This window comes from Perissodus microlepis, chromosome 10 (genome assembly GCF_051167445.1).
Source record: "Perissodus microlepis isolate ML-2025 ecotype Zambia chromosome 10, ASM5116744v1, whole genome shotgun sequence".
NCBI classification, from domain to species: Eukaryota; Metazoa; Chordata; class Actinopteri; order Cichliformes; family Cichlidae; genus Perissodus; species Perissodus microlepis.
Window position 1 is genome coordinate 3,901,832 of NC_140470.1, and position 269,599 is coordinate 4,171,430.

Genomic DNA, 269,599 nt, shown 5'->3' on the forward strand with positions numbered 1-269,599 from the left:
ACGTATTAGATGCTCTGTGTGGTTTTATGTCATGAAGCAAAGCATGTGTGGAACACCTGTTCCTGTACATCAGATCATCTGTACAATAGACATGACAATTACCTTATCTGTTGTTCCTCTGGGTGAGACAGCAATGTTCTTTAATGTGTGCACTCTGAGCGTATACAGTATCTGCATCCTCCTGCAGCATCTGCAGGAGGATGCCTGTGTCTTTGTGTGGGGAGCAGATGGACAGTGCACCCTCACTGCTGTTGTCATCTGTATTACTTGCGAGGGTGTGACATGAACGTGCCACAGGGCATGGGAACCAAAGAAGAGTTATGTAAGCCCCCACCCCGGCCGCCGCGGACCTCCCATTAGTTTGAGTGGTCGGCATCTGCTTCGTCTATGGCCCCGCAGCAGCTTGGAGATCCTTCTCCCTAAGGACTCTTGAAGGGAGGGTAGCTGCTGCAAATCTGACTTGCGCAGGCTCTCAGGGGAGAAGTCAGCCGGTTGTGGCCACTTCTGGAGTCCCGTCCTGTTGTCTGACTGCACAACAATGGGAGGTATGGGATGGATGTGTACTGGGTTGTGATGTTCTGTTTGTGTGCACCCATATGCAGGCAGCCTCTAATTTTATGCATGCCATGTGACTTATTGGTTTATCTCATTAAGATGCTGGATGCACTGCTGGGTACCAGAAAAGCCTTGCCACCTCCCCACTGAATAAATTTATGAGTCAAAGAGGTGTGAGATAGCTGGAAGTGTATTATGAGGCAAGTCACTGGCTAAAACTAACAAATATACAGTATCTTCTCATCTTTACAGCCTCCAGCCACAGGTCATGAAATGAGCTTTTTAAAGTTTTTTAGGAAATGTACTTCTCATTTGCTCAGGACATCTGTATCTGCTTACTTCCTCCAGGCTGTGTAGCTTGTAATCCTTTTAGGCCCCAAACTTCTCCATTCGTAGCTGCCACAACATTCAATTATTTCCTTTGTGCTGATCTACATTTCTTAATATCATTCCAGGCAAGTCATATTAAACAACGATTTATATTTATTTATTTATTTTTACAAAAATACTTCATAATCATTTAGATGTTTAAAATAAAAATGGAAAGGGCTGGCATAAGTTACATTAATTCATACAGTTTGGTAATGAAAAACACTCGTTTGAATGGGTATTTGCAGTGCACGCTCAGTTTAATTATTTGGTTCACAGTAGTTTAGTTCTGCTTCTGCAGCAATCACGGTGACCATCCTGACTGAGGAGGACCCTGAGCAGGTGGCTCTATGCAGGTCAGACTTTAGGAAGTGCAGCTCATGTCTCCTTGAAACTAAAAGAGGTCATTCATCAGCTCATGCAGCTTTAAAGCATAACCCTGCTTCAAAATTGCAAAACAAATGAAAACAGGATATTCTGTCCTAGTGTGTGGTGAGTTGATCAATCCACTTCTGCACCCAGAAAAAAAATTCTCTCCTGTTTTCTCCATGAGTATACTATTTGTAAATGGTTTTTGATTTTGGTTAATTTTCAGTTTTTTGGGTTTCCTGAGTAGCACAGTGACTTGAGTTGAATGCCCTCCTGTGAAAGTTGGTTACTCATCCAGTTCATGTGGTCTGCTGTGGGGCTTCATGTAATTGCAAATAATAATAAAATATTTCTACAAACAGCTGGAAGAGAAATGGAAGACTCAGTGAGTGCTTTTTAAAAAATATATGTATGTGCAAAACTGAGAAAGATTTACTGAGAAAATATTTAAACAAAACATAAAGTATATTTAAATTATTACATTATAAAAAATACAGCAAAATAAAAAAAAACAGATTATATAGATAATCCATCACAAGGTCAGCTGTATATATTGTCTGTAAAAAGAAAAATACCTTATGTGGAGAATTTATCAAATATAGAACTAAAGAAGCACAAAATAGATGTAAAAGTACAAGAATAAGAATAAGTTAGCGTCTGTTACGAGGTTTTCTAAATAGAAATATTGCAGTAAATTGTTGGTTAGGGTTTAATATGCTGATGATAAGTACTTGTGGCAATATCAGGAACAAAGCATGTTTATGCACGTTTTCATGTGTTAGAGCCCGGACTTCAGTTCAGGCTCTGAGGTGAGGAGGAAAGGAGGGAGGAAACAGAGCAGCGGCGGAGGAAGGAATAGACATAATCAGAAAGAGATTATGAAAATAGTTTAACATTTGGTTAAACGTTGTACATTCATTCCACCCATTTATTTCTAAGAGATGCTAATGTGAAAATGCAGTCCGAGTGTGCTCCGGTTCATCTTGCCTGTTTCATGAAAGTGCACGTGGCAGGAGCCGACCTCTGCACTCTATCATCAGGGTTTTCTTTGCTAACGTGCTAAAGCAGTTATTAAGAATTTCTTCACACTGCACTCTAGCTCCTCTACATCAAACATGTTGCCCAGTATGGTTAGCAAGAGAAAACTTTTCTACTTAATAATGCTATTTCTGTTCACAAATGAGCAACTGTTAATCTCAGAGCAGGGAAATTAGAGCCAGCAGCAGCTTGTCCAGCACCCTGATCTCTAACCAGTCTCCCATCAAGGACCTGAAGTTTATCCATAATGAGCATGCACAAACCCGAAACAAAGCTGCTGCTTTCTCAGCCTGACAAGCTCAAGCCTTTTCTAATAGGACACAGACACATCCATGAAATTGAGAATTGAGTGGAATTAAAGGCAAGCCTGTTTCCTCTGATAATGCCTAATTTCCAAAGGATGAAAGTAATATAAAGAATAGATGGGAAGAATTATGACAGAATGGTTTCACTTTGGTCTAATTGATATCAGCTTGTCCTCACAAAATGACCACTGGTTGAGGCTATGGTCATACTACCCTGATCACACCCAATCGCATCTAATCTTAGAAGCCAAGCAGGGTCAGGCCTGGTTACTACTTGGATGGGAGTACCAGGTGCTACAGGAGTTGGGTGTGGCTCAAGAGGTACAGCAGTTACCTCAGCTAAAGGTGAGTAATGAACGTTTTTCATTGGGAGTGACTACAATGGACAGGATAGACATATCAGAGCAACAGGCTGGGATGAGAGGTTTGGAGGCTAAGTTATAGAAGCAAGTTTAGGTGGTTTCTACATGTACAGAGAAGTTAAAGTTGATATATTGGACAAAGGATGTTGAATATGGAGCTGCCAAGCAGGAAGACCGCAGAGTGGGTTCATAGATGTAATAAAGGAGGGTATGCAGATGGTTGGTGTGACAGAGGAGAATGCTAGGGACCTGGGTGCAACTGCAATGGTAAAACCAAATCCTTCACCCATAATATGGAGTTACTAGTAGGTGATTTAATTTGGAATAATTTGATACTGAAGAAATATCACACAGGAGTAGACTCTCTTCTCTTATATTCTATAATTTCTCTCTGATCATTTATTTTATTCTCGTTCTTTTTATTAATAACATCTTATTCATATTCATCTTTCTAACACTTTCACAATTCCACAGAGTACAACAGCAATAATACTGCAGCGGCTAGTATTTACTGACACTTGTTCCCTCCTCTGCAGGTTGTGTGTCCATGGTAGTGCTCATAATGCTGGTAAATTAAGTCCTGGGGACATGCAGGCTAAACAGGTTAATATGAGGGTGACTGTCTTCGAAGTTCTTCTAGAAAGAAATCTGCCCACTCTGTGAGAAAAATGAAGAGTTTGATCAAAAAAAGGGAAGCAGACAAAAAACAGCCCGAGTTCCTTTTAATGGGTGCAACCTGTTATTTTCTTTGTATAACTTCACAGATCCAGTTTAGGACTATAAACCTTTTATATGGTTTTAAAGAAAATTTTAAAAAATTGCTTTAATATATGGAAGGAAGAAATCTGTGTCTCCGATCAAGTCCCAAATCCTTCCCGAAACAACGGCTGCGATGAAATAAATAAAAGTGAACTCTTTGGCTTAGCAGCAGATGCATAATTATGCTTTTGTTAGGGCACAAAAGAAATCATGATAATTATCTAAACCCGTCCAAGCTGAGCAGCAGCTCTGGCTTCCTCCAGTCCTACCTTTCCACACTCAGCCCTGCAGCAGCTTCAGTGGCAGATGGGAGATGAAAGGGGGAGCTGGATGAACGAGGGAATGAAAACAGGTGTTGGTGAAAACTGAAGAAAAGGAAAGGCCAAGGGGTCAACTGGGGCATTAGAAAGGGGGAGGAAACTTACATATAGACTTGCAGAGGGACAGATCGATGGATAGATTTTCTTTTCTTTTTACCCTTTTCAATGTGCCTCTTGAAATCTGTTGTCTTGCCAAATGGTGAGCGGCTCTGCAGAAATGTGAACATTTACACTATAGCTAGAAAAAGAGTGTGTTTGACTAACTATTTTAACTAAAGACTGTTACAGTGTTTCAGCAGCTATACTGTTCAAAGCAAGTAGTTCTCATATTCTAAAATATAAAGTCTAGTATATTATTTGATCCAACCTTGTTTGTTTTAATCTACCTTTTTTATTATATGGGTCACAGCATTTTTTACCTTTGACATTCATTCTTCTGACCACAATGCACCATGTCGTGTGGAATAGTACAGAGAAATCCAGCCTATGAAGGTATTTAACAACTGAATGGAATTGTGTGTAGATTTAGTGTACCCTCCAGTAAGTCATACTTTATTCTCAAAGAAGAAGAGGGGGGGTTGGAATCTGGCAGAATACAGTTTTATAGGCACTCAAAGTGAATAAGGTCTTTTCAGAAAGGCTTAAGTCTCAGTTTTAAGGGCTCCGTAAGGAACTGAAGGTGAAAGACCCGCTCACAATGTGAATACAGCTGCCTATTCAGGACCCCAGCCCCCATCCAGACACAATAATGCTGCCCCCTACCACTCAGCGATGGAGGAAACGGCATCAGATTGTTGAACTCCTGCTGGATCCCGCCCTCCTCCCCTCCCTGCTGCGGCACGCCGGCCCAGCCCTGGCAGCTGTTTAACCAACTGAGGCAGAAGGGCTGCAGGAGAACAATGCAGTTCGACTTAACCATTCCTCTTTCTATATGTATGTGTGTGTCAGTATCTGTCACTGCATTTAATTAGGAGAAGCTCTCTATAAATGAGGCTACCACCACCCCAACATCTGACAATGCTAGGCTGCATATTTATGCCAAAAGACAGAAACTTCATTACGCTCATTAAATCTGTCAGCGGAGAGATGGAAATTCATGTTTTAGTCTACAGTAAACAACAGAGCATGGATTTATTGGGATACATTCAGTTTATTTCTGTCAATCCCAAAAGAGAGTTTGGAGCACAGCCACAACAATGCAGTACATGTGCACTGACTTATAAACTGTTTGTGTTCTATCTTGTCTTCTGTAAAGGTTTCAAGAGGTGTCGTGTATATAAAGTTAACATTCTTCTTATTGTTGTTGGAATGATCCACAAACTAACAAGCTATTCTGATAGCTTCACACAGTTGTTTCCATATAAGATGCATTTGCACATTGATGTAGAGAATGCTTATACAAAAAAAGCAAATTGTCATCATCTCAGCACAGACCATCCTGGACAATCAGTGCAGCAGAGCCCCCTGCTGCTACATCTGTACGCCTGCAACACTTGCTGGGTGTTTCTGTTGACACCGCTGGTCTGCACTGTCAAGATTTAGTGAGAGCTATTTAAAGATAACACAATCTTGGGTGATAAAATATTACACATAAATGATAACTCTTTAAATGTATTTCTAAGATATTTAAGCTACTATGTGCAACAGCACTACTGTAATCTCCTGAGGGAAGAACATTCAGTAGAAATGACCCATATTCGCTAGATGTGCCTCTCTGACTTAACCTTCTTTCTCAAAGTCAAACACAACATGACGTTTCCCATTTGACACACTGCAAGAGATCAACCAAGCATCTCAGATGTGCTAGTCATCAGAATAGGACTTTCAGGGTGTAATTTAAAGATGGTAGCTTCACTGGAAGCACTAAGTTCCTGCACAAAAGGACACTTGGAAATTGTAGTGTTTGCATGTTATAGATCACAGCTCAGAGGCTGGCTTATGTTCTGTTTAAATACACCAGTTTATTATATTTTTAAAAGGACTTAGTGAAATTTTCATATTCAAGTGTTCATGTTTGCAATGTAAAAAACCAAAATCAATCACAAATAATATACTTACTTATATTTTAAAAGTATCTAACACACACCACAGTTAGCGCGCAGACATAAAGACCATATAATGGTCAAGTGCAGACATCCACTCACCATTACAGTACACGTGATAATCTCCAGACATAAAGTAAGGGAAACGTACAACATAAGGTCACACAAACGCATTCTGAGAACTTTTCAGAGGCTTTAAACAAGTTGTTTTATCAATAGAAAATGTGGTGGAGTCTCACTGTCAGTAGCAAAACGAAAAACTCTCCAGGTTCTTTCTTTATGGCTAATATTGGTTGTTTTTGCAATCCACTTTCATATAACCACACAAACAGTAATTCCAACGATACAATGAGTCTACCAATAGTTTTAAAATATAACCACAGAAAATCTGTTGATTTAAAAACCACAGGTGAAGTCCAAAAGAACCGAGAAGTTCCTGCACCCGAAGGTCATGTATGACGTCAGTGAGATAACAGACCCTCACCTCCATGTGTTACTGCTGTTATAATGCCGGCCGTCCATTCAGTTTGTCATGCATGAGTGCGATGGCTCCACCTGTGAAGTCTCTGAGCACCTGCACCGTCTCCCGCTGGAGCTGCAGCGACTCACGCACAAACTCCTGCTGAGTCTCTGCCAGCTGCTGCACTGACTCCGACAGAAGCTCCAGGGAGCGCGACACAGTCTCCAGCAGGATGTTGGTGGCGTGCTGCTCCTGAAGGCTCAGCGATGCACTGTGCAGCATGCTGTCTCTCGTGCTCTGCGAGGACTGACCGGGTGCCGGAAATGCAGCCGCAGATGCCTGCGGTCCAGTAGACGTATGAGGTTGCGCTTGTTTCTGGGTGCTGTTGTTAGCTTGGTGATCATCTTTTGGCTTTGCTGTCTGAGTTGAAGGAAGCATATCGTCTCTTTGTTCATCGTCCGAGTCTCCAAATGCATTTTCAGTATCTGAGAAAAATAAGACACATCAGCATTTTCTAAGTACTAACATAAACCAGAAAAGCAATTTCTTGACAGCTCACCTTCTGCTGGAGGCACCTCATATTGCACATCAAAAGAGGGCTGTGATGAGTCCCCTGCAACATTAACAGTTCATATAAAACTAATTGCAGGAATGTGAAAAAAAACACTGCATGCAATAATTTATAGGACGTGTGTGTGTTCACAATGCACTCATGTTTAGACTGAAATGAGGTCAATATGTGACCCCCTTTGCTACCTGACTGTCCTATCTTGTAGGAAGAAGGTGGAGGCATAGGTGTCATGTCCAACCCGCCATTAGGAGAGCTCTGCATTGCAATCATATCATCCTCGTCCAATTCTTCTTCCTCCTCTGGCACATCGTCGTCTTCCCCCAGCGGGCCGAAGTCACCGGAGCTCTGCTCCTCATCGTCCATCTCCAGTATCTGGAGGACTATTTTCTCTGTCTGGTTAAGATCCCGGGAAAGGCGTGAGTTGAGGCCTCTGTTGGGCACTGTCCCCGACCTCATAGCAGCCACTTTCCGTTTTGTGTCACACTTTAGGTCAGACCACTTCTTGATGACTTCTATGACCTCACGTTGGCACTCTCCAATCTCATTGACCCGTGCAGTAATCTCTGCCCATGTGCGCTTTTTCATGTCTGTTGGCACGCCACGATTGAATTTGCCTTTGGGAATGGAAAAAAGAAATCCTGTCACTGTCAGTGACTGCATAAGATTAAAGTTATTATAATTCAGAAATTCGCACTCAGTTCTTGCATACTTTGCACATTTAAATGTTTCAATTACCTCTGCTGGTAACGTTTTTCATGACCAGCCACATCACACTCATTTATTCATTCTCCAGACACAATCTTTTCAGAAAGAGCCAAATTAAAAAAAAATCCTAAATGCTGTAAGCAACTGATAAGCTAATACATACCCACAACAACCATACGGTGCTTCCTAACTTCATCCAGCAATATGTGGACTTCACTGAAAGAGAAACGAGCCTTTCTTTTCTTGAAGCGTGTCACACTGTCTTGATTGTAGTATATGGGTGAAGACATTCTTCACACACTGTGTCGGTAGGTATCAAGCTGCTCTGAGGTCTCTGCTGTGCTTCAGCTCCTCCAGGTGTCTGATAGGAGGCTCAACAGTCTGATTAACAACAAAGTGTGGACGGTAAATCGTGTCTTGTCTCTCTGATGTGAGTTTAATGTTAGATTAACGGTTATACAAAAACAACTGGCATGATGAAAGGTCAGATTAGTAGTATTCATAATCTGTTATTCTCCTGCATGTTTAAAAGAGCCACGGACACCTCTGGAGCTCGAGTTAGTCGATAAGTTAAACTCATAATAAACTAATAATTAAAATTTAAGTTGTAACATACACAGCTTCCAAGGTTAAGCAGGAAAATAGCTCAGGCTCAGCGTTACACTATCAGCTCTGGAGGAGTGAATGAACAATGGAGGATGCTGTGCTCACTTCACACATGCGATAGCATAGTTAGCTTGTTACACTTAGAAGCCACTCGGAGCTACTTGCTAAGGATACCTTTACATATCGCTCGTTATTCTATTGGGTGATTGCTCTGTCCTCTCCCATTACAGTACGCTGAACACTTAGCTAGCCTAAAGTAAAATTACAAAATAACACTATGCTAGCTATATGCACCAAGGCAACGTTAGCTAACACTACGCTTGTTTGGCTAACAAACACGTTGTTAAAACGCAACCTCACCTCAAGAGGTACATGCCGATAGCAGAAATAGCTAATGAGATTATGAACATACCCCCGAGTTAAATAAATTGGGATTTAGTCCGGAAACGTGAAGATAAACTTCCTTATCGCCAAGATAGCAATTGTCAAGTTACCCGCTGTGACGCCATCACTTCACAATTTGTGTCCGGTTAATATTAACTACATAGCTAAGTAAAGCTTGTTGACGAAAACAGGGGCATTAGAGTGGGAATTCAACCTTACCTATGAGTGTTTGGTTCACATCTAACATATAGCGACGACAATCATTTATCTGGCCATTTAACTGCTGGGTTTTATAATCTATTTTAGAGCTGCGAGACTTTTATTTTGAAGGCTCTAGCCGGATTTCGGTATCGTTTGCTATGGATGGATAGCGGAACTATGGATGTGTGTCCCAGAGCAACGTGATCTCAGCAGAGGTAGCAAAAGTACATACAGTCTGTAGTTAAGTAGAAGTACAGATACTTGTGTTAGAAAATACTCCAGTAAACGCTGAAGTACTGATTCCACTTCTTTACTCAAGTGAAAGTAAAAAAGCACAATCTCTGAAATGTACTCAAAGTCCGAAAATAAAAAGTAGCTCCTTGAAAGACAATTATACCATCTATTTTATGGACAGGTAACTCTGCTCTATTAATGTCATACAAATACAATATTAGAATAGAATACAATAGAATAGCCCTTTACTGTCATAATATATATGGACAACGAAATTGTGGGTGCTCCACACCAACCGTGTCAGAATAAAATATTAATTATTCAGACATATGAGAATACAAATGTTATTTGAATCTAAATACTAATTCTAATGAATGTGCTTAGCTTGAATGTGTTATTTAGACCACAAGAGGGTGACTTTGCCTCCACACATAAAAAGAAAAATAAGTACAGTTAGTAGTTACAGTGGGAGCTGTCTTCCATTTGCTACACCAACAGTATACTGTATGATGGTATAAAGTTGGTATAACAATTGAATTCGGTAAATGGAGCTCAGAATCATCAGCTTAAATGTAAATTAATCACACTTGATTTAAACCAGCACTAACCACCACAGCCACTGTGTAGCAGTGTTTTACTGTGAATTTACCATTTTAATGCAAACTAACCTTTTTATCCTTCACAAACTAGAGTATTTTCATGTAACCCATAAAACACATCATCTGGTTGTAATGTTTTCAGTCAATCACCCAAGTGACTTCCTGAGTCTCAGATGAATGCAGGTTTCCCCATCCTTATAAAAAGTACATTGCATATTCACTGAAACTAGCACCATGGGCAAACAATGAGATCAGTTTCTTGATCATTAATATGCAAATTGACATGACCCTTGATCAATGGGCAGTTGGGGAATGGCTGCAATCACAACATTGTAAGATGGTGAAAGATGTACCCTTAGGCCCCCTCCTCGATTCAGAGATGGTCTTTCCTTTTTCACCTAAGTGGCCTCCTTGACTCCCCACTCAAACCAGCGATCCTCTCTGTCCAGGATGTGTACATCCTCATCCTTCTCCTTTATGTCAAGTCATGACATTTTGCATATTAATGACCAAGAAACTGACCTCACAGCCCATTGTTCAGCAGTGTGTTTGCTGATTTTGTTGAGCTGATAGAAATGTTATGTCAAGTTGAAACGCCACTCCCTTCATGCTTACTCCTCATCTGTAGTGCTAGCTAGAAGCTGACTACAACATATGCCTACTTTAACCTACGAGTATAAACGCTGTAAATGATACCACTGAGCCTAAAGTACTGAGCCTGTTTTGAAAATGGAAGTAGTTGAAAGTACAGATATTTGTGTTAAAATGAAGGGAGTAAAAGTAAAAAGTTATCAGAAAAATACTCAAGTAAAGTACAGATACCTTGAAATTGTACAGCAAGAAAGAATTCACACTTTGAGAAACAGAGGTGGGAAGTAACAATCATATATTTCTGACTCCTTAAAGTAGGCGGCATTAGTACTTAAGCATCCCATCATGCAAAGTGTTTATTCTGAGCTTTGCAGAATCATTAATTTATTTTAATTTTAATAAGGTTTGCACAAAACTTCAAGGAAATATTTGACAAGTCTCAGTTTCACCAGTTTGTTTTTGCCATGACAACCTTTTAGATCTAGAGCAGGGGTGGACAATTCCAGGCCTCGAGGGCTGGTGTCCTGCAGGTTTCAGATCTCACCTTGGGTCAACACACCTGAATCACATGATTAGTTCGTTACCAGGCCTCTGGAGAACTGCAGGACATGTTGAGGAGCTAATTTAGCCATTTAAATCAGCTGTGTTGGTTCAAGGACACATCTAAAACCTGCAGGGACACCGGCCCTCGAGGCCTGGAGTTGCCCACCCCTGATCTAGAGAAAGCATATGATAGGGTGCCAAGAAAGGAAATGTGGTACTACGTAGGTCAGCAGTGGCCGGGTAGTAGTAACGGACATGTGTGAAGTCAGTGAAACAGTGTTGAGTGCATTATGAGCTGGGATCAAGATGGGGGTGGGATTTCATCAGGGATCTGCTCTGAGCCCCATCTTGTATACAATGGTGATTGACCTCTTTAACTGACGAGGTCAGGTAGGAATCTCCATGGACTCTGATGCTTCCAGACAATATTGTTATGAGCATAGTAAGCAGGTGGAAGAGAATCTGAAGAGGCAGAGGTATGCCCTGGAAAGAAGAAGAAGAGTGAAAGTCAGTAGAAGCAAGACAGAATACTGGAAACAGCTGGAAATGTGAACATGCAAGGAGTAGAGGTAGTGAAGGTAGATGAGTTTAAATACCTGAAGTCAACTATCCAAAGCAATAGACAGTGCACAGGTGAGGTGAAAATTAGACTACAGGCAGGATGGAGTTGATGGAGATGAGTGTGACAGGAGCTCAGGTGCAAGAGTGAAAAGGAAGGTTTATAAGATGGTGCTGAGAAGGTGGAGGAGGAGGCTGAGCAGTAGGTGGCAGAGATGAATATGTAAAGGTTTTCACTGGGAGTGACTGGGATGAACAAGATTAGACATGAGTACTTTACATTAGAGGTACGGCTCAAGTTGAGTACTTTGGAGACAAAGTTAGAGAGGCAACGCTGAGATGGTTTAAACATGTGCAGAGGGAGAGTGGAGATAGTGAACAAAAGGTGGTGAATATAGAGCTGCCAGGCAGGAGGAAAAAGTAAGATCTCAGAGGTTTATAGATGAATGAACGCAGTAAAGTACAGCATGCAGAGGGTCGGTGTGACAGAAGAGGATGTTGGAGACAGAGTGAGATGGAGTCAGACTGTATGCTATGGCAACATCTAAAGGGAGCTACATAAAGAAGATTTTTGCCATGCTAACATTTCATCCTTGTGGCCTGTATCCAAACCAAACATCAGACTGTGGAAGAAAGGTGATGTAAGTGACTGTCAATGTTAGTGCCAAACAGGCTGGTCTGAGTATTTTAGAAACTTCTTATCTACAGAGATTTTTCCACACAGCCATTGTCAGACGTTGTCAGATCTAATGAGTCTCAATTACGAGAGGGTCAGAATTTGGCATAAATGACTGCATAGATCCATCCTGCCTCGTGTTCCTTTAATGACCACAATGTGCTCATCTTCTGATCACTGTCAGCAGGATACTGGTCCATGCTTTAACATGACATTGAGTTCACTGTTTTCTAACTGCCTCTGCAGACACCGGATCTCAAACCAATTTGGGATGTGGTGGGATGTGTGATGCTGTCAAGTCAAATCTCTCAGAAATATTCTCAGCACCATTAAGAATAAAGGCAAAAGGTGGCCGAAGCCAGTAATAGAGACTGAATATGAGTAAATAGCATAATTATACGCTTTAGAATTCCTTGTCAAGGGAGCTTGCAAAGAAAAGCGTCTGGACTTCTTTAAGTTGCTTGAAGACGTTTCACCTCTCATCCGAGAAGCTTCTTCAGTTCTAAGGTCAAATGGTGGAGAGTCCCAGATTTAAACCTAGTGGGAGTTTCCCCCCACAGAGGGACAAAAGGACCCCCTGATGATCCTCTAATCGCCTGAGCCAAGGTGTGAAAGCGGGTGTGGGTCCCAATCAGCCAGGGTTTCGGGTGAGCTCATTGTGAAACCTGGCCCCACCTTATCATGCGAATTCCTGAGGTCAGATGGCCCAGGATGTGAGTGGGCGTTAAGGCGTCTGGGGAGGGATCTCAAAACTGGATTATAGGTGGCAGACAGTTGGTGTCGTAAACCCCCGCCTCTGTTCAAAGATGGTCGCTCACAGTGGACATAGATGGCTTCTTTCACTCCTCTTTCAAACCATCTGTCCTCTCTGTCCAAAATGTGAACATTGGCATCCTCGAAAGAGTGACCTTTATCCTTCATTCTAATTTATCTTCTTTTTTAATGCAGATGGATGGTGTGCAGCTTGTCTTTTGTCTTTATGGCAGCCTTGAAGAAAGTGAATGATGTTAAGGGGCCGATTTACTAAACGATCCTGCAATCACCCACCACACTTGTCTTTGAAGATATCAGCGTTTTGTTTTATATTGCCAAAAACCATTGTTGATCTTCCCAGAACATCCTAAACCACTGATGTGACCACTCCAAATAATCATGCTCTCTCTGATTAAACAGTTTTGATTTTGCAGCTTAAGGAATGGCCTCTTTTATCTGCATAAAGAGCTCCTTTGACCACATATTGTGGATTCACACAAAACAGCTTTCAAATTCCCCTTGTATGTTTTATTCAGTGGCAGGTTAATTACTTAAATGTAAAAAAAAGATCCATTTAGGATGGGTCTGACAAATCTGTTTGTGTGTGTGTATTAGTAGGGGTGTCAAACGTAAGGCACAGGGGCCGGAAATAGCCCGGCAAAGACTTCAATCCAGCCAAATAGAAGGCTTTGGAAAATAACTAGCACATCAATTTTTGGACTTTCAACTGTATCTGTAGAAGTCGTACAAGTTTTTGGGCTGATAAAGACCTCCCACATAGCCATTCAAAAATACCAAAGTATTATTAGATAATCAATGAAATGACAGAAAAGCTCCTGTTTTTTCACCATCTACTAGAAATTGATATTTTCATTAATCAATAAAAACTACAGAAAGGTCTGGGCAATAACTTTTTTCTGCAATTTTATGCATTCATCATATAGGAAACTGAGACGTTAAGATCAAAGTGAGTGAGTCTGACAGCTCTGCCTTAGAGTAAATGCATTTTAAACACTTTTCCAAACAAGAAGCGTGTCTTTGTTTAAAAGTGATAAGATGCACATGAAAACCAGAAGATGATGTGCCACATACAGTATACAGAAGGATGTTTTTACAGAACTTTGTTTCAACTTTCAGAGTCTAAGATCATATTGAAGCCGTTTACAAAACATCCATCACTGATTATCTTCTGCTTTAAACTAACCAAGGTGTCACTCTTTAATAACCCACGCAGAGTATTTGTCAGCAGTACACCAATAATAAGACTGACATATTTAACATGATGTTTTTATTCCAAATGCAGTACAGGTCATTTATCAAGCAAATCCAATAACAGTTTAATGGCTGTGGCATAAAGAGCTACAGGATTAAAACCCCTTATTTATGGCATTTCACTTTGGGCTTCATGCATTAGTGGCATACAGCATCAGCTCACACACTATGCTGGCATCATCTAATGGAGGCATAAGTGATCAGAAAGCTGAGACACACAAAGCTATGGCAGACTTTCACTTCAAACAGAAAACATGGCACATTAGCCTTTCGAGCAAAGCTCACACCTTTCACACTTTAATGTACATTACTACTATAGATGGAAGATAAAGTCAGCTATGTTGGGTCGTTGCATTAACTTACCATTAAGTGCAGGACCCAGAAAGTACAGGATTTATATGTTTAGAAACCAAGTAGCCATCTAGTGGCCGTAAAAGGTATTCTGATAGTGATAAGACGCAATAACAGTCTATGATGCAAAAGAATGGAGTGTAGAAATCAATAATTCATGCTGTGTGTTCCTACAGTGCTGTAACTCACCAGCAAACACAAATCTGTGAGCCAGTACAGTCTCAGTGAGCACAAATCTACAGTCAGAGGAGCTGGGGCTGGTTTCACAAACGCTGAATATAGGGTTGAAAAGTTTAACATCACGGGTCTCTTCCATGGCAGAGTCTCAGCAAGGACACGGTGCACATACCTGTTTTATAAAATTAAACCTCTTTCTCTGAGCTGCATGGGTGTGCACAGACTGACAGCCTGTTTATCCTGTTGCTCATGCTTGCTTAGACACACCCATAACATTTAGAACTGCAAGAGATGTGGCCACATGTTACATTGCATGGGCTCACTCTTCAGCCACAACACCTGAAAACAGCTCTTGGTATCACTGCATGAGTGACAGCCATGATAAGAGGAGGTCAATGGAAAGGTGTTTATTTGTTAATAATAATAATAATAATAATGTCTCTACATAATTTCTTCTGGAAGGAATATTCAGAGTGACACATCGTTCAGCTAGGTGTGAGCTGCCTTTGGGGTTTTTTTGCTGCAACTATGCTTTGTCCTCTGCTCAGGATGAAATTGGGTGGAACTACTGAGAATTTATGAAATTCTAAGGACCTACATGTTTACTAATGAAATAGGCTACCTGCCCCAACAGGTGTAACAGAACTAATAACGGCCACAAAGAGTTGTCAACACAGCAGTCAGCGCTCACACACCCACACAATTCCTAGAAAGATCTAATCTAGTAGAACGGGAGGAAAGAGGTGTGCGATGCCTAGTCTACCACATCGCAGCTGACCTGTGCTCAGAGAACAGAAGTCACATCTTTAATAAAGTGACACCTGAAGGAGGTTTGTGTGTCTTTTACAACACTTGTGCAGCCCACAGGTGCATTCCCAGCAAAGTTTGGAGTTAAAAGGCAGAAAAAGAAGAAAAAAAAAGCCAGCTGACAATCAGGTTTTAGGATAAAAACAACCAATGAGCAAAAACATGCTTCTACCAATTCTCTAAGACATGGTGATTGTCAAATCAGCCCCAGACAAAGAGCAATACTGCTTTCACATTAGATTTTAAATTACAAATCCCAGGGCGTCAGAAGCAGGATCTTCTTGTGCCATTTAGAAATTTGGGGTGTGAGGAAGATCAAAAGAAAATGCCAAAAAATGGCAGCAATTCAACATACTACCACTTTTACACAACTATGTGATTTCACAGCTGTCCAAAGCGTTTAGTAGCATTCACCTTTGATCATCGTCAGCTACGGGCAGCATTCTGCATGCAGCTTTGTTAACAGTGTTTTCCAATCTTTCGTGTAAGTTTTAAGAGCTATGAAGAATGCCACCACATGTTTCCATTAACATGCAATTGTGAAAATAAGCCTGCACGCACAAGGGATTTGCTAACACAGGAAATTATTGGGATGATGATTAAAATATCTCGAATTGTGTATATAAACAAAGTGGTTCCATGAAACAAGCCGGAGAAACATGATCTGGACTTAAGAGTACATGGTGAGCTGGAGCCACTGAAAAGACACAAAGAAGAGCAAAGAACAAAACAACCAGTCAAATACTTTAAAACGGTCTGAACTGAAGTCAAAACCCACTGATACAAACAACAACTGAGATTACTTTACCTCTTGAACATTAACTTTGATGGTCCCGTTGTTATCCTTATCCAAGGTTTTGAAGGCACCTGATTCAGAACAGGTATTAAACTTCCGAGTCAATCATTCCTATCACACTAAACTATAAAGAATTAATTTAGTGATTGGTCTTTAAAATGAAACTTACGGCACATTGCATCCAGCCTTACGAGACAGCCAATGTAGTTGTCAAAATCCATGTTTCCACTTTCATCGCTGTATCTGCGAATGATCATCTGGTACAGCTGACCACTGAGAGGGAAGCCTAACGAAGAGACGCACAACTGTGTGTTACAATTAAGCAGTACAACAACAGGTACATGTGCATTATGTCTGGATAAGGCTGTGCTGCTTATATCTAGGCACCGGTATCGTTTAGGTTTTATCCGATACCGGTGCCAAACCTGTACTTTTGAAACGGTGCCGGTGCTTAAAGAATCAAGAACACAAACTTTGTCCTAAAACCTCTCATGTTTACCTGTTTTTTTGTAAAAAGATAACAATGTTAGCCTTTTCTGCAGCTATGGGGCATATATGGTATCACTCTTGGCTGGAAGCAGTGCTTAAACAATGGAAAAAAAACACAAACTTTATCCAAAAACCTCTCATGTTTAACGGTTTTCCAATTTTTCTTTGGTCATTTTAGCCTTTTTGGCCAGGGTGAAGGGAGTATCTGCCATCAAACAAGAAGAAAGCCGCATGTAACTACGACGGTGTTTGCTAGTTCACCTTACATGCATTGATGTAATAACGTGGTTAGCCTACTCAACGTAAATTACACACGAACAACATTGAGCTACTCATGCAGAGAAGAACGGCTGCTACTGCCATCATCATCCGTCATCATTTCTGCTACACTGGTAGGGCTAGGGGCCAGGACTCTCCTCTTCGGGTTCTTGGGGGATGTTGCTAACTCCGGGTCCGATAACAGGCACCACACCCGTAGTAGGTACGGTGCATTTCTCGGCTTTAAAAATAAACCCGCTATGCGTCGCCAGGTGTTTCATCAGATCCGAGGTCTTACCTCCTTTGCACAGTATCACCTTAAAGCACTTGTTGCAGTCTGCTGAGTTTGCATTGCAAGTGAAACAATGTGAGTCTACATAGTATATCCATTCCATTGACATTTTCAATCTTCTATTGTGAACATGCCGCTTTCTGTTTTTCATTACATTTCATACAGTGTCCTAAATTTTTCAGACCTGGGGTTGTAAATGACAAGTTTTTCTGGCTTATTAAACTAAACACGAACCTTAACATCATATACATACAACAGTTATTGTATGTATAGGTATTGTTTTTCCAGTGTCTCTTCTTAGAGGATTAAGTAAATATTTTCCCTTCATTCTTGTTAAGTGCTGTGGAACCATTTGAACAATGCAGAAGAACAAAAAAATTCTCACCAGCAGCTCTGAAAGCATTAGGCAGCTCATTTGCCCCAATGACACCGGAGTGATCAGAGTCGTGGGCCTTGTACACTCCCTAAGTAAGAACAATAGAAGCATTTAAAACATTTGTGGCAACCCAGGTTTCCTGGTAAGCTCACTGACAACCTAAAAAGGGTAAAAGAAAAAAAGGAAAACAGCTGCTTTCACAACTCCCAAGCCATAAAGGTTTAAATTCAATCACCACCATATACAAGTTACAACTTGTATCTCCTTCAGCCAAAAAAAAAAAAAAAAAAAAATTATACAGATCACATTTCTATGTTGTAAAAACATGGCGGATAACCAAATTAGGGAGAAGTTTGGCACAGTGTGTATTCAAATCAGCCCGCCTAAGCAGCTGATGCTGTAAAATCTTTAAGCCACTTATTCTTCTGTGACCCCCCTGCTGTAAATGGTTAAGCCTGACCACAGTAATGCCTTAGACTATGCAACAGAGAAACAGATGTGCAGGATAAATAAAATGAAACTGTACTTGCCTGCCATCTTTTTATATTGTCCCAGAGGTGTTTGAATTCATGAAAGCCAAGTTTTCCGGTGCTGTCAGACTGAAAAAGCGTTAAGGCCAAAAGACAACAACTTCTCTAGTTAAGCAAATAGTTGCGAAGTTACTTGCACAGTGTTTGCACAATGGGTTTCACATGCCTTTTCAGTAGGGAATCCACCACATATTACAAATTTCTCATTTAACTTTTCTTTTCATAAACATGCAAATAAGAATGTCAGCTGAAACTTTGTGGTCCTCTCAGTGTTCAACTTCCCAAACATTTTAATGTGATTAATCCTCCCCATCCACTGCTACAATATTATGTTGGCTCAGGAGAAAAAAAGTCTTTAAGTTTGAGTCCGTCAGATGTTTTTTAAATCCACAACTTAGCAATACATGAAGGGCTAGCTAAAGCTTTTTGTTATTGTTCAATTAGGACAATGAACAGAATTACAGAATATATACCCCTGTCAAACAGCCAACTGCGGACAGCAGAGATGAGCAGTCATTCCTGTCATACTACAACAACCCAGTGAACTATAACGTGCTACGTGCGGTGCTATATTACCAGACCACCTTGAACTGTTAAAAATGAACTAAAATGAACCGTTTCGTTGCCTTTCAATAGACCATTCAGATTTTAACTAACACACTTCTTTATATATAATATAACAGTGCTCAAGTCATTTTCAAAAGACATATTTAGACATGTTCAAAGCAACATCCATTTCTGCATTTTGTAAAGTCGCCGTTCTAAATTGTATAATTGCTTAGTGTCATTTTTTACTTTTACCCAGATATGAACTGTGTGATGGGAGGGGCCTAGAACAGAGAGGGTAAAAGAAAATGTGTATGAAGGCTTCAATTGTTTTTGGTTTTCTCTGGATTTCAGTCCACTGCAGCTTTAAGGTTTTATTTGGTCCATAGTCTTAGTAAGCCACAGGTATGAATGGGCCTGTTGAGCCAACATATCGCCACTTTAGTTGTCTGTTTCTATTTGTTCTGCATCATTTTTTAAACTTTTGCTGTCAGTGACAGTTCAATACTGTCACCCAGATTATATAAAACACACAGAGTACTAATGAAGGAAAAGATACATCCATGACTGCCACCATGCTCCTGCAAGACTCAATGCTGAAACCATCTGTCTTCAGATCATGATCTAAAACATAACAAAAAATCTATTAGTAAAAAAAAAAAAAAAGAAAGAAAAAGAAAAGAGACCCTAAAATGTATATGTATTCTGAAGAATTGAATCATAAACATAATGAAAATAAGTATGACAAATGCAGACATATCTTACGCTTTGCAATGATTCTGTTCAGGATGTTCATCAGCTCGTTTGGGCTCACTTCCATATCCTACATGACAAATATGGAATATCATTAAAAAACATCAAGAAACCTGCAGAGACACAGCTATATGGTTTAGCTAAATGATCAAAACAATATCCATATTACTGCTGGGTCATGCACCTGATGTATGGGTTTGATTTTTTTTATTTTAATGAGATGAGTTTTTCAAAAGAAGCATAACATGGTATACTCTTTTAACCACTGGGAAGGGCTCGGGGGCTACATTCAGCAACAGTATAACAGATGTTCCAAAACAACCCATGACTGTTTAACAGTTAACAGGTTAACAGGCATTGTGGGTGGAGCTCCTCCACAATGACAGACGGGTTTACTGTGAACACAGTCAGGCTTCTTTTTTTTTTTTTTTTTGCCTTAGCTGGCCCAGCAAAACCTAAAACTCCAGCTGGGGATTGAATTTAATTAAATTTAAAGTTGTCTCCTCAAATACAAAGTCTTGGATAATCTCGCCCCATCATATCTTAAAGAGGTTGTAGTACCATACTGTCCCAACAGAGCACTTCACTCTCAGACTACTTGTGGTCCCTAGAGTTTAAAAGTAGAATGGGAGTGAGAGCCTTCAGCTTTAAGGCCTGCAGTGGCAGCTGCCCATTAGAGCGCTGCATGTTTAAATGTATCCAATTTAATTAGCCTATTGGATAGTGACCTAAGGAGTTATATTTTTTAGCTTTATTATGTCAGTAGATCAAAGTGAAATTATTTTTTCTAACTAAACCAGTATTCTTGGTGTGTGTTCTTAGCAGCAGATTAGAGTCACATATAAAAACATTGATATATTTTTCTGCATCAGAGTAATATATTTACATTCCTGTGGCAATAAAATGCACTGTGGGCCAGGTTATGTGTTTGGCATGAGTTACTACAGTGAATTATCCAGATAACAAGAGAGCCACTTTTAGGACACAGAAAACTCTTTAAGCTCAACTCAGTTTGCGAAGTCATAAACTTAGCTTCATAGTACACCCGTCAGAAGAGGAAAAGGTAATTATTCAGTCAATGAAAAATAAAACAGGTGTGAAAAAATGTCAGTTCAAACGGAGTTTTTTAAGCTGCATTTGACAGTTCTGCTGGACACATTAACATTAATGTCAACAAAAAGCAAACAGGGAATCCCAGAAGTTAGAAAAACCAAACCAAAACACCATAATACAATCTTTTGGCCATACCTCTTAGCACTAAATTACAATTGTATGTTTTCACATTAAAAATGAAACAGATTACTGCAAAAAAAAAAAAAAAAAGCAACAGATTTAAAGAGAAGCATAACTAGGCATTGCACTTACATCTCCAGCAATCTGTTGGAAAACTCTGCGGAACTGCTTTTCTTCTTCACTCTCATTTTGTGCTGCATGCGTAACTGGCATGCGTGGTGGAGGCTGTGGGACAGATGCCCGTGAAAATATTAGAAATGCTATCACCAATCTAGAAATTAGAAGTGATGGGCAGTGATGAAACGATGTAAACTCACGGGTTGAGAAGGCACAAACTGGTTTGGGTCGATGTTGCTACAAAGGCAGGAGCAGAGATCAAAAGCAGATGTTAGACCAACAGACCGACCAAATGTTTGCCTACCTGGTACTTGGTACTTTGTTCAGAATCTCACCCGGCAGCATCAATGATGCCTCCAATAATCGCTTTGACAAAATTCATCTTCTGTCAACTGTGAATGCAAAATGCAAATATTCATTTGTTTTTTCTTGAATAAATATATAAACACACAGTACAATGAATGACACCCTTCACAAACACTGAATCACACGTATCACACTCTTGATCAGTGGTTGTTGATCAATGGTTATGAGAATTTGCATAATTATGATGAAGGAACTGACCTCCCAGCCCATTGTTCCTTCAGTGGGCTGGTTTCAGTCATTATGCAAATGTAGTGTTTATAAGATTGGGGAAACCTGCAGTCAGCTGAGACTGAAGAAGTCATTTGGATGAGTGAGGAAACGTTTCTCCCACTGAAAACGCCCCGTCCAGATGAACAGAATCAACTTTTGGAGATTGAGCATGCATCAAGACGCACAAACACTGTAGTTTTTAAACACACTGTTTTCTTCATAGACTCATTAATTAACGACACACCCAAAAGACCCTGTTAAAATGTTTCCTGATATGGAAGAAAATCCATGACGCACCCAGACTGAAACGGGATGAGATTTGAAAAGTTATCTTTGTTCTTCGCAAATCGATAATGACATCTCTGAACATATATGAGGGGTATAGTCAGTAAAACGTCCCCCTCTAAACAGCACTGCTAGATTGTGTGGTTAGGTAACGACGCAAACTGAATATATATCCGCATGCTATGTAGCGTTATGCCTCAAAACTAGCACTGTTTCAGGTCAGCTTGTTATTCGCCCTGCAGCTGCTCAGTGGCGTTAAAATACCGTGTAAAAACTAAAAACTCGTAACGTCGCAGCACGCACTTAAACTGACGATATACTGGAAAGCAGCTGATTTACACTTGCTATCTTAGCTCTGAGCTAATTCAGCTACACGAGTAAACATAGCCGTCATATTCAGTAAAACTTGACACTTAACTAAACCCGAACTGTTGTCATTTGTTCTATGAAATCGCTACGTTTAATGTATATTTACCTGTAACGCAGCAAGCTTTGTAAAGTTGACCGCAGGATATTTGGGGAGGCTTGCGTGACTTCCACTAACTCAGCTGGTAGGAGGAGCTCTTCAACACGCCCCAACTGACGACCACACATCGGAGGAAGGAGGAGGGCTGGTGGTTTATTTCCGCCTGTGCTCCGGGCTCCTATCTTTACCAAATTCAGTATGATGGAATACAAATGATTTCTGTCTTTATACTACTTGGTGATACTAACAGCGTTTTATGACGTACCTTCAAATCGTTACCTTGTGTTTGTTATCAGACACGCATAATGTCATAACTAAGCATGAAAATACCACTTCCCTTGTATTAGCTACTTAACGATTTGTATTTACAAAGAAACACATTTTCCATAAATTAGCTCTGTTTGTTCTTGTTGATGGACTTTAGATCTCAGTCAAAAATAATTCAAGACACTGAGCATCAACGCTAAGACAGATAAACTATGATACATTAATGCCAGGATTTTTTTTTCCCTGCAAAGCCCTAACTGTAAAATCACATGATCAACATCGCCGCTTCTCATTTGTGAAGTGGGTGGGGCAGGAATCGAAAAAGAAGGTTTACCTTGAAAAGGCGGATGAAGTATTTTTTTATAAGGTCTAAAGACTTCCAACAGATTGTTGTAATTATTGTTGTATGTGATTCCCAAACTGCAGTTTGGAGGACTGGTATTTGCCAGTGACCTTCTAAACCCATACACCTAGAGCTCCTGCTCATGAAACTGGAACACTTACTTGGTTGTAGTGGTTGCTAATGTAGTAATCCACTTCCCATTCTGAGTCATGACATGGCACATATAGTACACCTAAAAAAGGTGTGTACTGTGGAAACACAGTGATAGAAGCAGCCATGTCATGCTCACCTACTTTAACAGGTAAGGGAACTGGTGAGGCAGTAAGGAAAGGCAGCTTTTGAGGTCTGGGCCCTTGTAATTGTATTGATTCTTTTAAAAACAAAACAGTAAAACTACAGGCTACAGGATTTCTACAAGGTTATGGGTGGACCTACAGTGCCCCTCACTGGATTGTGTTTGGGGGCGTATGTTGACTCAGAATTGATAAATGGTTGGTTTAGGCACCAGGACTGAATCAGTAGGGTTAGGGCCATTGAGTAAGTTTTTTCTTTGTGCTACTTTCATTTCAAGTGAAGAGATAATTCTGTATTTTGTTATTTTTGTTTTATTTCAAACCCAGCTATGGCAGGGAGAGAGACTCTAAATCTAAAATCTATGACTGGAAAAGCAAGCAAGCTGGTTGATATGATGGACAAAACAAAGGTAGATCTATTGTGTGTGCAGAACACCGGGTGAAAGGGAAGCAAGGCCATATAGGAGCTAGATTCAAAATGATCTGCCATGGTGTACATTGGAAGGAAAATGGAGTTGGGAAATAATGAAGAAAGAGTATGGGAATAGTATTGTGGAGGTCGGGAGATTTTCAGATAGGATGGAAATGGTTGCGGTGAACAGATAAGTATTACATAAATTATGCAAACACATATTAGACAATCGTAGTAAATACAAAATGCATTTTTTATTGATCTGAAACATTTAATCGGAAAAGGCAAAGGGAATGATTAAATGGTGGAAGTTGAAGAAAGAATGAGTTCTAGGACAAGATGCCAAAGGCAAGGCAACCTGTTAATTGTGAGTGCACAGCACTTAGTACTTAAAAAATACTTAAAGCTTGATTTTTATGAGTGAGCAATAGTAACAATTGTTATGGTCTGCGGTGGGTGGCTGGAATTTCCGTAAGGCTCCTGAACTTACCTGGGATCCGCCCCTGGGCAGGGCCAACTCCTCCAGCTCGTGGAGGAGCCTATTGCAGGCAATCAAGTCAGAGGGATTTAAGCCACACGTTGATGTTCATTCACTGCCAGTTCGTCATCAACACATGTTGGTAACAGGCCGTTATGTTTCAAGTTCTTGCTGTGATTTAGCGTGTTAACAAGACTCTCTTGTGCTGCAGTTGCTGGATTCACCTTGGCTCACGCTCCACCTCCGGACTTAGGATACCAAGCAATCATTTTGAAAATCTCTCTGTGCCTCACCTGCCTGCCATCACACTCCATCTGAAGCCCCGGATCTCAGGTCAGCCTTTCCACGCCACTCAGCCTCCCCTGGATTCTCATCACCCCCCTCTCAACACTCCATGTCCCCTACTGCAAGTAAGAATTGCTACTCTTACAACTTGCCACTTCAGAGCTGCCTCCACTACCTCCCTGACTCCACTATCTTCTCTCTTCAGTGTGACTGTTCCCTGCTCAGCTCCACTCTGCATCTCAGGCCCCATTCCCTCGCCCTAGCCACGTTTCCCAGGCCACGCCACGTCAACCTCCACGTCTTATTGTTTTTTTTTTTTTTTTGTCCTTGCTACGTTTCTTGCACTTAAGCCTAATAAATAATTGTTACATCATCTGCTGTTTCTGCACCTGAGTCCTGTTCAGTACAGGCCACTCGGCCCGTGACAGTAATACTATAATTAGTTCAACTGATATAAACTTTTCAAGTGAAATTAAAATACATAATTTGTGGTAACAAACTATTTTTAATTTAGTTTGATTAGAAATTAAATGCAATTTAATCAGCACATAATTGTTTCAATGCAATAACAGATAATTTATCAATATGAACAAAGTCTGATTAAAACTCATTTAAAACACTAATTTAACTACATTCCAACTTTTCAAATCCAAAACAGTACTATATCCAACACGTGATCCTGGACAGTTCCGCAGAATGATAAACAAATACACTAACACTATTGTAGTTGAAGTTATTTAAGAATTATTATTTATTGTCAAACCTAAATTTATATTTGCTTGTTATGCAATTTAGAACTTTAATAACCTTACAATAAAACAGTAACAGTAAATAACAGTCTCAGATTTAATATTCATTTGAAAAGTTAAACTTTGTAAGACTAGTTACATTACTGAAAAAGAAACATGAAATGTATTTATTGTTCAGTCTCAAGTGCATAAATCAATTTTCAATTCTCATTTTTTAAAGTATGAAGCAGGGGCGATTTTAGCCCATTTTTGGGGGTGCTTCAGGAAGGTGTTTTGTTTTTTTTTTATTTTTTTTTTTTATTTTATTTTTTTCAAAAAAAGGAGCCACATTCAGGTAAAAGTGTAAGATCAAATGATCTGTTAATAAAGGATAATGTTGGATCAGTGTTTCAATATTTATATCTTTTATTAGATGTTCATGTGGTTTGGTTATTTGCCTTTTGGTTGAAAGTACACTGAGAGAGGACTTTTTTATTAGTGCTCTTAATTGTATTCAATTAGATTAAAAAAAAATACAATCTATTTGTGTATGATTGTCAGTCCAAAGATGGCGAGAGGAAAGAGGGGAACATGAGAAAGTACAAGGTCAGGAAGAACCAGGTAAGAAAACAGACAGGGAACAGTGACAGGCACAACAGAAACTGTTAAACTGACAAAGAGAAAAAAAAAACGAATTTTACTCATACAATCTGGAAGTTGTGTTCTTCCTATATTAAAGCTGCTATACAGAATCTGCAAAACAAACTGGTTTGAAGCATTTTTGACCCTCTTTAACAACATTCCAACATAACATAATTGATTGGGGAGATTAAAATTAATGATATATTTTTATGTGGTTCAGCCACAACTCTACTAAAACCTCAGCCAGTAATAGGTAGGCCAACTTTTGGACCGTCCAGTTGTCTGTATGACTGCCGCAGTACATACATAACATTTGCACACTATCAGAAAGTGCCAAACAGCCCTGGTGGAGTGAGGAGCTGTAAAGAGAAGCAGATGCTCTGTTTATATTCTACAAATGTTTTAAGCTTGTTTCAAAGATTCTGTACAGCAGCTTTAAATGTTTTCCAAAAGCACACATACACTTATCAGTGTTTCTCAAACTTTTTACAGTGTGTACCACCTGAGAAAAATGTCAAGCTCTCCTAAGTACCACTATGAAAGCATGAAACTCATAAATCTTACAACACAAAATTAATATCTGCAGTAAAGATTTTTTTCATGCATTGTATACATTCTACCACAGGCAAAGTTGCCTCCATTTTTATATTATTTTTTTAATATTTTGTAATTTATTTGTAATAATTTATTCTGTTTCCGGAGTGTTTTTTATGTATCTGTATTATATTACACATACACATTAAAAGTGAATCTCTGTCCAAAAAATGCACTCAGTTTACTTTTTACTCACTATGAGCATCATTCATTATTCTCCCGCAGTACTTAAGGTTAGGAAATGTTGTTTTATTTATTTTTTTTTTTATTCCAATCCATTCTTCTTTGGCAGCATTTAAATAACCTTTATCAGATTTGATGGTTTTGTTACAGACTTTTCAAAAAAGTGTTTTGCTTTTCTTTCACAAATGTGGGGATTCAATTGTCAAAATGTACAAAACAGTGATGTCATGTTTTGTGACGAGGACCCAGGCACAGAGAGACTTGATGAATTTAAGAATCTTATGATTTAATAACCACTGTCACTTGGTGTTCGCTCGCTCTGCGGTAGAGTATCACTTCCTGTTCCTGCTCAAACACAGTGGTGTTTCTGAGTAGCTTATTTGCTTAGCAATTTAATTAACAACTTTTAAATACATTCTTCTTTCATAGTATAATCTTCACGTGCTTCATCCGAAGCACACTTTCTGTGTACTCACTACCTAATTTATAGCCAAAGTATTCACTCACTGTCTCTGTACTGTTTCGCTAGCTTAGCTTAGCTCGTAGCCGACTCGTTAGCACCATGGCTACTTCACCTGTCCCTCCTGCACTTTCTTGCTCATTGTGTCAGATGTTTAGTTACTCCTCGGCCTCCTTTAGCAGTAATGATATCTGTAACAAATGTAGCATATTTGCAGCTCTGGAGGCCAGGATTACTGAATTGGAGACTCGGCTTCGCACCCTTCATTCACCCGTAGCTAGCCAGGCCCCTGTAGCTGGTGCAGCCGAAGATAGCGTAGGCCCCGCTAGCTGTTCCCCGGCAGACCCCAAGCAGCTGGGGAAAGAGGGCGGCTGGGTCACGGTGAGGAGGAAGCATAGTCCTAAACAGAAGCCCCAGGTACACCACCAACCCGTTCATGTGTCTAACCGTTTTTCCCCACTCGGTGACACACCGGCCGGGGGTCAAACTCTGGTAATTGGTGATTCTGTTCTCAGACATGTGAAGCTAGAGACACCGGCAACCATAGTCAATTGTCTTCCAGGGGCCAGAGCAGGCGACATTGAAGGAAATTTAAAACTGCTGGCTAAGGGTAAACGTAAATTCAGTAAAATCATAATTCACGTCGGCAGTAATGACACCCGGTTACGCCAATCGGAGGTCACTAAAATCAATATTGAATCGATGTGCAACTTTGCTAAAACAATGTCGGACTGTAGTTTTCTCTGGTCCCCTCCCCAATCAGACCAGGAGTGACATGTTTAGCCGCATGTTCTCCTTAAATTGCTGGCTGTCTGAGTGGTGTCCCAGAAACGATGTGGGCTTCATTGATAATTGGCAAACCTTCTGGAGGAAACCTGGTCTTGTTAGGAGAGACGGCATCCATCCCACTTTGGATGGAGCAGCTCTCATTTCTAGAAATATGGACAAATTTATTAAACCCCCCAAAATATGACTATCCAGAGTTGGGACCAGGAAGCAGAGTTGCAGTCTTACACGCCTCTCTGCAGCTTCTCTCCTCCTGCTACCCCCCCAAAAACCCATCTCCATAGAGACTGTGTCAGCTTCCAAAAAGACAAAAAACAAACTAAAAACCAGCAACAAACAACTTAAACATAAACAATCAAAAAGAAAGAACAATACAGTATCCACATCTGAACCAAAGAGTAAAACAGTGAAATGTGGATTATTAAATATTAGGTCTCTCTCCTCCAAGTCTCTGTTAGTACATGACTTAATAATTGATCAACAAATTGATTTACTCTGCCTTACAGAAACCTGGTTGCAGCAGGATGATTATGTTAGTTTAAATGAATCAACACCCCCGAGTCATTATAACTACCAGAAACCTCGAAGCACAGGCCGAGGGGGCGGTGTGGCAGCAATTTTTCACACCAGCCTATTAATTAATGAAAGACCAAGACAGACTTTTAATTCATTTGAAAGCCTGATGCTTAACATTGTCCACCCCAGCTGTGAAACTCAGAAACCAGTCTTACTTGTTATCATCTATCGTCCACCTGGGCCTTACACAGAGTTTCTGTCTGATTTCTCAGACTTTATATCTAATTTAGTTCTGAGCTCAAATAAAATAATTATTGTGGGTGATTTTAACATCCATGTAGATGCTAAAAATGACAGCCTCAACATGGCATTTAGTCTGTTATTAGACTCAATTGGCTTCTCTCAAAATGTAAAAGAACCCACCCACCACTTTAATCACACTCTAGATCTTGCTTTAACATATGGCATAGAAACTGAACATTTAACAGTGTTTCCTGAAAACCCTCTCCTGTCTGATCATTTCCTGATAACATTTACATTTACAATAATTGATTACACAGCGGTGGAGAGTAGATTTTATCAAAGTAGATGTCTTTCTGAAAGCGCTGTAACTAAGTTTAAGAATATAATCCACCCACTGTTATCATCTTCAATGCCCTGTACCAACACAGAGCAGAGCAGCTATCTGAACGCTACCCCAACAGAGGTCGATTATCTTGTTAATAATTTCACCTCCTCACTACGTACGACTCTGGATACTGTAGCTCCAGTGAAAACTAAGGTCTCTAATCAGAAGTACCTGACTCCGTGGTATAATTCTCAAACACGTACCCTAAAGCAGATGACTCGTAATCTGGAGAGGAAATGGCGTGTCACAAATTTAGAGGATCATCATTTAGCCTGGAGAAATAGTTTGCTGCTTTATAAGAAAGCCCTCCGCAAAGCCAGAACATCTTACTATTCATCACTGATTGAAGAAAATAAGAACAACCCCAGGTTTCTCTTCAGCACTGTAGCCAGGCTGACAAACAGTCAGAGCTCTGTTGAGCCAACCATCCCTTTAACGTTAACTAGTAATGACTTCATGAACTTCTTCACAAATAAAATTTTTATCATTAGAGAAAAAATTACCAGTAATCATCCCACAGATGTAATATTATCTACAGCTACTCTTAGTACCATTGATGTTAAGTTAGACTCTTTTTCTCCAATTGATCTTTCTGAGTTAACTTCAATAATTACTTCCTCCAAACCATCAACGTGTCTTTTAGACCCCATTCCTACAAAACTGCTCAAAGAAGTCCTGCCATTGATTAATTCTTCGATCTTAAATATGATCAACCTATCTCTAATGGTCGGCTATGTACCACAGGCCTTCAAGCTGGCTGTGGTTAAACCTTTACTCAAAAAGCCATCTCTAGACCCAGCAGTCTTAGCTAATTATAGGCCAATCTCCAACCTTCCTTTCATATCAAAAATCCTTGAAAGAGTAGTTGTCAAACAGCTAACAGATCATCTGCAGAGGAATGGTTTATTTGAAGAGTTTCAGTCAGGTTTCAGAGCTCATCACAGCACAGAAACAGCTTTAGTGAAGGTTACAAATGATCTTCTTATGGCCTCTGACAGTGGACTCATCTCTGTGCTTGTCCTGCTAGACCTCAGTGCAGCGTTCGATACTATCGACCATAATATCCTATTAGAGCGATTAGAACATGCTGTAGGTATTACAGGTACTGCACTGCAGTGGTTTGTATCATATCTATCTAATAGACTCCAATTTGTGCATGTAAATGGAGAGTCCTCTTCACACACTGAGGTTAATTATGGAGTTCCACAGGGTTCAGTGCTAGGACCAATTCTGTTTACATTATACATGCTTCCCTTAGGCAGTATCATTAGAAGACATAGCATACATTTTCACTGCTATGCAGATGACACCCAGCTCTATCTGTCCATGAAGCCAGATAACACACACCAATTAGTTAAACTGCAGGAATGTCTTAAAGACATAAAGACCTGGATGGCCGCTAACTTTCTGCTTCTTAATTCAGATAAAACTGAGGTTATTGTACTCGGCCCTGAAAATCTTAGAAATATGGTATCTAACCAGATTCATACTCTGGATGGCATTACCTTGGCCTCCAGTAACGCTGTGAGGAACCTTGGAGTCATTTTTGACCAGGACATGTCCTTCAACGCACATATTAAACAAATATGTAAGACTGCTTTCTTCCATTTGCGCAACATCTCTAAAATTAGAAATATCCTGTCTCAGAGTGACGCTGAAAAACTAGTTCATGCATTTATTACTTCCAGGCTGGACTACTGTAATTCATTATTATTAGGATGTCCAAAAAACTCACTGAAAAGCCTTCAGCTAATCCAAAATGCTGCAGCAAGAGTACTGACAGGGACTAGAAGGAGAGAGCAGATTTCTCCTGTTTTGGCTTCCCTTCATTGGCTTCCTGTTAAATCCAGAATTGAATTCAAAATCCTGCTCCTCACATACAAGGTCTTAAATAATCAGGCCCCATCTTATCTTAATGACCTTGTAGTACCATATCACCCTATTAGAGCACTTCGCTCTCGCTCTGCAGGCCTACTTGTTGTTCCTAGAGTATTTAAAAGTAGAATGGGAGGCAGAGCCTTCAGTTTTCAGGCCCCTCTTCTGTGGAACCAGCTTCCAGTTTGGATTCGGGAGACAGAAACTATCTCTACTTTTAAGATTAGGCTTAAAACTTTCCTTTTTGCTAAAGCATATAGTTAGGGCTGGACCAGGTGACCCTGAATCCTCCCTTAGTTATGCTGCAATAGACGTAGGCTGCCGGGGGATTCCCAAGATGCATTGAGTTTTTCCTTTCCAGTCACCTTTCTCACTCACTATGTATTAATAGACCTCTCTGCATTGAATCATATCTGTTATTAACCTCTGTCTCTCTTCCACAGCATGTCTTTTATCCTGTCTTCCTTCTCTCACCCCAACCGGTCGCAGCAGATGGCCGCCCCTCCCTGAGCCTGGTTCTGCCGGAGGTTTCTTCCTGTTAAAAGGGAGTTTTTCCTTCCCACTGTCGCCAAAGTGCTTGCTCATAGGGGGTCATATGATTGTTGGGTTTTTCTCTGTATCTATGAAGCGCCTTGAGGCGACTTTTGTTGTGATTTGGCGCTATATAAATAAAATTGAATTGAATTGAATTGAATTGAATTGAATTGAATTGAATTGAATAAAGAAATTTGCAGACTTGCACAGAGATGGTAAAATTATGATGACTGATAAAGGAGATGAAGACAACAGACGATGAGGACAGGGAGGATGCAGGGACCGAAAGAGACAGGGAAGAAGTCTCATTGTGATGAGTAAAGTGTATCTTAGCTGGCTGGGCAGCTCTCTGGGTGCTCAGCACCCCCAAAGCTCTGATCCTAGAATCGCCCCTGGTATGAAGCGCAAAAACAAACAATAATTTTCCTTGCATTCAATCACAGAACATGAAGCTTGGTTGGAGAGTTTTGCTTCCTGATCCAAGCATTGCTGCCTGAATGAACCAGATTGAATGAAATGAAAGCATTTTTTGAAATGGACTGTTCGTAGTGTTAATGGAGCACTTCGAACTCAGACTGTGGGCTTACCTGTGGTTCCTCGGATATTTAAAAGTAGAATGGGAGGCAGAGCCTTCAGCTTCCAGAGCTTGGACTCGGGTGACAGAGACAGACACCCTTTCTACTTTTAAGATTATGCTTAAGACTTTACTTATAGACAAAAATTACAGTTAGGGCTGGTCAGGTGAATCCACCCTTATTAAGCTGCAATAGAATTGGGCTACTTCCAATGCACTTAGCATTTCTCCTTCTCTCACCCCTTTTCACTCACTATGTGTTTATAAACCACTCTGTATTTAAATCAAATCATATTTATTCATATAATTCTCAGATTTAGCCATTCTTATATTTTCTTGTTCTTATGTTATTGTACTTTGCACACCTCTGTTGCTTGTGAAGCTCGCACACAAGAATTTCACTCACATGTACTGTACCAGTGTACCTGCACATGTGACGTGACAATAAAACTGATTTGATTTATGTACAATATAAGAGTGTATGCATATTACTGAATGTGTATACTAAATATGTATGTCTACGTGTGTGTATGTGTGTGTGTGTGTGTGTATACATATTTTACAAATTAAATAGAGTAAAAATAAAATAAATATATAAAATATACAGAGGTTGGTAGTTGGATATTGTGCAAAACAAGTGGCATTTATATACAGTATGGAGTGGATAATGTTGAAGTTCCAGTAGTGAAGGTGAGGTGTCTATGAAATGTTCAGCAGTCTGATGGCCTGGTGGAAACTCAAACAAGATTTGAAGAATGAGATCACAGATATAAGAAGTGGAAATGAGCTTCCTCTTAAGGGTGGCTGACATCTCCCACAGAGATGGGGTGAGGAGCTCACCCCATCTCTATGGGGTGAGCTTTAATTCTTAATTTAATTCTTAATCTCTAGTTCTCATCCACAGCATGTCTTTTGTATGTCTTCCTCCCTGAGCCTGGTTCTGCTGGAAGTTTGTTCCTGTTAAAAGGGAGCTTTTCCTTCTCACTGTTGCCAAAGTGCTTGCTCATAGGTGGTTTTCTGATTATTGGAGTTTCTGTGTATTATTGTAGGGTCTTCACCTTACAATATCAAGCACCTTGAGGCAACTGATATTGTGATTTTGGGCTATATAAAAAAAATGTGGAGGAGTAGCAGCTCTAGTCTAAGTCCCTCCCTGATGGGTGAGCTCCTCACCCCATCTCTATGGGAGATGTCAGCCACCCTCAAGAGGAAGCTCATTTCCACTTCTTATATCCGTGATCTCATTCTTCAAATCTTGTTTGAGTTTGAGAGATCGACCAAAGAAGAATGAGCTGAGATTGTCAGGACATATGTGTGAGATTTGTTGAAAATAACAACCAACGACAGGCTGATATCCAGCAAAGGGATACACAATTTTTCTGAAAATTCTTTGTTTCTGTGTGCAAATTAAAATATGTACTTTAAAAATTTCAGTTGTCATAGGTGGCTGATATTTCTGTTCATTGTAAATGAGCAGGTCAAAAAGGAGCAGGCATGATGTGGGTGTGTTTTGGGACACTGGAAACATCTTTTCTTTAACCTCCTAGGACCTGGCATCCACATATGTGGACATCACATTTTGGGCTATTTAGACCAAAACACTCAATTTTGCTCTACAAGGGCCTGATATCCACTTACGAGGACATTATATTGCTACTGTTCTATCAAAATTTTAGACAAATATCCTCATATGTGGCTCTTATTTTTCTTAGAAACAAAAATTAGGTGGAAAAAAAAAATCTGGTAATTCTTTGTTTTTACATTCATCAGGTTCCAAACAGCCCAAATATCAAAGAGAAATTAAAAATGCATGCCGTGGAAGAGTTCAGGTCTTTGGAGGTTAAAGACACTTTCAGAAAAGTTATAATATTGAATTAGATGGGTGTCAGTATTAGATATTGTACTATTCAGATTCAGATCAATGTAACATAAATCAGATGATCTGAGTTTTATTCATAGCTGTATTTTGAACAACATTTGAATCTTGATGTGCCTGACCCAAAAGCTTTTTGCACCATGCTCACCTGCACCAGTCCCTCTCTCATTCATAATCAGTGATCACTCCTAGTGGCAGTTATAGCAACTACACTGGATAAAATCAGAAATTACCTTCACAGAATTACATTCAGCACAATATCAGTAAGCATGTTTGCCTTCTCATTTGCCCTAATGTGCTCAAACATTTACAAATGCTAACCGGGTTGTTGTGACAGATATCACATATTGCTTTGACAACTGCCATTCAAGAACTGTGCCTAACAATATAGAAAAAGTGTAGCAATTATTTTAAAATTGAGATGAAATGCATAATGGTGAGCTGCTTGAACCATGTTCAAGGACAAACAAACTATTGTCTAATTATAGTAACAGGACTGTCTAGCCTACATATAGCCATTTCTTCATGTTCAAGATTAAAATACCGCAAGATTTTTAGTTTCACAAGATGTAGCCTTTCCCATTATATTATAATCTATTATCATTTAATTCTATCTATATTATTATCCATTATAATATTATGTAATAATTAACTAAATGTAGTATTTCTTGGGCAAACTAACTGTTAGTCAATTAATTGTGGATGTCAATTGCTATAGTGACTTATACCACCAGATAACAACAAACTGATATTCTTTAGTATATGTATGACAAGTCTATGCTATTTGTCAGACCTGAAGGTATTAAGCCAATCAAAGGCTTCTGTTGTCATCTATTATTTCCTGTTATTCATGGTGTGCTATTTCTCTCCTGTGCCTTTTGTTTTGTGGCGAATCAACATGTGCATCTGTCCATGAACATGAACAGGCCTTCATGGTCATGTACAGTTAACTGTTGGGCTTAAAAACTACTCAGACTGTTATTGCTTAGGTTAAATTATCCTATTCCGTATTCATAAGATTCATGTTGGTGCATCTTTAAGCATTCACATTTGGTCATTTAATAGACAAAGAATTAATAAGCAATGTTTAATGATTAAGCTCTGCAGTGCACTTAATGGTGTATAGATGGATAGAAGGACAGACAGATAGATATTCCTTGCCATAAATCCTTTCACTTGACTTTGTTATATGTATAAATAAATGATTTTATAGAAATTTATGACAGTTTCAAAGAGGAACTGGAGCACTGTTTAAAGCTCTTAACAATTCCTCTGAAGATTTGCCAATGTACTTCAGGCGTGTTTGAAAATGGCAGCACACCACATTGAGTCATTAAACAAAGCTTAATGATAGTGGAGAGAAAATTGTGTCTTCGTTTATTTTAACAAAATCCAATTCTCTGATAATTGGATTGTATAAGCAGTGATTACTCTTTACTCGTAATAAATTATACCATTTTTTTTGTTGTCTGGGAGCAACTATGTATAACTTCTGCAAGCAATCATAGCTACAGCTGCCAAGTTAGAAGCTACTATTCCTCCATTGGCCTGGAGATGCTGACCATGAAGCAAAATACGCCTGGTACTTATATAAATTACTTATGGAAAGGTTAAACATAAATAATTTGAATAAGGGTACAAAGATTAAAGATCGTCACTGGCTTTAATTAGGCGTTTCCTGTCACGGCTGTACACAGGCCAAGCTGGAGGACAACAGAACAGCATCCGCCTTAGGTTCAGTTAGCTCCACATGGGATACCAGTTTATGTTTATCTACCACCTGCAAAGTAGCAACCCGTCACATTATGACTGTGGAGCCTTTTTGTGTGAGGACTAATATGACAGTGTGTGTGTGTGTGTGTGTGTGTGTGTGTGTGTGTGTGTGTGTGTGTGTGTGTGTGTGTGTGTGTGTGTGTGTGTGTGTGCCTGTAAATGCAGAATAAAACCACTAAGTGGAGTCAAAGAGCATTTGAATGAGGTGAATGACAGCAAACACACAACTGTATTTTTGCATCCAGGTACGAGCCATTTACCCAAATGTAGCTCAGCCATTAATCATCTAAATATGGACACTTTTTCATGGCTGAGATCACAGTTTTCTTTCACCATTGTTTATCTCTCAGTTTGCATTGCTACTTATCAACTAGGCTGGTAAAGCTTTGTATAAAGTATAGAGCTTTGGGGCATAATTGCCTTTTTATAGCTACAAGGTTTGTGATGGATTTCTTGAAATGAAATAAGAAAAAACAATCAGCTTTCCTGGTACAATGCTAACGCTACTTCTTTACTTCCTGACTTAATACTTCTTTGTAATCGTCACATTTTATGTTTCCTTCATTGTTAAATGAAAGAACTATGGACAAAGAAAACATTTTAATGTATTTTTCATGCATTTATCCTAGATAAGTGTTATAGCTCCATGACATGTTGACACTGCGTCTTTACTTCAAGAAACCGAGTTTGTCTCTGAGCTGCTGTGTTTTTATCATGGCTGCATCTCCTCTTAATCCCTCATGCCCAGCGCTATCATGGTTGCCTTGACAGTGGAGACAGTTCACTCACGTTCTCTGCAGCTACTTTGTCTCAGCTCTACTATCCTCTATTCCCACAGCACAAAGAAACAGCAATGTGTCCATGAAAAAGTGTTTCAGAAGTGTTAATAATTGCTGCTACCAGCAGTAACATACAATATCCCTCCTGTTTGTGTTCCTCACAAACTCATGTAGTACAAAAATGATTTGTTAGTATCGATGATGTCATTATTATTATTTTTTTCTTCCTGAAATCAACTCTGTAATTTTTTCTCTTGCTGGAATATCATCTGTAAGCTTGACTATGACACCTGCTGTTTACTATAGTTCAATACAATAAATAGAGCGCCGTCACATATTGCATCAGTAACACCTGCCTGCATATTGTGAATATGCTTTTAATGCCACAAACAACACATCCCATATGTCAGTAGTTTTCTATGGAGTGTATGCAAGAGTACAAAGCATACACATTTCCAGGACTTTCTGATTGCGTGACCTTCAGCATATATGCTCTTTAACTTTCTATTTACGATGTGATAATATCTGATATTTAGTGCAGGAACAGTGTTATGTATCCTTCAGATCCCACTCCAGCTAAAATTACTCCATCTATGAAATAGAGGTATCCATGGTTACTTCAGGAGCCATGTTATAGGGTGCTGAGTGTATCTCTGCACAGTTTCCACCTTTTTCTCTCATTCATCATTTGAAAGAAATCATTGTGCCACCTCAAGGTTTCTGACAGTTACAATTTGGTTTTGCAAATGGGATTTGCAGTGACTAATCTCAATAATATTGATGAAGATAAACTGACTATTAAATGTCTCTGAATTATGAATGCGAGGCATATTACATCTGCAGTTAACCTGCTTGACTCTAAGGGAGGGAAACGCATAGCTTGTCTAGTTCGGTGCTACACAGGCTGCAGGATGAAATATTGTATGGGAGCATCCCCAGTACGACATATTTGCAGTCTTCAGAACAACCTGTTACCTTGACAACGCAATTTTATCATTCAAGCCCATTGCTACCTTCTCTTACAGCAGGAATCAAATGTGCCTTAAACGTATAGTGCTGCAGGGTTTTACACCTCAATTCAAGGTAGAAATGAAAAATTAAATGGGTTAAGATGTGCAGAATTATGATTTCACTCCATCACTGCACCGTGTGCAATATCAGATTTGCTATTTCTTAAATTTACAGGATTTGAAAGATGGTTTATTCTATAGGGCTTAACAGAAAGCAGGTAAGGCAGACAGCAGAAGGTAAGGTTATAAGGACTTGAAATGATTTCGTTCTCCAAGAAATACCACATGAAATATTTTAAGCTTTTGGGGTATGTGCTATACATGGCACTATGATAACTACAGGGGGATTGGACAGATGAGTTCATCAGTTCAAAGTGGCAACATGTAATTTCCCAAAATACAAGTGACCTCATGATGTTTAGCATTTCACCTGACTTATTCATGCAGTTATATGCGTAACTGTCAGGCCATATTCACAAGTCAGTAATTCTGATAATTCTTATGTAAACTCCACTAGAGCTTTTCACGAGGAGAGCCCATCTGCTGTCGTTTCTTTTTCACAGAATTCCACAAGCATTCAGGAAGATTTCCCAAAGGCATCTAAATCAAATTAGCAATAAACATTTATCATTTTTATCATATGAGAAAAGAGATAAAATGCACATTTTTAGCAGGACTGGATTTATGTGACTATTGGTTGATATGACAGATATACAATCTTACCAGTTTTAGGAAAATGAATTACTTACGAGTGCATTTTTTAATCTATTGCTGCACAAACTGATGTGAGGTGAATGACTTTCAATAGCTGATGAAAAGGCATGTTTGAAGATTGCTTATTATTTATTTATGGCATTTGAAATTCCTGAAAATAACTGAAGAACATATAATGCAAGTAGCTGCAGTGCTGTGCAAAAGTATGGAGCCATCCCTTGTTTCTTTATATTTTGCTTCCAGACTTAAAATAGTTCTCTGGGCTTTTTAAAGGTCTTTCAAACTTTCAAAGTTTCCTTTGGACACTGGCTGCTCTTTCACTCATTTTGAGTTGAGTTTTTATACCAGACCATTTTCAGAGGAATGTTTTTTGTTTGTTTGTTTTTAAACACTGGCCTATGAATTATTCAAGCATGAAGCTAACTCACATAACTGAGATAACTAGCTGAAAAATGTGTCTAATGTGTTTTTAAATAACTTAAGGAAACTGGGAGGGTAGAGGGAAAAAGTGGCAGGCCTAAAAAAAAAAAAACTATCTATAGCAGATGGACAGTATCTGACAGTCATGTCCTTAAGGTGGTCTTTCAGTTTACTGAAGCCTCACCACTAGAGTGGAAGGGTGGCTACCAAGAAGGCATTTTTAATAAAGACGATAGAACTAGACAGTAAATCAGTGGCAACAGTTAAAATGGAGTGATGAATCAAAATCTGAACTTCCTGGTTCAACTTCTCAATATGTATGGAGGAGTTCAGGAGGAGAGAGGCGCAACAGTGAGTGGCTATCTGTAAAACACAGTGGAGCTTATCGTGGTTTGGGGCTGCATTTAAACCAGTGCTGTTGGGAAGCTTGTCAAAGTTGGTGTGATTATGATGCAAAATCATCTAGAAAGCACTTGATTAGCAACAGTTTAAGTTTTCAGTGTGACACACTGACAATATAGTAAAAGTATACGTAGGCAGGTGAACACAGAATGGAACACAAACATGGTCTCCACAGAGCCTGGACCTCCACGCTTTTAAAGCACTTGTAATTGTATAAACTCTGTTAGCACCTTATATGCTGTATTTCCATGTACAGTATTGTTGCACCTATTTTCCATTTTCCTAATAAAATATAAAGAAGCAAGGGCTAGATCAGGACTTTTGCACAGTACCCTACATGGTCTAGGGTTTGACTAATAATAGATTACTTTAGTTAAAAATAGTAAGGCGTAAACATAAACATTATACAGTGCTCAAAAAATAAATAAAAGGAACACTTGTTAATCAGAGTATAGCACCAAGTCAATTCAACTTCTGAGATTATGATCCGGCTAGTTAAGTAGCAGAGTTAATCAGTTTCAGCTGCTTTGGTGTTAATTAAATTAGCAACAGGTGCACAAGAGGGAAACAATGAGACAACCCTAAAAATAATCATGGTTTTACAAGTGGAGGCCACTGACAATGTTTTTCTTCCTCATCTTTTTTGACTGCTTTGTCACTAGTTTGATAAGGCCAGTCCACTATTGAGCCAGTCTTGGTATAACTTTGTGCTTTTACTAGCATGAGGCAATACCTGGATTCTACAGAGGTTGCACAGGTTGTCCAACTCCTCCATGATGGCATATCATTGCCCCTTACATGGAAGAGATTCCAGGAAACAGCCAGTTACTGTCGGAGAGCTGGACAAGGTCCCTAACCTTTAGCAGGAATGGTATTTGCTCCTTTGTGCAATGAGGACCTGACTTCCTCTTCCTAGAGGATGAAGTAATTGATAACAAATCACACAAATCAAGTGTGTGATCATGTATAAGTTGTATAGTTTTAATGTTGTATTTGGGAACAGAATGGTGTGTATGTGTAAGTGTGGTGATGGAGTTTTTATTATGAATGAATGATGAATTTTTATGAATTATTATGTCTATTTTTTATGTTTAAGGACAACAGATGGAAATTAGCCCTTGGCTATAATCTGGTATGTTTACATTCATGTAATTTTTTTACATTTATGTTCATTAACATGTACTGTCCTAAATAAATTAAATTAAATTAAACACTGACCCCAAAATCACCTGAACCAAATCCAATAGAACACCTCTGGGACATTATGTTTTTGTCTATCCAACACCACCAGGTTGCACCTTAGAATGTCCATGAGCTCAGTGATGCCTTTTCTCTAGGTCTAGGATGAGACCCCCCAGGAAACTATGTCGTCTCATTATGAGCATGCCCGGACGTTGTCAGGCATGCCTAAAAGCACTTGGGGGCCATACAAACTACTGATACCATTTTGAGTTACTACAATAACATTTCAGTAAAATAGACTAGTCTGCCACATCATTTTTTGTTCACTTTGGTTTTCTGAGTATTTTGGAATTCAGTGCTCTGTAGTGCTCTTCTTTTTTTTTGTCTTTTCTTCCCTAACAGATTACCCGGTCCATGTCAGTATATAGATACCCCACATGATTTTCTTTCCCATTCCCACTGATATGTTGTTAAAGTGTTCATTTAATTTTGTTGAGCAGTGTAGCAGTGACAATGATGTCATTTATTAGTTTAAGACTATATTTTTAAGATTTAGCATTTTATTTTGGCATTCATGCTAGTTCATCAAGCCAAAGTCGTTAAATTTTAATAAGAGGTTGACATGCTGAGTAATCAGCCAACAGTAGCAAACATTTTTAGAAAGCTGTACATGTTCATCAGATAAAGAAACATACTAAACAGTCCTAGGTTACATGCTAATAAAATACTAGCATTGTACTCACCAAAACAGAATCACACCTTCTTGGAAAGGTTGCATCAACAGCAAGCTAGTGTTTGCCACATGGTACCTCTAAAAAAGGCAGCAACACCATAAACAAGGTGGAGAGCTCCAGTTCAGTGAAAATTCACAAGGTGAGACCAAGCCTGTTGTTGTTTAATTTGTTAATGTCCAATAAGAAATTATAAACTGTAGAATCTAAACTTTTTCCAGCTACAGCATGACGTGAACAAGCTAAAAAACCAAAAAAACATCTGAGAACCATTGTTAGCCCAGGTACTCTGTTCTACTTTGTAAACCAAACACCATTAACTATCTAGCCAGACAGTTAGTAGCTGCTAATGATTTTTTATTTGGCAAATGATAATATAAAAACCACAGACATTATAAAACACTGGTGTAAATTCTGATTCTGAGAAATGAAGCCATTACAGAATCCATCGTTTTATCTGAAGGCCACCAGATGGCAAAAACTTTGATTACAAAAAGATTTCTGGTCCTAAAGAAGTCTATGGGAAAATGACTTTCTGACCTGATCTTAATAAACATGTTCCTGATGGGTTTATTGCCCCAGGGTGCATTTTGTGTCACACAAAATAAAAGCTTAAGTCTGTTGTGTAAATATTGGTCATGCTGCATTTTAAAAAGTGGGGTTATGTGTGGCACGTTCACTGTCTAACGGTTTGTGATCAGCAAATCATTTGCCAAGAGTCACTTACATTCATGGATAGAGCCTGGTCAGAGCGTAATTACTGACTCACAAATACACAAAACAGTGGCAGTAGATTAAAATGCTTACAGTTTTACTACAGTTTATGTTTAGTGCCACTATCTTGGATTGTTAGCTTGCGGTTGCAGGAGCTGCTCCAATTTTCCAAGTGAAAAATCCAAGTTGAGGGGACATTCCATATTCAAATTACACCTTATTCAGGAAAGCACCATCAGGATCGAGGACTATCTATACTATCTACCCTCCCTCACCAGTGATTACTGAGCACATTTTGATTAAAATGAGTAAAACTAGCGCAGGATGTCTATCTTCACACTGTGTCACGCTTACATTCACTTACCAAAGTGTTTTCACTGCAGTTATTTTTGTATAGTGTGTCATCCTGACAGGTCAGTGAGTATAGTTATTGATCAGGTCATCGTAGCATAAATTCACCCATTTTAATCAACCCAGTAGGGTAAAAGAAAAATACCAGGGTAAAAACTGTGGACTGGCCTCCACCTATAAAATGCCCCGTTTTGACTGTGATCACAGAAAAGTCAAACATTTCAATGTTTCCCTTGAATGCTTAACTAAATGAAACAAAATGTTTATATTTGTATGTGAGGTCTGATCAAAGTCACTTAATGCAAGGCAACACAACACGCCGAGCAACATAATGATGTAAATATAGTATCGACTGTCTAAAACTCTGTCTTCAGTAAATAAACCCAGCTATTAGATAAATCCATGGTGTGAAATTGATGCTGCTTTCCCTCACATAACTAGTCCGATTCCTCGTGTGAGCACTGCGTCTATGTAAACATACTCGCTGTTCACGTTTAGTGCGTGCTCAGATTCGGCTCTTCAGAAATCGATCTATTCATAGAACGTGTTGGTTGCAATTATGTAAACACTCAACCTTTCACTCAAGTGAGACAGAGCAGAGGGACGGGGTGGAGAATAAAAGCAACGGAAGACAAGTGATGTTAAAATGAACATTTATAATGACTCTTTGTTGCCGTCGCAAAAATAATCTTTAAAAAACAATTCAATTATTAACACTGAAATGCTGACTTCACTGGTAGTCCACGAGTCATAAAACACAACTCACTGAATTTTCTTTTACAAACACAGTACTACAGTTACATTAAATAGTCATTACCGTTAAATCTATTAATGAATAATGTTCAAATTAACTAAATAATAAAATCAATGACACTTTTAAAATCCTCTCATTCCCTCACCATAGTAGCTGTTTTCTTTTTATTAACGGTGTATCATTTAGAAAATATACTGCTTCTGAGATGTTCCTTTAACAAAAGCAGAAAACAGACTGGCAGCATAACAATAATGGTACATGAGCTCAAACATTGTACAATTAGGGTGATGTTTTTCAAGGGGAGTGGAAATGGGACGGAACCATTCCAGTGATCTCACATTTAGAATGTAGGCTGGCTGCCTTTTGGCTCAGTATGGAATTATTTGGCACTCTTGCTGACAAACATTTGCCATAAAAAGCTTTCGCACTTTTTCTAAAATGGCACAAGAAGGCATTTTCCTTTCTGAATATATTCAGAGGACTTTAAATGCTGTCCTAGAAAGCCCTTTAAGTAGGTAACACTGTGGACTTTCACAGATTCTCTGCGCTCGTCACAGATGAAAGACAGAACTGTCGTCGCTAATATCAAAGAGAACCCAATCAACAAAACATCACTTTACTTAGGTTGGAATATTTGATCTTATGCTGTCAGTCCATTTTTTTTCTTCTGAGATGTAAAGAACAGAGGTTAAACAACATTAAAACCGAACCCCAGAAAGAAAATTTACAATGGCATGAAAATGTTTGCAAGGTACGGCATGCTTTACACTTAAGCAAGCAGTCAACCCCGCAGAGTAGTCCAAATAACTGGAAATGAAAGAACAGTCTGGCAGAGTTTGACAGTTAAAGTGGCGTAAAATATCCAACACATATATGAGTTCTCGAGGATGGAAAAGGTCAACAAAGTTCATGGGAGGTTCAGAGGGTCAAACACAATAATGGCCTCATGTGTGGTTGGCAAAGAATCCTGTATTTTCCTCAGACGAAAGGGCTCAGAAATACCTAAAAACCATTTAAAGGGTGGACACGGTAGCAGGTGCTCCGTGTAATGAAACAAATTGTGATATTGTGTTGGCTGAGAGTGTGAGACTCAGGTAGAAGAGGTTTAAAGAGAGGAGCGACCAGCCTTAGCCAGTTTATAACATTTAAAACCAGTCCTAGCCTTCTTTGTGAAAGGGCTCCATGGGGCTGGATGGATGTCCCGAATACATTTGGACTGAAAATCAAAAACAAACATCACAGCTTTTGGAATGATACCGCAGCTCGGATAGCGCTCGGATGGGAAGCAGTCAATGCAACAACAGGGGATTTGCAACACAGAATGAGACAGAAACATCACTCGTGTAACTAGACCTTAACCATTCGAACGTTTCCTCTGATTTTCATTACGTTGAGGTGGCAGAGGCAATCTTCGTGTTTGCTGGTGCCGATTAAGTCTCTCAGACCCGGCCTTTGTGTCAGCCGGACCTCGAGCTTGCATCCTTCAGTCCAGTGTTTCGATGCCAGTGTGCTGGATGCGTTAAAACCGCTTTCAAATTTTGGAATTTCAAAGCAAAAGAGGGATAAAAAGGCATACAGATCCTTTGTGGTTTCACATTCTAGTGCCAAACAATGCACACAGTGATTGACACAGACCTCTGCTGAAGGAAATGTGAAGGAGAAGCCTTCGCGTGAGGAAACAGATGCTACTTTTCGATTTTGTCTGAGACTCCAGCCCTTTCCATCATTCATGAGACCCGACAGGATCAGGGAATAAATAAAGTCACATCATAGCAACAGCAAAGAATGGCAACCAAATCAAATCGACTAAACTGGTTTGCTTCATTTCACACCCAGTATGACCCACTGATCAGTAAAGTGCATTTATGCAACACCAAACAAACAAGATAATGTTGACAGCGAATCGGAAGTTGTGTTAAAACATATCTGATTCATGACTGTGGCCATGTTAGGCCTACCTGACTGTAGCTGAAATCTGTTATTGACATAGATATTCTCTACATGTATTTGACATTCCTGCCCTGAATTTACATCAAAGACCATTTGACAGAACGTAAAATAAAAGAAACAGGAAATGGTTACATTCATAGATTAGATCTGGGCTTTCAAGCTGTGACATAAAGAGATTATGGGACGTGAGGTTCAACCTGTTTGTAAAAGAAACAAATGCCTGATATCCTATAAACACAAGGAGCCAATGCACTGAGTAACATTTTCACGTTTGCTTGTTTCACATTTGTAATACTCCTCACTGTACCTAAAAATCTAACGATGCGTTCAAAGACGACTGACGAGGAATTTTGATCTCAGATGTGTATTCGTGTGTGTGGGTTTTTTTTGTTTTTTCGGGCCAACATGACAATAATGAGCTCCCTCCCAACTCACAACATAAAATAAAAAAAACAACTTTCTTTTTTTTGTTTTCTAAACATGAGGCGAGTAAAACTGAAGTGCTTTACATTTGACTGCATGCAGCGTTATGTCTTTGAACGTTTGCGAGACACCTCGCAAACTTTTGTACGTTTTTTTTTCCTCCATAATTTACTTTGATACCATGCAATAGAAGACGTGCAAAAAGATAACACCTAACTCCACAAACACATTTTTGATTGTTAATGGCTATGTTATGAATGCTTATAACATGTTATGCTTAGTCCATGCTGGCCTATAGAGACATTTGTGAGAAAACAGCAGTACTTAAGCCACAGGTCAAACAAACACACAAGGGATGCATGGAGTGTAAAACAACATGGATCCATAAAAATCACAATCTTTAACTCTTACTCTATGTACCTATGGGATAAAACAACGCACAAAAAGTTCTTTGTCCTTTGTTTTCTTAAGTCATGTATTTGATTATCTTTTCTTAACTTAAAAGACAGTGTTTGATTGGCACTTGATCAGCACTTCTAAACAAGTTATTGATATCTAACATTTGATCGCACATCTACAATTTCAGAAGCTGCAGAGGTCTAGTTTGGCACAGGTTGTACTATGGAGTCTATTATTACTTTTGCTATCTTACCAATACTGTATAGTATTCTATACACCTCGTTTTATGCTCCAGCCTTTTAGAGCATGTTTCTAATCAACAGACCAGACATCTTTTCAACTAAAATATTTTGTATAGTTTACTTATCAAATAGCAGCATTTTCATAACTTACAAAAAGTACATGTAAACCTATTCATTCAAAATCTTAGTAATTTCAAAGGTTCATACAACAGACATAAAACACAAAACAGGACAACATGCTACTATATTGCTTCCAATATTCTTTACATTTTCTTACTGTCAAACTAAATCATCAATGACAGAAATATGGACACCACCGGTCGATGATGAGTCATCGTAATGCACAAACAAATCGCGAAGCTAATCTTAATCAGGCTTAGTTGGCACTCTCATCATCCACACAAATATAACATAGTTTCACATTGTATCGACAACGCTGGACTGCATTTGGACTACAAACTAGAATAGCTACAATAAAGTACATATAGATCATATGACATGACATATTGTATTCCACAGAAATGAAGTCTAGTCATTTTCAGATAAGAGGATATGCATAAAGGATGTCATTGTTTCGGCTTGAGGTCACAAACGAGTTCCCACCTTATTCTCGCTAACCTATGCGCTCTGTCCGTACTATGCTTTCTTTTGGAGGCTGTAACTTGAGCTCAGCCAGTGTATGAATATTTATTCGACCTTGACTCGCTTTCTTTTGGGAAAAAAACAACGCTTCCTCTTCCCTTGAAAGGCCATAGTTCACTATCTAAACCTGTCTGCTTGTTCTTCTTAGAGAGGAAATCTGATACTTTGAGCTGACGCTGCTGGTTGGTCTTGGTGGGTGTCACAGTTTTTGGAGGCAGGTGTTTTCTATGCATGTTAGCCTTGTGAACTTTGCGGCCTGCAGAAATATTTTCATACCCTCATGACCTACAGTGCATAACTTGCCCACCAGCAGCACATCCAACACACCACCCATGAGAAGACAAGACAGGAGGAAGGAGAAAGAGGGGGAGAGCACAGTATAGGAAGAAGCACGGACAGGGAGTAGGACACAGGAGGAATCTCAGAACAGTGAGAAACGACAGCATGCAGGGGAATAAAATGTTGAGAGAAAGAGGAAAGTTAATGAGGGGCAGAGAGAAATAGCGTTTGGCACGATGTATCGATCAGAGAGCCATCGAAGGACAGCTCTCTGCAGTCAAGCAGTCCAGTTGCATTGATAGAACATATCCTTGTTTTGTGCTTGTATCTTATTACATGCTAAAATTTTGGGCAGTAAAAGGTTAGCCTATGCTGTGAATTCACTGGTGGCCAGATTGGATTAATGGATGACTGCGAAGCCCTCCAGACACAAAGTGAAAGGAAAGATTTAAGAAGGCTCACAGCTGTTGCAGTTGTCACGCACAATGTTCAGACACAAAGAGTTATTTCGAATGCTTTCATAGCCATTTGACTTTCAAACATGATTCGTGAAAATGAAAAGGCTCTTCATTAAATTTTTCCAAAACATGGGTGTGGTTCTGGTTTTCTTGGACATAACTCAGCACCAACCCTCACAGCTGTGTATTCAGAAAGCTGATCATAGAGCTTGGGTTGATGGGGACAACAATTGAAAGATGCCTTTAGAGCTGGGTGGTGGGGGGGTGTGGACATAACAGGACTGTGCAAGAAAATGCGATGGGAATAATTTGTCGTTGGGAAAAAATGTCTGCTAATTTAAGTGCAGTGCATTGGTAAACAGAAACGTCACAAGATGCTTGAGTATAAATGCTCTTGTGGCAATATCCCTTCTGTCAGTATTGGTAGTTTTTGTGTATGTGACATACATGTGCACATTAAAATATACTTATGTCCCAAGCAGGGATAGACACACCTTACATTGTGTTCTTAATGTCTCACAGTGCAGTCTTCAGAGACCCAGTGTACTCAGGATGAACACTATGGATAGCAGCACAGAAGGAAGCCAAGGTAATCTTCGAGTGCTTGGAAATACTCAAGACAATTAGCCTGCCTGCCTCAGACAAACAATTGCCCATAAAAGACAACAATGCCAAAACATTTTATGTTGTAATATGTGCTTCACTTGAGGTTAGTGAGCGTTAACATGTTTTGGGAACAATAAAAGGCTGCCTGGATGAACTGCAGAATCATCCTTTTTTCCCTTTTTTCTCTTAATGCAAATTGGCAAGGACGGCTCACACAAAAAGTGAATCCAAGCCTCTTTTTTTTTTTTTATTTCAAGTGTCGTTTTACTTCCCTTTCATTAGTGTATGTCTCTTGACTATTTGGTACCCTTAATGTAAAGGCAATAGTTTCTTTGTTCACAGACATTGGTTCATACAGCTTTACTTATCAAAATGCTTTTGTAGTGCTTTGTTCCTTTTGCGAACTGAACTGGTTAGACACACTGCTTGAAGGTAGTCTGAGCTTTCAGTTAAATCTAGGGAGTTACAAATGTCTAAGGTAGAACAAAAGATTTGCATTGAATGGATTTAATTATTAAGACTGGATTGCTTTCTTCATCTTTGATCCTGAAATCGATCGTTTGTCATTACGTGAGAGGCTGCGTCAGATCCAATGGGCTACTAATGGCTGGACGAGACAGCAGCTCTTTTTAAAATAAGTCGCGAGGTTAGTCGCCACAGAGAGATTCTGATTCCATGGTAAAGGAGATATCAACCTAATTCTATAGCACCAAAAATGGGTTAAATGACATATTTCTGCATGTTTTGTGACTGAATATGCAACTATGTTTCAGTGTTTGTGCGTTTGTGGGAGCATCGTCTATGTGTGTTCGTGTAAAATATATTTATACATTCCTGTGTGTCTCCTCTATCCTCTCACATTGATTATTTAACCCCTGAACTATACTTGCGAACAGCAACAGTGAAGTTCAGACTGGGTTTGAGTTATACATTTCTTTCACTGCAACACAATATTTGATCCCTGTAAATAAAAAATAGCAATAGTCTAATAATGTTTTTACATTCAGATCAACCTGCAGTCACAGGTTTAAATAATCTATTTGTGTTTGAATGAGACCATGTCAATAAATAAAGGATGAAAATATAAAATACCCAGATTTAGAAACTTCAATTATGATATGAGCCAGAATTGAACATATGTCAACAAAGATGTTTTTTTTGTTTTTTTTTTTAGAAATTATTCTCAGATTGCTTCCCCATAAACTGAGATGACCTCAGGTGCGTGTCATAAAACCACACCCCTGTTCACAATGCCTTCTGCATTGTATACAACAAGCAAGGTTTGTAAAACAGCTCTATTAGCTGGCTGGAACTTCATCTGACACACTCAACTCACCGGGAGCCGAGGTTTGCAATGAAATTAAAACCAACAAAACCAAACACAAGAAATAAAATAAAAGCTATGAGGTTTTGGAGGAGGGTGAAACCCTTTGGCCTCACCCTTGAATCTGCAGCTTGGCAGTGGACCAGTTCAGCTTACTCTGATCACCATCATCAAAAGGACTCGACACAAACTTTTAAAAAACATCAGGACGTCAGTCCTAAAAACACATTCACATATCACACACACTTATCTTGGTTGTCTCCCCCACCTCCTCCTTTGTGATTCTCTCATTTGATACTGAAATATTGAACAGATATTTGGACGTTTCTTTTCTTCCTTATCCATTATGACTCTCTCTCAATTCCCTTCTATCTCTGTCTTCATCCTTTCCTTCTTTCCTCTTCTTTTTCCTTTTAGCCCACTTTTTGTGGGTTGGTAGCGCGCACGCCCTGCTCGTAGGTGATCCGCTGGCTGATCAGATACTGTGCTGCTTGCGTAGCGGCTGGCGACCCTGTTATGGTAACTTTACGGTTCCGAGTACCAGGAATGAACTCTCCTTTTTTGGAGATCTGGATGCGGGCTCCTGTTAGCTCCTGGTACTCTACCAGCGTTTTCCCTCCTTTCCCTAAGATGGCACCCACCAGATTCTCGGGCACAGCAATCTCAACCACGTCCTTGGCACCATCTGCCAGCTTCTCTGTTGCCAATAGGGAGGAGGCCATCAGTGGGGATGAAGCATTTAGGTAACCGTTGGAAGCCCCAGTAGCAGCTGCTAGAGACCCCAAGGAAAACCCACCGAGACCTGTAGCAGGGTGGCCCGCACTGCTGGAGGCATCGCTAGCATAGGAGGCCAGAAGGTTAGCTGCAGCAGCAGCAGCCGGGTTAGCACTAGCTGCTACTGCAGCAAGGACCCCTGAAGCAGCTGCTGGGTTGAGGCCCAGGCCGAGGGTGTTAGTGTTGTAGCCGTAGCTGGCCAGTGTGTTGAGAGCTGAGGTGATGGCCAGCAGATCATTACCGGATAAGCTGGACATGGCGGCAGGGAAGGCGCCCATTCCTGTCAATCCGGCCTGACCCAGAAGGCTAGAGGCAGTGGCAGCCGCTGCAGCTGCATTGGGCAGCACTTCGCCTGTATTAGCATAGGGGGAGCCAGTGGGGTTGGAATTGGCAACTGGGCCTGAAACATTGGAGTAACTTATGTTGAGGCAGCTGCTGCTCTGAGGGTCCTCCTGAATTTTCTGCACTATGATTTCCACGGCCTTTCGGTTCTGTTCGGGCTCCCCGCTGATGGTTACTACTCGCTCCTGCAGGTTGATGCCTTCTGGTTTCTGTGAGAGCTGCACCCAAGCCCCTGACTGCTCCATCACCGCTTTCACTGTGGCTCCACCCTTGCCAATGATCAGCCCAGCTGTGCTATTGGGCACAATCAATTTAGCCTGTAGAGAAACAGAAACACTTTGGTAGCAATAAAAGATAACATGAGGAATATACCATGCCTCAAATGGCTGACAGAAAGAGGGATGTCTCTCAGTGAGTCAGAGTACTATACCAGCCCCCGCTTTACTCAGCGATTTGTTAATCCCAGGGGTTTAAGCTGCAGCTGCCACACGGCTCTGTCTAGCTATGAAAGAGGTAAAAATAACCATATACCCTCACATTTTCCTGACCCTACCAGACTGTGGGTCATGGCCCAGAGCACAACTATTACTCACAACTAATAAACGAGGTGTTGTGGAAATGAAGTGTTGCTATCACACAGTGAATGCACACCCTAATGACCCCACTAACTGCCTAGGATCTCACCTGTTTGACTCGGTCAGGGTTGACTGTGGTCTGTGGCTGCAGTATGCTGACTGGTTCTGGTTTCTGGGCGCTCTGGGGCATCTCGCGAACTTTCTCCGCAATGAAGTTGTGGACACCATTGAGGGCTTCGACCGTACCCTGTATCAGACAGACTCGTTCTGTTGTTCCTGTTACGAGAGAGCAGGATAGGACAAACACAGCAGAATGGTTACTCTAACGTGCTCTGAGCGGGTACTTGGCAAGCAGATTTAAGGGATTTGGACTGAACTAAAATCTACATTTACGTTAAGATGTCTTGGCAATGAAGACTGCTCTTTGACATATCACAAAGACACCCAATTACTAAGCTATTGCTCGCTTCCTCCATTTATCCAATCAATAGAGAAACAGCTGAAAGACTGAGCCATGCTTGGTTAGCAAGCCATGGGGGGGAGAAGGATTCCTCTTGAATGATGTAATACTTTCAGTGCTGTAACACTCAGCTTGTCCTTGCCTTGCAGCTCTAATAGCCTAAACACACAGTTGTCCTTCCTCTGGACTTTTTTCTACACCCACATTGATGACCCAACCGGCATTCTGTTGCCATGGTAAAGGGGCTGAGCCATGGAAACAGGTGATGCAACAGTGAGTCCTTTATACTCGCTTGCACGATTTTTAAAACACTCTTCCTTTTGTATCAAGCTTCCTGCTCTGCTTTTCTGTTTTCTGGCTGAAATTGAAATGTCTCTCGATTTCCTTTGCCGGCCTGACATACGGATTACATTTGAGTAAACAATGAAAGCAACATGACCAATGATAAGAACAGCTGAAGAGCCTCATTGTTGGCATTTCCATCTTTAATTAAATTTCAATATTTCAATATTTTATACATATATCTGCATCTGTCCTCCAGCAATTTAGGAAATACTTAGTGAAAATTTGTCACATGTTATCAGCTTCATGCCACACACATGTCAAATAATGTATTTAGACAGTCAATAGGTCAGTCCAAGCATATCAAGAAAATCTAATTGGATAAAAGTTCACGTGTACTGCACTAGACTTTATTTCCTTTGTTTCTTTTGGGTTCCTGATAACAGACATTCAGTATTGCATCATGTAAGCAGAACAATAAATGAAACGGCTGGAGACTGGTCCTTTTACATTTTATTAGGTGTGTATACATCGATCAACCACCTATATCAGCCCACGTCACATCAGAGTTAATTTACGTCTCAGAATCGACTGGATTGTTGATATCATCTCATCCAACTACATTCTTATTGGTCAGACAATTGACAGTGTTATTCTCATCAGGAGAAAAGCAATCACTTAACCCATCCAGAGATGGACTGAAATTTTACTCTTGAGTCAGCTCCAAACTAACTGACACCATGTCAATGAAATAACAGGTGTGTCTGGATTTTGACAGAAGTCCAAAAGGCAGATTAACTGTGCAGCAGTTTCCATATCACAGCTCATCAACCAACAAGTCATATCTAAAAACATTAAGTTACCATGTCTGTCAAATGAGGCGACTGTTGCTCAGAAGGTAGAGCAGGTCGTCTGCTAATCAGAAGATTGGTGATTTGATCCTTGGATCCTCCAGTCTGCACGTCAAAGTACACTTGGGCAACATGTTGAAATCCGAGTTTCCCCCGACACGTCTATCAGATCATGAATGTGTTAGGCAAAGCACTTAAGCATAGAATAAAAGTACTGTGTTACTGGAGGGAAAAGTGGTAAAGAAAAATTTGAGGGCTCAATTGGAGTAGAAAAGCACTATGCAAGTATCACTCCATTTATCATATCCCACCAAATGTAATCTTCCAAGCTTTAAGCTTCCATTCTGAACATATCAAAACTAGTATATTTAAACATTTTGGGTTGAATAAAAGTTTTATAACAAGCAGATGCTTTTTACAACTTCACTGCCATCAGCATCTGTCACCAACAGCAGCTAAACCTAAAACAAGCCTGCTCACTCATCCAAGTGGAGAAAAATCAGAATATGTTACACTTTCTGTTTAAAACAGCAAGAATTAAGCTCAAAATGCTAATAAGTACAGTGTTAACCTAGCGGTAACGCACACACTCATCAAATAAATTGCACCCTGCAGCCCTACTTATGTCTAATAAAGATTTTTGTTGTTTTTGTTCTCCACACACAAAAACAGGAATAAGCTAAATTTCACAATCATTGTACTCTTACTCTTTTAACTCCCACCATACTTTTTCACACAGTTATAGTATATTAGCACCAGTGGCAACAAAAGCCCATTTGGCATCTCTTAGTGTTTTGCTGCACCTGCCTGTCCTTCATGAAATAACAAAGTGACAGACTGCAGCTTGTGCGTGCAAGTGCTTCACTGGCTGCAGACTCTTATGTCAGCACATGTATCACAGAACATTATTAGCAATATTTCATAATGATAATGGATATCATTCATTATATAAAACACACAATACTTTCTAGATATATGCTGCATTGGGGGAAAAGCCCAGCCATTAGAAAATGAATCTGTGACTGAACAGTGGGTGTTATTCCCTATTAAGCCTAATTGCTTCCATTTCTCTATCACGTTTATTAATAGCAAGTATGCTGGAGGAAATGGTAAAAAGATTAATTCTTGTGTATGAATTGAACTTTAATATGCAGTCAGGATACGAACAACAAGGACAAAATCCCAGGAACCAGTCTGTTAGCAAAATTGAATCACACCCACACAGAACTGCGACTTCAATAAATTCACCTTAGCCTGACTTACTATAATTTTTTAGACTGAGCAACCTCATTCCTTGAAAAAGCCCCATAAACTAGGCCATCTTAAGTGATGTAACGCATCCTTAGAAGATACGTTGCCCCGAGTCTTTGTTGTTTCTGCATTAAATGCTGAAGAGGTCCTTCTGCTTTGCTTGCTACAGTAGTTATCAGTTAAACGTCTCTGCTTCTGCAAAGGTTTTCACAGACTGACAATTCTGCTCCCGTATCAATACGGTTGTTTTTGCTAAGAGCACATCTCATGATGTGTTACTATAACTTTTGTCACTAATGAGTCACTATACAGAGGATGTGAAACTGTCTGAATTTTTCCCCCCACCCTTTTCACATCCTCGATTGTGTGCATCAGATGACAGTGTTGTAAGAAAAGCTCTACTCTTGAGTCACGGAGTAAGACCAGCAGCAACAGAGAGAAATGTGTCAGTGCCCCTGAGATCAAACATCTCAGTCTTCAGCTTTCCCCACGAGACCAGTGACTTAGGTCTTCTATCTTGATCCTAAAGTAAGAAAGTTTCAAAGTTTCTCTCTAGTTGACAGAAAATACACATCTGCATTAGCCGGTCCAAATCGTTTGCCTGATTTATTTTGACTCTTAGCCTGCCACACATAAAATATCACCCATAATTACTGTCATCACATCAGCAGATTTTCCAAGTAATTGTTCACACTACAAATTGAGCCGAAAATTCTTTGTTGGAAAGCTCCATTCTGAATATATTCATGCCATGTTGTTGCAACATGGCATGCCTCTCCAAAATGTAAACACTGATTTTAAATGCGGGGATCTTTTTGTAATCCGCCATTGATATCCACAAATATTCCATTTTTGCCTGACCAAAAGTTTCAGCCAATCCCACTGTCAATCTTTTAAAAAACACAGTAAACACATCCAGCACAACAAAATAAGCCACTAAATTAGACACCAATGTACTGGGTTCTAGGACACTATGAGACAAGTAGTCCTTCTTTCTCACTGTCGGCACTAATGGGATTTCTGTAAGAAAAAGATTCTGTCTGATTTCATGAAGAGCAGCTATTCCAAATATGGTCATATCAGCACTAGCTGTGAGAACAGGAACCCCACACACCTGCTGCCCCACCCTTTTGTTTGCAATGGAAAGCTAATCAGGAGAAAGCTGGCTTAAAGCAGTGGCATTTTTTTTAAACACCTAACACTGAAAATGTCTTCTCAATTATTTAAAAAGGATCCAAGTTGTCTTTTACTTAAATTGAGGTTAGTAGATAACAACAGAAAACTCTTGTTCCATAAACAGATCACATTCATTTGCCTTAGTTTTACTGCATATCTCCAGCAGTTCCCCACCAAACCAGTGGTGCCCACACTGTTTATGAACCACTAACTCAAAGGGAGAGTTTAATGTTTTCATGTTTTTTTCAAACTGTACATTATGCAAATTATTCTAATAGAATCCAAGCTGAAAATGAGAATAATAGTTTTATGCTACATGACATTTATGACTCAAAAAATAAAAGTACAAAAGTTAAGAAAATAAGGTATTTGCAGGTAGCAGAACCTCAGATGGAGGTTCAAAAAGAAATTACCTTTCAGCATGCTGTCAAATAAATAAGGCCACTAACAAGTGACTAGACCAACTGCTAATGTAGCACAAAAGGTAGTGTGTTGCAGCCAAGTCGAGGTCTAGCAATACCTGACCTTACAATATAACAAGATCCTTCAGTTGTACCAGTCTCCAATCTAAGGCCAGTTCCACATACTTCCACCCAGGAAAAAAAAAAAGACTGGTGCCAAAAAACCTGGAGGGCCCAAGCTTCGAACCAGTGACTAGTGGGTATGGGAGGGGCTACAACAACAACAAAAAATTCCGCAATGATTGACATAGAGAGGCAGATTGTATGCATCCATTACCTTAACTGCTGCTTGTAGTGCTACATAATTTTTAATTTAATTCTGCTGTAATGTAGGGTGTTACTCAAAAGACAGAACCTGTTTGGAACCAGCGCTGCACTGACTGACATTGATTAAAAATGTCTATTTCGTTGGGTTTAATACTAAGTTATAACATTTAGTATTAGTTTTGCACAGGGCATTTCACAGCTTTCATGGTGTAACGTTATATTTACTTTACTCTTCATTCCAAAACCAACCTTTCAGTTTGAGGCTTGCACAGAAGTCCTGTGAAGGACGACGTCATTTGTAAATCTGTGTGCAGACTGCAACTCTGTGCATGGAAATTTCTATTCACGGTTTATTAAGCCATGTGTGCAAATTTACACACAGCTCTTTTTCCCTCGACAAAACCCAACAGGGGGGTGGGGGTCTGTAGTAAACTGACCTCTGAGTGTAAAACTGGTGTCCTTTTAATCAGCTGACCTTTGTCAATCACCAAGAACAGCAGTGATTGTGTTGTTTTTTTTAATGCAATGATACATCCTGTATTGTACTTGCAGCTCAGGTCATCTTGCTCTCTGCATCATATTAGCACCAGAAAGTAGAACAGCACAGACACAATAGCACACAATTATGAGTCACTGGAGGCACAGCCATAAATCTGTGAAAAGTTCCAGTTTTAATCGGTTTGAAATCCTCACCTATAGTGACACTGTCCATATGGGTGCATGAGTATGTGATGCACATAGATAGTAAAACAGAAAGTTTACTTTAACACAGTTTCTTTGTCTGCTCTTCTTTGAAGAAAAGACCTCATCTTATACTCTGTGGAATAGTGGTGGTTTCCAGCATGATGTCATGATTTTTTTATGATTAGACAATGAAAAACATACTTCAGCGACGTCACGACAACCTCATCTGTTCTGTGCTGTACAAATTAAGATGCTGGCTGAAGGCCAACTGCACAAAGTAAAGGGTTGAAATCTGGCTCTAAGTTTATGTTCAAATCCCAAACTCCCACGGGTCTCTTTGCAGCTGCTTGTGTGTGTGTGTGTGTGTGCGTGTGTGTGTGTGTGTGTGTGTGTGTGTGTGTGTAAGAAGGTGCAAGTAGAGATGTATACGTGCTTAATGCATAGTGTACAGCATTTATACAGGCTTCAGTAATACAATCAAGGAACATCTCAGATGAGGCTGATGCAGGTCATTAAAGAGTCAGCATTCATGTGTTAAAAAGTGAGCACGGAAACTAAAGTTTAGCTAAAGAATTATGTCATGGTATCTGGCCCGAACTCTCCTGACTACCAGGAACCAAATCTGAACAAAACAGTGTGTGGAGAGGAGGGAAGGGGAAACTTGGCGTGTGCTGGAGAAGCTCGGGTGCAGCTGGGAGGGGTCAAGTCCACAGAGAGAGATTGAAATAGGCTATTTCTGGGCCTGCTCTGCTGTCCCCACGCTCTCATACAATCATGCATCATCCACACCCTTCACTATCTCCGGTCATCCATCACAGTCGGCCGCAGCAGGGCCCGGTTGTACAGATCCCCACCAAGACTACTGAATTCACAGTTTGAAGCTGTCCACTGATGGGTGGGTGATGTGGGGAGGGTGAGAACCACTACAGAGAAAACTGCAAAAGAAAATGGCTGCACTGGTTTCTTTAGGATGCAATTTTGAGCGTTGTGAGCGAGCTCAGTCTGCTGGTGGGTGAGCAACGATGGTGTGAACTGTGTGCAATGGCATTAGCATGCTACGCTAACCCAAAATGCAGCAGATTCATCACTGAAGGTCACACAGATGTGGCACGTGAGTTTAAGAATCCAGAAGAGTTAAATCAGCATCGTTTAGTCTCCACAGGCTACTTCGTAAAGCAGCGCTCTCAACTGTTGTACAGTAGCAGTCCTAATTTGACTTGTGTGGGCCAGAACAACCACCCAATCAAATTCTTGCCAGCTCCCTCTCCCTGAACTCTTCTTCTCACTCAACATGATGATGAGTAGGGGGATGGGCAGAGCAGGTGGTGGCCTATGAGCACATCCAGAGACCAAGCGGGAAATAAGGATATACATATCACTCCTTTCATTTGTTCCAGTGCTTGAGTAGTAGCTGTAATCCATTCCCTCAAAATGGCTGGCCTCCTTTGTTGAGAATTTCAAGCCATGCCCTCCAAACATCTATCCTCTCACCGTGGTTAACAGAAACACGGTGGAAAAATATTTCCCAACACATCCTCATTCTCCTCTCCCCCAGCGTTCAGTAATTCTTTGCCGCAGTCCAGTACGTCCAATAGACTATGTGCACGTTAGCATATGCTACTTCCGGTGCGGAAACTCCTGCGGGGAGCTTTGTTTCCGGTGTCCTATTTGCGCCTTGTTTGCGGTCCAAAACAAGTTAAGCAAATGAATGAATCAAGCGGCGATTTACATTTCTATAGATGTCTTGGGCATTTACCCAATATATCTATAAATGATGTTCATCGACTTGTCGATATTTTTTTCCCCCGCGCCTCAGAGCAAAAGAGAAAAGGGATTCAAATGTTATATTTCTCAGTATCTGTAAACAGCGTTCCCTCGTTTATCGCGGGTGTTATGTTCTAAAAATAACCAGCGATAGGTGAAATCAAGTAGCCAACTTTATTTTTCGACGGTGCAAAACGTTTCATGGACATCGTGGACATACAGTACTGCACTTCAGAGTCACACTGCTAACGATCGATGCAGCGATTCTGTACTGTTTAGGAGAGACGTCACGGAGGAGATCGTCTGCAGCGATCAGGACGCAGGACACAATGTGACGTAAAAATAAGCATGCAAACTTGCACTAAAAAATCCGCGAAACAGCGAGGTGAAAGGTGAACCGCGTTATAGCGAGGGAACACTGTAATTTTGAAGGTAAGTCACAACATACCCTTCGTAAATACTAATGTACAGAAACCCTTACCAGCAATCATTCATTTTTTGTGTGGCTTTTTTTCACGGTTTGTTAACATGCTGTGTAGGTGTGTACTTGACTAGCTGATATCGACATAACGGGGGAAACATCTGGTTTGACTGTTCTTCACCTGTAGTTTGAATGCTGAACATTTGCCTGTTTAAATCATAATAACTGTCACTATACAGAGATGTGCTTCTGATTTTGTAATGCAGTTCTGCTTGTGTTGAGTGATGTAAACAACTGATCGATCTAAACTCTTTAAACGTCAAAATTGATCATTAGATTTTTTATGACACAACAGTGGTGAGTGTTCCCACCTTCTGCTCTTTGTAACTTAACGCGATCTTTCCGTTTTCGAGTTTTGGACATGATTTTGGAGTATATCTTCGCAGTAGCGATTGACCGCAAAGTAAAGCTACCGGAAATGTACAACCCCACATCCGGTCTCAAACCAGGAAGTTAGCATTTTCTCGTGCACAGGGTCTATATATCACATCCAGGTCCCAAAGGAACAGGCCACATTCAAACGATACCGTGTAGTTAAATTAAAGGAACCTTGTGATGATCCTGCTGTCACCAAGCAAATAACCTAATACAAAGTGTTCAGTGTTCAAAACTTCAAAAAAAAAATTTGAGGATAGCATGTAGCAGCTGCTAAAAGCAATTTGAGAACTGTCTGTAAGTCCAATGTGAACACATCTGGAGACTTTCTGACAAATCTACACACCTACATTTCCCATCAAAAGAGGTAATTTGCTCTTCAATACATCTAAACTAAAAGTACACTCCTACACAGGGATTATTTGCTTGCATCAGATATCACAGAAAACATCTGGACCTAATGAGCAGCAAGACGCTAAGCACCTGTTATTTTTCAGCAGGTTGAAGTGTCCTCTGAGGCATGAAGGACAAACAGCCAGACTCCTCTACAACTCAGCCGTTTTGTGTTTGGAGGATAAGATGGTTCAGCTTTGACCTCCGTATGATAGGGGTCAGTGAGCTGCACGGACATCCGTCTCCTGGTCTGAGTGACACCCTCCAAAACAGCTAATGCTTTGGATGCATCTCCTCTGCAGCACAGCATTTGCACTTGCATTTCAGAGGAGGCGAACAAGATGGCAGCCCTGCATAATTTTTCCTTAAGTGTGAGACAGTTGATGTATTGCAATGATATAAATACATATAACAAATAAATGCGCAACCTGCTAGCTATGTAACCGCACTGAATACGAGAAAGCTTGGCATCTCTTGAACCTGGTTCACCTCCCAGCAACGGGACTTTTGTTCCCTGCAATAATAGAGCTGGGCGAGATATCGATATTTTAAAAAGGTTAAATGTAGGGATGGGTACCGGTTCTGACATAAACGGTAGTAACCAGACCGAAAAGCAGCGCACATTTCGGTGCTTTATTTCGGTGCTTTTTTTTCCTGAGCTGTGATACACTTTAGATTCTAGCCAATCATTTTACGTTTCCGAGGATAGTAGGCGGGTCCAGGTACGTACGTTCTTTTAGAACAGAGCTACAGATTAAAAATGCCCAAGGAGGACCGGTCAAATGTATGGCTGTACTTCACAGCAAAATATGCAAACTCAGCAGCCTGCAACAAGTGCTTTAAGCTGATACTGTGATACTGTGCAAAGGAGGTAACACCTCAAATCCGATGAAACACCTGGCGACGCATAGCGGTTTTTTTAAAAGCCGAGAAATGCGCCGTATTTGATAGCTTGCTGCGAGACCTCACTCTACTGCGGGTGGGTTGCCAGTTATCGGACCCGGAGCAACATCCCCCAAAAACCCGAAGAATAGAGTACTGGCCCCTAGCCCTGCCAGTGTAGCAGAAATGATGACGGATGATGATGCAGCAGCAGCCGTTCTTCTCTGCGTGAGTAGCTTAATGTTGTTCGTGTGTAATTTACGTTGAGTAGGCTAACCACGTTATTACATTAATGCATGTAAGGTGAACTAGCAAACATCATCATAGCTACATGCGGCTGTCTTCTTGTTTGATGGCAGATACTCCCTTCACCCTGGCCAAAAAGGCTAAAATGACCAAAGAAAAAGTGGAAAACAGTTAAACATGAGAGGTTTTTGGATAAAGTTTGTGTTTTTTCCATTGTTTAAGCACTGCTTCCAGCCAAGAGTGATACCATATATGCCCCATAGCTGCAGAAAAGGCTAACATTGTTATCTTTTTACAAAAAAACAGCTGAACATGAGAGGTTTTTGGACAAAGTTGGTGTTCTCCATTCTTTAAGCACCGGTTTGAGCACCGTTTAAGCACCGGCACCGTTTCAAAAGTACCAGTTTGGCACCGGTATCGGATAAAACCTAAACGATACCCATCCCTAGTTAAATGTCATGAGAATGAGTTTGTATGGTGTTATAAGATTTCTGAAGTCTAAAATCATCTAATGTCAGCATTCGTCTGGGACCCTGGCAACAAACCACCTTCCAGTGTTACAAGCCAATAAGAATCTTCTCTTTTTTTCTATAAAGAGATTAAGTAACCAATAGCAGCTGAGCTAAAATTCATTCATAGTCCTGCCCACTCACTCTTTACTTTTTTCTGGGGTCAGTGAAAGTGGAGTATCATAGCCTGCTGCTAACAGGGATTGGCTAGATATGCAACAAAGCAAATTTTTATCAACAAAGATCACTATCAGTTTAACTGTAGGGTGTACTTACAGTGTTTTGGGGGCTTGTGTTTTTGTTATACCAGGACCTGAAGCCATTCTAGCTGGTTAAAGCAACCAGATGCCGCTGAAAGCAAAATTTTACTTACGTAGCACAAACCCAAAGGCCCTCATGCAATACTGTCCGTGTTTATATGAAAAGATTTCTGATACATTTTTAAGTATAGCATGAGATAAGCCACAGAGTCTGACCATGTGTGGCATCTGGGGCTTGAACCCCAGATTTGAGGATCTGTGACAGCAAATAAAGTAATGAAAATTAAAATAGCCAATAAGTAGACACTTTCATGTTTTCCCATCACTTGAATACCTGTCTCCACTGGAACACGACAATCCCGTTGTTGATTCATGGGTCTAATGTGGCTTGCGTGTTTAATGTAATTATTAGCTTTGACTGTATGCACACAGGTTAGCGCTAGGGAAAATGAAATGATGAAGGAAGACCCTGACCTGTACAAAGTTTAAGGAACAATTTACAACAAATAGTGAACTAGTGAGTGTGTGTTACTATCTGTGATGGTACTTTATGTGCGTCAGTCTACTTTCAAAGTCTACTTTCATGGCCATATTTTTTTTCTTAACTACTATGAAATATTGAATCAAATGTGGCCCGGAACCTAACACACTCAAGACACAGACATGCTGCTCTGCACTGCTAAAATCTGGATTTTTGTAACTGTAACACTATCTGACAAGCTACTTATTCACATACAAGAAAAAGACTGCGCTAAGAATTTGGCTGTATTTACATGTTAAGTTATCGTTCAGAGAGAAAGAAGCCGTGGACAGTTTTTATTCAGGATTGTATCGGCAGCCATGTCGTCTACTAACCGACTGCACTGCTCCTATTGTCTGCTCCTCTCTGTCATTCACAGACATCTTCCTGAAACGGACAGGTGCAGCAGCTGTTCCAGTACAATTTGAGTCTACAGAAACTGAAACAGCTATTTAAAACAACAACAACAAAAAAAACCCGACCATCTGTGTAGTATGTTGGGCTGATATTTGAATTTTATTCTGGGGACACCCAAGACTTTTAAAATCTGCCTGTATGGGACAATATTAGAGATTTTATGTTGCATTACATAAAACATTTTCTACAGTAAAGCTCTCACTGCACTCTTCAGTATCTCTTTGCTTTAACTTCACTGACAACGTTCTCCTGTAGCAATCAGGGACACACACACAACGCTGCTCCGACAATAAGAAATAAGTCAAAGTTTGACGCCGTGGGTTAATGTGAACAAAAACAAGAAGCTAGTAGCCAGTGGACATCGCTGAAGAATAAATAACTATTCTTACCTCACAGAAAACAGGGGCTGCTGGTGTGACTTGTGTTTTTTATGCATTTGGATACAAACTAACCATTTAAAACACCGAAGTCACACAAGGTGAGACAACAGCAAACAATCAACTCCCATGTTTTATGAATCTAACCTTAACCTCTTCATGGAAAGCAGCTGACAGTAGGTAAAACTGTGAAGCTTTTCTAGATATACACCGAAACTGTTATTGATTCTATTAATAGACTAAAGCAGTATCTGTAGCAAAGATTTAGCTCCTGTTCGAGTCCATGCCCCTGCCATCGACACACTGACTGTGCACCAGAATCTCATACAGCCTCACTTAAAAGAAACAGAGCTGTGCCTGACTGAGTAAAAACAGTTTAGACAATTAAAAATATAACCTCTAAATATCCATTAAGTCACCTGCAATCAAGCTAGGGTTATGTTTGATTTGTGTTTTTGCCACATGCTAAATAAGCAAATATTCCAATATTTGCAGACGTTAACAAAGTCTTATAAAATCATTTTGGCACTGCGGGTTGTTTGTTAAAATCTTTTTCCTCTTGGGTGTTCAAATAAGCAGATTATCTATAGAAAGGAGTCAGCATTCAACAAACCCTAATCATATGAGCTGCTGGTGACCTGGTAGATTTTAAATATCAAGAAGAAAATATGGAAAATGATTTTACAAAACGGTTTCTTAAAAATTGCAGCAGCTTCTGGTGGAAAAACAAAAGTATTAAAAATGACTTTTACAATTTCTTTTTTGTTGTCGTTAACAGAGCACGCATACTTGCACCTGTACCATATATCAAACGCATATCATGTATCGCCATTCAGTCCTAAAAATAACGAGATGTATTTTTTTTTCCCTGTATCGCTCAGCCCTGTGTCATAGCCCCGTCACTGCCAGCACACATTTCTTGTTTTTATTTCCAACATCGCTGTCAGCAGGAAAATGTGAAAAAGTAATTTTATACATTCAAAGAAAGTCTGGAATTGTCTGCAACTGTCTACCACTGTAACATCTCCATGCATCTTTAGTCTCTCAAGGACATAATGATAATAAGTTCAAAGAGCTCATGATTACTGCATGATTAAAATGTAGTGCAATTATTCCTGGGAAGCCAAATGAAGAGGAAATATCAAAATCAGTCTTCCACTAAGACGTCGCTCCTTTGGCCGGGTGATGAGTCAGACGACTCGTGTATATGAGCCTTTGTGATCATCAATCTTAATTACCGAGTGCTCATTCTTACCTGGGTAGAAGTCTTTGGATTTGGACAGCTTAATGGTGGCACCCGTCTCTTTCTGCAGTTGTACGATGGTCTGGCCGCCCTTGCCAATTATAGAGCCGGCTGCATAGCTGGGGATCAGCACCTTCAGGAAGTACTCACCCTCCTCTGGGGAGAGAGACACAAAACGGGAAAGGGTCACATCTTATAAAGCATCTCTGCAATTTTTGTATGCATCAAACTGTTACCATAAAAAAAAGACCAGAGTAAGAAAAAATAGCTTTCACATAAAAATTATAACCAAGTTCCTGTATTACTCTGGTCTAGATCTAGAAGTAGATCTAGAAGAAGATCTAGAAGTAGATTTTGTCTTTTGAGTCTTTGTAGCTTTCAGTACATTCACATTCTATCAGAGATCATGTTCTGTGTCCTGTCCCAGATTTCTTGTAGAGTAAATGATGACCTCCTTTCCAGTTTGCAGAGGTCTAAATTTATCTATTTTCAAGGAGTTTTTGCAACCTCTGACTGAATTCAAAGCCAAACCCAGTGTTACTAATCATTTCTCACACGTGAACAACAGGAAAGTAGAAGGAGCAGTTCAGTCTGAATCTGAAAATGTATCTTGTAAAAAACACAAACTCATTATCCATACAGTTCATGGATGCCAGTACAGAGTGAGCCTTTGTAATTAGAAGACGCGTGGAGAACATATGGGAACCAATCCCACAGATTTGCTCAAAGGGTATACTGCCAAGATGGTCTAAATCTCCTCCATTTTGGAAGGGGCTTCTGTGGCTTACATTTGCTTGTAGCAGTCAGTGAGTGACAGAACGTCAGTTCGAAGAATTTCAAACCCGCGTTTGCCTTTTAGCTTGGGAAGTTCATTTTCCTACAGTGGCAATTTAGAATTAATCAACCCCAAAGTGGGAAAAGTGTCCTTCCAAGAAAGCCCCGATCACATTGAGTGTGTAGTCTAGTAAAAAGCAAATCAGCCACATATTGAGCCCAAATGTAATAAAAGAACCTGCTAACAATGCATCAAATATGCTGTATTTATAGATGCGTGGCAGCTGGGTTTACCCACTGAATTACTGATATTATACTAATGACGTCATAGTAAACACTTGATACAGGTGCGTACTTAGTATACCAAAGCACTGATACATAATCTGCCTTGCATGCTGATCTGGATGCAATGACGTCATGTTCGATCCTTTTTCAGCTGCCTCAAGGGTGACGTCACTGGAGCGGGCAGAGATGTAAAAAGGCACTGTCCACGTTTGTCTGAAGAGATTTCTGATGCATTTTCAAGCACAGAGACAAGATCGCTTTTTGAAAGCCACGGCGTCTGTCACCACATCGCTGTGTCCCGTGTCAAGCCGAGGGTATCGAATGTTGGAGCTTGACCGGCACGGTGGCTGGATGGATTGAGGTGGACCAACCTGTTGCCTCAGTTATGCCCTCATTAGAATCAGATGTGAATGAACATGGCACTGTGACATGAAGGGATTTCACAGCCTACACGTTACTTCTTCTTATTGCATTAATATGCCCCTCATGTTTCATTCAGACACAGGCTTGTTGTGGTGCACATCACCCAAAACCAACAGCTCTGACAAATGCACATGATTGCCATGCCATGATGGTTAATTTCACCTAATTGTCCATACTCGTGTGAGATGTCCAAATTCACAGGACTGCTACATTAATATGAAATGACACATATGAACGTGATGAACAGCTCGTGGTGCTGGTCAATATGTTGGTCTTCTCAGAACAAAAGGACGATTTGCAAAACTCACTCTAATCACCCCTGCTTCTCTCACAATGAGCAACAATAAAATGACCTTGGAGAACAAATAAGCATGATTCATGACTGACATGGTCGCTGTAAAGCTTTTCAGCCCTCCATCACCCTATCACGAATATTGGCTACCGTAGCCACACAAAGAAATTCATTTGAGTGATGCTGATTGCAGGATCTAAACATCCAACGACCTGTTGTTGACAGACAAGCCCAAACCCACTGCGTAACTTTCTGCTCATCTTCAGCCAGAGTAAACCCAGCAGGGGAGGAAGCCACTAAGATTCCCTCCATCGCCCTTACAGCCACGTTTGCTGTCATTAGTCAATAATTAATTCTGTCCTAGTGTCTGAGATCACAGTAACAGGTTTTAATGGCGTCATGTGGTAGAGTAAACATGGCAATCTGTTGCTGCAATCCGCCAGGGAACGGGAGCAGTGGGGCACATTGGGAAGCTGAGCCAGTGGGGTGTTAGTTCAGACCCCTGCTTCCAGTGCTGGAAGGATGGCTTGGAGACGTGGACTTTGAGCCAAATGTGTTTAGTTAAGTCACTGGAGGGGGGTGGGTCAGAAGGAAATGCCTTGTGACCGTACTCCCTCCTTCTCACTACCCCTCCAAGTACCCATTCTGCATTTCAATGGACTAACCTGCTCCTGACAGCCAGCAAGGACGACGGAACTCAAATGAGCAATAATGAACAAATGAGCTCTCGGTGTGTAAAATTGCATGTAGTCTAGCACGATGGATCAATTCAACAAGTCAGACAAAAAGAGTTTGAGGCTTACCCATTCTGAGATCTGCTGCTTCTCAAGTCCTCTGTCAGATCGCCATCAATGCCGGGACACAATCTCTAAATGGGATCTTAACATTAGCCTAGGCATAGGTGCAATGGTAGTGTTGAGGAATGCGGCCAGTCGACCTTTTTCACCGAGGTCTAATTCATCAGTGGGTGCAGAAAAAGAGATTTCACCGCAGCATCCGAGCCATGCTTGCAGCTGGCCAGAGCCTCAATTGTCCAAGAAAATGCTAATGCAGGCTCTCGGTGTTTTCAGTGAAAGACGGCACGCATTGTTCAAGCCTGCATCGGTTTGAAGGGGGGGGTCTTCCCTGCCGCATCACCCTTTTCACTGCTCTCATCCATATTCATCGAGTGGCCTGTCTGTCTGCAGCAGCACGCAGGACTGACGCCTCGCTCGGCCAATGGGTAGCCTGCTTCCTCCAGCACGTCATATCCCCACCCCCTGATGCCGGTCCCAAAAAATTGAATTTTCTCCCCTACTCCGCCTCTTTTGACGCAGCACTATAAAGTATGGCAGTCCATTCACTCACTTTTTTTAGTGGAAAGTGACAAAGGTGAAGTGGCGGGGGGAGCGGGTTTCAGCGATGAGCACAGAAGCATGTGGAGTGACCTTCAATAGTGGCTGAAGAGGTGTATGGAGAACATAAGCAGATGATGAAGGAGGTGGAGGAGGAGTGATCTGAGACGGCGTGCCTTACGCCACCCACCCTCCTCCTCTCCTTTTCCCCACCCCCAATCCCTTAGACGGCCATGTTTGAGAGGGCGGAGGGGCTCATCAACCATTGCAAATGGCAGTGCCGCAGAATGGTGGAGGGGGGTGATGAAGCCAATCACTACGACTATAAATCTTACACCGAGAGGTATCTCAAGCGAGCGTAAATGTGTGTAAAAACTGCAGCGTGAGCATGTCAGTGTCTGTGTGTGGACCTGAGGGTGGCAGGTTCATTTTATGGTGATTTCCAGGGAAACTGTTAAAAAAAGCAGCCTTTTTCCTGGCTTTTTGATGACTTTCATCCACAAATCAAACCTGAGCATCGTGGCCCATTTGGCTTTGGAGGGAATGCCTTCCAGAAAATTCTAGCAGTCTCATTCACTGAGAGATGCTCTGGTATATAGACACAGTTCCCCTGTAGACTCCACTCCCTCCTAATGGTCTATCTCTCTCTGCTTTTCTCTGTCTTCATTTCTATCGCTCTCTCATTCTCTCTTTAACTGCCACCTGGCAAATTCACAGTCCGCTCACGTCACATCGCTCTGCAAGGGCACCTGTGTCCTTCCCACCAAAAAATAAAAAAAATAAAAATGGCTCACATTCCACTGCCAACCTTTCCATTAGCAACATTACGAGATCATACCTAATCCCTGAGCCACACAACCTTTTTGGAAGGCACATGCTTGGCAGCAACATGGGCTCAGAGTGTGGGTAATTAGAAAGAGGAACGAATAAAAGATGTTCACTTTAAGGACAGAAGAGCAACGCTGATAAAAGAGGAGCAATGTTTTTCCTCGTTCAGTGTCCACAACTCTTAATGCACAACCAGGGGATCGGCCTTGAAAGAGCACGGCTTCCTTCTCTTTGTTGTAACTGCCAGTCATGTTAATGATCGGTTCGGTAGGAATAGCATGATCAATATCAGACGTAGTCAAGGGCTTGGTGATTACAAGCATGATTGAAGATTATCAGGCTGTCTAGCCCTACTGCTAACAGAAAGGCTGGGGGCTTGCATTGTTACATGCGATGCATGCAGATCATATGAGATGAAACAGGAGTTGACATCAAAAAATGTTACATAAAGCAGAGGGGGGGATATTTATGAAACAGCTGTTTTGTATAGGCCGTTACAAACCTCTGAATGTGCATTTCAGGTAAGCAAGGATACGCGACTATATTTCAGTAAAACTGTTAAACTCTGCCTCATTGCTTTGGATGCTTTTATTATTATAAAACGCAGTATACACGTTTGCTGGGATTTCAGTATAAAGGCAGTATATGCTGCAAGGAGGCCATATAGAGGTGCTGCTTGACTATACTCAGGTTAGCTAACTAAACTGCAAATGTTACTACACTGGTTGTAAATTGAATTAGCCTTAAGTTGCCAGGGGCTTTTTAGCATGCATAGCAGCGCATCCTTTAGATTTTAAAGGGAAACACCATTTCATAGCTGAGCACAGACCAAACATACATCTTTTCTTCAAGCTGGACATGCTACAGTAAGCTCATAAAGTTCTTCAATCTTCACATTTATTTATGCACACTCATTATAATTTGCTATGTGAATTATCTGTCCACCTTTTTTTTCAAAATAAGAGGAGGTTTGGGGATGAGACGCTAATGATTACAAATGGGATTTTCACTTTGTTTTCCTTGATTAAGCAATCAGGTATTCTCCACACTGATACAATCTCTTTCAGGAAGTCATCTGAATCACCCCTGAGACAACAAGACAGCCTCTTCAGAGTTAGACGTTCATCAGCACACAATTAATTGTGCGGCTGCGTTTTCTGAAAATACGATGGAGGCGTGATGCAGAAATGAACACAGAGTGGGGCTGGTAAAACGCTGTCTGATGCCATTATACAAAACCCAGCACTAAAAAACCTGAGCTGTCTGTGTAGTGATTTATATATATATTTTTTTTAGAATCTACCCAAATGTTCAAAATTTCAATTCACACCACCAGGATGGGAACAATGCGGCAATGTCTCTGTGCCGCAGCTAAATGGTGAAAACTCTCCTAGAAGCAGGAACGCTGCGTGACTTCTCTTTTCTACAGTGGTTTTAGGGGTGCTAATGGATGACATATGGTGGTTGGATGTGTTCTAAAATACTGTCTGGTAGCTCGATGGTCCTTGCGTATCTTGCTGAAATTACATTTCTGGGGTTCAGTGAAGTGCAGCAAAGATGCACTTGTACTGTTAGAAATGGGATATAATGCTGCCATCACTGAGTGCTGGGCTGTCAGGGACACAAAGACAAAAAGAATTTCAGTGACATATGGCGAAGAAACTGCTTGTTCTCTGCAGACGTCTAATTAACAACAAGTTCTCGAATAAGTGGTCCCTGTGAGTTGCAGACCAGAACAATCACGAGCTGGAATAAGATGTACAGGAGCTGGAATCAACCATCCTCACTGCTGCACTCCAGCATCTTACTGACAAATAATAAAGCATGAGCGCTCCACACTCCTCCACAAAAACAAATCAGGATCAATTTGTTCAAATAGCACTGCAGTGTTTCTGTAGTACCCTACTCCTGCACCTCACTATTCCCCCATTTAAAATGACGTTTGCCTTCAATTTAATGCATAGATTCTCATGCACGATTCTGGACTACAGCACCCAGCTCTGCTTCTCAAGCACTTACATGCTTTCAATTAGTGTTCTAGTGTTTTACAGTTGTTCTCTTATCATTATACAGAGGCAAGCTAGAAGGTGGCATGTCAGACATCATGAGGCTAAAACAATTCCAAACAGATGCTGAGTTCTGGCTCAACGCACACCCTATAAATAACCTGGGTTTACTAGGAATTGGGCCTCCAAGTGCTGATGAGCACAAACCCTACAGGGTGGTATGAGTTTCATCTGTTGGCTTTTTTGCTCATTTCACCTTAAAAGCACAAAAAAGAAAATAAAAAAAAGCTCCAACTCAGCGTAAATCAGGATTATGATGCTCCAATCTCACAAATCACCAACACAATAATAGGCTCTGTTGTTTCTCCACTTGTTTTAAAATGCTCACAAATCAACACTAAAGTGTCCAAGATCAAAGAGCAGCTTCCTTTCCAGTGCGCTGCTAAAAGTTTGGCTCACATACTTGTCATATTTGTACTGGTCAAAGGTAAAGGTGAGTGCTTTGCAGATCCTATGACTCAGGGCACAGGCATCAGTACTGATTCACATTCAGGGTAACGTTTGAAGACTGTGATGACATTTCTGTCACTCCTCCTCAGATTTGTCTATAGCCTCTGCAGAAGAAACCCGTGCCTAATGTTCCAACAGACACAAACTCTGATGAACAGAGAGCTGTCTACTGAATTACAACTTGCCAGCAAAAGCTCCAGATGTGGAGTAGAAAGGTTGCCGAGTTCAAATTCTGAGCTGACCTAAGATGAGGAGGCCGCTCACTCAGTCGGGCTGCTCGAGCATGCAGCGTATGAAGTAACAGCCATAAACACACTCAGTATCTCAAAGTGCCAAGTGCACAGGTGCTGCATGTTAAAGCCAACATGCCGCCCAGAACTGCTCATATGGGGCTTCGGTATCACACTGAAGGCTGTGCTTTGCCGTTGCGCACAACAAAGGCTCAGAGTTAATGTGGAGAAGAAGAGGTGGATGGGCTGCTTTCTCTTACCTCCAGTGTTGGTGCGTTTGGTACAGCCGGCCTCCTCAGCCGGAGTTTCCAGCGGCCGTTTGCGGGAGTCTGGGTTATCGGCGTCCATATGGGTCTGCTGCAGGCTGTGGAGATTTGGATTTGTGAATATCCCGTTGTGGTCAACGGCTGCTCCGCCACCACCACCACCGGCCATCATCATCTTTCCTTCCCGGAGCTGTAGATAAAATTGCGCTATTCCCCCGTCTTTCTCACACACTCACAGCGCCCTCATCACCACATAGCCGTGCACCGTGATATGAACGACAAGTTTTGGGGGCTCGAAGCGGTCTCAAAACGATAAACACCAGGATCAGGGTTTCCTCTTTCCTCTGCTCGTCTGGCTGGTCCCTCACGGAGCTAAATATAAGAATTCCATTGAGTGAAATGCGCTCTTTTAATGCGCTCTCCGTCGCTCCAACAGCATGCTCCTTATTGTTGACGCGCAAAACAACCCGCGCCTTAAAATAAAAAAAGCAACCCCACACTCCGAGAGAAGACAAGTGCAACAGCTTCGCAGAGGTGGAAAACGTCTTTCTTAACTTCTCTTACCGCCATACTTCTGTTTTAAGTCCAGTGCGATGAGTGCAGCTGTTGTTATTGTTGCCTTTGTAGTGCAAGAGGGGAGAAATATAGTTTGAGGGCTCCAGAGAGGACTACAGTGCCACAGACCGGCCAAAAGACACGGGACCAGATCAGCTAAGACTGATGTGAATTTGCTGCATTCCTTTTTTTTTCTTTCACCATCTGTGTGAACACTGAAGTTATTTATTATAGTCCAGGTTTCTTATGGTCAGTTTGCCAGTTTTGTTTTTGGTTTGTTTGTTTGGTTGGTTTTCTTTTGAGTGAAGCTTAAGCAGATTTGAAAATCTATCTTTGCAATAAGACATTCATACAAAGTGAAACATTTCAAAAAAAAAAAAAAAAAAAAAAAGGGGGGGGGAGAGAAATAAACATGGAAATGAATGTAAGTTTTGAAAGAATTGTTTCCAGGATGTTTTAAATGAAAGAGTTCATGGGAAAAAATGGTAAACATATCAGAATGAAATACGCTAAACCATTTTTGTTTGATTTTGTTCATTCTTTTTAAATTAAACAAGTTATAATGATTTTTACTGAGGACAGACTTCCTCAGTTCTGTAGCCAAAAGTGGCCATATTTGGGTGAGAGGGTGGATATGCTAAGTTAAGCCTAATGCTTAACTAACATTTAGTTAACAAGCTACGACCATAAAACCCAAATATTTGCATAATAAGCTGACTCATAAAATCTTTTTCCTACTAATCTGACCAAAAACCTCTCTATCACATAGTATCACTCTAAAGGTAATTCCAATTCAATTCAGTGTTTTTTATATAGCGCCAAATCACAACAGCAGTCGCCTCAAGGCTCTTTATATAAAAGGTAGACCCTACAATAATACATACAGAGAAAACCCCAACAATTATATGACCCCATATGAGCAAGCACTTTGGCGACAGTGGGAAGGAAAAACTTCCTTTTAACAGGAAGAAACCTCTCAGGTTTCAAACCAGCTCAGGGAGGGGCGGCCATCTGCCGTGAAGGGAGAAAGACGAAATAAACGACATGTGGAAGAAATTCCATCAGAAATGCTCCAAAAGGAACCAACACTGACTCCAGCTGGCTGAGTTGAGGCCTGGCTAACAAACTATGTTTAGGACATCTGTCACTCAAATCAGTGACACCTCTGACTCCAGTGTCCAGTTCAATAAGGGGAGGTCACTTGGAAAAGTTGATCATTGTTTATTGAGATATAGGAGTTAATGTATTTGGCAATTAGACTGTGATGATCCATCACAGCAAAATGGAATCCCATCGGTGATAGGATTTAGGACAGGACCCCCGGAGTCCAGATGCTGGGGGTGGTGAAGATGAAAACTGAGGCACGGCTGGAGCTCTGACTGAGGTGTCTTTGAGGTGGAGATGAGGAGGAGGTGGGTTCCACAAATGAGAGTCTGAAAGGCAGGAGAGCACAGATTTAAACCATACAACGTGGAGGCTGATTGGCTCACAGAAGACGGGTAAGAAGATGATTGGACTAAAGCAATAATGACACTATTGATATTTACAGTGCGGGAAAGTGGTAGTCATGTAAAGAACAGGAAGCAAAAACCCAGAAAAGCCGGCAGATGAATGATTACAGATATTCCTTATTGAACTTATGTATAAGCTTCATTTAGAAATAAATGCTCTACACAGCAAAATCTCCAGTGTTAAATTAACACTAGAGAGTGTCTATATGGGTCCACACCTCTGAGTGTTAAATACAACACTGTTGAGTGTTAAATTAACCCTTTTGACAGTGTTATATGTTTAAAAGTAACCTAGTCAGTTTTGAAGATTAACAATGGCTAACACTGAGCAGTGCTGATTTTCTAACACTGGAATATTTCTAACATTTTGAGTTATTTTCCAGTGTTAGAAAAATCAGCACTGCTCAGTGTTAGCCATTGTTAATCTTCAAAACTGACTAGGTTACTTTTAAACATATAACACTGTCAAAAGGGTTAATTTAACACTCAACAGTGTTGTATTTAACACTCAGAGGTGTGGACCCATATAGACACTCTCTAGTGTTAATTTAACACTGGAGATTTTGCTGTGTAGAATTGGCACTTTAACACAGGACTCTGTCATTTTGACTGACTGTTGGAGCCACTGTTAAGTGGTTATAGAGGGAAGGACAGTTTTGGGCTTAATATTTAGCCTCCAGACAAATTGATTGGCAGCTTTTGTCATAAATTTAAAATCCCATTTTTACATACTGCTTTGCTCTCTGTTTTACATCATTGTTGGCAGAATATTGTATCCATCAATTTTGGCTTTTAGTGTCAGATAAAGATAATCAAAGCAGATGAAACAAGACTGAAAATGTTAGTTTTAGAAATATAAATTTGAATATCTTTATTTAATTAGTTCTTTGTGGCTACATTACAAATATTCTTGCTGCTGGATCAAGATTTAATTGATTTAATTGATCTCTATCCTATTTAAATATGATATGTATCACTACTCTTTATCAATACAGAATTTTGCCCAACCTCTTGGTGCAGAGAACGGTAGTGGGTTTCATTTCTGAGCACTTTATTATAGATAAAGGGCTCTTCCCTGTGTGTTCTGGGACAGGATGTTTATTGTGGTGAAGGAAGTACTTCAGCATCTACGCTGACAGCCTAAAGTGGAAGACCAACACAGACGCTGTATACAAAAAGAGAATGAGCAGGTTCTAATTCTTCAAAACACTATTCTAGTCTGCTGTGGCAAACATGTGCAGCATCAGAGCTGGTGACACCAACAGACTAACTAAACTGATGAGGACGACAGGCTCTGTGACAAACTGGAGACTATTAAAGCTATGTTAGACAGAAGTGACTGAACAAACTGTTGTGGATCTTGGGTACTTCTAACCACCCTCTGTGTCACTTACTGGACAAGCAGCAGAAAACTTCCTCTAAGAGACTGATTCATCTCCACTACCACAAGGAAAGCCACAGCAAATCTTTCCTCACTCAGTTTGTGAGCTCCACTCACTTCTAGTATTCTCTTCACGGCACAAGTGCTAAGAAGGCCCTTTAAATTGGACATTTCAAAAAAAAAGTTTATAATGGATACATCATTGGGAAAGATGTGTTCCCCTGGAACAGAAAACATTTAAGTTCAACAAAAATCAAGAAACTCATATACCCCTGTTACTATACTATAGCTTTACACACACACACACACACACACACACACACACACACACACACACACACACACACACACACACACACACACACGTACACACACACACACACATCAGGTGTTGCTATCCTAGTGGGGACATCTCATTGACATGCTTTTCCTAGCCTTTTCCCCTAACCCTAACCATAACCCAACTGTAATCCTGAAACTAAAACCACATTTTGAGTGTGAAAAATGCCTTCAACCCCTTGGGGACCTGGATTTTGGTCTCCACGTGGGCTGCTGGTCCCCACCAGTATAGTAAATTTCAGATTTTGGTCCCCACCAAGATAGCAAGAACTGGAACATGCATGCACACAGACACACACACACCAAGGTCTTCCAGGTCAACCTAATGATTTGTTGGTTGAAAATTGACCTTATAACATAGAAACTAGGATTCTTGTGTGTGGTGTGTATTGTCAACATATACACACCACATAAAGCTATTTAAAACTACTACCATTGTTTCTACTGACAATCTATTGGCATATGGTCAATAATATATGGCAGTTCTAAATATCACATTATTTTACTATTTATTATTTCATTATTTTACTTTGTTTTGTACAATTTGCTTTGGGGCAATCGTGGCTCAAGAGTTGGGTGTTGGCCAGAAGGGCCGATGGCGCGATATGGCAGCCTCGCTTCTGTCAGTCTGTTGTAGCAGCTGTGGCTACAACTGTAGCTTATTTTCCATTACAATACTGTAACATTACAGCGATATCCATTTAAAACATATCAGCTTCAATATATGTACAATGTTCCTGAATAAGTATTATAGTCTTTTTTTCATTGTGGTTAAAGAGTGTCACAGTCTTAGAAATGGCTTTGTAACCATTCTTACACTAAAGGACCTCAATGATATTGTTTCTCAGCTGTTCATGAGTTTGTTTAGAACAGGGGTGTCAAACTCCAGGCCTTGAGGGCTGGTGTCCTGCAGGTTTTAGATCTCACCCTGGGTCAACACACCTGAAACAAATGATTAGTTCATTACCAGGCCTCTGGAGAACTTCAAGACATGTTGAGGAGGTCATTTAGCGATTTAAATCAGCTGTGTTGGATCAAGGACACATCTAAAAACTGCAGGACACCGGCCCTCGAGGCCTGGAGTTTGACACCTGTGGTTTAGGACATACATGACACATCATGTGTTGCTTTTTGGGGTGTTTTGGACTACTTCACTTTGTCAGACAAGATTTTATTTATGTGTTTTCTCATTTCAACAGGTTTGACAGTAATCAGGCTTTGGTGATGCTAGTGAGCTTGGCTTGACCACTAAATGTGGTTAATCACAGTTAATTCATTATTACATCATTTCCACGTACATCCATGTTTGGATAGCTTTTTTCCTGTAATAAATGTAACAATTTTAAAAACTGCATTTTATATTTACTTAGGTTAATTTTTGTCTGATGATCTGAAACAAGTAAGTGTGACAAATATACAAGAAAGGAAGGGGGAAATAAATCCCATGAACAGTGCAGGAGTGAGTTTCAAAGATGAGGGCTACTCAAGAGATTAGAGAATTGTCAGCATATAGAGACAGAATTATTGCAAGAATATGGTTAAAAGCCCAGTGTCAGCCCTTGTACCTTGTATTTAGTGTTACTTCCCATGTCTCATTAGTTTTATTCAGTTCACCTGCTCCTTGTTTTCCCAGCTCTGTTGTCTCTCCCTAACCGCCTCTTATGTATATTTAAGCCCTCAGTTTGCCTCAGGTCTTTGTTGTGTCATACTGTTGTTTCCCATCCTGCATGTTGCTTATATGATTCCTGCTTGGATTTATAGCTTTTGTTTTTATCGGACTGAAATTGTTCAGATGATTGTTAGTGAGGTGAGAGTAAAAAAAAAAGGTACATTTGTAACTGGAAAATAACTATTTTGGTTTACAATGGGTTTCTTAAGAACTGGAATTATCCCAGCTGTTTTGAGATGTAGATTAGGGAAGACGATATAATGACAATTATTAAAGTAGAAGAACAGGACAAATGGAATTTAACCACATGAATTGAAGTGGGTAAAAATAAGAGGTAGGTTTAATTTTCTTAACAAATCCAGATATTTCCTCTAAAGTCAGGAGTTCGGTGCTAGAAAGAAAAGAGGAGCTCAAGTGGTTAAAGAGTGGTGTTTTTACAGCAGCAGAAAGAGCCCTAGTATTCAGCACACCTGATTAGTGTTGCATAATATTCAGATTTAGCTGTAGACAGAGCATCCTTAAAGTGCATATTCTTAAGAACAACGAGACAGGTCTTTGTGTGGAGGTGTTCCAAGTGGCAGCCTTTAACTTTAAGCTGAGGCAATTTCGGGCTGAAGCAGGGAGTGGACTGGATATAAAAAACAGTTCAAAATTTCAAAGGAGCAGAAGACCGTGTAGTCTATTGTTAAAGGATACCAGTTCATCAGAAATAGATAAACTGGGTCTATTATGCATGCTGTCAATTCCATTGGAAAAGGCAGTTGTATCAATGTTTTTAATGTTGCAATATGAAATAGAGTGAAAAGAGTTTGTTTTAGATAATAACATTAAAAAACAGCTTATGGACTGATATAGAGGTCAGATGTTACTCAGTTCTGAGGAATAACAGAACAACAGATAAGGCTAAAAATATGAACTTAAGAGTGGATAGGAAAAATCTAATTGCTCCAGGCCAAAACTATTGAGATGATGTGAAATCCCCTGTAAGATTATTAGTGATAGTCCATATGTACATTAAAATCACCCAGCAGAAAAACATTTCAGGACATGGAACAGACTGAATTAGCAAACTCAGAAAATTCACTTAAGAAGTCCTTGTTCAACTTGGGTAGGCGATAGACTCAAGTATAGTGGGAGTCTATTGTAAAACAATGGACTCAAATGAGGCATAGTTTTAGATTTTTTTCTACTTTCCACTCATTGTAGAGTATCAAGAGACCAGCACCACGACCACGCTCATACATACTCCCCTGCCCATGGAGAATAACAACAGGTAACTACTGTGGAGAAGATGAAACCATTGTTTTATTACACTGTCTGATTCTGACCAGATTCTTACTCTGGATGGCATTACATTGGCCTCCAGTAACACTGAAGAATCTAGGAGCCGTTTTTGACCAGAATATGTCCTTCAGTGTGCATATTAAACGAATATGCAGGACTGCTGACTTACATGTGTGCAATAGAGGAATGATTTCAGTTTATTCAACTGAAATCATTCTGCTCTCGTCTATTCCCAGTCACTTCTGGTGTTCCCCAAGGCTCGGTCTTAGGCCCTCTAGTCTTCATAATAGGAGGAGCACCTCCTTACCTTTCTGATCTGTTAAGCATTACTTCTTCTGCCCGCTCACTTCGATCTTCTTCTATCCAACTTGCTGTGCCTTCTTTCGGCCTCACCACTATGGGAAGCAGAGCTTTCAGCTGCTCTGCTCCCAGCCTGTGGAACTCTCTACCCCCAGATATAAGAAACATTAGTTCTCTCCCTCAGTTTAAATCCCAACTCAAAACCCATCTGTTCAAATCTGCATATTCACTGTAAACTAATTATTTTATCTTGTGCTTTTTGTTTTTTTATTGTTCTTCATTGTCATTGTTTTATTATGTGTCTTATTCTATATTAAGTGTCCTTGGGTGTCTTGAAAGGTGCTTTTAAATAAATAATGTGGTTCCTGGAGTATTTAAAAGCAGAATGGGAGGCAGAGCCTTCAGCTTCCAGGCCCCACTTCTGTAGAACCAGCTCCAGTTTGGACTCAGGAGACAGACACTATCTCTACTTTTAAGATTAGGCTTCAAACTTTCCTTTTTTAAAAAAGAATAAGGGTGGAATAGGTTATCCAGAATCCTCCCTTAGTTACACTGCAATAGGTCTAGGGATTCCCATGATGCACTGTTTGTTCTTTACTCAGCTTTTTCACCACTCTGCATTTAATCATTATTTACTCTCAGCATGTCTTGTCCTGTTCTTCCTGCTGAAAATGGGTTTTTCCTTCCCACTCTCCCAAAGCGCTTGCTCATAGGGGCTCATCTGATTTCTGGGGTTTTCTCTGTATTATTGAAGAGTCTCTACCTTGCATTATAAAGTACCTTGAGGCGACTGTTGTGATGTTGTTGCGCTATATAAATAAAATTGAACTAAGTAGCCATATTCCATTTTCCAAGAGACTAAGCTGTTGATAGGATTTGAGTTCTTATTTTCTCTTTGAGGCCAAGTGGTGCTAGAGTTTTGTAGTTTGATTTTTTATTTTTTTTTTACATGTGTGACTGTCAAGCAAAATCTCCCTGGTTTGCGCTATGGGGGGGACATAAATGCCTTCTCGGTTGTGTCAGCAAATGCATCCAGTGTGTTTAAAAAAAAAACAATAAATGAATAAAAACTGTAAAAATCCTTTGTGAATAAAAAAGTGGCTGCAAGTATCTTATAACATTCTGGTCCAGTTTCCACACTGGCAATAATTCATCATGGTGGTCTCAGTCCCAGTAGTGTGAAATTTGGGGCATATCTGGGCCCCAAACCACGGGGTCTGGTAGGCCACTCTGCTTAATCTGGACCTCGTGCTCTACCTTTGACACTGGTATTGCCGCCCACAGTCTGCTCTGGTTTGTGTGGGTTGGGTCTGTCCACCTTGTCCTCATTTGGGCCGCAAAGGAGCATGTTTGCTGGGGTATAAGTTTGCAATGTTTATATTGTTAAAGAATAATTTTGAAAGAGTGGTATTTTGTCAGAGTGAAGCCATTACTACTTATGCCTAAAAGAATACAAAGCTCAACAAATGAAAGCCAGATCAGGTCATCTATATTGGTAGAACAGCATTTTTTGTCCAGCTTTTCACATTTTCTGCATTTTTGAATGATGTGATTTGTTGTTTTCATCTTGAGGAGCCACAGTAACCAGTGTCATGAGCAGTAAAGCTGTAGCATTATCAATCAAAATAATCACCTTCTGGAGGAGCGAACTCTTGGTGACTGTTCTGCATTGAGCTAGGCTTTAAGTGTAAGTAGCATACTTAAGATGGAAACTTGTGGCATGTTACAGAAGTAACAATGTGTTTTATTATAAATAAAATGTCAGAAAATATTTAACTTTATCACTCTACTGAATCTGCTAAGCCATAAAAACAAACAAACCAATCAGCTAACCTCCTTGACACAGGGAAAGATCAAATCACACAAAAACAGGATATAAATATGATGTCCTTTATTACCTGTAAATAACTGTACACTGTCATCATGTCAGAATTCAGCCTTTTTTACAACTATACCATGAAGCAGACCTGAGCAGTTACATATGACTTCTGAAACCAGTGTCTCTCATCAGCCTCCAGGAAGTTGAACCCCTGAGAAAAATCTTCACGTTGCACCTTTAAGAGATTTCATTCTGAACCACTAGGATTTACACGTGGGGAGAAAAATGCAATACATTTGTTAATCTGAGGGTGTCTGCATTATACACTCCAGTTTCTGAGCTGGAGCCTCATTGTCTTCAGTGTGTTGTGCTCTCGCTGACTCCACCTCCGAGCTGGCCATTAGCGCTGACACCCTCTGTGTGAGCCGCTCAAGGACCAAATCAGCGGTGCTGGAGAGACTGTGCTGCAAAGACAAAGGGGAGTGAAATAATGAGTGTCTGCAGGGGTGACAACGCTAACGTGTGGATTAAGATATTTATTTTTCCACAAGCAGATCATGGTGATTCTTTTTCTTTGGAGCTTAATATGGATGCTTTCTCATTCCAGCTGCTCAGTGATGAAGAACAGCACTTGAATCACAAAAGCTCATTCTGAAGGCGAAATCCCACTAAAATCATTAATGAAGGCATAAACGTGGGCTAAAAACCACATGAAATCATTTTCCTTTTAAAGTTCTGCAGCTGGCAACTCGTTGTCAGCTCAAATACTTCTTCTTAGCTTGAGTTCAGCAGGCAGTGACCATGAGGACGCTACACAGTACCATGACTGTCACACAGGTTTCAGCTACAAACCTGTAAGATGTGCAGTCCCTTCAGTGTGAGAACAGCCAGCTCTCTCAAACCATCTGCAGTTAAATCCAAGTATATGAGGGACAGCAAAGGACTCTTGAAGCTCCGTCTCCACTGCAGCTGAAACTGTCCATTTTGTCCACTTCCCATGGGCTGGAATTTATAACACAGTAATTCCTGCATTATAGAAAAAGAGGATTTATATATAAATCTATCATTTTAAATCAAAAAACAAAACCTATAATCTTTCCCTTTCAATCATACTCACTTCCTCTGTACCTACTTTGCCACTTTATTCATGAGCAGATCTTCTATATTCTTACAATCAGAAAATCCCATGAAGACAGAAAGCTGTTAGTGTATCCTGCTAACGATACGGTGCCTATGTTTCATTTATTCCTCTGAGCCAGCGAGGTCCATTTATATTCAAAAACTATTAAAAACAGATCAAGAAGTCACAACTGCACCGGCTCATATCTTCCTTCTTTGCTGTGAACAAACAGTGCAGTTTGTTTTGAGTCAATCCCACACATCCGCAGCATCCTGCTGGTGAAACTAATCACCAGAGTAGAAATAATTTTTCTACAGCTACAGGTAGTTCAATAAATGCACTCCTTTTTTCCCCAGTTAAGACCTACAATAAGTAGCATTTCCATGAAATGACTGAGCCTTTATCTTAAGTGGCAAGCAGTGAAAAAGATTTGTGTTCAATGGCAACCATCAATCATGGAGCTAAGGGCTTCAGGCCAAGGGTTTAAGTATTAAGAGATGGATAAATACATTGACTTTTATTAAAAAAGTAAAATAAATAAATAAATAAAATACAGACTATCCATTAGTAAAGGTCTTACCTGTCCATATGTGCCCAACAGCACCTCCTTCTGCCCATCAAAATCCAGATCGATGACCAGAGCACAGACTACTGCATCCCACTGGTCACTTTCCAAGAGGCATGTGGCCTGGGACAAACCGTGCTTCTGGACATCTCTGCAATAAAAGACATGCAACAAAAAAACCTACAATTTCTTCGTCTTCAGAGAGAAAGCAAAACTGCACAAAACCATTCATTTGTCTCTGACCTGTACACAACTGCCATCTCTATGGTACTGGCCACTAGTAGGTTATAGCTTTCCATTTCCACACCTGGAAAAGAAAAAGAAACGGACAATCTTGAGGTGCGCTGCAGATTCACAAAGTGAAGCAGAGATCTGATGTAACAGAGTAGTATCGTACCGGCCTCTGTGTGGAAGCTCAGAGGGAACAGCAGCACGGTAGAGATTGGACTGTCAAACTGGACCCGCCAGCTCTGCAAAACCTCTGACATAAACACACACAGACACAATACTGAAAACACAAATACAGAAACACACTTGGAGACATCAATGATAAAGCCAAAATGATGGATAGACACACCCATAAACTTAATATTGCATGGACGTAATTAGGATTTGGCTTCTTTTAACATACTTCAACAAATCTTTAATAGAACTAGACAACTTTTTATTGTAGAGAGTATTGTATGGTGGAATGTAACCTATGTTATGCTACGTGTGGGAAAGAATCTAATTTAACATTTTAAAGATTTATAGTCAAGAACTCTCACTCTGGTCTTGATGCCAAGTGTCATGTCTGGGGAAAACTAGACACCTCTCACCACCTTGCCAATAACATCCCTACAGTGAAGCATGGTGGTGGCTGCATCACGCTATGCAGCAGGAACTGGGAGACCAGTCGAGGGAAAGATGAATGTATCAATATACAGAGCCATTCCTGATGATAGCCAGAGTGGTCTGGACCTCAGACTGGGAGTAGATTCATCTTCCAGCAGGACAACAACCCTAAACACAGCCTCCATAACAAAGGAGTAGCTTTGGGTGAGTGGCCCAGCCAGAGCCCAGACTTTAATCCGATTGAAAGAGAATGGAGAGATTTGAAAGTGAACAGACACTCGAACCTGTTGGAGCTTGAGCGATTCTGTAAGAAGAATGGGAGAAACTTCTCAAAAATAGGTGTGCTAGCTTGAGACTGCAATTGCTGCCAAAGGTGCTTCAACAAAGTACTGAACAAAGGCTGTGAATACTTACATGTACATCCATGTCATATTTTTGGTTTTTCACCTTGTGATTATGGAGCATTGTGTGCACAATTTTGAGGTGAAAAATGAATTTCATTTATTTTTGGAATAAGGCTGTAATGTAACAAAATGTGTAACAAGTGAAGTTGTGAATACTACATATGCACTGTATGTTCAGCATTCCTGCAGAGAAGCCGGGAGTTCAGTTTGACTAAGTCAGTGGTGGTTAAGGAATCATGAGACAGTCGTGTGATGGAGCGACTCTAAGAGGAACGTTCAAGTACGTTCCACTCGCCTCACCTAGCTCAGACTGGCTGACCACAGCTAGTCCAACACAGCCATTCTGACAGCCAAACACCGAGAGCCGCCGGCCTCCAGCTATGCTCAGTATATCCATCCATAACACACTGCACAGAGAGAAGGAAACAAAAACGTGTTTACAGATGATACGTGTGTTTTTTTCTCGTATCGATAACAATGAAAGTATTTACTCAACTATCATAGTTTGCTTCCAAGAAGCCAAACGTTCTTGTCATTGTTAAAGTAGACACACTTGTTCAGGCTTTCTAGAAGTCATTCAAACTTTTTCTTTGGACACTGCCTACTTTTTCCCTTTTTCCAGAGAAATGCTTTTGTTTGTTAAGCCGTTATTATTATGCTGAATAAACAACAGCTTGATTAAAAAAGGCACCTAACTCAAGGGATGAATCTTTGCTTTCTACACATAATAGACAACTTAGTAAACTAATTTTAACTTGTATCATTAGACAGTTCGTTACTAGCGGCCCATCACAAAAAAATACAAATTGCTCCCAGTTCATTAGTTTAATCTTTGGAAAATTTCCAGAGATGTGCCTGACAGTTCGACAGGCATAAAATTATATTTTTGTGCCAACGAGGTGATTCCCAAAGAGCTACAGTACTGGGAATAATTATTTGGCCTCGTCCTGATTACTTAGCTTTGCGTAAATCTATCATGCTTAAATGTTTCAAATCATCAAAGGAATTTTTATATTCAAAGATAACCTGAGGAAATGCAAAACTCAGTTTTTAAATTATGAATTTAATTTATTTTATAAAGAAAAAAACTATTCAAGCCTACCTGACCTGTCAGAAAAAGAAAGGAAAGCGTCTGGCACTCTCGGAGTAATTTGGGTAGGCTGGCTGGGTAGGAAGGTTCCTGCTATTGCAGGTTTTTTCTATTTGTTAATAATGGCTCTCACTGTGATTTGCTGAAGTCCCACATCTTTGGAAATTTCTTTTTTACACTTCCCAGACTGACAGATATCAGTGACTTTGTTTTTCATCTCTTGCTGAGTTTCTTTAGGTCCTGACATGATGAGCTGCTTTTTCTTTCAGAGCTCTTTTTCACAGTAAATCTATTCATTTCATTTTGTTGCCTGGTGTATAACAATGATCACTTTATGAGTTTTAGTATTATCTGTATTTATTTGTTTCTCGTTAAATCATTATTGTATGGGAGCAGTCAGGCAGGTATTACACAACAAATCCAACATTTTTTAAAGGCACTGAGCAAAGAACAAGACCAAAAACTGAAGACTTTCCCCACACTGAGGGTGTGAATGCTTGTCTGTCTCTCTGTGTTAGCCCTGCTGCAGGTTGGCACCCAGTCTAGTGTGTAGCCGCATCTTGCCCTATGGGAGCTGCCTCAAGCCTTGTCGTGGCCCTTAATCGGATAAGTGGAAAAAGAATGGATGATAGATCTGAAACATGTGGGACTTGTCTCGGTCTCATTGTTCAACTCTCAGTGTTGCTGACTGTTATTATATGCACCATCCTCTTCGTAACTTCGTATCTTAAAACATTCTTTCCACATTTCCATGCTTCCTTCGTTACTCAAACTTCAGTAAATGACACTATAATGACATTATCGTTCTTGTGTATAGTAATAGACCTGCTAACTGAGTACAAACAAACTGTACAAACAGTGATCAGAACAGTAAACTGGATAATGTGGGAAATCATGAATCTGATTAACAGAGAAACACATAATGCTCATCCCTCATCAAACCCAATCAGCCCAGCGGCCACATCCAGAGAGATGAGAGCTGAAGGGACTCACTTGCTGGGAAGCTGCTGCAGCTCGGGGAAGAGTCTCTCCACTGGCTGCTCTTCAAACTGATGCAAGGAGGCGTTCTGTTAGACACAAGAGAGTCAGGCTGAATGCAACACTGATGTTTGCATGATCAAAATAAACATCTGCAGATATACAAAGTTACAACAGATTACAATCATATTTTATCTCCAATGCTTCCTGTAGTATTAGTTCTGTTGCATGCATCTACATGGTTTCATTTTAAATTATGGAAGACGATTAGGATTTTTTTTTTCACAGTTTTGGAACAAAAATCAGAATTCTGACTTTTTTTCATAAAATTTTTTTAAAAAATAATTTTTTTAATGATTTTTCCTGTCTGATTATATTCAGGTTCCTACGTGAACACTAAAGCAGGGTTTACTTGCTGTGATCTTTCCTCCTGTTCATGCTAGCCATAACAAAATCCCTTTATTATGTGCTTCCAGTGGAGGTGACGAGGAAGAACAAAGCACAGTTCTTGTTTTCTGCTAGTATGAGGCTTCAGAAGTATGACTGAGACAAATCCAATGGCTGTTTGGTCCAACACTCCCTCTGGAATTTCCAGGGATGGTGTCCCTGCTGAGCTGCAGTGGAGCTTAGACAACACATAGAGTGGGTTTCACAGTAAACAGGCTCTCACTGTGGAAGACATTTTTATTTTTGGCTCTTCTGAAAGGCTGAAGCCAGATTTTACTTTATGTTCAACAATATTTTTAAAGAAAGATGTTTGAAGATTTTTTCCCCACAGCTTCCACTGGGAACACAAAGAGAAGCCGTTTATTTTCTGATGGTTAGACATGAGAGGTGATTCCCAACTCTAATGTCTGCAATCCCCTGCTTAGTCTGCTGCTACCGTGACTCGACATAATGGATAAAGGGACTTACTAGAGAATACATTGATACACAGATGAGAAGGAGACAAATATTTTAAGTTGTCATTAGAATGCACTGATTTGGTCTTGTCTCTGACCTCCTTGTAAAGGTGGATCCTCTGGTCATGACCGCTTAGCAGAAACACCGTCTCACTCCCTCCTTCAGCACACTGCACTCTGACAGACAGAGGGAGAGAAGCTCACTCACATGATAAATGGTAAATGGACTGGTACTTATATACATTACACTGCTACCTCGATATATTTCTACTTAATTTGAGCACTAAATGCTTTCTACTTCGAGTCTCACTCACCCAATCACACATTCATACAGCCTCTATCTATACCTAAGCATTTTAATTGTACTGGTACTTTAACACAGACAGAAGGAGTCAAGCTACCGACACCCTGACTGGTAGACGACCTTCTCTACCTGAGAAATACATTACATTTACTATCCAGACACACACACACACACAGTCTGTACTTAAACTGCTCAGTGACTGAGCACAGCCATAAAGACACTACAGCCCATTCATGAATATTCGTGTACCAGCTCATGAAAAATGATGGACTCCAGCTGAGAAACTGAGTCAGCCTGCAGAAACACGATGATTCAGCACAGCAATAGGATATAAAATGTGGTAACAATAGATTTATCAGTACTTGAGAAAAACATTAAATATTTAAGAGCACTGAAATCTCAGTTGTCAAGTAGCTAAAGTTGTAATGCTACCAGCCTGGAGTTGTGTTTCTGTATTTTGTAATGATTGATAATCATATAAACGGTCCACAGTTCTGCAGAATGATTATTGTGCATGTATTTTTTTATTTACTTTTAATTGTTTTCCATGTATTCTTGTTTTAAAATGTCTACAAAATGTGTGATTTTTAGCAATTTTCTGAGCTATTTTTAAGCTAAACTGTCCAACATGAATCTAATAGACTTGGGCAGGACATCAGCTCACCTCCTGAATGTGAGCCAGGATGTATGTGTGTTATTCCTCTGCTGTCTGTTTCTATGATAACAGCAGGGGAAGCACACAGCACACAAACAAGCTTCTGCTCCCTCAACTAAAGTGGATTTTCTTCCTTGCTGGAATCCCAAACACAGGTGCCAGCATCATATTGATCAGCGTGTCATTTCATGCTGCTTGATTAGTAGGAATACGCTGCAGCAGCGCGTACACTCAGACACTGTCAGAGTTTTGGCCATTAGAACAGCCAACTCTGAACTCTTTCACTATGTAAGCAAAACAGCATGAGCAAAGACGTCACGAATATCTTTTACATGAGTCATCTTTCACGTTGAACTGCCAAAAATCACATTTTGCATATCCAGCTTCAGTGTGAAGCCCTTACAGCCACCACCTATATTGTGCCTATTTGTCTCTTAGTAATTTCTGATTGACGCTACAGCCCAAAGGAGATCATCATAACCTGCAGCAGGAGATCAGGAAGAGCTCGGTTTTCTCTTTTAATTCTTGGTTAAAACTATGTAGCAAAATCTGCAAGGTTAGTTACCATGGTGACTATAGTCAGCAAGAACTATCTTTGTACAGCAGCAAACTTACTCTGTGTGGTAAAGCTGGAAGGGCGTGAACTGCAGCTCCAGATTCAGGCAGCTCTCTGTTCAGAGAAACACGACATGATCAGGACATATCAGAGAGAGCACAGCACATACGCAGACAATGCATCGCTCACGTGCAATAGAGTCCAGGTTGAACTCTGAGCCAGGTTCATAGTCACAGTAGATATTTAGGAATGGAGTGGCTTTGTCCCCAGAGTCCTGCGAGGAGATCAGCCATGAATCAGTATGCTTCTACCATGGCACAGTTCATACTTCACACAAGTTACAATACCTTAATGAAGGTGATGCCCACCACCAGACCTCTCTTGGGTGGAGACTTGATGAAAGCATCAATTGATACGATCTCTGCATCAACTAGATAAGAAAACAGACTCAAACCTTTTCAGCACTGAGCAACTACAAACAACAACGTGCATCATAACAGAATTAACATACGACCGTACACCGACAGCTTTATCATTTATTTCAGACTTACAGAATGCTTTATCGTGTTTGTTTTTTCTGAAATAACAGAGAAAATGTTTCATTATAAGACAGAAAATCTGTTTTGTTGCTCTGCGCTAATGAGAGATGCTCTCCTTCATGAAGTAAGATCTATATTGTTAACCTCCACCCATATCATCTACAGTCATCGATATCATCTCAGACCCTTTATGTTTATTTGAAAACTTTTTTTAGAATACAAAATATATTCAGCAAATACACTGTGATGTCATTTAAAACGAAAACAAAAATGTATGCCCTACGCCAACTCTACAGACTAGAAGAAGAAATATAAAACGTATATTAAAGCAGTAAATATTCAACATCACCATTAAAATAAAGAACACATTCATGTATCAGTTCTGAATAGTTCTTCACCACCCTTCACACCATTTATATGAAACGCAGCAACACTTTCTCTTCTGTTGTGGAAGTATTTCATTGCTCATATCACAATGCCTTCATTTATTACCCGATTCACTTATTAAGCTCCCTGTACCACTGTATTTAGATGTTTGATCACTATGGCCACTGATTATTTTTTTAATTTTGCTTTTTTCTGTTTTGTTTGATTTTCTGTCATTTGTATCTTTTTAGTGCTGTTACATTGTATTTATTCATACTGTATCCCAGCGGTCCCCAACCTTTTTTGCATCACAGACCGGTTTATGTCCGACAATATTTTCACGGACCGGCATTTAAGGTGTCGCGGAAAAATACAACAAAATAAAACCAAAAGAAAAGATTTATTAATAACACACTGGAAAAGACCCAGGGAAACCAAGTTTACGATAAAAACGTTAAAAAAATAATGATAAAAACCGATAAAAACCCTGAAAACCATCAATTTTACACCCGAGCCTCAACTATCGCAGCCTGGTACCAAACGACCACGGACCGGACCAGACTGGATTGGTACTGGTGCGTGGCCCAGGGGTTGGGGACCGCTGCTGTATGTATGTATATTCTCCTTTATTTAATCTGTTTTGTTGAAGGCTGGTTTTAAAGTTTTGGCTTCTATGACACAATAAATTCCAGTCTTCGGCATAAATCAACAATCTTATCATTTTATAATAATATAGAAGGGATGCACTGATTGGGCGAAGGAAACAAAAAATCTTCATTACAATAACTGTTTCAAGTCTTCATCCTACTATCTGTGACATTTTGTCAGCCTAAAACAAATATCTTAACAGAAAACCACGGGTGAGCTGAAATAATAAACATGACATGAGTCAAAAAGACTAATATCAGACCATATTTGTGCATTCCTATAGGTCATTCTGAAATATACCAATCTGTACAATTGTTTAGTTGTTGCTTGAAGTGTTAAACTTTTACGTGAGTAAAATATTCAGTGCATGCGGTTTACGTTGAAACACAGTCTTTCTATTGTGTTGTGTAGCTTCCTTACCTTAAGGACGAGCTCTGTAGCAACGTCTATGTGCACATATCTGAGTATTTGAACAACAAAGGAGTAAAACAAGAGTTCTTTCCAGTCCCCACTCACTGGGGCCCCTTGAGATAGTTCTATAGCTTCATTTTAAGTCGTCTATTGGTTGTTAAGGGGGGAGGGGATAAAGTCTGTCAGACCTCAGAGACCCCAAAAACCAGGGGCCCCAATCATTGAACCTGTCTGTTTCTATGTGGCTTTTTTGTCATGCAAATTACTTTTTAGCCACGTACTTCCATTCACTCTTACTCCACAAGGACCATCTCATCACATGCTGGAGCCCTGACTTAACTGCAGCAGACTTCTGTACTTTGAACAGGTCTGCTGTTTACTGCACAGTATTGCCTGGATTGTCTCTTACGGTTGAGAACCAATGGGTGACAGCAGTTACGTCCTATCTGTTATGTACAGTCTATTTTCCAAACCCAGGGGTCAAGTCCATAAGAAAAAGACTGTTAACACAGAGATGTTAATATACAGTCAGGTCTCTTCAAAGAGTCACACAAATGTAAGGAGTTTATAGACGACAGGAGAAGGTATAAGTTGTTCTGATCCAAAAATCTACTTTGACGGATGCTGTCTTCTATAATTGCTTTTAAGATTTATTAATTTTTTTTTATTTTTATTTTATTTGAGATAGAAGATCCAGGAAACAGGAAAGGAGGTCTAGGTCTAATGTTTAATGTGTAGGAAATGGTAGAAATAAGCAAACTTGAGTTCTTGAGCACTTGACCCGTCTTTCCCCTGCGTACCTGGGATGTAAGTGAACTGAACCTCCTTGGCCACTGGTCGGATCTTCTGCTGCAGCTCCTGGTATCTGAAACACACCACCTTCCCCTTGAGAGTGGCCGCTAACAGCTCCTGCTCCCCGGCCTGACACAGCCCGTAAATGTTGCTCTGCGACGGGAAGCGGCTGAAACTGTCCTCCACGAAGGGATACGACTCTCGGAGCATCTTGCAGGATACAAGCACAGTCACTGGTTTATATTAAGATTTGTATTAAACATTTAGACTTTTCCCCGTTCATGCTTGTTTAGTGGCTGCAGAGCCCTCAAACTCCACAACAATGAGTTGGATTAAAAATGTTCCTGCTCGTTCATTTCGAAATTCAGCTAACACTCTCCACAAATTGCATATCGACGCTAAAATAACTCAGTTAATATTATTTTATTCTGATATCACATATCCTCTAACGAGTGTCTCTAAGATATAATAAACAACTTGAATAGCCATAGACAGTACGCATGAAGAAAAACATCCGGGTTTGACCCGAGCTGCGTTCACTTTCATTGGAAATATGGGATTTAATATCTATAAGGGACTCAGGGGAGAGAAAACCCGGGCCACTGTGGACAAAACCGCTATCGGAATAATTGAAAATATTGCTATATTTTAGAAAGTAATTTTAAGGTAGATTTGTCGTTGTTCCCGTGAAATTTATTCATTCTGTGGTCAAAACACAGCTGCCAGCTGACATTTTACGTGCATTTAAAATGTTACACATCCTTTACAGAGTAAAATCAGCCATTATTTTTGAGGTACAAAAACGCTTAAATTGGTTGTAATTTAATATAAGACTTCTCCCAGTTTGGTTTAATTCCCCCACTTTACTACGCCATGAAAGGCAGCGCGTGGCTTTTTTTCTTCGTGTAGTCAACGGGTGACAGATTCAGTGCATCGCTTGTATCGTGCTGCCATCTAGTGGCACTAAATGCCTCCTTTTTAAACAAGAAAGCATGTGTTGAAGTTTTTTTTTTGTCTGAGATTTTAATTTTATGGTTGCATTTATTTCCGTTCTAAAAATGTCTTTTTCCACGTACACCTTTGACAATTCCTGACTCAGTATTATTATATGCATGTGTGTTTAATTAATGATTGCTGCAACAAAACAATTAGTTGCATGAATACATTGATGGTCAACCACCAGAGGTCAGAGCTAACTCACTCATGCAGATGAAGAAATTCCAGAGATGTGTAGTGCGGTGATTAGCACTGACCTCTGCTCAAATCCAGGCAGTGGGTTCTGCTTCCTCCTACAATCCAAAAACACGCGTGGGTTTAGGTTAACTTGTGATTCTGAATTGGCTCTAGGCGTGAATGGTTGTCTGTGTGTTATCCAGGCGTGCGGCTCGGGTCTGTCCCAAGGAGTACACAACGAAGGAACAACTTGCTCTGCTAAAACAGGCTTTCTGATCATTTCTAAGGCGGAGGGTGAACATTAGAGCTCTAAACATTTAAGGATATTGTCTCACAGCATAATAAATGAGATGTGGTTCCCACATCTCATTTAGTTTACCTGCAGATCAAAGTGAAAATGATTTGATTGATGGACAGAACATGTATTTTTAGTGTGACCTGTGCGCTGTGAGCTGCAGTCTAAAATATACTCAACAGCAGATTAGAATCATGCCGATATTTTCTGCATCACCGATTTAATGCATGCACATTTCCGCACTTCACCCAGTCAAGTTAGAAAGGTACAGCTATACAATTCGTGCATATAACTCGTATTCCCCATCAGAGACTCGCTAATGCACCTAAAACATGCTGTAAATAACAGAATAAGTGAAAAGGGGACTTCCAGCAGACTTTAAACCCTAACTCGGAACACAGCCTGCTGCAGATCAGGTTATGTGTTCAGTAAAGGTTAGCACAATAGTTTTTTTTTTTTTAAAAAAACAAGAACAACGGGGTATCTATCTATCGTCCTCCTCCCGATCTCATTTACTCCTGAGGAATGTAGAGAAGACTAAACGGCAGGTCAAAGTCTCCTGAGTTATTTAAAGCAAAATTGTTATTTGTTCAAACCATATAAAGTCCTCCAGCATTGTGCTTTTCTAATGTAGAAATTTTAACAAACCAGCCCAGGTAGGTCAAAGCATTTCACTGAGAATTGAGTGGAAGAAGAAGGCTGTGTATATAGTAGACACACATGAGAATTATTAATCAATAATTCATTTATTAATTATTACTTTTAATCAATTAGTTTAGATGAAGATGAAGTGCAGATTAGTTTGTTCTTGCCTGATCTGTAATCACATTTGTTTGAGCGACTGAAGGATGAGAAGTCACTGATTCAACTGAAAACTATTTCTTCAATTATTTCTTGAAATATTAGATTAGACCAACCAAAACATCAGACCGTCTGTTTTTAAGGCACTGACTTCTCGGGCGATTTTTCACCTTATCCATAAGAAAGCAGGCTATCCAGAGGTTATAAGCTGCATCTGTGCAGCAGCATCAATAACAAACTGCTTTGCACAAACCCACGTTATTAAAGCTTCATATTTAATTAGTTTGAATCTTTATTTTGTTTTTAAGTTTAGATTTCAGTTCAGTTTGGCATTAGCTTTTTTCACAGTGAATTTGTTCATTTTGTTGTTTGGTGCTTAGCAATGATCCCTTTCATGAGTTTCAGTATTATTTTTATTTATTTGTTTCTCCTTAAATCATTATTTAAGGAGAAACGGACAGAAGTTCAGAAAAGGTATTACACCGCAAATTCAACATTTTATGAAATGCTTTGTTGCGCTCACCAACTTTACCTCACTGGCTAGAACAAATACAAAGGGTTACCTGGGGACGCTTTGTTGTAACATTTGAAATTCCTTTGAAAGTCTTCATATCATTACAACGATGAACAATCTTTTAGAAGAAGACAAAGAAGAAGAAACAAGCTTTATTGGTCACACACACAATCATACAGAGTACAACATGCAGTGAAATGTGTCGTTTCCAAGCTGTGGACAACTTTAAACTTTCTAATATGGATCACAAGCACTTAGGACTTAGAAATGCTTGGAAAGTAATAGTTCAGTATATCTGTGGGTAACTGACATCAATACACTGGACCGTCCCTGTTAAAGGGTCATATGGGAGAGTAGAATCACTGCATCTACAGATGAATGCCTTACTGACTTATATTGGTTTTATTTCAGTTCTAAGTTTGGTTGCTCGGTTTGATTTCAATCTAAATGGAGAAACCCAGAAAAAGGAATCCTCAGTGACCTTTGTCTTTGTTGTCAGATCCTTGGACAGTATGTGTTACAGTGTCCTGTGCACGTTGTGTTGAGGTGAAGCAGATGGAGGTGAGGTCCCTCATGCTGCTGCTCTATGTTGTGATGGTTCAGAGGTGGCAATGTGCTACACCCCCACTTCTCCTAATGCCACCTGCTAATCCACCTGCAGGATTACTGTCCACTGTAATCACTCATCCTTCACTGTGACATACCTCACCTCACAGTGCAACTCCTGAGTCATTACACACACACACACACACACACACACACACAGAGGGAGACGTGTACCTTGCATAGGATGTTTCTTATGGCTGTAGTTTTATATGGAATGTAAAACGTGTTAATCAGGTTTACCATCACTGTGTGATTTATCACTTATTGGATTTGGTTATAATAGTGACTTTCATGCACAGTACCTGGACAAACTATTAATAAGCATCACCAATATAAATATAAATTAACAAACCATTTGTGTTAAATATGCAGACAAAGCAAAAACCAGAAGAGATTAACAATAAAAACATGAAGGAACAAGAAGCACTCTGAGAGCACAAACCTCTCCAAGGCAGCTCACTCTATGGGCAGTACTGTATGTACTTTTAAGGGGACAGTATCGTGTTTTCATTTTGTTTACTTTGATCTTTTTAAACATAATTTAAGAAGTTTTAGTGCAGTAAAAATCAGATAAGATTAGCGTGAGAGATGTTACTTTGATTCCACCAACATTATGTGGGATTCCAAGAGTCTTTATTTGTCACATGCATAGTCATACAACACACAGTAAAATGTGTCCCGCACTGCTCCTTGACTGTGCAAAACATTAAAAACAATAAGTCACTTTAAATAAAAAAATAGAAATTTTAAATTAAAAAACTGAAAATGTACAATGAATGTTAAATTGCTTTGTGCCATATTAGCACAGCAATGTACTGACTGAGCTTAAACAAAATGACCAAAGTCATGTAAACAGAGTGACCAGAGCAGGCGATGGATAGTAGGTGTGGATTTGTAAACAACTGGACATGAATAACTTGAGCTTATTATATAATGTTATACTACAGTATAATATAGAATATGTGTATCCAGTATATACACATTCAAGGTTTTCTGACAATTCACAATCTTTATATATATATTTGTTTAAACAGCCAAAGAGTACAGTTTCTCCAAGGAGAATGAAAACGTCAGAAAACATCAGGTAAGCAAAATATCAAAAAACTGTCTATGTTCCAAACAGCTGCAGATGCACTTGCTGGAGACAGGAACAAAAGCATCAGTACAGACCAAGAAAACAAATAAACAATGAATTAATGTTCAAAAAGTCTTGTCGGAACCCATTATACATGGAAAAAATCACACAAACATCAACTTGAACATCCCAGAATGCCCAGTGTAGTTCTGGGAGTCTGATTTAGACAATTCCAGCAGTCAGATACAATTTATCCTGTTGTCACTGTGTTTTACTGTTAGAGCGCCTAGATTTGACCCTTGCAGCTGATACCGTGAAATGCCGGAGCTCTTTGAAGAAGAATGGGATGCTCTCAGTGTGTAAACAGTAGCTTGGTAATAACCAACCTTTCTGTGGAGGCTATAATCCCAAACATACGCCCGGGTCAACCCAAGGAGCAAATCAATCCAATCCAGGAACAGTTTGAGGGGTTGTTTCAGTCTCTAGATGTCAATCCCCTTAAAAGGTATTTGGTGGGATTTGAGGAAACAAAATGTGTATTACTGGGATGGAAAGTTTACTAAATGATGAATGGGCTGAGACTGCAAAAGAAAATCTTTTAGAATAGAGTTTGATATTTAGTGATCGCATCGTTAAGATTACTAATTATATTACCAATCTTATCATTATGCCAACACCTGGTTATCATGATACCTGTCTTACCTTAAACCAAGTGTGCGGTGAATAATATGAAACATGATAATAAGTAATTAGTCCAGTAACAAGATGTACAGTCAGAAACCTTTTGTCTGAGGTGTATTTTTGATTTTCTAATCCTGTTTTGTTCTTACCACAGCTTTGTCCAGTATGATATATGCTGACTTCACTGTGCTCGATTCTTCAGGCTGGGATTTTACTTCATTTGAAGTATTTGTTCATTATTTCATTGGAAATTTTAGCTGGTTAAATGACCTTGCACTGCAGTTTCCTGTTTCAGAGGGTGAGTATTCCTCAGTTTAGGTGTAGAAAAGGAAAAAGAGACAGCGGCTAAAATTTAAGCTGTTGTAACTGTATGTAAGAAGCGCGCTCTCACTGATAAATGAATATGCTAGATTTCTCTCTCTTTGTCTGTTTTTGTCTCTACGCCAGCAACAGTTCAGTCCTATAAGTGAATTTCTACAAATCTGACTTGAATCATAACCTCATCTCAGAGTTGAACAGATTAGATGTCAGTGTTGATAGTCAGAGGCCTCAAGTTTATTCTTGTTACTGTGAAAGATCAGGTCAGGAGATAGTGACCAAATTACACATTTAATTTAAAAAAGAAATAGATTTGTGCAGCTCATTTATTTATTTTCCATATCTGTAAACACGTCTGTTGTCATGGTAAAAATAAACAAAAACAACAAAAATAAACTGATAACATCTACATAAATTCCTTCAGAGTCTTCAATAAATATATAAATCTATAGAAATGTGGATGCAAACTTCAGCTTGACAGGATGACATACAACACAATTTTCTGCAGAAGTATGGGACTGCATGTCAGACGTGTTTTATGAGTTAAACACACTTAACTTTGATAGTGTTGCCAAATTGGACAAACTGTGACTGTGTACAAATAAAATAAAACAGCTTGTGTAGATAACTACTGACTCAAGCTTGATTCTTTCTACTTTGAATATAATCTATACACAGATAGCAAATCAACAAATGAAGTCAATGTTTCAATCCTGCATATACTGCGTTGTGAAAAAAACCCTTTCTGATTTCTTTCTTTGTTTTCTTGCATATTTGTCACACTTACATGATTCAGATTTTCAAATAAATTTTAATACTAGACAGAAATAATAAAACGAACTAAAATAATTCTTTACAGTATTGCTTTGTCTTGATTCTTGCTCAATCATCCAGGTAAGTAAATCTCAAAAGGTTGATTCTGTTCATCTGGCCGTAGTGTTTTCAGTGGGAGAAACGTTTCAACTTCTTCAGTCTCAGCTAACTGCAGGTTTCCCCAATCATATAAACAGGACATTTGCATGACTGAAACCAGCTCAGCTCAGTGGACCAACACCTCAAATTCACCAGGAGGATATGAAAAGTGGCAGGTTGGCTTCCATAGACTGTGAGATTTCCAGCAGAAATTGGGGAGATTTAAAAATTGATGTGCACCGTAAACCTACGCATACGGATCAGTATTTAAGGTTTGACTCTCATCATCCACTGGAGCATAAACTGGGTGTCATCAGGACGCTACAACACAGAGCGAACACCAGAAGAACATCACATCAAGAAGGCCCTGAGTAAATGTGGTTATCCCAGCTGGACATTTGTCAAAGCTGGGAAGGTGCCTAAAGAAAGCTCCAGCCGATCCAGGAGAGAAGGACAACCGCTGCGAAAACTAGTAGTGAACCTGTACGTGTCAGGAATATCGGAACAGTTGAGACACATTTTTTTCTAAACACCGCATCTCCGTGGCTTTTAAACCCCAAATCCTTGGGGCTCCACCCCAAGGATCGGGTCCCCTGACACAAACATAGTAACATAGTGTACGCTGTTAAGTGCCAGGAGGATTGCCAGGATTTATACATCGGGGAAACCAAACAATCTCTGGTGAAGTGGATGGCACAACACAGAAGAGCTACCTCGTCAGGCCAGGACTCTGCAGTTTATTTACACCTACAGGCCAGTGGACACTCTTTCAATGACGAGGATGTAACATCCTGGACAGGGAGGAACGCTGGTTTGAGCGCAGAGTCAAGGAGGCAAATTACGTGAAAAGGGAAAGACGATCTCTGAATCGAGGAGGGGGCCTAAGGGTACATCTGTCACCATCTGACAATGCTGTGATTGCAGCCATTCCCCAACTCTCTGTGAATGGGACTCATGGCCATTGATCAGTGGGCTTTAATCAATGATCAGTTTACCTTGATCAGTGGTTGTTGATCAGTGGTTATGACAATTTGCATGTTATTGATCAAGGACCTGACCTCACAGCCCATTGTACCATCTTTTGGAATTTACAGTACTGGTCTGATTCAGCTAAACTGGACACTTTTTGCACATGAATGGCCCGTTGGACTATTTTAGGTTATGCCAAAGCATCTCATCATTGTTTTAAACCCCAAAATAGCATATATTAATAAATCAGAATCATTTGAACCAACAGTCTTTCTGCAGTTTCCATATAATCTAATACCCCACCCCTATATTAGGAATCATGTTTATATTCAGGTAACCATGTTGTAAGAGACAGGCCTGAACGTTTAATGCCTGAACGTTTAAGGCAACAAAGTCTGACTGCAGAAAATTAAATAATAGGTTCTGAGGTCGTCAGAAGAAGCAATAAGAGACACAGCTTTCCAAAGTCAGAGTGATTAAAAATAAATAGAAAAAATAAAAAACAGCAAAAACTGTGGCTCAAGTAAAAAAGAAAATCAAAGTTGATATGAAAAAGACTAACAGACAAAAGAGGAAAACAGCTGGAAGTCAAGAGCCAAATGATGTGTCAGTAAGAAACTTCCATGTAAAGAACATAAATCCATTTTCTTCAACATCTATGGGATAGTGTCAATAAATTATAATATAAGTGACAACATCTAATAATGACAGAAGGATTTTTTTGTTGAATTATTAACACAGTTAAGATATGATATGATGAGATAAGGGATAGTGTTTTTAATATAAATTAAAAAGGTTAAAGCTCACACCTTTACATTTAGTATTTATTTATTTATTTAAATTCAAATTTTAATTAATTAGTCTTAGCAGTGAGTCATGGAGTTCCACAGGGTTCTGTGCTGGGACCAACATCTTTCTTATTGTACATGTTTCTCTTAGGCAGTTAGTAGAACGTTTTATAATTAGAACACACAGAAGACATTTCCCCTGGTGTACAGATGAGTTATACTTATCTATGAAGCCAGATGGCACAAATCAGTTAAACTATATTCATGGTAGCACATTCAAATTCACTCACTTGTAGTCATTCCCAGTACTCACTTGTGCCTCCCCTTCCTCTTGGACACAAGTAGCCTTGCCTAAAAACCCCATCTTTGTAAACTACCATCTCTGACTACTGTCTGTTGCGTCGTGTCACCACATCCTGTAGGGACACATCTCTTATTAATAAAATCAGGGAAAATTGACCTTAATCTCGTCATTCTGCATTTTTGAGTCCACCTGTTCTTGTTGAGTTTAAAACACATCCCATGTCAGGATGATGATTTCTTACTTCCAACTTAGATAAGTGTAATTCCCTATTATCAGGATTAAAATCTCTATCATTGGGTTTCTATGTTTCTATTTTTTTTTCTTGCTGCAAGGTCTCATCTTATCTTTAGATATTTACTTTCATAGTTGCACTATATAATTAAAATTAAACAGAATGAAATTAATGTGCAACCACGAAAGAACTGAGTGAGACAAATGTCTCTGACAGTACTCTGCTCCAACGGGTGTGAGTCCCAACTTGGCTGGTAGTTGGGGGCGGGGGCTGGTGGGCTGTTTAATGGCATTCTGTGTGGAGCTGCTGGTGGCACCTGGTTTGCACAGAGGAGATTACTAAAATGTGTGCGTGTGTGCGTGTGTGTGTGTGTGCAGGGTGAGTGATTGGTCCTGACAGCAGTCTCTGTATTGCTGGCTGGCCTGCAGATTTAGCCGACCTGTTTTAGACACTCTAATCTGGATTAACTGCAGCAGTGTGTCAGTTGGGACGAGGACCGGAGCCTCCCCCACCCCCTGCCCCTTCACCTGCTTTTCCTCTCACTTCCCCTCCATCCACCCATCCATCTGCATGTGGGTCTTTTCTCCCCGCCTTCCATCCACCTGGATACCTGGTCTCTGTCTTCTTTACCATCTTTCTGAGCTTTAAGGCCTCGTTCAGCACACAAATCAGAAAATGTTCAGTTGCAAATGTAAACGTTGGCTCACTTGATTCACTCTGAAAATGTCTCTGTAAGTCCTGTTTTGGGGGGAAGGGTAGGGATTAAACCAGCTCAGTCCTCTTCCCTATTTCCCTATTTGTTGTTGCAGCCGTAGGAAGAGCTGTCCCACTGATGAACAGAGAGCACATTTCAATCATCAAGCGGGCAGTGTTTGAACACCACTTTTATTTTAAACAAAAATAAATCAGTCCGAAAAGATTAGCAGTGTTTAATAAAAAGAACATCACTATTCAACAACACCAACGCCCTAAAAGAAAATAAAACAGAACGATTACATAGCTAAAAGTAAAACATTAGTCTTTAATAAGTCATGATTTAACAATCTAATAAAACAACAACAAAGCTCGTCGAAGCCAGAACCCTATAAGCCTGTAAAGGTGCCTGTCAGTCACACATGTACAGTATGATACACTCACTCCTGAGGATGATTCTTTCATCACTGGCAACAACCTGCTCCACAAGAACAGTTTGGGACTAACGCGACCCCAACTGTGTGTTTTTAATCCATTCCCATGTAAACCCGAGGTGCCTCCTTCAGGTGCAGCAGCTCTGAGTTCTCTGTTGTGCGCTCTCTCCTCTCCTTCCAGCGCATCTTCTTCTCTTACCTTTTTTGGTTCAGTTTACCTGCTGACCCATCCAATTCACACCCCTGCAGTGCTGCTGCTGTTGTTCCATCCCGCACCGCCACTGAACGGATTGCTCTGTCTTTCCTCTCTTTATCTGGAGATAAGATACTTACTTTTGAGATAAAGCATATTATGATAAATCAAATGAGCTTCATCGCTTTTGTGCATCTGGGTGTTTGTGTGTGCGTGTGTGTGTGTGCGTGTGTGTGTGTGTGTGTGTGTGTGTGTGTGTGTTAATACAGCTGCTTTGCAGATAGATATAATCTGTGAATCCATGAAGTGTTGCAGATGTGCAGCAGGTTCACTGATCAGGGAGGGAAAATGACTGAACGTGATCTGTGGGAACTAACTTCTTGTAGGCATCATAGTTTTTATTCTAGAAATTATTTTTTATTTTGATAAACTACACAGGTTCGGATTGTGGACCGTATGTTTAAAATATACAATCAGACTGAAAATTATATATTTAATATGGTAGATTAGAAGTTTGGGGGAGATATCTATATTATTTATACTTGGAGGACTTTCTTTGTATGTGTTCAGGTTAGAATAAATTGTTCAGGCAAAGTATTGCGCGTGCCTGCCTCTGTGTATATGTGTGCGTGCGTGTGTGTGTGTGTGTGTGTGTGTGTGTGTGTGTGTGTGTGTGTGTGTGTGTGTGTGTGTGGGAGGGGTTTGTTGGAGACACTTGCTCCCTCTAATTAGCAGTGTGCGCCGGTAAAGAAACTCAGTAGAGCGACCTCACCAAGGCGCAAAGGCATCCGAAGGCCACTTCACCTGTGTGACTTTGACTGTGTGAAGTTGGACAGAGAGGCGGTCCGGATGCTCGCTGCTCTGCGGTGTGCTGCCCAGCTCAGCTGACAGTCGGTTACAGCTGAAAGAGCAGTTTAAGAAAAAAGGAAAGAGAAAGAAGAAAAAAGCACTTTGACGCTTGTCTTGTGAACTCCTGCGCGCCCCGCTTATCCGTTCAGCGCCTGGCCTCGGACGCACCGACTTGTTGCCCCGGCTGAGCTCTGAGGGGGCCACGGCTGCTGCGTTGCGTGTCCGACCTACAAGTCAGCGAGAGGACTTAAAAGGCTGCTGTAAGGATGATGTCCTACATAAAGCAACCCCATTACACCATGAACGGGTTAAACGTGCCTGCCCCTGGAATGGATGTGCTTCATACAACCGTCGCTTATCCACGTAAGTTTGAACTTTTATAGGAAAAAACAAAAAATACGCATTTCTGTCCTCACAGTTTCTAGAATCACGTTTGTCAGAATGGTGCGTAAAACGCGCGGGTTTCGATGCTTTAGCAAACGAAAACATTCTTTTTCTGTCAGTGACTGATGCTGAATATAGTCTCTAATTATTACGCTGGACTGAATAAAATAATAATAATAATAATAATAAAAATATTTCGGAAGAACTCTGTAGTAAGAGATATTTTGTCCGTCGGTCTTTAAACTTCCACATTATGCGGCTCTGTGGATAAATTTATACGTGAGATTTATTTTTTAATTAAATGGAAAACTATTAGTTCTGAATTCAGATGAACATAGATTGTTGTTGTTAACGTTTCTTAGCGGCTTCATTAACGCTCAGATTGGTATTTTATATATTAGAAATTCTAATATATAAAATATTTGTAATAATTCTTGTTCTTCTGCAAATACAACAAGGCAGTTGGCTCTATGCACCATGAAGGGTAGACTCAGCACTTTTAATGGAAATCCTATTTTATGAAATAAAAAGTCGCCGTTTCTGCTTTTCAAAGTAAAGTGAACTCCTCTAACAACCTCTGACTATGATACTTCATTTTGAGACTTATTCTATTTATTTTTTGTCTTTTTTCTGGGGAAAACATATTAACAACTGGCATGGCATAATACTGAGATATTTCTATTAATACTTTTTAGTATTTGTTGTCATCCACGCACATAGCTGGAAAATAAAACTGTCCAAAGAATCACTTGAGCGCTTGTTGTGTTCTTTTTCTACAAAGATGATTCAAATCACTCACATAAAGACTCATAATTCATGCCGCCCCTCTGTTGATGTTAGCACGATAATCCCCTCTCTATGTCATTTCTTTCAGCCACTCCCAGGAAGCAGCGCAGGGAGCGCACCACCTTCACCCGCACACAGCTGGACATCCTGGAGGCGCTCTTCTCAAAGACCCGCTACCCAGACATCTTCATGAGGGAGGAGGTGGCCCTCAAGATCAACCTGCCTGAGTCACGTGTCCAGGTACTGGAGAAGTAGGCTACTGCCAAGATGGAGGCCACTGTGTTCAGGCCTTGTGGGTTCCTCATAGTGAGCTGTGTTATGAACTTCTGCATAGAAGTCTATGTCTATGCCTCTGTAACCCAAACCTCTGATTATTAATACGTTATGACATGTCTGCATGACTGGTAACATGTTGAATCTATTTTGTTTTGGTGACCTCAGGTTTGGTTTAAAAACCGCCGTGCCAAGTGCCGCCAGCAGCAGCAGCAGAGCAGCGGCCAGTCCAAGCCCCGGCCTCCCAAAAAGAAGGCCTCGCCAGCGCAGGAGCCTAGCGCTCCTGATCCCATTCCTAACCCATCTGGCTCATTCAGCCCCTCCTCAGCCCATTCTGGCCCCAGCCTGGCCCCGAGCTCCAGCACCGGAAACACTGCCGTGTCCATTTGGAGCCCAGCCATCTCACCCCTGCCAGACCCCTTGGCCTCCTCCTCGGCGCCCTGCATGCAGCGGCCCTCACCTTACCCTATGAGCTATGGCCAGCCGTCAGCCTACACCCAGGGCTATGCTAGCACAACCTCCTACTTCACTGGCCTGGACTGCAGCGCCTATCTGTCCCCCATGCATTCACAGTTGTCAGGCACCGGAGGTGCTCTCAGCCCCATTGCTGTGCCCTCTATGGGGGGCTCCTTAAGCCAGTCCCCAGCATCTCTGTCTTCACAGGGCTACAGCACTGCCTCTTCCCTGGGCTTCACCTCTGTCGACTGCCTGGACTACAAGGACCAGCAGGCCTGGAAGCTGGGCTTCACCACAATGGATTGCCTGGATCACAAGGACCAAAACTCCTGGAAGTTCCAGGTTCTCTAGAAAGGGTGTCAACATGCCACGTGCATCAGTGAATCCCATGTAAGATAGGGCAAAGCAGTTCTCCCAGAGGACTTAACATTGATTTCTCAGTTTGTCATTTGTAAGATTTTCTGTAGGAAATGCATTTGATTTAAAAGCTTTGGAGATGAACAAATGAATGAGTGTCATCGATGCTGCCTGACTGCAAATCATGTCTGTTTTCTTCTTCGTGTTATCTTAAATAAGAGAACAAACGCCTTTAAACAGTTTGAAGGAAAAGACTGGAGAAACAACACAAGCTATCTCTTTCTCTCGCACACACACACACACACACACACACACACACACACACACACACACACACACACACACACACACACACACACACACACACACACACTTTGTGTTCCATTTGCATAGAGTGAAAGGAGAGCTTTTTGTCCTGGAGGAGCTCCTGTAGGTCCTCCTTCAGGGTTACTTTATTTTGAGCTATTTATTATTATTATTAATATTATTATTTGAAGTTCCATTTGAATATCTAATTTGACTGCATTTAGATCTTTTTTAGCTTTCGTGTTAAGTATTACAGTGTTCATCTTTAGTGTCATCATCTTGATCTGTTTGATGGAGAAAAAAATAGATTTTCTGTTTTAAATGTGACACATTAAAGTGATCTATTCTTTACATGTTTGCGCACTGATGATCTTTGGGATGAGTTCCAGTTTGAAAGTGTAGCTTTAGCGGATTTGGAAGACACAGTTAGGGGTCAGTGTGAAGTGGATGCTGGATGTAAAGTGGCCATGTTGTAGCAGTGGGCTCTGGAGCCGCCATGTTTGTCATAAGGCCTGCATGGCTCTCACTGTTCCATCTTGGTTATTTTAGCTTATCTGATTCTGGGAGCGTTCCAATCCTCTTAGAATCCCTTCAGCAATGCCCTAAGTGAATTAGTTAGGATTATTGCCCTACCTCCCTCTGTCTGTCACCTACCTCAGCCTCTTCTTCCACTTCCATTCCCCTCTTTCTCCTGTTTCCCTCCATCTTTTCTGTCTATTCTCTCCCATCAGCTTTGCAGTATTACTTTTTCCTCCACCTCTGGCTGTTTTCTCTCTTAAAGCCTTTTCAGTTTAGCTGCATCTCTGTTTTCATGCACATCTCCCAAAAACAGCTGTCTCACTGACCACAGTGCAGTTTAATAAAGTGCTTTTTGCTTACAGTTGTTTCATTAATTGTGTTAGCTCACTATCAGCTGAGCGGTTCCACTTCTTTCACCGCTTCTCTGACAGTCCCAACATGATTACTGCAACACTAACTTACCGCTGACATCACATAGGTGCAGTTTGTGTGTTGCAGTAGGTTTGGTCAAATGTTTTAAATAAATTCCATGTTTTTACCCAAAAATGGAACAGTTTGCCATTTAAGCTGAGTATCACAAAAACTGTTCATGTCAGCCACACTAGTGTAAAAGGTTTGATGACACATTTCTGATGCCATTCTGATATTTACAGTAATAAGTAATACCAGTTTTTGTTGCCATGCAAATGATCTGATCACAGCCCTTGACTATGAAAATGTAGCGCAGCGAGAGTAGTGAGCGGGTAGCAACGGACATTTCAAAGCATTTTTCTGCACTCGACACTGACCTAATCCCACTCTGTGCTCTGTTTAATCCCTCTGCCCTCCCTCTCTGTGGTGCAATTGGTTAATCCCTGCATCTGCATGCCCTGATTGGTTAACCTCTCTTGGACGGTGCAGTGCACTTGTAATCTCCCCCCTCAGCACAGAGTGTTTCAGATAGACATTTGCGCTGTAATCCCACAGAGGAGCAGATGTGATGGGGGATGGACGGCACTGAGCAGACCTTGAGGAAGGTGAATACGGGAAAGCTAAAACACCACAGACAGTCTGCAAAGGAAAGCTTCAGGCTCTGAAGAAGAAAGAAACCTAATCAAGAAGTTCAAGTGTTATTACAAGTAAACGTTACAGGTTAAAAACATAACAGAAACTAAATGTTAAATATCTAGAGCCTAGAGGTCAGCCGATGTACCTTCATTTCCAGTTGGTGCGCGGACTAAACTAGGCTTAACTCAGTTGTTTTAATAGAGTGGAGAAAATACAACACAGCTAAAAGTTAAAAAAAAAAAAAAAAGATGATGATGATGATTATTAATATCATTATTATTTTATATCCGAAGTTTTTTAACTTCAAAACAGAGGTCAGATTTAAAAACATCTCCATGGTTTTATCAGTCTGCTTGGTGTCTTTGGTCCATGAACCAAGCTGACTGTGGGCAGAGGTGATATAAGAAACTCTACTCATAACCAACACATCAGATTTGTTTTCAGGGAAGTTTATAAAATGTTGGCATCACTCAAGAATTTAAGATAATCGATGTTGCTTTTGGATAGCAGTGAGGACTCTAACGGTGTCATTTCCATAGCATTGGTGGGGAACACTATCAAAGATCTGGCTGAGTAGCAGCATGTCACTGAAAATAAAAGCGAACCGAGCCCCGAGGAACGCCACAAAAACCATAGACAACACGGACGCAAGTGTTATCTCTGTCTGCAGAAAAGGCAGCCATTAGCTTATCCAGGGATCTTTTAATTCAAACCCAGGTTTCGAGATGATCCAGAGAGTGTATTGCTCAGCGTTTGGGACAGAGTTGCTCAGTTTTAGTGCTTTTAGATGTGCTTTCTCTGTTAAAGCATAATATTAATACTCATAAAATACATTAAGTAAAATGAAACTGAAATCTCTTTCTCCAGTACCTTATAAAGATGTTCACTTACAAATTTTTCTAGAACTTTTCAGTAACTGAGGATCTAGTTTTTCAATATCTATAGATTTTGAGGCGGTATTAAATTTACTTGAATTCCACCTCTTTTTAGATTAATTTACTATAATAAACAAATCATTTTTATGTTCAGTAAATATTTTTATATTATCATATTCTGAGAAGAAACTTAGAAGAATAAAACTATAATTAAATATGAAGTAGATGAGAGTAAATGGGAATATTTTATTCCAAATACACCAGATATGGGAGGGAAGGAAATAGTAAATGGTCAGGATATACAGTAGAAACATGCGTCGGGAAGCGTGGATTGCGTTCCCTCTGTATACATGTAGATTTTCTCCAGTGGAGATTCAAAGAATGAATGTTTACAGCTTCATGCTGACAACAGAGGGACCAGGTGTCCTACTTTATGTGGAGCTGCACAGCATTGTCATGTTTTATTGTAAAGTCTGTCTTTTGTGAAATAAAGAAAGGACTCACCCTAACGTTACAAGCTTTGCAGGTTTCTGTGGGACAAACTAGCACAAACAAACAAAATGCAACAGTTAAAAATATTAACAAAGTAGGTGACACCAGTGGGAGGTAATTCTCAAAGTTTTTGTTTGTATTTTGCCTATTATTTATTTATTTATATACATGAATCTCTTATGCTCATCTATACAAGCATTCCCACTGAAACTGAGGAGCAGACAAGCAGCTTAAAGAGTTCATTTTTTAATCGAGTAAACTTCAGATTCCTTCTATGCTTGCAGTGGGAAAAAACTGGACTCCACTGAAATAGTTCACAGGCACATTCAGACCTTAACATGCTAAATGCCAAACTGTGACCTGCATAGTTTTGTATGTCCAATAATAACATTTCTTTCACACCTCTCACCTGTATTCATTTGCCACACGTGGTGAGTGATTTCAGTGGTGAAAATACTTTTATGTAAATACATCATTTTTTACTACACAAAATTCAGTTACTAAATATTTTGCTTGTGAAAACAACCCTGTCCCCATTAGAGGCTCTGTACGATGTTCTGGCAGCATTTTTTCTACTTTTTCTTTGAACATGTGTGATACGGGGGTCACTTATGTTTATGGACTCTTTTATTGACGAGTTTGCTGGCCGTTAAATCCTTATTTGTTTAAGGTCTCCCCCATGTGGAAGTTCGGCTTCTCTGCACTGATAAACAGCACAGCTTTCTGTTCAGATTGAACTGAAGCATACGTAACGCAAACATGACACACAAACTCCCATCCATGTGTTTTAACATCTATTTATTACCACCATAATATGAGAAATTTGGAAAATACAAAGATCAGCTTATTTATACGTCTGAAAATCTCAAGGAATAAGAAAAATATAAAAGAAAAAAGTATGAGGTTATACTGTGCATCCCAAATTTTGATAAGGGACAGATTATATGCTCAGGTGTAGAGAAACTGCAGGAGACACACAGACCCTAAACATGCAGAGGTTCACTATGTCAATTCATACTGGTGTGACAAGTATAATGCTAATCTGTGGTGACAGAGAGAGATGGAGGCTGAATGTGACGACTAATCTACAGTGAACAGAAGAGGAGACGGTGAGACCCCGCCCCCTCGTGGCTGCCATTAGAATTGAAGTTTCCTTGGAAAATGGAGAAGCCCTTCCTGATTTTCTATAACAAATCACTGCAAACAAAAAGACCCTAAATGATAATGTTGATACTATTAATTGCTTTTTTACTCCTATTTTGATAACTGTATAAGTGGTAAAGGGGGAGATGCTCCTCTATGAATTAGATGTGTAAAAAAAAAAATAGACACCATATCCACAACAATAATATTCTTAAGAAACCAAGAGATTTTTGTTTGAGCACAGCTGGTTTGGAAGATCAGTTTTCACAGGAGCACACAAACAAACGAGCAGGTTTCACAGGTGACGGAGGTGCACTGAAAAGCTACAGCTGCAGAGCAACAGGAGAGTCGGGGTGCAGAAGGACGCACTGAGCAGGAGGATGTTCAGAGGGGGCGGAGGCCTCGGGACTAGTTTTAATAGCACCCTGCTGTGGAAGTTGCGGCTCCCCTTAAGCAGACTAACCCCTCGGCCTTGTCCCTCTGCTTTGGCTCCGTTTGCCACAAAAACTGCACCTGCTCAACTCCAGGTGAGCTTACTGATGGGCTTTCAGATTTGAAGTAGCTCCCAAACCCAGGGATGCATGTTTGCCTATGTGTGCACATGTGCATCTGATCTGCCAACCCTTTACATGCACGAAGAAGGTACCCTAAAACATTTGGTGAAGACAAAAAAAATTACAAATTGATCAGACTTCAACATATTTCTATCTCTTCATAATCAAGATTACTCTAAAGTCTACCGAGAAGCTGGGTAGGCTGGGGAGAGAATGGAATAGGGACGGGTGGAGGTGGGTGGATGGAGTAAAATGAACGAGTAAAGGCAGGGATGGGTAAAGAAAAATAGGACAGAGATGAAACATCAGGGAGGCCATCTAAGCGCGCTCTCCACGGATGCGGCGTGCCAGCTGGATGTCTTTGGGCATAATAGTGACACGCTTGGCATGGATGGCACACAGGTTAGTGTCCTCAAACAGACCCACCAGGTACGCCTCACTAGCCTCCTGCAGGGGACAAACACAAACAACATTAGCAGTACATATTAATGTTTTAATATAAGAGAAAAGAACCTAAACTTTGATCTGCTGCATTGGTTTAAGTGTAGTCCTTAAATATCGACAGCTGAAAGCACATAATTCTCTAACAGCCCTTTAAAAGTCATAACAAAGGACTATTTAAGACAGACTTGTATATAATATGCTGATACCCTTCAGTGTTCACATTACAAGTTAAACTCATGGACCGAACATTTGGAAACCTCTCCACAGAGACACATTGATGAATCAAAAATTAGTGCCGCTAATCGTACTAAGTGCTAAAAAACAGTTTGGGAAAAAAAAACCCTAATCAAACAAATTTAGAAGAATAAGGCAAGTGATGTCAAAGCTTCTACTAGCAAAAAAACAAACTGTTAACAGCATGGGCCTCCTTCCCACATCCAACATAGCAGTGTGGCTTCACCTGCAGAGCTCCAATGGCAGCGCTCTGGAAACGTAGGTCAGTCTTGAAGTCCTGAGCAATCTCCCTCACCAGGCGCTGGAAGGGCAGCTTACGGATCAGAAGCTCAGTGGACTTCTGGTATCGACGGATCTCTCTCAGAGCCACCGTACCAGGCCTGAAACGCATGACCTCAAGCTCAGTACAATCATTTATTTATTTATTTTTTACACCTGTCAATAATGTTGACAGTTAAGGCTGAGTCTCCCTAATTAAAATACTTTTTGTGGCTCCGAGCAGAATTTGCAGGGTAAGGATTGCTAATTAAACTTCTGATATGATAAGGAGCAATTAATGTGACTCAAAATGAATGTTACCTGTAACGATGGGGCTTTTTGACACCACCTGTGGAAGGGGCGCTCTTGCGGGCAGCCTTGGTGGCCAGCTGCTTACGAGGAGCCTTTCCTCCAGTGGACTTACGAGCAGTCTGCTTGGTACGAGCCATTACGACAGAGTATCACCTGACCGAATACAAAAAACCCCAAACAATGTATCTGTTTCTATTCACTTCATCATGACATTAATCGTTTTACACTGGACAAATGATCCTGCTAAGCTAGTGGCCTTGAACTCAGATAAATAACTAAATTAATTAAAGTTTCTAATATTCAGTGCAGCAGCTCTGAAATATATATAAGTAATTAAAACATACAACTTCCCCCCTTTTACCAGTTCGTTTTATTTGTTATCAAGTAATTCTGCATTTTGAGTTTTTAATATTTTTGTATCAATTATTAACGGATTTATAATTAAACATGTTATAAATACTTGGTTCTTAAGTCCTTTTGGACCTCCTGATAAAACTTTTCCCCCGGGTTTGGCCGCTGCACAAACACAAAGACTTTAGCCAATCTAGAGACTGTGGGATCCCAATTTAGCCAATCACAACCTTCAACAGGCCGTCACTCTGAATCCCACCAATCAGCTGTGGCTCCACTGTACACCCAAACCAATGATGTTTCAGCCAGGAGTATTTTAGGGCGGGACAAGTATTGTTAACTCCGCCTCATACCGCAAGATTATGGCCGCAGACCGAAACGAACCTACCAATACACAGGCAACGAGCGGGATGTAAACTTTGACATTTTCCCACCAAAACAGAAAATGTGTGCTCACAAGAGCATTAACAAATCGTAGTAGACAAGTGAGCGTATCGAAAAACAGTCAAAGACGGATGAAGTAGAGGTATTTTAAAGCGAAAAAGCGAGGTAGAAATCGCCGCTGAAAGTGGACTAGATATTTCGGCAGTGGAAGTACTGAGCCGTTTTTCTCTGCCTGGGGAAGCTGCTTTCTCTTTTCACAACACCATCGAAAAAACACGATATTAAAGCAAAAAAATAAGTTTATCTACTCTATTTTCTTCACCAAATGGTGACTATTGTTCTTAGTTAAGAAATAATTAAGGAATTTTTTACTTACCGGGGGTGAATTTTGTCTCTTTTCTTCGCAAGGATAGAAGTGTGTTCTGGTTGTCTGGCAGTGTCAGATATTTACTATCTCTCACACAATGGAAGCAGAGCGAGCGGGAGCAAAATGGCGCCCGTGTCAATCATCTGTCTCCCACAATGCAATGGTAACATTTGTAAACAATCTAACTTCATTTCCTCAAGTTTTCTCCTTCAAACTCCAACGATGTAGAAAACACTAGATCAAGAAAATCATAAAATAATTACGTTTTCGACTTTTTTTTTTAACGCTTTGCCTCAACATCGTGTGTTAAGAAATGTAAAACACAAAACCAATGAGAGAATATGATAAATATCAGGGAATAAGGCACACTTTGACTTCGAACAGTAGGGAAAGGAGAAGGAAATGGATAACACTTTTAGAACAAACCAAATATTTGTTATTCGCAACATAAATTAGTCCAGATTAATTAAAAAATACATTCAAGTCTAAAGGAAAAATATTTCTCTTTATCATGCTAAAAAATATAATGTAAGTGCGCTAACCGAAATGAAAAAATATTACTTGTCTGTTTTAGTAATTATGGATCTCCGTTATAAGTTCAAACGAGAAACTGAATTTAGATGACAAACATGACAGCTGTGTCATCATATCAGTCCTACTGTAATTGTCTTTTTTACACGAGGTTTCTGATCAGTATATGAAACAGGAGGGAAAACTAAGTACAAGCACAACTCCAAACTCTGCAGTTCTCTTGCCAAACCTGAGAGTTTCTGTTCTTGTGGTGGTGGTATGATTTCAACACATTCTCCTTCATGTTGGTCACTTTTAAGCATTAGACGTTGTACCAAAGTTGGGGTAAGACAATTACACTCATTTTTTAAAAAGCTGATTCATTATATATGCTTTATGTTTTCATAAATGTTCCTCTGGAAAGGAATTAATATTCTTATGCATTTTAGATCCCCCTGTTGGTCAAATTGAGAAAGCCGTGAGGTTTGTGGAGCTGTCATTTTAAAATACATATGGCATTCTGGTCATCTTACATCATCACAGCTGAACCAGGGATTACGTTGCATTCTCTTGATTCTCCTGCAGCAAGCATTTCCTTTTCAAATAACAGCTTACCCCAGAGATTTGTGCTTCATCCACAGGAGGGGGAAATGGACCAAATAACTGGTCAATGCCTGTGAATCTTCAGTTGTTTTCAGTCCCGTTGCACCATGTGTATAAAACAAAAGGACATATCCATGCATTCTGGCTTTATAAACATTTGGGAACAGATGGGTCGTTCCAAAGCACTGAATGTAATTTGAGCATGGTCCTGCAATAAGATGCTACTGTTCCAAAATGTTCCTTGCGATATATTCCACCATCAGTTGTAACTGGTGTTTTTGCAAACTTAAGAAACCAGAGCAACTCAGCCACAAAGTCCAGACCATGTAAAGTTACTGAGCCGGGTCTCCAACTGCAGAGCTGCATAAAGCCACCAACACTCTGCTATTCAGTAAGTCGTGTTGCTCTGAAAAGAAGTCCATCACAGCGCATTTACATCAAAGTTATTATAGTTCAGTTTAGTTTCATTTGACTCAAAGTCATGTAGACATCCCACCTGTCCATCAAAGCCTCATCAGGTAAGCTGTGTGTGTAAATGTAGTTGAACCAATAAAGACTAAATTACATTTAATTATAGGGAACACAATATTGTTTTATTTTTGTCAAAAGTATAGTTTTTCATTTCAGCTAACTGCGATGTTTTGTCACACCTACTTTTTACTGTAATAACTTATTTCAATCATGTAGTAAATAATTGGGTACATGGAGAAAACAGTCATGTTTCTTGCAGCAATGGTCTGTCAGCAGGAATTGGTGTTCAACATCCTGAGCAAGGCAAACTGTAGGAGAGACGGGAGTCTCTTTTAACACTAGACTTAGACTACATTAGAAGATGCGGCTGCGATGCTATGAATGCGGTGCGTCATGAACGTTTTTATTTATCTTTTTCAGAGAGACGGGGAAAGGCTGACTCACACGACTACATGTGGACTTTGAAAATACCACCTGTATTCATCAGCATATAAGTGTGGAGACTTTAAATTTGTCGACGGTCGGTCTTTATATTCAAACTCTTTATTTGCTCAAAGCATCAGTCATCACTCTAGTGACGTCACTAATTTAAGATACACTCGTAACAAGATGCTGGGAAACAAAACGACTTCTGATATCTGCGATTCTGTTTTCAAGAAACATTCAGATCCACACAAAAGCCATGGATTCTATCTCTTCCTGAACAGTTTTATTTATTTCATATCTAACTGTAGATAACTTCTATTTTGAGACGAGTGTTTTCACATTCAAGTACATAATGCCTTACATCAACGCCCCATCTGAAAAGGTAGAGGCTTTACATAAGGCAAGAGGAGCAGAACCTGCAAGCGATATAGAAGTTAAACAGTTACAGAGTACAACCTGGATTTGGACATAGTTGAAACATATTGTAATCCATCCATTATGCTTACCCCGAAAGGGCTTATAGTATAATACCAAATGAATGTACTATACATTGACTTCCAGCCCGAAAAGAAAATTGTCCCACATATCCTTAGAAGAAGAAAAAAAAAAGAACCATCAAGGTGATACGAAACTAAATAACCCACAAAAATCAAAATAATCCTTCAACCTTGACATATCGAGAATCATCATGCATTTATGTATTATGACAGGAAAAATAAAATGTATGGATTGCAGGAACAAAATTTAAGGCTCATCCAAGTTTTTCCCAACAAAGCAGCAACAATGTGTTCGTCCCCACATTGTTCAGAAGGACATTGTTTCCAGCTTTATTCAGTTAGCACAGAAAGTACCATCAATCTGATTGGGGGGTGGGACAAGAAAAACAACCCCTTACAGTTCTGGTGCTACAACAGGCATTCATCCACGTTCCCATCTTTATCCCATATGTGCAAGAACTGTGCCGAGTCATTTGGTCCCTCTTCTAATGAAGAACACGAGTACCAACACATTCCATTAGAAGTCATTGTAATCAGTTTATAACAAAGTTACGTAAAAATGGCACAGTCAGAGAAAATAAAGACATTGACAAGCACTACATTAACTCAAAGTACCCGGCTGCAGGTCCTCATCTAACCTCCTGCTCAGATTCTTCAAAACAAACATGGACACGCTGCTTCTGTCGTATTAGCAGGAGGCCCTGCGTCGACCTACACGTATCCTCCTCCTGAAACGACTTGTGCTGTGACATCCAGAGAGAACGCAATGGATAGAGAAGTACACAGAACTGTTCTGTAAGAGATAGAGTGCATGCATTTCTAAAATGCAAACCTTAGTCCCAGTTGATGCTCATACCCAGCGACACACCATATAAAAAAAACAAAAACCAAACTAAAATCCCTTTTTATGAGTGTTTCTATTTGTATATATAGTATATATAATTTACATTTTTGTGGTTCCTATTAAAAGTACCTCACGTCTTTCATATCATTATACATTTATGACCGGCTACTGTCTCAATCAATCACAACAACAAGACCTCATGGACAATAATTTCAGGTATACATTCAGGACTTTCTGTAAAAAGTCTTACAATATTCTTTACAATTCTTTAAAAATACAGAGAAGCAAAAATATTGGTGATACATCAGTCCACTGTCCTGCAGAGGCTGCTCAACCATAGCTCAGAGTCTTTCTTCTACACAGCTTAAGATTATTTTACACCTCCCCCTAAATGCTTCACTCTGTATGAATCTCTGTCTCGGGCCTCTGCATGGCCAGGCTAGTCTGGATAAAGGCCCCCTGACCTAGAGCTGTGGAGTAAGCTCTGTTGTTGTGGCTCACTGGAAATCCTGGGGCTGGGTAGGAGCTGGACGCTCCATGTTTTTGAACAGGGGCATGAGGCTGAGGTACTGGGTGGTAATCGTCCAAGTTGTCATAGTGGGACTGCACTGCTTTCGTGCTGTGTTTCTGACACGAGTAGTCTCTGTCTAGGTCTGCTTTGGCCTGGCTGTAGTGCTGCTCTCGGACGCTGTGCGATCGCTCGGGTTTGGAGCGGCCGATTTGTTCCCTGGGGGCTGATGACTGATCGTCTGTGCTGTGAAAGCCGCTTGATGTTTTCACTTTGCTCTGGTGGTGGTCAGAATCTGGACACTCGTAACGCGCCTGAAAGTTCCTCTTGTGTTTAGACCTGCTGCCGTCATCTCCGGGCTCATACTTGGCCTCGTGCCGACCGCTCTCCTGCTGATGAGAGAGACTGTGGCTCAGAGCAGAGGGGAGGGAGTGAGAGGACTGGCATTTCTTGGAGCTGCTTTGCTTGGAAAGTGCATCAGGCTTGTCACCCACTCCGCTGCCCTGGACATGCTTGTCAGTCTCCATATACATGAGGGCTTCAGGGTCCGACACCATTTGTCTGGGCAGGTAGCGGCCGTCTTTGCTCTCAGACGGTATCAGCACAGCTTTGCCTGGGTCAGATTTACTGCGCAGGTGCAGGGTTTCATAGCCTGATATATCTGCTGGTGTGAACAAGCCCACGTTGTCATATTGAGAGAGGACGGGGCCTTTAACTTTAAGCCTGGCCCTGCTCTCCCTGCGGATAGAATGCATACGCAACCTTTCGGACTCCTCTGGGTCCCAGGATAAGTAAGCAGCAACTTCTTTGCTCCCATGCCCAGGGGGCATGTCCCTGCTCACAAAACTGTGCTCCTTCCCAGGAGGAAGAATGTGGCGAGTGAGGTAGTGATACCCAGTCGCCTTTCCACCAGGACGCCCAGGAAGTGTTCCTGCATCTCGGCCGCTGTAGGAGTGAAGGTGCCTGACTCTGATAGTGCCGTATGGGTCGATGTCATAGAAAGGCGCCTCCAATGGGCCTGAACCAGAATATGGACTGTAGCGGTACTGGACTCGTCCATTCTCAAAGTAAGGCTGCAGCTGGGTAACATGGTAGTCTGCCTGCGAGGACTGCTGTGGGGGCTGCTGGTAGGCTTTGCACTGGTACACCGGTCGGTGGTAGAAGAACATGTCGTCATCTGGAGGAACTTCAGTCCTCTGGATGGGCACTGAGCGAATGCTGGAAGGAACATGGAGCGAGTGCACTCTGCGGATGGTGGGATAGCCATGGGTTCTGTCATGACTGTACCCCTGGTGCCCAGGCCCTGGGGCTAGGTAAACACTCCTGGGGTTTCCTCTGGACTTGATGGAGTGATGGTAGGACCTGGGGCCTAAAGTGCTGTATCTGTTATCTATTCGGGCACTGTAGGGTATCTGAGGCTCAGACTTTGACACATAGGTGTGTGGAGGGACACTGTCTGGTTGGTAGTGGTGTGGTATAGACTGCGGGCCCAGAGTTACAGACCTCTGGTGGTAGTATGCAGCTCCTGGAGGATCAATTAGGACGGGTTCTCCTTTAGCGTGGTACAGGTAGGCTGGCTGGTGCGTGGAAGATTTACGAGGAGAAAGAGGATGGTGAGGGAGCGCATCCTCCATATGGCCAGGCGGAGGACCTTCACCCAGGATATGGTAGGAGGTTTCACTCTGGCTGAGTGCTGCTGTGGCTAGTTTGCTCTCCATAGTGCGAACAGGAGGGGCAGGAGGAGTGGGTCCATAGGAGTCGTGATATTTTCCAGACTCTGCACAGGGCTGCACTGGCTTTATGGCCTCCCAAGGTTTCTCCACAGGCTCAGCAGAGGTGGGTGCGACTCTTGCGCTAGCCTTTGAGAGATGAGGCTGGGGTTGGACTAATGTCTGGGAATGTGTGTGAGGCTGTGTCTGAGCTGGAGGTTGTATTTGGGCTTGGCTCTGCTGCTGAGTTTGGGTTTGGGGTGGTGGGACTGATCTTTTCAGCTTCTGAGCTGGCTGTTCTGGTGGTTTTGGAAGAACTGGGGGTGGTGCCTTCTCCTCTGGTTTGACCTGAGAAAAAGAGGCCAACACAGGATAAGTCATTATTTATATCAGGTTTAGGAAAAAAAACAAAGAAAGAAAAGAAAAATAAGAGTTGTGCATTTTTTTTTATAATAGCACAAGACTTTTCCAATATGAACTGTAAGTATCTAAAGTATCAGAGTATTTGAATGCAGAGTAGGAGTGGTATACAGTCAATTATTTAAAAAATACCTATATACATACAGGTAGACTTGCAGCCTACACCGAGGATAACTTCTGTCAAAAATAGGAGGTGGTGCTGAGAACATTCTCAATCCCAAAACAGTGAGTTTTGAGATTCACTGCTAGGACCCCTTGGGACCAGCCAACATGATATCCTTACCTCAGGACCATGCTGCTGTAAGATTCCACTCTCCTTGCTGTTGCCACTGGGGGTTGTGGCTGCAGTGGAATTGGATGAGCTACTATGAAGTGGGACTGGTCCTGTCACAGGCTGCTGTCTTTCTGGACTTTTCCTGGTTGGAGAAGTCCGGCTGGGTGATGTGGAGAGTGGGGCACAATTGTAAAGTGGAGTGTCTGGTGGGGAGTCCACTTCTGGCTGCGATGCAGTTATAGAGGACTTGGCACTGTCTGATGGCTTAGTGATCATGCTGGTTAACTCTGGTGGCTGGTGTTTGTTTGAAGGACTGGAAGTGGAGGGATGAGATGAAACTGTGATCACACTTGTAGCAGCACTGTTTGTTGGGGGAGTACTTCCTCGTCCAGCTCCGTCTTCTGAGGCAGTCTGGAATTGTAGGACAAAAGGATGTGGCGAGTCCTGGAAGCTGGAGGCCTCATGTGGCTGCAGAGGGGACAGCGGTGTTGAGGGCTCAGAAGACCGCAGTTGAGACTGAGTGGACACCTGCTGAGCAGACTCAGCCAGGGCCAGGGCCAACATGCGGGCAGCATTTTTAGGAGGTGGAGGAGGAGGGACAGAAGAGGGTGCTGTAGAGTTGAGGGAACAAGGGGTTGGGTCCTTTGAAGAGTCCAGAGTTGTGACTCCTAGTGGGAACACAAAAAACACAAGGGAACTATAGTTGAAGCATGAATAAGCAAGAGAGCTCTAGGTGATTGTGGAACAGGCGGGAAGGTTTTAAGGTGCTTTAAGAGTGGGAAGAGGCGGGGAGTAAGTAAGGTGCTCAGACATCGGAAGAAAAAGGTTTAAGATGAAATCCTTGCAAAGCTAAACCTGGCAAAAAATACATACAAACACTTTACTTTTATTTTCACCTAAAGAACAGGTCGAAAGTATGTATCTCATTCGCTGCCCTACCTTGGTGCTCTTGGCTATTAGCAGCTGGTCCCTGCTGCACGCCGTCCTCTCCCTTTACCTCTCGGCTGTCCACACTGTCAAAGGCTGCCAGTTTAGAATTCAGCTCCATTTGAAAAGCTTCACTTAGCGATGGCTCAGCTACTTTCAGCAATACACTGCCCATCAATGTAGGAGAGTCCTTGCATATCGAAGGAGAAGATAAAGACTGTGGAAAGACAGCCTGTCCAGCTGTAATCTTCCCACGTGTTTCTGTGGACAAAGTGTCTGAAGTGACAAAAGGTGTCAAACTGGCGGCCTTTCCACATTTAATAGGTGACACGGCCTGTGTGGGTTTATCAGTGTACGAGTAAGACGCAGTCAGCTTCTTGTTCTCTGCCTTTTCCCCTGTAGCCACGCTGGTATCTGTGGATAGCGGGGAAGTCAAGCTGCTGATGAAGGAGGCAGAGATGAGATCAGAGCCATTGGTCTTGCCAGAGATGTTGCCCTGGTTCCTCTTTAAAGTGGAGCCCTCAGCCCTGACCGGTGAATCATCCAGGGGGAAGGCATAGGAGGTGTCAGGGAGACTGCACTGGAATGACATGGGGTCGAAGTCCAGGGAGGCCATCCCGATGTCTGGAGGGCTGAGGTCCACGTCTTCACCTGCTGAGCGTGGAGGCGAGATAAGAGCAGGCACACAGATGGGTCCGTCGTCTCCGTCGCTGTCTTCTGTGCCATCCAGGTTATCATACGAGTTGCAGTGCTGCCGGCTGTCCAGCAGCTCGCCGTTAAAAGAGGCTGACAGAGCATCGCTGCTGGAGCGCGGTCGCCGAGGACGGTACACCTTGGACTCGCCTGGCGGAAGAACAGAACACAAACGATAAAGATAACGACTGATTAAGCTTTCTATTCCAAGTTTAAGTGAAGTGGAGGTCATAAATAATTACCTTCAACATTATGCAGGGAACTCAGTGACTCTTCACTTTTGGCTGACCTTAATGTTGCAGTGTCTCCTCTTCCTCCTGAAACACAACCATCAACATTCACTGCTGTCACTTTGGTGTATTTTGTTAAGCTCTTGTTGCTGCACAACGCTGATTAGCTCCAGACAGTTTTTACTGCAGATGCGGCGTGAGCACTCACCAGCGAGAGCCATAGCCTTTAGCTCATTAGGCTCACTGGGATTGCGATGCAACTTCCGCTTGGACATAGAGGAAGACTTGCCCAGGTTAAAGAAAGAACGCCAACTACCTACAGGAGACTTCTTCGACTTGTTAGGCGGTCTCTTCCTATAATAGAAAATGATGATGGACAAGAAAGGCAGCTGGTTTCAATAACTTTCGAAAGTCTTGCAGTCTCACCAAAACACCAGCAGAAGGAGCAACCATGCAAGGTTTTTCCATTATAATAGACATTAATAAAACAGGAAAACAGCTGACCTCTCTGTGGGAAACTCAATGACGGTGTGGAACTTGCCCTGCAGAGCAGCTGGGCCTTCACCCACTTCAATGTACTTGCTGTCTTCAGTGACTGGAGAGTTGATCTGAGCCTGGGTCCTGGCCTGGGCCTCCTCTAGACTTAGAAGTTTTGTTGAGGGTGATGAAACCAGCAGGGACTTTGGCCGTGACAAAGAGTTGTGACCTGACAATGTAGCAGAAAAACGATCAGTGGCAAATTATTTGAATTTAGCTTAATGTGTGCACGCTGGCGGGATGTCTATGTACCTGCTCCCTCTCTTATTAGTGAGCTGAGTTTAGTGCTGAAAAGCACATCAACATGGTTCAAAATGAACTCCACCACTACAGACTGGATTCGAACTTCCATGAAGGCTGCTGTGCCGCTGAAGCAGGCGGATTCAATCTGTTTTGACCTGAGACAACAAGAGAAAACGGGAAAACAGAAGTGAAATTTTCTTTAACTCAGTTAAAGAAAATTGGAATTTGAGTAAAACCATTCTGAGATGAATTTCCAACATGTGATGGCTGCTTAAACCCTTCAATTCAGGCAGAATGACTCATTTTAAAAACCAGACAGAGTGTACTTTGTGTGGCAAACATTAGAAATCAGCCCAGTCTAAGAACCCAGAGTGTGTGGCACCTAAAAGAACAGCAACTTTTATTTCTTATACTTGAAATTAAAAAGATCATTATCGGTGACCTGAAGTGCCCAGCCAGTTGAGCAAATGTACAGATGAAGAGCTACAATGTATTCAACACAATGAAAGAAAGCAGGATGACCTCTCACCTCAGCAGGTTGGGCGCCCACACGATGGCAAGGTTCTTACTGTGCATGTTGGTTATGTAGCTAAATGCTGCCAGGCGGGAAAGGTGCCTCATGAGGAACTCCAAGGTCCTAAGAATCACATATTCAGATTAAACTTGCTCCATCAGTGATGTGCATGCTAACGAACATGATAAAACTATGTCTTTACAGCATCAGCGTTTTGGCTCGGGTCCTCTTGGGCCAGTTGCAAATTTCACACAGTCTGGGAAATTCAATTAATCCTAACACAGACAAAGATTCCACTCAATGCAACAGCATTACAGAAAGCTCTGATTCTAACACCATCAGACAGACAACTGAATGCACAGCCAGTCTGTAACCCTGCAGCTCCTTAGCCTGCCAATGGGGGGCAATGTGCCTCTACACTAACCTGTAATGCGGTGGCGGAAGCTGCTGGATGACGTCATGGATTTTGATGAGTCGTTCTTCGTCTGTCGCTGCTGATACAGCCTCCTTCGAGTGAAAGCAAAACAAGAGATTAGGAGACAGGGAGAGACTGACAGTAATGGGATTTGGCGCTATGTCCACATTAAGCTTATTCCATTGATATCCCAAGTTCATGCTGATATATAGGGCACAGACAGAACATCGGTCTGTAACCGCGAAGCCCCCCTCCTCAGTCTAGCTGCCATAGCAACCAGCAAGTATTTACTTCATCCTGAGGGATGCCTCTGGTGTGCTTGGAGAAAGTTTTTATTCCAAGTCACACACAGTGGTTTGCTGCATTTTTAATGACAGGGTGTGTCGAATGCGGTGCTATTATTTTAGGGGTGTCTATGGCCCATGACTGGAGGAGGAATTTCAAGAATTCCTATAAGATAAACCTGTTTTATTTCTTTTCTATCGAGATCAAATTTGAAAAGTCAGCAGTCAGTCACGCCCAATCCGCAACAGTTGGCAGCCCTGTAGCCCACATTAGTGTTTTACTTACAGAGAACTTCTCGTAGAGCTGGTAGGTGAGCAGTGGATTAGGCAGCTCTCTGAAGTAGAGTTTACAGAGCGAGCCAACACAGTGGATGTCCTGGATGTAAACATCTTTGGTCAAGTCAGGGATCTGCTCAGAGTCAAACTCATGCCTGATGGGAGAGAAAAGGACAAAGCAACAAACTGCAGTCAACAAACTAACATGCGAGTGCTGAGACAGGCCATGAAACGGTTCTACTTTTCAGTAGTGTTTGCAAAGATCTTTTCCCAGAAATGCATCAATCTTTTCTCCATATAATATTATACAATGTCAGAGTGTCACATGGGCTCAGGACTGGCAGAGCAGGTCATCTACTAATCTGAACGTTGGTGGTTCGATCCCCCGTTTTTCCAATCTGCATGCAAGATGCTGAACCCTGAGCTGCTCCTGATGCATTCATTAAAGTGTGATCGTTAGAAAGCATCAACGTGTGTGTGAATGGGTGAGAGAGACATGTTGTATAAAGTACTTTGAGTGCTGAGTCCCAAGCATTGGATGTCGGTCAGTGTGTGCCTCCTTACCGCAATTTCTGGATATTTGAAGCAATTCCAGACAGGCGGTAAATGCCGTCCACCACGCCGTGCTTCTCAATGAATTCCGTGCAGCTCTTGAGGACCTGGGGCACTGTCAAACAAAAACAACGGCAATTCATCATTTTCAATCTTTGCTGAGCAGCAGGACAGAAGAAGATGCCAGGATACTGAGGGTGGACCAACTTTTTTTGTGTTTTCTGATGGAAAAACACTCGGAGCTAGAGTGGACACATACGCATACTGAATCATGCATTTCTTTACCTGGTACTGTTAGGTTGCCTTAAACCATATTCTGTTTTGATGCAGGCAGTCTGTAAGGAAACTCAGCGTGTGAGGCAACCAATCACCGAGCCAGTGATTGTGTGGTAGACGGCTAAAATTACAAAAAAGCTTAGTGTCTCTTCATTCTCCTTCAGGAGCTATGCATAATACAGACATGTTATTCGTCTATGTGAGCGTGTCTATGGAAGATAAGGACAGTGCGTATATGTACGAGGAGGCCTCCCCACAGCTCACACATCATTTTAGATTGACAGAGTGGGACACTTGCTGAAGCAGCTGTTCAAATTCCACATGTAGCCAGAGAGAAAATAAGGCCATTCATTCAATGTGAACAAACAAGCGGATATTCTACCGCACGGGAGAGGACCGAGTGGGAAGAACTTGTTACAAGTATCTCTTTTCACAAAGATGCACAGCATGTGTTTAAATGTGGAAATCACTAGACTGTTTCCTCATCTTTTAAAAGCACTTTAAACTGTTAACCTGGCCTGTGTTCAACAAGAAGTGAAAACCCTTTATCCCTTACTCACGGATGTATCACATGAGCTGGGTTTTGAAAGATGGCATGAAAATTACAAGAAGGGCTACAATGAATCTTTATGTTGTGCTGGGAGCAAGCGCTGTTTCCTACAGACGTCTGTACAATCATACTGTATTTTAGAACCAGAGGAGTCACAACATGATGACAGAAAGAACGCAGGTTTAAGGCACTTCCAAGGCAAGATAAGTAGAATTCATGTGCCTTTTACAGATGATGACAAAATTATTAGCCCCCCTATGAAAATGTTATTTTTTTATTGTTTTAAGTATTTCCCAAGTGCTGTTAACAGTAGCAAGGAATTTTTAATACAGCTTTTCCAAACATTACAGTTTTATTTTGGAACCTTCATAATATTTTTTCTTTGCACTCAGAAACAAAATGACTTCATAAAAACTAAACAGTTGCAGAATCAAAATTTATCCAGGCTGTTCTTTAAGGTGTCCGTTCTGCAGAAGTAGTTGTTCTGGGGTCTTCCTCACAAGTAAACACCTTAACTGTCTGACCGAGCACCATGTGACTGAGACCTCACGTCTCCCCTTACAAGGTAGGGCAGGATTTCCAGAGGTCAGTCCAGCTCCTTCACCCACAAATGTGTGACAGAGCACCCACTGATAGGCGACTATACTATTACATGGTTTGAACTGTGATCGCTGTAAACAAATGTGCTGGCCAAATGAGAATCCTGCACGTCCACACATGCAATGTCATCCATTAACCTGAACAAATGGGCTTTTAAGCTGTTGTCAACATGAACTAAAATTAAGTTACTGATCAGCGCTCAACAACAGAGCAGTATTATTAAGCTGGTCAGAGCTGATGTTAGGGTGTAATCAGGCCACCATTATGACCATTATAGCCAGATAACAGGCTGCAGATGGACTTTCAATACAGCAAACATCTTCAGTGCAAACAGATGAGCTACAAGCTCATATTTGCATGCCGTATGAGGCGGACGCCATTCAAACACAACTTTAAGAGAACAGGTGAAGTGAATAATAATCTGGTTATGCTGCAGTGTTCTTCTGGGACACCTCGGGACCTGGCATTCACATGGATGTCACAGCATCCACTCCTAAAAGCCAAGGACGCCCACCATGGCTACCGCGGGACAAAGTGTCTCCAGCAGGACAGAGTGTCGGCCAACGGGCAAAAAAAGGGGTCTGGACCAACTTCAACAACGACAGCTAAGGCAACCCAGCCTCTAAACTCTCCAAGCAAACTGGAAAAGTAAGATAGATGACAAGAATGCTTACCAGTGCAGTATCCTAATCTAGAAAATGAAAGGTTTTACGTAGGCTGTCAGAGTAAGCTACATAACCGCTCAACCGGGCAACATGTAACCACTCTGTGCACAGACATTTGGACTGTAATTTCCATTAAAATTCCAATATTTGAAGAGCAAAAAGGCTTTTATCAGCCACAATTATGCGATTTGACTACTGATATCATTAACGGTTTCAAACGCTGCAGTTTTGTAATGCTCTGTCACTCACCATCATGTCCCGAGTTGAGGAGGTGTTCTCCCAGGTCACAGCCAAACACCCTCTCCCGGAGGATGCCTCTCTGCTTCAGCTTCTGCTTGGTGGGCCTGGACTTCATGAAGGAGCGCAAGAAGGTGATCAGCTTCCCGTGCTTTTTAGACACTGAGGAATCAGGGAGGGAGGAAAGGAAGGACACATTTTAGATCCCTCACACAGCAATAAGTGAAGGCTCAGATTTCCCACAAGATGCATCCATGCACTACAGCTAAACCCCCAAGATCGCTTCAGGTTGTCCCATTGTGAATTTCAGCTTCATTGTAATGGAAACTCCTCTTTTATGCATCTGTAATTTCCTTAAGCAACGTCTTCATTCTAAAATACCGCCTTCCTGGCAATTACAAAGGAGTCCCTCACATCCATGAGCATCCATTCAAGAGAAGATACCCCCCCATATCAATCAGATAGTCTGTCTGAGAAAATCCATAAGCTCCTTAAATTACACACCAGTTGTTTTCGCTACTTTGAAGAGACGTGGAAACGCTATCCAGTGAATAAGATAAGCTGCCTGTTTGGGAGGACAGAATTCTTGACTGCTAGGATGAGTCGTTTTACACTCTGTGGTCACTTTACTTGACACAGTTGTGTAGACTTGCTTCATGAAAGCTTCAAATGTCCTTTAAACGTGCATTTAGTTCACAACAACATGGAAAAACAAAATGCACAAAAACTCCAGCATGTTTCCATTCACCGCTCACATAAGCATAATGGTATACTGGTGCACTGTGTCAGTCATTGAAAGAGCACAGTGGGTATTCAATAAACTTCACCTTCCTCTTATGTTAGCTTTCTGCTACCATCGCTTATGTTAATGGGTCAGCCAAAAAAAAAAAAACCCTTAAAACAGGGTTCATCATCCAGTTGGTTACCTCGTTAAGCTACCTTATCCATAAAAAGTATGGTTTTATTATTTTTCTTATGGCCCCCAGGGCTTTTGTTACAGTTTACCCTCTCATTTTCAATGTTTTAAAAAAGGTTTTATAATATCTTACTATTACTGAGGAGTATTAGAAAACATCTCTAAAATAAATTTGTTTTATTTATTTTTTTATGTAAATATTAACTATAGTAACATCCGTGGTGTTATGGGTCTGTTTAGACTTATACATATTTACTCTAAGAAAAGGGCAAAAAAAATTATTTTTTCAAACGTTTTGTTGTGAACAATATTGAAACAACAGCGATAGTGCCTGTAAAAACAACCTGAAGAACGCGGAGCCCTGTAACCTCCTCGTCAGATGTATCTTTGGTCGATAGCCAAGCAATATGGATGAAGACAATGTAGGCTATTTTGTATCCTCTGCCTCATCTTCAGCAAAGATACAAAAAAGCTTGGCTTACTAAATCTTCTCATGTTTGTATGCCACAAACTGGTCTGCAAGTCACCAACTAAACTGAGTTAGTCTGTACATGCTTTACATGTCTGTACATTTCCGTCTGGAAATCTGTCCGTCTGGACTTTTCCAGGGAAGCAGTAGGGATAAAGGGCGCCGTTTGTTCAGGGAAGGAGAGAAGCCCCTAACTTCTCTCTAACAGTGTTAGTGAGCTCAGAGTGTGTTTATGATTTCAGTTTTAGCACTAATTGTTGTTTTATAGTCTTATATTATAACGGGGTCGGAACCAACCCCAACGACACAAAGGTCATAATATCTGCCAGAGCTTTTTATTTAATATAACATTTAAAAGGCACTCTTATGCATTTAAAACCTAAAACTGGGTCTGTGTCGACCCTAACAAAGAGGATGGGTAATGCAGAAACAGCGTTGTGATTTCCTTACTGGGAACGTTTTTCATTTTCACATTATATCATCTAGCCACGGATCACTTTAAAACTCTTAAAGCATTATCAGCTGCCCTTCTGTGTACCTCCACCACACTGGAAAGCTTCAGAGTTAAGCCTGAGTCATCACAGAGAATGAAACCATGTCTAATCTTTTGTGTGTCTGCCCTCACAGACGTCAGCGGTCTGCTGTCAGCTTGTATCACCACTTCAGTCAAGACATTCTTTACTTATTATTTTGTTTTGTTTTTTAAGTTGCCTCTTTTTGATCATTATACCTTCCAACCCTTCACACTAACTGAGACCCTGAAAGTTATTTTTTTCTCTTTAACTTGGAGAACTGTTCATCCATGCTACTGAAATCTGACACAGACTGCGTTGATTGAGAATAACAAGCAGTAAGAACCAGTGAAAGTATGAGGAAATCATCTAATACCTATAGTATCTACTGATCACCGACTTCTTGAAGTGAAAGCAACATCTGGAACTTATATATATCTTCCAACTGACTCTTGCCTGAGTGGAAAAACTGATGTGTCGCATCAATTTTAAAAAAATTTGTGTTCCAGGACACATTCCTTCAACCCGTTCTAAATGCAGTCACGATCACAGCCCTTACACTTCTCATGCGTTTCACTGATTTATATTTATTTTACCTTCGTATCAGATTTCTGTTATCTCCAGACTGGAAGAAATGTACGAGTTGCAAATTCCATTAAATAGATGCCGAATCTTTTAAAAAACGAGGCTTCTCTTTGCTGCCTGTTGCCAGACTGCGTTCTGCTACCGCTGCAGTCCAACTAAAAGTAGGCCACTGCTTACCGATGTCAATCGGCAGAAACGAAACAGCCCGAGTGAAAGAGCCGCGTTTGGAAGATGATGTTAAGACAGTAACAATATCTGAGCAGCCGTTTGATTAACAGACGTTGTGAAGACTTTTTATGCCTTGATAGAGATGAACTCAAAGATGTCCTGTTGTATACATCATTTAAAAATAAGCAGCCACTGAGCGAGAGCCACTTGTCAAGAAACCATTAGGTGAAAACGGATTAGAAGCTGCCTCTTCTGCATATTAAAAACACACTATTGAGGCAAACTGCAAACTACGCTGACTTAATTGACGGTCCGCCGAGTACATTTAGATGCAAACATCCAGCTGACAGTAAAAACTAACAAGCTGGTGGGAAAGGAAAGTTACTTTTGAGCTTAATGGATTTTATGGTGCACACAGGGGGCGCAAAGAGGAAGTGTTTCACTGGTACCGACTCTCAGTACCATCAGTCCAACTACTCCACAACATGCTACCAATCCTGTCAATTTGTGCTCACTGACGCTGAATCGTTGTCAGCTAAGGGCTTCCGACTCCAATCAGATAAACTGTGTGCAGCAAAACGTTGAACACTCTGTCTGTAGAGAAGCATTTTAATGAAGGAGCACAATCAGCTCTGAATTGAGAACTGATCGTTCCATTTCAGGAGAAAGCAGAGCTACAGTTTACCCCTCAGGGAGAGATTCCTTCTGCTGCCATGCCCACACACAAAACCGCTGAGACAGCACAGTTGACTTTCTGTTGAGGCATCAAAAAGGGCCTCAAGTATGTTTTGGTTTGATTGTTTGTTTGTAACTATGCAGGTTTACAATGACACGTTCCTTTTTAAACAACTCCAACGTTCTGTAAGACCTGAGAAAGAGAAGTGCAAAAACAACCATGATTCTCTGGAGGACGGACAGAGACTCCCATCTGCTCACTGTCAAAGGAGATGACAGCCCGGGGGCTGAGCGTGCTCGGCACTGGAGCTGAAATCCAGCTGGTTAAAAGGCTTTTAGTTTAACGATAGTGGGACTGATGTAGGCTTTAAAAAAAACTCTCTCTGACATTAATTACATGATTTGTAGCTCGTGGCACCTAAGGGGGTAGACCAGCGACTGGGTGTCCCAACGGGAACATTTTTAAAACCAAAGAAAAACTGAAGCCGCACTCACAACAAGTTTCTCACCACTCACAACTGTGAACATGACAGCTTGTCTCAAATAATGCTTCAGACCATCAACATAAAAAAGGACATTAACATTTCATTACATGTTTCAGATAGCTTATACCTTATCCTAGCACCTTTGTTGCACCACAGTAACAACATCAGAGCATCTGCTTCTTGAGAAAGTGGTATGCACTTCCATTTCCTTTACTGCTTCAGGCATAGGTGGATGTCCTGGATTTCTTATTTTTGTTATTAGTTTCCATTCTCTTCTCTGACCGCGCAGCCTTGGCTTATTACACCAAGGTCTGGGGGTGGAGACTGAATTGGGTGGTCATTTATATAAATTGACAAATAAATAATCACAAGTTGGGGTGCACAAGAGCTTTTAAATATTACGTTCCAAGTTGTTATGACTCTAGCATGAGTTATTACTATGTATGAAACAAAAAAGCACCAATGCTGTATCCTACATTGCCCATGATGCCGCTGGACATTATTTCAATAGATCCTCCCCATGAAGTAAAGTTTGAATTGTGAGCTGCAATTGTAATAATTTCAAAGTAAGGAAACGGCTCAACTCAAACTCAGATGACATCAATATCTGATGACAATTCTGCTACAGGCCTTGCAACGTTGCAGCCACCCCCAGCCCCTCTGGGTTCTTATTTAAGTTTTAAAGCATGATCTACATTAACTTTAAATTCAGGAGAACATAAAAAACTGCATGTAAAGCAAACAAATGAAAGGTTTTTTAAAAACCTTGCCCTCCTTGGAAGTTATATCTCTATGACCTTCTTTGCTGCGATGCCTCTCTTTTGATCACATCTCTGTTCACTCTGATTTGACAAAACTCTGCCTGAGATCCAGCGAGCATATGCAACGACTGACACGAAGAAATCATGAGAGTCCACGACTGACTCTTGCTTCCACAACAGATATGACAAAGCTAAACACAGAAGAGGACAGTTATAATGTCCCAGGGTGACTGACAGGTTTCAGTTACTGCCCTTAACAGACTGTAACTGTGACGAGCCCTTTCCCCAAGAGACAGGCTGTGACAGGCTGGACTAGGCAAAAAAGGAGGCCAAGCATAATTGTAGGAACAATTAGCAACATAATGGCAAACATCAAGCTTCCTTAACGCTCTCAAACCCAAAACAGACCACCTCATTCCTTTTAATTAGCAGGGAGCTTTTCACAGGACACAGATTGGGGGAAGATTGCAGCTTCAGAGCAACGCTAGAGTGCTACTGCTTCCAGGCAGAGCAGAGCCCGGCAGCACACTCAAGCCTGAGACATTTAATACAACAACTCTGTATTAATGTTCACTGGATACACAACCATTGACAAGTGTGGATACAGCTCACTGGGGCGTCAGGATGCTATTATTACGTTAGCTAGGATCCCCGAGAGAGTGGAATGGTGGGGAATTCAGACACTGGCCCCTCCTCTTTAGCACTCTGTGTAGATCATCAGATTCAAACATCTACGTGCTCTGAGAATAAAGTTTCCAGCTGAAATTTGTTTCACAGATGTGCCAAAAATATATTGGTTTACATATTAGTGTATTCATCTTAAAGTCAAATCTTCACAGGCCACCAAAAGTATCTGTAAACATCTGCGAATTTCCAAGTTAGCACTGTGCACCAACTCATCAAAGCAGCGCCAGAAAATAGAAACACACACACTGCTTTCATTGTGTCTTGAAAAGTTCGTATTATACTAGGAGGAACCGCCAGAAAATTATATTAACTGTATGAAAAAGGGACATTTGTCCACTGAAAGGCAACTACTACAGAGAAAATGTCTGCATTACTTGTAAAACTAATACAACATAACAGTAGAAGATGCTGTGCTTACAGCTATTAACAAATCACATGTTGGTGTTTCTGCATGCCTGTTCACTGTGCACAACAGAGCAACCTGTGCCTATTACAAGGCAATGGTGAGTGATAGTGACCCTTTTGGACAGAAGGCCCAAGTGTGCAATGGTATCAGGAGCAAAATGCCTCATTGTTTCATCTCATGGGGAGGGAAGAGGGAACAGAGGGGTGGATTTAGCTGGGTTCTGTTTGGCCAAGCAATTATTGTTTCAACCCAAAAATAAATAAGTAAATGCAATGTATTCATTTCCTAACATTCTGTGCAGTTTGACCTTAATAATAATGTATATAGGCAAACATCTGATATTCTTACATGAATACATGCTGCTGTATGTTCTGACTGACAGAAAGTGTTTTTATTCTATATTTGCAGGTGGTGTTTGTAATATATCTGTATGTGGGCTCAGGGCTGCCCGAGTATTGTACCCAATTTTTTCTAAGCCCACTTTTCTTCACTGTTATTTTTTTTTAATTATTAAATGCTCCGATTTCTTCACACCTTTATAAAACGCTAATTTCAAACGTTTATTTTTCTAATCCTGCTTTAGAATTATACGCACAGTTTCCAGCATTATACAGCTCACTACACCACCACTAAACATGTCAACGATGAAAGTAATAGCACCTTTCCAACAACAGAATAATATCTGAAAGTGTCGGAGCTTTGCAAAACTGAATTTATGACAAAGCTGCATTGGTGTAAACTGCACACGTGTTGCTAATAAAGTGCTCGCTCAGTGTATATTCAAATTCCAGCGATAGAGGACTGAGCTGTCTTTGGTTCTGAGTAATCATCTGCCGCTAAATGTTTAACCAGATAACACGTCTACATCCTATAAACCACATATTTCAAAGGCTGACGCAAAGCTTCCCTGAAGTGCAAGTTCAGAGATATAAGATGACATTACACGAACATTTACTATGTAATTATACGTTACTAGAACCTAACACACTTAACACAATTAAAGAGAGAGGAACTGGAAAAATACGGAGTCATACAGCACAAAATATTTCCCCTAATTTCTTTAAAACCCAGGACTAGCCTTACGTCATCCAAATCCCTTAATCTATATAAAAACGAGAGGAAACCCCGAAAGTTTCCGAATAAAGGTTAGCTCCACAATGTGAACTCGAAACAAATCAAACGCATTTCCTTACCTCTGTTCCATATCACTGGACCTGCCTAGAAGCGTTATGACAGTTTTTCCAAAGTCCAAAGTACAACTTGGCTTTTTCTTTCGCTAAAGTCGCACCTGTACAAAACGACGATGAAAACTCGTCTAAAAGCACCGAGGTCTCGTCAACCAAGACATTAAAAGTTTAAAGTTTAAGGCTGGAGAGCAGTGAAACACCGCAGACTTTATTTTCTCGCTCTGTCAGAGTCCGAATACAGCTGCAGCCTATCGGTTTACAACCACGCCGCTGATGCCTTCAAATGCTCCCGGACACATGGGCTTTCGTAGCTTTTACCGGTTGTTTCGGACAAAAATAACGAATTATTATTAATTATTAATAATTTTGTTAACTTGGAACAAAAGATTAAGCTACTTTGATGATTGATTAGACGTCATGTCCTGTAGGTGTTTGTAGCCATCTCTACTAAAGCCTTAAAGTGAATTTCCCTTAAATACTGCCTTTGAACTGCGCTAAATACCCAATACTTGTAACAGCATTGAAGGCAACACCGGCGTCAAATCAGGCAAGAGGTGCTTGCACAGTGGAAAATGCTACTTCATACGACACACTCCTAACAAGCAGCATCCCAAGTTTTATTCTTCGTAATATTCAAGACCGTCAAAGGTAATTTAAAAAAACAAAAAAAACAATAACTCGGTAATTAGTTTTTGTTGTTGTTTTCTTTTTACTGAGGGTGGATTGGGTGCATTTGAGAGACTATGCTGGTACGTAAATGGTTGAGCTGAAGCAAATTCCAAAATGACTTCCTTCTTGTTCTTACCCCCCCCTCTCCCACCAGGATCATTTCAGAGACCTCCCAGCCTGACACAATCAAACCAGATACACAAGACCGACTTGCCCTGTGCCTCTGGCCGACTGACCTCAAAAAGACACTCAAACACTTTAAGTGTGGTTAAAAAAACCTGTAAGTATTTAGCTTAGCCATGACGTTATGTCAACTCTACCCTCTAAAGACCCCCTGAAAGCATTATCTTGTTATTTCATTAACTAGCTCAGTCCCTCAGCAAACAAACACTCGGAGTCAAAATAAAACTATTATTTAACTAACTGTTGCTGACCCAGGATCACAAGACTCCAGGCAGCCCGATTCACTGCACGTGACTGCTTTAAGCTGATGCATATTTAATGAATTACAGACACATTTCCTTGGATAATTACAGTACGTGCACCCAAGTCCTGAACTGAAGTATACACTAGTTCTTTGCAATGCATTCCCATTCATTTGTTTTTTCCCCTTATGAACACGCCTGCACACAACAGTTCAGAGGGAAGTTACTCATCTGCTGAGCTTTAAAAAGATACAGTAGCTTCTAATTTCGTGTATCAGATGTTTGAGTTTTTCTGAGCATCTCCAACAAAGTGTCCTCCCCTTTGAAGTTCCCAGTATCAGAAGCTGATAGCCCACGGTGAGAGCCAACACTACCTTACAGTAGGTACGCATTTACCACTATTTAACACTATTTTATGTTGTTTACCTACTTTAAATCATTCAAATTTAGCAGTGGCATTCTGTATACACGTCAGTATTATCAGTTTAAAATTACTGGAGGAACTTTTTTCTGTAGAACATTTAGTTTTGCAACCTCTTACGTACAGAGCAGAGGCCTTTACCACTTTCTTTCTGAACTTCCTACGAGAAGGACCTCTAATAGAAGCCATGGGGCTGAATAAACAAGACACAGTGAGCATGGAGCTTTGACCTTTAGGACAAAACACATGACAGAACACCTACAGAGCAGTAGCCACACATGCAGTGAGATTCAGAAAACGCAGTTCATAGATTTTAAAAAATTGTAATACTTTTATTTTATGTGGTTTGAGACTGCTTCCACCTTCCTGAGTGCTATTAATATTTACACTGAAATCAATATACAAGGAAGGAAGGAAGGAAGGAAGTCTTGGTGTAGTCTTAGTAATAACTGGATGACATGGGGGGTCTTCAGCTAATGCAGCTCACCTGAACCTTCCAGGCTATTAAAAGCTGGCTCAAATGAGCTGTTCAGTTTGTGTCTTCCACTTCCAATGTATGTGTTTTAAAAGGCACTTTAACCACCAAACAGCTTAAAATGGGATGAGAAAGTAAAAATATTTACATTACACATGAAGAACTTTCATTTAATATGTACAACTCAACTGAGACTTTAGCTTATCTGTCTCCTCATAGATCTTGCAGACAGGAAGTAGTAAATTCCTGCCCTGCTATCTTGTACCATATAACAGGATGAGAACTTTGTGCTACATTAAGCATCACACAGCTGGTATTTTGCATGGACATGAATAATCCATTTGACTTCTGGAATGCCAGAAGTACAAGGATGCCAAGTTAACTGGACAGGAGAAGAACACCGTGCTGTCTGAAACATAAACACGGTAGTAAATATTAATTCTTACAGTTTGGATACATGGCTCAATGTTTTTCTGTCGCACAGTTATCATGAGAAATGTATTTCTTTAATGAGGCTCGTGTGTGTCAAAATAATGTTGCAGTGCACTGAAGCGTGAAAGAAGTCTAACAAGTAAGGATCTCTATTAGCAAATGTTTTCTGTGTCACTGATGCAATGACCTTCCTTACACACACAGTCAGTTTACAACATAACCTGACTTGTTAGTACGTAATCCAAGGCACCACCCATACAAAGGTGCAGTTTACAGCAACAGTGTCTCATTGACGCTGCAGATAAACACATTACATACTTGGACAGTCTCACAGCACCAGGAAATGATCTGAGATCCTTTGGAACAGGAGACAAATCTAACTCTGTCTCACACATTCTCTCCTCATTTCCCTCACATAAGCAGCTGTCTTGGCTCATATATGCTCACAGCTGCCCAAATCACTGGTCCCCAGACATGATGAAGCCTGCACTGAGGAGGGGGATGGGGGGGTGCATCTGGGTCAGTAACTGGTAGGTCTTATGGGTTGTCTGGGGAGAAAAGAAGTCGAACCTTCCTTGTTTATTGAAAGTTCACAACTCTTTTTTCCCCCTTTACCATGAAGCTAGTACAGTTTGATCCCAGTTTCCACTGCAACACAGGGCGAGCACACGGTATGAGGGATTAATAGGTCCTAGCTTGTATGGTCTTTATTTTAACTGGAACAGCACAGCGTGTTAACAATTTCCATCATTTTACTGGGAAGCGGCAAAGGTTAGTGGTGAACTGCGTTGATCTGGGCAGCGGAGGCATATTTTTCCAATGTTGTGTGGCTCCCTGCAGGAATGTGCTCTTTCAGTCACCATGGAGAGGGAGACAGATTCTTACTTTTGCAGGACAAAGCTTAAAGCTCAATGGATGGGTTTACAGGCCTACACACTGTGAAAGGATTAAATAAATCAAGGCTGGCTGGGACCTAGCACCACGGTACCCCTGCCATGGCCTTACAGCTTTGACCAAACAGACGCACACAAACAGCTGGCCCTCATCCAGACAGGATATTCAGCAACAATGAGTAACCTGGCTCACCCCTAGACTGATTTACATACACCTAAAGAGGCCATGGCAGTGAAAAGAACAGGGGCTGGAGGGGGAAGACTGTTCACTTACCCCCCAAATCTATTTGCGAAACTTAAATATATTAAGCAATGCTATTTTCTTTTACAGACAGATGATACAATGTGACATATTTAAACACACCCATAAAATATCCACATAGTAATAAGGACTTTGGAGTGAAAGAAAGAAGTGTAACAAATTTAAATGGAAACATGAGTTATTTGCATTTGACAGATGTTTTCATAACAAAGATAATAATGTGCCGAGTCAAATGAAGAAAACTATAAACAAACACTGCAAAAACCTCCACACTTCCACACTATTGTGGCTTTACTGGTAATATACAATCAGATGGTCCACCATCAGAGTGTGGAGGAAAGACTGTGTTAAAGGTCAAAGAAAAGGTTTAAAAGAGCAACACCAAAAAAGTGCACAAGAAATAACAGCACGTGTTAACAAGTGTACTGTGACAGGCACACAGACTAGTCCTAACAAGGTGACACAGTGCAAACACATCACTCAAGGGAGAAGAGTTCATTTTTGGTCAGCAGGTGGTGGTGGTGCAACACACCAAGGGGGTTTTTTGATTGCTTTTTTTGGTCTACCTGAACTTATGCTGTAGTGGTTTAGCGGGTCGGCCACCCATGCACTGTCCTGTATTACACTCTCCATCTCCAAGTCTGCATGCATCCCGATGGACAGATGGGCCAACAGACATTTGGATGGATGGATGGATGATGGAGACATGAGAGAATCAGCAAAGGGAGAGAAGCACTTCAAGTTAGAGAGCAGATCAACTGTGTACTTTGGAAAACTGAGGAAATGACACTTTAAAAGAGCAGGTAACAGAACACATAATTATAGTTGTAGTAATGAATTATACTGAATGAAAAAAACTACATGAATTTAAAAAAGTGAAAGAAGTTCAGTTTAACTTTGAAGTTATAATCCTTAGGATTTTTATGAAATCACATCTTTTTTTAAAATTACATACCTACACATGAGGTAATGATTATACTGGCTTGCAGATGCACACACAAACAGCTATGAACAAGAAGTGGCTTCTTTAATTTCTTTTCAAATTTGCGAGAGAAGCATGCATATCCCTCACCACCTTATCAGAGTAAAGTGGTCAGGTACAATGTGGGTTGGGTGATGGTCAAGGGCGGGGGGCTGTGGAAACAGTCTTTCCAAGTGCAGCCCCCATGAGGGGCTGGAGGGGAGTCTGGTCAGAATGAAGTTACCCTCGGTGAGCAATACGTCCTGAATGTCATCGGCAGTTATGGACTGAACAACAGTTCAGAGTGCCCAGCCTACTTGGAGTTGCTGGGTGTGGTGCTGGAGGGTGCTTCACCTGATGTCATTGTCCTACTAAGAGACGTCAATGCTCACCTACACAATGACAGTGAGACCTGTAAGGGCATTAGGATGAATGGCCAGATTGAGTTGAACCCAAGTGGTGTTCAGTTATTGTTGTTATATGTTGCCAACTGATCACTACCCAGTGATGTGATGGAACAGGTGGTGGGAGAGAATGCTAATTAGGTCAGGCGCACCCAAACGTATCGTGAGGGTGTTCTGGGAGTGTCCCAGGAGTGTCCCAGGCTCTCATCTCAATTTCCACCTCCAGTAGAACTTTGACATCATCCCCATCATCCCAATGAGCTGGCTGTAGCTCAGGAGGTAGAGCAGGTCATCAGGCTCAGCAGGCTGACTGGAAGGTTGGTGGTTCGATCCCCTGCATGCCAAATATCCTTGGGCAAGATGCTAACCCTAAGTATGTGTTAGTTAGAAAGCACTCAATAGCATAGAAAAAAGTGCTTGTGTGAATGGGTGAATGTGGCATTTTGTATAAAGCTATATAGGAATCAATCCATTAATCAGTCAGGCCATAATACATTAATGTTTCACACCCTCATTATTGAAGGAGGCGCTGCGAAGTGTTCGGATACTGTTGTGCTGTCCTATAAGCAGACTGTAGACAGTGGAGCCATCAACTTGAAGGCAGGCCAAGCAAAATGCGGTTTTTGCAGTAGCTGATCTAAAAACTCTTTTGTAGGAAACGTTTGGTGAGCCCATTGAACAAGACTTTCCATCTGCCAAAACTGACTCAAGAAAGGCAAAGCAGTGCTCTACTCACAAACTGTAGTACAGGGGCAACTCTGCTATCACTCTATAACCTCCTATAACCTCTGGGTGGGTGAGCCCCTGGAGTGTAGAGTCACCCTGTTCCTTAAGACCTTGGGTGTTACAGGGCCGTGTTAGCCGACACGCCACTGAAATATCAGGTGGACATCTTGGGCAGTGCCTGTGGAAGACTGGAGTAGTGATCGTCATCCTTAAGAAGAGGAACTGGAGTGTGTGCTCCGACTACACAAGAATAACACTCCTCAGCCTCCCTAGGAAGCTCTATGCCAGAGTACTAGAGAGGACAGTCCATCTGTTAGCCAAACTTTGGATTCGGGAGGACCAATGTGGTTTTTGTCCGGATCATGGAACTCTGGATCAGGTCTTTATCTAATCAAGGAAATTCAAGTGTGGATGGGAGTTTGGCAAGCCAGTGGAAGTGTAATTTTGTAGACTCTTCTCAAAGTCTACAAATTACAACATAGCAACAACACAGGCAGACCCATTCCAGGGTCTGCCCGTCAGCCTGCAGTGAGCTCTGTTGTCAGATGGAGGCAGTGTATAAAGCATGCATTACAACCGCTCTGTGGGCCACTCTTGCTCGTGTTGTTGCTCCATCAACCAGGGGTGCCTTCAGAATGCTTTGATAGGGGTGGGCCACTAAAGGTATTAGGGTGGCACATAAAAAAAAGGAATGAAATGACTGCAAGTCAGCAAAAACAACTTTTGATTAGATGAATAATGGGGTGGTTTTTATTGAACTGGTTCTAGTGATGGAAGATAAATATGACAGCAATTTCTTTTGTTTATTGCCCGCAGAATTTGGGGAGCTAGTTTATGAAACATTGTTAGTGCCAATAAATCAAACAGGACTAAAATCTTAAGGATTATAACTTTACTTATGCTCATCAAATTTGTGATGTACAAAATCATAAAAAAAAGTGTAAATGTGAAAATATTTCTATATGTATGTGCGTGTGAACAAGAGAGGGTGGTGTGAGCAGACAGGCAGGTGGAGTGTGTATACCAACACGCACAGGGGGGAAAGAGACTCCAAGAAGCAGGCGGCAGGCCAGAGCAGGGGGAGGCTGAAGCAGAGGAGTCACAGTCAAATGCAACAAATCAAAACACATGCCAACACTACTGTACATCCATGTGCAATGAGATAGCAACAGCATTAATGATGTACTGAGACAGTGGAGAGCAAACGATGCACATTTTGAAACATGTACAAAGACATTCCACTTTTTAATCTGTGACTTATAATAATACTCCTGAGCCAAGATATTCTCGTTTAGTGTCCTGTAAATACTACAGTTGGCCATCTGCACGGTTTCAGGAAACAAAGACTTCAGCTTAGGGCTGTGCGATATGACCAAAATCTCATATTCCGATATAAGACATTTATCGTCCCGACAACGATATATATCACAAAAATGTTACATTTTCTGTAAATTCTGTGAATCTCAGGCAACTTGACTTGTGTGTTTTCAGCTGGGCGTCGTGTACCTGGAGTCGAGTGTTTTGACCGATGCGTGAAACCATACATTTTTAGACATAAGTCGTAACGGCCGCCTTTTTCTTTGTATTTATTACACAGACTGCTGCGGGGAAAAGCCTGTTCTAACGTTTGAGTCTAAGGTTTATTTTGAGCACCTGACAGCTCTTTTTTGCTTACATTACAAAAATGGTTTTGAAATAATATGAAGATGCTCAAACAGAAAAACATTAAATGCAAATATATTAAATATAACTATTTACAGAGAGACAGGAATAAGAAGGACCCTTAAAGTGGAAGAGCCTCAGGGAGAAGGAGGAGAAAAATAAGAACATTGTTTCTGCCCTGGAGAGCTGCTGCCTCATCAGAAAACTACTGATTGCTAGAATGAATGGCTTTGGCCGGACCCTTTGAACTGGGTCAGAGCATCACGTCACCAGGCTCCGTGACATATTCGTGATAAGCGCGAATGCACAAAATGCACCACACAAACTGCAGCGCGTATTTTACTTTGCGCTTCAAATGCATCAGTTGCGCTACTTGGTTGCGCGAATCAGACAGAAAAGCGTTTTCACGACGCAAATCTACTTCTGAAGTTTCGTGCGACCCCCAGTCGCGCTTCATCATGCTCCTTCATTGACTTTACATGTAAACCTGAAGCTCTGGTCGCGTCTATCGCGTTCAGTGTGAACGCACCGTTAGGTCCTCGATTAGTTTTGACTGGTCCTTCTCAACAGGATCTTCAGCTTTATTGTGAAAGGTTTATGTGGAAAATAAACAAGCGGACTGCGGAGCCACACGCTGGGTTTCCCGTCATTGTTGCTAACGACAAAGCATAAAAACAGTCGCTTGTCCGTCCGTAGTGTGGTTATTTTAAATATAATAGAAAGAGAGAACTTTAAGAAATTAATATAGCCACTACAGTGACCATCAAAACGATATAAAATATTGCTGTAAACAGTTTATGTTGCGACACCATGAAACAAACGATAGCGTAATATGAACGTTTTCATATCGTCATCCTATATATATCGAACAGCCCTACTTTAGCTCATACACTGAATAGAAACCCAATCATTGAAGAATTAATCAACAATAAGAGGACAATCTGGTGTCTATATCAAAATCACGTTCCTGACCACGTGCAGATATTCTGATTTCAGAAATAGGGCTCATGCAAAAAACAAAAACAAGCATTGAGATATTACTTAAAAGCAAGGGAGTGGGACAGCAGGCACAGTCTAGCCTCGGACTGAATAGAGTGCTGTGTGTGCACTGCAACAAGATGCATTTGGTATTAGTCACAATCTGGAAGGATCAACAACATTATGCTTGATACTTGAGCTGCACATCAGATAACATGGGCATCGAAAAGCTCCAGAAAGCCCACAAGCAATAACCACCCTCTCTACTTTAACGGTACACTTTATTTTTCTTCAATTTCTTCTTTTGTCTTGTGTCCTCACTTAACAGAGACCCCAGAATGAGGCTTTGGTATGGTTTGGAAAAGCAGCTCCACTTGCCCAACCCAATGCCAGCGGGCTGGCTGTGACGCTGAGTCATAGTGGTTGAATCAATGTTTAAATTTGGAGCATGTGATGTGGATTTATTCAAGACATCTTACAGCAATAGGATCTGAGCAGCTATTTCTGATGACAATGTTTAGCTCAAGCCGCTAAAAACACTGTCGAGTGCTCTCTTTGATTCTGAGAGGGTTTGTGTTATACACTTGTCTTTGACACTCTCTGGAGTGTGCTAAAGAGCTTATCTGTTTGCTCTGGACAGCAATAGATTAGCAGTTATTTGCAGAGGATTTGCATATGGCTGAGTCAATAAATCATGATTAAAGGCCTCTTTCAGCTGATCATGTGTCAGAATTACAGGCTTCCATTCACAGTAAAATCATAACCTGCTTATATATTAGACGTCTGTAACAGAGTTCTTATTGTTCCATTTCATTTTAGATTAAAAGTATCAACTACAATATTACCAACAAATATTTTTTCCCCTGCTGCATTGTAAAAGGATCAAATAATGTGAGAATATTCACTAAGGATCTATTGTTTTTAATACCCAAACATTAAACTGACCCAAAGAGTCTGTTAGACCACTGCATGCACACTAATATATACCCAAAGTCAAATCACTCACCACAGATCGAACTCTTTCCTGAAACTTCAGCGATATCAGTGAGACATTAACCGCCATCAGTGATAACGCCCTTCTAACACACTTCCTGTTAATAGTTTAAGAGGAGAATAAGTACCTGGTTTTGGCACTGAGTTGGTCATGGACTGTGGCACTTTGTCATTTATGAGCTCCACACACTCACTGGGGAAGAAGCCAACCTGGAAAGAGTTACAGCACAGAGAGAGGTGGGAGGAAATACAATCACATTTTAGAAGACAATAATGGCACCCAAGGGCATAGAGATGTTAAGGAGTGGTTGCCATATCAGTTATATGATTTATGGCTGATTTTTACCATTTTGTCATCACATTACATAAACATTTCCCTTCTAAACTGAAGCAAAACTCAGATAAAATCATTACAGTGGGTCATTTAGGTTTGTAGCAGGTTTTACATTTGAATATGATCACATTAACTTCAATTAGCAAAAATAGACATTCAGGTTACCCAAGGATACAAAAAAAACAGTGCAAATAATGTTAGCAGGTCAGATTACATGGCAGTCTGGAAAAAGTGGGATTCAAAAGGGTCTGTTTATGACTCAGATTAAAAACAGGATGGCAAACCGCCTTGTTGGTTGATGACTGCACTGATTTTTTTCTGCATTTGCTGACCAATTGGAAGTAGTTATGGGATTCAACAATGAAGGGTGTTGCATGCTCAGCCTCTGGGTGAATCCTTTCAATCACAAGGCAATTGCACACGTCACCTGGTGGGTGGCACTCTCTCCAAACGATGGAGGCCTAACTCTGACTTAATACATGCAGATAGACTGAGCAAAACTCATCTACACATGTCAGTGTAAAAAAGGAACTAGAACCAGGTTTCCACCTGGATGCATTCTCACTGTATTCTTACTGAACATAAAAGCGAGGTTGCAGAGCACCTATATTATCTTGCAATTAAACCAGCATCCTGGAGAAACCACGTCACCATTTCCACAAAATTTCCCAGGTGTGGGACTAATAAAGGATTATCTTATCTTAGTCGCAGGAATTTCACTTTCACTTTCAAATCTATTGAGCCCATTCAATCCCAACCTGCAACCTGACAGTGCTATCCCTCAGCCTCCTCGTACGTACACCTAAGGTATCAATTTGAAACTCCTACATCACCTCGTTCAAGTTATCGACAATATCCTCCCATCAGCCTTTTACGGATGGGGTAAAAGAAAAACAATACAATTGCAAGTTCATTGCACATCAACACTCCATTTGTACATAGTCACTGTGTTCCCAAGTGTGACTGTAGTTTACAGAGCTACAAAGCCTGTAAAGAGGAATTAAAAGCCACCCAGTGTCAGAGCAGTGAAGTTTCAAAGACTGAATGCCATGTCAAGAGAAACTGTCATTGAGGATTTTACTGTGGGCCAGCCCAGGTGGACCAGACTGTGGAAACCAGTAAAATGTGCGTCAGAACCCTGATAGCAGAGTTTTGGACACGTTGCAGTAGCCTATGTGGCATAGTGGCACAGTAGCCTATTCTAAATAAGATTCCCTGACGGAAAGGAGAAGGAAGGCTTCAATTCAGTGACAGAATAAAAAAAAGTAAGACCAACAACCATGAGCTCTGTTTTGTTGCTCTTAAATCTGAAAGAATGCGGACAGTAAGAAACAAAGCTTGCAAGCTAGTTAAAGCACACAACACCCTATGCTGTGACATGCAAACTAACATGCCTCCCTCTCCTCACACTCTCCTGCCTTCCTGCATCACTACCTGGTGTTTGAAATCCTCCAAGGGAGTTTTACTGTTCACTTGACATTTACTCTGCATATCTTCTTTTTTTTTTTTTTTTGGGGGGGGGGGGGGGGGGGGGGGGGGAGCTGCTCTTTACCCATTATGGGTGTTTTATTATACAATAAAACACAGGAGTATTAGTGGTACAGACAGGCCACTTCTGGCATCATCAACTGCCCCCTACTGGTGGTGCAGCTGGTGTAAACTGTACTCCATCAGTTCTACCAAGACATCCTAGGTTTGAGTTTCACTTTGCTTTTACTGTTAACAAAGTTCAAATGTGACAAACTGAGTGAACCTTTCATTCATATAATACATCTATAAGTATAGACCAGCCTACATGTGTTCAAGTGTTCAGAAACTCTAATCCAGAGGAAGCTAGTTATTTGTAGCTAGTTAAACATAAATGATCAGTAAACATCCTGCTAGGGCTGGACTATTCACCAACATCACATAACCTTTAAAATATAGGTTCTCAAACTAAATGAGGAACAATTAGTTCCTCATCGCTGTAATCACAATAGGATCTGGTTATGGTCAGGAAGCAAAAACTATACATGTGGGTATGTGGGGATTGTTCCAGATCCTTTCATAGACAAACTACAGGGAGTGCAGAATTATTAGGCAAGTTGTATTTTTGAGGAATAATTTTATTATTGAACAACAACCATGTTCTCAATGAACCCAAAAAACCCATTAATATCAAAGCTGAATGTTTTTGGAAGTAGTTTTTAGTTTGTTTTCAGTTTTAGCTGTTTTAGGGGGATATCTGTGTGTGCAGGTGACTATTACTGTGCATAATTATTAGGCAACTTAACAAAAAACAAATATATACCCATTTCAATTATTTATTTTTACCAGTGAAACCAATATAACATCTCCACATTCACAAATATACATTTCTGACATTCAAAAACAAAACAAAAACAAATCAGCGACCAATATAGCCACCTTTCTTTGCAAGGACACTCAAAAGCCTGCCATCCATGGATTCTGTCAGTGTTTTGATCTGTTCACCATCAACATTGCGTGCAGCAGCAACCACAGCCTCCCAGACACTGTTCAGAGAGGTGTACTGTTTTCCCTCCTTGTAAATCTCACATTTGATGATGGACCACAGGTTCTCAATGGGGTCCAGATCAGGTGAACAAGGTGGCCATGTCATTAGTTTTTCTTCTTTTATACCCTTTCTTGCCAGCCACGCTGTGGAGTACTTGGACGCGTGTGATGGAGCATTGTCCTGCATGAAAATCATGTTTTTCTTGAAGGATGCAGACTTCTTCCTGTACCACTGCTTGAAGAAGGTGTCTTCCAGAAACTGGCAGTAGGACTGGGAGTTGAGCTTGACTCCATCCTCAACCCGAAAAGGCCCCACAAGCTCATCTTTGATGATACCAGCCCAAACCAGTACTCTACCTCCACCTTGCTGGCGTCTGAGTCGGACTGGAGCTCTCTGCCCTTTACCAATCCAGCCACGGGCCCATCCATCTGGCCCATCAAGACTCACTCTCATTTCATCAGTCCATAAAACCTTAGAAAAATCAGTCTTGAGATATTTCTTGGCCCAGTCTTGACGTTTCAGCTTGTGTGTCTTGTTCAGTGGTGGTCGTCTTTCAGCCTTTCTTACCTTGGCCATGTCTCTGAGTATTGCACACCTTGTGCTTTTGGGCACTCCAGTGATGTTGCAGCTCTGAAATATGGCCAAACTGGTGGCAAGTGGCATCTTGGCAGCTGCACGCTTGACTTTTCTCAGTCCATGGGCAGTTATTTTGCGCCTTGGTTTTTCCACACGCTTCTTGCGACCCTGTTGACTATTTTGAATGAAACGCTTGATTGTTCGATGATCACGCTTCAGAAGCTTTGCAATTTTGAGACTGCTGCATCCCTCTGCAAGATATCTCACTATTTTTGACTTTTCTGAGCCTGTCAAGTCCTTCTTTTGACCCATTTTGCCAAAGGAAAGGAAGTTGCCTAATAATTATGCACACCTGATATAGGGTGTTGATGTCATTAGACCACACCCCTTCTCATTACAGAGTTGCACATCACCTAATATGCTTAATTGGTAGTAGGCTTTCGAGCCTATACAGCTTGGAGTAAGACAACATGCATGAAGAGGATGATGTGGACAAAATACTCATTTGCCTAATAATTCTGCACTCCCTGTATAACACTGCACCCACTGTTGCCTGGGGTGTTGCATTTATTTGGACGGAGCCAGTCAGGAGAAGCAGCGGGGGTGATAATGTTGGGGGATCTGTCAAAAATAAAGACTTGTCAGGCAGAAGGCCGAGCTCGGCGTAAGGCAACATCTTCCAGCCGATGATGTGACCTATCAAAAACCTGGAAAAGCAACTGCTGTAAAATTAGTATTATAAACGTCCACATCGGGCTTTGGTGTCTTCTTTTAAGCGCATTAATTAATTAATTTCTAGATCATTTTCACTGTTTCACCAGTTAAGCACCACCAACGCAGCCCCCTGTTTGGCTTGAATGCTGGCCTCCTTTACACCTGAACACCCACTTAGCAAATCTTGCCCACAGTGTTTTGTATACACTTGTCTGGGTAAAAGTTTCATACACACAAACACAGTGGACATACTGTTCTCCTGTGTTATTGATGACCTTCATTTCAAAATACAACTGTCGATTTAAGTGTTTTCTTAGACTGATAGGATTCATGTTAAATAGTGATTAAGCAAGCTTTTTGACTAACTTCATCAGTATTGTGACTACTTTGACCGACAGGTATTTTAACTTGGGCAGCAGCAGCTGATTGGTACCTTACCTCCATTAACTGAACAGGACCTCCGCACTGCTTTTTATAGTGTTTATGCCTCTTACAATATGGCCTGCTCCTTGGTATAGATTGTCCAACAGGTTTGTGCTTTCTGTGAGTGAAAACTAAGAAATTTTGAATGTGCCAATGCCCCCTTTATAACGCCAATTAGTTCAGTAGCCAATAAGAGCTAAGTGGATGCATGAAGCTGGAGCCAAATGCTATTAATATGGAAGCAGTTTGTTTAGTTAATGAAGTTTTAATGACATTTGTAGAATGACATAGGGCTTTAACAGTATGAACATGTGTCCAATAACAGCTATGCTAACAACACCATAGTATGCTCCATTTGATTACTTAGCAAATCAATTCTTTAAATTACTTTATGTGAATATTAGCATACAAAGTAATTTGAAAATGGAATGCCTAAGTTATTCTTTACATTATATATGCTAAGAATGGCCAAGAATGGCATCACATATATTCTTACATTGCAGCTAAGAGACAGCTGGCTAATTCTGCCACTAGCAAAATTAAGTCTTAGTGTTAATGCTAGTTGGCTAGCTTGCTAACAGCTAATGCATTATACCCACTTGTGTACCAACTTCTGTAATAACATCAAACAGCCTTGATTTCAGGCATCAGTAAATCAATTGCACAAGGTAAATATACATGCTAACACTTGCTTCTTACAGTAACAGCCAACATAGCGGGGTTAGCCAACTACACAACATGTATCTAGCATTGGTTGCTTTGTCTCATCAGTCAACTTAGACTCAATATAAACACTCTGACAAAGTCCATTGCAGTTTTCTAACAGCTGTGGCTGCCAGGTTACACACAGCTCCTTTAACTTCAGTCATGTGCTGTTCATGGTTTTATCTTCTTTCACGAAACATGCAATATTTTTAGTACCAAGAGAAAATCATGCTCACACTGCATAATGCTCAGGGTTATGTGTGAGCAGATAAAACCATGAACAGCACATGACTGACTATATATGCACACAGCGTAGGAATATGAATTAACTCAGATGCACCATGTAATCTCCCCCAAAGCTTCACATGAAGGTGGATTTGTATCTCCCTTTGCCTTTCAGCAGACTCTTAAATATTTGAAGTTTACTTTACAAAGAAGCTCCTTGTCCTTGAAAACCTCAAATACAAGTCATATCAAAAGTTTACAGCCAGAGGGAAAGAACGTGCGTGCTTTGTGTGAGTTTCTGTTTCAAGGTGCTTTGTGAGCAGCGTACCTGAAAACCATGCTTGCCCCTCCACCATGTGGTGTCCTCTTTAGGGGGCATGTCAATCACAGACACGATGTCGCCAACCTGCAGAGAGTAACAAGCTGACATCAATGATTGTTATAACTGAAACGACAATACATCTAAGCTGACTTCCTCTTACAAGTGCATATTTAGTAAGGATTGTTTAGAGCTGAAAAGCCTGTCTTGAAAGACAAAAAAACAAACACCTACTCAGTTTTCATATTTATTTACTGGTAATATCTGGACCGAAGGCATCTTTATTGCTGTTTCAGTTCGTTTTCCTCTTGTATCACCATCTGTGTAACATTAACTGCTACAAAGCCAGTTTAAAAAATAGGTGTAAAGAATTCACTCTCATATTTTGACACAGAGTAAGTGAGAGTGTGCGCTAATACTAGTCATCGACAAAACAAGCATTCATAAGCTGTTGTCTCTATCAGGGTTTTGCCTCAGTAACACAGCATGGGTCTACTAAGAATTTTAAGGTGTAAGTCACTGGACAGTAGAGGTGGGAATCACCATACATCCCACGATACGATATTATCACAATACTTAACGCACGATACAATATTATTGCAATTTTTTAAAATATTTTGCGATATTCAGATTCTGTACATAAAGGTAAACTTTATCAATATTCATTTGATCTAATATCAAAGTCTCACACTCAGTCTTTCTCTCATTTCTGTCAGTTTTATTGTTGACAAACTGAACGGTTTGTATTACAGTCTAGTCCAACTTAACTGAATGCAACCATCTGGTACAATTATAGCTATTCTGAGCTATGCAATTTATGAAAACTATGCAGCCCATTCAGCAACTGAAGAATTTGAAAGTAAATTAAAACAAAATATAATTTTACATTAAATAAAAAAGTTTTAAACTTAATTAAAATAAAACATGTCTTAAATTAAAAAAAGTAAACTGTAATGTTTATTGCTGCCAAAAAACAAGTTAAACACATTTGGACAGTGAAGGAATGTCAGGATTCTTGCTCAGAAAAAGGAGCTGATCAACATGCTCTGAAGTCAGAGTTCCAGTCCACAAAAACTTTTTTTGTAACAAAATATCGATTTCTGCTGTCCCTGTATCGATACATTATTAGCAAACAAAATATCACGATACTACACAGTATCGATTTTTTCCCCCACCCCTACTGGACAGTCACTTTTTACTGTTTAGGGAATCAGCATGTAGAAATCTTTATTTCCAGAATTTAGTACAGCTTTAAAAAAAGTTTGAAACTCCAGTACAGCTTTTGGAGAGGGAGCAGTCACATGCTGTTGTAATAAAAGTGATTGTGAATGACCATGGCAGACCCAAACATGCTTTGCAGCATACTTTATTTCTCGCACACACGGTTGCTGTAACAGTACACTCAACGGCTGCAGCTCTCCTGCTGCCGCAGAACACACCCCGCCACAGTGATTTATCTTACATCATACAAAGTTACACCAGTTAGTCAGAGATAAATGAAAGCAAAGCAACAATAGACTACACTGAGTTACTGAAGCTAATGAAACAGAGACAACTCTCTACATATATGTATATTTGTCCTTTAAAGACAACATCCATACATCTTCCGCTTAACTGGGGTGTTGCAGGGGCAGCAGCCTAAGCAGAGAAACCCAGACCTCCCTCTCCCCAGCCGTCACCTCCCACCAAGCAATAGAATCTCTCTAATGTCTCCTAGGTCTATCTGTGGCCTCCTCCTGGTAGGCACCTCACACAGAAAGCACCCAGGAGGCATCTTAGTCAGATGCAAGAACCACCTTAACTGCTCCTTTCAATGCACAGGAACAACAGCTCTACTCAAATGACTGCACTCGTTACATTAACTCTAAGGGAGAGGGCGGCTACCCTTCAGAGAAAGCTCATTTCCGCTGCTTATATCCACGATCTTGTTTTTTCAGTCTCTCCCCAAAACTCGTGACCACAGGTGAGGGTAGGGCCGTAGATCCACGGTAAGTCTTTGCTTTCACACTTAGCTCTCTGGACTGGTACAATGTGCACATCACTGTCAATTAGACATCACGACAACTCTCTACACAAATGTATCTACATAAATGTATATTATGCCCTTTGAAGGCTCCCGTCACCGCAAAATAAAGCTGGCCGGTCAGACTAATCGTAGCTTTGAATAAGCCACTGCAAGACTCTGTGGCTCACTCATTTTCTGCTGCTGGCATCTTTGCTTCTTCTCTTCTGTACACCTCACTTCATCATGGTCCCTTTCCAGAGTGAATTAAGGTGCACCAGGCAGAGCAGCCCTGTGTGAACTCCTTCCAGGAGCCAGGGTTGATGCAACAGCATCTTTTTAGCACCTCTGTAGGAGAGCCTGCCTTGTTGAGGTGCTATAGGGAAAACCAGTATTAACCTGCCTAAGCATGTTTCATCGCCAACCTTTGGATCATCTCTGTATCAGGGACTTTCTCCTGGCAGCAAGCTAATGAAGCTGAGGCTTGTGTGTGATGCCTTGCCCCATCAGTAACCTAACTGTTCTCCACAGCACTTTGATGGCTCAAGCTTCCTGCCCATTGAACCATGACAGTTACATCCAGGTAGCTCACTGGAGCTCACTCTTCTGTGTGTGCTAGTGAAGGAGCTGATATTAACAGAATGATTCACAACCATCAGGTTCTGTGGAAGCCATTGCCCAGACTTTTATATGGCAACGGCTACAAGGAGTCACAAGTGAGAGCTGGGTGCAGTGGACAAAAACATCCAGAAAGTACATCATGTTCCCCCATCTCTACTCTCTATAAACGCTCATGTATGTGACATGGTTGAAGCTACAGATTTGTTTCTATTAAAAAGGAAAAAGGCGTGACCGTCACCTCAAAGGACAGCTCGTCTGAGGCCTGGGCTGTGTAGCGCTTTATGACATGAGCAGCAGCAATCGCTGGAACATTGATGGACGATTCTTCGTGAACCAGCAGATGATTCCCCTTATTGTCCACCTGATGAAAACACAAACCCAAAACGTACATATCAGGTTAACAGAAGCAGCCATCAGCTAACAAATGCTAATATAAGAGTGCACTAAATATGTTTCTATTGGTGCTTCCAGACTGAAAATGTGTAAGGGTACAAAGACAACCTGCAGGGCTTAAGTTACAATTGATAGGAATAAATTAATACCTATGAATGTTTGAAGTCCCTGATAATATTTACTTTATCTATATCAATAAATACTAGATGCTTATGTGTAACTTCAGCAGTCCTTTAGTTAAATTATTCTTTTACAGGAAGTGTATTTACCTCCATCCACGTGAGGGCAGGCCCACAATTGATCTTGTTGTCAGCAATTGCTGAGAGCCGGGAGAGGTAAGCCAACAACATCTGGGAAACTGACTAAATATGGACAAAAACACAGAGAGCAGTTAGTGTCATTACATTTACTTCACAATAGTGCCATTTACTAGTGCAACAATTCATTACAAACACAGTAAATTTCAAAGTCTGCTGCCAAAACAAGTCATTATAGTTAAAGATCCCTTTTAAAGGTTTAAAGTCTGCTTGCTTTTGCTATGTGTTCACAAAGGCAGCACATTTTCCAGCTAATGATGAGGTCTGCATAATAGTACACAAACAACTTGAAATGACTTTAGCTCTGACCTAATGTTACAAGGGATATTTAGCTTTATAGTTTCTGGTACCACAATTCCCCAAATTGAGACATTATAAAACAGTAAAACTTTGATCAGCAGAATGTTTGAGATCAAAGTTCTGTCATGTAAAAACCATGTAAACCACTGCTTCCTACTATCGATATTAATGCCTCATGACAATGAATTCTAAGGGCGATCGTGGCTCAAAGAGTTGGCAGTTCGTCTTGTAACCAGAAGGTTGCCGGTTCGAGCCCTGGACAGTCTCGGTCATTGTGTCCTTGGGCAAGATACTTCACGTGCTGCCTACTGGTGATGGCCAGAGGGGCCTCGCTTCTGTCAGTCTGCCCCAGGGCAGCTGTGGCTACATCTGTAGCTGCCTCCACCAGTGTGTGAATGTGAGAGTGAATGAATAGTGGAATTGTAAAGCGCTATATAAATGCAATCCATCATTATTATTATTATTATTCTCTGATCTAAGCTTGAGTCTGGCTCAGAATACTGATAATAGTCTGTAACAGCAAGACTACAAATCACTTTGGGATTTAAGCCATACAGGTTTCCACAAATCTACAGTTTCTGCATACATAATGTAAAAATAATAAGCCTTGAGGGTATTGATCAAAATAAGGCACTGATTTTGCTCACAGTCCCTGGATGCTCCAATACCTCAGACTGATCAGTCAGACTGTCCAATCGAGGCAGCTCAGGCAGCTGTGAGAAGCGTCGGTCGTAGATGCAGAGGTGCAGGTGTTTGTCCAGGACACGAAAATCCTCATAGCTGCGCTTCACAATCCAACTTCGACCCTTCAGAACAGCAATGCAAGCGTAACCGCCAAAAAGAAGGAGAGAGAACACAAACAGTTGACTGAAGGGATACATATTTCTATTAAATTGGGCTAAGGTTAAATTCAAATGATAAAAAGCAGAGCTTAGCTGTCAGATACAACATAAGCTTGAGAGTAGGAAACATTTTACATGCAATTTGCAACAAATGATAAAGAGTTCTTATATATGTAGCACTTCATTGTTTGTCTTGTTAGAGTTTAAAAGGCCAAGTCTGTACACTGTTTTACAAACGTTCCTCATAAACAGACTGATAAAACATGGAAACAAATTATCTGTGCCTCTAAATCAATGGAAGAGTATCTAAGATTTAAAAAAATGTTTTAAAAAAAATCTAAAAAGGGGCTCAAGTCGCCCACAGATTTGTCTACTTTGTATTAAAAAGTATTCACTGATCATCGACACCTTATCCAGCCCTCGCTTGTAGAATAAACAATAGAATAATTTTGATTTCAAACCACTAAATTAAATCTAACTTAATTAACAGTTGCTCCGTGTATTGGCTATTTCTGTTTTAAACAACAAGAAACCTCAAAACCCTCTCAGAGAAACTAGTGTTCAAAAAAAGTCTTCTGCTTTGATCTGGCCTAGAAAAACTGTCTTTGAGGCAAGGACTTGCACGAGTGGGACTGCAGTGCAACACTCAGCCCACTGAATCCAGTGCTGTTTTAAAGTGCTGGCTGGGAGAGATGCCACTGGGAGAGCTCTGTTGGCTTGGGGAACTCGATGCTTCCCTGTCCCACTTACAGATGCTTCTCCAAGTTAACCCTCCTATCTGGGTTTGTGGAACTGAAACTGTCTCACTGCTGTGCTTGTTGTTTGTTTGGGGTTAGGGTTAGTGTAGATTAAGCAGTAATTCCAATGACTTTAAGTAGTTACAATTTCCAAGTGCCCTGCCACATACTTGTGTGCCATTGCCATGGTGCTGCAAATGGAAGATAATCTGTACATTTGAATGCATGAAACTGGAATAAAAATGTGTCACAACACAAAGCTTATGAGCATCTGGTTTGCACGTCTGTTTGTTTGCTGTACTTCATGTATCTGGTTGAATCCAGTTGTGTAAAGATTTGTAAATTTTCAATTAATTTTAAATAAAATCAGTGCTTTTCTTAAATTTAGCCAATTAGCTTTGAAATTTAGATTTTTCAGTCAAAGTAAAAGAATAAAAATACTCCATAAAACATGCAACAACCTGTTTCTAGTTCTTTCTGAAAATGAGTCGAAGGATTTGAACTGTGAAGCCTTCCTTCCCACATTCTTCAAATCACTCTCCCAGCTGTGGCATTCATCCACAGCTCTTTTCATTTCCTACATAACTTTGATTTCTTTCAGATAACAGCGTAGGCATTTCAGAAATGACCTGTTGAGAGGGAGAAGTCTGGTGATATCTTAACAGGTGCTATTCAACATTTGAGGTGTATGTGTTCGGCTAAACAGGAGCATATGTGGTTTGTGTATCGTTATACAAATTATAAGACACACTTAAAAAGTTGAGTGACTGCAATACAAAGAATAAATAATAAATAAATAAATAAATAAATAAATATGTTCAGATTTATATGAAGCTAATATCTCCATCAAGCTAGTCCCTGTGCCTCAAAGCACAGGACTGACCAGACCAACAATAGTTGCTCAGCACCCACCAACTTGCCAAATATCATCTGATTCTCGAACATTAGATTGAAAAGTTGCCATTTTGACATAGTGGAGAAGACTTGGCACACATTACTGAAGTTTATCTAAAAAAAAAAAATAATTGAATGGGAACTTTAGAAGTTGATCCAAAATGACAAGGAATGCTTCATCACTGTGCAAAGTTAGAGACAACAACAGTCAAATTTAAAGCAGGTATAATTTATTGGTTTTATATCAGTGTAGTCACTACACTTTCTCACAGCATGTGCCACCGGCAGATAGAATGATGGATGATATTGAGACTGAAAGACGGCACAGAAACAGCAGCAGCTCAGGAACAAGCCTGTCAGTAAAGTATGTGCTGAGTATGGCCTAGAAATCACAAGGTCAAAATGAAATGTGCCCCCTAGGGTGGTTGAGAATGACCAAGCTAAGATCATGTGGGACTTCCAGATAGAGATGGACAAACTGGTGATGGCACTTAGGGCAGTGACCTCCAAACTGGGCAAGTGGTTCCAGCAGATCCCATCGACAACATCTGAGATCTCTCTCCAGAACACTGCAGTCCTGGGAACAGCTAAGATGCTATGCAGGACCCTCAAGCTCCCGGGCCTCTGGTAGAGGACCCAAGCTTGAACAATAAAGACTTCCCACAGCCAAGTTTGTTTTTTGTTTTACATACACACACTAATGCACCACCAATGCACAGGAGTTTGCAGTCTTACCTGGCAGTAAATATGAACCAAGTACACCAGCTCCTTAGATTCATAGCCATTCCGCGTCACTTCGCTTTGTTCATCGCCAAGGGACAGCTGAAAAACAGAGAGAAGGTCTGAGGCATTCGATGAGCATAACATGGGTTACTTCAAGCAATTGTGGTTCTTTAAATATGATTAAAAAGTATTGGTTTATCTTGCCTTGTTTTATCACATGCATCTCTGCCTGACATATGTGACAAACGCAGCCTCATGAATGGTTTCAGGAGTAGTTTTGTGGGCTTGGGCCATATCAAAGTGCCATCCACACACAAACTTGTAATAGTAGACCTCGGTCCTCAGTTAATGGAAGTCAGTTCATTTCTTTTTGAGACAAAGTTCTTTTTCTAACGTTACATCTTTCTCTATAGAGAACTGCTTTGGCATGATGAACTACAGAAGCACCAGTGACCTGCTGAGCTACACTCAAGGCTCTGCCCCATATATTAGGATGGCCGACCAGCCCCTCCATACTTATTCTAAGCACGTTTTTCGGTGCCCAAGCAAGTAGGGAAGTTTTGTTGAAATGTTTCACTCTCTTATCAAAAAAACAGGGATTCATTAATGCTTGGTTACCAGGGTAATCCCAGTTCTCTGAAGACCCAGCTCCACTTGCATGACCAGTCATGGATGCTCTACTACCACTATGCCTGTTTAATATACACACCAGTCACTTCAAGAACACTCCCTCATTTCTTAAAGAACAAAGGACATTGTTTGCATTGCATGAAAACGCACAGATCTATGGACATCTGTCTGAACGTGACCCACAGCTGATGGACTTTTTTGTGGTTGAGCATCCACTCCACGTACAGTGGTTTCCCTCTGGAGAGCAAATCTGCTCTGGTGTTCAACACACCAGGAACATGAGTCGGCAGGAGGTGCTTGCTGCTCCACATAATCAGGCAGAGAGAAAGCTTGTGTAATGTCACGAAACAAGTGCATCCCTGACAGTTTATATACACCACCACTGTTGCATTCTGTCCTGACCGAGACATGACAATTTTTCAGGAGCAGCAAGAAATAGAGACCATGGTTCCCTTGGGAAACAGAGCAATGTGCAGGAAAATTTTCTTCATGCAACCTCTCGATAGAAAACCCTGAAAAGAAACGGTTCATTTCAAGGTCCAGATATTTAATATTCAGAGTGGGAGACGGCACACTCTTGATACAATTGATGATGAAAATCAAGCCAGACAGGCTGCATAATAGTGCCTGGGTGTTTTTCTCCAGTGCCTCTTCACACATACTAGAAAATCTTTCAAATATACAAACACACTGAGCCCTGCCGCCTGCCAAGGGTTCAGAGTTGCCTTAACAAACTTGGAGAAAACCCCAAGGGTGAGTGCCAGTCTGAAAAAGAGGGTCTGCTATTCTTAGACTATGCCCTAAAAGGCATTCAAAATTATGAATTTGTATTTGCTGAAGTGAGAATTGAGGGAACATAAATCCATTTATTATCTTTTCCAGTGCATTGCTTCCTGCCCTTCAGCCTACAAGAGAAGAAACTTTGCTGTCCGAAGCCCTTTCAGCTCCCCCTGCACCCAATGAACATGCCGTGCTATTGAAACTGGATGGTTTCATTGCAAACTGTAACCTCTGGCAATGCATGTCATGCTCTATGGTCCAGGACCACTCTAATGATCTTCACAGGAAAGAAAGTGAGTACCTGGTGTGGAACCAGGGGCTATTATAAAAAGGGGGAGGGGGATGCCATGTCCTTGAAGTGATTGGTCTGTTTTAGAAAGATGTGGTGGTAGTGGAGCTTCTGTTATTGGTTACGCCACAAGGTGCTTCCCATAGTGAGATACTGAGTGTGGTTGCAAAGAGAACCAGAGGTTCTTTTTCAGGGTTTCTTTATGGGAATGTAGCTCACTCCTGGATTGCATCAGCAGTCCTAAAGCTAAGCTCCAGTACTTCTCAGGATCTCAAGCTAGACCCGAGGTACAACATCCATCAGACAAATTCAAACAATTGATGTAAATGAAGATCCTGGAAATAAAAGGATATAATGATAATTAAAGTTATGAGCTCCAAGTGAACAGAGGCAACGGCCAACATGCTGATGGAATATAGTAAGTGCTCGCTAAGAGCAAAGTACTCTATTGGGGTGATATGGTACTATCAGGTAGCCAAATATCTTATAGGAGGTAAATTTGCAAAAATCACATGAAAAGTGTGTAAGAACAGCCTAACACTAGAAACGGTATTCACCAAATTTATAGCACATGTTGTCATATCATCTGGCACTAGGTCTTGTATGCAGAGACACCTCATAATTGGGGTCTTCCAGTGCACATTGCCACTATAACATAATTTGCGTAGCCATGGTGACAGGTTGCCATCCCACCAGTCTATACTGAGGCAGGGAAGACTGGTTGAACAGATTTAATTGTTCAAAACCGCACGTCTTCGTGTTCAACATACTGTTATTGTCTCTTCTTTGATACTAGCCATTTAATGAAACAGCCTCATGTGGTTTCCCAATCCCTCTTTTATACCAGTGATACAAAGAAAAGTTGAACAGGTGTTTTAATCTTGCATTATATAAGAGCTGGTGCTTTTGAACCTGCTGTATTTCCCATAGGAGAAGCTATCGTGTCAGATAGTTGTGCTAATGTTTGCAATCACTGGCTCCACTGCAGAGATTCAGGAAGTTCAGAACTTAAATTTTCAGGGCAGCCCATCCATCCATCTATGAATCATTTGTCTCCACGTCAGAATAAAAATAAATACAGAACATAAAGAATGAATATCTGATATTCATTACGTTCTGTACTTGCAAAGGTGAATGAATACCATGTCAATGCCATTATGTGTCACTTCTATTCTCCCCAAATCTATGCCTGGTCTTTGGTTGCCAGTCTACTGCAGGGAGGTTTGGTTGCTGATTTATTGATAATAATTAGTTGTACTACTGAGAAAACTGAAAAAGTTTGCAGACACTCTTATTTTGAATAAAAAAAGTGATTACATTTTGTAAAATACAAATAAAAAAAAACAAATTTTTAACTTTTGTACTGTTTAACTGTGAAACTGAAAGAGTAAGTGACCCGCTCATGATTTGCTACATCATTATGTTAGATCTGCATTTTGTGTTAACACAAACAAAAGTTCTGCTTTCACAACAGCAGACATAAAAACTGAGATCGAGGGTATTTATGTGCTGTGTGGGTCCATTAAACTGAGCCTGTCGGAACAATGTCATTGTGCCAGTGAGGGGGACGAAAACACATGGAAGTGTTCTGGATCCCATTAAAGCAAGTTTGATTTAATACAGTTGTTGAATATTGACTGGTCAGCCTCGAAAGAGGGAAACAGAAGACAGGAAAGGGCCAAAGTTAGCTGGTTAGCGCCACTTAACTTTCAAAATAAAAGCAAGGGAATTGTTTACAAGTAAAGCATTGAAAAGGATAAAAGTTAATAAAACAAAAACAAATTGAACTGTACTTGGAAGTTAATACCCAAAAACACAGCGATGCACTTTTGGAACAAGTCCACAGGAGAAAGAGGTCCCAAACGTGGATGGGACGTGGAGAAATTTTCAACTGTTTTTAAAAAAAAAAAATCTACTAAAAAGTGTTCATGTTAACATCAGCATTTAATGTTTTTCATGATAGTAAAGTAAAATGCTACCTTCGATTAACCTGTTAACATCAGGGAGTCAGAACTAAACAAAAGAAGAGTATTTCTGTCAATACTTTTGATCTTGGATTGTTAGCATTGATTAGGATGATTCAATATCATGTAAAAATACAACTCAAGTGAAAAACAACAACAACAACAACAAAAATCTAGAGAGGAGGTGGTGATGGGCACATGCCTGTGTGCCACAAAAAGAGAGATTGCGGGTATCCAAAGACAAAGAAGGCTGCATGCAACTGTTACAGTAAAATGTTACCAATAGATGTCAGTAGTTAATCCTAGTTACAGTGGCTGCTGTAGGACCAACAGCTCTGGCTGACAACAACGGGAATCAATGAGCTCGTTTACGCACATTTTCGTATGTTTGAACCTGACTTCAGTTCAGGAGATCAGGCTTGAGGTGAGGAGGAGGAAGAGGATGACAATTTATCCAAAAACTGGTCACGTTCTCCCTTTCCTTTGTGTTTTCTCTGCTTTAGTTAAGGAAAGCCTCCTCAGATGATAAAGCATAGATATGATCCTTTATGTTTTGAGTCAGACAATGCAGAATCTGGCTAATCACCTGGCCTCACAGAAATCATCTGAGGCTGATGCAAGTTTTGGTTTTCCAGGTATTTGATTATCAGGAAATACTTAGTTTGCTAAGTAATAAATTGGCAAAGTTATCACGAACTGGGCTGATGGTGTAGAAATGAATGGCGTGTCACCGGCTGCTCACACTACTTAAAAACACACAAAAAACAACAAGAAAACCAACATAAAAACCTATCTAAAGTCCAGCTGCTCAGTGGTGACTGGACCAGGGCGAGACGTGGTATTGATCTACTGGCTTTTAAAAAGTATTTTGGTCTGGACTGCACACATGGACCAATTGATAAAACAGGCTGTTATCAACTTAGAACTAGGACACTAGTGTCACCAGTATGACTGTATCGTCTAACCTGACAAAGTTTTTAGTGTTTATAAATGATTCATCAATGTCATTATCAAAGTGTTCTTTATTTTGAAGATTTGTTTTTTTCATGATCTGTTGATCTCAATCTGACAAAAAATGAAAATGCAGGAAGTGTGAAAGCACTGCTGCAAATTTAAAAGCCGCCTTTTGGATAAGTTCAGTTTACTTCCATCAGGATGGAGGTTCTACTTCCTTAGAAGTGGCAGTTATACATATGAGGTCATTCTTTATCCTATCCAACCCCATAACACTGCTCCATGCAGTCTTTTGTCTTAGTGACTTTTATGTGACTGTTACTGTCAGGGTTTGTTTGGTAAAGTTGTTTCTCAGCAATAAAAAGGAAAGACATGAGGTCATTCAATCCATCAGGTACTGGCTTTTTAAACAAAAGCCATTTTGTCTGGTTTCTGGCTTCTTTCAGTTTTTGTGTATTTTGCGTTCACTGTTTATTTCAATTTATTGCTGTGCTTGTATGTATTTGTTATTACTGATTGCTGTGTATAAGCCAAATTGCCTCTCAGGGACATTAAAGTGCTACTCTGCTCTGCTCTTAAGCAAGTGGTGTGTATGTGTGATTATAAGTTGTTCCACATGATGTTGCTGAGCGTCAATATTTTGCACCCAAAGTTCTTTTGGAAATGCTTCAGGGTGCAGTCACTGTGGAACTTTTTGATTTAGCAATATCCGAGTGTGTTGTCATGCAAACTGTGGGACTCCATCCAGCACACGAAAGGCTTTGTGCTGTTTCTGCAATACATTTATGTGCATGTGAACGGTTACGACTCAATTTGGGATGATGAGGAACTTTCTGGTCACAAAACACTTAAAGGTTAAAAAAAATGTTATGAAAAGAAGATGATACTGTGAACAAAGAGAACATCATGCCTCTCTGTGGTAATCTCAGGATCACCTTGATTGTGGCAGGGATATACATACAGCAGCTAATATTACCTGAGAAACAAACAATACTGCAAAGTTATGCCAGCACAGCAATAGCAGGGTTACAATAAGTCACAGAGGCTTATGTAGCTAAAATCTATTGTATAGCAAATCAAGGCCGGTAAAAAGAGGAATAAACTCCAAGCTTAGAGTCAGATCTGTTGGGTTTGAAGCCAGAATACTAACATGCTCAGAAAATAACACAAAGTAAACACAAAGCGAAGGATTTCTCAACTTCCAGGCAGCTGACACATTAACCACAACAATAAAATCTGACTGGTGAATTGAATATATTGATGATCTGTTCTGCTGGGAAACCTTGGGTCCTGTGATTCATGTGAATATCACTTTGATATCTCCCAAACACCTAAACAAAGCTGCAGACCAAGCACAAAGGCAGCAGCCTCCCTATAGCAGGACAATGGCTCCAAAATCTTTTAAATACTCAAATAGTCTTATTATTTCTATGGTTTGTTAATGTTTTATAAATATATTTTCCCTTTTTTTACTAGTGCATGATATGATGTAATAGGTCTTTATCATCAGAAGGTAGCAGTAATTCAGCTAGATGCTGATTTCCTGGTTACCACAGAGGAACACCAGTAAAATATCTGTGGCACGGTGAGCGGTGAGACTACATGTCTGTTTCTCTCTACAGTTTTGTACACTAATAATGGCAAAAACACTTCAACACTAGTTTCTAGAACATTACACCTAATATGATTCACACTGTGTATGAACAAAACACAGACTTTTGTTTTATTTCCCAGAAAGACACTTTCTCAAACTATGATGATAACGGTTAGAGAGACCCTGGCTGTGATTCCCAAGTCCCCGATGATCATCTCTGCTGACAGCATGTAGAAATTACAGATAGCATCTACTGAATAAACGAGGCTGGGAGAAAGTGAACTGCAGGTTGGCTCCCAGCTGAAAAACAACAGAACTGAAGTGAGCACCACAGAGACATTTTCAGCTGTGATGAAGGTTTTCAAAACAAAGGCAGCAGTTTTGCCATTTCAGCAAGCACGTCTGCTTTTATTAAGAACTTTTGAAGAGAACCTGCAAATGCTCCCATGCACCCAAACTGGGAAGCATGCTACACACGTTACCTACCATTCTAGGCCTGTTTTCTGCATTTCCTGCAGCTCGCCACATTGCAATTCGCTTTCAATCCAACCTGTGCTGCACTAGCACACATTGTCCCTGTAACCACAAAGGCAGCTGCAATCTTGCCAGTACTTGGCAAACTATGGTTTCAAAAACCACAGCTCCAGAATAATAGCATAGGAACAGACTGCCTTTCACAGGAAATGAGAAATACTGAAGAATTCTGGATATACTGGTTTAAGTTCAAAACCTACCCACAGATAACAACAAGGCTGACATGAAGGATTTGGATCAATGTCATGAAAATCAAAAGAAAAACACACAAAAAAGTCAAAACAAACAACAAAAACCCACACTGGTTTCTTCACTGTGGTCATGCTGTGCTATATATGGTCATACTGGGAAAAAATATATATCACTGGATGGTCTGTCCCTCAGCTGTTCTTGTTTACACTGTTGTAAAAGCTGTGGAATTCCTAAAAGAAAGAGAAAAGCACTTTCACGTTGATCATTTTCCAAAGACATTTACTTGGAGATCCGTGTTAAACTCAGCTGTCGCTCTAACAAAGGTTTCAGTGCCACACCGATATCTCGGCCACAAGCTTTTTTTCACGAGTCCTGCAGGCACACAAGGACAACGGGGAAGCACAGCTCTGTAACCGCAGCAGCAGAACATTGTTACAGAAAGAACTGAAAGGGCAGAAAAAGCCCTCATACTTACAGTAGGTCAGCTCTAGTTTACGTTCCTTCCCTTCATGCAGCTCCTTAACGCTCCAACACCTGTCCAGTCTCTGTTCCTCAAGTCTAAGAATGTACATCCAAGCTTGGGTTTCTCTGCCACGGAGCACAATTCCCCTTGGCGGGACGTAAATGTCAGCTCCCCACTTTCTTTCACATACAGTGTAAGCACTCCCAGTGTGGGATCCGGAGAGAGAAAGAGAGAGGAGGGGGCAACAATATCATCAGCAGCTGGTGTTAGAGAATGAAAGCCGGTTTGGTGGATTACTCAACGGGACAGCTTTCATCTCCTCCATTTTGCCTTCTCTTCCATTCCACCATTGGGATGCCCAATTTTAAACCTTTCTCTGGAGGCTGGCACCCAACACAACTTTGAAAATCTGACTAGCAGCAGCAAAACATAAATGGAAACAACCTGGTTTAAATGTCCAAAAAAACAACAGCAAAGAAAAAACCAAAAAAAGAAAGATGTGTTCTTTAGTCCTGTTCTGGCAACCTCACCGTCTGCTCTCTGTGTCCCTGCACCACATGCTATTCTCTTTTTTCCTCCTCTTCCCTGTCTGACATGCTGGATCACCCCTCCCCCTTCTCTCCTCCTCTTAACCCTCTCTGGTTGGTATGTTCCCAGGACAAAGAGCAGGGATGGAGAGAGAGAGGAGCAGAGGAGAAGGAAAGGGCAGGAGGGGAGAGGGTGTGTGTGCACTTGCCAGGGAGCCGTTTTCCCTCCTTCCACATCTGCAGTCCTCTCTGTGCTGTCCTCAAGCAAAGTGGCATCTGACTGAAAGTGATCTACTGAGGAGACATCCAGCTCTTCCAAGAACACAATTACCATGACTTCCCATTATTAAACTTCAAAACACACCCAATTAAGCTTTTCAATAAGTGATGATCTGCAAATGCAGTAAATAATGGGAAGCTATTCATATAACCTAAATAAGCTCCCAGCCTACCCCACTTGCAAAGTAGAAATAGAGTCACCAAAAATACACCCTGCTAAAGGGTCTGCTCTCAGCCAGCTACCTTAAAAAAACTGAAGCAGAAGTTGAATCAGCTGTGGCAACTTCACGTGTGCCATCCACATATAAGATGGATTAAAAGAGACTGCAAACAGCCTGGCTTACCAAAAAGGTAATAGCCATGAGGGTACAGACCCGCATGGGGCGTGCAAGTCTCTCCCAGTTCTGCGTGAAAAACATGCAAACAAACAGTTCAAATATCCACACAGTCCAATTCAACTTATGGGTACAGACTGTGGCGGAGGTGTGGTCCCTGGCTCAGCTGCAGGGGAGGGGTGGTGCAGTGAGCTCAAGGGGCGGTGCCAGGCAGGTGAGTGGACAGGTGGTGGTGATGGCACTGACGAGCTCTCGACTGTTTTTAGTGACGCTGGAGTGGAGAGGAGGAGGGTTCTTCAGAAGGTGTGCACAACGCCAAAGGAGAGCAGCAGTGGGAAGTGTGTGTGTGTGTGTGTGTGTGTGTCCGTTCCTTCTACGCAGATTTCTCAAGACGGTGTGATGATCACAAATAATATCTCTAACACCACCTGCTGCACTTTTACCAAAGGAATGGGGCAATGTGACAGCAGTCACCACTGAGCCAAAACTTTCTAAGCCTTCATAAAAACACAGATTTCCACATAAGCCGTGAGCCATTCCTCTCAGCTGAGACGCCTGCTCTGACCGACTGCTGGAGAACAGCTTCACTTTGTTTTCTACTATAAGTCTGCTTATGAATATCAAATGATAATCCAATGATGACCCAGTTCATTCTGTCTCTGCTGTGCTGTGCCAGTGACAGGTTGGACTGATTTATCCAAACCACATGCGCAGAGGTCAGATATTATTGTTCCAGGAAACATCACTGTAGTCCAACTTGCAGACACAAAAAGCTAAAAGCACGGATTGAACACAACTATTTCCACGTTCCTGTGTTGGCTGTGGAGAAAATACAGCAGTGGAGAAATCTCAAGTTTTGTTTCTGACTCTAAAATTAGTTATTAGAGACACCCAAGTTAGGTTGAAAAGAACTGCAGTCAGGCACTGAGTGTGTGGGGTTTCTACTTTACACACCTCGCTGACGGACAAAAGTTGTTTGCAACACGCACTTCCAATGGAGACACGTCACCAAGAGCTACAAAGATTAACCTCATGGTGAGCCTTGTGGAAAAACCACACTGCCTAGAAAATATTTATGCATATTACACATTGTGTGTCTAATCCATCACACAGATACTGAGATATTTCAGTCCAGACCAACATGGCAAACAGATGGCTCGACAGAAACGCTATCCTAATGTGTGAATAAAAATAACAGTGTGATCGGTATCAAGCATTTATGATATTTTTAATTATACGTATAACACTTCAAAATAAAATACCAACATTATTTTGATGTATCTAAATAGAGCAGCAGTGCTCGGCAGCCCAGATTGCTCTACTTTGTTTTCTCTGCTGCAGAGCTGATCGGTCCAAACGGCTGCAAGAACCTGACAATAAATTCGCCTGCGCTACTACGCAAACAGAATGAGTTTATTAAATCATATTTCTCTACTAGTTATTAAAGTGTATGTCAGTACACTAGGTCAGAGCTTCTTATTAATGTGTTATGATTACAGGCTGAAGTTTGCAGAACATAAAATATGACTAAAAATAAATGGAGGGTCTCCAGTGGCACCATTTTCACACTGTAGTATTTTTACTCTGATGTAGAGCTGAAGGGGTTTCGAGTGCACAGCTGCCTGTGGGCCTTTGCTGCAGTGTGAAGGAGCTAGAACTAAAATCATTAAAGCTAAAAAAAAATAAAAATAAAAATGGGGGTCTATCCGTACTGAGGAGAGCAATGGAATTTAAACAGGGGGAGAGAGGTCGCTGTTAGGGGATGAGATGATGGTTTGGAACAAAAAATCCTATATTCTTACTTTAGCGTACATATATTTGCACACAGATTATAAATCTATACATTTTGGAACTTGAAAACAATTCACTGTTTACACTTACATGCAAACATATTCAAGTTATTTGATGAACATGCAAACTCAGCTTTGATTTCAGGGCCTGAGCAAAAATACTACAGGAATTGGTCATTTCTAAACACAGTTTCCTGTTTTTGGGAGCTTAAATACAATTTGGAAATTCACCCAAAAGCTGGTAAGATGCGTGCATTTCATTCAGTATTTTATTTTCTATGAAGCCCATAAAAGATCTGGAAAAGATTCGAAGTGCGGTATTTGAAAATGGATGTTGCTGCAGTGAACCTACAACATGGACTCTCAACTTAAGTAAGATTATCAAACAAAAACAATCCAGACACAGGGTGAGAATTTTCAGACTGTCAATACAACATTCTGGGAAAAGAAAGTGCATCAGTGAGCTCAACATCTGCACGAAACCCGAACGACCATGACAGCAGTAATCAACATCTTTGGTAATGAAACATCTGTTACAGCAACCTTTATTGGCACTGGCTCTCCTGCACTGATTGAGTGAAGACAAAAGCACAACATCGCTAATATTCCAAATAATACGCTAATATTTGTCCAAATGCAGAAAGTTAACTGGACAATGTTTCACAGGTCAAGGACCCAAAAATAGACGAAAAAACTGCCGAACACAAAGGAGGACATGCAAGCACTTCTCTTCCTGGGTTTATGTCATTGAAATGATTCTGTTTCACATTGGAATGCAGAAAACACCAAAGAAAAAGTATCTCCATGACAAGCTTGCAGCTTTGTTGTCTTAAGCCCAACTTCATTTTTATAAGAGCAGAAATGAGTAATGAGGCTTTGTGAATGTGCTTTCAGCGCTTCTAGGAGTTAACCTCACTCTAGGCCCCCCAGGTCAGGACAGGACAGCGTGGTTTGTCAAGTGTAAAGGCGGAAAGGGAAATAAATCAGCCCAGTCGAGCTGCAAATGTTATAGGAAGACAGGGTACAGGGAACAGAGTGGACCGGTAATGTTTCTTCTTTGTGGGAAAATCATAAAATATAAAACAGCACAGTGGGAACATGTGCCTGCAGATGTGATCTATTTGCCTTATGACAAAATCCTGTTTTGCACATGAATGTGATACACATTAACTGATCTTAATGGTCGCTGGTGGGGAGAGCTTTCCCTCTGCTTCACAGGAAATGTTGCGTCTGATATGTCCAGTTGAGCTCAACAAAGAAAGAAAATATAAAGACATAAAGCATCATAGCTATGTGGAATAGACCCAAGATCTCAAAAGCACTCCTGATTAATCTAAAGAGGACCTATTAAACCACTGCAGCATGAAAAAAGTGGTTATTTATGTTATGATTCTTCAAATTTTTCAAAATGGACTGACCTGGAATATAATGTTTAATTTAGAACATGATTTATATTATTATTTTATATACAACGATGTGTTGATGGTAATGAAAATTTAAGCCATTTCCTTATGTTTTCTTTTCTTCTTCTTTATTTTTTTACCTCAATACCATTACCCCATAGGTAATGGTATTGAGCAGCCCTCATCACCCTTCCTCTAGTCTGTCACAGGAGCAGGTGATGTATTTGCATGCATGTAACATGTATAAAATGTAGGCATAAAAACATTATTATACTGCCCTTGAACAGGCACTGCTCTAGTTAAAGGGAAAGTGCTGAAGTCTAGCAGTATTTATTTATTAATGCATTTGTTACATTTTTTGTTATTGAAACTTTTAGGACCTTTCAACCTTTGAGTTCACCTCCACTCTTCAGCTTTATACTACTTTTACTTTGAGTGTGCGCACTCTTACCCAACTTGCAAGATGCCATTCATCAATGTCTACATCTGTACCAGCACATCAACTTTAGAATGTTAGCTAGTTACTTCATTATCAGACATCATTTAGCTTTCTCTGCCTTTAAAATTTACTATGGTTTTCCACTACTGTGCAAGCACTGCAACTCTAAAGACCTTTCACTGTGTGTGTGTGTGTGTGTGTGTGTGTGTGTGTGTGTGTGTGTGTGTGTGTGTGTGTGTGAGTGAGAGAGAGAGAGCATATGGGGGCTCTGGCTGGTCTTTTGTTTCTCCAACAAGGGCAGAATGCGTCCAAGCGTTACATCATCCTCAGCTCACAGGCAGTAGAGAGCGGTCCTCTGAATGAACATGTGACAAAGGGTCTGACATCATCTCTCTGTCGGCCAAGGCCCTCATTCTGTTTTCTCCAGGCAACCACACAGTATGACCCTAAATATCATACAGATGGAAACCCATTAGAAAACCTGCAGGTTATTGTTAAGTGTCCTGTGTTTCTAAATGACGGGTTGCCTGGCTGTATGCTTTGGAGTTGTACTGCAGCTGATGGATTGGGTCCCACTGGGGGGGAGGGAATACATCTCTCACGGTGCTTTGTGAGCAGAGGGGGTGACTGGGCAGGAGAAGCGTATTTTGTGTCGATGCTGGGGATGGACTCGAGCAGGAGATGGCTAGAAAGCCGAATGGAGGAGTAAGAAAAGAGACAAATAAAGACAGGCCCTCATCACCCTTCCTCTAGTCTGTCACAGGAGCAGCTGAGACACATCAGCTGTACAGCAACGCACAGCAAGGCAGCCTAAAGGAGCCCTGAGAGGGATGTCAGTCTTCGTCACATACATGGCTGCACACACACCTTGCTACTGTTATTCACCCACACACAAATCACACCCTCAATAACTGCCTGAACCACCGTCAGCATGAGAAAGGGGGCGCTCTTTCACATGTGTCTGACAGCCCTCTGCGTTGGCCTGCGCCTGCTGTGTTTTGCTTGTACGTGTCGTCTTCCAGGTTGCTGGTAGGTGTGGTAAATTAATGCAACTGGGAACACCTGGCCACTCTCCTTGGAGCATTTAAGATGTGGTTACCTCAGCTTTCTCTCTCTCTCCATTCACCCGCTCTTGAGCGAGACCATAACAGCTGTTAAACTGGTTTATTTCCATGATTATCCACCTTAAAAGTCACACTCAATGTTTCTTACTATAAGTCTGCCATAATGCACTTTATGGCATTGTACTTGGTTCAGTGTTTTAGTCCTATTAGTGTCTTCAGTGCTGTTGTGTGTGTACAAAGGCAGTGCTGGAACAAATCGCACTACTACTCCCTCTAATGCATTTCTGGGAGAGTACTGTCCTGCTCGTAGTAGTAGTGTACTATACTGTGCTGAAACGTGTTGAAGCAGAGGCAAACAGATTGGCTGATGCAGACTTCATCCTACACCAAGATAATGAGCCAAAACTGAAGAAAATAAGGCCGAAGGCTTCAAATAGTGTAAGAGAAGCACAGATTGTGAGCACAGACCAAGTGTGGGTCCGATGACCTAAATTTCATCATCAGACGGTGAGTGAGGCAGTCCGAGCAGCCGTCCACGTGCTTGCCTGTTTTTTGTGACCATGTCAACTTATCTCTGGAGACTTTACATTACAGTGTTATAACTCCACCTCAGACACAGATGCATAACAGAAATGACTAAATGCCTTCACATCTCCGGCTGTGTTAAATAATCAAAGTGTTGCAGCCCGTTACTGTCCCACACACACACTACAACCTTTAGCCATTTCTGACGCCTGTGAATAACTTAGATACTGTTAATAATCATACAGATGACAGCGGTCAGCACCACTAACACCGTTTCTGGAGAGGACCTGTTTGTGTGACTTTCACCCTCACACACATTTTATTAGTAAAATGTGTAACAGTGTGGTCTTCAGTGTGGACAATGTGGAAAAGGCAGGGCAAAATGCTAGGCTAATGAGCAACAATAAGGGTGAGTGGTGCTGGCTGGCTAGTTGGCAGGCACAGTGGGACAGTGGTGATGAAGTCAATACATTTACTTTGCTGGTCTCTGGCTCATAGTCATGCAGCCCTTGGACTGCAAGGCTGGGAGGGGCTAGGAGGAAGAGCGAGAAGCTGGGGGCGATTCAACCGAGACATCATGGAGGGCACAGACTATGGGGGAGCAGTGCATACATGGGCCAACACACTGTGACAGTGTGCCAGGTCACAGAGGAAAGGCCAGAGCCATTCTGACAAACAGTATTAATTAAAAATTAACAACTAATATAGAATACAAGGTCGAGTCTTCAGCTATCAGTCTTCTAGAGAGGAACCAGCTTCTAGTTTAGTTTCAGGAGACACACACATCTATACTTTTAACATTAGGATTAAAATTATCATTTAGCTTAGAGCTGGATCAGGTGCTCGGGCTGCTGAGGAACATTCACGATGCACTGAGCACCTCTGCTCTCCCCATGCATTCATTTCTCACTATCGCAGTCATAAACTTTTGTCTTCTGTAGTTTACAGTTTGTGCTTTGCTCAATTTGTTATTCTCAACTCCGTATGCTCTGCCTCTTCCTGAGCCTTAAAGGCTTCACACTACCGTCGCCATGTGCTGGCTTATAAAGAATTACCTAATTATTGGGGTAATATATCTAATATTGTGGGTCTTTACCTTTTAAAGCTCCTTGACTACTGCTGTGACCTATACAATGAGAACAGAACGAAATCAATCTGACCAGAGTATCTAAATCTGCCCTTTCATCTCACATCCAACTGTTCACCTGTCATTTAATTTATCCCATGCACTGATATCAACGTTGTTTTAGATGGTGTGTATATCATTTGGTGCAAAACCATATCTGTCTCAAGTAGATTAAATAACCAGCAGTGAATTCAGTTGGCTGAGGTCTCTTCTGCATACTTCAGATTCCAGCCTCAAGCACTAGCTTCAGAAAGAGTGGAGGACAGCATATACAGCAGCACAGAATGACACAAATATCAGCAGGGACTTATCCATTCTCTTAGGAATGGTTTTAGCCAATGCACAGAGGATTTAAAGTGTCAGACAAGGTTAATCAATACCAATTCATCCACCTTCTCTACATCCAACTTAATAGGTTTCTAAGTTTTGACATTTAATAGATTCTCAAGAGTGCACCAACAGTACTGTGCCAAAATCAATACAAACTTTCATGGCCACCCATAGCAAGATGACCTAAACTGCATTTTTTCAGACCACTCACTTTGATGTGAAGTCTGCGCTAGATCCGCCTGAAGCTAGTTCAATTAAAAGAAAGGAAGGCTTACTCATCCTAATGAGAGCTGCAGAGAAACAAACAAGAGCCAGTCCTACTTGGAGCCATCACTCCTGCTTCTGTTTGCTCCAAAACATCCATGTCTGCCAAATCAAACTCATACATGACTGTGCAGCCACAGGGCGCCAGGATGTAGCTAAGGTCACAGATTTAGTCCTTATTATTACTACCACCACTACTACTACTACTACTACTACTACTACTACTACTACTACATGTGTTAGACAGAGGGTGCCGACATTCAAAAACATCTTTTTTCCCCACTAAGTGATGAAATAAAACATTCACATTTATCATAATCCAGATGAAAACTCTGCAACAGGCCAGTCACCTGTCCATGATGTACCCCACCTCTCACTCTATGACAGCTGGGATACGTTCCAGGATTCCTTTCTTTAAGTAAAACCTATTCTGAACCACCTGTGGCTTCACATAAGAACCACAATCAAACGTATTTTTTAGAGAAATGCCACAAATGACCTCGTTGGAAAATAAGCTCAGGCAAATGTCATAGATATTTGTAGAAAAACCTAAATATACTGTTCTTTGTTCATATAGTGTAGCATTGAAGTGTCAGCTGTCAGTTAGTAACAACCTTCTATCTAGTACCATTGTTTTTAAATGCTTTCAGAAGTGCAAAAATTAGGCATAATAGTATTTAGTCTCAAACAGCTGTCAAGATAAAAAGTTATTTTTTATATTTTCCAAAGATCGTGATTGTGCATTTGTGTCTGATGTCACAGCACCATCATCAAATCAATTATAGTCATTTTGGAGTGACTCTATTCAGATTTGTAACAGCATAGAATGTACAAAAAGGAAAAGCTGCTGTCATTAAATCATTTCTGTATGGCCTGAAAATCTTTTTTGAGCAACAGTATTTTAAGGCAACAAGTTTCTCTAACATCAAAGCAACTAAATAAGCAAAAATTTAATACTAGATTAATTTGGAAGTCTTGTTAAGGTACAGTCAGACAGAAGAAGGTTAGAAGAAGGTTACTTTGTCATCACCACTGCCAGGTTATGCTTTTGTTTTCATTTATTTAACATTTAAACCAGATTCTTCCTCTGAGGAATACGATGTCTGGACTAAATTTCACAGCAAGTCACAGTTGTCAATACACTGCAAAGAAACCCTCTGAGGACCAAAGCAATGCATGATATTGTTTTCATTTTTTATAGTCTGAATCTGAATTGATTAAAGTGTAAGACTGCATCGCATCATTTTGGCTTTTTAAAACCCAAATCGACACAAAAATGTGTAGCTGGCTGCACTCAAGTATGCATACACTATTCAGCACTTGTCATTAACCAAATCTCCAAAAATAATATGTCTGAAACGGCCTCTTTTACGATTACATCAGAACAGCACTTCATCAGCAGCACGACTGGCTGAAAACCCCAAACATGTGACCAGTAATGCCACTTCTTTGTGTCAAAACGGAGCAAACAGTGAATCAACAAAGAGCACACAGACACATTAAAATGTAATGAACAGACCACTCTCTGAGCAACCACAGAGAAGATTTAAAAGACTTTGAAAGTAAAGGTTAAATTTTAAGCCATGTCTCCATCTTTGCCAGAACGACTGACAGTCTGTCAGTCAAACGTTCCATCTACAAAACCAGCACCATAAGAAAAGGACTGCCACGTAAGTGGTGCTCTCAGGGCTTGTGGGACTGTGCCATTATTATTTTTCCACAACAAAACTTTGTGTGACTCACATTCTCCTCTGGCAAAGATTTTTATTATGGAAGTGAAATAATAATAATGGAATAATGGAATAAGTATTCCAGCAGAAGGCCCAATTCCAAAGCTGAACCTAAGTCCTACCCTGCCTCAGTCCAGCACAGAGGAAACATAAAACCTCACTGGACCTGCTCCACATACATTACTATTTATTTGGGATTTTTTCACTTCAATGGTGGAGATACATAAGGAAAAATGAAATATAGTTAATGTGAAAATCTGTGCTGTTCATAGAATCTGTGAAGAAGATGTAAAAATGTGCAGCACCATGTCTATGAAACACCCTGAATGATTTCTTGGGCATCAACATTCTCACTTATCATTTATAAAAAGCTTTACTATTTATGCCGTGTCAGAATCATTAGGGAACAAGTAAATAGAATGCAGTTGTGACCAATTCATTAAACAAGCAAACATGTTTGGTTGAGGCGAGATAAGACATAATATATTGAGTGACATGGGGAACAAATAGCAAATAATTAATCCCTAAGCAAACACAGAAGACATGAGTTTCCACTGGGGTTCAGCTTGCTCAGAAGAAGAGGCAGGAGCTGCACTGAATACTAAAAGTACACAGCAGGCAACACAAAGACACAAGGCTACTTAAAGGCATATGAAAACCAGGAAAGGATCAGCTGGCCAAACAAAAGGACAACCAATCTACTGGCTGTAGACAATTTAAATTAGCTTGAGATATATACAATGAGTGGACGGGTGGAGTTAGATCAACAAATGACCTGCACGTAAAATATAACACAGCAAACTCTCACTCTGCAGTTGCAATAGCAGTGGGTTTGATTTAGCTGACTGGTGACCCCTACTGGCTTCTTGTAGTAATGACGAGACTGGCTGGGTAAAAAAAGCTCTCACTACAGTTGACTGCAGCACAGTTCCTCTTGACAATGTGTTTAAGGATTCATAAGATAGACATTTTAACCTCACAACCCCACCAGTCACCAAAGTAAGAGTCAGAGATCAGCTGTATTTACTGCACTGTGGTGCTGAACATCATCATCATCTTTCACAAATGTAAAGCACAACTTCAAAATTAAACATTTAAAAGATCAGTGAATAAATGTTTGGTAAAACTAAAATGAACTACTGTATTTTCCGCACTATAAGGCGCACTTAAAATCCTTTCATTTTCTCAAAAATCAGCAGTGCGCCTTATGTTAAATTCTGGTTGTGCTTACTGACCTTGAACCGATTTCATGTGGTACATGGCGCTCAAGAATCTGTCAAAAATGTTTTAGTATGACTTTGCTAACCTACGAAGCCGCAGCGCTTGATGGGTTGTCGGAGCATTATGACTACTAGTCAGGAGCCTCACGGAGTAATCTGGGTCCAAAACTCCGCCCGCTTCGGGTCCCAAAAACAAACGAACACTGTGGCATCACTGAGAGTTAAAAACTGTCTAAATTCTTTCATCTTTAATAAAATGATCAGTGTTGCTGCTTTACCAGGTGTAACAATGAAGTTTAACATCCAGGCATCCATGAAAACAGAATTTATTAAATTTAACTGAGTTAGAAGTTAGCAGGAAGTTAGCTCGCTAGTTTCCACCTAAACATGATATAGCATGTTAAGACTGAGAGATTTCTGAACAAATTCAAACGTACAGCTCTGCTGTCACTTCCAACATAAATGAAGACAGAAAACTAAACAGCAGTGACGTTTGTAGGGTTACTGAAGTTGGGCTAGCTGGTATATAATGATGTGCTACGTGATCGCTAGCTACACAGCTATGTTAGCATAACATAAACACAGTGAAGCTGGAGGATGAACGCTAACTTTTTCCCACTCGATAAAAGTTAACGTGAAGGTTCCTGATGGTTAGAGACAAATGCAATCGCATGGCAGGATGCTGTAAACGGACCAAACTTCAGTCAGGAGAACAACTGAGATAATCCATCCACAATACGAGGTTAGTCATTAATATACTGCAACAACACGGGAATAGAGCAGCTGCGAGAGAATTCAGCATTGATGAATCAACGGTACGGAAGTGGAGGAAGCAAGAAGAATGAGTTGAGTAAAGTTTGAATTATCTGACTGTTTTGTTTCGCTTAATGCACCTTATAATCCGGTGCGCTTTATGGTCCAAAAAATACAGTAAAATAAAATAATCAAATGAAATATCAGACATACCTGTACTACAGGGGCACAGGCTTTTCACTGAGTTACTCAGGCATTCCCATTTGATTTTTTTGTTTTTAACTAGTTAAAAAATCCTTTTCACACAGAAAGTGTAACAAACAATTTAAATATTTAACCAGGGTGCAGGTGGGATTAAAAAACACTTGGTTCACAGTTCCTAGTTTGGATATTTTAAAGCATGGGGGGGACTTTTAAAAGCATCAAAACAGATTGCAAAGACAACTGCTGGCAAAGCAAGTTGTGACTCCGCTTGGGACTCAACAGCCACTAAGGTCAATAAAGGCAAAGACATGAGGGAGCCATGTGGAGGAATCTCCAGGAGAGACGGTGGTAGAAGAAAACTTTTTAAAGATCTTATATTTATATTATATTATCGAAATGGGGCATTTAAGGAACCAGGAAACCACAGCAAACACCAACAATCTCCATGCATCAAAGGCAAAAAAGTTCTACCTGACATCATGTGGAGAAGTCCTGCTTCATTCAGTCTTTACAAATATCATCAGCCAAGTTCTTCTCAGTGAGAGCGAGTATTTTTCAATAAGCTGTGCAAAGGTTCATCCACAACATCGCTGACATTTGTGGTACTGTAATTTTAAACTCATAATCCCAATCAAAGTTTTTAAAAGCCATGCTACTGATGCACACATGCCGCACCAGCTTTAACCCTTTCTCATACCAGGTGTTTGTAAAGCATTAAGAAATTCAAGAGAAGGAATCAAAAAGCTTCAAGACTGTACCTGAATTGTACCAAAGTCCACATTTTCATAGTGGAAATGAGCACACTCTGCCAGTTTTGGGAAATGGCCCTTGGTGAAGCAAAGTCTGCAAATGCAACACACACAGTTTGGTTAGCACTTCATTCTCTTCATATGGTAACAGCTTGGAGTGTGTATGATTAGCAGAAAAAGCCGAGGGCAATGCAAACAGAGGGAGCGAAAGCACGAGGCAGGCACAGAAACAGACTCGATAAACAGCTAGTTTGGAGCAATATCAGAAATGGACAGAGGAGAAATGTGAGAGCTGTGAGTTTGTGTGTCCACGTGCCCACTCACTTCTTGACATTCTTGACCTTCATGCTGGCTGTGCTGCTGCTGCATGACCGCATGAGGGGCTCAGTCCTCAGCTCAGGGATCTCAGCACTCCTTGCCTAAAAAAAACAAAACAAAGCACACAAACATGAGAGCTCACACTTCCAGTCTGATCCAAAGCATCGATTTAATGAGGGGAGCCAGCTAATTCATACAGCTGCACATCATTCAATTAATTACGTTGATGTGTAGCACCAGTTTGCTTAGATCAGATCAGGTGATGACTTTCCAAAAATCCTAACAGCCTTGTGTAACCAGTGCTGTACAGCAATATGCTGTTTGACTCCATCTAATGTGTTTGGATGAGCTGAGCCCTGCTGATCCTGCTGACTGACACGTGTGCAGCTTGTTAGTTGACTGGACAACAGTATGATTCCTTTGAGAATTATTATTTTCTCCCAGCTCATCCTGGTCTTTGAATTGCTTCATATGTGCACTTTCCTTTTGCTGTTTTAAACTTCATATTTTTTATTCTCGGACTCTGGCAGAGTAATTCTGCATGATTCACAGGACACATTAATCCTTATTTATCTCAATTCATCCTCTAAAACAAGCCCCTCTTCCTTTAAGCCAGCTTTCTTCTGATTCGCTGCAGAAGGTTTGAACAGCAGGTGGGAGGGCTTTTCTATTCTCACAGTCAGAATAGTTTTATTGGGGATATCCCCTCACTCACATCATACAGAGCCAAGAGCAGAAAACACAAGTGTTAAAGCTGTCTGAAGTCTGAGATTACAGCTCACTGAGAATACCTGTACACATGCCAACTAGGGCCTGATGGGTGAAAATGGGCACATCTATGAGGATGATTGTTGTAGTTCTGTTCAGTGTTTACCACGCCAGCCGTGAGCAGCAGCGCCTCAGCTGGTAGCGGAAACGCTAACTTAGCATGGAGGAAGTTAACAGTCAAGCAACAGCAGCGTGAAGATACTTCACGCCTCCATCACCAACAGCTTTTCTTTATATGCTTGCAATAATATTTGACTAAACTGCAGACTGTGGTCAGCTGACAGCTGAGCAGCTTCATCAACAACAAGGCTTTTTTGTTTTCTTCTCTCTCATATGTTGCTCATTCTCATTCTTGTTATGTTTGATTCTGAAGCTTTTATTGCACTTCCTATAACATAACCTGCTGCCACCTTGATAAATATTTCACTTCTCTTGTCAGCTTCACAATGTGTGTAAGGATGACTGTAAATAACAGCAGCATGACGCAAATCCTCCTCTCACACTGAGCTGAAATAACATGACTGCAAATAAAGGAGATCAATCAAAATTGGATCTTCACTCTATTGTTATTATTATTATTATTATTGTTGTTATTATTATTTTACTAATAATTACTAGATTCATTTTATTACATTACATAGATTACATTTTATTTTCGAAAGCAACACTTAAATGCAGCCTGGCAGACATCTGTAGCATATTAGTGCTGGAAAAAGCTACATTTGTGTATCCCTAATATAAATGTATAGTAATTAATGTCATTGAATGCCTCACATACATGTGGTTGATGGACAAGCCGAGGGAGTGTTTCAAGGTCTTTGCACACTTACACATGTTATAAAACAGCCTTCAGTCCATAGTGTGTAATGTGCAGACTTAAAATATCACAGTCAGTCCTGTTTTTCTATGAAGATTATTCCAGAACCGACTGATTTTTAACTCATGCTCAGTAGCTGGAATCAAGTCAGGAACTGTTATTTTTAGTCATTTAATTCTTATACATAAGATGGAAGAATCTGAGCATTATGAACAATAACAACAACAGTTTGACTTGGAAACTATGTTGAACATCCAAAAGCATCAGGCACAGTTGGTTGAGAAGCATTTCTGCAGTCTCTGACTAAAAGACCACTCCCCACACAGATTCACCAACAGCCACTCACTCTGGTTGTTATCGTGTTCAAAAATAAAGCCATTCGCATCATTTAGCTTAAATTAGACTGGAAATCAAAAGCAGATGTGGTAAGCAAATCACGAAGAGTCTGGGGAATCTACTTTAGTGCAAGCAGATTTTAATCAGTGGATATACTCGCTGTGAAGCTGTGTAAGAAAACAGGAGCATGACTTAGGCAAGGTTACAGAACTGTGAAAGCTTCATTCATTCAGCTTGTAACCTCACCACAGCCGCTGACAGGTACGGTGCTTTGTATATGCGGTCAGACCACTGAGACTTTCTGCACCACCTCTATTCCAGGTGCTAAAAGGGCCCAGGTAGAGGTGAAAGATGGAGCACTTGTAGCCGTTTCTGTACAGCAGGATTAAATTTGCTCTCTCAAGTTATGCTGCCAGTGAGAAGGTGGTTATATTGGTTAGTACAGTTTTTGTTTAACCATCAGTGAGTTGGCTGCAATGATTAGTCCTATTTGGTAATAAAGCTTACTACACACTTACATCTACCCTCTTGCGTCCTACTATGAATTGAACAGTGATAAAATACTTAGTACCTTTGTTTTTCAGTCATCTGCCACACAAAACGTGGTGATAATCTCATCATTTCACAGTGCTAATGCAAAACCCAGTATTGTGCCTGTCACAGTTCTCATTTTCACAGCTCTGACGACATGTATAAACTCACTGTGTTCTCATTGGGCGATATCATGCCTTGCGTTTTACATACACTAACGCTCACAACAAGAAGCCCGGACACATCAAACAGCCAGAGCTGCGTTTCTGCATCACATGAAGATTTAATGGGGGGGGGGGGATTGTGAGCTACTAACATCGTTTTTTGATTTCATTTTAAAGCTACATCGCCCACCACTGTGTTCTATATCCATTAGGTCCAAGTCCAACATCACTCGCTACAATTACAGTTGTAACTTTTTTACCACTACAGACAAACACTCTGTGTATCTGAACATAAACAAGTGCTTGTTGGTAAGACAAAATAAAGTCTGCAGGTATTTAAGTTGCTGATGATGATCACGTTGCACGGGTGCGCGCGTGTTTTGTTCTTCGTGCACTGCACTGAATATGATCTAGCCTACACAGTGCACCAGGGCGTTGGTGTGATAGCTTACACCAAGTTGTTCACACTTCTTTTCATCATCTCTTCCAACCACTGGAGACATAAATGATGCATGGTGCCCCAGTGGACACAGCCGTATCGCAAACTGAGCAAACAATTGCACACATGCAGTATTAAAAGCCCCGCCTCTCTAAATAATATTCAATAGGTTGCTCAGATTTCTCTTGCTGTTTCTCTTCCTCTCTGTTGCCCGATCGAAATGAGCAGTCGTGATACCGTTCCAACCACGCGCCAACCACGGGTGGCTCGACACGTTACCATGGAGACGGCCTCATTTTCACGGTGCTGCCGATGCAGGAAGCAAGACCCGAACTAAATAAGAGGAAAGGAAATAATGAATGAATGGCGTCTGGTGAATGGGACGAGCACGGAGAGATGAAATAATCAGACCGATCTGTACATGACCGATCTGTGCAAAGAGCCTGGAGTGTGGTAGGTTTAGAACACCAACAGTCTGCATTAAGGTTCAGCAGGCTTTTGGGAGCAAAAGAGAGACAGTTTTCAATACGAGAGACAGACATATCATCGGCCCAGTGGCTTAAAAACAGACTGATAAGGAAGTGACAGGCAGCAAACAAGCCGACAGGGTGGGGAGGTGTTCTCACTGGATCATGGATCAGACGTGTCAGGAATGACTGACAGGAGACTTTACTGAAGTGCGGTGATCACAGGACAAAACAATAAGTTCAACTTAAAGGTTTTACATAGATCACATTTGACAAACACAGCAAAATGAGCTGGCAACACAAATGCATGGCAAAAGTGAAAGGTGCACAATTTCCCCTGCAGGCTGGACTCATCTGGACCTCAGATACCTGGATTTTGGTTCCCTTTTTCTTCAAAGCTTTTTTAATGTTTGCAAACACTAATGATGTATTTTGTTGATGGAGCTGAACTGATGGTAGAAACAGACAGTCCTGCATTAAATGCGTACAAATATATTGATTTGTTCGTTTTTTAATAAATTACACTCATGTCCAGCTTATTGAATATTGACATACTGTCAATAACTGCAAGGGGTTGATGTATAGGGTTATTTTAAATGGTAAGGACATAAAATGCAGATATCCAGATAGCGTATGCCATTATAAACAAGCGTAAGTACTCTATAGGGGCAAAAGTATTGGACCACACCTCTTAATCTTTAAATTCAGTCACATTGGAACATTGTAGCCATGCAGTCTACCTTCATAAACACTTGAGAGAGAATGAGTGGTTCTAAAGGAGCTCGCTGAATTTCACTGTCAAACTATAACAGGATGCCACCGTTGCAACAAGCCAGTTTATGACATTTCTTCCCTCCCGAATATTCTACCATCAACAATCAGCAATCAGCAGAACATTACAGTGATAAGCCTGCTTGATATAAGAATCTTAATCCATTTTTCATTTACTGGTTAAAGGTATATTCTGGAACAGTCTGAATACAGGAATACAGGAAGTTGTGTCTTAAGTCCATTTAAAAAACAAAACAAAACAAAACACACACACACACACACACACACACACACAGTCCCATCAGAATGAAGGAATGAGGAAAAAAAGATTGCATCAGATTACTTTCACAGGCCACATTTCTTTCTAGATGTAGTACTCACTGACAAGCAAGCACTATTAACCTGGTTTATAACAGTTATTTAACACCCTGTTACCATCACCCAGTGAGGGGGAGTCACCCAGCCACAGGGTGGTATTTCAAGCAGCTCACTCTGAGCATAAGTGGGTAGGTTTAAAAAAAGAAAGAAAGAAAGAAAAAAGAAGAAAAAGAAACGATGGATTAATTAAAAATCCATGTTAAAAAAAAGTCAAGTGTTTCTCACCATGGCACTGATGGTTTCCTCCCAGTCTGGTCTCTCTCTGGGATGGATGTGAGCCAGTTCAGGCACAAGGTCGTCGTCCTCCAGATGACGTCCAGGTCTCAGACCCCTGCAGCCAGACACACACAACCAGAAGCTTAGAACTCAAATGGCACACACTGGACTATTACAGTATCACTCTTAGTGTATGTATATATGTTAAAGTGCTATGCCAAATGCCCGGTATAACGGTCTTAACTTCATGAAATATGAATTTATCCAGTACGAGTGAATAAATAGAATCCCAAATGTTGCTTTTCAATGCATTTAAATCTAATATATAGCTTTATTCCTTTATATTTTGCTAGGAAAATATAAAATAATACGTTTGGGATTATTGTCATACTGAAAAACAAAGACACTGCCAATCAGATGCTTTCCAGATGGTATTACATGGTGGATCAAAATCCACTTTTCTACCTTCATAATTCCATCAAATTTTGACAAGATTCCCATCACCACTGGTACGACACAGGCTGGGTTTTACGGATGGTTATAGACTGACCACCTCTATGCATACTAAAGACAAGTTGAACCAGAGATACTATATTTGCATTAAAATATAAAGAAATATTTTTTTCAAAAAACAGGGTGGGCTCAAATCTTTTGCACAGTGCTACCAGCTCTGTGGAGCATACCGAGGTGAGCTGTAATAACCGAGCACTCTTCACACTTACAGTTCTTTACGTGTCACAAGTTTTAATAAAAGAAAACTATCAATAACCAAAACCCAACTCTCTTCAATGGGGTTATTACAATAACATTTTTTTTCTTTTTTCTTTTTAAACACAAGCTCTACAACAATTACTACGTTTTGTACGTTTACAAAATTGTACTGCAGAACAGCATGTTGGGTGATGCTAGCTAGCCACATAGCATACCGGTTTGTTACATCTTCATGCATGCTCAATCATTTAGATAAGGAAATCCCAAAAAGTTGATTCTGTTCATCTAGACGTAGCGTTTTCAGTCTTCTTCAGTCTCAGCTGACTTTCCCCAACTTTATAAACAGTACATTTGCATAAGGGCTGGCACTAGCACCACTGACGAACAATGGGCCATGAGTTCAGTTTCTTGGTTATTAATGCAAATTGTCATGACCATTGGATCAATGGCTATGAGTACAATTCACAGAGAGTTGGGGAATTGCTGCAATCATGACACTGAAAGAAATGTCCCCTTTGACTTCCCAATCAAACCAGTGTTCCTCCCTGTCCAAGATGTGTACATCCTCATCCTGGCATGAAAAGTTAGCTCTTCTATGTTGTGCCATCCGCTTAGCCAGAGGTTGTTTGGTTCCCCCAATGTATAAATCATGGTAATCCTTCTGGCACTTAACAGTGTACTCTATTTTACTCTGTCTGTGCTGGCAGAGCAGATCCTTGGGGTGGACATGTTTCTCCCACTGAAAGCGCTGCGTCCAGGTACACAGAATCAACTTTTTGGGTACCACTTTGTTTATTTGACTTCCCCATGCAGTACCATAGTTCCTCCCAAACATCACATCTGTGGTGCTCTTCAGGACAGGAGCTCACTGAACTTCACTTCTATTGTTCATCTAGCTTCAACAACTCTTTCCCATAGCTTCATGATTGACTTTATCCCTCTCCAGTTTCTACAGCTCTGTACGTCACCCTTGTTCTTGAACGTTGGCACCACAGTACACTGCTTCTCCACTCATCGGACACCCTCTCACTCTCCAAGATTGTTAAAAGGTCTACTGGCCTCTCCCCTAGACATATCCACATCTCTACAGGTATGTTATCTGGACCTACTTATGACTGCTCTCACTTTCTCATTACTAATCTCCTGCACTGATTTACTAACTGTCCTCTCTCTCTCTCTCTCTCTCTCTCATTTTCTACATAAATCAGCTTCTCAACATACTTACTCCATCTTGAGCACACTCTTAACTTGTTACTATATTTCCATCTCTGTACTACCTAACCTGCTGCGCATCCTTTCCAGCCCAATCACTGTCTAGCCAATCAGTACAAGTCCTTTTCTTCTTCTGTAGAAGAAACTGACTTGACAAGGACATCCTCACATACAAGTGAGTGTAACCATTTTCCTTTGCCACCACTCTGAACTCCTAGACTCCAAGTGCCCCTGTAAGGATATACCGAACACCATCTTGGCATTTTCCCCTCAGTACCACAGCTGTACTTGCTCAGTCATCTGGTAACTCGTCTCTACCACTCAGAACCTCTCAGTTACTTCCTGAGGTCTGTGTACCATTCTTCCTTCAACTTCCAACATTTAATCCTTGTCTCTTCCTGATTTTCAAAGTTATCCTACAGACTCCTAGGGGTGGGGGAAAAAAATCGATACTGTGTAGTATCGTGATACTTTGTTTGCTAATAATGTATCGATACAAGGACAGCAGAAATCGATATTTTCTTACAAAAAAAGTTTTTGTGGACTGGAACTCTGACTTCAGAGCATGTTGATCAGCTCCTTTTTCTGAGCAAGAATCCTGACATTCCTTCACTGTCCAAATGTGTTTAACTTTTTTTTTGGCAGCAATAAACATGACTGTTTACTTATTTTCATTTAAGACATGTTTTATTTTAATTAAGTTTAAAACGTTTTTATTTAATATAAAATTATATTTTGTTTTAATTTACTTTCAAATTCTTCAGTTGCTGAATGGGCTGCATAGTTTTCATAAATTGCATAGTTCAGAATAGCTATAATTGTACCAGATGGTTGCATTCAGTTAAGTTGCACTAGACTGTAATACAAACCGTTCAGTTTGTCAACAATAAAACTGACTGAAATGAGAGAAAGACTGAGTGTGAGACTTTGATATTAGATAAAATGAATATTGATAAAGTTTGCCTTTATGTACAGAATCTGAATATCGCAAAATATTTTAAAAAATTTCAATAATATCGTATCGTGCGTTAAGTATTGTGATAATATCGTATCGTGGGATGTATGGTGATTCCCACCTCTACAGACTCCTATCCTAGCAACATCCTGCCGTACCACGACCTTAGAGTCTCCCATCAGACTGTACCTTTTGCATAAGATGTCGTTTTTTTGTTTGCTTTTTGTTTTTTTTATTATTTCCTTATGCTCTGGGTTATTTGGGTGTATGAAGAAGTAAGTTCATATGTAAGTATGTTCAGTTTCGTATACTTTGAGACCAGTGCCTCAGGTACTAAACAAATGTATCAGTTGAATTGTTCACAACTGTGTGGAATGCCAGAAGGCAAAAATACTGTATTTAGACACTAAAATGAATCACTTATTATGCTTTAATCATTTATATCCAGTAATCAAAAGGATGTGAAACTTGGGTTTATTTTCAATAAATGTCTGGAAGTGTCATTTTAAACCTATTAAACTGCAGAACATAAAATGCTGATCCTTAAAAGAGGATTTATCACTTGTCCATGACTATAAACTTAATATGTATGGATTTCTTCCCCTGCTAAAATGAACCAAATACTGCTGAACGGAGCTTTAGGAAATAGCCAAAATATATTTTTTACTTTTTAAAAACATCTTAAACTATGATAAAATGACCGTTAGTTGCAGGTCGAATCATGATTCAAGATCTTTCCTCTTTAAAAACATTCAATGACAAAAACTGTGGAGTGACGAGCAGCTGCAGGGTCCAGTTCAAGGCATCTCGAATGTAACAGTCAGGAAATGAAACATGACATGAACAGTGGATAATTTGATGAGGGCAAATGAGTTTGCAATACTCTGATAGAACAAGTTGAAGTTGATGAGACATCTGTCTGAACTGACCTTGTTTCCATAGAGCCGTCTCTCACACACGCACACACTCTCACTCATTCACACACAAACAGTTGCCTCAAGGATGTGTTTTAACCATTGTAGACAAGAGAGGAAATTGAAAGAGGGGGAAAAAGGCAGTTTTGGGAAGAATGGAAGATCTGCAGCAGCTGCAAGATGACAGACCAAACTAACTCTGAGGCAAGATCTCTGCAGTGAGATAATTGGACTTAAGGGCTCGAGACTCTGAGACGAGATATTGGAAGCCAACTTTAGCAATGACTACATCTCTTTACTCCCAAACCTTTTTACAGTATTTTTCGTGTAAATTACTTCATCATTCACTCGAGGTATGATGCTTTTCTTCTGCCTGGCAATTTAATGTAGAGTCAGAGATTTAAAACCAGGGCTAAGACCCACTGAACAATAAACACACTCTATACTGACTGACACATTCCACAGTCAACAAAAGTAGTGTGAACGTATGTTATTCATTCCAACTGCAGCAAAATCCCAAACAAGGTCCTGAACATTCATCAATACAGATATGACCTGATTCCCTGTGGGCCCAATAAAGCCAGTCAACCTAGCAAAGACCCTCGCTGAAAAGCCTGAGAAATAAAAAGCCTTGATTAGACATGACTGAACAACAGGTCAGGGAGATATAGCTGTCTGTAACTGCACTGTGCTGATTGACCTGAAGTGAGGAAACTGACTTAAACTGATTTTAATCATAATAAACCAAAGTCATCTGGTGTATGATGCTGGGCCCTGGTAAAGAAGGCCCAGCAGCGGCTGCACGTCCTCTGTGTCCTGAGGAAGAATAACCTGGAGGCCATCTCCAGATCCTCCTGTGTCAGGAAAACCAGGGTCATCACAGGTGACCCCTTGCACCCCACCTATCACCTGTTTGACCCGCTACCCTCTGGTTGGCGCCTCAGGTCAATCAGGTCCCACACTTCCAGACTCACAAACAGCTTCTTCCCCTGGGACTGTTAACAAACACTATATCCCCCCACACCCCACCCTGCCCACCCACCTCACCAAACTGAGCCATGGTCTTAGTAACCCTCATCACTCAGGCCACTCAAACAGACTCTATTCAGATGAAGTCTTTTCTTTGGACTACTTCCAAGCACCATCTAATATGTGCCTCTCTCTTTATTTTGTATATAGTTTTTTGTTTTGTATCTATATCCCTCTTCATTGTATTAATTTCTCCTGTTTGCTAATTATTCTTGCTGTCTGCTGTTTATATTATATTCCAGCATTGATAGTGTGGAGCACCCACAGTTTCGTTATGCATGTCCAATGACAATAAAGGCCTTTTCTACTCTATTTTATTTCAGGCGTTTTGCATTTGACTCGTTATGCATTATTCAATATACTAGGTTGATAAATTTAAGAGAGGCTACTGGAACAGAACCAGCAGAAAGTATTGTGGCTTTTATTTATTGGCAAAATGCCACGTTCTCCTTGATGGAGAGTCTAATAAAGCTACTCCATGACTCAGTGATGTCACGTCCTCCTTTAATGCAAGATTAAATATTTAGTGAGAGGTAATTCTGGAAAGTTCTAAAATAAAGGGAAATCCCTTTGAATGTTCTTCAGCTCTTTAATCTCCGTCCTCCGACCGGGCCTCCCAGTCAGCGGAGCTTCTTTCCTTCCATAGTAACCAAATCCAACTAACATTTGTTCTACTGGAGACACTAGAGCGCTGTGCCCAAACACACTGCTGCGACAGTTCTCTTCTAAAGAGTGCTGAATCTGAACCAGAGCCATCGAGAGCTTTGGTTGGATTGTGTAAAAGTGTTTGATAAAGTTATGGAGGGAAGGTATAATCCATTTGTCATGGCAACGAACTTGGAGAAAAAGTATCATGCTAGCTCGTCGTACATGGGCTGTTAAAAGTGTCTTAGTCTGAAAGTACGTGAGTGCGCATAGCAGATGTGTCCACACATCATTCTTGGAAAGAAATATTTTATTTAAAAAAGAAATGTGATTACAAACAAATCAGTTTGCATGAAATGTTTCATACCACAAACAACCAATACTGGATGTTCTTGGGTGGTGATGAGAGAATATGGATATATTGGATTAGATTTAAAAATAAAAATAGAGTGTGAGACGACACTGTTTATACATTACAGCAGCATTTCCATGTATACTGGACACATCAATCCAATACCAAAGTATCTCTGACAGGCCAGTATTATCTGGGCTCTTCCCTGACTTCAGTTATTTATCCTGAAAGTCAGCTCGCTGGCCACACGGTAAATGATATGAAATAACTTGTGAGAAGGCCTTCAGAATTTTTTGACTACTGTCGCACAGCCTGAGCATGATGACAAGCTTTGAGCAGCACTTATCAGGGAAGGCTGAGGAACTACTGACAAAGTGTGAAGCACTTTGAGACACCACAAATAAAGGCCAACCGTTTTAGTGCATTTATTCGCCCAGTGCCACCTTTTCTGTTCAAAAGTGAAGTGAAATCACAGACTTCTCAGAATGCCTCCGAGTTTGCATGTAAAAAGAAAGAGACTGCCCTCTTCAGCTTCTCTGTCAAACATTCTTATAAGACTGCAGCCAGAAAAGCTTGCTCATCTTGAACAGCGCTCGTCTCTGCTTTCCTGCCTACCTTCTTCCCAGCCACAAAAACAGATAAGAGGAGAAACTGACAGAAAACTTCCCTCTGCCGGCCTGCTGAGTCATATCTTTCTCTCTCCAATTGTGTAAGATCAAATGCAACGAACTCCACATACGAGACTGTGTGAAAGTTTCAGTCTTGACTAGTTTTCCAGCATTTCCATCAGCATCACAATTTTACGCCACGAAAAGCAACAGCAGCTTGTTTTTTGCTCTGAAAATGAAAGCCATGAATCTCTCCCCACATTTATCCTGAACCTCCACTTTCTCATTTCTCCTCTATTAGGCTGCCTCAGTACTGGAGCCACTGAATGTCTGACTCAACATGTCCTCAGCCACAAACAGAAATCCTGTGGTTTTTCATGCATTTTTAGGTCCATCTGGTGCAGGTCTCACCCTTCAAATGAAGATACTAGTTTGAAGATAAAGAGGACACTCCATTGGAGACTATGACAGCTACCACAGGGCAGGCTACTCCCTAGACACAGAGACAGCAGTCACCACCACACATGTGGTCATTTTAACCTAACCCAACGGTGCATGTTGTTGGACTAATGGCGTAAACCGGAGAATCCGTAGAGAACCTGTGCAAACACAGGGACAACACGCAAACGCCATAGAAAGACCCCAGCCAGATGGTGGATACAAACCCAGGCCTCGCTGTCAGGAAATGCTGTGCTGCCCTCGTTAACCAAGTCCTGTGGACAAATACCATAAACTGTATTTAAAAGATGGATGTGGCTCCTGGGCCTGAAAAGTGAAGCCAACGTGGAAGCATGGGGCAGCTCTGCAAAAAGTCCATTTGCATAAAGATCTACTGTTCAGCAAATTAGCTACAAGCTCAGTAAACCCTTTCCTGATGAGTCTCAATTGCTATTTTCGAGTCTTATGAATATAACGTGAGGATCATGTTGTGCATACTGGTCTCATTAGAATAACAGAAGATAAAGCAGGGTTTGCTTTGGGGAGGTGCTACCTTGAGATTAGCCTACAGTACGTCTCTGTTAGTCAGACACACCGTTCATTTATCACGTCCAGCACCAAGACAGAAACACCAAAAACCATTTACCAACACCTGCACTTCACTAAACTGTGGCTACATCTATATTTTATAGGCGATCTATGAAATTTAATTGAGCAGCTGTTTAAACATTGTGCTATAAAATGAGAGTCTAGCCCACTATCATCATGCTTTTCCTTTTTCCCCAGAGGTTTGAAAAGGACAATAAAACAACTGTGGAAAAGAAAATGGTTACACCACTAATAAACACTCTGAGCCATTACTGAAGCAGACTTTGCAATTAGCAAAACTAATCAGGCCAGGCTGTGCAGACACAAGCCACCAGTATGTACATTACAGGGTTGGCTGAATAGTTATTAGAGGGCTGTGGCTGTAACACCAGAGCAATAAGTGTCATCTTCAAGTTATTTGAAGAGACCAAAACGTGAAGATATTTTGTTTACCATCGCATAACAAACAGAATACCCCCTAATTAATGAAAACTTCAGCACTAAGCAGGAGAGGAACTACCAGACCCCCGTCATCAACGAGTGCCCAGTGGAGAGAGTGGACAGCTTCAAATACCTCGGAGTTCACATCACGCAGGACCTGTCATGGTCCTGTCACATCAACACCGTGGTGAAAAAGGCCCGTCAGCGTCTCTACCACCTCAGATGCTTGAGAGACTTCCAACTGCCCTCCAAGGTGCTCAGGAACTTTTACTCGTGCACCATAGAGAGCATCCTGACGGGAAACATCTTAACCTGGTTCGGGAACAGCACCATGCAGGACAGACGAGCTCTACAGAGGGTTGTGCGGTCAGCTGAGCGCACCGTCCGCTCCGAGCTCCCTGACCTGCACTCAATCTACAGCAGGCGGTGCTGGACCAAGGCCAGGAAGATCGTGAAGGACCTCAGCCATCCCAACAACGGACTGTTCTCGCTGTTGAGGTCAGGAAAGCGATTCCGCTCCCTGAAGACCAACACAGAGAGACTGAGGAGGAGCTTCTTCCCGCAGGCGATACGGTCTCTCAATCACACCACCACACAGTACTGACCCACACATATAGTTCTTACACACACACTGGACATTGTTTTTCACTTCATCACTTAAAGCATATTTGCACTGCACAAGACACTAAATAATGTGGATTGCACAACACTGGTCATTATATTCTTCATTTCCAGTTAATACTTGTACAGCTGCTGTTATTGTATGTATGTATGTATATATATATATGTATATATATATATATTTTCATACATTCTTATATAGTTCTATACTGTGTATTGTGTATCTGTTGTACAGTTATTTTATTTTTCAACTTTAATTTATATATTTTATCTTATTCTTTCCCAGTTAAATTTACCCTTCATTCTAATTTGTGTTGTACAGTTATTTCATTTTTAACTTTAATTTTTATATTTTATTTTATTCCTTCCTAGTTAAATTTACCCTTTTTAATTTTCATATTTATTTCCTATCTTATTCATAGCCTTTTCTTTTTTTCTTTAGGTCACGAGCAGTTGTCTAAGCATTTCACTGCATATCGTACTGTGTATGACTGTGTACGTGACAAATAAAATTTGAATTTTTTTTTTTTTTGAAAAAACTAAGACTATGTAATGTTTTAGATTCTATGATTTTATAACCAATAAATATAATTGATTAATGAGTGACACGCGTCAAAGAAGACAAAAGAACAAATCTGTGAAGCCAGATCTGATGTAAGGAACGACAAATAAAACACTTAAATCCTGTCATGGTGTCAGTGAGTTTTCCTCAGACAGGTTTTCAGGCACTGCAGGACTGATTGTGGCTTTTTCCTATCATAGCGTCGTCTCTCTGTGTAATCCCAGACTGACTGATTGACTGTGATGGTTGGTTATGACGACGACAACTGGACTCTGTGGGGACACCATCTGTTGTTCTTCTTTTGGCTGGAGTGAATGCTTATGACTGAGTGTTTAGGCTTGTTCTCCTGCTGGGAAATGAATTTGAGATGCTTCCATTACAGTTCTGTAGTACCTTTGGGACTTGGGGTCAACTAAACTTTGAGAGTAATTTCCATATTGATCTGAGAGTCACTCACAAAGAATGAGTCCAGAACAGCATTTGAAAGCATGAATAAAAATATTCATGCATACAAGACGGAAATCACTCACTTGACGAGCAGTAATTTGCAAATGAAGGCGAGTCTAAAGGTAAACGGCACAAAGTCAGAGACGAGACATGAATAAATACAGACAAAGCACAACAACAACTAGTAATGCCAGTTTGGGTGGCTCTGATCACTATTTATGAGAGCAACTCTTAAGAGCATAAACATGTTTTCTGTACTGAACTGAACACACATGGATACACGCCACTTTTAGAACTGCCAATATTACCCTCCAGAGAATATCATGGCACTGGTTTGGTGAAAGAGATATCCAGCAAATAGCAAATGGGGGCTGCAGGGAGTATACTGCCTCATGTTCGGCCTCACAAGAATTAAGTGAATTTGTTTAGTTTAAATTGATATTTCAAGTCAATAATTTATCCACAAGGAATAAACTAGTGAATCAGCACGTCCAGAACTGAAAGAAAGCAGTTTATTGCACTGACGGTGACAGTTGTTTCTTTCGGTTCCTTCCATGACTTTGTGTTTTAAAAGTGTGCAATTTAAAAACTCAGCCAACTTCATCGCTATTACAGACCGACTTGCTAGGACACTGATTAGTCTGTGAATCAACATACTTTACTTTAACGTGAGAAGCAGCTGGGCAGGGCCTGGCTATCCAATATAACATAACCAGCTTCTAGGAGCTGCCTCTGGCTCCAGAAATTTTTAAGTGAAATTCGAGCTCGGTTTCGGGACATTCAACCACTGAAAGGGAATGAATGAAAACAACGGTGGGGAACTGAAACTGGTTCCACCTCCGTGACGCAGAGAGACTTCCTAAGCCTTTGGGCTAATTACCATCAAAAAGGAAGCGAAAGGTTTTAACTCTCTGCAATTTCCATTTCTTTATGTTTTATATACAGTGGAATGTTTTCTCTGGCAAGAGGCATAAATGAGTCTATATCATCTTTGGTACTGGAACAGTATTCAATTCATTTCAGATATTCAGATGTATAAAAGGCTTAGGAAGTCTCTCCCTCACAGAGGTGGAACTAGTTTTAGTTCCCCACTGTTGTTTTAATGCATTTCCTTTCAGTGATTGAATATCCCGAAACCGAGCTGGAATTTCACTAAAAACCACACACACACACACAAAGAAAAGAAACACATTTTAATCTGAGTATAGCATCACGTTAACTTGCAGGATGTTGTCCTGGGCAGCCGAGTAGCAGAGGGTGTTGTTAATCATTTTCAGCTGCTTTGGTGTTAACAAAATTAGCAACAGGTGCTCTGCAGAGGCAACAGTGATACAACCCCGGGAAACAGCAGTGGCTTTACAGGTGGAGGCCACTGACAGTTTTCCCTCCTCACATTTTCTGTTGTTTACAAGCTAGGGTCAATGTCACAACTGACAGCATGAGGCAATATCTAACCCTACAGAGGTTGCACAGGTAGTCCGATTCCTCCTGAAGAGCTCCAGAAGAGCTGGACAGGGTTGAAGAAGGTCCCTAACCCATCATCAGGACTGCTTCTTTGTGCAAGGTGGAAAAGGATGAGCACTGCCAGACCACTGGTGTGAAAGTCTCTGACTGAACAATCAGAAACAGACTTTATGAGGGTGGGATAAGGGCCCAACGTCCAGTGGTGTGTCCAGCGGGGTGGCCTGGGGGGGGGCACAGGCCACCCTCCCAACCAGACTGGCCACCCCAGGTGCTACCCCGAAGCTAAAACAATAAAATTCAATCAAATATCAAATGGACGGTTATGTTTTCACAGTGAAGCTCAGATATCCGAGTGTAAGTGAATGCAGCATCAGCTTCTACACTATGAGCATCACATTAGCAAAGGAAGGAGAGCCAAGCGCGAAAGACGGCACCGCAGAAAACAATTTTTCGGCGAAAGGAAATGAGGAGAGAATAAATGTCCCGGTAAGTAATATTAAGTTTGTTGACTTTAGTAAACTTCGGTGAAATTAGAATACCAAAAAAAAAATAACACTTAAAGAATTATTGCAACCGTCGGGTATTTCAGACAGTAGGCTACTGGGGGGAGCTAGCATAAGAGTTATGAGTTATACGATATAATCCAAGTCGTAACATTGCTGTATGGAGCTGCAGATTTGGTTGCAGGTTAACACAGCTGGACTGGCCATCGGGCATACCGGGCATTTGCCCGGTGGGCTGATGACTTATTTCTTTATTTTTTTTTTTTTGTAATGGCATGAACAATGAGAGGTGGTGGATTGGCCAGATGCTGGCCGATGTGTAAAAATAACTCAGTTGTTTGGTGAATGAAACCTGAAAGCACATGCTTTAAAAACAAATGAAAAAAAAAACAAAGGGTTGCGTCCTATTCAAGACAGATGAAGGTATCGCCTCCTGACATTTATATGACTAACTCTGCATTCGCCTTAGGTGAACAGAACTATCAGAATCTCACAGTTCTATCATGAAGCAATGTGATCACCATAAAGCCTCTGAAGTGAGATCTCTGGGATTCTGACAACTCCGGTGCGGAGCTGTGAAACTGAAGCACAGAACCCTTGCATCTCACGACTACCATGATTACATCATATATTACACCTTTTTCAATACCGGTGAAGACATTGCTGGGTTCAGTGCCGAAATGCCCAACAATCAGTGTTAACATTCAGCTTCATCATTAAAACCATGTTTGATTATCACACTTTTAATCAGTCATGGTAAACACTGCTGTAGCTCCACCAAAGCCTGACAACTATGCAGGCAACACAGTAACATTTGTTTGTTTTGTGTCTACGAAAAAAATGGCAGAACTCTGTACTCATGGTGCTCTCTGGAGATTTTTCAGCTTCTGAGAGGACAAAAATCTGCGTTTTGGTTGATTTTGGATTTGATAAGAATGCTAAGAGGCAGCACAGTGATGTGGTGCTTAGCAGTGGCACCTCACTGTGAGCAGGGGCTTTCCTGTATGGGGTCTGCAAGTCTCCCTGTGCCTATGTGTGTTTTCTCCAGGTAACCTGGCTTCCTCCCACAGTCCAAAGACATGCAGGTCAGGTTAACCGGTGATCAGTTCATAATGTGGGAACTCACAGACATTATTAATGTTCTGTCAGTAGATGTTACAATGACAGTTGCAAACGTGTTGGGGGCTAGAAAACAGATGATAGCCGTGTTAACCAGCACTCTTCTACACTACTTTGATCTCTTTTTGTTTTGCTTTGTTTATTTAAACAACAAAGCAGCTGGACATCAGCTTTGTCAGATCAAACTGAAATATAAGCAAGCATCCAAAGCAGGGTGTAACCGCATTCTGCACCGGGATGTTGATACCGACATGGAAAAAAACCTGCAAGCGCAGCTAACATCAGCCAGATCTGCAAACTAAACTGACTTTTTGTGCTTGCAATGTTATACATGGAGCAAAGCACCTCACATATCAGCAACTACTGAGGAAATGTATTAGTTTTTTCACATAGTTCCAAAATGGATTTGGATTTCGAGGTGAATTTGTTTGGCCAATTCCTGACTTCATCCATTTATAATTTGCTCAGTTTAACCCTGGAGAACCCATGGGGTCAGAGCCGATCCCATTGGTTTTCTAGGGAACCCATGGGGTCAAATTTGACCCCATGGTTTCACCAGGGTTAAAACATTTTAAAGGTTTTCTGTCTCAGAAAGAAAAAAAAAAAAAAGTCCACTAGTTTTTTTTTCTCTTGGTTTAACAACTAACAACGTGGTTTTCAGGAGTATCAGTTTGCATTTCTTCTGCTACTGCATATAACAGGTTCCACAGGTGTCATTTTCCTCCCTTATTTTAGATTCCCATCTAACTCCAAGTTAAACAGGATTTCCAAGGTTCCAAAAGCAAAGTTAAATACATTTAAATTTGTGAGACTGTTCATTTCATGTTGCAAATAGTTTGATGCACTCTGGTTTTTCATTTTAACTCTTGCATCACCTCACGTCTTGGTCACAAAGAACATCCTGATAATGTACAATAACTAAAATTCTAGATATTAAGTTAATAAAACCAGACCATTTTTTATAACGCTTGATCCGTGGAGCATCAACTGGAAACTAACGTGCCTGACACAAAACCTCATTTGGAAAAATGGCATGTTCTATTCAGGGCATCAACACGTGAAAATTCAATAGAAAGCTGGGCTTTTTTCTCTGACCGGCTATGAAATATCAATAATAATAATAATAATAATAATAATAATAATAAAATGTTTTTTTTGAACAGATCAAAAGTAAAGTCTGATGCATGTCATTCCCCATTTAAAGGGGAAAAATCTGGGAAAGCAAAGAGCAGCAATAAATGGATAGAAAGACAGCAAACAGGGTGGAATCCATCAGTAGGCAGCGCACAGGATTTCAACCTTATGCATGTTTTGGATCTCATCCACAGGCTGGAAGTCTCTCCAGTCAGCCAGCAGTTTAGCTGCCATCCCAGTGAGGCGGTTTATCGGTCCTACATATGGCATCACAGACGGGACTTCCATCCACATATTTCTACCAGTTACTAATGAACTGTTTTCATCCTATGAAGGGGAAGCTCTGATCCGGCATGTTGTTGTGCTCCAGCTGTACTTATAAACAGCACTACAGGGTCAGCAGCTATCAATGCTCAACTGAAATATGTCTTGATGGCTCCATAAATATTTCTCTGCTATTGATTAAGTACATCCTGTTGCTCAGCAAAAACTGGGCATGGAATAAATGCTCGACTGTAATAACCATTAATAAACCATTAAAGATTAGCGTGGCTGCTGGGCAGCATAGATTATTAAAAAACTAAGATATATACGAATATATATACGGATATACATGAATAATGATGCTGTTGGGTCAGATATGAACTTTGCGATAAGTGGCACACTTTGTAATTTTTATTACAATATTATTATTTATGTTAAATTCAGAGGTGGACATGCTGATTTCAAGGCCAAACATTCTCCTTTCAGAGAACAGAATTTATGGTTTCATCAATTATGGGATGTTGTTCAGGTCCTGAAGCGGCCCCAGAATATTACACTACCACAACCATGTTTGACTGGTGGTGTGCTGTTCGGTTTATGAAAGGCTGTGTTAGTTTTATGACAGATGTAATGAAATGCAAACCTTTAAAGTCTTGTGGATCATTAAGATGTTTTTTGGCAAAAGTGAGACGATCCTGTTAGTCCAGCAGTGGCTTTCTCCCTTGGATACCATTTTTTTTCCATTCCCTTTCTTGTTGTTGAGTCATGAACACTGACTGTTGGCGAGGTAAAAGAGGTCTGGGACAAGTGAGGGGGTAACTACTTTTTCAGATAGAGCCAGGTAGGTTGGATAGCTTATTTCCCTTAATAAATGTAATCATAATTTAAAAAGTGCATTTTCCTGGGTTATTTCTGACTAGTGACTAAGGACTAAAAGATTTTAAATCTCCAAGCACCAGTGATTGGGTCCTTGTACCTTTGTGCTCATTAGTGTGAGAGAGTTGAGGGGCTTTGGGGTCATGTAGATCCATTCACTCTTAGACATTAAATAATTATATGTTACGAAGCTGCACATCACATGTGGAAACACATCTACTGTCGGCTTTCTGTTGCACTACGACATTGGACAACATTGGACAATGTACAATTGTGTTAAAACAACTTTCTTTTTCACGGCCGCACATTGTATGCCTGGATGTTGCCACGGCAACAATGTTCAATGAAACAATGTTCAATGAAAAGTCGCAATTTCCATAATGATGCATTGCAAAGCTCTTCAGAGGACATGAACCAAATCTGAATTCGAAGCCTCTCTGATTAATTCACTTGGAAGAGTTTGTTAAAGGGGACGTATTCTGCTCATTTCAAACTGCACCTTTATTTCTTTAGAATTTGCTGGAGCAGCTTTGCATGATTCCCAATTAACACATAACTCCTACGTATCTTATACTGGGCCTTGGTGCCCTTTAAGGCAGCTTTCTTCTCACTGGCTGCCCCTCGCAAACCAAGGTTTGAAAAACAAGTGGGTGGGACTTCTGCGCTATATAGTTTTAAGATGCTTGTTTTCGAGTCTGGACATGTAAGTACAACATGTGCTACATATAGGAAATGGTCAAGTTATTTTTTCTTATTAGGACATTTGTCACCACATTGCCCAAGATCCAAACATCATGTTTCCTATTCAAAGATTTAACTTGTCTCATGACTAACTTCTATAGTCATGAGACAAATGATGTTATCCTGAATCAGACGGCATTTTCTTCCCCATAGACTCATAAGCTGTGTATGCTTTGTCAATCCAGCCACTCTGTTTAAAGGGCTGCAACGTAATATGTCTCTGAACATTTTGCAAAATCAAAACAATCAGAAAGGAGCAAAGGCAGAGATTTCCCACAATGCAACTCAAAATGATCTTTCATTAGACCCTTGCTGTGGTAATTTCCTCAAATCTTGCACACTAATGTGTAGTCTCTAAACCTAATCGGCAAAAACACAATATCACATACGATGACAACACTATGACATAATCAAGGATATTTCGTCAGACTTGTCAAAGCAGAAAGACTCAGTTGTTTTAATGTGTTTAGCAGTATTAACAACAAAAAGTAAATGTATATTCACAAGTAAAAACTGACATACTTGCCCTTGGGTGACATGTTAAAAAACATGCTGGACTCTCAGCTCAAACCTGCACATCTTGTGAGCTCAGATAAACATCAAGTTACTCATTAACGTTTTATCAGATCCCTGAATCAACATATGAAAACTATACCCCCAGCAGCCTGCGCCCGCCTTAAATTACCAGCAATGTGATCCATTTGGTTCGTTTGCATAGGCCTCCTCCTGCACTCCATCCTGCTCTGTGGTCCGCTCATCCCAGACTAGATTACGACATCCCAAAACAGCATGCAGCTTTACAGCATTCAGCTCTGCGTCACCTCCTGAGGCCCTCGTGTCCCCAATTGGGGTTCTCGTCACTCGTCAGTCCCAGCTCCTGATCCTGTGATCAAACTTTGTCCACCACGATTCAGCCGGCTACTTTTGTACTGCACTAGCTCAAGCCAAAAACCTTCCCCTACCCACACAGAAAAAAGAAATAATCTGCAGTGTCAGGTTGAGCAGACATACTCCTGTATAGATACTTTACACATCATCATCATCAGGAAACATTTAGCAAAAAAGGAATCATCCAATTCATAGTTTCCCTTGGCTCATCTTCACCTCTTCTAATTTTTCACCAGCTTGCTCTCACTAGTAACGTGGGACCACTGTCTCATATATGCTAAACTGCTGCTGCCATGGTAACCTCAGTACAGGATTTAGACCCAGTTCAGGACTGGAGGGGCATTGAGAAAGGGGCAGGTGGAAGAGCTGAGCGGCCTTAACTGTAATCCCCAACACCATGAGCAAAAAATAGAAAAACTAAGCTAGACAGCACATCTGCAAAAACACAGACAGATGCGCACGACACGCCACTAATCCAGCAGTGAGAATAGCCCACATCAACTCGTACTGCCTTAGCAGTAACGTTGGCGAGATAGACAGAGGCCTCTGTCTACCTGCTCAGACGAACAGCATAAAGGTGTAATTCAGAGAAGGCTGCAGAAAATCTGTCTTCGTCAATCAAATGCGAGTGGTGACTAACAGAAATAGTAAGGAAATAACAGCTAAATGAGTCACAGCCTTCATTCCCTTCATTATGCAATCTCACATTGTATAATGTGTCAAAGGAGATCCCCGGAACGTGTCGGAGATTACTTATACCTCAGTGGTAGAGAGAGTAACAACCGGAATGTTCCAGGAGCACCTGCTGGCTCATGATAGAGCTCGCTATGCACAGGGAGGCATACCTTGGAACAGCTACAGCAGTGTTTGTCCTAAAACATCCCTGTGAAGCATGCGTGTTTACTGGATGAAAGTCCATATACGTTTTTGTGAATGTGCATGCTTGAGGGGAGGGCGTGTGTGACGACAGTCCGCGTGGGTGTGGGTGCACAGCTGTAGAGATGACGTAACTAGCTGAAAGCTGATCCACTCAGCCTATCGATGGGGACACTGGTTTTTGGAGCTGGGATCTGGGAGTCTGAATGAGGAGTTCCCAGCAGTGATGGCTACTGCACAGTTGCTATGGGGCTTTACGGTTTCTGTGTGTGTGTCTGTGTGTGTGTGCTGGAGTGGGGGGGGCTGTACAAACTCAACCTATCAGCAAAGCTACAGCACTCAGGCACGTTTACCAATGCCTCCCCCTCCTCCTCTGCATGCGCATACCCTGGTGTCATTTCTCCTTCAGGCACAGAGGAAGCCAAGTAACTCCCCCCTTGTGTCATAGCGTGAACACACACACACTCTCACAAGCACAAACCAGATTCTCCAACTATCAGCTGAAAAACTGAACTGCCTGCCAGTGCATTTCCCTCACATGAAGTGAGAGTAATGGTACAGAAGACGAGACACACGCATGCACAGACAGAAGAAGATAGGCTCACTTACTGTAAGTAAGCAAGCGCACACACACCCCTTCCCATCCTCCGACCTCACCCCCAAAACACACACACATGCTCACAAACTCTCCATACCTGTTTTCTGAGTATAAACAAACTAACATGCTATTCAAAGCCCTAAGGTGTGGTCCTTCTCTTCCACACACTCTCCACTCTGATGGAGAACGTCAGGGGCAGTGTGTTCCTGGGGGTGTGTGCCAGCCTCATGCAGCTCGCTTACCTGTCCAAGATGTCATGGCTGGATGTGGCTGTGGCTCCCAGCAAACCCAGTGCTGCACTCCCCACCGCTGCGGCAGCCCCGCTGCCTGCCTCCATGATACTGACTCACTGCAATGAGCAGCCTGCCAGAGAAGCGGAGAGGGAGGGGGAGAGAGGGAGGGGGCGGGAGGGAAGGGGGAGGATGTGAAGAGGTAGAGCAAGAGGGAGAAAGAGGAACGAGATAAAAAGAAATCACATGTAGGAACTCGACAGAGGGGGGGGAAGCAGAGGGATGGAGAGGAATGTGGGGAATAAGAAAAGAGACAAGACTGAGAACATGTGGTGTAAAAGGTACACAGGAAACGATGTGCGAAGACAGGGCGGGGTCGGGGGGTGGGGTGAGATTGGGGTGGTAGAAAAAAAACAAAAACAAATTAACTTTGCATTTAGTCAGCAGACCAGATAAGTCATGAGTTTTGCACGACAGGATTTTTTTCTTTGGTCCCAACACATGGAGATTCTGGCACATGCTGTCCAATGTGAACCAAAAGTCAAACAACATCATCAGCTCCATCGGCTTTCCCGCTGCGGTAGCTGTGCTGTCTGAAGTCTCCATCCTCAAACAGTCTTTTTACAGTCCTCGCATCTTTTGGTCAGCCATTCTTTTTCACATCTCCACAACTATGTCTGATTTCAAGGAAAAGTTCCAAAAACATTCCAGAAAGGTTATAGCAAACGAATGTGTTCTCCACCCTCATCAACGTCAGCCACAAACTACAAGCAGAATGCTAGCATAGGATGTTCAGCAATGCAAATCTCACGGCAAAAGTTACTACGCTTACCAAAATGCTCAACACCGGCCTCTGACTGGTCGAGTTGGTTGTGCAGCAGCATTTCAACCTATCCATCATGCGCAGCGATTTCTCATGTTAGTCTGGTAAAAAACAGTTTGTTTGCTTTACAGTCTACTGCAGAAAGTGGCAGTTACTCTTTGGTAAACAACATATCTGTTAAATGAAGGAGTGAGACAAAGTAAACACATGCAAAGAAGTTGGTGGTTCGATCCCTGGCTTCACCAGTCTGCATGCCAAATATCTTTGGGCAAGATATTAACCCCAAGCTGCTCTCAGATGCATCGGAGTACGAATATGTGTATGAATGGTAGTTAGTAAGCACTGAAATTATAGAAGACTGTGCTTGTGCGAATGGGTGTGAATGTGGCATGTTGTATAGAGCGCTTTGAGTACTCCGAAGAGTAGAAAAGCACTATATAAGAATCATGTAATTTACTACTTACCAGAAATTATTTTCTGTGTTGAAAAATTACTGCTTCCTAATATCTTCAAGTGCTTATTCTATCAAGGCAACAGTTCGACAAAGATTTAATTTACAGTAATGTAACATATCACGAGAAGATGCAAACCCTGATATATCAAAAGCGCAAACAAGGAAATGTGAGGCTTACAAACTGACACCATCAATGCATCCATCACTTATAACAACTAAACAACCTCTACGTATATCTATAGTTACCGTTCACTACTGCTCTTAAGATCCACCTGCAGCCTTTGAATGTTTTTAAACCGAGAATCTTTAAATGTGTGTTCACTTTGTTCTTTGTTTATTAAAATCACACCTTAAATCATCTTGCTCCATTTAGCAGATGCAGGTTATTATGTGTTCAAGCAGAAACATGTAGGAGCTGAAAGTCCTTTGAAGTTATTACACATCAGACTTATAACCTGAACCAAAACTATGTTTTTCCTTCAAATGAATGAACTGCAAAATGCTTTAAATTATTTTGTCATCATGTGACTATGGAATAAAGTTACTACCTGAGGGGTCTCTGCACGTCATAGAAACAGCTAGCACTCCTTCTTGTGTTCAGTGCCAAGCATACATAGTGGGAGCATTGTACAGTGATTAAGGTGACTTTAGGGAATATTAACAGCGCTCATCACCCACCCACTGAATCATCACCGTGACTATAATCACAGGAGAGAACATCTTCGCATCTCTGGTATTATCTCTGTAATACCACCCACCACAAAACCTCCCAGGGAAATCTTAACATGTCAGTGCAACAAAATAGATCACAGTGACACAACAGGAATGACCAAGAACTTTACATCCCCTGGGAGCCAAAGAGCCAGATTTCTGTGGCAGTCAATGGCTACGCTCTGTAATCCCAAGAGGATGGTGCCAAGAGTGGGGCGCGAGAGGAGAAAGCGTAGGAGGAAGAGGATCTTCACAAGCCACACTGAAGCAGCTGGTTCTACATCCGAGGCAGACTTGCCGGGCATACGTAATCCTCCGGCCTCTCTGGTGCACACACAGTGTAGCTCAGGCAAAAAAGGCACCATGTTTAAAAGGCACATGTCATCTATTAACATGGATAGTAATTTAATGCCAGTATTAGAGACTCCAAATATTTGTCTCACCTTCTTTTGAGACATTTAAGTGACTCAGAGATCTTTGTCCTAAAAATAACAAGCATGCACTTGAATCCAGAGTAATTAAGCTTCTTCCAAACCAATGGAAAAGCAACACGACGCACTCTTTTGACCTGTGACCGTCTTTGATATAAGCAGTAAGTCTGAATGGAAAGATGATAAACTTTTCTGTATGCTGCACAGTGCAGTTCATCTTTTTTAACCACCACATTATTGACCTGCAGCACGTGGCTGTATTGACTGCTATGCACAAGCGGACTGGCCTGGCACAACCCGGGCAAGTTGTTGACATGGACATGGGCTTCATGTTGGAAACACAGCTTGCCCTGAGCCACTGTTAACTCACACACAAAGGCAGCTCATCCCATTTGACATTAACTAGATGTTTTTTGTGTGACTTCATCCGCCTGTTTATGCTGTGGGTATGGAAACACATATCCCTTTAGGTACTGTGTGCAGGCGGAATGAAGTGTGTGCATTTGTTAACAGAAAATGAGTTTGTGTATACCAAGCAGGCAGCCAGGCACAGCAAAGCAGAGTGAGCTTCCCACGAACACCTGATGCAGCAGAAAAAGCCACAACATAGCTGACCTTGAGAGAGGACAGAGCCTCAGCTCATCTCACAGGAGATTAAAAATCAAGATTCAATAGTCTCTACACAATAAACATCCTCACTCTAATCTGAATGGCAAAAACAGGAAATCTTGAGCTTACTAGAGCCCAACTGGGAGTGGTTAGCAATCTCATCTCACAGCAAAAAGGCTCTAGGTTCAGACCTCCTGAGGGTGTTCTACGAAGGAAGGTCAACATAGTTTTGTTTGCCTTTGCTGGCTCACTCTCCGCGTTGCTGTTTATTTCCACTGTGATGACTGAACATTAAAGCTCTGACATTTTAAACTGATTGAAGAAGTATTCTTGGTTTTTGCATTTCCTGACTTGGCAGATTATAATAAAGAATACCAACATTTACACATTTGCTGCACCAAATGAATACATGCTCGTTGCTGTGAAAATGTCACTCGCTGTTTCAGTGGTTTTACTTAGGTACGGCTTAACAACTTGCACATTTTAAGTGAGAATATACATGTATACAATGTACAATGTACAATACTGTAATTTACAGTATGTTTTAGGTACAATGTACCTAAAACATACTGTAAATTAAAGGCTCTGTGAAAGGTTGGCACTTCCAGCTGATGTTAAACCAAAACTCAGAATATAAGATGCTCCAGAAGAGGTTAGGTGTTTAGTTCAAGTTACCACAGTGACTTAGCCATTTGGACTCAGCCGTTTATTTCTGTAGCAGACCCTTCTGGTATGTGGTTGTCTCTCTCTGGTGGCCCTGTGTACCCCAACTTTTACATTCTGACACTGGGATAAGCTAGCCCCCTGACCCTATAACGCATTAACGGAGAAACCAGCTAAATATTTCCTTGACTGACAATTTGCAATCTCTGACCAACTGCAGATCTCCAAGATCATCAGGACAACTAATTTCTTAGTCGACTAAACAAGGAAAAAGAATTAGACTAACCGACTAGTCTAAAACTAAAAAACACCCTCATATATCAAGTTAAAGTTGTGAACCGTTTAAGGTCAAAAAAACTAATAAAAAGGGCATTCCAAACCATTAGTCACCATTAATCAGGCCGATTAACTGTGCAACAGCTCGCATCATGCATTATCAACATTACATGTTATACTCCAGACGACGAAAAAGAAAGACACTTAAAATAAACCAATGGAAAGAATATGATATTAAAAAACATGATACTACAAAAGATGTTCACATATTACTCAAACACGACAAATTAACAGTAGAAAAACTGATAAACCTAAGTTTATTACCCCGAGGTCGTATTAAACGCCTACCACATCTGGAACCTACTAGTAACAATGGTGATGATTAGTCAACTAGTCGAGCATGTTCCTTTACTTAGAATAAGTCAATGTTCTAATATTTTCCAGTCCACGTACATGTCTTCTTTCATGTTTAATCAAACAAACAAACATAAAAAAAATAGATATGAAGATGTAATTATTGTCTCAATGCAAATGTAACCATCCATGCTCCCAAATGTATCAGCTAGGGGACACACCAGGTCCCAAAACTGGAACATGGAAAACTGGAAAAATTCAGACAATGTGACGGTTAAGATCTTAAGTTTACTTGTAGTTTTTCTTTAAAAATAAAAATCTAATTCAACTACATTTCAGTTTAAGAAATGAGTGTGAAAACGTTAATTCCCATAAAGGTCACATTTTAACTTTTATCTTTTGCCTCTGTCACTTTCAGTTCAATGTCATGAAGCAGAGCGTCTCCGGAGTGCGGTAGTGAGTCATAAATATAAACAGGTCACTCAACATTAAATCAATAACAGCAAGGCGAAGTTCACTCATCTCTCCTTCAGTTTAAGCCACAGCAGCTACAATTTAAAGAGACACGCACACAGACTTGATGCTCGTCTGCAACACGAGCTTCTCTCATTTACCTTTTCTCTGTTACAGCTCAACAGTAATTCTAGCGCTTCAGATTTGTACAGTAACGACTTCAGCATTAAAAAATAAATAAATCTGAGATTATGAGATTAAAACATAGCAGCTGTCTATAAACAGAGCTGCATTGAGTACTGGACATTAATTACTGAAATGATAGTAGCATTGAAAAAAAATGCTGTTATGGAAGGAAAGTTCTACTTTGAACAGTCTGCATTTAACTTTGTTTTCTGTTTAATGCTTTCACTCTATTTTTTAAATCTGTTTCCATTTTTTTTAACTTCCTCCTACTTTGCTCTCAGTACTAACAAAGAAGAACGTACTATGAACAGCAGTCTTAGCAGATGATTTAGGCCAGGGGTCCCCAATCCCAGTCCACGAGGGCCGGTGTCCCTGCAGGTTTTAGATGTGTCCTTGATCCATCACAGCTGATTTAAATGGATAAATGACCTCCTCAACATGTCTTGAAGTTCTCCAGAGGCCTGGTGATGAACTAATCATGTGATTCAGGTGTGTTGACCCAGGTGAGATCTAAAACCTGCAGGGACACCGGCCCTCGTGGACTGGGATTGGGGACCCCTGATTTAGGCGTTAGTGCCCCCATCGCTTGCTGTAGTGTATTAAAATAACACATTTACTTGGTTTTAGAATATGACACGTCAATAAAATTTTGCATCGACAATTTATTTTATATAGTCTATGTCATCGATTATGTCGACAAGTCGTTGCAGCCTTACATACACGTCTGATGCAACTTGCCATCTAAACTAGCTAGCGATAGCGTATAATTTTGCATGCTACCCTTTTATCCTTGTATAGTAATTTCTGGCTCCAAAAAACACCAAACAAGATAAAACAAATCAATATGACATGAGATGTCACCTCATCCTGGAGAAATGTGAATTGAATTGTTCGTTTGGTCTCCATTTATCCTTTTGTGGACACCATGTAAATATTCTAGTTGTTTCATCATGTTTGTGTTTAAGGAATAATCTAAACAGACTTTTAGGAAGCACCAACATTAATAGTAAAAACCTCCACGAAACCTTGAATGGAAACCACTGAAAAAGCTCAACTGTCCTGTATAATGAGTTATAGGATGGGTAAGTTAGATTTTTAAGTAGTTCAAACTTTCAAGTTCAGGGAAACTGTTTGACAGGTGAAGGGTGCTTTTATGCTCACGCTTACTCCCTGTGGCGCGATGGATCTGATGTCACCTCGACTGCCTTTGACCTGTCGCACATCTCTTGATTTTTGTAACATGGTGCGTTGTGCCGCTGCCGCCACGGCTGGGCTGAAGACAAAGAGTCTCAGGTTGTACAGAACCTCAGAGATTCACTTCCTTCTATAAATACAAGTGGCTGTTATAGATGTTACTGGTGCCACGTGAAGCGACCAACCCGGCAGGCATACTGGAGCTTAAAGGGGCTGATGGAGAACTGCATCGTGTTTGTATCTTGGGTACATACAAACACGCCACCTCCACAGAGCCATTTCACTACTGTGGCTAAAACACGCCAAAGGAGCGCCAGCATGTAGTCGCCTCCTGTTCTGACACCGCTGACCTCCTCGACCTCGAACACGCACAGAATGATAAACCACTGGGGGCCCATCCAGTGGAGCCCTTTCCCTAACTTGAAAGACTTCAAATACATTGATGTGCAAATTAGCCAGTAATGGCAACCTGGACACTTCTGGAACAGTTTTTGACAACCTAGCAACAGCACTGAGCTTTGAATGGAGCATTTCACTCCAGTGTCTCTGAGAGGCTCACTGAATACCAGCAGTATGCAACCATTTCATGCTTTCTGATACGGACAGGCAAGCAGCAATTTGTAGAAGTTGTTTCGCAAAATGAAGAGGTCATTAAAGTTTCCCACGACAAACATCATTTAGAGAGTCTGAGCAGCAGGCCGGCTCAGTTCTGCCACATTTATCTGTAACAGTATAAACAGAGATTTGTCGACTTTTTCATGCCTCTTTCCCAGTACATTCACACTGATTAAGAGCAGTGCTGGGAGGTGTACAAGATAGGAATTCCACATATAGCCTTACCAGTAAAGAGACACAACGGCCCAGTGGGTATTTTCAAGTAGTTTAAATAAACTACTTGAAAATACCCACTGGGATCACTAAAGAGCACATCGGCAGGGGGCCTGCACTGTAACTGTGCACCCTTCATACTCACATCATAACACACATTCTACACGAACAGAAGACAGTCTGTGAAACAAACTTTCCTCTGATTTTTTTTTCCAGAGCCTTTTTGCACTAGCACCTACTCGGCTTGGCTCTACTCTGTTTTTGTTGTCCATTACAGTAGAGTACCACCTTAATGTGGGTGGGGTCATTAAAGCAAGGCAGGACCGGAAGAGATCACTTTGATCCCCAGTCAAGTAGGTACTAAAAAAAAAAAAAAAAGTACTAGGTAATCGGTACGACCACCTAATGGAAACCCCTAAAAACCAAGTGGTCGAGTTAAGTGGAAAAGAACCAAATAAATGTTACCAGCATTCATGCGTTTGTGTGGTCTTTATTTGTCAAATAACTTGTGTTTGTATCCTGCTAACCATACAGGAAGCATAATAGTCTGTAAACAGCTGAGAGGGGCTCTGTAACCTCATTTAAGAACAATAAAGAGCGGGAGGATGAAAATGAAAGCAGAGATGCTCCAAAAATGTGTAACCAATAGAGGACCCCGGTCTGCTGTGAAATGTGGGTGTGAAGTTTTGCTAACATAATTTAAAAATGGTACGTTTATGTTTTTGATATTTGTCTCTTTTTTTCTCCCAACAGATAATTCTAAACCTATACAAAGACCCAAATATCCCAAAAAAATAAAAATGGAGTACTTTTTTGTTAACAACACTCCTACTGTGGGAGCCACATACTGCATAAGTCACATCCACTATTTCATTCACAAGTTTATTCAACATTTTAAGGAACATATTTTAAAATCAAACTACCTTTTTAAACAGTGCCTGGGTTCTTATCTTACTCCCCACGCCACTGCAAGACTGACATTTACAGTGACTTGTGTTTTTTGCTTAATGAGGTTCTTCCCCATTTCCAACATTCCTCCCACTGTGTTAAACTCTATTCTGCAGAGCCTCATCAGCACTGGGAGAACCACTGAACCCTTGAGCTAGTGCCAGCAGCAATGTACAACAAAACAGTGTGTGGAGAAATGCCTTCACACAATCATTCTAAAGGGTACAATGTGATACACTTGTGGCAGGAACCACTCTGATGTTTAGGAAACCTTTTTGTGTACAACTAATGAATGTGCCTGCAGTGTTATCGCTGCAATCAGCCTTTATTCTCCATTCATGCAGCAGTAACGCCAGGAGCAGAGCTGCCTGTCGATTAGAGAGAAACTGCTCTGAAAGGTCACACGACACGTCTCAAAGGTTACAGGTTGGATCCTCAAGAGAGCCATCTGTTCTGTCAAAGCGTCCTTGAGGAAGAAAGTGAAGTTTCTCTAACACCCAACACAAGTGAAAACACACAAGAAAACATACTGCACTGTCTTGCATTAAAAAAGGTCTCCAATAACACCACACATCAGTTACAAGACACAAAGTAAACTCTGCAGCATCAAATATTCATGTGTGACGGTGAATGAAACATGTCATGTCCATATTTAAGAAAATATTTCTCAGTTATAATTAAAGCACCACCTGGAACTCATCCATCCAAATATTGTCACCAACAGTAAGTGCTTGCTCAAATATGGAGTTTTATAGGAAATTTTTAACTCCCCAATATTCATATTTGGATGTAAGCCTCAGATTAAACATTCTGATTCAACTGAATGGTAAGAAAGACCAATGACATTTTCATTATTTTATCTTTAATAGTTTTTGTTCGTTTCTTTTGATTTTACTGTAATACATGTACTGATTTTTCAAAATCTCGTCTCTGATGTACACATAGTACTACATAAGATAATAATTTCAAAAACAAAAACTCCTGATTCAGTTCAGTTTTAGAACAAGGGTCCTGAACCCGTGGATCTGAAGCCACATGCAACACAACACAGCATTTGTGTGAAATCACAGTGAATTGAATTACTTGAATTGAATTAAATGAAGGCCGTCACTTGTTTAAACGTTAAGAGAAGCTCAGACTTGAAGCCTTCCTGTAATACAAAAGCCATCCTTTATGCAGTTCCATGGCATTTAAACCAGTTTAACATGCTGGCGGGTGGATCTTCTCCCAGTTTTGGTGTGACGGAGCCGTTTGAAAGCAGGTAACTGAACTGACTTGACTGAGGAACGTGTAACCAAAGAGAAACCATGACTCTTATTTTATTAATTCTTTTTCAGTTAATTAGGTTAACAAAAATTAAAAAATTTATATTTTACAAGTGCTTTAGTTATCATCACCAAATATTTTTTGGGCAACTTGCAGTTCATATCCTAGATGTTCTTATCAGATTAGCATCAGACTAAAGAGAACAGCACTTTCTCTCATTCTCTGTAGATATTTAACGTTTGATTAAGATAATCAGGGAATGTTACAGACAAACTGAATCCAGAACACGAGTGAACTAGAGACCTTAAGGCAACTCAAAAACACACATTTCTAATTCATAATAGTGTTGCAGTGTGATCCACGCACACAGAGCAACATAAAGGATACAATTAAGCTTGATTAGGATGTGATAAAAATATTTTGGTCAACTGAAATTATTAAAACGTATATTTTAAAAAGATGTTTGAAAAAAAAAACAACAACTTACAAATCTAACTCAAAATAGAAATACACAGGAAATGTCTTTATCTTTGTTACTCGGCACGTCTACATAACTGAGTCATGTGGCTTTACAAAGTGTTGTCCTGAATACTTACTCTGACAAATGTCCCTTATATGATGTTCATTCTAAAATAAAGGCTGAGCTAAAATAAAGCTTTCCGACAAAAACTAAAACTAATTAGAAAATACAAAACTGTAACAACTACAACCTTCAGTCTGTCGATTATATAAATGCTTTCTTTTGTATGAGTTTACTGAAAAAAAATTTCTATTAAAATTGTTAATACAATGTTGTATTCTTCCTTACTGATTAAAAGCACTTATGTTCTTGATAATGACGACACTATTTATATGCACGCTGCCTCCTTTGCACTTTGTGTGTCACAGTTCTTTATGTTTCATATCAAACATCTTGATATCACTGTGTACTTTATAATCTGGTTTCTTGGCCTTCATTTAGTTAAGGAGGCAGTTTTACTAGCAGCTTTATGTTCAATGCCATGTTGGGTAAACCCTGAATAACATCAAACAGCTGCTATGATTTGTGTTCCTCTAGTTTGCTTCTCACATCATTTTTTAACTCAGTAGCACAACGTTGTCCAACTTTACACCTCAGTCATTGAATAACCTTCAGAGCACTTTAAAGCTGAAATCTTGTGTCTCCTTGAGAGAGTTCAGAGCTCATATAAAGACTTCTGTAACTGCTATTCATAAGCTGGACCTTATATTTGGATTATTTTGACTTGTTGTTTTGTCCGTATTGATGTTGGGTTTACTTTGTGTATGATGTTAGAAAGGTAGTGCTGTTGAATTGACATTGTTGACCTAATTCACATCCTCTCACAAGCTACAGTTTTACATTGTTACAGCAATTACCATTATCCATTAAATGTCTCGTAAGGCCAAAGCAGCTGCTCTTTCACTTGTTGCACAGTCTTCCTTTTAAAATGAGACTCCTATGAAAGAGCAGGCACTGAGGCCACTGCTGACAACAGAGGGAGAATTTTAAATACTGAGCATCTCCCGACACAGAGAATCATTTTGATGAGTTGCCACCCAAGTGCAGAATGAACTGTATTTACAACGAGGCTGGGGCCTTGTGAAGTTATTGTGAATGACCACCCATAACCCCAAAGCAATGGTATAATGGTAAATAGCAAAACACAATGTGACAGTAGCACGTTAAGCTAAAAAAAAAAAAAAAAAAGAAAGAAAGAAAGAAAAAAAGACTCAAATGTTACTTAAATTAAACCATCAGTTTTAAGAAGAAGTAGGGCCGATATGATCAAAATCTCATGTCCCGATATAAGAATTCTATCGTCCGATAACGATGTAAATCACAAAAATTTAACATTTTCTGTAAATTCTGTGAATCTCAGGCAGCTCGAGTTGCGTGAAGTGTTTCCAGCTGGGCGTCGTGTACCTGGAGTCGAGTGTTTTAACGATGTATGAAACTATACATTTTTAGACATAAGTTGTAACGGCCGCCGTTTTCTTTCTAAGTATTTATTACACGGCGTGCTGCGGGGAAAAGCCTGTTCTAACGTTTGAGTCTAAGGTTTATTTTTTAGCACCTGGCGGCTCTTTTTTGCTTCTCATCTGTAAATAATCTGCTCTTTCACGTGATTCAGTTTATTTTGAAAAGTCTCAACAGGTTCTTGAGCTTTATTGTGAAAGGTTTATGTGGAAAATAAACAAGCAGACATGCGATGGTTTTACCATCGTTGTTGCTAACGACAAAGCATAAAAACAGGCGCTTGTCCGTCTGTAGTGTGGTTATATTAAATATAAGAGAAATAGAGAACTTTAAGACATTAATATAGCCACTACAGTGACCATCAGAACGATGAAAAAATATTGCCGTAAACAGTTTATTTTGCGACACCACGTAACAAACAATAGCATAAAATGAAACGATAGATGTTTTTATGTCGTCATCCGATATATATCGTTATATCGAACAGCCCTATAATACAAGGAAGGCACTGGCAAGCACTACAGCACAATGTGTGCAATTATTCATGAGTTTTGCCTGAAAAAGAGGCCTGCCCAAACCATAGCAACCGTTAATAAGCAGCCGATTTCCACAGGAAAACAGTGGATCAGGCAACGTCGATTAGCTGAGTGATGGATTCACTGACTAACCTCTGCAGCTCTATTTGACTGTTATAAAGAGACAAAAACCTGTTTGTGCTAAATGACCAAAGAGATTCATGTGATGCGTGGTCTGCAGCGAGCCTGACCTCATCTGAGTAATAGTTGGATTCCTGTTAGACACACACCCAAGTGTGAATCGCGGGAGGGGATGAGCTCATTAAAACAGAATCTGGTGTACTTTCAAAAAAATAAAAACTGTGTATGAAAACACCCTTTTCACTGCTCTACTTCATTATCACTGCCTTGCAGGAGGGCGCGATAATCCAAAGAAAGAAAGCCAAGATGTGATTCACATGGACCAGGAAATGTATCCAGACAAATAGAACTTATTGCAGCAAACAGACTAAGAGCAGGCAAAACATGAGTGTCCTTGAAGCTGATTTAGGAGCCCTTGTGTAGGACTGGGTAAGAAAATCTGATAATTAGGAGGTAAAAATCTGATAAGGTACCCACTCGCAACACCACACCACGGGGTGAACACGCTTAGTGAATTACCACAGGAGATAATACAATACAAAGTGAGATGTGGATCTAAATTACCAAGCTGAAAAATGAGCAGGCAGCAGAAAGACCAAGAAAAACATGCATCTGTACTCTAATGATGCAAATACCACAGTGAGGTAAAAGTGCTCATTTCAACTGTCACTTAAACATCTTCATCTAGTTAAAATAAACAAAACTCAGTTATCAGAAGTAGGTTACTCGTCAGTCTTTCGAGTGACTCCCATGTATGCTCCTTGGTCTCGTTGCTTTCATTGCTTCACATTCACACAGCAAAGTGAATTTAAAGTGGTGCATCTGAAAAGGGAGCAGCTTGGCAAATGGCAGCAGAAACATGAAAAATGTTGTTGGTGGCAAGAGAAAAATCTCCTTCATATCCAAACATTTCCCACAAGTGGCGAGGCTTGTGTAACACAGGCCTGTCTGCAGCTCAACGCGGCAAAGACCAAGGAATTGATTGTGGACTTTTAGAAGGACCAGGAAAACCTTGACCCCTGTTTCAATCCAGAGGGTCAATGTGGACATTGTAGAGGACTATAAATACCTCGGAGTACACATAAACAATAAACTGGACTGGGTTAAAAACACCACTGCACTCTAAAGGAAGGGCCAGAGTCATCTCTGTTTTTATCCTAAGGCGGCTGAGGTCCTTCAACATCTGTCGGACAATGCTTAGGATTTTCTATGAGTCTGTTGGGGCCAGTGCCATCTTCTATGCTGTTGCATGCTGGGGCAGCAGGTTGAGGGTCACAGATGCCAACAGACTCCATAAACTGATCCACAAGGCCAGTAATGTTGTAGGGATGGAGGCGGACTCTCTTAGGGTGGTGTCTAAGAGGCGGATGTTGTCCTGGATGAGGACAATGCTGGATAATACGCCTCCCACCCACTCCATGACGTGCTGGCTAGTAACAGGAGCATCTTCAGTGATAGACTGAGATTACCAAAAAGCACCACTGAACGACACAGGAAATCACTCCTGCCTGTGGCCATCTCCCTCTACAACTCCTCCATCTAATGCACTGTAAACACTGCAATAGAGTTACACCCTTTTGCACACACGCTACGTTAAAATAGCAAATAAAGTTCACAGGTTAGAGTCAAATCTCAATCATATCTTCCACCCCTGTAATATTTTTGTCAATATTCTTGATATTTATAATCACCTCTGTAATATTCTTGATATGTATAATTGAGTGATTTGTATATATTAGTGCCATTTCTTAAACTTGACACATTGGTGTTTATCTGACCAATAAACTGGTCTACCTTCTATGACTCTATGGTGGCCTCAGCCATCTTTTACGGTGTGGTCTGCTGGTGCAGCAGCATCTCTGCCGGGAAGAGGAAGAGAGTGCCAGCTCTGTTCTAGGATGCTCCCTGTTGGACAACACCTCCAACCCCATGCAGGAGACCCTGACAGAAGTGAGCAGCTCCTTCAGTGGCTGCAGCACCCACGATGTTGGACAGAGAGATTCCACAGGGCTTTCCCTCCTTCTGCTGTCAGACTCTACAACAAGGACTTCGCAGCTGACCAAGCACACACATGTGCAATAACACCAAGTACAATTCTCTCTTTCTGACAACATTGTATTTTATTCTATTGTATACAGTATCTTATTCTTATTACCTTATCCTATTCCGGTGTTTTTCTTCATTTTTGCTACTGTAACTTTGCAATGTCCACTTTCTGCTGTGACACAACAAATGTCCCACATGTGGGACTAATAAAGGTTATCTTATCCTATCTTTTCTTATCTTGTAAACTCTGTAACATATTGTATTATTTAAATAGTTTCGTGTGTTACTGTTACTATCTTGGAGCAAATGTAACCCACATAATTTCCTTAGGGATTAATAAGGTATTCTGATTCTGACCACCCACAAAGACATCAAACCAAGGTGAAAGCTTACATACAGCTGACAGCCAGCTTCAGCCGTACTGTAATGTGGCAGATATATCGGTCCATATGAGCTTTTTTCCCCCCATATGTATGCATCCACATTTATAAAGGCCAATGAATGAAGATTTAAAAAGTAAAGCGGAGACAGGAGAATTTCTTCAACCATGTTATTATTTTGATATGATGTTTATTCACCAATGGGCATAGCAAGTGTTTGCCACTAACCCAGAGACTCATGCAGTAATCGACTATTTGTTGCGACAATAAAACAATTATGAGCTGGGCTCTAAACTATATCTAAATCTGAGGTGACCAGAGAGTGACCTTTAAAGTTTTTGTTGGTATGAAGAGCCAACATCACACAGCCTCTTTGATATGAAAATGCTTTGCTAACTCAAGTGTGACAAAGCAAAGAGCAACACTTCAGGCAAAATGTGCTTTCAGCCTGTGTTTATCAGCTGTCACAGGATGGTGTTTACTGTAAACTGCTTTCGTGTTGTGCCCTCTCACTGAAGAAAGCACTATTTCACCACACACAGAAACAGAAACCACGTGATCATCTCCTTGAAAGTCGGTTATATTTTTGTATGATATTGGAAATATACACTATTGCTGAAACGGCTCGCCTTAACAGACTGACTTCAATCCACTTTTTAATTGTGCTGGACAATCCTTGACCATTTCTTATTATTATTTAAAAGTACGTGCCCACAAACACATAGTCAGTAAATATATGAAACATGTGATCCCTGGGTCACTTGTGTTTAGCCTCAGCTCAGCCATCAGTCATAGTTAAACACGGGAACTTTGCACCGACACAAGTGTTAAACCTGGGGGGGTGCTGTGCTGCGACTCTGAGGAGGGTGGGCATATGGTGCCAGGTATAGCGCAAACCACCTACTGTAATGTTGATTGATCATTATATGGCGAAACAGGCCAAACAGTTGGGGCACATAATTTTTACACATCTCCACAGTGAGAGACACGTGGCTTATTTTCCACTTAAATGCATTTATGTAGCAGTTTTATCCAAAACAATGTGAGTGAAAGTGCTACATACAACTTGCGCCCACTCACACACTGATGACAGTAAGCTACCATTCAAGGTGCTGATTTAACCACTGGGACTGATTAAGGTTTCAGTGTCATACCCAAGGTCACTTCAAAATGTGCGGCAGAATCACCTGCCCTGTGAACGAGCACAGTCCACGCACCTTCCTCACCTAACAGCCTGTGAACCCAGTGAAACGGCGCTAAAGTGAAATCCAAACAGCACACAGCTAATTTAGAGTCAGAACAACATCTATTTTAAGAAAGTGTGTACAAAGTTTCATCAGGGGGAAGCTCCATCACTCAACTAAACAAACCATCTTCACAGAAACAGAGCCCACCAGGCATCTTAGAAATTGCACCTGCATGTGAACAAATCCTTTACAATGCCACTTAATGGGTTTTCCAAGTAGTAGCAGTAAAAGCACCAGTTTGTTTGGAGTCTGTTTTTAATTATTCAGACAGACCCATTATCCTACAGCTTTACAGGAGACCCAACAGCAGCGGCACAGTCCAAAGACAAGGCAGAAACCACAATGAGAGCCAACTCCACTGAGTCTGGGGCTTCATATTTATTTTTTTTATTATTTTATTTTTCATGACTTCTGCAGTGAATCTGTTTAATGGCCTGCTTTGGAGTAATTCTGCAGCAGCGAGAAGTCTTTTAGGCGTGTCGCCACCGTCGCGTAGACAGGAGAGGAGAAGGATGTGGCAGGATGGCATCCCGGCCCAAACACGACATGCTGAGTCATGGTGACAAACACTAATAAGTGATTTATCAGGAAACCTAGGACATAAATCTCCCGGAAAGCTAAGCTGAAAATACTGCCGAAACTAATCCCCCGTCCAAGCCGAGCATCTCTCCTGTCAATTATTTCTGACAGAATTCACAGCAACAGAATAGCATGCTAGCCATGGCTCACTGACCAGATGCATGCCTGCATGTCTCGTCTTCATTACCATCTCTCCCGCACTGATTAATGAGGCCAGGACAGCTCAACTCCATTACGAAAAATATACACAAGAGCTCAATCAATCAACAACAGTCAGCAATCTATGGCTTGAGGCAAGAATAAAGCAAGACTTTTTTTTTTTGTAGAGAAATTAACCAAATAAAATCAAAGAGAGAGATTCTTTCCAGAGCTGGACGGCCATATAACCTCACAACACAAGTTGCACAGTCCCCACAAATTAAACAAAAACCTCCTGTTTACAAAACTAAACCTTGCCAACAGTTTGGAAAAGGCAGGCCTGTCCTTTCTGCAACAGTACAGTACTGTCAGGACTGGATTCTGTAGAAAATATCCTCCCCAAAGGGGAAGATGTGATATATAAATTTGGACTGTGTTGCTAACTTTGACATATGAGCTAAGGCTAATGGTGAGAAACAATGTGAAATAAAATAAAACATCTTCACACCATCCTCTCTTTAATATCAAGTCTGTATGATGTCTGTGTAACGTCCAGTTTGACCAATTTACATCAAAGTGAGAACAGTGCAGCCAATAATCCAGAAAATTCAGAGCAAGCGAGTGAATGACTTCAGACAGTATTTCAACCAAATAATGAATAGCCAACAAAAGCACCCGAACAACAATATATACATTTATGTGCATCCAAATAAACTGTGTGAGACCTACAGGCTTTCCAAATCAAAGTTTTTAAATCCACAAAGAACTTTAAGCAGACATTTGTGGACTGAGACCCACGTTTGGCTTGCAGATGAATGTGGTAATGTAAACAAATACACAGAATATAAGTTCAGAATATAAAATTAGGCAAATGCTGGTTTCTACCCAGCTAGCATGACAGTGCTCATATGTGCACTCAGTGCTCTCCATTGTCCAGCTATCAAGTAAACCATCATCAATATTTCACACAGTGTGACCTGCACAAAAAAAAAAAAAATCAGGAATTTATTTTTCATGAAGAGAAACAAAGTAGGCTAAATAATTTAAAGCTTTGAAATAATTGCCAGAAAATTCAATTGTAAAAAACAAACAAAACTGGAGTGTTTATTGAACCGTCTGACCGGTTAACAAATAAATGTATCTAAGTTTATAACAGTCAAAATGATACAAGTTTTGCATGTATCATTTTTGGCTTTTTTGATCATGCTTTGATACATTAACCAAGGTTTAAACTAAAAAAGGAAATACTTTAAAAGATGCACACGTCTGCAGTGGGGATATTTGGACTGAAAAGGTTGCCCTCTTATCTGCCAGGTCAGAGAGGTCATCCTTCTCTGAGGTCTGAACTCTTAAACCTAGCATGTGGTTGGTGCTGCTTTCACTTGCACAGCTGTTTAGTAAAGCCTCGTCTCTGGTGAAAATGACAACCTTTCTGTTTACTGAAAGCCGTCTTGTGCTCCATCTTAGTCTGTGACGCTAGCGCGGAGAGGCTTTTCTTTGTTTGTTTCTGTGCCGCACCTGTTTAATCGTTCGTCTCCTTTGAAACAAGTTCTCCACAACAGCTTTGGACAATTTCCATTCATCGCTGGTTTTGCTGATTGTGTGGGGCAGATGCATGACGCTGAAAACTTAGGTGTTGGGGCTCTTTAGAAGTATAGTGTACCCATAATTTAGACATGAATGTTTTTTTTTGACACTGAACAGAAAAGATTGTTTTTAAATGACTGGCTGGCTAAAAACATCCGTTTCAAACTGGCAGATAAACAATAAAAACAAAGCAGATTTTTGTTTTTATTGTTTATCGAGCACGAACAGGTTTATAAAAAAATGACTTAGAGAAACTGAGTAATCTGCTCTTTACATTGACTTTTTCTGTAATTGTAAGCTAACGATTAACAAGAGAAAACAACTGTCACTCACAAGAGCCGCCTACTTAATTATGCAACACTTTGAGAGGAATTCTCAATTCTCTGCAGTTTTTCCCCCTAATGGACTCCGTGAGCTGCAGGGTTACTCGGACTCAGAACCTCCAGCCAGTGGAGAGCTGGTTGATGTAGCACTCCAAAGATAAAGTACTGTTTTACCATTTTAAGATTCTGTTATAAACTAAAACGTGAAACAGGTCTAATTGCATTCAACCATAGTAGGTTTCTGATGGTGTCCTTCAAAAGGCCACACTAAGACTCTAAAACTCCTAATAATAAATGTTCTGAAGTCGTTTTCCCCAGTACAATTACAACATTAAGGCACATATCTCTATAATCGTATCTGAAACATGTCCTGTTGAAGGACACGCTCTATTTATCAAAGTACTGCTGAATGTGACCACCTACAGTTCAGACCTCTGAAAATGAAAAAAGTCTCTTCATAAAGATATATAGTTCTTCTTTTAGAAATTAGTATGAAAAGCCACTGATCAAAACAGTGTTTCCCCTACAGACACTCAAAAGGCCAGCACACTAAAGCATGAAGCTGCAGGAGTTGTGACTTTCCATTCAAGACGAGCAGCAATTTCAAATTAGAGCACACCGTGAAACAGGCAAAACAAACAGGCCATGACATTAGGCTAAACAATTCAAGGAACGGTGAAATTTACCGTTCTTATGGAAACAACACGTAGGAGCTTCGGGATGTTGCAATGGAAACACGCGTGCAGTTTCATTTGTTTAAGAGGTTTGATTTTTGGGGCACTGAAACCGCTGAAACCATTTGCCTGTTACTTTTGAAAACGAGGCTCATGAAAGGATTGAGGATGGACTTGAACTTGCTGTGAGATGCAAAATCAAAACAAACTGGAAGACGCTAAAACGCAGCACATCGCTCTGTGCATTCATCTGATTTTTACACATAAATGTGGATCTTAATCAAGATTGCAACTCCTATTACTGGATGCTTTAACTTATGTAATGTAGAAAATGAATGAAGGTTTACTGAACTTAAAGTAAGATGGTAAATATCTCAAGAGAATATAAGCTTCATGCCTAAAATGGAGAGAAACCCTGCAGCGCGGTTCATTTCCTGCTGCTATTTTGCACATTTCATTATGACATTGACCTTCAGTAGTGCATATTCATGAGGTTATTTGAAGCTTTGCAGGAATTAGGGCATGACAAGGCAGGTTTGCTCAACATCCTTGCAAGACATCACTCACGGAAAAGGTGCAGAATTTAAAAGACAAAGGTAACATCACTGTTCACTATTAGAGGATTTCTCTGTCAACTCCTCTGCCAAAGTTGTAAAAATGGGACTTCAAATGTGGTCTTTACAATTCAGTCTCACAATGATGCCCGTATGCCCGCTAACCGACAGTTTGCCATTCCAGAATAAACTCCAGATGAAATCTGATGTGTGATGCAACTATGTGTTTTTATCTGCCCTCTTATGCTTGATATTTGATGCCTTGTTTAAAGTCTACTGTCTTCAGCCTCTGGAGACTGGATGTCAAGAGAATGACCTTGTTAATTCAATTCACCTTTAGACGATGAATACAAAGTCTGCCTGCCAAGGGACGGTGTTAAATATCACAAGCAGGCACTTTACAGAGAGCGCTTCTGCTCTACACATCTTTGATGGAGTGTGAAACATGAGCAGGTTTTTTCCCCCCACTGCAACTTATTCAGTCATTAAAGCTCCTCAAAACATTTTAAATTAAACTTGAATCACTGATTTCACCAAGAAAATGTTAGAGCTTATAATATAACTGATCCCTACAGAGTAACAACAACTCAGTCTCTAACTCTTTGCAGCACCCAACCAGTTTCAGCCACTCTGGGTCATTAGCTCACACTGGATACACAGAAATGTTGTGTCTACTATATTGCACAAAAACACCATGACTATTAACCTGTCGAAATGAGGCCATATATTTTCCCGAGCCACTGCAATCACCTGATATTTTAACAGAATTGCCACATCATTTCAGCTGATTCATTCAACCTGACACTGTTACCTTGGCCAATGAGCAGACAGCACAGAGAGCATGTTCAGTCCATCCTGTAGTTGCTAGGAGCAGTTAACTTTTTCCAACACAATGTGCTGATATCCAAGCTGGCAACTTGTACAGCTATACTCATCACATCCGTACTGAAAGCCACCCCTAATCGAATGTCAAACACACAAGGATGTAACTGTTAGCTAAATGATTATCAACAGATTCACCTGAAGGAGTGAGAATGAAGGATGTAACTGGAAACCTAGAGATCGAGAGGAAATACACACATTAGACTGATTAAGTGCTAAAATTATATTTAAATATCCATTCACACACGTTCACTCAGTATTTAATATTGCACTTGTAGTTGCACTAAACTGTACAGTGAATCTCAAAAACAAAATGTTAGGATGGTTGCTAAATAGCCTGCTAACTTTACTGTGAGGTATAACGTTAGTAACATTAGGTAAGCATTCATCCAACATTAGCCATTACAAACATTTTAGCCTGTGGACCATAACAGACTGCAGCTGACTGAAACAAAATGGTAACGTGCATTTCAGGATAACATGAGAATAAAACTTTGGATATTGTTAGCATTAAGTCTTTGAACAGATCTCAATAATAGTTTCGTAAATGCTTCACTTCATTTAAATAGTTTGCTCTTTTGGTCTGAAAAGCATTATGGTATTGTTATCACAACACGAAATAACACAACATGTTATGCAGCTATGTGTAGTTTTTAAATGTTCCACATTTAGTTTTAAATGTGTGATTCCTGTGTCCACAGGGGTACTGTGGGGTTTCCTCCCACAGTCTAAGAACATCTATATCTGGTATACTGGTGATTCCAGATTAGCCATGGATGTGAGGTGGACAAAGAGCATAGAATAAAGTGTTGTATGAATGTATGGAGACATTTATCTTGTAGCTGAAGTTTCTTTGACTGATTTGTAAACTAGCAAATTGCCAAATGCTACTCTGGGCATGATGTAGGCAAATGTATTTAATGATTCCCTGGAGTTATACCATGAATCAACTTTATTTAAAGTAAAGCTACTGCTCTTTGTCCAGTCATCTACACAGAGGCTTCTGTGCAAGTCTGTGTGTATCTGAGAGCAAGAGACTATGCTTGGGCTTTTTGGCGTATGTCATTTTCCATAAAGCATTTTGAGCTGCCAAGTGGTACAAAAAGTCGTATATACATAAAGAACAGAACTGTTAAAATGCAAAAGTCACACGAACAAGTTTTCTGTGAGGTGAAGTTGTTTTTTGGTGCTGTGTGCTTTCCCCACTGACATCAAACATGATTAAAGAGTCACCAAGTCTTTCAAGGTGTGTTTGGCAGCTTAGAATATAACAGCATCAAGTCCAACCAAACCTGTAACCAAACCTCGTTTTACAGAAAACAACAAGAAAGCATTTAGTTATGAAGAGACACATAAAATAAAAATATCAAATGGATTTAAAAGACAACAACAGAACAGCTTACAATTTAAACATGTTTGTTACCTATTCCAAGTCATTCAACCATAATATAACAATGATTTTACTTTTTTAAGAAAACATCCTGACTGTGTGATAACGCGTAAAACCTTACGCATTATGAAAAAAAATATAGGGACTGTGATATTCAAAAGGAAACGTACACAGATGCAAAACTAGGGGTCACTAATCTGCACACTGAGAAATGAACTCAATCTATTTATTGCACATCATCTTGAATGAGCTTAAAATAAAAAGTTCAGGGCCTGTAACACAACAGATAACAGCTGTCTCATTCAATAGGATAACTGGGTGCAAAAAAACAAGGGGATGGAAACAATGTGCTTCACTCACCAGACATTAAATGTCGTCTGCCTCATGATAAGTAAGGAAATAGCTCTGACTTCTACCAGATACTGCTGTCACAAAGAAAATAAGTTCTTTCAGTCCCAGCTGCACAATCTCTGAACATTACACACATACAATTTAGGATGGAGATTCTACAATAGGAACAATGTGCCACTACCTTGTCACATTACTGCTATAGCAGCACCGTGTGTTTACGTTCCTTACTGTGCACAACAATTAGACAAGCCTGGGCATCTCTGAGAGGAAGAGAGGTGTCTGCCTGCGATGACGATTCAGTAACTAAAAACGAACATACTTCAACAATCTTCAACGAAGCACGGTACTTCACCCCAAACACAGCAGAGTACAGCAAGGCTACGAAGGAGCAGATACTAACAGTTGGTGACGAGCAACCCAAAGCAAACCTACGACTTCACCGAGTGTCCCTAAAGCACGCGCTACATGTACTTAATATGAAAGGGGGAAAAAACGATGGATGGAAATTACTCATATGCTCACATGGTGGAAAAGCAGGGCCGTAAGACACTGGTTAAAATCCTCAATCCAAGGCACAAAATCCCAGCTATATATATATTTTTCAATTTTATCAGGTGGCAATATTGTGCAGGCTTAAGTGAACAAAAAGCAAAGAGCTGAATGAAATCACCAAACTACTGACAGCTAATTTTTGTTAGCTGTCAGCAGTTATAGAGCTAGGGCTTAACATGTTCTTGTAGTTATAATGTACTGTGAAAACTCAAAGGGTGGATTTGAAGTTATACAACTCCAGATATGTCAGAAACTTTCTGTGAAAGGTCTTGTTCTGCTCCCGTTAATGAGATGTCAGACAGTGACAAAGGTTTTACATTCACACCACCATGCTTTTTGCACGATCTGCCAGTAAAGTAGACAAAATAGAAAGCAGAGCCATGCACAGCAGCTGCACACAGACAGTATGAAGACCTAAAATTACTGTGGTGACGTATGAAAGTGACCGTGAAACAAATTTTCATTTTTCCTAAAAACTTTTATATTAACATGCAAAATGATATTTTCAGTGAATTTTATTGTGGTTGAGTAAGAAGTTTTTACTCACTTGTAACACATTGGTAAATTATTATTAAACTTCTTACCATTTATGCATCAGAAAATGTTCAATCAACAACATTTCATAGTTTTGAGAGATATTTGCAGCCTGGAATTAAAACAAACACTCTGAATATCACTAAGTCTTGCTGTTTGTTTCCATTGCATCGTTGCCTGGCTGTTTTTGTGCTTTTACCATACTGCATCATTATTAGAGAGCTCATCAAATGTCAAATCTAAACACGGAGAACTGGTTTCTTTCATCCAATCAAAAGTTAGTAGTTTAAGTGTTTATGAGGGCTCCTTGTTTATACAAATGAAGTACTGACCCTAAGTGCTGTGATACATGACCTTAAAAGTTTGGGGGAAGTTGATTTTAAGGGCTGAGGTTAACTCTGCTGAACTCTGGTTATTATCCACACTTCAGTATGAACAAAACAAGGAGAGCCAAGCACGTATAGACACGAGGCTACGTTATGACAAAGAAACTGGAATAACTTTGTGACATGAAAAACTGCAGTTAGATTTAAAGTTCATTCCTCTAAATAAAATGTGATTAAAACATAGAAAAAAATAGTTTAAACACAAGCTTACAGAAAATATTCAAGAGGACGTTATTCTCGGCTGCTAGTCAAGAATAACATTTATTAGTTACAATGTATCTGACACAATGGGTGGCACTCAGGGTACAGACAAGACGTGTCTACATACACTACGATCAGTATATATACAAATTGTAAAACATTGTTCTCCGGGCTCAGTTTTTTGCTGCAATCTTTCCTTCAAGGGTAATTCAGAAATAGAAGGTACAGGTTTTTATCCTGCTCACAGAACAGTGGCACTCTACTTTCACCAACACCTTTCCCCAGCAACTGACACCAACTGCTGACAGAAAAATATCCGAGTCAAATCGCTGACAGCTTCCAGTGCTTCCCAGAACGATCTGCTGAGTTTCTACACTTTTCCTAAGACGGTTGCTTCACACAACTGGTTGCCAACAAACTCCTGAATGAGAACTTTAGTTTCCAGATCCGATCTCATTATCCTCTGCTGGGCCATTGTGGAAACACCCTGGCAACTTGCTAATCAGCGCCTGTGTCAATGCCAGGATTGTTTACGGGGGAATGGAATCTCCTCTGGGAATGTCACAGCATCCTCAGAGGACTGTGAGTGTGCAGCGAGCTTGGAGCAAGATGCTTTATCCACACTAAGAACAAGAGAGCCTGCGGCCCCATGTATTTGTGGGACAGGGCCCAAGGACAGCAGTGTATGCATATTGCATCATTAATGAACATACAGAAAGGAATAATAATGGACACAGCCCCGCACAGTGCGTCAGTATCTGTGCCTGGGGTCAGAGGCCACGTCTGGCTTTGTGTTTGTGCGTGGCTGTCGAGGACTGAGACAAACAAGGAGACCTTTCAGGGTGAAGGAGGTTTCACGTACTCGGGAAGACAACAAAAGAAAGCAGCTGGTTGCATAACAGGAGAACGAGGACAGTCAGTGTCCTTTGAGTTTTGGTTCGTTTCTTTAATTATTGTGTCTCAAACCAGACAGCACTGTATACAGGTCGACTTTGTTTAAGACTTGATCGTTTTAACATGCATTTACTGTTTGGATAAACTTCACATTGCTTTACCATTTCCTTTCTGTATACAATACGTGATGAAAACCTTTCAAAATAAGATTTAGCTACGGTATTTTTCAGACCATAAGGCGCACCGGATTATTAGGCGCAACAAGCAGTCAGATAAATCAACCTTTTACTCAACTCATTCTTCTTCCTTCCTCCACTTCTATACCATTGATTCATTAATGTTCAATTCTCTCGCAGCTGCTCTATTCCCGTGTTGTTGCAGTATATTAATGACTAACCTCGTATTGTGGATGGATTATCTCAGTTGTTCTCCTGACTGAAGTTTGGTCCGTTTACAGCATCCTGCCATGCAATCGCATGGCAGGATGCTGCATTTGTCTCTAACCATCGGGAAGTTAGCATTCATCCTCCAGCTTCACTGTGTTTATGTTATGCTAACATAGCTGTATCGCTAGCGATCACATAGCACATCATTATATCCGGTCATTAAGTGATGACGTGACGAATCCTACTTCCAGGCCTAAAGTAGTCTGCGTTTAATATGGCTTTTGTGTTGTTAACATGTTTAATGTTTTGTATTTTCTTCTATTTAATCTCAAAAAGCCCCTAAAACAGTCAGTGATCACTGTTGACCTCCCTCGGCTTTTATTACCGCTAATCATTTATTTAAGCTCAGTTTTTAAAACCTTAGGATGTAACTACAGCCCAGCCCATGCAGCAGTATATGAATGACTAACCTCGTATTGTGGATGGATTATCTCAGTTGTTCTCCTGGCTGAAGTTTGGTCCTTTTACAGCATCCTGCCATGCGATTACATTTGTTCCTGACCACCGAGAACACTCACGTTAACTTTTATCGAGTGGGAAAAAAGTTAGCTTGTTTATATTATGCTAACATAGCTGTGTTGCTAGCGGTCACGTAGCACATCATTATATACCAGCTAGCCAAACTTCAGTAACCCTACAAACGTCACTGCTGTTTAGTTTCCTGTCTTCATTTATGTTGGAAGTGATAACAGAGCTGTACGTTTTAATTTGTTTCCAAAACCCCGCAGTCAGGACATGCTATATTGTATTTAGATAGAAGCTAGCGAGCTAACTTCCTGCTAACTTCTAACTCCGTTAAATGTCATAAATTCCGTTTTCATGGATGCCTGGATGTTAAACTAATTTGTTACACCTGGTAGAGCAGAACGCTGATCATTTTATTAAAGATGAAAGACTTTAGACAGTTTTTCAACTCTCAGTAATGCCATAGTGATCGTTTGATATATGGACCTGCAGCGGAGTTTAGGCCCAGACACGGCTAGTGACGTCAGACTTAACGACCGGATACCAGCTAGTCCAACTTCAGTAACCCTACAAACGTCACTGCTGTTTAGTTTCCTGTCTTCATTTATGTTGGAAGTGATAGCAGAGCTGTACGTTTGAATTTCTTCAGAAATCACTCAGTCAGAACATGTTATATCATGTTTAGGTGGAAGCTAGCGAGCTAACTTCCTGCTAACTTCTAACTCAGTTAAATTTCATAAATTCTGTTTTCATGGATGCCTGGATGTTAAACTTAATTGTTACACCTGGTAAAGCAGCAAAGCTGATCATTTTATTAAAGATGAAAGAATTTAGACAGTTTTTAACTCTCAGTGATGCTGCAGTGATCGTTTGTTTTTGGGACCTGAAATGGGCGGAGTGTAGGACCCAGATTACGCTGAGTCCGTGAGGCTCCTGACTATGGTAGTTGTAATGCTCCAACAATCCATCAAGCGGTGCGGCTTCGTAGCTTACCAAAGTCGTACTAAAACAGTTTTGACAGATTCTTGAGCGCCGTGTAGCACATAAAATCGGTTCGAGGTCAGTAAGCACAACCAGAATACAAACATAAGGCTTATAGGGAAGATTATAAGGTGCACCGTCGATTTTTGAGAAAATTTAAGGATTTTAAGTGCGCCTTATAGTGCAGAAAATACGGTACATAAAAGACACTGAATTTATTTTTTTTACTCCTAATAGAACCTTAAAAAAAATCATGATACAAGTGCTACGTCATACTGCACAGCGCTATAAGAATGTGATTGAAGATATTTGGGATAGTCTGACAATCCACCTGTAAAATGGCTGGTACAGCCATCTCACCCACCATGATACCTGGTGTGACATAACAGAATGCTTCACCAACAAACACGCAGTAAATAAAAAAGCTGACGACACAGTTTCATTAAGATCTTATTTAAAACAGAAACTAACAGAAACACCACAGTTCCAAGTCATGTTTGGTTTGGAGAGCAATTACTTATCTAGTATTTCATCTTGGTCATGTGAACAGTCTTGTTATAAAAAAATGACACAAAGCCAAAACAGTTCTGAAGCCTGACATTTCACCATTTCACAAAGGACTAATCCAACTCCTCCTCATCCTAATACGGCCTGATAAAAAGCTTAGGAATTCATCAACAAACACCTCCCTGTGACACCAAACTGAAATGAGACAGTTTGCAGTAATAACCAAGAAAAACGCATCCCAGAGTGGAAGAGCTTCACTTGAAGAGGGTTACACAGAAATAACTGTGGTATATTCCAGGAGTCTATAGATAGCTTTGTCTGAATAAAACCTAAGTGTCATTTGATGAGTAATATATGATCTCTTCCTTTTTTGGGGGTATGGCTGTAGATTTTCTCATCAGCTTGAATCTGGCTTTAATCCTGTCAGCTATGAACACAATACTTATTCAAACTACAATGATAACATTGCTGTACAGGAATCCTGTTCCAAATCTCAATATCACAGCTATCATTCCAAAAGTGAAGTAAAGCAATTCATTGAATAGAGCAAAACCCAAATCTTTAACCCTAAATTACTCATAAATGATGACATGATTTATTATGATTATCCCACTTCTGCCGTGTCATAATGACCCTATGACATGAAAACTATGCATCCACCCATGCTTTTTGACAGCTGCACTTTATTGCAAAAGAATGACACCAGACTCATTGCATGGTGAGTTTTGCATGCCTAAGTTACAAGCAAGCCTCTGTCCACTCTGCTTCCACACTGTGTGTACATTTCAGCCAATCGCTATTGGATATTAAAACTGTTGTCTTAATGCTGAATACCTGTGCAGGCTCACTAAACTGATCCAGAACTATTCTATAAAACCAGACTTAATATGTTAATTTCCAGCTCCATATTGTTATTCTTTAACTCTTCTAGAGTAGTTTTTGCACAGTCACAGCTCAATGATTATAACATTTATCTTTTAAAGGGTGCAGCAAACAAAAGCAACACCGCTTCCTACTGGGTTCAGTTAACAACAGTCCTGTGATGTGATGAAAGAAGAAAGTGATGCAGTGTTGTCTTTTTTGTTGTCAGTTGTAAATAAATAAAATAGAAGTGCAAAAAAATCTATACTAAACTTCTTTAGTTATGGTCGACTTATGCCACAAGGTAAAGGAATAGATCTGTCTTCTTTTTTTTTTTTTTAAAGCCACAAGAATAGCAGTGCTGTCTCAATGAAAGGGCAGCGAGAGTCATATTTGGATCAGATGTGCGACTTGACCACAAAACCGAAGTACGACACAGCTATTCAGCCATCTCTCTACACTTTGTACTGCTGGAAAAGAGCTGGCTGAGGGAAAGGTTCATGACCAGGGAGTTCGTAACAAGTCGGTTACTTTAATCAGGCAACTTATCTTTCTGGCCTGGTGTCTTTTACAATAACACAATTTGTGACATTCATTTTTTTGTCATACAGAGAAAGAGTCTGGGACATTAAAGTCTTGCTTTTTGCAGATGAACGGTTAAATATACACTGTTGATGATGGCAACACTTCAAATGATTTTAAAAAATGATTTTTAGTATTACTGCCGTCGTGGAAACATCCTTTTTCATAGTGTTTGCAGTGAATGCTTCCCTGCTTCTTTGTTGGACTTTAAATAGCCAAAAATATCTCCACCCTGACAAATTTCTCAGACCCGTCGTTTCACCAATGTGCTCGTGTTTTTGAGCCTTTAACTGTGTCCAGTTCGTGTTTGGAAACACTGTTGCTTAAGTTTCCATTAACATTTCCTACTCCTAATATTCTGATGTGTACTGCTGTCAGGTGATGTGCCAAAAACTGATTTCCAGTATTTGCCAAACAAACCAAAAACAATGATTGTTTGCATTTAAACTGTTGTAAATTACTTGTTAGCCTATAATCTGTCACGCATAACTCATTTTGAGCTAGCAAGAACATTTCTGTTAGAATCGGCAAACATTTTTCAGCCAAGTGACTTTTATATATCCTTCAATTGTCCAGGTAAAAACTGGCCACTGAAATTCAAATGTGTTTTAGGAGGACAGGATATTTTAGGAGGCCAGAACTGGACTGATTACAATGTAGAACACAGAGCAGGTGCAATAACGCAGAGTCATAAGGATAGTTGCACAACAGGGCAATTCTTAAATGTAAAAATACAAGTCCTTCATAAATCCTGTTCACTACATCCCAAGTATCAATAACCAATGATATTCTATATTTAAAAAACAAAAACACAACTACAGCTACTCCTCCTACACTCTGCATCAACCTAACATGTCTAACTCTGTTCTAACCAAATGACTGTCGAGATGCAGCACTACTCTCATCATCACAAACCTTTTCTATTCTTTCATAACATAGATGGAACTAATTCTATCTATGTCTCATATTTCTATTAAACAGAAGTTTGTTCCCAACAATTAACATTATTTTATCACAGCTACATGTCCCAACACTGTCGCCAAGTGCTTGCTTATAGAGGGTCACCTGGTTGTTGTCATTTTCTTTGTATTATTGTAGGGTCTTTACATTACTAGATTGTTTAAAAATTAATTGAACAGAACATGTATATAATAAAGAAAAAGGTTAGTCAACCTTACAATGGGTTTATTTGGTCAGTTGCTCCAGCAGTAAAAGGAAATTGACTGCAGCTGAGGGTAAAGTTGCAAAAATGTAAGGAGCCACCGTGAGACAAGTGGGGTTATTTCTTGATATAAAAGATACTGAACTAGAGCAAAGGGTTAGACCAGAAAAGACATCAAGCACCGACATGTTGGGAATGCCAGTAGTCACCGAAATGTAGATAAGAACTCAGTGTTTGTTCTCATAAATACACACCGAGGGGGGAAAAATGGAACTGCTGCAGTCATGTTTTCTCGCTGCACTGAACCGTGACCCTGACAGCAAAATACTTAACAAACCATAGCTTGTAAACTGTTCCAGCCCAATCACGGTGCAGGCTCAAACGTGATAGGTTTCACAGGCATGCTGCTCCCACTAATCATCCATGCAAACTGAGAAATGTTGCACAAGGGAGACAATTACAAAACAAAATCTTCCCCAGAAACTTAACTCCAAATGCCCTTCAGCAAGGCATTTAGTTCCTGAATGTGGCAGCGATGTACAGCTGTGATGAATGAGATGATGTTATGTGTACAGTCCTCTGTGTTTTAAGTTGGTTTGCCTGATTAAAAAAAAAAAAAAAAAAAAAAAAAAGGAGCGAAGGCTTCAATACATGTCTGATTACACTGTAATCTAATACAAGGCATGAAGCATCAGAAGACCATGGGAACTGTGGATCAAATAACATGTGAGGGAATAGGAAGCTTTCAGACACTCCCATATGGATGACATCTAATTTAAGATTCAACATTTGAAACGAAATCATTTTAAAAGAGAATACCAAATGCAAAGAAACAGGGCCAACTCCTTCTTACTGATAGAAGCAGTGCATTTGTACGGGCAATAAAACACCCAAAAAGAGATTGCAATGAACTGCAGTACTGTGCGGTAGTAAACGTGAAATATCAGATATATCTCTATATAAAAAGAGCAGTTTAATGTTGGCATACACAAACAGACACAGGCTCCAGGTGAATGCGGCATCACCTGGTTCAGAAAACGCCACACAGTCTGTGTTTAATCCAACTCTCATACCGGTGAAAGTGATTAACTCTTTTTAAGTTCGGAAATTGTAGAGCCGAACAGAACAAAATATCACAAATATACCCGAAATTCTCTTGTTCTTAACATCCTGAGAGTGGAGCACACAATTAAAGCAAAGCGCTGTTAATCTGCCCCTTTTTCCAACCAGATTTTCAATATAATTTGCACAACTAGGGGGACTTAGCAACTCCACGCAAGCCTCGCTTAGCTGGCGACACATTATTCGCGCTGTGCCCGAATCCCCCCTTCAGACACCACCATCGCCACCGTCTCATCAGCACTGCGGCTCTAAATAACGTTATCTAGAGGGGTAAAAAAGCGAGCAAAGCACGCAGTGCGAGCATGTAGCATGAATGTACTAAAAGTACCTGGTTTTGTGGTTGTGGTCTGCGGTCCCTGACCACCGCTGACTGGCTGGCGAGGGGAGCTTAGCTCTCGCCGTCTACGTCTGGAGCTTCACCGCTGTTAAATTCCCTCCTCATCGCAGCTTAACCGGACACACTCATACACGTCAGACACTAAGTATTTGGAGGATATCATTGAGCGAGTCCCCGGCCTCGAGGAGAGCACGCCAGTGGTCGTGATCACAGTTAGTTGGGTTAACACTAAACAAAAAAGACTCCCCCGGGACAGCGAGGCGCACGAGCCCTTTCAGTCTGTCACTTACTGTTTCTCCTCTGGAGGGAAAAAACGATCACCGCTATCTTCCTCACAGTTTTCATTCCCGCTGGAAGCCCGAGTATGGTCAATTCCCCATTCCCTCCAGTCACAGGACGGTATTTCCAGAAGAAAACTTGTACAAAAAGAAACCCTCTCCTCCGCGTGCACACCTCGGAGTGGAGCGATACTGGCTGGAGCGGAGGAGCGGCGCTTTCTCTGTGCTGCCTTCACCGGCTGTCGGAAATGTCCAACCCAAAGCATGGGAAAATAGGACACAGGATTCGCCGTCATACTCCGTGATGGTGTAAGGATGACACTATAGCTTAGCTGAAAAGTGTTTCGCTGGTTGAATAAACCTGCAGCACCATATTAAAAGAATCGATATTCCAATATAAACCTCGTTCAGACTTTTAAAATGCCACATAACCAGGCAGACACCAATACATCTATTCAATATATCCAGAATGCTCCGTGTCTGTGTCTGAATTAACTGAACAAAAGCCTGTCAATGAGATGAATATTATCTTTGTGCTCGAATAAGCATCCTAACAAGTCAGACAGGGGTCATGTCACATAAATAGTATTGCTCCCAACTGTAATGGTCAACATCTTTTGGTTCCCATGTGCCAGTCTGATTCCATATTATGGCACCTAGAAGGCTCTAAAAAAGGAGTCATACCCAAGTAACAGAGGAAGGCCACATAGATGTGGAAACATGCCCATAAGAGGAGACTTTTATTAGCTACAAGAAGCCGATTCAGCATCTACATGTCTGTCTTTTATATTTGCCAGTAAAAAAAAAAAAAAAAAGTTGCTCTCAAATACAACAATGCCTCAGTACTCTTGTCTTCTGTTACTCCAAAATCATCACAGAGAACTATATTTCACATTACTATTAAATCTTCTGTGATATATTTAATTTTCTCCGGCACACACAAACGCATAGGAGTATATAAAAGTATTTCATAACATGCAAATTTGTACCACAAGGTGGACTGCATGCACTGAGTCAATGTAACTGCCATTTAACCAGGCAAATCCTCGAGAACGTGTTCTTAATTACAGTGGTGGCAGTGGGAAAGACAAAACCTCTCGAGGAAATATGGGTGGAGAAAATTCTACATTTTAAAGAAGAGCTGCATACATCTGAAAACGTTTCAGCTGATGAAACACTGCCTCCAGTTATGAAGCTCTTAGTTAACACTTTCAGAGGATGATCATTAGTCCTGAAAATTATTAATACGAGCCTTTCTTCCAATGGTCCTGCTGGAGGTTTCTTCCTGTTGAAAGGGAGGTTTTCCTTCCAGCTGTTAGTGAGTGCTTGCTCGTGGGGGGGGGGGGGGGGGGGGGGGGTCGTCTGATTGGTGGGGTTTTTCTGTGAAGCACTTTTAGGCGACTGTTGTTATGATAGACTATAGAAATAAAATTGAATGCATTAGAAAGAAAAGAGTGGCACGCTTTGTAAAATGCACAAAGTGTTAAATTTGGATTTAACACTTTGTGAATCTTTCTGAAACACATATTCTATTCAAGTCCAAGGATTTATAAATTACAATTAAAATAACTGATCGTTTATGTGAGCAAGTGATACATACATATTTTCTTAGGTTATTATCCCAACCTAAAAACACAAAAGCAGCTCGTTCTCAAAGAGGACTGTGACTGTGAGGAATGTGAAGTGTGAAAACAACACAACGCCAGAAAAGCTCACTGCATTATATTCATAATACGTTGGGTTGCTACCGCCCTGATTTTACTCTACACAAATAAAGACTTTGCCACCATAGCCACCTGCAGAAAAGGCCCAGACTGGTGAATAAAACAATTCAAGAGAATACAGGGAGGTGCCTGATACTGCAAATAAATGGAAATGCAATGATCACACTTTTTGAACGGTTATTCAGCACTTTGAGTACTCACATGGGTGGGCAGCTTTTAACTTTGCTCAGTATTTCTTCCACAGTTGCTCAGTGTGTGGTTTTTTTCAGCCATGATGCAAAAGCAGGAAGTCCAGATGATCAGATTGAACAGTTTATTTCAAGAGAGCTCAAAGAAAGAGAAAGGTCTTGTGTAATAGATGTACAAAGTAAGATGGATATGGGCCATTTCAGACACACACACACACACACTAACAGTATAGATATTGTGAAAAGGAAGTGTGATCTTCTGAGAGTACTTTGCTTCCCAGCAGAAGAGAATTCAGAAACTCGAGCAGAACAGGCTACACCAAAAGTTGCTTTTGACCAGTGTTTCACCAAAGCATCCAGTCACTCACACATCAAAATGCCTGTCTTGGAACGTCCACTGACATAAAGCAAGTTAGTCATATTTGGTGTCAGTGGTTCGACAGATGTGTGGGTCTAGTAGGAAAGATTTACATACTTGTTATTAATCTCTGTCTCTCTTCCACAGTATGTCTTTTATCCTTTCTTTCTTCTCTCACCCCAACCAGTCGCAGATGGCCCCGCCCCTCACTGAGCCTGGTTCTGCCGGAGGTTTCTTCCTGTAAAAACGGAGTTTTTCCTTCCCACTGTCGCCAAAGTGCTTGCTAATTGGGGGTCATATGATTGTTGGGTTTTTCTCTGTATGTATTATTGTAGGGTCTACCTTACAATATAAAGCACCTTGAAGTAACTGTTGTTGTGATTTGATGCTGTATAAATAAAACAGAATTGAATTGAATTTACAGGGATGGGATATATAGTTTAAAGACTAAACTTCAGCTGTACTTATGAAGAACAGTTAGACAGGCTGACGAATCAGGCCTATTTCCTATGGAAAGATGGAGGGTGATTATAAAAACCTTGTCACTGCAGGGAGCTACTAAAAGAGGATCAAAGTAAGGAAGAAGGAACCTAAACCTGGACACCCAGTCTCACCTCCTTGCTCTCGACAGATGATCCCAGGCCAGTTTTAGTTCGCTTTTCACCTGGCAGGCTTCGATGACAGACTGTCTCAGCCTGAGGATAAAAGCCAAACACCTTCCTGTCAGTTCTGTCAGCCCAAAGAAACGTCCAGCAGTGAAGCAAATGACCTGAAGCCACCAGTCAAACAGCAGTCTGGACAAGGACTCCAGCGCATCCACATTCGTGACTCCAGTCTCTGTAGCAGAAGATGTACTGACTTTGCATACATTACACAGATGACTCACACATTTTGTAGCTTTTACTGACTCAGCCATTAGGTGCACAGCAAACCTATCCACTCTGCTGAGAAGCACAGGGACACCGTTACAATACACATGTGAAGGTTATGCACATGTACAAATTAAGCCACTCATATGTTATAATGACAGAAGTCATACCTTTCATTTCAGCACATGATGTGTACCGTACATCTGAGAGCAAAACTGAAGAATGACTTGCATAGCTTCAGAATTCAAGGCCAAAACTACCCACACTCAGTGGCCCTTTATATATAATAAAATGTGTTATATAAATAAAAATGCCATTACCAATGTAAAGGTATCTGAATCTGTATATAAATGATGTAGCTGAGCTGAGTATTTGAAATGTAAAAAAAAGTTTATAGTATGATTTAAATCACTACGTTGAAAAAGAACTGTGACTGAAACTACAGAACTATCTGTATTATTAGTAATAATTTTATTATTATTATCATTATAGTTATAGTTTTTACATCACCAATTTTTGCAACTATCTGGCAAAAAGCTGTTTATAGACACAAATTTGGAATGCTGATTCTTGGAGGACGTTCACTTTGTAGCGAATCACAGATATGATGCAAAACTGTTTTATTTTATAGCTGAAGATTCTGGTTTTGTGAAACATAAAAAAATGTAACCTCCTCAAGTTTTTATAATGGCCTGAATTATGTGAGCCATGGATTCACTATGATTGTATTCTTCATCAAGCTGGTTCCAGCTTTGCCAAAAGGAACCTTGTCATAGAGCTTTGTTTTTCATTTCCAGAATTAGTTTTCAGTCAGAGTGAGATCTGGACTGTTTTTCCGGCTCGTCACAGAGCTGATATTCCTTTTCCAGAGAAAAACTTTGACACTTTCTTCTATACTTTAAGTGCTTTCTAACTAACATCCACACACATTCATACTCTGATGGATGCATCTAAGAGCAACTTGGGGTTAGAATCTTGCCCAAGGACATGCAGACTAGGGGGAGCCAGGGATTGAACCACCAACCTGCTCTACCTCCTGAGCCACAGCCTCAGGCTACTTATATCCAGAACTGGCAGTCATCTGTCTCGTGAACATGGCTTCAAATTCTCATAATGTTCACACTTATTGAATATTCCATTATTCAAAAAGTGTAATAATCCTGCATGAAGTTTTCTGTGACCCAAGAACCATCAGGTCACAGGACCATTGCTCTGCATTCATTTAGTAAAATAAATTTTTTTAGCAGCAAGGTTTTCTTTCACATAGGACTCAGTTCTTCTGCATATGAAGAAGGTGCATTCATCATATAACATCATGCCAACAGATCATTCTCCTCGGAAGCTCTTCAGCTGCTGTTAAACTTTCACTTAACATGATGAATGACTCATTTGAAAGTTTTGAGTTTTCTGAAGACTGCAGAAAATCTCAAGACATGAAAGTTTCTGCTTTATTTTTAAAGCAAAAACTGCATTCCAGTCTTTCTTCTACAGTCAAATCTTCAAAGACATTACAGAGGTAATGTCTTTGAAGATAAGTATAACACTTGCTGTATTTTAGTACTCGAGGATAAGAAATTGTAATTTTAATGATACTGTTCACCAAGCTGAATATAAGATCTTTTTAATATAAGATGGAGTTGAACCCCCCTTTCATGCCCTTGTTTAGAGTCTGTGAACCTGCAAACAAAACCAGCATGAAGCCCGTGTTGTTTATTAAGAACAGAATCTTTAACTTATCATTCATATTTCCCACCCAAGCATGGCACAACTATTCCTGATATCATCATCATCACCTGTGCGTACCATAAAATCAGAACCAAACCTGATTCAATCCTGCCCCCTTGTGACAACACTGTGGGATTTTTTTTAACTGGACTGCCGGATACTTTTTGGTCCCAGCACACAAAACAGAAATATCACAGAGCCCAATGTTGATCGTTTTTAAACTCCCAGGAAGAGAACCGTTTAAAAACAAAACTGAGTCACAGTAACTAAGAGATGTGTTCACCAGGACATGTCTCAGTCAGAGCGGAGATAATCTACTCACGTAAGAAAAAAGTGCATCGAAAACATTAGGCGTGTTTCTCAATTATTTAATCCCTTTGATTTCAAAGAATAATTGGAATATAAAATGATTAAAATCAACATTTATAAACAAGATAAAATATGACAGGGATATAAACAGAAGGTGGGGGCTGCATTTACATTGTACATTTCATCGTTTATTCTGGTTTTACATTCTCGCTGTTGTCAGAGTCTACCAGTACTGATAAAAAGTAGAATCACAGGCCATTCATGAAAAGAGCGGAGCATGAACTGCGTGCCCTGCGAGGCAGAGAAATACTGCAGGAGCTCTTTGAGACTGATCGGGTGAAGAGTGAGGCCAGAGAAGGGAAAGCTTGCTTTCTTTTATCTATCAGGAGACCAGGAGGTGGTGGTCTCCTGCTTGTCTTGATACATGAAGGTGCTCATTTAAGCTAAGAAAAATTCAGATATTTTTATTTATTCATTTCCTTCAGCACAAAATGTGTGTTTTTGAAAACATTAGAAACTTGCCAGCATGTTTCTGTCAATTTAAATGTCTTTGAAATCTCCCCACCTCTCAACTCTCTCCTGCACTTTAAGTTAAAGGTGACAAACCACCGTCCCTACAGTCGTATTTATCAGATATTATCAGAGCTTTATTAACTGTTTTTTTTCCCTTGCTCAACTTCTATACATGTGAATTAGAACATGTCTTGCTGGCTTAAAGCAACACAATTCAGGCTGCGAGTCTTAATATTTCAACAGTATCTAAACAGCCGTCTGGTGACAGCAATCAAATCACCAGAGCAAAACAGCAGCATGGCGAAAACCCGACCCTACTGTCCAGGAGAGTATGAAACATACACAGTGATGCATTTTGGAAAGCTTGTTAAGCAGAAGACAGAAGGACAAGAAGATCCAGGGGCTTGCTTTGAGTGCTTCTCATTTTGTACTCATTAGTGTCCTCTCATAGTTTAGAAAAGCAAAGCAAATAATGGCACAAGAACTCCAATAAACTCTGCCTGACCTGCAGTTAAAAAGTAAAAGCAAAAGAACTCATTCTATTTAGAAAATGTTCTGGGATTGTTAATTTTCAAAATTTCATTAAGTGCTTAATATAAAAGAGAGGCCTTCAGTATACATTCACCACATCATCTAAACCTGCCTTTTGTACTAAACTCATTTATTTACTGGTAGATAAACGTGGGAGCGCAGGACGTAGCAACTCACCGTGGCAACTGTTCTCTAGTATTGCAGACATTTTGGCACCAAACCCTTATAGGCACAAAGAAGCAGCCTCAGGAGTCTATACTGTGTTAACAGGCATCTTTGTAAATAAGCGCAGGTGTAATACTGTCTTTATTAGATCTGAAGTGATGCCAACTTTCTCCTCTTGACTCAAGTTCATAAACAGTGCTGAGAGCAGAAAAGAAAAGCACACAGTGCAAATGGCAGAGAGGTTTCAAACTATCAGTGACTGGCAGCTGTAACAAAAGATGGAAGGGACACTATACTGTAACCTACTGAAGCATCAAACGTTTTCAGTGCTGGCTGAAACAAACTGATTTGGGTTCAAATGAATACTCTGTAGTCACGCCTGTTTCTGGAATGTATGAAAATAAGTCTCTTCCATTATAGGTTTTTTCAGACTGCTGTTTGGTTTCCTCGACTCATGCTAGTTATGTAAAATTAAGATGCAAAATGGAAATAAAAGCGTTTCTTTCCAGCAGAGGGCATGGCAGAAAAACCTTACATGAGTTCATGTTCAAATTTCACATTCTTGTGAGCACACACACACGTGCCGTCACATGTATTGTTTAGCCACTCATCATTAACTTGTCGAATGGCTGCTGTATCAATCTTCCCACAAAGTAAGTAGTTTAAAGGAAAGGCGGTGTCAGAAATACACCTCCAGGTGGCTCTTTGCCATGTATTCTACATTCACACACACCTGCAAATGACATTTAAGTGCATCTAATGGGTGAAGTTCACCCCACTGAGGTGTACAATAAATGCCAAGGCATCAATTAAGTACTTACAAGCCAATTTTGTGCAGTTTTGAGAGACAGAGAAGTTAGCTGACACCATCAGTGTGGTAAACTCGAACCAGCTGGTACGTCAAGGTTGTTTGTTCAAATGAAAACGCTGAGAATTGCTAACAAATAGAGTCCGACTCTGGTTTATCCATCCCCACCCTCACATACACACACACATGCACGCACACACACACGCCTCACTCGCTCAGCACACTACTCCAGCTGTGACAAACACTGCAGTGCATTTTGTCTCGATGCAAACGAGTGATTTTCACATTAAGAGCTCAGACTGACGTCCGTGCGCTGTCTCTGCTCGGATGCTCGCTGCAGCACATGCTGGGTTTTAGCCGGTGTCTTCCTCGGCGTTATGGCCATGGAACTTCTCTGGATTGGAGGTACCTTCAAAGCGCTGCGAGGCAATGGCGGCTTGATGAGACATACTCTTCCTCACAATGTCGCCTTTCCTCCACAGTGTGATCTCCTGGAAAAAATGAAAACAACATACATGGTGGTGTGAGGGGGATGTACTGTTGGTAAACTCTCAGATCTATAAAAGTTCAAAATATTAACAATTAACTAACTGCAAAATATCCTCAGATTGCCAGAAGAATTATAGTCTTTTTTTATTTGCCCCACGTGCTCTCATATTTACCAGTAATTGAATCATTCTCAGTTATAAGCATTTCTTCCTCTCACATGTTTAACCCTCCTCAGTGCCTCTGTGTACACAGATTGGGGCGTGTGGCCTTGATGCCAAGACTCTGACACCCAATCAGCTTGGTTTTCCAGCTAGAGTCCCAGGACCATGATTGGACAGGAGCCCAGTCCTTGTACTGGATACACAAAACTGTACTGATTGATAACTGAGACTGTGTGTTTTCAGAAGTGCAGAACAGCGCACATACATTTTTCATTGTATTCATGGCTGTGCAAATGCTTCCTTCTTTTATTCATCTTGGTCATTATGAACTTTTATGCACAAGCCCCTATTATACTTTTTTTTTTAGCCATGAATGGATGCAAACATTTCCTCCGTTTTCTTCTTAAGTTATTAGACAACAACAAAGAAACAGTACATGTCTCCCTGGAAAAGTGCAGAAAAGCTCACTTAGTTTTGCTGGCCTCAAAAAAAGGAAAAATAACTAAGAAAATCAGAGGATCAGCTGTGAACTGCTTCAACTGGGCAATAGAGAAACTGCATTTCTGGACTGGCTTCACTTTTCAGCCCGTGAAGTTGCTGCCTGCCTGTAACCCTCACTGACATCGCCAAGGGTTCTTTTTCCCAAACTGCAGAAAGCTCGTCCAGAGACACAAAGTTATTATAGATCTATAGTACGATATTTCTAGAGTACACATTTTCTTTACTATGTCTAAAGTGGTCATATTCCTAGATACTATGACTAAACACAAAGTAGAGCTCCAAGAACGACACAGTACTCGAAACTGCTTGAACCACAACAGCTGGAACGTCATTAACAGTCACCTGCGTGAGTGAGCAGAAGAACTACAGATCTCGTGTGATCTCACTGTCTGTGTACCTGCTGTTTGAAATAGCGTCTTTCCTCTTCATCTATGAGGACCAGATTAAGGTAGTACCGCACAGAGAACTTCTTGTTAATGTCCCTCATTGTGGGGGTCAACTCATAGCCTGCCAGAAACAGCCTGATGGGGATGGACTCTCCTGTAGCACAAGACAAAAGCAGGTTTAGTTTGCAACAAATGAGATCTGCTGCAACAAGCAGCAGAACCACAGACTGTAAAAGGCCTCTGACCTCACCTCTGACGGGGGCACCATCCATTATTTCATACTTTGCTATGGTGTCGTTCTCATGGTAGACATTAGGGCCTGTGCCAGTTGTCTCCCGCTTGATGATGTCAATCTCCATATGTCTGATCTTAATCCTCACTAGGAGGAAGTAAATCTTCCCTACAATAACATCTTTTAGGTGATACCTGCAAGCAGATGATGGAATCTGTTAATATTCTCTCTTGCTTTGATCATTTCAATTTCTGATTGCAAAGAAAAAAGAAAATCATACTTGGACTTATTGTACTCAAACTCTATGTGTAGACAGTCCTCAATGCCAACTTCCATCTTGATGGAGGAGTTCAGCTCGGGGTAGGTGCTGAGTGTGTGAACCACAAGATCCAACTCTTTGCTGATGTCGTTGAGTCTCCGGCCTACTGTCGCCCTGAGAAAGTAGCTGGAAGCAAATGCAAAAACATTTGGATACAAGAGAAGAGCATGTCACTAACAGCCAGTAAGCAGCATGTGAGGTTGCACTGACCAGTACACAGATTTTCATCTCTGTGTGCACAGCATGCCCCTCTTTAGATGCACTGTTGCATGCTGCAGGTATTGCTGCAACAGAGAACACCAAAGTGTACAAGAAACACACAACCTTTAAAAGTGAAGGCAAACTAATGTAGCAGTTTATCTGCATTTCAGATCATATTTTAAGTAGTTCTTTGTAACTGACGTTTAGTAAAACAAGCTGGGGTTGGACCAGAGCACCTGAAGATGCTTTTCTTTACCACCAACGTTGTTGAAGAGGTAACAGCAAGTATTGTTATGGTTTTGCATGTCATGAAGTAATCTTACAAAGAAACCTCAAAGATATCTTTGAACCAGTTTGAAAACCTCACATGCAAATTTAATGGGAAAAAGAAGCCACTTGAAGATCTTCATGAGTACACAGTCTCTCAATTTCTTAGTCAGGTGCACCGCTTACTCAAAACATCTAGTTTCAAAACAGCAAGATAGTGATGATGAAAAAGCTCAACTAAAGACTTAAAAGTGGACCTTCCCGGTGCTTGAAAGTAGGGCTGGGTATCGTCACTGATTTCTATAACTGATTCGATTCTGATTCACAAGGTCTCGATTTGATTTAATTCAATTTTGACTCAGATAGTCAGAAATATTATTACTGTAATCATTTATCAGTACTGATACTTGTCAGACTTCATCAGAGGTGTGAGCATCACAGCAGATGCCTTTGTGTCAAAGTAACTGAAGATAAAACAGAAAAACATGAAGGAGATTTTCCTGGTCTGGCTTTTTATAGCAGATAAAAAAAAACCATGAATCAACATATACCTGATGCTGCTGAAGTGAAGCAAAGCAAAGTTACAGAGGTTTTTATTAGAGATAAATCTAAGCGTTTTGTAATTTGGCATAATTTCAAAAAGCTTAAATTTTCTTCGGTAGTGAACAGAAGACATTAGGCTCTCTTGACAGAGGGCATTTTTGAAAAAACAAAAAACCAAAGATGAGAAAATTGATAGCATTCTCACTCCTAAATATGAAGCAGGAAGTTGAAGATGTATAGCTTAGCATATACGAATGAAATACAGGGTAACACCTCAACTGCACAAAGGTTAAGGAATGTCCAGCGTTACAGCACGCCATCAAAACATGGAACAAGCCATTAATGATTCCACTTGCAGAGGACAGAGCACAACTTACCGTAACTTGACGTTCTGACCAGTGTATGATTCGTAGGGTTTCTCCACATGTGTGAACTCAAAGTCAAACGTCTGTGACTGTGTGAGTTCCCCTGGTCGAGCCAAGTCTTTCACCAGAGACACAAACTCGTGATGATTCCCCCTGTCATAGTACATTTCTGGAAACACAAATTAACAGTGTCACACATTGCCCATCGCTGAAGTCATTTTAAACTCTTTTACCTGAGGAACTGCAAAGACAATTGTGTACTGAGAGTCCTCACAGTGACCACTTCTCCCACTGTGCTGACACACTGACTACATGGTGCAAGCTGAATTTCAGCAGTGAAATGACTGGTCAGAAATGAATTTACATACTTTATAATTATTACTGTTTGCTTTCCATTTCCTATCTGCTCACAACTATTTCAAAATCAACTGAGATATTTTAACATCCAAATGAAAAATGCTAATCATTTTAACCAACTGAAAAAAAGACTGACAGCATGATGTTGAAACTAAGCAACGCTGTTATTTTAAAAAAATGTATTCTAAGTTTGTTTTTAGCGTGAGTAGCACATTTGAAACAGTTTGTGCAGGCCTGTGTTTGTTGCATCACTTCCTCTTTTAACAACTGTAGAGGTTTGGGAACTAAGGAGCGTGAATGCTGTAGGCCAAAATGCTTTCTCATTCTTGCTTGTTAAAGCATTGCAGGTGCTTAAAAGTGCAGGACACTGTTGGTCATGTTCATGTTTCAGAATGTGTTTGAAGTTTCCAACAGGTGACAGGTTTGTACTGCGGGCAGGCCAGTTTAGCACCTAGATTCTTTTAATGGACAATTAGGAGTTGTGATCTGTGGAATATGATTTGGCTCTGTTTTGCTTAAATAACGTAGACATTACCTACAGAAACAAAAAATACAGCAGTGTATTCTGGTCCTAAACCTCTATATATACACTGCATGTTTCTAGAGTGCAACAAACAACAACCAGCTTGGATAGAGTGTAAACAAACAAATATGTAACTATATATAAGAAATGTCAGAGAAATCTGTTTGAGTTTGTCTGAGAGAGTAAAAAAAATATCCAGTGTAAGATTGGATATCTGCAGGGTTGAAACTACAATGTGCAGAACCATGGAATACAACACTTACTTCACCCTGCTGTGTGTTACCTGGTTATTTTATGCCGGTTATAAAAGGGAACCACCTGAGTAGAATAACCATTACAAAAGCTGATGTTTTAAAGAAGGTACACATAGGGCCAATTTTAATAACAGTTTGTGGCAGCATAAACGCTTCTTTAACATTAAAATGCAACTGCTGGGATTTGCTAAAGAGGCAAGGTGTCAGTTTTGTAACTGAAAGTTGTGGACAGCGGTATTTTTGCAGCTGGTCCTATGGCATATATAATTTCAGGAGGCGAATATTAACATTTGCAGCCTGTAATTTACTAAAAATGACATTAAATCTAACACTGAAGAATTATGCCTCTTCCGGTTGTGATGCATTCTTAGATGAGGTTTATTTGGAATAAGACAGAGGAAGAATAAATGCATAATTGGCACATTGGGTGAAGGGCTTAAAGTGGTGACTGCAAAGCCAAACTTTGGCTGTCCTAAACTCTTCACTGATTTCACATGCTGAATGGTTAGAGGTGAGCCCTACATCATACTCTCCTTCGCTGGGTCTGCTGGTTTTTTAGCTGCTAATTTGTGGTACTTAGCATTAAAGTGGTGATTGCTGAAGTGAACTGGCTGGGCTTTTGTATATAAATATAGCCTAGTTAGTAGACCATCCTGCGGCTGCAGCATCACAGTAATTTGTCCCAAAAATTCCTTCTGTCCATTACTTATCCCAGCTGATCCAAGACAAAATACAATACAAAACAATACAACAGACTAATGCAAACTGAGTTGTACAAAACTAAATTCATGTTAGGAGGTTATGGTATGAAGTGTAATAGACACTTAATAATAACAATTCCGTGTTGTTGTTCTTTTGTTTTTGTTTTTTGTTTTGGTCAAGACCAGTCTGACGGCCTCCGACTATGAATTATGGGAAGGCACTGATCACAGCGTTTATCATGGCCGCCACAGAGACACTTCCAGGTCACTTAAACGGTATCATCTGATAAACACTGTTTTAAACACACGGACACAACAATGCACAGTCCGCCGCACCGTCAGAAACGCCTTTAAGCAGTTTCCTTGAAACTCTCAGCTCCCAGGCTGCCATCTTTGATTGAACACGAGTAAAAGTGACAATCACCTAATACTTCAGTTCTTACTTACATGTGATAATCTAGGCACCGAAAGTGCGAGCTAACAAAAAGTGTATGTTACAGAAGATGTTTAAAAGAAGGGCCAAAGGTCACTGAGACGTAACGGCTCTCCAATGGCTGACGAGTCAGCTGACGTCGCTCGCGCCCACATCTGTCACGAGACCCGACACTTCAAATAGACACTTGTTACTGCAGTACGGCCGAACTTTAAACGCGTTTCTTGTCACTTTTTACACATTAAAGCTGTAAAATACACCATGCTGATAGTCGTCAGTACATGTAGCTAGCTACCCAGTATTTCCTGTCACACTTTGGCTACTTCTGTCTGGGGGCTGAATGTGGAATTCAGGCCTAGCAGCTGCTCACCTATCTGGCCGATAAATTCGATTTTGATGCCATTATGCTCCAGCCTCTTTCCCGGGTATTTGAGTGTAACGTTGACTTTTCCGGAAACAGTTTCCCCGTCGTAGAAAAGGAAATATTTGTCTTTCCTGCCGTCTTCGCTTCTGTGCTCAGCTTTCTTTCTCGTTTCGGCGTCATTCAGAACTATATCTATGTCCGCACTCTGACCAAAACCAAAAAAGCTCATTGCTGCTCGTTAGTCAAGCGAAGCCCTGTGGCCGGATCCCGCTGGAAATGCGCTGTCTTTCTAATGAAAGAACACACTGTAGTTTGTTCTCGGTTTGCCGCGAGGAGTCCAGCGCGAGCTGCTTCCCAGATTATTGCATATTTTGAGTTACAACTGCCGGACTACGCATGCGTCTACAGTCACGTGAAGGAAATTGTATTCTTTGTAGTTTGTTTCGTTTCTCTGTTCATGAATTTTTTTGACAAATTGTACTCTCGGTGCTAAAATGAAAAATTATAACGAGCAATATTTCGCTGAATGCCAACTTTTTAAACAATGGTAACCCTCCCCTTTATCCCACCTCTGCACCTTTCAGGCGCAGTATCAACAGGCGGAAGAAGCCACAACTCCTGGCTTTCGTGAGTTGCTACTGCCCCGAGTAAAGTCTTACAGGTGTTGGAATTTCCAATTTAAACACAATTTAATGGCCTTCAAATTATTGATTGACCAAGATGTTCTTTTGGAGGCTGAGGCTGTCCCAGCGACCGTAGGACAAGAGGCAGGGTACACTCTGGACATGTCACCAATCTGCTGGCTAACATTGCCACACCTATGTGTCATTCAGATTAACCGATTAAACTAACCCCATGCCTTCGGACTGTGGGAGAAACTTACTTAGACACGAGGAGAACAAGCAAACAACTCACAGAAACGCCATGGCTGGATGATGGGGTACTTGATGATGATTCTGAGGTACTTCGTGCTGTGAGGCTGTGTGTGCTGCCCGCTTCTTAATATACTTGGTATTATTCTGAGTATAATTATGTTTTTGTTTATGTGGATATAGTACATTTGTACCATTCATTTACATTTTTTAACAAAATTTGTTTACATTTTTAGTAAGTGTGAGAAAGTGAGAAAAGAGTTTGATCAGAAGTTTACTTTGTTTTCCAAAAAAAACTTTTCTTTTTCTAATTGTACTGTCATGAACTTTAACTTTAAACATTCTAAATATGAGATGCATCTTTTAAATGTGTTTTTAATATGTTAGTCTTAAAGTTTCTCGCTGCTTTTTAAATTATTTCCCACGCCTGTTTGTGTTCCTGCAAGCCTCAACTTTCTCTGCTTTTAAGATCTGGTTTCATATGGAATCATTTGAGTCCATCACTTTTTGTGTTAGTGATGCAATCTGTGAAAGGGATCATGACTCAAACAGCCAAGTCAATTGGTAGAGAGTGTTTGGTTCATTTCTGATGGTCTGTGTTTATGACTCCATGCCTCAACTACAATGCAGTAGCTGTGTTAGCTATAGAAGGGTTACAGTTTGGAGGGGTATTACTGGTATACTGGGTATACTGGTACTCATATAGCACCTTTCTACTCAGTTTAGCACTGAGAGAAATTTGTACTGCAAGTCTCGTTCACCCATTAACACACTCTCATACAGAGTTTATCTATGCCAAGCACTCTGTTGGGAGAAATTGGGAGACAAAATTGCATTGTGAGCAACTCGGGAGTACACAAGGATACTTTGAAAGGAAGAGTCAGGGATCTAACCACCAAAGCAGACAAAGGAGAATCTAATGTAACTGCACCACGATTCAGTAGGCCTATATTTAGGGCCCGAGCACTAAAAGTGCGAAGGCCCTATTGTATCTGCTCCGTTTATTAGGGCCCGAGCACTAAAAGTGCGAAGGCCCTATTGTATCTGCTCCGTTTATTAGGGCCCGAGCACTAAAAGTGCGAAGGCCCTATTGTATCTGCTCCGTTTCTTATTATTAGGGCCCGAGCACTGAGAGTGCGAAGGCCCTATTGTATCTGCTCCGTTTCTTCTTCTTCTTATTGTGTGGATGCTTTAAGGCATCCACACTATTGAGTTCCTGTTTCTCTTTATTCTTTATTGTGTGGATGCTTTAAGGCATCCACACTATTGAGTTCCTGTTTCTCTTTATTCTTTATACTTTATACTTTATTGTGTGGATGCTTTAAGGCATCCACACTATTGAGTTCCTGTTTCTCTTTATTCTTTATACTTTATACTTTATACTTTATTATTGTGTGGATGCTTTAAGGCATCCACACTATTGAGTTCCTGTTTCTCTTTATTGTGTGGATGCTTTAAGGCATCCACACTATTGAGTTCCTGTTTCTCTTTATTCTTTATACTTTATACTTTATTGTGTGGATGCTTTAAGGCATCCACACTATTGAGTTCCTGTTTCTCTTTATTCTTTATACTTTATACTTTATTATTATTCTTCTAGTTGCTCCGTATTTCGCCGATTAACTACTTCCACAATTTTTGTCCGATTTTCACCATTCAAATTTTAAACTATTCTGCTATTTCTGCTAATGACTGCTATGACTTTTGGTATTTTCTGCTATTATACTTTTTAAAATATTAAGCTTTTTTCCTTTAATTTGTCCCATTGAAATGAATGGGAAACTTCCGCAATTCTGCTAAAACTTGCTCGTTTTTGAAACTTAACTACTTCCTCATACTTTCGCCTAGAACAACCATTCAAATTTTAAAATGTTCACAAATTATTGGGCTATTCATGTATGATTCAGCTTTTTCATATCTGTTACCGTTTTCATCTTATCCCTCTTCAAGTTTTGAGTTTCATCTTTTTGATTTTTCACAAAATACATGCGTTGTTATGGTTGCTATGCTCTTGGCTTCCAGTGTGCCACTGAAGGTTTCGCAGTCTTCTCTTCATGTCCGAACAACTTCTTGCTACTTGCTCAATTTTCACTCAACTTCCACAAATTATACATCAAAACGTAGGTATTTTTGCTGGCTTTCAGAAAATGTCACTATCATTGTTGTGGGATTTATAAAATTTTGGCAAATCTCCTCAGACCAACACAAGGTCTCAAAACTCTCCATAGAAAGTCAATGGAGAGTTTGTTCAAAATCACCGCTTGATTTCTGTAATGAGAGGCATATTCGAATCGTCATATCTCCTTAACGAATCGAAGTTCAAACACGAGGCTTGTCCCCGTATATCTTCAGACACTCCTGACGCTCACAATTCAAGAATTTTTTTCTCACCTATTACCGTTCTGAGATGAGTTGGACTTGTTTGAGGGTAGGAAATTCGTCCTTCGCTCAGATTTCTTCAGATTTCAAACTCTGGAAATGAACCACTTTTTTCTCTCGTCATATCTTTTTTTTGGATTTCCACAGAGACCTGAAAATTTCCATGACTGTTCACCAAAGCCTGCTGTCTCTTACGGTGAAAGAATGATATCGATACTCCAAATAGATTTCGAGTTACAAAGCGTTGTTTGAGGGCAGGTCAAGGCAGTTTTTGCTTCGGCTCTACTCAGTTATGGTGCATTACAAGTCAAATATCTTTAATAATTCATATTTTAATGATAAATTGTCAACACTTGAAGATTGCCCCATCTCTTCTGAACAAAACGGTGTAAGAATGACCGTTCTAGCCCCTACGGTTAGGAAATTATGGTCATTTGTTTGAGGGGAGTCGTCATTATGAGAAATAGACTGCAAAAATCCTGTGTCTCTCTGTGCTGCGTGCACCTGTTTTGGCGGGAAAAAGTGCACAGGCTCTCTGATTGGTGGATTCAAATTCAGCAGCTCCCAGGCTGCTTGACTGAAAACTTGCTTCTCTCTCCATGTGTGTGTGTGTGTGTGTGTGTGTGTGTGTGTGTGTGTGTGTGTGTGTGTGTGCTACAGAGAGAGAGAGAGAGAGAGAGAGAAAGCCATTTTATGGGATGATCTCATTGTAAGATTCAAATTCAATATATTTAGACTGGTTGACTGAATTGGATCTTGTGTGTGTGTCTCTCTGTGCATGTGTGTTTCCTTATGTGACAATTTTTTGTGATTGTGTGGCTGTTATATATTTTTTTGCTGATGTTTTTCATTTAGCAAGTATATTTGAGGGACCCTCAGCATGTTCAGCATTTTTTCAGCTGTCCATTTTGCTTTTCCAATTTTTCAGTTTAAGTTATTACTATTGTGCTAAATCATACTATTTCTGCTATTTTATAAGATTTGTGCCAAATATAGTATTTCTGATTAATTATAATTTTTCTACCAAATCATAGTACAGTATTTTTGCTTTTTATAGGATTTTTATAGGATATTTATATTGCTTAATATAGTATTTCTGCTTTTTATAGGATTTGTGCTTAATATAGTATTTCTGCTAAATTATAGTATTTCTTCTTTTTATAGTATTTGTGCTAAAACATAGTATTTCTACTAAATGTAGTATTTATGCTTAATCATACTATTTCTATATATTTCTGCCAGGTCCCCAGGCAGCCAATCCTCGGTGAGGACTGAGACATTCAAATTTTCAAATAAGGCTTCCCAGCCAATCATATATGTGGGCTGAGGCATTCAAATTTGCATATTGGGGCCTTCATGGCTTCTAAGCCAGCCAATCATATCTGAGGGCTGAGGAATTCAAATCCACAAATCAGGGCCTGCACGGCTTCCCAGCCAGCCAATCATATATGTGGGCTGAGGCATTCAAATTTGCATATTGGGGAATTCGTGGCTTCTAAGTCAAGAAGTCAACCATGTCATATATCTCTAAAAATTCATATTTTAATGATAAATTGTCAACACTTGAAGATTCCCCAATCTCTTCTGAACAAAACGGTGTAAGAATGACCATTCTAGCCCCTACGGTTAGGAAATTATGGTCATTTGTTTGAGGGGAGTCTTCACTATGAGAAATAGACTGCAAAAATCCTGTGTTTCTCTCTGTGCTGCGTGCACCTGTTTTGGCGGGAAAAAGTGCACAGCCTCTCTGATTGGTGGATTCAAATTTAGCAGCTCCTAGCCTGCCTGACTGAGTTAGAAACTTGCTTCTCTCTCCCTCTGTGTGTGTGTGAGTGAGTGAGTGAGTGAGTGTGTGTGTGTGTGTGTGTGTGTGTGTGTGTGTGTGTGTGTGTGTGTGTGTGTGACAGAGAGAGAGAGAGAGAGAAAGCCTTTTTATGGGATGATCTCATTGTAAGATTCAAATTCAATATATTTAGACTGGTTGACTGAATTGGGTCTTGTGTGTGTGTGTGTGTGTGTGTGTGTGTGACAGAGAGAGAGAGAGAGAGAGAGAGAGAAAGCCTTTTTATTGGATGATCTCATTGTAAGATTCAAATTCAATATATTTAGACTGGTTGACTGAATTGGATCTTGTGTGTGTGTGTGTGTGTGTGTGTGTGTGTGTGTGTGTGTGTGACAGAGAGAGAGAGAGAGAGAGAGAGAGAAAGCCTTTTTATTGGATGATCTCATTGTAAGATTCAAATTCAATATATTTAGACTGGTTGACTGAATTGGGTCTTGTGTGTGTGTGTGTGTGTGTGTGTGTGTGTGTGTGACAGAGAGAGAGAGAGAGAGAGAGAGAGAAAGCCTTTTTATTGGATGATCTCATTGTAAGATTTAAATTCAATATATTTAGACTGGTTGACTGAATTGGATCGTGTGTGTGTGTGTGTGTGTGTGTGTGTGTGTGTGTGTGACAGAGAGAGAGAGAGAGAGAGAGAGAGAGAGAGAAAGCCTTTTTATGGGATGATCTCATTGTAAGATTTAAATTCAATATATTTAGACTGGTTGACTGAATTGGATCGTGTGTGTGTGTGTGTGTGTGTGTGTGCTACAGAGAGAGAGAGAGAGAGAGAAAGCCTTTTTATGGGATGATTTCATTGTAAGATTCAAATTCAATATATTTAGACTGGTTGACTGAATTGGATCTTGTGTGTGTGTCTCTCTGTGCATGTGTGTTTCCTTATGTGACAATTTTTTGTGATTGTGTGGCTGTTATATATTTTTTTGCTGATTTTTTTCATTTAGCAAGTATATTTGAGGGACCCTCAGCATGTTCAGCATTTTTTCAGCTGTCCATTTTGCTTTTCCAATTTTTCTGTTTAAGTTATTACTATTGTGCTAAATCATACTATTTCTGCTATTTTATAAGATTTGTGCCAAATATAGTATTTCTGATTAATTATAATTTTTCTACCAAATCATAGTACAGTATTTTTGCTTTTTATAGGATTTTTATAGGATATTTATATTGCTTAATATAGTATTTCTGCTTTTTATAGGATTTGTGCTTAATATAGTATTTCTGCTACATTATAGTATTTCTTCTTTTTATAGTATTTGTGCTAAAACATAGTATTTCTACTAAATGTAGTATTTATGCTTAATCATACTATTTCTATATATTTCTGCCAGGTCCCCAGGCAGCCAATCCTCTGTGAGGACTGAGACATTCAAATTTTCAAATCAGGCTTCCCAGCCAATCATATATGTGGGCTGAGGCATTCAAATTTGCATATTGGGGCCTTCATGGCTTCCCAGCCAGCCAATCATATATGTGGGCTGAGGCATTCAAATTTGCATATTGGGGAATTCGTGGCTTCTAAGTCAAGAAGTCAACCATGTCATATATCTCTAAAAATTCATATTTTAATGATAAATTGTCAACACTTGAAGATTCCCCCATCTCTTCTGAACAAAACGGTGTAAGAATGACCGTTCTAGCCCCTACGGTTAGGAAATTATGGTCATTTGTTTGAGGGGAGTCTTCACTATGAGAAATAGACTGCAAAAATCCTGTGTCTCTCTGTGCTGCGTGCACCTGTTTTGGTGGGAAAAAGTGCACAGCCTCTCTGATTGGTGGATTCAAATTTAGCAGCTCCCAGGCTGCCTGACTGAGTTAGAAACTTGCTTCTCTCTCCCTCTGTGTGTGTGAGTGAGTGAGTGTGTGTGTGTGTGTGTGACAGAGAGAGAGAGAGAGAGAGAAAGCCTTTTTATGGGATGATCTCATTGTAAGATTCAAATTCAATATATTTAGACTGGTTGACTGAATTGGATCGTGTGTGTGTGTGTGTGTGTTTGTGTGACAGAGAGAGAGAGAGAGAGAGACCCTCTCTAGGGCAGCATCTCATTGTTGGAAAAACATATAATATATTCAGACTGGTTGACTGGCATAGACCCTCCGTGTGTCTCTCTCTCTGTGCATTTGTGTATACATATTTGATTTTGTGTGTATCTGTTGGCTGTTCCTTCTTGTTTTTTAAATTTATTTTTATTTCTTTATTTTTTTTTCACAGGTGAACAACAATTAGTTTTGAGGGAACTTAACCATGTTCTGTTTTTTTTTTCAGCTTGTCATCTTACTTTTCCAGTATTTTCACTTAAGTTATTACTATTCTGCTCAATCATAGTATTTGTTCTAAATCATTGTTATTATGCTATATTGTAGTATTTCTGCTAAATCATAGTATTTCTACTATATTATATTTTTCTTTCTAAATAAAGCATTTCTGCTATATAATTGTATTTCTGCTATGTTATAATATTTGTGCTAAAACAGAGTATTTGTGCTGAAACATAGTATTTCTGTCAAATTATAGTATTTGTGCTAAAACATAGTATTAATTTAAAATGACAATATTCATAGTTCATCACAGTGTCTCTGGTAAAACACAGTATTTCTGCTATGTTGTACTATTTTTCTAAATCATAGTGTTTCCGTAATGTTTAAGTATTTTTGGCTAAATATATTCTTTCTGTTATCTTATACTATTTCTCCTAAATTCTTGTATTTTTGAGAAGTTATCATGTTTCTGGTAAGTTACAATATTTCTGCAAAGTTCTGCTATGCTATTGTATTTCTGCCAAGTATTATATTTCCTCTAAGATATTGCAGTTCTGCTAAGTTATTCCATTTTAGCAAAGTTCCTTTGCTTCTGCAAAGTTTTTACAATTTCTGCAACTTTTCAGCTTTTTCAGCTAGTTTTTGCAGACAGCTTCAGCTTTAAAGCATCCACACTGCATTTTCGCAGGAAATGCCAATTTTTCTAGTTATTATTCTTCTAGTTGCTCCGTATTTCGCCGATTAACTACTTCCACAATTTTTGTGCTATTTTCACCGTTCAAATTTTAAACTATTCTGCTATTTCTGCTAATTTCTGCTATGATTTTTGCTATTTATTACTATTATACTTTTTAAAATATTAAGCTTTTTTCCTTTAATTTGTCCCATTGAAATGAATGGGAAACTTCCGCAATTCTGCTAAAACTTGCTCGTTTTTGAAACTTAACTACTTCCTCATACTTTCGCCTAGAACAACCATTCAAATTTTAAAATGTTCACAAATTATTGGGCTATTCATGTATGATTCAGCTTTTTCATATCTGTTACCGTTTTCATCTTATCCCTCTTCAAGTTTTGAGTTTCATCTTTTTGATTTTTCACAAAATACATGCGTTGTTATGGTTGCTATGCTCTTGGCTTCCAGTGTGCCACTGAAGGTTTCGCAGTCTTCTCTTCATGTCCGAACAACTTCTCGCTACTTGCTCAATTTTCACTCAACTTCCACAAATTATACATCAAAACGTAGGTATTTTTGCTGGCTTTCAGAAAATGTCACTATCATTGTTGTGGGATTTATAAAATTTTGGCAAATCTCCTCAGACCAAGACAAGGTCTCAAAACTCTCCATAGAAAGTCAATGGAGAGTTTGTTCAAAATCACCGCTTGATTTCTGTAATGAGAGGCATATTCGAATCGTCATATCTCCTTAACGAATCGAAGTTCAAACATGAGGCTTGTCCCCGTATATCTTCAGACACTCCTGACGCTCACAATTCAAGAATTTTTTTCTCACCTATTACCGTTCTGAGATGAGTTGGACTTGTTTGAGGGTAGGAAATTCGTCCTTCGCTCAGATTTCTTCAGATTTCAAACTCTGGAAATGAACCACTTTTTTCTCTCGTCATATCTTGTTTTTGGATTTCCACAGAGACCTGAAAATTTCCATGACTGTTCACCAAAGCCTGCTGTCTCTTACGGTGAAAGAATGATATCGATACTCCAAATAGATTTCGAGTTACAAAGCGTTGTTTGAGGGCAGGTCAAGGCAGTTTTTGCTTCGGCTCTACTCAGTTATGGTGCATTACAAGTCAAATATCTTTAATAATTCATATTTTAATGATAAATTGTCAACACTTGAAGATTCCCCCATCTCTTCTGAACAAAACGGTGTAAGAATGACCGTTCTAGCCCCTACGGTTAGGAAATTATGGTCATTTGTTTGAGGGGAGTCGTCATTATGAGAAATAGACTGCAAAAATCCTGTGTCTCTCTGTGCTGCGTGCACCTGTTTTGGCGGGAAAAAGTGCACAGGCTCTCTGATTGGTGGATTCAAATTCAGCAGCTCCCAGGCTGCTTGACTGAAAACTTGCTTCTCTCTCCCTGTGTGTGTGTGTGTGTGTGTGAGTGTGCTACAGAGAGAGAGAGAGAGAGAGAGAGAAAGCCTTTTTATGGGATGATCTCATTGTAAGATTCAAATTCAATATATTTAGACTGGTTGACTGAATTGGATCTTGTGTGTGTGTCTCTCTGTGCATGTGTGTTTCCTTATGTGACAATTTTTTGTGATTGTGTGGCTGTTATATATTTTTTTTGCTGATTTTTTTCATTTAGCAAGTATATTTGAGGGACCCTCAGCATGTTCAGCATTTTTTCAGCTGTCCATTTTGCTTTTCCAATTTTTCTGTTTAAGTTATTACTATTGTGCTAAATCATACTATTTCTGCTATTTTATAAGATTTGTGCCAAATATAGTATTTCTGATTAATTATAATTTTTCTGCCAAATCATAGTATAGTATTTTTGCTTTTTATAGGATTTTTATAGGATATTTATATTGCTTAATATAGTATTTCTGCTAAATTATAGTATTTCTTCTTTTTATAGTATTTGTGCTAAAACATAGTATTTCTACTAAATGTAGTATTTATGCTTAATTATACTATTTCTATATATTTCTGCCAGGTTCCCAGGCAGCCAATCCTCTGTGAGGACTGAGACATTCAAATTTTCAAATCAGGGCCTGCACGGCTTCCCAGCCAATCATATATGTGGGCTGAGGCATTCAAATTTGCATATTGGGGCCTTCATGGCTTCTAAGCCAGCCAATCATATCTGAGGGCTGAGGAATTCAAATCCACAAATCAGGGCCTGCACGGCTTCCCAGCCAGCCAATCATATATGTGGGCTGAGGCATTCAAATTTGCATATTGGGGAATTCATGGCTTCCAAGTCAAGAAGTCAACCATGTCATATATCTCTAAAAATTCATATTTTAATGATAAATTGTCAACACTTGAAGATTCCCCAATCTCTTCTGAACAAAACGGTGTAAGAATGACCGTTCTAGCCCCTACGGTTAGGAAATTATGGTCATTTGTTTGAGGGGAGTCTTCACTATGAGAAATAGACTGCAAAAATCCTGTGTCTCTCTGTGCTGCGTGCACCTGTTTTGGCGGGAAAAAGTGCACAGGCTCTCTGATTGGTGGATTCAAATTCAGCAGCTCCCAGCCTGCTTGACTGAAAACTTGCTTCTCTCTCCCTGTGTGTGTGTGTGTGTGTGTGTGTGTGTGTGTGTGTGTGTGTGTGTGTGTGTGTGCTACAGAGAGAGAGAGAGAGAGAGAGAGAGAAAGCCTTTTTATGGGATGATCTCATTGTAAGATTTAAATTCAATATATTTAGACTGGTTGACTGAATTGGATCGTGTGTGTGTTTGTGTGACAGAGAGAGAGAGAGAGAGACCCTCTCTAGGGCAGCATCTCATTGTTGGAAAAAAATATAATATATTCAGACTGGTTGACTGGCATAGACCCTCCGTGTGTCTCTCTCTCTGTGCATTTGTGTATACATATTTGATTTTGTGTGTATCTGTTGGCTGTTCCTTCTTGTTTTTTAAATTTATTTTTATTTCTTTATTTTTTTTTCACAGGTGAACAACAATTAGTTTTGAGGGAACTTAACCATGTTCCGTTTTTTTTTTCAGCTTGTCATCTTACTTTTCCAGTATTTTCACTTAAGTTATTACTATTCTGCTCAATCATAGTATTTGTTCTAAATCATTTTTATTATGCTATATTGTAGTATTTCTGCTAAATCATAGTATTTCTACTATATTATATTTTTCTTTCTAAATAAAGCATTTCTGCTATATAATTGTATTTCTGCTATGTTATAATATTTGTGCTAAAACAGAGTATTTGTGCTGAGACATAGTATTTCTGCCAAATGATAGTATTTCTGTCAAATTATAGTATTTGTGCTAAAACATAGTATTAATTTAAAATGACAATATTCATAGTTCATCACAGTGTCTCTGGTAAAACACAGTATTTCTGCTATGTTGTACTATTTTTCTAAATCATAGTGTTTCCGTAATGTTTAAGTATTTTTGGCTAAATATATTCTTTCTGTTATCTTATACTATTTCTCCTAAATTCTTGTATTTTTAAGAAGTTATCATGTTTCTGGTAAGTTACAATATTTCTGCAAAGTTCTGCTATGCTATTGTATTTCTGCCAAGTATTATATTTCCTCTAAGATATTGCAGTTCTGCTAAGTTATTCCATTTTAGCAAAGTTCCTTTGCTTCTGCAAAGTTTTTACAATTTCTGCAACTTTTCAGCTTTTTCAGCTAGTTTTTGCAGACAGCTTCAGCTTTAAAGCATCCACACTGCATTTTCGCAGGAAATGCAAATTTTTCTAGTTCTTTATACTTTATACTTTATTGTGTGGATGCTTTAAGGCATCCACACTATTGAGTTCCTGTTTCTCTTTATTCTTTATACTTTATACTTTATTATTATTCTTCTAGTTGCTCCGTATTTCGCCGATTAACTACTTCCACAATTTTTGTGCTATTTTCACCGTTCAAATTTTAAACTATTCTGCTATTTCTGCTAATTTCTGCTATGATTTTTGCTATTTATTACTATTATACTTTTTAAAATATTAAGCTTTTTTCCTTTAATTTGTCCCATTGAAATGAATGGGAAACTTCCGCAATTCTGCTAAAACTTGCTCGTTTTTGAAACTTAACTACTTCCTCATACTTTCGCCTAGAACAACCATTCAAATTTTAAAATGTTCACAAATTATTGGGCTATTCATGTATGATTCAGCTTTTTCATATCTGTTACCGTTTTCATCTTATCCCTCTTCAAGTTTTGAGTTTCATCTTTTTGATTTTTCACAAAATACATGCGTTGTTATGGTTGCTATGCTCTTGGCTTCCAGTGTGCCACTGAGGGTTTCGCAGTCTTCTCTTCATGTCCGAACAACTTCTTGCTACTTGCTCAATTTTCACTCAACTTCCACAAATTATACATCAAAACGTAGGTATTTTTGCTGGCTTTCAGAAAATGTCACTATCATTGTTGTGGGATTTATAAAATTTTGGCAAATCTCCTCAGACCAACACAAGGTCTCAAAACTCTCCATAGAAAGTCAATGGAGAGTTTGTTCAAAATCACCGCTTGATTTCTGTAATGAGAGGCATATTCGAATCGTCATATCTCCTTAACGAATCGAAGTTCAAACATGAGGCTTGTCCCCGTATATCTTCAGACACTCCTGACGCTCACAATTCAAGAATTTTTTTCTCACCTATTACCGTTCTGAGATGAGTTGGACTTGTTTGAGGGTAGGAAATTCGTCCTTCGCTCAGATTTCTTCAGATTTCAAACTCTGGAAATGAACCACTTTTTTCTCTCGTCATATCTTGTTTTTGGATTTCCACAGAGACCTGAAAATTTCCATGACTGTTCACCAAAGCCTGCTGTCTCTTACGGTGAAAGAATGATATCGATACTCCAAATAGATTTCGAGTTACAAAGCGTTGTTTGAGGGCAGGTCAAGGCAGTTTTTGCTTCGGCTCTACTCAGTTATGGTGCATTACAAGTCAAATATCTTTAATAATTCATATTTTAATGATAAATTGTCAACACTTGAAGATTGCCCCATCTCTTCTGAACAAAACGGTGTAAGAATGACCGTTCTAGCCCCTACGGTTAGGAAATTATGGTCATTTGTTTGAGGGGAGTCGTCACTATGAGAAATAGACTGCAAAAATCCTGTGTCTCTCTCTGTGCTGCATGCACCTGTTTTGGCGGGAAAAAGTACACAGCCTCTCTGATTGGTGGATTCAAATTCAGCAGCTCCCAGGCAGCTTGACTGAGCTAGAAACTTACTTCTCTCACCCTTTTTTCAGCTGTCCATTTTGCTTTTCCAATTTTTCTGTTTAAGTTATTACTATTGTGCTAAATCATACTATTTCTGCTATTTTATAAGATTTGTGCCAAATATAGTATTTCTGATTAATTATAATTTTTCTGCCAAATCATAGTATAGTATTTTTGCTTTTTATAGGATTTTTATAGGATATTTATATTGCTTAATATAGTATTTCTGCTTTTTATAGGATTTGTGCTAAAACATAGTATTTCTACTAAATGTAGTATTTATGCTTAATTATACTATTTCTATATATTTCTGCCAGGTTCCCAGGCAGCCAATCCTCTGTGAGGACTGACACATTCAAATTTTCAAATCAGGGCCTGCACGGCTTCCCAGCCAATCATATATGTGGGCTGAGGCATTCAAATTTGCATATTGGGGCCTTCATGGCTTCTAAGCCAGCCAATCATATCTGAGGGCTGAGGAATTCAAATCCACAAATCAGGGCCTGCACGGCTTCCCAGCCAGCCAATCATATATGTGGGCTGAGGCATTCAAATTTGCATATTGGGGAATTCGTGGCTTCTAAGTCAAGAAGTCAACCATGTCATATATCTCTAAAAATTCATATTTTAATGATAAATTGTCAACACTTGAAGATTCCCCAATCTCTTCTGAACAAAACGGTGTAAGAATGACCGTTCTAGCCCCTACGGTTAGGAAATTATGGTCATTTGTTTGAGGGGAGTCGTCACTATGAGAAATAGACTGCAAAAATCCTGTGTCTCTCTGTGCTGCGTGCACCTGTTTTGGCGGGAAAAAGTGCACAGCCTCTCTGATTGGTGGATTCAAATTCAGCAGCTCCCAGGCTGCTTGACTGAAAACTTGCTTCTCTCTCCCTGTGTGTGTGTGTGTGTGTGTGTGTGTGTGTGTGCGCTACAGAGAGAGAGAGAGAGAGAAAGCCTTTTTATGGGATGATCTCATTGTAAGATTCAAATTCAATATATTTAGACTGGTTGACTGAATTGGATCTTGTGTGTGTGTCTCTCTGTGCATGTGTGTTTCCTTATGTGACAATTTCTTGTGATTGTGTGGCTGTTATATATTTTTTTGCTGATTTTTTTCATTTAGCAAGTATATTTGAGGGACCCTCAGCATGTTCAGCATTTTTTCAGCTGTCCATTTTGCTTTTCCAATTTTTCTGTTTAAGTTATTACTATTGTGCTAAATCATACTATTTCTGCTATTTTATAAGATTTGTGCCAAATATAGTATTTCTAATTAATTATAATTTTTCTACCAAATCATAGTACAGTATTTTTGCTTTTTATAAGATTTTTATAGGATATTTATATTGCTTAATATAGTATTTCTGCTTTTTATAGGATTTGTGCTTAATATAGTATTTCTGCTAAATTATAGTATTTCTTCTTTTTATAGTATTTGTGCTAAAACATAGTATTTCTACTAAATGTAGTATTTATGCTTAATCATACTATTTCTATATATTTCTGCCAGGTCCCCAGGCAGCCAATCCTCTGTGAGGACTGAGACATTCAAATTTTCAAATCAGGGCCTGCACGGCTTCCCAGCCAATCATATATGTGGGCTGAGGCATTCAAATTTGCATATTGGGGCCTTCATGGCTTCTAAGCCAGCCAATCATATCTGAGGGCTGAGGAATTCAAATCCACAAATCAGGGCCTGCACGGCTTCCCAGCCAGCCAATCATATATGTGGGCTGAGGCATTCAAATTTGCATATTGGGGAATTCGTGGCTTCTAAGTCAAGAAGTCAACCATGTCATATATCTCTAAAAATTCATATTTTAATGATAAATTGTCAACACTTGAAGATTCCCCAATCTCTTCTGAACAAAACGGTGTAAGAATGACCGTTCTAGCCCCTACGGTTAGGAAATTATGGTCATTTGTTTGAGGGGAGTCTTCACTATGAGAAATAGACTGCAAAAATCCTGTGTGTCTCTCTGTGCTGCGTGCACCTGTTTTGGCGGGAAAAAGTGCACAGGCTCTCTGATTGGTGGATTCAAATTTAGCAGCTCCTAGGCTGCCTGACTGAGTTAGAAACTTGCTTCTCTCTCCCTCTGTGTGTGTGAGTGAGTGAGTGTGTGTGTGTGTGTGTGACAGAGAGAGAGAGAGAGAGAGAGAGAGAGAAAGCCTTTTTATGGGATGATCTCATTATAAGATTCAAATTCAATATATTTAGACTGGTTGACTGAATTGGATCTTGTGTGTGTGTGTGTGTGTCTGTGTCTGTGACAGAGAGAGAGAGAGAGAGAGAGAGAGAAAGCCTTTTTATTGGATGATCTCATTGTAAGATTCAAATTCAATATATTTAGACTGGTTGACTGAATTGGATCTTGTGTGTGTGTGTGTGTGTGTGTGTGTGTGTGTGTGTGTGACAGAGAGAGAGAGAGAGACAGAGAGCCTTTTTATTGGATGATCTCATTGTAAGATTCAAATTCAATATATTTAGACTGGTTGACTGAATTGGATCTTGTGTGTGTGTGTGTGTGTGTGTGTGACAGAGAGAGAGAGAAAGCCTTTTTATGGGATGATCTCATTGTAAGATTTAAATTCAATATATTTAGACTGGTTGACTGAATTGGATCGTGTGTGTGTGTGTGTGTTTGTGTGACAGAGAGAGAGAGACCCTCTCTAGGGCAGCATCTCATTGTTGGAAAAAAATATAATATATTCAGACTGGTTGACTGGCATAGACCCTCCGTGTGTCTCTCTCTCTGTGCATTTGTGTATACATATTTGATTTTGTGTGTATCTGTTGGCTGTTCCTTCTTGTTTTTTAAATGTATTTTTATTTCTTTATTTTTTTTTCACAGGTGAACAACAATTAGTTTTGAGGGAACTTAACCATGTTCCGTTTTTTTTTCAGCTTGTCATCTTACTTTTCCAGTATTTTCACTTAAGTTATTACTATTCTGCTTAATCATAGTATTTGTTCTAAATCATTGTTATTATGCTATATTGTAGTATTTCTGCTAAATCATAGTATTTCTACTATATTATATTTTTCTTTCTAAATAAAGCATTTCTGCTATATAATTGTATTTCTGCTATGTTATAATATTTGTGCTAAAACAGAGTATTTGTGCTGAAACATAGTATTTCTGCCAAATGATAGTATTTCTGTCAAATTATAGTATTTGTGCTAAAACATAGTATTAATTTAAAATGACAATATTCATAGTTCATCACAGTGTCTCTGGTAAAACACAGTATTTCTGCTATGTTGTACTATTTTTCTAAATCATAGTGTTTCCGTAATGTTTAAGTATTTTTGGCTAAATATATTCTTTCTGTTATCTTATACTATTTCTCCTAAATTCTTGTATTTTTGAGAAGTTATCATGTTTCTGGTAAGTTACAATATTTCTGCAAAGTTCTGCTATGCTATTGTATTTCTGCCAAGTATTATGTTTCCTCTAAGATATTGCAGTTCTGCTAAGTTATTCCATTTTAGCAAAGTTCCTTTGCTTCTGCAAAGTTTTTACAATTTCTGCAACTTTTCAGCTTTTTCAGCTAGTTTTTGCAGACAGCTTCAGCTTTAAAGCATCCACACTGCATTTTCGCAGGAAATGCAAATTTTTCTAGTTATTCTTCTAGTTGCTACGTATTTCGCCGATTAACTACTTCCACAATTTTTGTCCGATTTTCACCATTCAAATTTTAAACTATTCTGCTATTTCTGCTAATGACTGCTATGACTTTTGGTATTTTCTGCTATTATACTTTTTAAAATATTAAGCTTTTTTCCTTTAATTTGTCCCATTGAAATGAATGGGAAATTTCTGCAATTCTGCTAAAACTTGCTCGTTTTTGAAACTTAACTACTGCCTCATACTTTCACATAGAAACTCCATTTAAACTTTAAAATGTTCACAAATTATTGGGCTATTCATGTATGATTCAGCTTTTTCATATCTGATACCGTTTTCATCTTATCCCTCTTCAAGTTTTGAGTTTCATCTTTTTGATTTTTCACAAAATACATGCGTTGTTATGGTTGCTATGCACTTGGCTTCCAGTGTGCCACTCTAGGTTTCGCCGTCTTCTCTTCATGTCCGAACAACTGTTTGCTACTTGCTCAATTTTCACTCAACTTCCACAAATTATACATCAAAACGTAGGTATTTTTGCTGGCTTCCAGAAAATGTCACTATCATTGTTGTGGAATTTATAGAATTTTGGCAAATCTCCTCAGACCAACACAAAGTCTCAAAACTCTCCATAGAAAGTCAATGGGGAGTTTGTTCAAAATCACCGCTTGATTTCTGTAATGAGAGGTATATTCGAATCGTCATATCTCCTTAACGAAGCGAAGTTCAAACATGAGGCTTGTCCCCGTATATCTTCAGACACTCCTGACGCTCACAATTCAAGAATTTTTTTCTCACCTATTACCGTTCTGAGATGAGTTGGACTTGTTTGAGGGTCGGAAATTCGTCCTTCGCTCAGATTTCTTCAGATTTCAAACTCTGGAAATGAACCACTTTTTTCTCTCGTCATATCTTTTTGACGGTTTTCCACAGAGACCTGAAAATTTCCATGACTGTTCACCAAAGCCTGCTGTCTCTTACGGTGAAAGAATGATATCGATACTCCAAATAGATTTAGAGTTAGAAAGCGTTGTTTGAGGGCAGGTCAAGGCAGTTTTTGCTTCGCCTCTACTCAGTTATGGTGCATTACAAGTCAAATATCTTTAATAATTCATATTTTAATGATAAATTGTCAACACTTGAAGATTCCCCCATCTCTTCTGAACAAAACGGTGTAAGAATGACCGTTCTAGCCCCTACGGTTAGGAAATTATGGTCATTTGTTTGAGGGGAGTCGTCACTATGAGAAATAGACTGCAAAAATCCTGTGTCTCTCTCTGTGCTGCATGCACCTGTTTTGGCGGGAAAAAGTACACAGCCTCTCTGATTGGTGGATTCAAATTCAGCAGCTCCCAGGCTGCTTGACTGAGCTAGAAACTTACTTCTCTCACCCTTTTTTCAGCTGTCCATTTTGCTTTTCCAATTTTTCTGTTTAAGTTATTACTATTGTGCTAAATCATACTATTTCTGCTATTTTATAAGATTTGTGCCAAATATAGTATTTCTGATTAATTATAATTTTTCTACCAAATCATAGTACAGTATTTTTGCTTTTTATAAGATTTTTATAGGATATTTATATTGCTTAATATAGTATTTCTGCTTTTTATAGGATTTGTGCTTAATATAGTATTTCTGCTAAATTATAGTATTTCTGCTTTTTATAGGATTTGTGCTTAATATAGGATTTCTGCTTTTTATAGGATTTGTGCTTAATATAGGATTTCTGCTTTTTATAGGATTTGTGCTTAATATAGTATTTATGCTTTTTATAGGATTTGTACTTAATACAGTATTTCTGCTTTTTATAGGATTTGTGCTTAATATAGTATTTCTGCTAAATATAGTATTTATGCTTAATCATACTATTTCTATATATTTCTGCCAGGAAGCCAATCCTCTGTGAGGACTGAGACATTCAAATTTTCAAATCAGGCTTCCCAGCCAATCATATATGTGGGCTGAGGCATTCAAATTTGCATATTGGGGCCTTCATGGCTTCTAAGCCAGCTAATCATATCTGAGGGCTGAGGAATTCAAATCCACAAATCAGGGCCTGCACGGCTTCCCAGCCAGCCAATCATATATGTGGGCTGAGGCATTCAAATTTGCATATTGGGGCCTTCATGGCTTCTAAGCCAGCTAATCATATCTGAGGGCTGAGGAATTCAAATCCACAAATCAGGGCCTACACGGCTTCCCAGCCAGCCAATCATATATGTGGGCTGAGGCATTCAAATTTGCATATTGGGGAATTCGTGGCTTCTAAGTCAACAAGTCATCCATGTCATATATCTCTAAAAATTCATATTTTAATGATAAATTGTCAACACTTGAAGATTCCCCCATCTCTTCTGAACAAAACGGTGTAAGAATGACCGTTCTAGCCCCTACGGTTAGGAAATTATGGTCATTTGTTTGACGGGAGTCGTCATTATGAGAAATAGACTGCAAAAATCCTGTGTCTCTCTGTGCTGCGTGCACCTGTTTTGGCGGGAAAAAGTGCACAGGCTCTCTGATTGGTGGATTCAAATTCAGCAGCTCCCAGCCTGCTTGACTGAGCTAGAAACTTACTTCTCTCACCCTTTTTTCAGCTGTCCATTTTGCTTTTCCAATTTTTCTGTTTAAGTTATTACTATTGTGCTAAATCATACTATTTCTGCTATTTTATAAGATTTGTGCCAAATATAGTATTTCTGATTAATTATAATTTTTCTACCAAATCATAGTACAGTATTTTTGCTTTTTATAAGATTTTTATAGGATATTTATATTGCTTAATATAGTATTTCTGCTTTTTATAGGATTTGTGCTTAATATAGTATTTCTGCTAAATTATAGTATTTCTGCTAAATTATAGTATTTGTGCTAAAACATAGTATTTCTACTAAATGTAGTATTTATGCTTAATCATACTATTTCTATATATTTCTGCCAGGTCCCCCAGGCAGCCAATCCTCTGTGAGGACTGAGACATTCAAATTTTCAAATCAGGGCCTGCCAATCATATATGTGGGCTGAGGCATTCAAATTTGCATATTGGGGCCTTCATGGCTTCTAAGCCAGCCAATCATATCTGAGGGCTGAGGAATTCAAATCCTCAAATCCGGGCCTGCACGGCTTCCCAGCCAGCCAATCATATATGTGGGCTGAGGCATTCAAATTTGCATATTGGGGAATTCGTGGCTTCTAAGTCAACAAGTCATCCATGTCATATATCTCTAAAAATTCATATTTTAATGATAAATTGTCAACACTTGAAGATTCTGCAATCTCTTCTGAACAAAACGGTGTAAGAATGACCGTTCTAGCCCCTACGGTTAGGAAATTATGGTCATTTGTTTGAGGGGAGTCGTCACTATGAGAAATAGACTGCAAAAATCCTGCACGGCTTCCCAGCCAGCCAATCATATCTGAGGTCTGCCGTTTTTTCTCTCGTCATATCTCAGCGACAGATGTACAGAGAGCAATGAAAATCGCGGTCAAAGTACACCAAAGTCCGCTGATTCACCCAGTACAAGAATCATGCTTGTAGTCCACCTAGTTTTTGAGTTACACAACGTGTTGTAACTCCAAAAAACGGCGCTTTTTGCCTCTCACCGCGATCTAATTCTGACTGCTCATCACCCTGTTTTTCAAGGCGCCCGCTCTCTTTCCCAGTGGCGCAGTTGGTAATGACACAGGTCTGCAACCCAGACGTCGTGGGTTCGATTCCACCTTAGTCAACAGGTTTTTTTCCCTACAAATTAATACACTATCACAGACCAGTAATTCATATTCATCATTTATTACAATTCTGCAAACTTTTAGGATTTTACCAGCTTTTCTAATATGGACCTCACATTCTTGTTAACACTCCATGGCACAAATACTCTTCCCTTTAGGCTCTGTATGTGTGTGTGTGTATCAATATTTCTCCCATTTTAAAGTATTACTCCTCCATAATTGTATTTCTCTTAAATCAAAGTACTTTTACTACATCTTGGTACTTCTGCTTAATCATAGTATTTCTGCTACTTTTTGGTACTTGTGCTAAATACACTATTTCTGCTAAATCATACTATTTCTGCTATTTTATAGGATTTGAGGTAAATATAGTATTTCTGCCAAAACATAGTATTTCTACCAAATATAGTATTTCTAATAATTATAGTTTTTCTCCCAAATCATAGTACAGTATTTCTGCTTTTTATAGTATTTGTGCTTAATATAGTATTTCTGCTTTTTATAGGATTTGTGCTTAATATAGTATTTCTGCTAAATGTAGTATTTCTGCTAAATCATAGTATTTTTGCCAAATCATGGTTTTTGTGCCAAATCATAACATTTGTGTTATGTTATAGTATTACTACTAAGTGGAGGAATTTCTGTCATGTTACAGTATATGTGCTGATTACAGTATTTCTGCTAAATCATAGTATTTCTACTATATTATATTTTTCTTTCTAAATATAGCATTTCTGCTATATAATTATATTTCTGCTATGTTATAATATTTGTGCTAAACCAGAGTATTTGTGCTAAAACATAGTATTAATTTAAAATGACAATATTCATAGTTCATCACAGTGTCTCTGGTAAATCACAGTATTTCTGCTCTGTTGTACTATTTTTCTAAATCATAGTGTTTCTGTAATGCTTAAGTATTTTTGGCTAAATATATTCTTTCTGTTATCTTATACTATTTCTCCTAAATTCTTGTATTTTTGAGAAGTTATCAAGTTTCTGGTAAGTTACAATATTTCTGCTAAGTTCTGCTATGCTATTGTATTTCTGCCAAGTATTATATTTCCTCTAAGATATTGCAGTTCTGCTAAGTTATTCCATTTTCGCAAAGTTCCTTTGCTTCTGCAAAGTTTTAACAATTTCTGCAACTTTTCAGCTTTTTCAGCTAGTTTTTGCAGACAGCTTCAGCTTTAAAGCATCCACACTGCATTTTCGCAGGAAATGCAAATTTTTCTAGTTATTATTATTATTATTAGGGCCCGAGCACCGAGAGTGCGAAGGCCCTATTGTATCTGCTCCGTTTCTTATTATTAGGGCCCGAGCACCGAGAGTGCGAAGGCCCTATTGTATCTGCTCCGTTTCTTATTAGGGTCCGAGCACTGACAGTGCGAAGGCCCTATTGTATCTGCTCCGTTTCTTCTTCTTCTTCTTCTTCTTATTATTATTATTATTAGGGCCCGAGCACCGAGAGTGCGAAGGCCCTATTGTATCTGCTCCGTTTCTTCTTATTATTATTATTATTATTAGGGCCCGAGCACTGACAGTGCGAAGGCCCTATTGTATCTGCTCTGTTTATTAGGGCCCGAGCACTGACAGTGCGAAGGCCCTATTGTATCTGCTCTGTTTATTATTATTATTATTATTATTATTATTATTAGGGCCCGAGCACCGAGAGTGCGAAGGCCCTATTGTATCTGCTCCGTTTCTTATTATTATTATTATTATTATTATTATTAGGGCCCGAGCACTGAGAGTGCGAAGGCCCTATTGTATCTGCTCTGTTTATTAGGGCCCGAGCACTGACAGTGCGAAGGCCCTATTGTATCTGCTCTGTTTATTATTATTATTATTATTATTATTATTATTATTATTATTATTATTAGGGCCCGAGCACTGAGAGTGCGAAGGCCCTATTGTATCTGCTCTGTTTATTAGGGCCCGAGCACTGACAGTGCGAAGGCCCTATTGTATCTGCTCTGTTTATTATTATTATTATTATTATTATTATTATTATTTCGGCAAATGAATCGGCCTTTTGAGGGCCTAAACATGCTCAAAAACTCATGAAATTTTGCACACGCGTCAGGTCTGGTGAAAATTTACGTATTTTAATGTTCTCAGACATGGCCAGGGAAAATTGGCTCAGTAGCGCCACCTAGAAAAATCTAAAACACGAGCCCCCGGTGTGGGTATGACCTACATGTATGAAAATTGGAACACATATCTATCGTTAGTAGACGCACAAAAAAGTCTATTATGGCCATGTCCTAAACACAACAAGAAGTCCGCCATTTTGGATTGAAGGTGACATTTTGGCTCTGATTTTACCATTTCCACGCCTTGTACTTTCGCGAACTCCTCCTTGGGATTTGATCATACAAGCTTCATATTTGGTCAGTGTCAACTACACACCTGGGCCATGTTAAATTGCGGAGCTTTTGAGTTTTTGTAATACGGTGAGGCCGTGGCGCCACGGCGAATTTCAATGACTCGCCATGAAAATCTTATTGCCTCTCATTCTGTCATACATTGTCCGATCTGGACCAAAGAGCCCACATATGATAAGGCTCGACCCCTGAACATTTTTGGACTGCCATATTTGACATAAGGGACAGCGCCACCTAGTGGGAACAGGAAATGTCATGTTTTACACTTTGGGGTACAGTATTGTGATGGGTGACATCTGCAGCCTCAAATTTCTCCAGGAAAGCCTTAAGGAGTTGGTCTTGGGTTACAGTGAAAACTGTGACTTTTCGCGAAAGGGTGTGACCCCAGCAGAATGGCGAACTCTGATGTCTCGCCATAAAGAAACAAATTAGTATAACTCAATGAAATCCAGTCTGATCAGTACCAGACTTTACAGGCATGATGTCAGACCCGCCCTGAACAGATTGATGTGCCCATTGTCAGGAGTAAGCAGAGCGCCACCTAGTGGCAACAGGAAATGTCATGTCTTTCACTTTGTTGTACTGATTTTCACAGGTTCATTGTGGACACCTCAAAAGCGGTGAATATTAACATGGGTCCCTCGTGATGCTTCAGTGCGAAAATTGTGACTTTAAACTAAACGGCGCACCCTGGTGGCAGCGCAGTTCACCATGAAAAATGAAGTGGCTTTTGAGGGGCTTGGAAAGTTTATATAGGCTTTAAATTTGGCCCACACCTCCAATGTGATGAAGGCTTTGTTGTTATGTAACCATTTTCCTTGAATAGCGCAAAATGGCTCCACAGCGCCCCCTACAAAATTTCAAAACCACAGCCCTTGCTCTGTGTTTTATCTATGAGTCTGAAACCTGGTAAGCTTATAGGAGATATCAAGATGTACAAAAAAGTCTCTTGGAGCAATATCCCAAATCCAACAGGAAGTCAGCCATTTTAAAATGAATGTGTAATTTTGGCGACATTTTCCCCTCTTTTCAGGCACCGTACTTTGACGAACTCCTCCAAGGGATTTCATCAGATTGATGCGATCTCCAGTGTGTGGCATCTAAAGACCTTTGTGATGTTAAATTGCGAAGCTTTTTACATTCAGGGAAACGGGGTGGTCATGGCGGCACGTGGTTTCAGTCACTCGCCAAAAAGCAGTAATCTGCTGTCACTCAAAAACACAATGTTCAATCTCTCCCAAAGGTCATAGGCGTGATGAGACTCGAGCTCGGAAATGTTTGTTATGCCATTTGTCATTAATGGTTAGAGCGCCACCTAGTGGGACGACTAACTAATCATGATTGAACGAGGTGAAATGTTAGCTGGTGGTTAAATGCATGAATTCCATCAATGTGACATCAGATCGGACGTGCTGGTTTCAGGTGTTGGGCGTGGCTCGACACGCCGGGGGTGCGAGGGCCCTCATAACGCTGCTTGCAGCTTTAATTATTATTATTATTATTATTTCGGCAAATGAATCGGCTTTTTGAGGGCCTAAACATGCTCAAAAACTCATGAAATTTTGCACACGCGTCAGGTCTCGTGAAAATTTACGTATTTTAATGTCCTCAGACATGGCCAGGGAAAATTGGCTCAGTAGCGCCACCTAGAAAAATGAAACACGCGAGCCCCCCGTGTGGGTATGACCTACATGTATTGTATGAAATTTGGCACACTTGTGTACCATGCCGAGACGAACAAAAAAGTCTGTGGGGCCCATTGATGCAAACCTAACAGGAAGTCCGCAATTTAGAAGTGAAGGTGACATTTTGGCTCTAATTTTGCCATTTCCATGCCTCGAAGTTTTGCGAACTCCTCCTTGGGATTTGGTCATATAAGCTTCATCTTTGGTCAGTGTCAACTACACAACTAGGCCATCTTAAATTGCGGAGCTTTTGAGTTTTCACAATACCGTGAGGCCGTGGCGCCACGGCGAATTTCGATGACTCGCCATGAAAATCTTATTGTCTCTCATTCTGTCATACATTGTCCGAGCTGGACCAAAGAGTACACATATGATAAGACTCCACCCCTGAACATATTTCAACTGCCATATTTGACATCAGGGACAGCGCCACCTAGTGGGAACAGGAAATGTCATGTTTTACACTTTGGGGTACAGTATTGTGATGGGTGACATCTGCAGTCTCAAATTTCTCCAGGAAAGCCTTAAGGAGTTGGTCTTGGGTTACAGTGAAAACTGTGACTTTTTGCAAAAGGGTGTGACTCCAGCAGAATGGCGAACTCTGATGTCTCGCCATGGAGAAACAAATTAGTATAACTCAATGAAATCCAAGCTGATCAGAACCAGACTTTACAGGTATGATGTCAGACCCGCCCTGAACAGATTGATGTGCCCATTGTCAGGAGTAAGCAGAGCGCCACCTAGTGACAACAGGAAATGTCATGTCTTTCACTTTGTTGTACTGATTTTCACAGGTTCATCGTGGACACCTCAAAAGCGGTGAATATTAACATGGGTCCTTCGTGATGCTTCAGTGCGAAAATTGTGAGTTTAAACTGAACGGCGCACCCTGGTGGTAGCGCAGTTCACCATGAAAGATGAAGTGGCTTTTGAGGGGCTTGGAAAGTTTATATAGGCTTTAAATTTGGCCCACGCCTGCAATGTGATGAACGCTTTGTTGTAATGTAACCATTTTCCTCGAATAGCGCAAAATGGCTCCACAGCGCCCCCTACAAAATTTCAAAACCACAGCCCCTGCTCTGTGTTTTATCTATGAGTCTGAAACCTGGTAAGCTTATAGGACATATCAAGATGTACAAAAAAGTCTCTTGGAGCAATATCCCAAATCCAACAGGAAGTCAGCCATTTTAAAATTAATGTGTCATTTTGGCGACATTTTCCCCTCGTTTCAGGCACCGTACTTTGACGAACTCCTCCAAGGGATTTCATCATATTGAACCAATCTCCAGTGTGTGGAATCTAAAGACCTTTGTGATGTTAAATTGCGAAGCTTTTTACGTTCAGGGAAACGGGGTGGTCATGGCGGCACGTGGAGTTTCAATCACTCGCCAAAAAGCAGTAATCTGCTGTCACTCGAAAACACAATGTCCAATCTATCCCAAACGTCGCAGGTGTGATGAGACTCAAGCTCGGAAATGTTTGTTATGCCATTTGTCAGTAATGTTTAGAGCGCCACCTAGTGGGACGAGTACAATCATGATTGAATGAGATGAAATGTTAGCTGGTGGTTAAATGCATGAATTCCATCAATGTGACATCAGATCGGACGTGCTGGTTTTAGGTGTTGGGCGTGGCTCGAAGTGCCGGGGTGCGAGGGCCCTCATAACGCTGCTTGCAGCTTTAATTATTATTATTATTATTATTATTATTATTATTATTTCGGCAAATGAATCGGCCTTTTGAGGGCCTAAACATGCTCAAAAACTCATGAAATTTTGCACACGCGTCAGGTCTGCTGAAAATTTACGTATTTTAATGTCCTCAGACATGGCCAGGGAAAATTAGCTCAGTAGCGCCACCTAGAAAAATGAAAAACGCGAGCCCCCGGTATGGGTATGACCTACATGTTTCAGAGTCGGTACACTTATCTAACGTTCAGAGTCGAACAAAAAAGTCTATTATGACAATGTCCTAAACCCAACAGGAAGTCCGCCATTTTGGATTGAAGGTGACATTTTGGCTCTGATTTTACCATTTCCATGCCTTGTACTTTAACGAACTCCTCCTTGGGATTTGGTCCTATAAACTTCAAATTTGGACACTGCCAACTACACACCTGGGCCATGTTAAATTGCGGAGCTTTTGAGTTTTCACAATACCGTGAGGCCGTGGCGCCACGGCGAATTTCAAAGACTCGCCATGAAAATTTTATTGCCTCTCATTCTGTCATACATTGTCCGATCTGGACCAAAGAGCACACATATGATAAGGCTCCACCCCTGAACATTTTTAAACTGCCATATTTGGCATCAGGGACAGCGCCACCTAGTGGGAACAGGAAATGTCATGTTTTACACTTTGGGGTACAGTATTGTGATGGGTGACATCTGCAGCCTCAAATTTCTCCAGGAAAGCCTTAAGGAGTTGGTCTTGGGTTACAGTGAAAAGGGTGTGACCCCAGCAGAATGGCGAACTTTGATGTCTTGCCATGGAGAAACAAATTAGTATAACTCAATGAAATCCAGTCTGATCAGAACCAGACTTTACAGGCATGATGTCAGACCCGCCCTGAACAGATTGATGTGCCCATTGTCAGGAATATGCAGAGCGCCACCTAGTGGCAACAGGGAATTTCATGTCTTTCACTTTGTTGTACTGATTTTCACAGGTTCATCGTGGACACCTCAAAAGCGGTGAATATTAACACAAGTCCCTCATGATGCTTCAGTGAGAAAATTGTGACTTTAAACTGAACGGCGCACCCTGGTGGCAACGCAGGTCACCATGAAAGATGAAGTGACTTTTGAGGGGCTTGGAAAGTTTATAGAGGCTTTAAATTTGGCACACACCTCCAATGTGAAGAAGGCTTTGTTGTTATGTAACCATTTTCCTTGAATAGCGCAAAATGGCTCCACAGCGCCCCCTACAAAATTTCAAAACATCAGCCCCTGCTCTGTGTTTTATGTATGAGTCTGAAACCTGGTAAGCTTATAGGAGATATTAAGATGTACAAAAAAGTCTCTTGGAGCAATATCCCAAATCCAACAGGAAGTCAGCCATTTTAAAATTAATGTGTAATTTTGGCGACATTTTCCCCTCTTTTCAGGCACCGTACTTTGACGAACTCCTCCAAGGGATTTCATCAGATTGGTCCGATCTCCAGTGTGTGGAATCTAAAGACCTTTGTGATGTTAAATTGCGAAGCTTTTTACGTTCAAGGAAATGGGGTGATCATGGCGGCATGTGGAGTTTCAATCACTCGCCAAAAAGCAGTAATCTGCTGTCACTCAAAAACACAATGTCCAATCTCTCCCAAACGTTGCAGGCATGATTAGACTCGAGCTCGGAAATGTTTGTTATGCCATTTGTCATTAATGGTTAGAGCGCCACCTAGTGGGACGAGTATAATCATGATTGAATGAGATGAAATGTTAGCTGGTGGTTAAAGGCATGAATTCCATCAATGTGACATCAGATCGGACGTGCTGGTTTTAGGTGTTGGGCGTGGCTCGACGCGATGGGGTGCGAGGGCCCTCATAACGCTGCTTGCAGCTTTAATTAGGGCCCGAGCACTGACAGTGCGAAGGCCCTATTGTATCTGCTCTGTTTATTATTATTATTATTATTATTATTATTATTATTATTATTATTATTATTATTATTTCGGCAAATGAATCGGCCTTTTGAGGGCCTAAACATGCTCAAAAACTCATGAAATTTTGCACACGCGTCAGATCTGGTGAAAATTTACGTATTTTAATGTTCTCAGACATGGCCAGGGAAAATTGGCTCAGTAGCGCCACCTAGAAAAATGAAAAACGCGAGCCCCCGGTATGGGTATGACCTACATGTTTGAAAGTCGGTACACATATATAACGTTCAGAGTCGAACAAAAAAGTCTATTATGGCCATGTCCTAAACCCAACAGGAAGTCCGCCATTTTGGATTGAAGGTGACATTTTGGCTCTGATTTTACCGTTTCCATGCCTTGTATTTTAACGAACTCCTCCTTGGGATTTGGTCCTATAAACTTCAAATTTGGACAGTGCCAACTACACACCTGGGCCATGTTAAATTGCGGAGCTTTTGAGTTTTCACAATACGGTGACGCCGTGGCGCCGCGGCGAATTTCAATGACTCGCCATGAAAATCTTATTGCCTCTCATTCTGTCATACATTGTCCGAGCTGGACCAAAGAGTACACATATGATAAGGCTCCACCCCTGAACACATTTCAACTGCCATATTTGACATCAGGGACAGCGCCACCTAGTGGGAACAGGAAATGTCATGTTTTACACTTTGGGGTACAGTATTGTGATGGGTGACATCTGCAGCCTCAAATTTCTCCAGGAAAGCCTTAAGGAGTTGGTCTTGGGTTACAGTGAAAACTGTGACTTTTCGCGAAAGGGTGTGACTCCAGCAGCATGGCGAACTTTGATGTCTCGCCATGGAGAAACAAATTAGTATAACTCAATGAAATCCAAGCTGATCAGAACCAGACTTTACAGGTATGATGTCAGACCCGCCCTGAACAGATTGATGTGCCCATTGTCGGGAATACGCAGAGCGCCACCTAGTGGCAACAGGAAATGTCATGTCTTTCACTTTGTTGTACTGATTTTCACAGGTTCATCGTGGCCACCTCAAAAGCGGTGAATATCACCATCAGTGCCTCATGATGCTTCAGTGCGAAAATTGTGACTTTAAACTAAACGGCGCACCCTGGTGGGAAGGCGGTTGACCATGAAAAATGAAGTGGCTTTTGAGGGGCTTGGAAAGTTTATATAGGCTTTAAATTTGGCCCACACCTCCAATGTGATGAACGCTTTGTTGTTATGTAACC

The 269,599-nt window shown here is 40.4% G+C and overlaps 8 protein-coding genes across 15 annotated transcripts; 1 reads left to right on the forward strand and 7 right to left on the reverse strand.

Annotated features, from left to right (window-relative positions):
• Positions 1 to 5,207: 5,207 nt before the first annotated feature.
• On the reverse strand, positions 5,208 to 8,989 carry LOC146378641 (uncharacterized). 2 transcript variants are annotated; one of them, XM_084941528.1, is made up of 5 exons: positions 8,822 to 8,989; positions 8,019 to 8,236; positions 7,336 to 7,764; positions 7,139 to 7,192; positions 5,208 to 7,064 (listed from the first exon to the last, which is right to left on the reverse strand). In XM_084941528.1, the coding sequence occupies exons 2-5, from the start codon at positions 8,143 to 8,145 to the stop codon at positions 6,622 to 6,624; spliced, it is 1,053 nt and encodes a 350-aa protein (XP_084797654.1). In that variant the 5' UTR covers positions 8,146 to 8,236; positions 8,822 to 8,989; the 3' UTR covers positions 5,208 to 6,621. The 2 variants fall into 2 exon arrangements, with proteins under 2 accessions (XP_084797654.1, XP_084797653.1); XM_084941527.1 differs by having other exon boundaries at positions 8,874 to 8,988.
• A 5,282-nt stretch (positions 8,990 to 14,271) lies between these two features.
• capns1a (calpain, small subunit 1 a) lies at positions 14,272 to 22,452 on the reverse strand. The gene is made up of 11 exons (XM_084941529.1): positions 22,334 to 22,452; positions 21,333 to 21,389; positions 21,198 to 21,234; positions 21,013 to 21,105; positions 19,660 to 19,717; positions 19,454 to 19,518; positions 18,349 to 18,417; positions 17,828 to 17,906; positions 16,573 to 16,689; positions 16,416 to 16,474; positions 14,272 to 16,304 (listed from the first exon to the last, which is right to left on the reverse strand). Exons 2-11 carry the CDS (start codon positions 21,377 to 21,379, stop codon positions 16,278 to 16,280), a joined length of 651 nt encoding a protein of 216 aa, XP_084797655.1. The 5' UTR covers positions 21,380 to 21,389; positions 22,334 to 22,452; the 3' UTR covers positions 14,272 to 16,277.
• Positions 22,453 to 42,510: 20,058 nt separating this feature from the next.
• Positions 42,511 to 71,190, reverse strand: nova1 (NOVA alternative splicing regulator 1). Of its 2 annotated transcripts, none has more exons than XM_084941530.1 (4): positions 70,484 to 71,190; positions 63,554 to 63,697; positions 50,752 to 50,918; positions 42,511 to 50,384 (listed from the first exon to the last, which is right to left on the reverse strand). In XM_084941530.1, exons 1-4 carry the CDS (start codon positions 70,662 to 70,664, stop codon positions 49,365 to 49,367), a joined length of 1,512 nt encoding a protein of 503 aa, XP_084797656.1. In that variant the 5' UTR covers positions 70,665 to 71,190; the 3' UTR covers positions 42,511 to 49,364. The 2 variants fall into 2 exon arrangements, with proteins under 2 accessions (XP_084797656.1, XP_084797657.1); XM_084941531.1 differs by lacking the exon at positions 70,484 to 71,190 and adding an exon at positions 66,119 to 66,726.
• An 8,214-nt stretch (positions 71,191 to 79,404) lies between these two features.
• kptn (kaptin (actin binding protein)) lies at positions 79,405 to 90,045 on the reverse strand. Of its 3 annotated transcripts, none has more exons than XM_084941534.1 (12): positions 89,520 to 90,045; positions 87,103 to 87,185; positions 86,945 to 87,029; positions 86,815 to 86,869; positions 85,339 to 85,417; positions 84,354 to 84,427; positions 82,571 to 82,677; positions 81,430 to 81,513; positions 81,276 to 81,339; positions 81,048 to 81,183; positions 80,200 to 80,349; positions 79,405 to 79,811 (listed from the first exon to the last, which is right to left on the reverse strand). In XM_084941534.1, exons 1-12 carry the CDS (start codon positions 89,719 to 89,721, stop codon positions 79,647 to 79,649), a joined length of 1,284 nt encoding a protein of 427 aa, XP_084797660.1. In that variant the 5' UTR covers positions 89,722 to 90,045; the 3' UTR covers positions 79,405 to 79,646. The 3 variants fall into 3 exon arrangements, with proteins under 3 accessions (XP_084797660.1, XP_084797659.1, XP_084797658.1); XM_084941533.1 differs by having other exon boundaries at positions 80,200 to 80,373; XM_084941532.1 differs by having other exon boundaries at positions 80,200 to 80,373; positions 81,276 to 81,513.
• A 10,185-nt stretch (positions 90,046 to 100,230) lies between these two features.
• Positions 100,231 to 104,667, forward strand: crx (cone-rod homeobox). Its single transcript, XM_084941551.1, has 3 exons — positions 100,231 to 100,711; positions 101,607 to 101,758; positions 101,960 to 104,667. The coding sequence occupies exons 1-3, from the start codon at positions 100,615 to 100,617 to the stop codon at positions 102,596 to 102,598; spliced, it is 888 nt and encodes a 295-aa protein (XP_084797677.1). The 5' UTR covers positions 100,231 to 100,614; the 3' UTR covers positions 102,599 to 104,667.
• A 1,957-nt stretch (positions 104,668 to 106,624) lies between these two features.
• On the reverse strand, positions 106,625 to 110,030 carry h3f3c (H3 histone, family 3C). The gene is made up of 4 exons (XM_084941539.1): positions 109,900 to 110,030; positions 108,798 to 108,941; positions 108,445 to 108,598; positions 106,625 to 107,987 (listed from the first exon to the last, which is right to left on the reverse strand). The coding sequence occupies exons 2-4, from the start codon at positions 108,923 to 108,925 to the stop codon at positions 107,859 to 107,861; spliced, it is 411 nt and encodes a 136-aa protein (XP_084797665.1). The 5' UTR covers positions 108,926 to 108,941; positions 109,900 to 110,030; the 3' UTR covers positions 106,625 to 107,858.
• Positions 110,031 to 112,157: 2,127 nt separating this feature from the next.
• On the reverse strand, positions 112,158 to 227,023 carry arhgap32b (Rho GTPase activating protein 32b). 4 transcript variants are annotated; one of them, XM_084941535.1, is made up of 25 exons: positions 226,505 to 227,023; positions 195,515 to 195,635; positions 177,296 to 177,401; positions 172,406 to 172,500; positions 172,091 to 172,175; positions 151,956 to 152,042; positions 149,416 to 149,553; positions 148,400 to 148,492; positions 147,976 to 148,098; positions 145,124 to 145,201; positions 139,432 to 139,513; positions 136,705 to 136,755; positions 134,146 to 134,220; positions 123,164 to 123,313; positions 120,836 to 120,938; positions 120,282 to 120,426; positions 119,721 to 119,803; positions 119,312 to 119,419; positions 118,792 to 118,937; positions 118,507 to 118,708; positions 118,211 to 118,356; positions 118,015 to 118,089; positions 117,092 to 117,922; positions 116,162 to 116,820; positions 112,158 to 115,806 (listed from the first exon to the last, which is right to left on the reverse strand). In XM_084941535.1, exons 2-25 carry the CDS (start codon positions 195,607 to 195,609, stop codon positions 113,638 to 113,640), a joined length of 5,925 nt encoding a protein of 1,974 aa, XP_084797661.1. In that variant the 5' UTR covers positions 195,610 to 195,635; positions 226,505 to 227,023; the 3' UTR covers positions 112,158 to 113,637. The 4 variants fall into 4 exon arrangements, with proteins under 4 accessions (XP_084797661.1, XP_084797662.1, XP_084797663.1 ...); XM_084941536.1 differs by lacking the exon at positions 136,705 to 136,755; XM_084941537.1 differs by lacking the exons at positions 134,146 to 134,220; positions 136,705 to 136,755.
• A 4,984-nt stretch (positions 227,024 to 232,007) lies between these two features.
• vps26bl (vacuolar protein sorting 26 homolog B, like) lies at positions 232,008 to 240,471 on the reverse strand. The gene is made up of 6 exons (XM_084941541.1): positions 240,084 to 240,471; positions 237,458 to 237,614; positions 236,031 to 236,195; positions 235,769 to 235,944; positions 235,530 to 235,672; positions 232,008 to 234,472 (listed from the first exon to the last, which is right to left on the reverse strand). The coding sequence occupies exons 1-6, from the start codon at positions 240,304 to 240,306 to the stop codon at positions 234,335 to 234,337; spliced, it is 1,002 nt and encodes a 333-aa protein (XP_084797667.1). The 5' UTR covers positions 240,307 to 240,471; the 3' UTR covers positions 232,008 to 234,334.
• Between the last annotated feature and the right edge of the window lie 29,128 nt (positions 240,472 to 269,599).

Coding starts and splice junctions, on each gene's coding strand:
- LOC146378641 (XM_084941528.1), bottom strand. CDS start 8,145: ATGTCTTCACCCATATACTACAATCAAGACAGTGTGACACGCTTCAAG. Junction 7,193..7,335: donor CTACAAGATAGGACAGTCAG/GTAGCAAAGGGG, acceptor TTAATGTTGCAG/GGGACTCATCACAGCCCTCT. Junction 7,065..7,138: donor TGAGGTGCCTCCAGCAGAAG/GTGAGCTGTCAA, acceptor TATTTTTCTCAG/ATACTGAAAATGCATTTGGA.
- capns1a (XM_084941529.1), bottom strand. CDS start 21,379: ATGAATTTTGTCAAAGCGATTATTGGAGGCATCATTGATGCTGCCGG. Junction 21,235..21,332: donor GGCATCATTGATGCTGCCGG/GTGAGATTCTGA, acceptor CTGCCTTTGTAG/CAACATCGACCCAAACCAGT. Junction 16,475..16,572: donor AAGGCTGGATGCAATGTGCC/GTAAGTTTCATT, acceptor GTTCTGAATCAG/GTGCCTTCAAAACCTTGGAT.
- nova1 (XM_084941530.1), bottom strand. CDS start 70,664: ATGATGATGGCCGGTGGTGGTGGTGGCGGAGCAGCCGTTGACCACAAC. Junction 50,919..63,553: donor ATCCAAAGACTTCTACCCAG/GTAAGAATGAGC, acceptor CTCTCGTAACAG/GAACAACAGAACGAGTCTGT. Junction 50,385..50,751: donor ACCCTGACCGAGTCAAACAG/GTGAGATCCTAG, acceptor GTTTCTCTACAG/GCTAAATTGATTGTGCCCAA.
- kptn (XM_084941532.1), bottom strand. CDS start 89,721: ATGCTCCGAGAGTCGTATCCCTTCGTGGAGGACAGTTTCAGCCGCTTC. Junction 87,030..87,102: donor TGGGCATCACCTTCATTAAG/GTATTGTAACTT, acceptor ATCTCCTCGCAG/GACTCTGGGGACAAAGCCAC. Junction 86,870..86,944: donor CAACCTGGACTCTATTGCAC/GTGAGCGATGCA, acceptor TTCTCTGAACAG/AGAGCTGCCTGAATCTGGAG.
- crx (XM_084941551.1), top strand. CDS start 100,615: ATGATGTCCTACATAAAGCAACCCCATTACACCATGAACGGGTTAAAC. Junction 100,712..101,606: donor TACAACCGTCGCTTATCCAC/GTAAGTTTGAAC, acceptor CATTTCTTTCAG/CCACTCCCAGGAAGCAGCGC. Junction 101,759..101,959: donor TGCCTGAGTCACGTGTCCAG/GTACTGGAGAAG, acceptor TGGTGACCTCAG/GTTTGGTTTAAAAACCGCCG.
- h3f3c (XM_084941539.1), bottom strand. CDS start 108,925: ATGGCTCGTACCAAGCAGACTGCTCGTAAGTCCACTGGAGGAAAGGCT. Junction 108,599..108,797: donor AAAAAGCCCCATCGTTACAG/GTAACATTCATT, acceptor CATGCGTTTCAG/GCCTGGTACGGTGGCTCTGA. Junction 107,988..108,444: donor CTGCCATTGGAGCTCTGCAG/GTGAAGCCACAC, acceptor TGTCCCCTGCAG/GAGGCTAGTGAGGCGTACCT.
- arhgap32b (XM_084941535.1), bottom strand. CDS start 195,609: ATGGAGGCAGGCAGCGGGGCTGCCGCAGCGGTGGGGAGTGCAGCACTG. Junction 149,554..151,955: donor TGGTTCATATTTACTGCCAG/GTAAGACTGCAA, acceptor GCTGTTCTGAAG/GGTCGAAGTTGGATTGTGAA. Junction 118,090..118,210: donor AAAGGCTATGGCTCTCGCTG/GTGAGTGCTCAC, acceptor GTTGTGTTTCAG/GAGGAAGAGGAGACACTGCA.
- vps26bl (XM_084941541.1), bottom strand. CDS start 240,306: ATGAGCTTTTTTGGTTTTGGTCAGAGTGCGGACATAGATATAGTTCTG. Junction 236,196..237,457: donor GGTCAGAACGTCAAGTTACG/GTAAGTTGTGCT, acceptor ATTTGCTTCCAG/CTACTTTCTCAGGGCGACAG. Junction 234,473..235,529: donor GACGCTATTTCAAACAGCAG/GTACACAGACAG, acceptor CATTTTTTCCAG/GAGATCACACTGTGGAGGAA.